Genomic DNA, 260,250 nt, shown 5'->3' on the forward strand with positions numbered 1-260,250 from the left:
TTCAGCTACTCCTGCTCTGCCATCACCCTGCACATCACTTCTCAAGAGGTCCCCACGCTAAGGCTCAGTGCCCCATCGTCTGCTCTCTCAGTCCCCTGTGCTTCTCCTCCAATTATATATATGTAATTTTGTAAGTGGTCATGCAAAGGTGTCTCTCCTGTTAAAAATAAATTCCGGGCATAAGAGTTGTGTCTGCCTTCTTCCTTAATGAGGCACCCGGCACACGATCCCTTCCTTACAGGAGGCACTTAATAAATATTTGTTGAATGAGGTCCCCAAGAAAGGTAAACACAAAAGCCACATCCACTTCATGTTATAAATTGCTTATAAACCAGTGTCCTAAACATTTTATAACCGTAAGAGCAATGCTTAGACCTTAAATTGTAAGTGTATTTTGTTCTATTCAAGGTGATGTCTTTCAAAGATTATGAGCTCCATTATGCTAGACACTGAGGGTTCAAACTGAATAATACATGGATCCTACCCTCAGAGAGCTGAGTCTAGTGGAAAAGACAGTCGTTTAACTATTTAAAAATTGGTAATTTCTCATGTTTTATATATAGGAACCAGAATATTTAATTAGTTAGACAATTTGTAAAGTGTCAAACAGCTAAGAATAAACAGGAGTTTGCTGTAAAAACAACAGCTACCATTTACTGGGTCCTTCCTTTGGGCCAGGTATGGTATAAAGCATATTTCACACATGATTTCACTTAATCCTTACGACACCCTTTGAGATATGCCTTATTATTCCCATTTTACAGCTTTACCTTAAAAACCACCAAGGCATTAAAAACGTAGGCAACTCTCAGTCACCCAGGATTTGAAACCGGGGAGTCTAACTTCAGAGGGAGCACCCCTACACTCTATGCTGGGGCTGAGTGGTACTGCAGGAAACATACAATAAAGAACACTTTCCAATTCATCAATGCTTTCCACTTGACGTCCTGGTTTCAGAAGAGATGTGGGCACACTTTCATGGGAAAACAGCAGCTGTTGAAAAACCTGTTACTGATAAGGCCAGGTTCCTGTGGACCCAAGGCACTAGCCACTGAATTTGGACTTTGTACCAAAGCTTTCCTATAAAAAATATAAACAGGAAACTTTCAAGTTATGAAGCTACTGCCTGCCATGAACTTAGCCTGTCTTCTCAGCCAAATTGAAAGCTCGGCATTGTTTCCTTCATTGTACACCGTATCTTGTCTGCTCACCTCTTGCAGATGGGTTCTGACCAAAAGGAAATTTATTACATTTTAAAAGGGAGAAATTGTTAGGGTAAATTACATGTGTGGACCCTGAACCATGAAAAGAGATTTTGTATTAATTATGCATATTTGCGAATTTGTTTTAAACTTTTTCTTAAGGAAAATTTCAGTCATATACCAAAGTAGACCAAATAGTGTAACAAACCCCCGTGTACCCATCTCCTTGCTTCCAGAATGATCAGCTCATAGCCAATCTGTTTCATTTATATTGCCATCGACTTCTACCCCCTCCTCTCCCCCACCCCGGTTTTATTTTGAAGCTAACATGTTTGGGAATATTTTGAATGTTGTGTTCTGTTGGTAAAGAATATATGGAATCAATAGAATAAATAAATATGACTTGGTCAGCAAGATCCCTGGGGACACAGGAACCAGAAAGAAGAAAAGGCTGTGGTTTGACCACAGAAAAGACAGGAGGACTGGCATTTGCACAGGCAAGAAATAATGCCCACGTGAGGAAAGTTTGGACAAGGGAATGTGATGGTTCTGTCCTGCGTCTTGAGCATACTACCTCTGCCTTTTGTTTCCCTCTCAGCAAGTTCCCGCCAGTATAATTACATCACTTTTTTGTGCATATATATTGCCCTCCCCCCGCTTGCCTAAACCATAGCTGCAGGAAAGGAAACCCTAGAGCAGCACTGCCCAATCGAAATACAATGTGAGCCACATGTATTAATTTTACATTTTTTTAGTAGCCACATTGTAAAAAGAAGAAACAAATGAGATTAATTTTAATACTATATTTCATTTAACCTAGTATGTATAAAATATTATCATTCCAACACGATTATCAATATAAACAATTCTTATCCAGATATTTTACATTCTTTCTTTTGTGCTAAGTCTTTGAGATACAATGTGTATTTTATAGTTCCAGCATATCTCAATTTGGACTACTGATATTTTAAGGACTTAATTCATAGTCATAAGTGACTAGTGGTTACTGAATTGGACAGGGCCCAGGGTAGGGGAGTCAGTAGCTACTTTGCAATTTTCTTGCAAATAATGCAACTAAAGATTTCTGGTAAAGTTGAAGTACAGTGTGTAATGCTGGGCTTCTCCAGGAAATATACTGAAATGAACGAGAGAAAACAACAATAAAAAGCTTAGACAAGTTCATCTATATAAGGAAGGAAATAACTACAACCTCCAAAACCCAGGATATGAAGAAACGTGGCTCTTCAGGTCTTGAGCAAGATTCTTGAGCAGAAAGGATGTTAGCAGCTCCTGAGAGGTTCTCCGTTTACTACAAGTGTGGTAAAGTGTAGTGGCTTTGAATACTCAAATCCTAGTTCTGTTCTGTACAAGCTGTGGGTCTTGGACAAATTCTTTCATCTCTCTGTGCCTCAAGTTCCTCATCTATAAAATGGGGATCATAAAATTTAGGGTGGTTGTAATGATTAAATGAAGTAATACATGTAAAACACTTGGGACCAGATGCCTCGCCATGTTAACCTCTCCATAATTGCTAACTATTAAAAACAAAAATAAGTAAAGACTTGAAAAAGGTGAAGGATTAAGTCATGTGTTATTTGGAAGAAGAGAGTTCCCAAAGGAGATAGCAAGTGTAAAGGCCCTGAGCAGAAGTCTACCTGGCATATTAAAACAGAAAAACAAACAAACCACCAAGGAAGCTCCTCATCTGGCTGTAGCAGAGAGGGGAGTATGGAAGGGGATGGTACAGAGAGGTAACGGCAATGGGGACCGACAGTGTAGCTCTATAGGCCATTGTAAGGACTTTGTTTTTTGGGTTTTTTTTAACATCTTTATTGGAGTATAATTGCTTTACAATGGTGTGTTAGAGCCTGCTTTATAACAAAGTGAATCAGTTATAAATACATATGTCCCCATATCTCTTGCGTCTCCTTCCCTCTCACCCTCCCTATCCCAGCCCTCTAGGTGGTCACAAAGCACGGAGCTGATCTCCCTGTGCTATGCGGCTGCTTCCCACTAGCTATCTACCTTACGTTTGGTAGTGTATATATGTCCATGCCACTGTCTCACTTTGTCACAGCTCACCCTTCCCCCTCCCTGTATCCTCAAGTCCATTCTCTAGTAGGTCTGCATCTTTATTCCCATCTAGCCCCTAGGTTCTTCTGACCATTTTTTTTCTTTCTTTTTTTTTTTAGATTCCATATATATGTGTTAGCATACGGTGTTTGTTTGTCTCCTTCTGACTTACTTCACTCTGTATGACAGACTCTAGGTCCATCCACCTCACTACAGATAACTCAGTTTTGTTCCTTTTTATGGCTGAGTAATATTCCATTGTATATCTATGCCACATCTTCTTTATCCATTCATCTATTGATGCACACTTAGGTTGCTTCTGTCCTGGCTATTGTAAATAGAGCTGCAATGAACATTTTGCTACATGACTTTTTGAATTATGGTTTTCTCAGGGTATATGAAGGACTTTGACTTTGAATGAGAGGGAAGCCACTGGAAAGTTTTGACCAGAGAGGGACAATATCTGACTTACATTCTAAAATGACTATTCCAGGGAATTCCCTGGCGGCCCTGTGGTTAGGACTCCACGCTTTCACTGCTGTGGGTCAATCCCTGGTCGGGGAACTAAGATCCCGCAAGTCGTGCAGCGCAGCCAAAAAAAAAAAAAAAAAAGACTATTCCAGCTGCTGCATTGCAGATGGGTTGAAGGAGGACAAGGACAAAAACGGGAACCATTCAGGAGGCTATTCCAACAATCCAGTCAAGAGATGGATGGGGGCTTGGACCTGGGGAGCAAGCTGTGAAGTGGGGAGATGTGGTCAGATTACACAAATGGGCAAAAGTGTAGGGTCAAAGATGTTCAAGGCAATGTCATTTGTAACTGAGATTAACTAGAGGTAACCTAAATGTCCATTAAGAGAAGGCAGGTTAAATAAATTACGGTCTCTTTTTCTTAACTTAAAAACTTCTGTAGTGATTGAAAGAATGTATTATTTTTAAAATTAAAAGCCAAGGGCTTCCCTGGTGGCGCAGTGGTTAGAAGCCAACCTGCCAATGCAGGGGACACGGGTTCAATCCCTGGTCCTGGAGGATCCCACATGCCGCGGAGCAACTGGGCCCGTGCACCACAACTACTGAGTCTGAGCTCTGGAGCCCACGAGCCACAACTGCTGAAGCCCGGGCTCCTGGAGCCCATGCTCCGCAACAAGAGAAGCCACCAAATGAGAAGCCCAAGCACGGCAACGAAGAGTAGCCCCCACTCGCTGCAACTAGAGAAAGCCCACGCGCAGCAACAAAAGACTCAACGCAGCCAAAAATAAATAAATTTTTAAAAAAATTAAAAGCCAAAGTGAATGATAGTAATTTTTAACGTTATTCAATTTCAGCATAAAGGGATATGTTGTAGTTTCAACAAAAGCATATTTTTTGGACCATTAAAACATCTTGCTTGGTAATTAAAAATACAAACCTCAAAGCATTGAAATTAGAGTTTCTTATTTAAAAAAAGAGAGTCAAACAGAAATATGCATATGTACCTGCTGAACTAGTGTACCAGTAATTCATGGCTGGTCACTACAAAGTCTGTGCTTCTATTCTTTTCCTTTTAAAAATGTTTGGTAGAGTGTATATTGTCTAGGAGATGAGGAAACAAGACGCTTGGCAAGGGCTGGTTTTTACTGAAACTTTAAGATTGACTTTGCTATTACAAAGCATCTAAGAGCGGAATAGACAAAAGATTTGTCTAAGGGGTGAAACTGGTAAGTGGATATATGATTCTGAATCTACATATTGGCCAGACATCCATTTGGTAGAGGCTCTAAACTGATCATTTATTAATCACTCACCATATGCCAGGAAGCACTATGCCTTGTATTTTGATGACAATTTCTAATTTTACAATACGTAATCTAATTTTACAAAATTGCCCAAGGTCATTAGCTAAATAAATGGAAGAGCTGAAACTCATAGATTGTCTCATGCCAATCCCACCCTCTTTCTGCTATCACACTGTATTAGGTAGAGTTGGTGGATTGATTTTTGAGGCTTTTCTTGGGAAAGAATAGTGTATCCATTAGGATTGCATTCAATTGCTTGCAACAAACCTTAACCAAGAGTGCTTTAAACAAGTAAGGGGGGGACTTCCCTGGTGGCACAGTGGTTAAGAATCCACCTGCCAATACAGGGGTAAAGGGTTCGATCCCTGGTCCAGGAAGATCGCACATGCCGCGAAGCAAGTAAGCCTGTGCACCACAACTACTGAGCCTGCGCTCTAGAGCCCGCATGCCACAACTACTGAAGCCCAGACCACACAACTACTGAAGCCCGTGAGCCTAGAGCCCGTGCTCCGCAACAAGAGAAGCCACCACAATGAGAAGGCCGTGCACCACAACGAAGAGTAGCCCCTGCTCACCACAACTAGAGAAAGCCCGCGTGCAGCAACGAAGACCCAATGCAGCCAAAAATAAATAAATTTATATTAAAAAAAAGTAAGGGGATTATTTTTCTCATGTAATAAAAAGTCTGGAGCTCAGCAGTCTGCAGTAGGTGCTTTTCCTCCTTTTCTCTTGTGTGCTGTCCTGTGGTCATAAAATGGTTGCTCACCCTCCAAGCTCACAGCAACCTCACAGCCAGAATAAAACAGAAGGAGAAAAGCGGTGGTGTCCGCTTCAGGAAAGCAAAAACCTTCTCAGGACTCTCTAGGCAACTTCCCCCTCCACCTCAGCCGTCGAGCCATGTGACTGCCCCGCAAGGACTTCTGGGAAGGTGAGCATTTCAGCCCGGTTCATCGCCTCCTGGAACAAAATCTGAGTTCTCTTCGAAGGGAAGAAGGGGGATTGGTTATTGAGGAGACAGTAAGCAGTGTCTGCCCCATGAAAAATATCTGACAGATCAAAGATGTTGGGGAGGAAACAGCTGCCTCAGAAGTACTGCTGGATCAAATGGATTCTAGGGGCTCTGGGCACCACTGTTGATGTGTTGATATTTTGCTGCAAGAGAGGAAGGGAAATGTAGTCTTTGTTCTAAGCAGGCTTGGGCTCAGCTTCAATTCTATTATTATGGAAGAAGGAGAGAATGGCTATTAGGGAACAAGAAAGGGCTCTTCCACAGTCCCTCCACCAGGCCCTGAAACCGAGTACCCCTTGGGAAAGAGTCTGGTGTGCACAGCCGTATACTCTGTCATCTGTTCTAGGCAGGTGCGGGTCTGAGGGCAGTTGCTGACACAGGCTTTGGAATGGAGAGACGGCAGTGGGCACCTGGGGATACTTGAGGATGCTGAGAACATTTGCAGATAATTCAGCCTCCTGGATTGGCCTGGAAAGAGCCATGAAAAGTGCAGGCTAGCTCTTGAGAGTCACCTCCCCCCAGCCCTGTCAGTAGCAAGACACCTCACCTTCCTATTCCTCGTTTTCCTCTTCTTTAAAGGGGAGTAATAACCCGACCACATAGTTTGACGTGATGCATGTCCAGTTCCTGTTTTATGCTATACACTCCATAGACGGCCGCTGTTATTATTTTTTATACAGCAGGTTCTTATTAGTCATCCATTTTATACACATCAGTGTATACATGTCAGCAGCTGTTAGTTGTGATAGGAGCATGATCTGGTCCCCACACCCCCTGCTCTAACTCAGTTCACATCCTCTTCTTCTCAGCTCTACTGACTCACTTGCTATTCCTCTGTCAGAACATGCACTCTCTGGCCAGGTCTGGCTTCTGGCTTTGCTCACAGTGGAATCTTGGCTGAAACACTTCACATCCTGGTGAATCCTGTAGTCCTTCAGGACTCAGCACACATGCCCCCTTCTCCAGAAATTCCTCTCTGACCTCCCCAGGTTGGGTCAAGCCGCTTCTCAGGCCCTCTAGCAGCCCACACTTATTTCTATCACGGTTCAGTTCTTACTGCACCTTTGGGCGGGCCGTTGCTAAGTTCCTTGCAAGACCACTCAAGCTTTCTGGGAGGTTAAGAAAGGGCCAGCCCACTCCACTTATTGAAGGCTCTTCAGGAAAAGGAGGACGAGGAAACTGTGCTGGGTTTTTCTTTTCTTGTTTCTTGTTTTTGGCCGCGCCGCTGGGCATGCGGCACTTATTTACCCAACCAGGGATCGAACCTGTGGCCCTTGCAGTAGAAGTGCAGAGTCCTAACCACTGGACTTCCAGGGAATTCCCTGCGCTATATTTTAAATGTTTAAATGATTGGCAAGTCGTAGGTGCTCAACAAATATTTGTTGAATATAACAAATTAGTAACGTTGACACAAAGAAAGGCAATGCAGTATAAGTGTGCTATTTCCAAATATGCAATTTGCGGATTTTTATTTTAAATGTGAATTCATAGTGCATTACAGGTGGTTGTTTATATCAGGTTCTGTCACCCTATGAATACCCTCATCTGGAGGAAACTGCAATGGCCCCGTGCCGACCCTGCTGAGGAGATGGGAGATCCTTGGTCAGGGCTGGAGGTGGGAGTATCTGAAGGCCCGGCACGCAAAAGGGGGGGTCTCATCTTCCACCCTACACCCTCAGGGAATCCCCTGTGCCAGCCTCGACCCAGGCCCCTCTTCCGCGCGCAGGGGTGGCGGCCTGGACGCCTCTCGCCGCCCCGCCCGCAGGCGGCGCCCTCCGGCCAGTCTCCCGCTGGGGTCGCGACGGGGCGTGCGCGCTCAAAGGATTGCATCCGCACTTCCTGGTAGCAGCGCGCGGGGCCGTTGCGGGTTTGCTGCGGGGTCCCCGGGGCCGTGCTCTCAGCCCCGGCCTGTCCCCGGTCACCTGGGGCCGGGCACGGCAGGTGCCCGGCGGCGACCTCGCTGCGGGTGTGGTCGGGCGCCCAGCGCCGCGGACGCGGAGCGCGAGCCGGGAGCCGGGAGCCGCCGCGCCTCCGGTGAGTTGCGGGGACTCGCGCCTGGCGTCTCGCAGCTGCTTCCCTCCTCACCCGGGGCTCCGGGGTGGGGAGGCCGACGGCACCGCGCCGCTCCCCGCTTCCCTGGCTGTGCTCTGCGCGTCGGGGAGGGAGAGGAATTTCACTCCCGGGGATTCAGGGGCTGGGGTTCTTTATTACTTAAGAGATCCTGGAGTGGGTGGTGGCCCTGGACTGAAAGCCGAGGACGCCGTGCTCCGGCTGGGGGGTGATCGTAGCCTTCGCGCCACGGGTCCGCCCCGGGTTTGGACCCGGGGGTGGGGTGCAGGGATGGAACCGGTGGCCTAGGTTGGGTGTATACTCACATCTAGCTCGTACCCCCTTTCCAGGGGAGAGAGCTATTAAACATGGTAAAACATAAGTGTGTGCAACTTTCCTTCCTGAAACACAGGTGGGCATATAGTCACGGGCACACACGCTCGTGTATTCGTTGGGGCGGACTTTGCGTCCTCTCTCTTGGCCCTCGGGCGTTGGGGACGGTGCCCCCGCGAACGCCGGGCATTGGGATTAAGCCCTGGGGCTTTTCAGGTTGGTTGTTCTCTGAGACCGTGGCGTTCTGGGTGGTTCCTCTGTGCCCAGCCTGGATGGCTCAAAATTCTCTCTAAATAACTTGGAACCGCCCTCCGGAATTTGTTGGCTCAGTGAAACTCCTCTTCTCACCTGGGCAGGTGGTCTCGGGAGGTGGCAGCGGGGTCCCCCGCCCCCCGCATTCCGGAAGCGACCGCGAGGACCCGGCTTGCGGAGGAAGGTCCAGCTGGGAGGAAACGCACTTGCCTCGCACCATTGCTTTGCTTGTGCAAATAACTCGGGTAAGGGCCGGGGCGGGGGGTCGTTCAAACCCCGGAGATAAATCCACCACAGACCAGAATTGCAAAGGACACTTGAGTGAGTGTTTGGATCTCAGAATTGTTCATGGCTTCAGGTCAGATCAATTTCGTTTGTGCTTTTCAGGTTACTTTTAAACTTCTTTAACTATGAAACGACTAATTAACATACACGTTTTTTCTTGACAGCCCCTAAGACTGGAGTTTCTTTGTGGTATCTCTAGAATAGAATTGCTGGGAATTGCAGGTGAGGATCAGCCTGGCTGCTATGAGAATCATAGGGATGGAGGGAACCTGTGGTTTAAAGACTAAGAGACAGAAGGCGGCAATGCTATGTGTAAACCTTGGTTGGGTCCTGATTTGATGAAAATAGTTTTTTTTAAAAATTGTGCCAATAGAGGAAATTTGTACTGGCTGGTTTTTAGTATTAAGAATATTAGTTTTGTTTAGTTACTTTTGGTAACGGTATCATGATTAGGGTTGTTTTTAAACCCTTATCTGTTAGAAATACATTCTAAACTTGAAATATAGGTTGAGGATTTGCTTCAAAATAAGCCAGTTTTGGGGAGGGCTGCTAGCGGAGAAGTGAGGGGGAACAAGGTGAAGGGAGATTGGCCATGAATTGTTAATAGTTGAAGATGGATGAATGGTGGGGGTACGGACTGCCTTGTACTCTTGACTCTGCTTTTGTATGTTTGGCATTTTCCTTTCAACGTAACACCACTTGTGGAGGTTTTTTGCAGAAGGTAGATTTGGAAGGTAACACTAGTGGTTCTAGATTCAAAGCCTTCCACAGATCCTCACTCTTTGTTAGCTGGGTATAAAGGCTGCCTCTGCAGACTCATAACAAGTCTTTTTCTCCCTCCCAGGGGTGCCGCTTTATTTTCTTGCGAAGGCATAGAGTATTTGCTGAGTGTGACAAAGCTGAGAGGATCAAGTTGATGCAGGTGGATGCTGGGTCAGCTTTTTTTTTATACAAAGGGTATTAGCGAGCATAAGGGTTGAGTTGTCTCCAAATGGACAGGTTGTATAAAATGTGTTAGCAATTTTTCTGAACTGCCCAAATCCTTTCTAAGTTATGCTCATCAAAAAACAGAGCTCAGAGTAGTGAACACTCCCGTACACACTTAGGTTTTGTGTACACTTTTGGAAGCACTGTATACATCAGTACAAAGTCAACATTATGAAAACGAATCACAAGGTGAGTGGAGCTCTACTTATTACCCGAGAGAGATCTTATCTGTGTGTGTGGACTGTTTCCTGTCCTTACCTTGTTTGCTTCAGGTATCATGCAGTGTAAATATTTAGCAAAGAACTGGCTCCTGAAATTTCTGTGTATTCTTTTCCAAGAACTTTGCTTTCAAGAGGAGGGACATGGGAAGTTGTATCTATGTATTCATCCAACTTGCTTATTTTTGGCCCCTCTGGATTTATCATATAATTCCTACTCATTCTATCATGCCTGATTAATAATTTGGAAAAGTGATGCTCTTATGAGGGAGCTATTAAAGTTCAGTAGAGGGAGGAAAGGGAGGCATATAGTCCCGCAAGATAAACCCGCATTTCTTAGTAGATATCGTGGAACTGATTTTAATGCCTCCTTGCTTTTAAGAGAAAACAACGCAAGTAAATGATATCAGTGATAGCTGAAAGTTGAAGTGTTAGATGAATGCCCTCAGCCTAGACCTTGCCCGTGTAGATTCACTAGAATAAAAGAGGTTGTAAAGATGCTTTAAGTCAGATTCAGTTGAGGAAATGCCAGAGCATGTCCCAGTTTCCTCGTAGTGCGTGGGAAAATGAGAGAACCAACCAAAATCCCCTTACTGTTGGGAAATATCCTAGTGAATTCATGATGGTACTTAAGTGAAATTGTTTGGCTTGTGACAGTTTTCTTTGTGTGAATCAAAGAAATACGCAACTGTTAAGTGACTTTATTTTCGACGTCAGTTCTCTGAGACAAGAACATGGAGAGAGAAAAGAAACTTGCCAGGTTCTTAAGTGAACAGGCAGTGACCTCATGTATGCTCTCCTCTGTGAGAGGATGGTAGATTTGGGCGGACTCTGGAGAGTTGATTGTTAATCGCCATTTTAAGGAATTACCACAAATGTGACACCATCTTCTCCCACATCATGTTATGGAAGGGTATAAACGCATTAGAAAAGCAAATTACATACTGCTTTGTTGGCCTAGAAACGAGAGGAAAGGGTGTTGGCAATCCACTCAATAATCCTCTTCTAATTTGTAAGCACTCAGCTCTCATCTACATCACTTCATCCCATCCTGTGAAGTTCAGCAGTGGTGCTGGAGGATTATTTTAGTTTTTAGCAGATGAGAAATTTGAAAATCTAGAGAAGCGAAGGCTTGCCAGGTGGTTTCTTTGGAGATATGGGGGAAGGAAATTTAACATTCATTAAGAGTTCAAGTCATCTTCACACACGTTTTTAATTCTCACAAAGCTCTCTAAATTGGGTATTTTCAACCCATTTTGTGGATGAAATTGTAGCTAAGAGAGGTTCGTAGTTCACTTGAGGTCTGGCAGCTGGTAAAAATAGAGCCAGGATTCAAATTCAGATCTGTTGGACCTTAGAGTTTATGTTATTTCCAGCCTCTGTGCTGGTCCAAACTCTAGCAGAGAGCAGAGCTACCATACCCAAGAGTTCTTTTTTTTTTTTTTTTTTTCTGGTACGCGGGCCTCTCACTGTTGTGGCCTCTCCCGTTGCGGTGCACAGGCTCTGGACGCGCAGGCTCAGTGGCCATGGCTCATGGGCCCAGCCGCTCCACGGCATGTGGGATCTTCCCGGACCCGGGCACGAACCCGTGTCCCCTGCATCAGCAGGCGGACTCTCAACCACTGCGCCACCAGGGAAGCCCAAGGCAAGCTATCTTTTTTGCCACACTCAACTGCCCTGGTTACAAACTGGGGCCGTGTGCCACATCCAGCCGACAAGGATGTTTTATCAGGCCAGCACAGAGTTTGGGAAAATCAAAAACAAAGCTGAGCCAATGTTGACAATTGGGAGGTTTCAAATATTCTGCCCCCAAGAATTCCTGAAGGCGGTACTGGAGCAGCCTTCTCTCTAGAGAAGGGTAGTGTACTCCATTTCCCCCTGGTCTCCACCGCTCCCTATCGTGGTCCCCATCCTTGAGCCCAGGGACCGTCGCACTTGCACTGTTGTTTCTTACAGTAAGAGTTCTTCCTACGTGTGCATCTACCCAATATGGAATAACCCAAGAGAGCTTGAGGGCTCTTGTCCCAAGAAAAAGGGAAAGAGCATATTCCTTTGAGAGAATGAACACTCTTGTGTTTACTCTGCTGTGATTCTGTGACAGAAAATACAAGGTATGTCATCATTTTTCTCACACCCTGTCTGTGTTACTCATTTACATAGAACTTTAGAGCTTACTACCCCTGCAATACAATAAAAATGGAGTACATGTGTGGGCACGCTGCAGCAGAGAAAAGGAGGGCCTCCCAAACCCCAAACTACTGACTCTTTGTGAGCAGGAAGATGGGTCTTGTGCACCTGGGGGGGTTCCCCGGGGTGTCCTGTAGGGGTGGGCCACCAAGAAGCCCTCTGTCTTTAAGCAGCCTGACTTTGGGATCCTGAGATTGTGCCCTGGCTCTCTGCTCTGAGGGCCCCAGAAAGTAATCCCCTCCCCCTCCTCTGCCCACCCCTCTCCAGCTGGTGACAGATCTGTCCTGCACACCACTGAGGCATGGCCCCATCGGAAAGCTCTGCAGGCAGGAGGAACTGAGGCGCCCTAGTCCAGCCTTTGAGAGGTTTCTGGGGTGCAAGTCCAAGAGTGGCCTGATTCCTCATCTTGAAACTTTCGCTCAAGGGTCGTGGGACAGATGTTCCCGCCTCTGTCTGTATGTGGAGTATCGTTGCAGGGGAGGCTGCTGTTTAGATCTTTGTTTCCTCTCCCTGAGTTCCGAGTACTCGTGGCTGCTGCGTGGAGGTGTGGGCATGGTGAGGCAGAAGTGCTGAGAAGGAAGTACAGATGGAACCTTGCCGTGCGGTTTTGAGGAAACGTCAGGTGTTGTTTTATGACCTTTGTCACTAGAGCTGTGAGTCTAGGTGTGTGCGTACCCCAGTGTGAGAAGAAACGTGGGACGCGGGGTGCTGCAGGCGGGCTGCCTTGTGTGGTTGGAAGAAGGACATTAGAGGCTGAGGGCTTTCCTAAGTGCCAGGCCGGCGGGTTGATCGGAACCTTTCTGGGGAGCTCTGGGCGTGTTCTCAGGTAGGTGATTACTACTCCCTGGTCAAACACACGGCCTGCAAGGAGACTAGGTTGATGACCGGCCTCAGCAAACACAGGTGAAGCGTGGCGCCCCCGAGTGTGGACTCTCGCCAGGTGGCTGATGTCTCCCTGGTTCTCCCACCACCTCGCTGTGTGACCTTGACCTTGACCTTGACCTATTTTTCTAACCACTCTGCCCTTCGGTTTTCTCCTGTGTAAAATGGAAGTACTGAGCACACCTACCACACAGGGCTGCGAGGATGAAGCGGCGCGTGGAGGGCCCGGCGTGGAGTAGGGGTTCCCTGAGCGCTGGCTGTCGGTGTCGCTGGAGCCCCGCCTTCCTTCGCTTTGGCCTTTATTCGGGGGATTTCCCCCCGAGAATTTTAGAAGGCAGGCTGCAGGGTGGACACGCTTTCCAGCTCTGACCTCCCTGTTTTCAGAGGCCGCCTGGCCTGCTTCGTGGCCTGAGGAAATGTCCTCCGTGACAGATGTCAGCAGGGGGTTTGGCGGGGCAGCTTTGGAACTGATGACGAGAACGGGGCCGGGAACTGGGGCTGTGGCCCTGTGGTCTGGGGATTGAAATGCACTGTGCCTCTGGAAAGGAGATGGGTCCCCCCGCCGGCCCCTGGTGGGGGAGGAGCGGACTGCGTAGATGGGGCAGATGCCTCTGCCTCGGCGGAGGGGCTCCGGCCACCTGAGTCCTCTCCGGCGCCTCTTCCGTCAGCTGGGGACGTGCCCTCCTCCCGGGAATGCTGGGAGCAGCTAACAAATACGAAGTCCTGACCCAGGCCCCGTGAAGTACTGTGTCCGACCTGCCCTTTGGTGGCGAAGTCAAAGACCGGGTACCCCAGGGGGTTTACTTTTAACTTGGAGAAATAATAGAGGTGCTGTTAACCTGCACTGGCAGAGCATTTTGTAGTTTTCAAAGGGCTATCCAATTTGATCTTTGACCAGTGCTGCGGGCTTATTTGTTTGCATTTGTTTCTCTTGCCTATTGCTCTCTGTCAGGAGAGGTACACAAGTGAACTGAGGTTCAGGCCAGAGGGGAGCCCAGAGTGGGAACGGAGGAGTGGGCTGTGCGTTCTGCTTTATCAGAGAAGGTAACCCGTGTTCGTATTCCTTATGCCCTTAAGGAGTCATAGGGAGTGATGACGTCTGGGGAGGGGAAGGGGGAGATTGAGAGCTGAGGTGTTCTCAGGAAGCTGAAAGCATCCCCTGTGTCCAGGGAGGCTGAACGGAGGGGTAGCCCGTCCCCCCCAGAGTCCCCTGCCAGCAGCCGAGGCAGAGGTCGCCCGGTTGACAGCTCCTGCCCAGACCCATTCACGGAGGTAACAGTGGGGCTCAGGGGGAGGCGGGGCTCTGGGCTGCCTCCTCCTCCTGCCCAGGTCCGGACCTTCCTGGAACTGTTGCCTTTCTCCTCCTTTTTTTCTCCTCCGCCGCTCCCAGCCAGGTGTTCCAGTGAGATGCTGCACAGCCTCCACGGCCCTCCCCACCCCAGCTAACGGCCCACAGAGCTGCTCCCTTCTGACCGTTCTGCAGGGGTTTCCCTCCACAGCCCCTGCCATTTCCCATTGGTATCCTTGCCCCTGCTGCCTGCTGACTCTGTGTGTCCTGCAGACCAGCAGCAACGGGAGCTTGTTAGAAGTGCAGAATCTCAGGCCCACCCCAGACACAGTGAATCAGAATCCAGCTTTTACCAAGATCCACATTCAAGCTTGAGAAGTGTTGGTCTACAAGGCCATGACCTTACCAATCACAGGTGGCCTGGCATTAATTACCTCTGATCTGTGTATATTCGTACATTTTCCAGGTTTACCCAATATGGGAATAATGCTGTATGTACCACTGGTTTTCAGCCTCCCATCCCCTACCATTAGACTGTCTGAGGATAACAGCTCACGCCTCTCGGTTACGCTGATTCTCAGGGATCAGCAGAACCTCTGGAAGGCATGAGGAATTCCATTACAGTATCGCCCCCCACCCCCCGTGAGAAACCCTGGTATATACAGCTTTTATCTCAGTTCTGTCATCTTACATTGTATTGTCAGCATTTTCTCGTACTTTAATCTTTCTGAAGAGCTTGTCTTTCATGGCTACAGATAGTAGTCCATCTCATGACTGTCATAAATCATTTGACTACTTCCTTATTGTGAGGCATTTGAATTGCTCTGATCCTTTTGGGGTGGGAGAGTGTTCTGTAGGCTATTGTAAGTATGCTGAAGTGAGCTGCTCAGGCCGTAATTACTTCCTTCAGCTCTGATTATTCCCTTATGGTGAATTCCGGAGTGGAGATACTGAATCAAGAGGCATGAACATTCTAAACACTCTTTAAAATGCAGGAGGAGTATAGGAAGTACCCTGACAGATACCCTCCCGGGCACTGGGTAGTGTGGTCTGTAGACAGATTCTCTGGGGAGCAGCAATCACTCCTTGTTCATCATCACACACGTCAAGGCCCAGCTTACAGCAGATTCTGAGGTGTGACTCCCAAGGGGGTTGGCGAGTGGGAGGGAAGTTACCTGAAGGGTGGGGGTGGGTAGCTAGCTGCCTGTGATGGTGGCATTTCTTCCTCCTGGCCTGAATCCTGAGTCCACTCACCAGGCAGCAGCTTCCTTCAGGGTGTGTCTGCACGTTTTAGCTTGCCTTCCAGTGGCAGGCGCAGGCAGGACGGGGAGTTTGTGGAGGCCTGAAATGACAGCCTCACTTACTAGTCCTGAATCTGCAGTTCCCGACTGGCACCAAACTTGTTTTTGCTTCATAAGTCTGTGACCGTTAGGTTTGTAACACTTTTTCCTCCCTCGAGCAGACCAGGAAACTCATGTTAAGTAAACTGTATTCTGAAAGGTACACTCAGATTCTGTCATGAAGAAGAAGTGATATATCAACATTGTATTTGTGATTGAGTCATGGTTTGAACTTGGTTGCCAGGAATATATTTTTGGCCCTCTATAAATATGTTTGGAGTAAATGAGCGAATGAATATGCACAGAATGAATGAGTTTGATTATGTTAAATAACATACATATATTAGATATATCTGTGTGTATCACATGACATAATTAAAACATTTTAAACTGAATATTAAATCATTAGCCATTCATTTATATTAACTATTTGACATGTTATGACTTCCAAATAGACACACACACACACTATACTTGCTGGAAATAAGTGTGGTTGATTCAGAGGTTGTCTATAGCAAACACCAGACTCTTTTATGAATGGAATACAGTGTACAATAGGAAAACAAAAGTGGCTTCTTTTGTCAGCATGTTTTTGAGATTCATGCATGTTGTGTATTTCAGTAGTTTGTTCTTTTTTATTAATAGCTAATATTCCACTCTTTGATTATACAACCATTCATTTGTCCATTCTGCCTGGAAGACCATTTGGGTTGTTTTCAGTTTGGGGCTTTTATGAAGGAAACTGCTGTGACCATTCTTTTACAAGTCCTTTTTTAAAAACACAGTTTTCTTGAGGTGCAATTTACATGCCATAAAATCCACCCATTGTAAGTGTACGATTCTATGATTTTTATAGATTTGTACAGCCATCACCACAATCTAATTTTTGAACATTTCTATCACCCCCAAAGTTCCCTCATGCCAGCTTAAGTCCCCACTCCTAAGCCCAGGCAGCCACTGACCTACTTCCTGTCTCTTGCCTTTTCTGGATATTTCCTATAAATGGAATCCAGAATATGTAGGATTTTTGTGTCTAGCTTCTTGCCCTTGGCATAATGTTTTTGAAGTTCATCCATTTGCAGCATGTATCAGTAGCTTGTTCCTTTGTATTGTGGAATAGTTCAGTTTTACAGATGTAACCACATTTCATTTATTTCTTCGCTAGTTGATGGGCATTTGAATTGTTTCTGGGTTTTGGCTGTTATAAATAATGTTTCTGTGCACATTCATGTACAGGTGTGTGTGGGCCTATATTTTTATTTCTCTTGGGTAGATTCTTAGGAGTGTAATTACCAGATTATATAGTAAGTTTATCTTTTTAAGAAACTGGTAAACTGTTTTCCAAAAGTGGCTGTAGTGTCCCACCAACAATGTATGATGGTTTTGATTTCTCCGCATTCTTGCCAACACTCAATATTGTTAGTTTTTTTAATTATAGCCATCCTAATGGCTGTATGAGTGTATCTTATTACAGTTTATGTGTTTTTTTGTTTGTTTGTTTTTTTTGGCCACGCCACTTTCGGGATTAGTTCCCTGACCGGGGATTGAACCCCTGCCCCCTGCAGTGGAAGTTCGGAGTCCTAACCACTGGACCACCAGGGAATTCCCTTATAACAGTTTAAATTTACATTTCCCTAATGACTAATGATGATTAGCACCTTTCCACGTGCTTATTATTATTAGTCATTTGTATATCTGCTTTGCTGAAATATCTAGTTAAATCTTTTGCCCTTTTTTTTTTTTTGGTATGCGGGCCTCTCACTGTTGTGGCCACTCCCATTGCAGAGCACAGGCTCCGGACGCGCAGGCTCAGCGGCCATGGCTCACGGGCCTAGCCGCTTCGCGGCATGTGGGATCTTCCCGGACCGGGGCACGAACCTGTGTCCCTTGCATCGGAAGGCGGACTCCCAACCACTGCGCCACCAGGGAAGCCCTGCCCATTTTTTTAATTGGGTTGTCACCATCGTCATATGGAGTTTCAAAAAAATTTTAATATTCTATAAAATATTCAAATAAAAATAATTGAAGTAAAATATTCAAATATTTTTTTAAATTCTAGAGGCAAGGGCTTTATCAGATATATGACATGCAAATATTTTCTATGAATCTTTGACTTGTATTTTTATTTTCTTAATGGCACCTTTTAAAGAAAAAAGTTTTAAATTTTGATGAAGTCTAAGATATCAATTTCTTTTCTTTTATGGTTTGCACTTCTAATTACATATCTAAGAAATATTTCCTAACTGTGTACAAGCCTTTTTTTTAATAGACGTTATCTTTTAGAGCAATTTTAGATCGCAACAAAATTGAGCAGAAGGTACAGTTTCCTGAAGAGATTTCTCATATATTTCCTGTGTCCACGTATGCATAGCCTCCCCTATTATCAGCATCCCCAATCAGTGACACATTTGTTATAGTCGTTGACCTTACATTGACGCATCGTAATCACCCAAAGTCCAAAGTTTACATTACAGTTCTTTCTTGGTGGTGTACATTCTGTGGGATTGGACAAATGTATAGTGACATGTATTCACCATTACAGTAGCATACAGAGTAATACTAAAAATCCTCTGTGCTCTGCCTGTTCATCCCTTCCTCCCCTCTAACCCTTGGCAACTACTCATCCTTTTACTGTTTCCATAGTTTTGCCTTTTCCAGAGTGTCATATAGTTGGATCATACAGTATATAGCTTTTTCAGATTGGCTTCTTTCACCTAGTAAATGCATTTTTTAGGGTTCCTCCATGTCTTTTCATGGCTTGATAGCTTTTTTTTTTTTCCTTTAATGCTAAGTAATCACAGTTTATCCAGTCACTTTCTGAAGGACATCTTGGTTGCTTCCAACTTTTGGCACTTATCAATAAAGCTGTTATAAAGACTTGTGTATAGGTTTTTGTGTGGATATAAGTTTTAAACTCCTATGGGTAAATACCAAGGAGGGTGATTGCTGGATCGTATGATAAGAATATGTTTAATTTTGTAAGAAACCGCCAGTCTAAACTGTCTTCCCAAGTGGCTGTACCATTTTGTATTTCCACTAGCAGTGAGAGTTCCTGTTGTTCCACAAGCTCACTAGCATTTGGTGTTATCATACAGGTCTTTTTGTGGACATGTATTTTAATTTCTCCTGCATAAATACCTAGGAGTGGAAGTACTGGATCATAGGATAGATGTATGTTTAAATGCCAGACTTTTCCAAGGGGTTGTACCATTTTATACTCGTATGTCTTTCCCAATACTTAGTATTGGTCTTTTTACTTGTAGCCATCCTGATGGATGTGAAACTGTATGGCTATGTGCTTTTAATTAGCTTTTTCCTGATGACTAATGATGTTGAGCACCTTTTCACATGCTGTTGACCATATGTTCATTTTCCTTTTGAACTGTCTTTTCAAGTATATTGCCCATTTTTGTTTTGAGTTGTCTTTTTTTTTTTTTTGCGGTATGCGGGCCTCTCACTGTTGTGGCCTCTCCCGTTGTGGAGCACAGGCTCCGGACGCGCAGGCTCAGCAGGCTCAGCAGCCATGGCTCACGGGCCCAGCCGCTCCGCGGCATGTGGGATTTTCCCGGACCGAGGCACGAACCCGTGTCCCCTGCATCGGCAGGCGGACTCTCAACCACTGCGCCACCAGGCAAGCCCTGAGTTGTTTGTCCTTTTACTGTTGATCTGTAGGCATTATAGATAGATAGGTAGGAAGGTAGTTAAGTAGGTAGATAGATAGATAGGTAGTCTGGTAGTCTGAGCACAAATCATTTGTTAGATATATGTGTACTGAATATTTTCCCCCACTATATCTCTTGCTTTTTCATTTTCTTATAAGCAAAAGATTTTAATTTTAATGAGTCTACTTTATAATTTTTTCTTTTATGGTTGGTGCTTTTGTGTTTTGCTTAATAATTCTCTACCTACCCCCAGGGCTGCAAGATTTTCTTCTTTGTTATCCTTCTAAATGCTTTAGTCTTAGCTTTTACATTTAGGCCTGTGATCAATCCTGAATTAATTTGTGAGTATGGTGTGAGATGGGATTGAGCTCCTTCTTTTTCATACAGTTATTCATTTAGTGCAGCACCATTTATTGAAAAGACTTTCCTTTCCTCCATTGAATTGCCTTGGTACTTTCTTGTAAATCAAGTGGACTGTTGGAACTCTCTACTCTGTTCTATCTGTTTGTCTGTTCTTAAGCTAGTACCACACTATCTTCAGTTCGGTAGTTTATCAGTCTTGAAATCAGGTAGTGTAAGCCCTTCAACTTTGTTCTTTTTCAAAAAATTTCAACTATTCTGGCCCTTTGCATTTTCTTTCTTTTTTTTAAATTAACTTTTATTGGAGTATAGTTGCTTTACAATGTTGTGTTAGTTTCTCCTGTACAGCAAAGTGAATCTTTTGCATTTTTCATGTACACTTTAGAATCAACTTGTCAGTTTCTACCAGAAAGCCTGGTTGGATTTTGATCAGGACAGCATTGAATCTACCAGTCTAGAGAGCATTGTCATCTTAAGAATATTAATCTTCCAAAGACATGGTATATCTTGCCATTTATTTAGGTCTTTAGTTTCTCTCAGCAGTGTTGTTGTTGTCTTCTCAGCAGTGTTTTATAGCTTTTAGCATCGATGATTTGTACATTTTTAAAAAAAAATTATTTACTTACTTATTTTGGCTGCTCCAGGTCTTAGTTGTGGCGTGCGGACTCTTAGTTGCAGCATGCGGACTCTTAGTTGTGGCATGCAGGCTTCTTAGTTGCAGCATGAATGTGGGATCTAGTTCCCTGACCAGAGATTGAACCCGGGCCCCCTGCATTGGAAGTGCAGAGTCTTACCCACTGGACCACCAGGGAAGTCCCTGATGATTTGTACACATTTTAAAAGATTTATTCCTATGTATTTTACATTTTAAAGTCTACTGTAAATGGCAATTTTTACATTTTCAAATTTTGTTTTATATATATGCTATATATATATATACACATACATATATGTGTGTGTGTGTGTGTGTGTGTGTGTATATATATATATATATATATATATATATACAATTTTAAAAATTGATCTGCAACCTTAGTAACTTAGTAACTCCAGTAAGTTTTGGGTAGATGCCTTAGCATTTTCTGTATGTATAAACATCATCTGCAAAGAGTTTTACTTTATTCTTTCTAATCTCTATGCCTTTTTTTTTCCTTGCCTTGTTCCTTTAAGGGAAAAGTGGTCAGTTTTTCAGTTAAGTATGATGATAGCTGTAGATTTTTTTATAGATGTCCTTTATCAGGTTGAGGAAATTTCCCTCGATTCCTACTTTGCTGAGAGGTTTTTATCATGAATGGATGTTGAATTTTGTCAAAAACTTTTTTCTGCATTTCTCAAGATGATCATATCGTTTGTTTTCCTTTATTCTGTTCATGTGAATGTGTCTCTTTTTCATCTTTTGGCACTTTTTCATTATGTCAAATTAGGGAAAAGACCACTGTTACTACTTCTGACACTCGAACATCTTGGCATTATTCATTGAATATAGGTTCAGGAGCATGATTTAGACAGTTTGAATCTGATCATCTCCATAAAATACTTTATAAACTAAAAAGCACCATATATATTTAGGTAGAATTATTTGACTTAAGGGGCCTACGTGTCCCCCAAAACTTCTCTTAATCTCTGAAACTTCTGTTCGTCTCATGCCTAAAAAAATCAGTATGAAAATAACAGAACTGTACACAATGAGATTTTGACCTTAAAAGGTCTTACTTCCTACTTTCTGAGCTTGGGAGACCTAACTTATGGATATGACAAAGTCCTTCCATTTAAGTGTCCAGTAATATTTCTCAAAAAAGAAATTCTCAAAAAAATCTGTATACTTGTTGCCTATGTCCCAATTCTTCACTGACCTGAAAATCCTGGGGGACTAAGAAGTCTATGGTCCTTGGTCTAAACACTGGAGAAATCAATGACTTAAAAGGAATTTCAGATGATTTGGGGTGGAGCTATCACCCTCCCAGACTTCAGACTATACTACAAAGTTACAGTAATCAAAACAGCATGGTACTGGCACAAAAACAGACACATAGATTAGTGGAACAGAATAGAAAGCCCAGAAATAAACCCACACACCTATGGTCAATTAATCTATGACAAAGTAGGCAAGAATATACAATGGAGAAAAGACAGTCTCTTCAATAAGTGGTGCTGGGAAAACTGGACAGCTACATGTAAAACAATGAGATTAGAATATTTCCTCTCACCATATACAAAAGTAAACTTAAAATGGATTAAAGACCTAAATGTAAGACCTGAAACTGTAAAACTCCTAGAAGAGAACATTGGCAGAACATTCTTTGATATAAACTGTAGAAATACTTTTTTTGGATCTGTCTCCGAAGGCAAAGGAATAAAAGCAGAAATAAACAAATGGGGCCTAATTAAACCTAAAAACTTTTGCACAGCAAAGGAAACCATCCACAAAACAAAAAGACAACTTACTGAATGGGAGAAAGTATTTGCAAATGATATGGCTGACAAGGGGTTAATATCCAAAATAAAGAGCTCATACAACTCAATATCCAAAAACAAACAATCAAACCCAATCAAAAATGGGCAGAACACTTGAATAGAAATTTTTCCAAAGAAGACATACAGATGGCTCAACATCACTAATTTTTACAGAAATGCAAATCAAAACCACAATGAGATATCACCTCACACCTGGCAGAATGGCTATCGTCAAAAAGAACACAAATAACAAATGTTGGCAAGGGTGTGGAGAAAAGGGAACCCTTGTACACTTTTGGTGGGAATGTAAATTGGTGCCACCATTATGGAGAAAAGTATGGAGGTTCCTCAAAAAACTAAAAGTAGAGCTACCATATGATCCAGCAGTTCCACTCCTGGGTTTATATGTGAAAAAAACCAAAAACATGAATTCAAAAAGATACATGCAACCCAGTGTTCATAGCAGCACTATTTACAATAGCCAAGATATGGAAGCAACCCAAGTATCCATCAGCAGATGAACGGATAAAGAAGATATAGTCTATGTATACAATGGAATATTACTCAGCCATAAAAAAGAATGAAATTCTGCCATTTGTAGCAATGTGGATGGACCTAGTGAAATAAGGTGCTTAGTGAAATAAGTCAGAGAAAGACAAATACTATATGATATGATGTATATGTGGAATCTAAAAAATAAAACAAACAAATGTATACACCAAAACAGAAACATATTCACAGATTAAAAAACAAACTAGTGCTTACCAGTAGGGAGAGGGAAGGAGGGAGGGGCAAGATAGGGGTATGGGATTAAGAGACACAAACTACTATGTATAAAATAGATAAGCAACAAGGATATATTGATAGCACTGGGAATTACAGCCATTGTCTTGTAATAACTTTTAATGGAGAATAATCTAAAAATACTGAATCACTGTGCCATACACCTGAAACCAGTATAATATTGTAAATAAACTATAATAAAAATAATGAAATTAATCAATATAAGGAGATGTGTATGTTATATTTTCTGAATCCTGAGAGAATGGAAAAAACAGGTGGGTGTTTAAGGTAGTAGTGCAAGCTGGCATAGGTCTGGGATGCTGTTGTCGATGACTTATAGGACAGCTTGACCCTGGTTGACTGGGGAGGCTATCCCAGGTTGTGTGAAGTTGAAAAAAGGATCTCCCTTAGGTGATTGGCCTGGTTCACTTTCTCAGCAATGACCAACAGACCCATAGTTTTAGAAACTATGGACAACTGAACTTGAGCAGTGTCGTCATCTCTCTGATTGTTGAGTCATCCCAGGAGCCATGTTCAGTAGCTTGGGACTGCCAGTGAGGTCTCACTGAGCAGGGGTTTCTGATTGGTACTTTCCAGATCACTGTATGCTTAAACCCCTTCCTTTGCTTGAGAGCAGGACTAAAGTTGATGATAATCATTGAGAACTAGGAAGCAGTCTCTAGTTCAAATGTCCTTTGAGGACTAAACCTCTATAAACATGTTTACTAAGCAGTTGTCCCATATGTATTTGGACATTTCTGGTGGTGGTGCAAACACTAGCTCCCAAACTAACATGTCCTCCTTTTGAAGAATTCCCAATCTGGTAACCCTTTAACTATTACTCTTGTGAATCCCTTTCCCCTATGTGTTGACTTCTTTAGGTATATTCCTATTTATTGCTATCTTTCTTAAAATTTGGTGGCAAAAGCAATTAATACAAGGTATGCAACTCCCTTCTCCTTAATTCTGAACACTGTACTTGTATTAATCTGTGTGTTCACACCAAAATGATGAAGAGATGAATATATATGTGTGGAATTTGCAATAAATAAGACACAGTCACACTGTGAGGGAGGGATATGTGAAAATATACATCACCAGAATATTAATTTATAAGCGAACCTAGGGCATTGGGTAAAAATTAATGATAGCTGTATGGAAAACCAAATCTCATCAATGTAACCTAATTTTTTCAAGAACATAGTAAGGATCTGGAGGAAACAGGCACATATGTCTTGACTTTCTCATGCTGTTGATTTAATTATGAATAACATAATCAGCAACAACCCAGGGAAACATAGTTTAGCTTATATGATACCAGTCAGATGGTGGGAAGGTCAGAGACATCAAGGATATGGTGCTGGTGCAGGATAGCGCTTACCAGTTAACCCTTCAGAGGTCAGTCTGGGACCCAGTCCCATTAAATAAACTTTATGACTACTGATGTATTGTGTATATATTTGTGTGCCAGAATACTGGAAACAGAAGTCAAAATAACCTGGATAAATTAGGTACTTAACAAACTGGACAATGTCAAATGAAGGCTAATTTTGTAAGCAGGAAGTTCAGATCGGAGAATGATTGGCTCTGTGCCTAGTCTGGCAGAACAAGCCCCTGGGCCGTGATGAATCACAAGGTAGTTGAGCCATCAATGACTATAATACGAGTATGTGCACAGTACCACATCTCGTAAGTCAGTGCTCTGGCTAAGGATACTTTTAGGAGGCTGAGAAGTAGGCAAAACATACAGTGAAGGCTTACAGTGGATAAAAATTTTGAAAGAGAAGCAGAAACATAAAGGCAGCAAGATGGGAGGGATATGAAAAAGAAGCAATTAGAAGTATTTTGTATTAAGTAGGATAGGCTAAAATGCTGTAAAAATAGGTAAAAAATACAGTGGCTCAAATTCAGTACAAGTTTATTGCTGTCATATAACAGTCCTGGGCGGATATTTCAGGGCATTGGGGGTCCCTGTATACTCAGGGACCCGGCTGATGGTAGCCCGGCTGCCTTCACCATGTGTCCTGCAGAGTTGCTCTGGTTGCCCGTAGGAAGGCGGAATGAGCTTTGCCCAGAAAGGGCTACTATCATGTCTGCTCACATCCCATTGGCTAAAAGTCAGTCATGTGACCATACCTCACTGCAAGGGAGACTGGGAAATATAGGTCCCCTGTGGGCTTCAGGAAGAGAAGAGAGCACAGGTTTTGAAAACCACTAACTGTTTCTGCCATACCTCTAAGAAACAGCAGTTGACAACAGATTTCTCATTAACGATAACACTTAGAATACAAAAGAGTACATACCTTCAACTTAGAATTTAATACGTTAAACCATCATTCAAGAATGGTTAGCAAGGGCTTCCCTGGTGGCGCAGTGGTTGAGAGTCCGCCTGCCGATGCAGGGGGCATGGGTTCGTGCCCCGGTCTGGGAAGATCCCACATGCTGCAGAGCGGCTGGGCCCATGAGCCATGGCCGCTGAGCCTGCGCGTCCGGAGCCTGTGCTCCGCAACGGGAGAGGCCACAACAGTGAGAGGCCCGCGTACCGCAAAAATAAATAAATAAAAAATTTTAATTAAAAAAAAAAAAAGAATGGTCAGCAGTCCCTATGGAGGAGAATTTGGCAGTATATGGCTATGTAAAGATGGAGGCAGAGATAGGTGTTATGCTGTCACAAGCCACAATGCCAGGAGCCTCCAGAAGCTGGAAAAAGCAAGGAAGGATGCTCCTCTAGAGCCTTCAAAGGGAGCATGGCTCTGTTGAGACCTTGATTTCAGATTTCTGGGCTCCAGAACTGTGAGAAAATTAATTTCTTTTCTTTTGACTACCTGGTGGTAATTTGTTATGGCAGCCCTAGGGAACTAATACATCTACCTAGGACCACAACGATTTTCTCCTGTTTTCTTCTAAAAATTTCAGTTTCACTTTTACATTTAGCCTTATGATCCATTTTGAGTTTACTTTGTGTATGATGTGAGGTAAGGGTTAAGGTTAATTTTTCCCTTATGGTTTCCAGCACCGTTTTTAGAAAAGACTATCCTTTCCCCCATTAATTACCTTGTACTTTTGTTGAGAATCAATTGACCATAAATATGTGGGTCTACTTCTGGATTCTCTTCTGTTTGATTGATTTATAGGACTATCCTTATGCTAATACCCCCTCTTTATTTCTATACCTTTATAGCAAGTCTTAAAATCAGGTAGTGTAAGTTCGCCAACTTTGTTGCTCTTAAAAATTATTTTGGCTCTGCTGGGTTCTTTACATTTCCATATAAATTGTACAGTCAGCTTGCCAATTTCAACAAAAAAAACTGGCTGAGTCTTAACAATCCATCATATATGTCTCCATGGATTTAGATCTTCTTTAATTTCTGTTTTATTAAATATTTTATTTATTTATTTGTAAGTGTAAAGGATTTTTTTTAAAATTGTATAAAACAGGCAAAATTATTTAGGTCAATACATTCTGAAGGAATTTCACATGTTCTGATTCCTTCCACTGCCAGTCACTTAGTTCCTCCAAGGTTTGAGTCATAATCTTCAAGATAAGATAGCCCTTTCAAAAAGAACTTTTGCTCAGTCCACAGTTGTCATGTCAGTCAGTCCACAATTCTTCTAGGTCACCTTCTTTGATCTCCCATAGAATAGGGACACACTTTAAAAATTCCCCATCTGTAATATTTGGGATCCAATTTCCTCAAGCAATTTACTTTAGGACCATGTTTAGGGTCAGAGGAGACGGCTCTGACTGGTTCTGAATTTTAGACACCCTCTAAACATGCATTAAGTTGAAATCAGATTACTCCTAAGCTATCACACCCTAGAACAGTACATATCATTGGGCTATGCCACTACCTTTTTTTTTTTTTTAACATCTTTATTGGAGTATAATTGCTTTACAATGGTGTGTTAGTTTCTGCTGTATAACAAAGTGAATCAGCTATACATATACGTATATCCCCATTTCTCTTGCCTCTCCCTCCCACCCTCCCTATCCCACCCCTCTAGGTGGACACAAAGCACCGAGCTGATCTCCCTGTGCCATGTGGCTGCTTCCCACTAGCTATGTTACATTTAGTAGTGTATATATGTCCATGCCACTCTCACTTTGTCCCAGCTTACCCTTCTGCCTCTTCGTGTCCTCAAGTCCATTCTCTACATCAGCGTGTTTATTCCTGTCCTGCCCCTAGTTCTTCAGAACCTTTTTTTTTTCTTTTTAGATTCCATATATATGTGTTAACATATGGTATTTGTTTTTCTCTTTCTGACTTACTTCACTCTGTATGACAGTCTCTGGGTCCATCTACCTCACTACAAATAACTCAATTTTGTTTCTCTTTATGGCTGAGTAATATTCCATTGTATATATGTGCCACATCTTCCTTATCCATTCATCTGTTGATGGACACTTAGGTTACTTCCATGTCCTGGCTATTGTAAATAGTGCTGCAATGAACACTGTGGTACATGACTCTTTCTGAATTATGGTTTTCTCAGGGTATATGCCTGGTAGTGGGATTGCTGGGTCGTATGGTAGTTCTATTTTTAGTTTTTTAAGGAACCTCCATACTGTTCTCCACAGTGGCTGTATCAATTTACATTCCCATCAACAGTGTAGGAGGATTCTCTTTTCTCCACACCCTCTCCAGCATTTATTGTTTGTAGATTTTTTGACGATGGCCATTGTGACCGGTGTGAGGTGATACCTCACTGTAGTTTTGATTTGTATTTCTCTAATGATTAGTGATATTGAGCATCCTTTCATGTGTTTGTTAGCAATCTGTATATCTTCTTTGGAGAAATGTCTATTTAGGTCTTCTGCCCAGTTTTGGATTGGGTTGTTTGCTTTTTTGATATTGAGCTGCATGAGCTGCTTGTATATTTTGGAGATTAATCCTTTCTCAGTTGCTTCGTTTGCAAATATTTTCTCCCACTCTGAGGGTTGTCTTTTCATCTTGTTTATGGTTTCCTTTGCTGTGCAAAAGCTTTTAAGTTTCATTAGGTCCCATTTGTTTATTTTTGTTTTTATTTCCATTTCTCTAGGAGGTGGGTCAAAAAGGATCTTGCTGTGATTTATGTCATAGAGTGTTCTGCCTGTTTTCCTCTAAGAGTTTTATAGTGTATGGCCTTACATTTAGGTCTTTAATCCATTTTGAGTTTATTTTTGTGTATGGTGTTAGGGAGTTTTCCAATTTCATTCTTTTACATGTAGTTGTCCAGTTTTCCCAGCACCATTTATCGAAGAGGCTATCTTTTCTCCATTGTATATACTTGCCTCCTTTATCAAAGATAAGGTGACCATAGGTGCATGGGTTTATCTCTGGGCTTTCTATCCTGTTCCATTGATCTATATTTCTGTTTTTGTGCCAGTACCATACTGTCTTGATTACTGTAGCTTTGTAGTATAGTCTGAAGTCAGGGAGCCTGATTCCTCCAGGTTTGTTTTTCTTTCTTAAGATTGCTTTGGCTATTCAGGGTCTTTAGTGTTTCCATACAAATTGTGAAATTTTTTGTTCTAGTTCTGTGAAAAATGCCATCGGTAGTTTGATAGGGATTGCATTGAATCTGTAGATTCCTCTGGGTAGTATAGTCGTTTTCACAATGTTGATTCTTCCAATCCAAGAACATGGTATATCTCTCTGTCTGTTTGTATCATCTTTAATTTCTTTCATCAGTGTCTTATAGTTTTCTACATACAGGTCTTTTTTCTCCTTAGGTAGGTTTATTCCTAGGTATTTTATTCTTTTTGTTGCAATGGTAAATGGGAGTGTTTCCTTTATGCCAGTACCTTTTTAAAGTCCAGACACTGTGTTCTCAAGATACAAGCCTTAAAAAAGAAGCCATCTTTGTTTCATGTCAACATTAAAATTAGGGTACTAAATCAGTATAGCTGATAATTTCCCTTATATCTTATGCTTTTAAATTATCAATTTTATAGTCCTGGAAGCAACCTTTATGCTTGTAAATACCCCCATCACTTGAACCTGTTTTAAGTATCATGTTCCTTCTTCTGTATCAAAACTCATACTGAAGAATGAGCTCTGGGTTACAAAGGAGGATTTATTTTTGCATCTGTCTGTAAGTCTTTGTCCACGAATTACACAAAAGCAAACACAAGTGCCATTTCTGCAATGTTTAAAATATTCAGAATACTGTGCTTGCCTGTGCTTTGGCAAATTTATCCCTAAATGTTCCATAGTTTTGATGCTATGGCAAATGTTATTTCATTTTCCAATTATTTATCACTGGTATACAGAAATACAATTTTTAAAAAATTAACCCGCAACCTTGCTAAATTCACTTGTTACCTTTTGTAGCTCTTGTTTCAGACTTTCTAAGTACATGATCATGTCACCCATGATTAAAGACAGCTTTACTTCTTTCTTTACAGACTACAGGCCTTTTATTTCTTGTTAATGACTTACCGCACTGGCTAGGACCTCTAATAAAATGTTGAGGGGGGTTGTAGGCTGGACATCCTTGCATTGTTCCTGATTTTAGGAGGAAAAAGCCCACTCTTTCATCATTTGAGCTTAGATGTGGGTTTTTCATAGATGCTTTTTATCTGGTTGGGAAGTTCCCTTCTATTATTTGTTTTCATGAGAGTTTTTATCATGTTGGATTTTGTTAAATGCTTTTTCTACATCTGTTCAGATGATCATATAGTTTTTCTCCTTTATTCTGTTAACATGATGAAGTACATCGATTTTCTAATGTTAAACCAAGATTGCATAAACGGTGGGGTGTATTAGATTATATTATTATTTTCATATATTAATGAATTTAATTTTTTCATTAAGGATTTTTGCCTCTATATTCTTAAGGGATGATGCTTTGTAATTTAGTTTTCTTGAAATGTCTTTGGTTTTGTTATAAGGGTAATTCTGGCCTTGTAAAATGAGTTGGAATGTGTTTCTCTCTTCTGTTCTCTTTAAGCTTGGTATTTCTTCCTTAAATGTTTGGCAGAATACATCAGTGAAGACATCTGAGCCTAGAATTTTCTTTGTGGGAAGGTTTTTAAGTACAAAATCAATTTCTTCAATAGGGACCTTTTTGTTTGAGTTTTGGTAGTCCATGTCTTTCCAGAAATTTGTGGGTCATCACAGTTGTCTCATTTATTGGAATAAAATTATTCTTTTTAAAAAATATTTATTTTTGGCTGCATTGGGTCTTTGTTGCTGCGGGCGGGCTTTCTCTAGTTGGAGGGAGCAGGGGCTTCTCATTGCAGTGGCTTCTCTTGTTGCAGAGCATGGGCTGTAACAGGCGCACGGGCTTCAGTAGTTGTGGCATGGGGGCTCAGTAGTTGTGGCTCGCGGGCTCTAGAGCGCAGGCTCAGTAGTTGTGGTGCACGGGCTTAGTTGCTCCACGGCATGTGGGATCTTCCCAGACCAGGGCCCGAACCCATGTCCCCTGCATTGGCAGGCGGATTCTTAACCACTGCACCACCAGGGAAGTCCCAGAATAAAATTATTCTTAATAGTCCCCTATTATCTTTTTAATGTTTATAGGATCTGTGCTGAGGTCCTCTCTCTCCTAATTTTGGTAAGTTCTTTCTCAGTTTGGTTGGAGGTTTACAATTTTACTGGGTTTTAGAAAGAAGCAGCTTTTGGTTCATTGTGTTTTTTTGTTATTTTTGTTTGTTTTTAAAATTCCATTGTCTTCTGTTCTTTAGCTTACTTCCTTTAGCTTACTTTAGGGTTTAATTTACTCTTCTTTTTCTTTTTCTTTTTGGCCGCACCACACAGCTTGTGGGATCTTAGTTCCCTGACAGGTATTGAACCCGGGCCCTCAGCAGTGAAAGCGTGGAGTCATAACCACTGGACTATGAGGGAATTCCCTTACTCTTCTTTTTCTTAAGGCGGAAATTCAGGTCACTGAATCAAGACCTTATTTTCCAATACAGGCAAATATAAGAATCTCAGAACGATACAGTCAAGAGCAATTAATGTAGTGGAAATTAAAACTGAATTTTGCTTTTGCTGGTTTTCTTATATTTGTTTTGCTGCTTTTCAAAGTTCTTTTTTCTACTGTAGATTTATAAATTCTGATAATATAAATAATACATGCTAATTCTTAAAGAAATGTTAAGGGTACAGAGAATTATAAGGAATTTTATGCATCAGGATAGGCCGTAACATATAATCACAAAACCCTTCCAGCTTGATACAACAAACTTTATTTCTTGCTTACACTGTACATCCATTCTGAATCACCTGGGACTTTGCTCCACTGCTCCACACAGTCACTCAAGGACCAGATTGACAGAGGTCCCACTGTCTTGAGCTGTACTGTCTGGAACACATCCTGTTTATTCCATGTGGCAGGGGAAGAGAACACTGAAGGGGCTCTCATGGGATCCTTTGGGTGCCAGTAATCTGCACAGTCACTCTTATTTGGAAAGCTCTTTCATATACATAAATTGGATCCCTTTCTACATTTCCAATTGTGAGTTGAGCCATAATTGTGTCTTACTGAAGAGCTTTGAAATGAAACCTGAGGTTGAACTTCAAGCTTCAACGCTTAGCAGTCACACATCCTAGGGAAATGAGCTTGTTAACCCCCGAGCATTTCCTCATGCAAAAAAATAATATCTACCCTTCATGATTGTTGTAAGGATTAGATAAAAGGCACATAAAATCCCTGGACAAGGCTCAATACATTATTTCTCCCAGAGGCTTTCTTCACTTGTGAGGCTCAGCAAATCCAGCTACAGTGCTAATCCCATTTTCTGTGTAATGGTTGACCAGAACGTTAACTGTGCTCGTCTTCCCATCCTATTGTTTAATGCAGATGGTTTTGCTAGGAAACTTTTCTATGATTGCATAACACAACTATTTGATTGTAATTATGCTATGAAGTTATATACTTCTTTTTTACTCTCAAACTCTCATGAATGTACAGTGGATTTTCCAAAAGCTACATGTGTGATATCACAGCTGATTTTATAGATGAGAATCCAGCTGTCTGCCGTTGAGCCAGATACTACAGTAATTTGTGAAATGTGAAACAGTGCCACTCTGCTCACTCCATTTTTTTGTTTGGGAAAACAGAGTAATTTTTCACTTTAAAAAATGTTACTCACGTTAACATGCACCAAGTGTCAAAAGGTCCTGAAATGAAAGTTTGAGAGCTGCTAGTTTAGACTCTGAACCTGTGGGTGAAAACTGCAATGTAGGCAGTATTTCTATAAACGGATACCATGTTATCTGCACCCATATCTCAGGGTCTTTGGTGACTTTTAATCTAAGTATCCCTTTCCTTCCTTTTGCTGGAAAAAAGAAGTTACTTGCCGTAATCCTACAAATAGTTACAGTTTCTCTAAGCAGAGATCTGGAGGCAGTTACAGTGAATTCCAGTTATTTAGGTGGCTATTAATGACGGTTATTTTATTTTCTATCTTTCACACAGAGCTTATTCACATGGCATTTTGGTATGCCAGGAACCAGAAGTGAGATACTTAAAGGCAGTAAAACTGAAGTAAAATAGGAAGATCAGCTAAGAAAGACCTACTGGAGAAAGCAAAGTAAGTGTGGTGTGTTGTTAAGAATTAATTGGGTTATAAGTGGAAAAGCAGAGACTGGGTCAGTGAAAAGAAGTCGTGGTTTGTTTCCCTCAGGCCCTACTAATACTTCTAAACTGGCCAGATCACACAGCAAGCCCAAAGATGCCCTGAAAAGGACCTGCACATTAACTTCTTGAATTGTATATGAAGCATGACTTGATTCATAAGTAGTTTAAAACATCATGCAGGAAAAGGATCATATCTTCATAAATCTTTGCATCCCAATAGGTTAATGTGAACATTTTTCAAGGGAAAATTGGAGGACGGGTAGCCCATCAAAGGCTTTTTGTCTTCTACAGGGAGGTTTTTTTAAAGAACAAAATAGTGGAATTTTGAATACTTTCAGTGGTTTATGGAGTAAGTAGGGTTTAACATTTTCATCTAAGAAAGTTTTCCTTGGTTTCCATGATTATGGTGTTCAGGAACCATTGTAAAACGACCAAAACCTCATTTTCCAACATACATTTTTCCATACAGTCCCTCTGACTGCTTTTTATTGCCTCAAGTTGCATATCTTCCCTAGGCCTTGTCTCTGAAGTTTCTTCCAGCTTTATGTTTCTCTTGCATATTCCATTTCAGATTTGTTGTCTTCTTTCTCCCCATCTTCTTCTGAAGAGGTTCTTGGTTAGTGCCTCGGTGGCTGTGGCTGACCCGCTGCCCCCGACTCGCTTCCTTGGCCCCTGGGAGACACTCAGGGTTGCTTCCCTCCTGCAGGGACAGGCCTGCTGTCCTGGCCTTCCAATCAGCTCCCCTGGGAGAGTCAGTGGTGAAATGGAAACTGAGGAAACATCCCTTGGATGTCGCTTACTTAAGTACGATTCCTTAGCTTTAATTTTGGATAGGACTGTAAAGGGTACAGTCATTTTATACTGATAATCCTTTCTTTTATCCTAAACATGCTTTTTTTGTTTTGTTTTGTTTTGTTTTTCCGGTACGCGGGCCTCTCACTGCTGTGGCCTCTCCCGTTGCGGAGCGCAGGCTCCGGACGCGCAGGCTCAGCAGCCATGGCTCACGGGCCCAGCCGCTCCGTGGCATGTGGGATCTTCCCGGACCGGGGCACGAACCCGTGTCCCCTGCATCGGCAGGCGGACTCTCAACCACTGCGCCACCAAGGAAGCCCTAAACATGCTTTTTTAATAAGTGGGTCTTTATAAATATGAACCCACATCGTTTCCCTTCCCCACCCCCATTCTGAACCAACATTTGCTATTTAAAACTAAGCCTGTTTTTTTCCTTGGCACAAGGATTTCATATGGTCTTAACCATTCCACCCAGGTTTCCTTATCCAAGGCCAGTAGTGTTTGTCAAGGTGGCAGCCATGATTCTGTGCCCCTGTATATCAAATCTGGAATGGAACTTTTTCTGAGAGGGAAAAGTTAAACTATATAGTATATTTGAGTATAGGGAAAAAATTGAGCGTACAAAAGAACTTGTTTCATTTGTTCTTTTATAACCTATAGTTATGAAAATAGGTATTGGATGCTTTTTTATAACTCTTTACATATACATGTGTGTGTAAATAGATACATTATTTGTGTGTCTTAATAACTTAGCTAATGACAAGGTACATTGATGGCCATGAGAATATGTTAAAGAAAAAAATATTTATGATCCTTGTTAAAGAACAATGAGGCAGACTTTATTCAAGATGACTGCAATAGGTGTGGGGACCACAATAATGAGATTTTGCAGTTGGGGTTGGGGGGGTATAGAGACTGGACTCAACTCCAAGTACAACAAGGAAAAGGGGGAATTTATACCCAAGGAGGAAGGTGGGGGTCAGGTCAGTGAATGGACTGTTACCAAGGAAACATCAGGGGTTAAGAGGGGATTCTGGTGAAACTGACCTACCAGAATTCTTGCTGAAGGCAGGTCAAGGTGATTAGACATCAGCTAAACTAAAGGATGATGGGGATGAGGAACCTGGTCAGATATTAAGAGAGATCAGATATTGAGAGTGGGAGATCCTGCCTAAACCGACTTAGCAATATTCTTGCTAAAACTGGACAATGAAAAGACAAATACAGAAGCTCAAAAGTTGGCCTAGTTGAAGAGAGTTGAATTCTCTTCTCAACTAGGAGAGACTCTTTGTCAACTTAGGGTTCATTCTGTCAACAGAACTGGTGGCCCTCTCCCTCTCTTTTCTTTACCCTCAGACAGTATCCTCACTACTTCCTTGAAATTAATCATCAGTTACCTGTAGGCAAATTGTTTTTTTTACTTTTCAGACTTGATACTCCCTTACTTTTTTTTCTGTAAAGTTTGAGAAAATCAGAAAAACCTATAATACTACCATATTAATAACCTGATATGTATCTTTTCAGTCTCTTTCTATACATGTATAATATCTGTAAAAAATTAGATGACATGTTGCTGCATAATTTTTTATCCTGCATTTCACTTAAGTAAACATACTGTGGAAATTTATCATGGTATTTTTTTTTTTAACATGTAACAAAACCACAAGGCATAACAACATTTAATAAGTATAGAAAAGGTAGAGTGAAAACTAAGTCTTCCTATCCCGAGAAACTTTTTTTTTTTTTTTAATAAATTTATTTATTTATTTTTGGCTGTGTTGGGTCTTCGTTTCTGTGCGAGGGCTTTCTCTAGTTGTGGCAAGCGGGGGCCACTCGTCATCGCGGTGCACGGGCCTCTCACTGTTGCGGCCTCTCTTGTTGCGGAGCACAGGCTCCAGACGCGCAGGCTCAGTAGTTGTGGCTCACAGGCCCAGTTGCTCCGCAGCATGTGGGATCCTCCCAGACCAGGGCTCGAACCCGTATCCCCTGCATTGGCAGGCAGATTCTCAACCACTGTGCCACCAGGGAAGCCCCCGAGAAACATTTTTAATGGCTGCATAATAGTACATCGTAAGGATGTATCACTTTATTTTTACTTTAATTTTTTAAATTTTTGGCTGTGTTGGGTCTTTGTTGTTGTGTGCGGGCTCCTCACTGTGGTGGCTTCTCGTTGTGGAGCATCAGCTTCAGTAGTTGTGGCACATGGGCTCAGTAGTTGTGGCTCACGGGCTCTAGAGCGCAGGCTCAGTAGCTGTGGCCCACGGGCTTAGTTGCTCCGCGGCATGTGGGATCTTCCCGGACCAGGGCTCAAACCCGTGTCTCCTGCATTGGCAGGCGGATTCTTAACCACTGCGCCACCAGGGAAGCCCCAAGGATGTATCACTTTTTTTTTTTTTTTTTTTTGCGGTACGCGGGCCTCTCACTGTTGTGGCCTCTCCCATTGCGGAGCACAGGCTCCGGACGCGCAGGCTCAGCGGCCATGGCTCACGGGCCCAGCCGCTCCGCGGCATGTGGGATCTTCCCGGACCGGGGCACGAACCCGTGTCCCCTGCATCGGCAGGCGGACTCTCAACCACTGCACCACCAGGGAAGCCCAGGATGTATCACTTTTAATGCATCCCTAATTGTTGACATTCATGGGTAGGTTTTTTGTTATTATTTGGGTTTTGTTTTGCTGTTATAAACACTGGTTGAACAGTCCTGCAGAAACAACTTAGGGTTAACTGTGTTTTTTTTTTTTTTTTAAGGCTAAATTTGTGTGGGTTTTTCTCTTTTTTAAGGCTAAATTTCTTGAATTTCCTTCCTTTTCTTCCATCCTTTCCTGCTTTCTTTCTCTTTGAACTTTCCCTTTCATCATCTTTTTCCTGCTTTGAATGCATTTATCACTCAAGCTCAGCTCCTGTTCGTTTGCCCTTACCTAGCAATTCTTAACGTTCTCAGGTATCCCTACTGCCTCCCTGTATTCTTTCATCTCTCCAGATGCTACACCTGATGAATCTTTTTCCTCAACCAATATTTTCATGATTTTCAGCTGAACCGTCTGTTTTATATCTTTGAGCTTCAGAGATTTATTTGAATGATGATCCTGCAGCTAAAAAGATCTGAAACCAGATATACTAAAGGGGCCTCATAAGCATTATCTAAATTTCACGGACAGAAAGACAAAAACGGGTAATGTCTGGTGTCAGAGTGGGACTGAGTCAACAGCTATCAGTGGATTGTTCTGAGTATTCCTATCAGGCTGCTATTTGAAGCCTATGTATATATATATATTATATTATAGATATTATATATAATATATATATTATAATCTATATTATATATATATATATTTTTGTATTTTCTTGGAATGTATTTTATTTCTAGAAGTCAAACTTGCTAAATGTTTTTTTCCCAAAGGAGAAAATTCAAACCATCAATGTGATATCTTATTCACAACATAGTTAATAGTAGAATGATCTCATGATTATGTCATGACTTAATGCAGGAACCTTCCAGATTTTTGGAAAGAAGGACCTCAGTTTTTATTTCCAAGGAACTATTCTCTTTCTAGGAGAGTAAGGGAGTGAAAATCAGGTATCCTAGATCCTCTTTCTAGTGCTACACAGAGTTTCTATGCCTTTTTTCTGAATTATTCCCAGCTCTTCAGTTATAAAATTGGATGACATAAAACATGGCTTGTTTTTACAGTAGATGTATTTCTAAGAGTGTTTCAGTCATTTTTTTAAATTAATTTTTATTGGAGTATAGTTGCTTTATAATGTTGTGTTAGTTTCTGCTGTACAGCAAAGTGAATCAGCTATATGAAGCCTATATTTTGGCTCTGGTAGAAGCCTATATTTTGGCTCTGTTTTTCTACCTTTTTTCAACAAGTTATTAAAACCTGTGCTTCTGTAGAAGTTAGTAATTTATATAAAACAGTTTGGTTATAGATCTGAGAGCTCTGGACCATCTGGGTCTCAAAGAATGACGAGAGTATACACATTAATTATTCTTGATCATATTCTGTATTCTAAGTATAAGAAATATGTTTATTTGGGGAAATGATTGGATTAAAATAGATTTTTGAGATGAGGTGCTTGCTTTGTAAAGTTTTAAAACAGTGATAGCATCAAGATAACATCAAGGTTTTCTTTTCACTTTTCTTTGCAGGGATGGAAAATAAAGTGAAGCACTGTTTTATTGTAGCAGCAGGCCTTTGAAATTGAACTGAAAAAAAAAAAAATGACTGCTCTTACTTCAGAGAACTGCTCTTTTCAGTACCAGCTACATCAAACAAATCAGCCCCTAGATGGTAACTGTCTGTTATTCTTGATTACACTTGGGAAAATATTATTAAATATCCTCACACTAGGAATGAGAAGAAAAAACACCCATCAAAATTTTATGGAATATTTTTGCATTTCACTAGCATTTACTGATCTTCTACTTTTGGTGAATATTTCCATTATATCCTATTTCAGGGATTTTGTACTTTTAGGCATTAGGTTTACTAAATACCACATCTGCCTATTTACTCAAATTATTTCTTTTACTTACGGCTTTTTGCATTATCCAGTTTTTCTGACAGCTTGTATAGATTATTACCTGAATTTCTGTAAAGCCACCAAGCTTCCATTTAAGTGTCAAAAAGTATTTTATTTCTTTGCAGTTATTTTAATTTGGATTTCAGTCCTTACTTATGTTTTGGGAGATCCAGCTATCTACCAAAGCCTGAAGGTACAGAATGTTTATTCTTATCAGTGTCCTTTCTACATCAGCATTCAGAGTTACTGGCTGTCATTTTCCATGGTGATGATTTTATTTATGGCTTTTATAACCTCTTGGTCAGAAGTTATTACCTTGGTACAGGCTGTTAGGATAACTTCCTATATGAATGAGACTGTCCTATATTTTCCCTTTTCATCCCACTGTAGTTATACTGTGAGCTCTAAAAAAACACTCTTGCCCAAGTTGATTATCTGTTTTCTTGGTACCTGGTTACCATTTGTACTACTTCAAATAATTATCCTTTTACTTAAAGTACAGATTCCAGCGTACATCGAGATGAACATTCCGTGGTTGTACTTTGTCAATAGTTTTCTCATTGCTACAGTTTTTTGGTTTAATTGTCACAAACTTAATTTTAGAAACATGGCATTACCTGTGGATCCATTTGTCAACTGGAAATGCTGCTTCATTCCACTTACAATTCATAATCTTGAGCAGATTGAAAAGCCTATATCAGTAATAATTTGTTGACATGTTGCCATGTTAAAACTAAAACTAACAGCTACAAGAATTATAATTTTACAAATGGGAAAGAATGATGACTTGGGACATATAAAGAATGAACTGAACTGAAAGCTCTCCCCCACATCCCAAACTTTCATACCTTTTCAGAATATGTCTTTTTGGGATTGTGATATTATTGTTTTTTTTTTTTAACAAAATACTTCCAATAAGAAATATTTATACCTGTTGACCATACTGATATTTGTGTTACCCAGAAAACTACTGGATACAAACTGTTAGGTAAATCTGCGATTCACTGCCAACTTTTCAAATTTAAATAAACATTTTTATTACACTTAGAGCAAGAATATCAAGATTGTTTTCTTTAAATAATTTGGTGTAAATATTCTTTAACATAAGGGGAAAGATTAGTGCAATTTAAATTTAGCTAATTTTAGGACTTCCCTGGTGGCGCAGTGGTTAAGAATCCGCCTGCCAATGCAGGGGACACGGGTTTGAGCCCTGGTCCGGCAAGATCCTACATGCCGCGGAGCAACTAAGCCAGTGCGCCACAACTACTGAGCCTGCGCTCAAGAGCCCGCGAGCCACAACTACCGAAGCCTGCGCACCCTAGAGCCCGTGGGCTGCAACTACTGCAGCCTGTGCACTCTAGGGCCTGCGTGCCTCAACTACTGAGCCCATGTGAGGCAGCTACTTAAGCCCGCGCGCCTAGAGCCCGTGCTCCACAGCAAGAGAAGCCACCGCGATGAGAAGCCCGCGCACCGCAATGAAGAGTAGCCCCCGCTTGCCGCAGCTAGAGAGAAAGGCCACGTGAAGCAATGAAGACCCAGCGCAGCCAATAAATAAATAAATTCTTTTTAAAAAATAAAGTGGTTAAAATGGTAAATGAAAAAAAAAATAAATTCATTTAACTTAAAAAAATATATCTCTGTTCTTAGTGCAAATATTCCTAAAAGAAAAGTTTTGGTTGCTCACCTTACAGAACTGGGAGTGGTGACTAGGTCTCTTCCCTGACATAACAGATCCATCTTCAGTTGTAACTTATCATCTGTCATATATTTGCATGACAACCCGTAATCACATGGGCGACGTACCATGGTGTGAAGGTAGGGTTTCTCACCCTCAGCACTACTGACGTTTTCTGTTGGATAACCCTACGTTGGGGGAGCTGTGCTGTGTGCTGCAGCACGTTTGGCAGCATCTCTGCCTTCTATCCACTAGGTGCCAGTAGAACCTCCTTTCCCAGTCACTACAATCACAACGTCTCCGGAGACTGCCGTACTCCCTTCAGTGGGCAAAACTGTTCCCGGTTGAGAACTACTGGAGTGAAGCAATCTAAACGGCAGAAAAATCTGAAATCACTCTGTGAGTTAAGCTACACAGATCCCGTCTAATTTGTCAATGTACAAACCTACTCTACTTCTCTGTGTTACTTTCCTTCTGAATGTAGTGGCTTTCTAATTGGCCATATGTGGAACTGAGATACTTAAGAATATATTTTACTTAATAAGTAAAGACTTACCCTCTCTGCAGATTTTAAACCTGGATAATGTATAACTATTTCAAGCCCCACTAAGCTGTTTGTTTACTTAGAAGATGCCCCGTGCCTCACAAGCTTAAAGGAATAATAGAAATTATTCAGTTGACCAGCCAAATGGAAGAGGCTTTTATTTGTAAAGAAATGAACTTACAACTGGTCTACAATATATTATTGTAATATAAACAATATAAATAAATGATCCTGTAGGCCCACTAACCTTCCATCCAGACCCACATGAAGCAATGTTACAACAATATTCTATGTGAAAATGTGCAGGTAACAAAGGTGCAATTACAAGCAAGTTTAAGCAGCAGAGTATAAGGTGCTTTAATTTAACAGTTAATGTTGCCATCAACAAACATTTGAAATGTTCAATTTTACTTCACTGAATACAGACACAACAAATATGAAAATCTAAAATTCATACACATGCTACTGTTAATATGAAAGTGCTTTCTCTTTTTTAAAAAAATACACCAAATGGACAATCTTTTTACATAGATCATGGTGTGCTCTCATAATGCAAAATTAACTTCATTGTCAGGTTATACATTTTAAAACTGCAGCTATAGACACCAATCTAGGACCGCTAATGCTAAGAGTGCTAAAACTATTTCATTCCCTGCAAGGAGGACTCTAGTACAATATCCAACATAAAGAATACATCTATATATAATCTTAACATTTGTTTTTTGTAAAGATAAAAAAATGTTTTCTTTCCCCTTGGTGATTCTTTGTTCATCCTGGTTGGGTCAGTGTTTGAGGTTTTAATAATATGAAAGTCCTATTTAATTAGAACAATGGGAGGAAGCAAAAGGAGGAATTAAAAAATCAGTTAACATGTGCATAAGGCATCAAAAATATAAATTTTTTAAAGTTTATCACAATTTGCCTTTGTTAAGTCAACAGCAAAAAATGTTTTCAACAAGCAAGCAGACAAAAAGCACTAATTCAACAAAGAGGCTTGAAATGCCTGACACCAGTGTCGGTATCCATCCTGCACGCTGCTGTCTACAACTCCAACCTACACCACAAGCTCACCCCTTACTTTGAGGAGTTTTTTGGAGCTTACTTTGACTTTTTTTTTTCCTATGGAAAAAACAGAAAGACCAAGCTTTTGAATGAGGTGATTGGGAATCTAGTTAAATGTCTTAGAAATTAGATGTCCAAAATTATACCATCTTTGCACACTCCCACTGATTTTTTAAAAATTTAGAATACACATACAAAAAGTATTTATGTAATAGATATTTTAACAGCAAAAATATTTGAAAAATTACGTAAGTTAAAATATTTTAAAAGTTTTAACCAGTACCATGGAAAAATTTTTTTAAACCCAGACTATCTGGTCACTTGGATGTTAGTGTTCCTGTTTACAAACACTTTATTATAGATTCTAGTCTAACACGTATTTGGACATTTTCCTGCTTTAAAAAGCTGTGACTATGATACATAAAAGATCTTTTTAATATATTTTCATTTTGTATCTTTATGGAGAAGGTTAGTATCAAGTGATATTAATATGTAAAGTTGTGTCAACAGGAAATCACAATGTAATTCACAGAATCCTCGGGTGGTAAGGGACCTTCTTCCCAGTTAATCAATTCTCCCATTCTATATTTACTCCCCAAATACTTGTAAATTCAAGCTCCAAGCACAAAACTGTTTTACTGCTTACCGGTTCTGCATTTTAAAGGAAACCCTTTTACCATGCAATATATGACTGCTTTCTAAAAAGTAGATATTTGTGATAACAGTAAAATTTTATGTAATCTTTCTTGCTTTAAAAAGACAAAAACAAAATAAAAACCAAACCTGTTCAGCAAGCTCTTCTGAGATTTTTCAGTTTTCAAAAGTTACTGCACTGTCAATACTGGGTGTAGTTCAAAATGTATAGTAAATCAGCACCAGCTTCTTTGTATTGTTCTGTCACACACCCTGCATATAGCAACACCTCTGGAATAGATTCAAGTGTCAAAATAATTCTGAGAAATATGGGCTGTCACAACAGTTTCAAAATATAAATCCTAATATTAGGTACCTTTAATTCTGTAACCTAATCAGATATATGGATTAGTATGCAAAATGTTTTATAGGAATTATGATGTGATTCACTCAGCTCCCTTAGATATCACCTAGCCTAATCCTTTACCCAATGCATAAAAATTCCCTCTCAGTTCCAACTTTACATTCAGTACATTAAGTAATAATAATTACATCCATGTTTGTTCAAGCCACAATCAAAAATGGGGGGAAGAGAGGATTTTGTTTACTTATTACTAGTTCCTTAAGTATACCACACACCGCACAGTAAATGTTCAAATGGTTTGCTAAATGAATGGATAAATGAATGAATGACAATGTTCTGATGTATTCATATGTTCAGTGGTTTAGCAAGAGGTGTTTAGAAAAACATCCTCATTTGCTCATCTGTGTGAATTTTCTACCTTAATCCTTAGGAGAACAAAGACTGTGGGTGACCCAGGAAACGGATGCTTAATAAATAATTATCTTTTAGCAAAGGCTCTTAAGTGTGAAATGAACCATTAAGAAAGGAAATTAAGAGAATTAAGATAAAAGAGAATTAAGTAGGAGCAACTTTAAAAAATACCCCATTATGTGGCCTAGAATCGTAGTTTTATATAGCTTAAAGATGATTTTAAACAAAATCAACATTTTGAGTAGTACAGGCTCCATGCTGTATACTCAGAAGAGGAAACAGGTTAAAAGCTAAGTAATGGCCTAAGGTGTCACACAGCTAATTCACCAACTAGAAGTAAAACCCCAGTCTCCCAGCCAGTGTTTTATCTTCATTTATCATGTTAATTTAATGATTATGTGCATCTCTTATTTACTATTGAAGTAATTATTTAGTACTACCTAAAACAAAATTATGGCTTTAACATAAGCATTCTAAAAGATTTTAAGCAATGGATACATCTGGTTTGCTTGAGGCAAGACTAAAAAAGTTCCTTTTTCTAAAATATGTTGATGTTCATTTCACTACCATTCCCCACCGCTCTTATAAACCCCAAATTTTTCACCTCCATCAATTAAAGCTCCACAAAATCAAGGATTTAACACTGATAATAGTCCCTAAAGTATAACTTTCAAGTCAATAAGACGGCTACTATCCATCCTTAAGATTAATGGAGTGAATTTAAATAGGTGGTCTAAAAGGACTTACTTTTTTTACTCTTACATTTAAAACTATACCATGTTAGCATAATAGTACTTTAAATTTATATAGATTTTTTTCCAAATTAAAATTCATGTATTACTTCTTTTAAACAATACATTTTAAGACCTTTACACACAGGTTTTCTTTTTCTATGGATTCATACTGACGCCACCAATATCACTGAGAGCAACTGTACTTTTCAAAGGCAGTAGAAAAAAATACTTTTTAAATGTACCTCTTCTCTAATGTCGGAGGTTGAAATTGTCACCTTTAAGTAAAATTAAATGTTCACAAGCTATACAAAGGGAAAAAAATGAAACATTTGTAGAAAACATTTCCCAAAGCTCCCATGAACATGGCACTTCAGAGGTGTGTGTTCATGTGGTAGAGCAGAATGGGAGAGTTTTCATTAGAGAAGCTGAGCTTCGGATCTGAGAAGGAGGGCAGGTCTCCCTTCTCATGTACGTGTACTAAAGTGAAAGTTCAGGAAAAGCCAGACGTTTTGCTCTGGAATATGATGGTAAAAATTATATTTGTGTTAGTGCTTTACAACTTCCAAAAAAACACCTTTACCATAGTATTATTTTAAAGTAGATTAAATAAGCTCTGAAAAATAATATGTAAAACTTTATAATTTTTAAAAATTTAGGAAACTTTTTCCAAAGAAGATAATATAATTTTCAACATTTTTTATTGAAGAAATGGCTTATATTAGTGCTATGAGGGAAACTATATAATGATACATTTTATGAACTTCTAACAAAAGAGGAATATCTTCCCAAAGAATTTTTTTAAGATGTACAGCTTATAATAGGTTGAAATTAAATTTTAATAAGATTGCATATTTACTTTCCCTAATATTGTATTTGTGCTTATTTAATTGAATCACAATTGTTAAGATGAAATCAAATGCTCTAAACAGATTCAGAAAATACCAATATTGATGAATGTAGATTAAACAGTTCATTTCATGATCCACACTATTGTGCATCAAAGAAATAGAGGTAGGCTTGTGTTTACTGAAATCCACGCTAATAAACAGAACCCTATAGCTCTTAGTCATCCAACTCTTAGACTGAGACACAACCTAACAAAACACTATCTTAAAAATCTTAAAAATGCCTTTGTAACAATCCACAAGGTTGATTCAACTGTAGTATCTGACAATGGATACTCTCTCCTCCATATAATTCTGATAACTCAATTATAACAATTAACCTTTGAGTTCTTGACAAATATTCTCCAACTATAATAATTGTCACCTTTTTCAGAAGTCAAAAATCACCAATTTATGTATCATTGGAACTATTAATATGCTCCTAAGGGCAGAATCTCTTGATAAAGAGAGTAAAAGAATGAGTTTGATCACAGGTAAATCTTGACATAAAAAAAACTATACTGTTTATTGCTATAACTGGGACCCAACCATTACAATTTATTATTCTGAACTACTGATGGCCATATCTATACTACACAACCTCACTCAGTTAACCATATTATCCTCTTGGGTCTGGAACGCTTTTCCCCCCGTTTGTGTCCTCCTCCACTTCCCTGTCCTTTCCCCTAGAAAACCTTCCCCAAGGCCCCGTTATAGTTACATGTCCTGCAAAGGAAACAGACTGAGCAAACATTGTACATAAATGGCCAGTTTCCACTGCCCAGAGGGTTTACGAAGACACGACTGTTAGGTATTAGAAATTCCTGCCCCAGTTACCTCCCTAAAATTAACCCTACTACAAAGTCCTCTGTAGGGATTTTCAGGCAAAGGCCTCTCTAAGAAGAAAGTTTTCACACTGTTTCCTTGGGGCTTGAGGAGGTAAGGGGAGTGAGGCTCTTTCATCCTATTAGGCAGTAATAACTCAATGCCCATTGCCCAGAGGCAGCATGAGTTCCTGCCATTCACTAAGGGTGAGGATCTTCAAACCACAAAATATAACCAGGCTGGTCTGGTGGAAAATATATCTTTGAAATGTTTTAACAGTGTGTCCAGCCAGGGATTTCTTCCACTCCATATGGCTATGAGGATAGCATCATTCCCATATATGTGCAATAGTTTATTTCCAAGACTGTTTACACACATGCAAACATAGCCTAAGACTATACTCAATCTGTATATTGCCTCCTTACCATACTTGTGCTATGGTGGTACCAAAACCCTGCAAATGCAAATAATGGGACTTCATAACATTTAATTGAACAAGCCAGTGATATGGGGCACTCGGACAGATTTCAATCCAAGACTGGTATTTGAATAAATGTCTGACTATAATATTACACTGGATATGGGAAGATAAACTATGTCAAAAATTAAAATAAAGTCGGCTACCTACAAAAAATAATTTCTATTTGGAACTAGGTATAAAACATGACTATTAACTTCAAAAGTGCAGAAGTTTGTTCAGCGCTGAAGTGGGATAAACAAAGTGCCAGTTCTCTTGTCTGCTTCTCCACCATTCTCAAGCTCCTTCACTAATATTTCCTTCCTTCTATTCCACATTCTCTATTCTGAGGGGATGGCCCTTAAACTGGGACTTTAAAAAATGTCTGTTTAGAGGATGTGCCAGCAAATTAAAAGTACCGTCATGGAAAAATTACCAGCCACTTAAAAAGTGACAGCTTGTGGGACAGCACTCTTATACTGATTATATATCAAAGCTGCACAGCTGTGTCAGACACATGCCTACACAAGGCTTGATGAAAATGCACATCATGTAAGAAACAACTTTTATAAACCAGCTCTCCGTGTACTTTCTTAGGAACACATGGCTTAAAGCAAATAAAATTTCAAACTTGTAGGGATTTTCTTCCTCAATGGGAAAAGTGCATCAGTATAAAGAAGTCAGAAAATGCAAACTTAGGTAGCAAAAGTAGGAAGAACTTCCCATGTACCCTTTCTGCTTGTCATTCCTTCTCCTCAATCAAAATCCTAAAACAACTAGTAATATGAAGGAAAGCGAAAATGACAGCACTCTCCCCACCTATTTCATACTAAAACTGTGCTTTAAGCTCAGGAGAGAAGTGGACACCCAGTGTTATCGTCTATATCCATTATACATAACTGAAATTCAGATAGTTAAATCACCCAGAAAGAAACAGCTACATCAATGGGAAAACTACTAGTTAAAAGCCAATGAGCCATTTCTAAATAAAATAACTTGAAAAAAGCAAGTATATTTTCTGGGTATGTTTTGAGTAGGGACAACAGAAGATCTGGTCTAATCTTAAGATTATTATAAGATTTAGGATTATAAGGTGCTCTCCAATGGAAACCCCTCTTGTAAGCTTTCTCGGATACTTAACACAGTGCTACGCACAGGGGCTTTCAGGAAGTACATAATGACTGATATCAGAAGAGGGACCACAGTTCCAAGTTAATACCTTAAAGGCTATATATAGGTAATATAGTTATGGGAGGTAATCATTATTGCCAGGGGAGTCTATCCCCAAAGAATCAATTCTGTATGAATTGTTTGTGGATCATCTGTGACAAAGTTTTAATTCCAGGGGAGACTTTCCATTGTGCCCTTCAGCCCTCATACAGTGGATCATCTCCTACTAATGCTTAACCTATACTTGTGTTCTGAAATTACAAGATGAGGGGAAAAGTCAAAGCATATGACAACTCTGTCATAATGATTAACTGCTAATAAATGAAAATTAACTGTAGAGTACCTACCTTTCCTTGAAACTGTAATCCAATAATTAAAAATGTGATATACAGAAATATGTGACATAGACTACAAGCTATTGTAGGTCTGGAACATGAGCCTTACACTATATTACATATTCTAATCCTACACATAACTATCAGTAAATGTCTTTTCTTTAAAACATTACTACACAAAAGAATCCCACAAAGCATACATTCAAACAAGAGGCATCTAAAGGTTAAAAAAATTACCCGCTGTATTTTTGTATAAAAATAATCAACATTCTCTAATGTACACAAAGCCAAAAGATAAATATCTGTGATGTCTTTAATGACATCTTTAGTCTTCTACTAGCGTAACACAATCTTTTTTAAAAGATCAGTGACAATGACTGAAACCCATGGACTCTTCCTCACTTACTGAACTTCTGCCAAATATCTGTGTATGTTCCTTCAATTATTAAAACATTTCCATTGTATGGTAAAGATAAGATAAAAAAAAGATTAAAACATTTTTGATGTCCAGGACTATAAAGTTCACAGGCCTGCCACAATTTTTAGTGCCATAATTCTAACAGAACACTAACTGTTCAATGAAAGGTTTTGCTTTAAAATCTTTTTTCCCTAAAACGTGTACATACAAAATTAGATCCAATTATCCAAGAGAGATCAGTTGGATAAGTGCTTTGCAGGAAGCATACAAAGATTTAGTCAAGGAAAAAGGAATGTGCATTCTAGCTAGATCCAGCTTGTTCAACACTAGAAAAATCCAAACACCAACCACATAGCCACTACAAAGTATCGCCCTGCCAGCAAAGGCTGTGCACTGGTTCATAAGGCATAATCATATTATGCCTTCATCAGTGCAGAGAGATATGAAAGAGAATTGTTATTATGACTCAATACTGAGAGGCAAAATTCTAAGTATGCTAGTTCTCATTTTACAGGCAGATTTCCCCCCTTTTTCTAGAATGCATAAAACTGGGAAAAATACTCTAGCAGAACATTAATGCTATCTGAAATACTTCCGTTGTACAATGTATTCCTTATTACATCCCTTTTTAAATTTTTTTTCTCAAAATATCCCTCTGGGTGAAAAAGAGCAACATTTATCCATCCTATGTTACGGTTTCTCAACCTTGGCACTACTGACATTTTGGACCAGATAACTCTTTGTTGTAGAGGGCTGTCCTGTGCATTGTAGGATATTTAGCGACATCCCTGTCCACGCTTCAGATACCAACAGCAACCCCCTGCCCAACCCCTAAGCTATGACAACCAAAATGTCCCTTGACATTTTCAAATGTCCCCTGGGGAACAAAACTGACCTCTGTTGAGAACCACTGCTCTAAAAGAACAAAAACTAAGAGGAAAACTAACTTCCTCAGTCACACCAAATTCTTGGTCAAGTTTGGAAAAGAAACCAAATCTTCTAACTTCCAGATCAGTATTATTCATGCTAGAATGCAATCCTTTTTATAGACAAAGCAACTGTCTAAAAGACATGTTTTTTAAAACATACAGTGATATCTCACTGCATACAATTCCAGTCACTGGACTCCAAAATTATTCCTAAATCACTCCTAAATTATATCTCTCACGACAACCCATAGAAAAATTATAGGGTAGAAAAATGTATAAGAAAACCGAATCAAAAGAGGAGAAATGTAAATCATTAAATTACTTTCAAAAGGATTTTTTATATTAATGATAAACATCACCTTTAAAAAAATTATCTAGTAAAACACTTTGAAAAATATCATGGCCCTCTATAACAAGTCTTTCAATGTTGTGTGTAACCTGTAAAATTATTTCACCAATGTTAGCTAATTATGAAAATGTATCAATATAATGAATTATTTTATCTGTAGAAGAAATGTCAGCTTTAATGCAGAGATCCCAATGTGCTTGGCTATCCATCACAGTAAGTGATAATATTGTAGGCCAATTTGAGCCTTTACCTTACAAGTTTGTTTAAGAATAAAACTGCTGTTATCTCAGAGCCTCATGATCCCGTTAAGATTCCTTCAGAGAGTTGATGCGTGCACAGATCTTTAGGGCCGGGCCTAGCTTGATATTCATTGCACTCATAAGATGGTCTTCTTTTAGCAAGAGAAGAGCCTGTCCATCAATCTCCTGTGCTCTGAACTCATCTGCAATATCCTGGCAGCCTAGAATTTGATCAGAGGAAGGATGTTAGAATTAATACACAAGAATCAGAGGTTACTCCTAACAGTCACAATTATGCTCTCACTGGGTCTGAGTATCTGAAATACAGGCTGAGAAACAAATGAAATTTATTGATGGTCGTCTTGGGTTCACTCTTGAAGAAGAGAGTATCTCCTGACATTCTAAAAAGTAAGAATTCGAAATCCAGGTAAAGCAATTTACTTGGAATTCTTGTTCTAAAAATAATATTGCAGAAATAATTATAAGTCAGGTAAAATGTACAGATTGTTCAGTCCAGATATAACATACCTTCATGAAAAGGGCAATGCTGTCACCTGAAAGCATGCCACACATACAGCAAGTTTGGATTAACTAGTCATTATACCTCAAGAACTTTACTTTGTATAACATATCCTTCACATACAGGTACAAAAGAATAAAATATAATGTTCTGCCATTTAAATAATAATTTAGAAATATTTTCTCAAGTACCACTTTCATTATCATTTGTATCTTTATTCTGATTTACAACCTTCAATGTGCCAGGCATATCCAAAACATTTTTATTATTCACTCAGGACAGAACCAATCCATCAAAATTATAGTATCAATCTATTGCTGAAATGTATTACAACGATCAACTTGTAATTTCAACTTCAAATCTTAATATCACTGGACTAATCTCCACTTCTGATAAGAAAACATAAATTCTCATTGAAATTTTGAGCTTGCTGGCTAATCTCTTGACAAATAACCAATATTTTACCTCTCTGTGTAAACCAAGTGCTTTAAAGCAAGTAACAACGTGAGCACTCTACTTGAACCTCAAACGTTTCTATTATCTACCAAATTTTGCACAGCCAGGCTAATAAACTTCCCCACTAAGGGTAAAGAAACGAGCAGGGAAGGTAATGAATTAACGAACCATGAGAGGAGACAATGCAAAAATGTGGAAGCTTCCTTATAAAAGACAAAATTATAAAAGTGAATTTAAGAATAAAAACTAACAGCTTAAAGTCTTTCTTTTCTATTCAAATCAGCATTCTAAGGGAGAACACAAAGAAAAAGATAATGGAAATGGTTACATTATACCTTTGGATACAACTTTGCTGGAATGATTATTCTTTCTACTGCAAATGTATCATCCTCTTGTTTATATAAGAGGATGTCATCCTCTTATATAATGTCATCCCTATAACCCCAGCACCAAGCACAAAACATTGTAGGTGCTAAATACATGTATTTTTGGATAAGGGAAGGACTGACTAAATGAATAATGAACAAAAACAGAATCTTCTAAAAAGGAGCCATCTGTAAGAGTAACACAAACTTTTTTTTCTGTATTCAGCTGTGTGGCCAGCTTTTCTCTTGGTTATTTCTTTTCCATCTTCTCTGTTGGTTGTATCCTTCCTATTTCCTATATAGCAAACAGCTTTTCAATTTCTCTATTTTAATAATTTCTCAGATTTTTAAAAACTGACATTTCAGAAGTACCCTATGCAAAATTTTTATGCTTTTGGCCACTTACCATATAAAAGAAACTATATAGTTAAAATGGGATTACTCACCATAGAAAAGCCCCTTTTCTTTTCCCAGAGGTAGCTCTCAAAACTGGGCAGACAAAACTGACTAATCTTGCATCTAGTTGTGACTTCATCCTTCTTTTTATGAAAGAACTAAATGTTCTTCTCTCTTCAGTCTTACAAGAACACAGGAAAGAAAAGAAGAGAGAGAAAGATAGCGTAGGACTTACTTAGATTCAGAAAACAGAAGCAATGAGAGGTAATGAGGACCATAAGAGCTACATTTGGGAATAGAAACAAGGAGTTCTCCATGAAGAAATTCATAGCATGTGCTTGTTCCTCGGGATTATCAGAGCGCTCTTCAAATGTCTTCTTGTAGACAGACAGTAAATGTATTAGCAAAATAATACAGAACAAAAAGTTGGGAAACAGCATGATCAAACAGGAATGAATTATCTTCAGAATTTTAGATCACAACTTTCTTAAGCAAACCACAAAAAGTGTATTTATACCACACATTAGTATAGAAATGAAAAAATAAAGTGACTTAAAAAAGAAAAATGGAAAAAAAAAGGCAGAAGCAAATACGCTTTCCTGAAACATATTAGAGAAAGATGAATTTTTTAAAAAAACCTAGATGCTCAAGGTATACTGAGCTATATAGTTCTATGAATTTCTGACATATTTAGAATCTACTTCTGTAAACAGCTGGCGCCCCAGGAACATTACAGAACATATCCCAACTGCAGCAACCAGTCAGCTCAGCTGGCTTTACATCACCACAAGCAGACATCAGAATGGGCATGGACCTCTGCACATGGACATGGGTCTCAAATGAACCTTACAAATGTCCAGTCACTTTTCCAGCTAAACCTAAAACAAAACACCCCACCCCAAAACTAACATCAGTAAGGATGATGAAAAGATATTACCTGCACTCAATACTACAGAATTAAAAAGTCCCAATATCAGTATTATGAAAACCAGTAAACCATCATATGTTCTTAGACAATACCTACTTTATATGCCTACAGGGAAACCAAATCTACTGCAGATTCACAGATCAACAAATACAGACTAAAGTGATCTTTGCAAAAGGCAGTTCACTGTATCAAGGAAGAGTTAAGGAAGATAACTGCAGTAAACTGAGAATAAAAAGAACCGTTCCTATAGAGAACTTTTTAATGTATAAAAATGTTGGAGAAAATAATTTTTCACTCTGGTAACAGCTCTGAGACTGGTCTGCATACCAGCTCTAACATGGTCCCACCAAGATGGTTCACAAGATGACATTATACGATGAGAAGAGAAAACTTTAGGAATAAATATAGGTGCCCTGATGAAAGAGGGAAACCTAGCCTCAACTGGAAAGAAACAAAATACAAGAGATTACAAAATTTACAAGTTTGTTCACTCCATGAGAAAAGCTCAGGGAAAAAAAAAAAAAATCCAGCCCTGAATGAGCTGAAAGCGGCTCAAAAGGAAGTTTACAAAGGCCAGAGGAACATAGAGAAATAAAGATAACGGCTTTCTGGCTGAGATTTACCTTAAGCTACAGGCATTATTCAGAGAAAAACTTTGAGAAAGAAGATGTTAACTGATCACACAAATAAGCTTGTTATTTAGCCTGTCAAAGCAGTTTAGAAATACTCCCATTTAATCAGGTAAAAGAAAAGCAGAGTTATATTCAGCAAACTCTTAAACAGTACCAAGCAATCCTAAATTATAAAGCAGTCTGCTTTATATATAATGTTCTCTAAACAATTAGCAACAAAATTAAGTGTCTTGATGAACTCAATAAGACAAGCATCTCAAGTTATAAGAAATAATTTTTTTCAATTCAAATGAAGCAAGAGTAAGACAAAGGAGTTAGCCTTTGTTCTAATAAAGCAGCCAAGAGTAGTCTCATGGCAAATGGATGCTGGGGAAAATTAGAACACTAGTCCTAAAAAAAAAAGCATATGAAGTCATAGAAGAATCAGCAGTATCTATTATTTGTTAATTATTTGGCCAACTACTTTCCTCCTCTCCAAAGGAAAAGAAATATTTTCCCCCTAATGAGAAATCAGGCTGACAGCTCATGTACTCCATTTGGAAGACTATGTCTGAAGATGACAGAATCAAAGTCCAGCCTCAGGGATTAGTGTCAGTTCCAATGTTAATTCTCAAGATATCTAGACTGGTATAAAACTTAAAATTTTTTGCACTGAGTATTAAAACCACACCCAGTGAAGACTCACCATTCTCTAATATGTCAGCTTTTTAAAGCAGATTCTAAACCCACATGGTCAGCACTTAAATCACACCTAAGTTTTCCTAGATGCATGCTTAAAACTCTTCCCATGAAAAATGTATCCCTTCTTTAAACAATTTCATCTTTCTTTAAAAGTGACCATACCTTGTTTAAAAAAAAAAGAAAAACTTATTTAACATTTCTAAAACAAGCTATTGAAACAATAATTTAATAAAATTTCAGAGTCCTGTACATATATCCTCCTCAACTTACACTGACAAACCCATTGTAAGTTGAAAACATCAAGTCGAAAATGCATTTAATACACCTAACCTTCTGAACATCATAGTTTAGCCTAGCCTACCTTAAACGTCCTCAGAACACTTACATTAGCCTACTGTAAGTTGGGCAAAATTTTCTAACACAAAGCCTATTTTATAATAAAGTGTTAAATGTCTCAAGTAATTTATTGAATACTGTGCTGAAAGCGAAAACCAGAGTTGCATGGGTACAGAATGGTTCTATCAGCTATTTACCCTCGTGACAGCGTGGCTGACTGGGAGCTGCCCTACCCAACCTGAGGAGAGAGTACTGTGCTTCATATCACCAGCAAAAGATCAAAATTCAAAACTAAAGCACAGTTTCTATTGAATGTGTATCGTTTTTGTACCACCATAAAATCGGAAGTTCATTAAGTCAACCCATCACAAGCCAGGAATTTTTTAAAAAGCAGAATACTTCTGAATATACTTTCTTCACTCATACAACACTTTGTTTAATTAATTTAATTTTTATTATTATTATTTTTTGTATTTTGGCCGCACCACACGGCATGTGGGATGATTCCCCAACCAGGGATTGAACCCAGGCCACTGCAGTGAAAGCGATGAATCCTAACGTCTAGGTCACCAGGGAACTCCCAACACTTTAGCTGTAAGTTTGCTTCTGAGACAGTGGTCACCTTCATAGAAAGATTAATTAGCAAAACTAGCTGGATTAATTTTAATAAGTCTGTAGACAAGTTCAAAGGGGATGTATTTTTCTGGAAAGCTTGTGTCAAGAGATATGATAGATTCACTGAAAAACCAAAATGGAACAAATATTTTTAAAACCTTATTTTCTATATTCATAAGGTCAAAGTGAATGATAAAGGTTTGCTGATTTAAAATATATATATTGTCTTAACATATATAGCAGTGTGGGTCTCATGATAAGCAAAGGTGCAGCTGTCTTCAGTAGCCAGCCCCTTAGAGAAAGTGGAAATAAAAGATTATTGTTGTAGTAAAGAAAAAAGATAAAGAACATAATGACTTAAGCTGATGGAAAGAGTACCAAATGAGAGAGCAGAAAACATAAATAAGAAAGTAACCCTACTGGAATGGAATATCATAACTGAATTTCAGTTGTCTACTTAATTTCAGAAGTATTCTTGATGTCTATTTACTGCAAAGAATCAAAGAATGCAGCCTCCTTTAAAAGAAACAGCTTGTTTTTCTTTTTTTAAAGAAGCCAAACTTTTATATTACAAAAGGTGCTGATTAGCTTTCAAAAAAGTAAAAAAAAAAAAATTATAGTCTCTCTTACTTCATTTAAAAAAGGTTAAATTAGGAAATAAGGAGGAAATAGAATAGAAAACTGGAAGAGCAGAAGGGAAGAAGTGTCTGACTCAATCTCTCTACTGACCTCTCGAGAGAAATCAGACTGAAGAGAAGAGAGCACCTTTAATCTCTTCACCGGCTGAGGTGTCACAGCAGAAGCAGGACTAGTCAGTTTTTATCGACTTGGGGGGTATGAGAAAATACCCAGTTGTGCTGAGGGAAATAAGCAAGAGGAGACAGATCACATTTCAATACCAAATGCCATTTAATGAGTACATATACATAGAACTTCTCTAACCCTTTTGTGCAACAGGTGTGGATGGATCTAATGTCATTCCTCTGTGTGTGCACAAGACAAATATGAAGGCCAAAGTGGTGAATCACATACCAGGCAAAGAATGGATGAAGGCCCAGACGTCATCAACTGTCCATACAGATGGCTCCGTTTGTGCAACTGGTAGCAAGTCACTGTTCTCAGGCATTTTCCTCATTCTCACATCCCGAAGCTCACGCTCTCTTTCCCGCTCACTCTGCCTGCGCAGGCGTGTTGTCATAGCAGATGGCACAGAATCTTCATGAGAAGCCAAGTCTTCTTCTGCAGATGGATAAGTAATTGGAAGCTGGAAAATGTAGTACAGGTAAAATACAGCATTGCACTTTCCTTGTATTTCTGAAAAGGGTATTGTACATTGAATCAAAGTTTCTACAGACCTGCCTAAGGATATGTTCTCTTGCTGCCCCATCAGGGCCACTTGGACGACGGCCACGATGCCCAAGACTTTGATTATCAGGCTTACGATTCCAACGACTAAGTGCAAATTTTTTAGAACAGCTAACATTGTACCTAAGAAATTCAAGTAAGAAAAAAATTAAATGATGTATGGGACACTCCATTTAGTAACTAATTATGACCTTAAAGTGCAGTTGTGAATCAGTAAGTGCCATTTATTTCATTACGGTCTGTAATACCTCAGAAAGTAAACCATAGTGTTCAATAGATTTACTTATGCTAACAGTAAAAAAAAAAAGTGGCCTCGTTTTACATCATAATATAGCTCTCAATATAATACTGGACACCTATAACAAGGTATTGATATTTTCTCCTAATGACAGCGTGATAGAAACTCTCTGCAAAATACAGAGGATAACTCATTTTTCTAGCTGCAAAATAATTCAAGATTCCAGGAGAAAATAAATTATGAATTAATTATTTAAACGTTCCAATTGTTATTTTTCCAGGTAATCATTTCTGAAGAGATTAATAAAAAGAGGTTAATATAGTAGAGAGGGGGAAATCTCAAATGGCTAGTAAAATATTTTTCAAATAAAACTAAAATGAAGGAATGAAAAGGTAAAGTTGAGATTTCAAAGTTCCACAAGGAATTCATGGGTCTCAGGAATTCAGGAAATTCAAATATATATAATTCTTTAAAATTGGCTGAAAGATTACTGTCTAATATTTTTAAATATACATTTTTAACATATATATATTTAAAATATGGAACACTTTATGTATTTGCCTATCATCTTTGTGCAGGGGCCATGCTAATCTTCTCTGTAGCATTCCAATTTTAGAATATGTGCTGTCGAAGTGAGCACTCTGAAATTTTTTAATGTAGACCTTTGTAAAGCATGATGACAGCTTAAAAGAGTCCTATGCCATTTACTTAGTTCCAACACCCTAGAACAGGTGCTGGCAAACTTCTTCTATAAAGGGCCAGATATTAAATATTTTAGGCTTTGTAAGCCACACAAGTTTCTGGCACAACTACTCAACTCTGCAACTGTAACATGAAAGCAGCCAAAGACAATAATGAATGAGCATGGGGACTTCCCTGGTGGCACAGTGGTTGAGAATCCGCCTGCCAATGCAGGGGACACAGGTTCAAGCCCTGGTCTGGGAAGATCCCACATGCCACGGAGCAACTAGGCCCATGCGCCACAACTGCTGAGCCTGCGCTCTAGAGCCCACGAGCCACAATTACTGAGCCTGCACACCACAACTACTGAAACCTGCACACCTAGAGTCTGTGCTCTGCAACAAAGAGAAGCCACCGCAATGAGAAGCCCACGCACCGCAATGAAAAGCAGCCCCCGCTCTCGCAACTAGAGGAAGCCTGTGAGCAGCAACAAAGACCCAACACAGCCAAAAATAAATATATTTTTAAAAAAAAATGAATGAGCATGGATGTGTTCCAATAAAACTTTATTTAGTAACATTTAAATTTGAATTTTATGTAATTTTCAGGTGTCACAAAATGTTATTCTTTTGATTCTTTTTCAACCACCTAAAAATTTAAATACTATCCTTAGTTCAGGAACCATATAAAAATAGGCTCCAAAAAGGACTCAGCCTGGGCATAGTTTGCCAACCCCTTCCCTAGAAAGAAGAGTGAAAAGAGATGATCCAAGATACAAATTTCTGAAAAGCTACACAAAGGCTAAGAAAAATATACACAGTTCCTCTTTTTTTACACATAAAACTGCCACTGTAATTTCTTATTTTCAAAACTCTTTTGCTCTAAGATGATTTTTCAGGGAAATGACAAGAATTTCCTCACCCATGTTTTATGAAAATATCAGGAGGTAGAAGGACTACTATGAGAGTGAATAGGCTATTTTTCCACTAAAAATATAAAAAAGAAAAGTGTCCTGATGGTCACTTCATTTTACCCTAAAACAATTCAACAAGCTCCTCCTGTGTTCATTATGCTCATCTGTGGACTCAGTTCTAAAGGTTTCTGATTTCCATTCACATCAACTGACAAAACTTCTTTCCTAGCTGACTACAGAACAGAGAAGAGAGACTAACTTTACACTTGCTATTTAGTCCCTAAATATTTAGATATCTTAGACAGATAGCTAGGCAGACATGTAAACTGCAGTTCTCAGGTGAGACCTAATTTATCCTCTCCTCCTTGCTCTTCTCTCGTCTGCATTTTCCTACGTTAGGACCCCTAAACCTCTAAAGAGCTTCGCCTAAAGGTATAATAACAGGACAACTGAGCAATCACCTCTGGGAGAAGAGTGATCGTAGTGTGTTAAATGTCCTGAAATATTTCTAAATAGTCAAGAAGTTTAAGATATTCTGAAAGGCAATCCTTCTCCCTCAGTTTTTAATCCCTTAGAATCAGAGAGCCACTATTCTTTCTTGTAGTACATGCAAACTGGAAAAACTCCTAAGTTAAAATAGGAGTTACATAATTTGATTAGGACTATCAATAACATGAAAGAATATCTGAATAACAGATTGACAACTGAAAAACCAATAACCCATTTTTAGAGGAAAATACTTCTACTAGTTATTTAACTTAAGTTTTACTAAGTATATTTTTGGGGCACCATACTAAATAATGTATTCAAGCAAGAAATTCCCTGGATGAATCTTTAAGTTCTTAAATTCTTTGAGAGAATAATAACTTTTGGAATAGAAAACAAATTTCAAAATAATCAATCTGTGCATACACTTCACCTTTGGTGGGAAATACCTATAATTAGGATTTATAATCAGAATTAGAGGGGTGTTCTTTAATGTAAACTAAACTTGCGACTAGATCAATGAAGATACTAAAAATTTTGATAGTAATACTATTCACCTATAACATTACTATTGAAAATGCAGGTTTAGAAGACAGGCCATTTTGTTGTCAGATAATATAACAATGTGGAGAACTTATGCTATAGCTGTCCCACTTAGAAACCTAAAATAAACAGGATATGGTTAAAAGAAATGAAACATTTAAAAATATAACAAAGTAAATCCAGGTATTTCAATATTGATAAAACAAATATTGTTTTGACACCTTAAGGACTAGTAGTCTATTCACAGGAGGGGTTCTCCTAAGCATATTCTTACCACCAGAAAATTGCCACTTCAATATTAGATTATGCTGTATGTGTTATGAATATGCAGTTTTCACAGAGCAAAAGTTAACTAAATAGCAAAGTAGCTCCAAATAATGCCTATTTGATATCATTCCTCTATAATATCTAGTTTTGACTAATGGTAAACTCTACAAGTTTTTTGGTTTTGTTACAGCAGTTGTTGGCGTGTGCTCTAGGAAATTCAAGAGAACAGAAATACCTTTTGGCACACGACATAGTGCAGAATCGTTTTGACCGCAGAAATTCATTAGCATACCCCATCTTTCCACAGAATTCACACTTGAGCAACTCACTGTCCATTTCTTCTAATGCCTCTAAAAAGAAGAAAACAAAGAAAAAACTTCCAAAACTTTAATCGTGGCAAATTTTCTTTTAGCTTCTACATTGGTTGGATGCTGCTAGAGTTCAGACCCTCCAGGAAACTTAAAAGGAATGGTCTTTTAACTTTTCAATCCATAGCCACTTTGGCAAGGCAAAGCCCCCCAAAACAACCACTTCCACCAATTCCCTCTTGCTCCTGCATAAAAATATTTAATGGAGTTTTCTCTATATAAATAAGCAATACATTTTTAAAGGTTCATTTTGCTAAGAATCCAACCTACCTAAAATGTGCAAAATAAAACAACGTCACTACCTTTCAAAAAGCATCAGGTAGTATATGAATTTTGATACACTGTGCTATGTACAATATATATAGCAAAGAACACACTTCTAACTGGAAAAAATGAGGATGAATCCAAAAAGAAGGTAAAATTTTGATGTCTGATTTCAGAGGAGCATTTAAAACAGTTAACACTCTCAAAGATCTGCAATGTACAACAGAATATATAAAGATGTATTTATGTAATTATAAAACAGTCCCTTTTAGTTTTATCATATTAAAACAAAGTAATTTACATTTACCTTCAAAATCACCATTGGTTTTGTAACTTCTAACCTCTGCTCCTTTTTGTCAGGGTGCTTCTCTGTTAAATGAGAATGTCCTTCCCTCCACCTCTATATCCATAACTTTCAAGTCATACCACAGGACCCAAAGAAACTTCCCACCTAAATCCTCAAGTATTCAGCAGCAGCAGTCACCTGTAAGTAAGCAACTTAATCTTCAGGACCCACAGTTTTCTCATCTGTAAATTGGAGTTTAAAATACCCTTCCCGAAGAATTGCAGTGAAGATTACATGAATGCCCAATAGGTAGCAGGCATAAAAAAGTGACAGTTCCATTTCCTATTTTCCACATAAGAATTAAGAGTACTAAGACCTGTAATAAGTGCTTAAGAAATACTTCAATGAAAACTGTTAAATTCTTAAATCCACCATATTTTGCCATTTTCATGCATCATCATGATTCCTATGCTGAGTCACATAAAATATACAAAAAAAGAACTCCACTAACTAAAGCTTTTAGCTATGAGCTCCATATGTGCTTTTCTATGTTATTCATTTAAGCAAGACTTGTTAAGATGAAGAAAGGGACTCTGAAATGTAGACATGGATGACATGTACTCAGTACATTCAAGCATCACATTATCCCAGTGTTACTGGAGAAGCAAACAGCAAAGTGCTAAATTAAGTGAAGGCAGCAAGAACTAAAAAACACACTGTGAAATATTTGAAGTTCCAAGGGACATCCAAATACACTGTCATGACCAATCAAATCATAAACTAGCAAGTGATCATCTCAAGGAAATTCTCAAGACTGTCTTCATAAACAAAACTCATCTATTTAGTAGCAATGAGGAACAAAAGAGTCTCAAAGCAAGTAAAGTAAAAACTGCTCCTTCCAATGACCTAGAGATGGCTTTCACACAGTTGTGCCCCTCACCACATCCCTGGGACCTAGTGTCATACTTCCAGGAGTATTGCTTTTACGCTGTCATGCTTGTAACCAGATCTGACCTTGATAAGCCTGTACCGGAGACAGAACCTCTCATTCGACCACCACTGCCACCAATCCAGCCCCAAAGAGCCCATTTGTCAACTAGTTCCGTTTTGACTTATACTGAAAGCTTTATTTCAAAAGTTTGTATTAATTAACATAATAATATGCAACACTTGATTAACAGGTTAGAATACCTTATGAAGGAGAAGGAAATGTTTTTGCTGGTGAGAGAGGGGAGATCCCAAACAGGTATAGTCTAAGGGTTAACAACCTGACAAAAATAGAACATCAGTTTTACTTCTCATAAAGAAGAGAGGAATATTAACAGATTCAAAAAAGTCCAGTTCTAATATTTGGTCAAAACTTCAACAAATCTGGTAATGTTACCAAGGCTACTTTTTCACATTTGTAAATAAAAAATTACAGAGCCAAGTAAGTTTAAAAAACTATTGCTTTAGCTAATAAAGATGGGATTCTATGGCAGAGACAGCTGGCACTTCCCTACTATCCAGTCTTCACTGTTCTCCCACAGTAACAAAATCCTAGTATTTAGCTAGGAATATGGCCACTGAGAATAAAAAGTACAGTTTCTGCCCCATGTGTGGGCAGTTTCTGACCAAATTCCAGGTAGTGCCCTTTCTCCCATCTTACAATTAGAATGGGATCATGAAGATTAGCTATCTTGGAAATGTGAGCAACGTTCTAGGGATGGCAGAGCCACTGACAGCTTAGCTGCCCAACACAATGGAGCCCTGCACTGCTTACCTTTAGACTATGTCAGAGAATATTAAACTTTATTTCATCAGGTATTATTCTGGGTCTCTAATGGAGTGGCCAAACACATATCCTAACTAACAGAGATCCCCAATTTTTCTGTGCAAGGAGGAGTTACTTTTCAATTTTCCTGAAGACTTGAGATCATGTGATGATCAGCAGCAAAGAGAGGCAATGAGATAGAAACCATGATCAGTGTAATGATTTACCAGGGAAGACATAAGATATTTTGGTAAATCACATTTTGGTTGGAGATTCTGGTTATAGAACCAGTCCAAATAGAGACATAGTTTATCCTTTAAAAAAAGAATAATCCTTACATTGTTTTTCATACTGAATTAAACTGTATATACTACTACAACCAAAGCCACTAAACAAGTGACCTCACCATTTCACCCTGTAATACTTCCCATAAACACCGAAGTATACAGTAACAGAAACACTTTATAAAATTACCTTGGGAAATCATGAAGTATTTTAAAATTTGACACATTTTCAGTAAATATATCTCTACTATGAAATAGATTAATCTTTCTTTAACTGAATATAGTTAACATAAAACAGTGTGTAAATTTAAGGTGTAAAATACATTAACTTGATACATTTATATATTATAATATGACTGCCTTTGTAGCAATATTGAGCACTTCTATCACATTACATTTTTATCCTATCATTTTAGTCACTGGGATAATTAAGTTTAAGTCTCTTAGCAAGGTTGATGATTATAGTATAATATTGTTGTCTATACTCATTATACCATGCATTAGATCTCTACGGCTTATTTATTATTCATTGCATAGATTAATCATCTTTAAATCTCCCTTTTCCTTACTCTGGTATCTTGTTCTTTAAAACTACCCTTTGCCTTGTCTTCCTCTTCCCACCATGACTACAGGTATCAATTACATGCCAAACCTCTACACTGCTCCTACCTGTGACCAGCAGAGTTTCCAAAAACACTCTTTTTTGTGTCATCCGCCTAAAAAATCTTCAGTAACCATCCTCTTGACAGCAAGATAACTCCTAACTCCATAGTCGAATATCAAAGTATGCTAGAATCTGACTGCCTTACTACCCACTACTTCTCTAACCCAACTGTCTACTCTTCACTGCCCCCTCCTGAAGTTACCTAGCACTTGCACATCTTTTGTGCATTTATTCATGGTATGCTAACCTGAAAGGTTATTCCTGTTATCTTAAATCTATGCTTTACCAGCCAAGACCCAGGTCAAATCCCATCTCTACAGAAAACTCACCAAACTGGCAATAATCTCACCCAGTTTTAACGTGCCAAGTTCTTACTGTCTATAATAATTCATTTAATACCTACCATATGTTGCTCCTTAGTTATCTTTCTGTTGTGGAGATTGCTACTTCCTACTAGATCAAAAGCTCCTCTAGGTTCCAGCATAGTCCAGCATATGTTTTAATTGTATTATAAACCATGAGCATCACAAAATATGCTATGAAGCTTCCTAAGCAGTTTTCCATTTTTCTCCAATATGTGCACACAAGAGAGCACATTACATATGCTTATTAGCCTAGTAAACTTTTGTTTATACACTTATTCTATAGACAAGAAAAAAAAAAAAACCCTGCACATTCATCTTTACTACTCTTTATCTCAAATGAAAAATTTTCTCAAATAAATAGTATGCATAACTAAAAGCAAGTATTTAGGAATTAAATGAAATTAAATTCATAACAACAAAGGGCAAAATGTAGACATTGTTTGGATCCTGACTTGAACAAAATAACTATAAAAGAACATTTATACAATTTAAGCAATTATACAACTGAGGAAATCTGAAATATGGACCAGGTACTAGATGACACCAAACAGTTATTAATGTTGTTTTGTGTGACACAGCATTAAAATGTACACTTTTTATAGATGCACACTGAAGCATGTACTAGCAAAATACAATAAGAACCATGATCTTTTTTTAAACAGAGGAATAAAGGGAGAAAAGGGAAAGAGAAAAAGCAACAGAGAAAGAGATAAGGGGGGAACATAGGGAGAAAAAACCAAAAGGGATGGATGAAGCTGGTGTGGCAAAATAATGATTAAAATTGGGTAATGTTGCATCTGGGTGAGTTGGGATTCATTATACAGTTCTCTCTAATTGTATGTATGTTTGAAAATTTTCATGTTTAACATTCTTTTAAATGAAAAAAAAATCAAATTGAACTCAACGTAAGTTAGCAGTAAAAAAATTTTATACTACTATCATACTCTTCGCTATTCAAATAAGAAGTAAAACAGTGATAAATACTTTGCAACAGTTCATAAATTACCACAATGACAGAGGTGCCTTCCTCTTAAGAATTAGGAAAACTGTGAGCCAAGTCAGTATCTATTTTGCTTACCAGCATGCTCTTTTACTTAATTTTAGCAAAGTACAGGCACATAATATATGCTAAATAAATATTTACAAAATGAATAAATTAATTTTAGATGAAATATATTAATATATTGAGGATAATTACTTAGACACAGATATTAATTAATTCACTAATACAGAGCTCTGACTATATTAAATGCTATTTAATTAAACTGAATGGTATCAACTGCAGAGCCATGATCAGAATCAATAAAAAGTAAAATATATCATTTTTGCATTTATTTGTGTTTGTTTTCCTGAAGTCACTTTGCATTACCACTTGACTTTTATGGAATATTCACTATTAGAATAAGGTCTATAAAAAAAATTCTTTGACACTGAGAAGATTTAGTGATATTTTCCTCTATGAACAAACTTAATCGCCTTTTGATTGAAGACTACGTCCTTAACACAACTGTAATAGCCACCTGATATCAAACATCTGAATACATAAAGTCTAAAACCAAACAACCCAGAAGCTCTAAATTTTTAAGCAAACTCAGTAAAACAGTCATTTACTTAAGTCTGCTTAAGAGAGAGAATTGGTTGTTTTGATCCTAAAATTCTGAATTAGTTTCATATATAATGGAGCTTTTCCCAACCACACTCCTTCAAATGTCCAACTGATAGTATACAAATTAACACCAATCTTGCTATTTTAATTATATGACCATTAAGAGTCTGATTAGCTTTCCCACTATTTTAGTCAAATAATACATTATATGAGAAAAAAAGTAAATACTTCCAAGTGAAAATCTGTGTGGAATAAATACCCATGTCTTATTTCAAACAATCAAAGTCAAAGTTAAAGGGCATCTTAAAGAAAAATCCACAAACCTTCAGCAATCATGTCTTCCATCTCTGTGTCAGATGAATTATCTGCATGCTTTGCATTATTCTGTAGCTCTGGCTGAACACACACGGAATTTATCACCTGATTATCCAAAATAGGCCTTTTCTTCACAGGCTGTTCAATCAGCAGAGATGAACGACTCACCTTTAAAAGACAGACAGAACAAAATAAAATAATCTTTTAAAAGATTTTCAAAAACAACTTAGTTTAAAAATCTCTTGAAACGAATGGTATCTGTGATAATTTACTTGTACGACTGATCAGATCCATTCATTAAGGGCTTTATTCCTTGAGAAAAGGTTAGGCAACCTGAACATAAATGCTTTATACTGCAGTCCATGAGCAGTACGGATGCTTCAAAGTCTCAGTCAAATGGAACCAAGGGTCCTAGTTTAGGCAGGTAGGTTAAAAAGTTTTTTAAAAAATCAGTAATAAATTTTGATGAGCCAGTACCTTTAATATATTTTTTTCCTGCAATAACTTTTAAGATTTATTTTTCATGCACAAAGCTTTTTATTTGTAGGATTATCTCCTCAGGATAGATCATTATCATATGCATTTTAAAGATAAGGGAACTCGACTCCCCTGGTGGCACAGTGGTTAAGAATCCGCCTGCCAATGCAGGGGACATGGGTTCAAGCCCTGGTCACGGAAGATCCCACATGCCACAGAGCAACTAAGCCCACGTACCACAATTACAGAGCCTGTGCTCTAGAGCTTGCAAGCCACAACTACTGAGCCCATGTGCCACAACTACTGAAGCCTGTGCGCCGAGAGCCTGGGCTCTGCAACAAGAGAAGCCACCGCAATGAGAAGCCCACGCACCACAAAGAAGAGTAGCCCCTGCTCACCGCAACCAGAGAAAGCCCGCGCGCAGCAATGAACATCCAATGTAGCCAAAAATAAATACATACATACATACATAAAAAAAAAAATAAAGGGAACTAATGTTAAAAGTATGCAGGTGGAGGAGGAGACCTTCAAGATGGCGGAAGAGTAAGACGCACAGATCACCTTCCTCCCCACAGATACACCAGAAATACATCTACACGTGGAACAACTCCTACAGAACACCTACTGAACACTGGCAGAAGACCTCAGACCTCCCAAAAGGCAAGAAACTCCCCACATACCTGGGTAGGGCAAAAAAAAAAAAAGAATAAACAGAGACAAAAGAATAGGGACGGGAACTGCACCTCCAGAAGGGAGCTGTGAAGGAGGAAAAGTTTCCACACACTAACACAGAATTAGGGGCAAAGGGCAAAGCGGAGAGATTTCCACACAGAGGATCAGTGCCGACCAGCACTCACCAGCCCGAGAGGCTTGTCTGCTCACCCACCGGGGCAGGTAGGGGCTGGGAGCTGAGGCACTGGCTTCGGAGGCCAGATCCCAGGGAGAGGACTGGGGTTGGCTGAGTGAACACAGCCTGAAGGGAGTTAGTGCACCACAGCTAGCCAGGAGGGAGTCCGGGAAAAACTCTAAACGTGCCTAAGAGGCAAGAGACCATTGTTTCAGGGTGCACGAAGAGAGGGGATTCAGAGCACCGCCTAAACAAGCTCCGGAGACTGGCGCGAGCTGCAGCTATAAGGATGGACCCCACAGTCGGGCATGAGACGCTAAGGCTGTTGCTGCCGCCACCAAGAAGCCTGTGTGCGAGCACAGGTCACTATCCACACCTCCCCTCCCAGCAGCCTGTGCAGCCCGCCACTGCCAGGGTCCTGTGATCCAGGGACAACTTCCCAGGGAGAACACACGGCACGCCTCAAGCTGGTGCAACGTCACACTGGCCTCTGCCGCCACAGGCTCACCCGCACTCCGTGCCCCTCCTCCCCCCGGCCTGAGTGAGCCAGAGCCCCCTAATCAGCTGCTCCTTTAACCCCGTCCTGTCTGAGCGGGAACAGACGCCCTCTGGCGACCTACACGCAGAGGCGGGGCCAAATCCAAAGCTGAGCCCCGGGAGCTGTGCGAACAAAGAAGAGAAAGGGAAATTTCTCCCAGCAGCCTCAGAAGCAGCAGATTAAAGCTCCACAATCAACTTGATGTACCCTGCATCTGTGGAATACCTGAATAGACAACGAATCATTCCAAAATTGAGGTGGCAGACTTTGGGAGCAGCTGTAGACTTGGGGTTTGCTTTCTGCATCTAATTTGTTTCTGATTTTATGTTTACCTTAGTTTACTATTTAGAGTTTATTATCATTGGTAGATTTGTTTATTGATTTGGCTGCTCGCTTACTTTTTTTTAAATACATATTTTTTTTCCCTTTTTCTCTTTTTGTGAGTGTGTATGTGTATGCTTCTTTGTGTGATTTTGTCTGTATAGCTTTGCTTTTAACATGTGTCCTAGGGTTCTGTCTGTCCATTCTCTCTTTCTTTTTTCTTTAGTATAGTTTTTAGTGCTTGTTATCATTGGTGGATTTGTTTTTTGGTTTTGTTGCTCTCTTCTTTCTTTCTTTCTATTACTTTTTAGTTTTTTATTTTTAATAATTTTTTAAAGATATTTATTTTAATACCTTTATTTTATTTTATTTTTTCCGCCCTCCCTCCCTCCCTCCCTTTCTTTCTCTTTCTTTCTTTCTTTCTCTTTCTTTCTTTCTTTCTCCATTTTCTCCTGAGCCATGCGGCTGACAGGGTCTTGGTGCTCCGGCTGGGGGTCAGGCCTGTGCCTCTGAGGTGGGAGAGCTGAGTTCAGGACAGTGGTCCACCAGAGACCTCCCGGCTCCACGTAATATCACACAGTGAAAGTTCTCCCAGAGATCTCCATCTCAACGCTAAGACCCAGCTCAACTCAATGACCAGCAAGCTACACTGCTTGACACCCTATGCCAAACAACTAGCAAGACAGGAATACAGCCCCACCCATTAGCAGAGAGGCTGCCTAAAATCATAATAAGGTCACAGACACCCCAAAACACATCACCAGATGCAGTGCTGCCCAACAGAAAGACAATATCCAGCCTCATCCACGAGAACACAGGCACCAGTCCTCTCCATCAGGAAGCCTACACAACCCACTAAACCAATCTTAGCCACTGAGGGCAGACACCAAAAACAACGGGAACTATGAACATGTAGTCTGTGAAAAGGAGACCCCAAACACAGTAAGTTAAGCAAAATGAGAAGACAGAGAAACACACAGCAGATGGAGGAGCAAGGAAAAAACCCACCAGATCAAAAAGATGAAGAGGAAATAGGCAGTCTATCTGGAAGAGAATTCAGAGTAATGATAGTAAAGGTGATCCAAAATCTTTGAAATAGAATGGAGAAAATACAAGAAACGTTTAACAAGGACTTACAAGAACTAAAGAGCAAAGAAACAATGATGAACAACACAATAAATGAAATTAAAAATTCTCTAGAAGGAAATCAATGGCAGAATAAATGAGGCAAAAGAACGGATAAGTAACCTGGAAGATAAAACAGTGGAAATAACTACTGCAGAGCAGAATAAAGAAAAAAGAATGAAAAGAATTGAGGACAGTCTTAAGAGACCTCTACGACAACAATAAATGCACCAACATTCAAATTATAGGGGGGCCCAGAAGAAGAAGAGAAAAAGAAAGGGACTGAGAAAATATTTGATGAGATTATAGTTGAAAACTTCCCTATTACGGGGAAGGAAATAGCCAATCAAGTCCAGGAAGCGCAGAGAGTCCCATACAGGATAAACCCAAGGAGAAACACGCCAAGACACATATTAATCAAAAATTAATTATAAAGAAAAAATATTAAAAGCAGCAAGGGAAAAACAACAAATAACATACAAGGGAATCCCCATAAGGTTAACAGCTGATCTTTCAGCAGAAACTCTGACAGCCAGAAGGGAGTGGCAGGACACATTTAAAGTGATGAAAGGGAAAAACCTACAACCAAGAATACTCTATCCACCAAGGACCTTATTCAGATTCAAAGGAGAAATTAAAACCTGTACAGAGAAGCAAAAGCTAAGAGAATTCAGCACCACCAAACCAGCTTTAAAACAAATGCTAAAGGAACTTCTCTAGGCAGGAAACACAAGAGAAGGAAAAGACCTATAATAACAAACCCAAAACAATTAAGAAAATGGTAATAGGAACATACATATCGATAACTGCCTTAAATGTAAATGGATTAAATGCTCCAACCAAAAGACACAGACTGGCTGAATGGATACCAAAACAAGACCCATATATATGCTGTCTACAAAAGAGCCACATCAGACCTAGGGACACATACAGACTGAAAGTAAGGGGATGGAAAAAGATATACCATGCAAATGGAAATCAAAAGAAAGCTGGAGTAGCAATTCTCGTATCAGATAAAATAGACGTTAAAATAAAGACTACTACAAGAGACAAAGAAGGACACTACATAATGATCAAGGGATCGATCCAAGAAGAAGATATAACAATTGTAAATATTTATGCACCCAACATAAGAGCACCTCAATACATAAGGCAAATGCTAACAGCCATAAAAGGGGAAATCGACAGTAACACAATCATAGTAGGGGACTTTAACACCCCACTTTCACCAATGGACAGATCATCCAAAATGAAAATGAATGTAAGGATACACAAGCTTTAAATGATACATTAAACAAGATGGACTTAATTGATATTTATAGGACATTCCATCAAAAACAACAGAATACATTTTCTTCTCAAGTACTCATGGAACATTCTCCAGGATAGACCATATCCTGGGACACAAACCAAGCTGTGGTAAATTTAAGAAAACTGAAATTGTATCAAGTATCTTTTCTGACCACAACAGTATGAGACTAGATATCAATTACAGGAAAAAATCTGTAAAAAATACAAACACATGGAGGCTAAACCATACACTACTAAATACACTACTAAATCTCTTGGTTAAGAGATCACTGAAGAAATCAAAGAGGAAATCAAAAAATACCTAGAAACAAATGACAATGAAAACACGACAACCCAAAACTTATGGGATCCAGCAAAAGCAGTTCTAAGAGGGAAGTTAGTAGCAATACAATCCTACCTCAGGAAACATCTCAAATAAACAACCTAACCGTACACATAAAGCAATTAGAGAAAGAAGAACAAAAAAAAACCCCAAAATTAGCAGAAGGAAAGAAATCATAAAGATCAGATCAGAAATAAATGAAAAAGAAATGAAGGAAACAATAGCAAAGGTCAATAAAACTTAAAGCTGGTTCTTGAGAAGATAAACGAAAGTGATAAACCATTAGCCAGACTCATCAAGAAAAAAAGGGAGAAGACTCAAATCAATATGATTGAAATGAAATGAAAAAGAAGTAACAACTGATACTGCAGAAATACAAAGGATCATGAGAGATTACTACAAGCAACTATATGCTAAGAAAATGGACAACGTGCAAGAAATGGACAAATTCTTAAAAAGCACAACCTTCCGAGACTGAACCAGGAAGAAATAGAAAATATAAACAGACCAATCACAAGCAATGAAATTGAGACTGTGATTAAAAATCTTCCAACAAACAAAAGCCTAGGACCAGATGGCTTCACAGGTGAATTCTAACAAACATTTAGGGAAGAGCTAACACCTATCCTTCTCAAACTCTTCCAATATATAGCAGAGGGAGGAACACCCCCAAACTCATTCTATGAGGCCACCATCAATCACCCTGATATCGAAACCAGGCAAGGATGTCACAAAGAAAGAAAACTACAGGCCAATATCACTGATGAACATAGATGCAAAAATCCTCAACAAAATACTAGCAAACAGAATCCAACAGCACATTAAAAGGAACATACACCATGATCAAGTGGGGTTTATCCCAGGAATGCAAGGATTCTTCAATATACACAAATCAATCAATGTGATATACCATATTAACAAATTGAAGGAGAAAAACCGTATGACTATCTCAATAGATACAGAAAAAGCTTTCTACAAAATTCAACACCTGTTTATGATAAAAGCCATCCAGAAAGTAGGCACAGAGGGAACTTACCTCAACATAATAAAGGCCATATATGACAAACCCACAGCCAACATTGCTCTCAATGGGGAAAAACTGAAACCATTTCCTCTAAGATCAGGAACAAGACAAGGTTGTCCACTCTAACCACTATTATTCAACACAGTTTTGGAAGTTTTAGCCAAAGCAATCAGAGAAGAAAAGAAATAAAAGGAATCCAAATCGGAAAAGAAGTAAAGCTGTCACTGTTTGCAGATGACATGATACTATACACAGAGAATCGAAAAGATGCTACCAGGAAACTACCAGAGCTAATCAATGAATTCGGTAAAGTAGCAGGATACAAAATTAACGCACAGAAATCTCTTGCATTCCCAAACTCGAATGATGAAAAATGTGAAAGAGAAATTAAGGAAACACTCTCATTTACCACTGCAACAAAAAGAATAAAATACCCAGGAATAAGCCTACCTAAAGAGACAAAAGACCTGTATGCAGAAAATTATAAGACATTGATGAAAGAAATTAAAGATGATACAAACAGATGGAGAGATATACCATGTTCTTGGATGGGAAGAATCAACACTGTGAAAATGTCTATACTACCCAAAGCAATCTACAGATTCAATGCAATCCCTATGAAACTACCGATGGCATTTTTCCCAGAACTAGAACAAAAAATTTCACAATTTGTATGGAAACACAAAAGACCCCGAATAGCCAAAGCAATCTTGAGAAACAAAAACGGAGCTGGAGGAATCAGGCTCCTGGACTTCAGACTATACCACAAAGCTACAGTAATCAAGACAGTATGGTCGTGTCACAAAAACAGAAATATAGATCAATGGAACAGGATAGAAAGCCCAGAGATAAACCCACACACATATGTTCACCTTATTTTTGATAAAGGAGGCAAGAATATACAATGAAGAAAAGACAGCCTCTTCAGTAAGTGGTGCTGGGAAAACTGGACAGCTACATGTAAAAGAAAGAAATTAGAACACTCCCTAACACCATGCACAAAAATAAACTCAAAATAGATTAAAGACCTAAATGTAAGGTCAGACCCTATAAAACTCTTAGAGGAAAACATAGGCAGAACACTCTATGACATAAAGTACCAAAAGTTCCTTTTTCACCCACCTCCTTGAGAAATGGAAATAAAAACAAAAATAAACAAACGGGACCTAATGAAACTTAAAAGCTTTTGCACAGCAAAGGAAACCATATCAAGATGGAAGACAACCCTCAGAATCGGAGAAAATATATGCAAATGAAGCAACTCACAAAGGATTAATCTCCAAAATTTATAAGCAGCTCATGCAGCTCAATATCCAAAAAACAAACAACCCAATCCAAAAATGGGCAGCAGACCTAAATAGACATTTCTCCACAAGATATACAGACTGCCAACAAACACATGAAAGAATGCTCAACATCATTAATCATTAGAGAAATGCAAATCAAAACTACAATGAGGTATCACCTCACACCAGTTAGGATGGCCATCATCAAAAAATCTACAAACAGGGCTTCCCTGGGTGGCGCAGTGGTTGAGAGTCCTCCTGCCGATGCAGGGGACACGGGTTTGTGCCCTGGTCCGGGAAGATCCCACATGCCGCAGAGCAGCTAGGCCCATGGGCCATGGCCGCTGAGCCTGCGCGTCCGGAGCCTGTGCTCTGCAACGGGAGAGGCCACAGCAGTGAGAGGCCCGCGTACCGAAAAAAAAAAAAAATCTACAAACAATAAATGCTGGACAGGGTGTGGAGAAAAGGGAATCCTCTTGCACTGTTGGTAGGAATGTAAATTGATACAGCCACTATGGAGAACAGTACGGAGGATCCTTAAGAAACTAAAAATAGAACTACCATACAACCCAGCAATCCCACTACTAGGCATATACCCTGAGAAAACCATAATTCAAAAAGAGTCATGTACCACAATGTTCATTGCAGCACTCTTTACAATAGCCAGGATATGGAAGCACCTCAGTGTCCATCGACAGATGAATGGATAAAGAAGATGTGCCACATATATACAATGGAATATTACTCAGCCATAAAAAGAAACGAAGCTGAGTTATTTGTAGAGAGGTGGATGGACCTAGAGTCTGTCATACAGAGTGAAGTAAGTCAGAAAGAGAAAAATACCATATGCTAACACATATATTTGGAATCTCAAAAAAAAAAGGTTCTGAAGAACCTAGGGGCAGGACAGGAATAAAGACACAGATGTAGAGAATGCACTTGAGGACACGGAGAGGGGGAAAGGTAAGTTGGGACGAAGTGAGAGAGTGGCATGGACTTATATACACTACCAACGTAAAATAGATAGCTAGTGGGAAGCAGCCACATAGCACAGGGAGATCAGCTCGGTGCCTTGCGACCACCTAGAGGGGTGGGATAGGGAGGGTGGGAGTGAGATGCAAGAGGGAGGAGATATGGGGATATATGTATATGTATAGCTGATTCACTTTGTTATAAAGCAGAAACTAACACACCACTGTAAAGCAATTATACTCCAATAAAGGTGTTAAAAAAATAAAACAAAGGAATGCCTATCCAAAAAAAAAAAACAAACAAAAATATGCAGGTGATTTCTTTACAAAAGCAGAATCAGGAACTCAAGTCTCCTGACTCCCTAGTTCAGCAACCTATTATAATCAAAAAAAGAAAAAATGGAAAACTCATTGCTGGAAAAACTGTAATATTCAGTGCTGCTAAGAGTATACACTTCTGGTATATGAATAAATTTAAATAATCTTCCAGAAAATAATTTGGCAATATATATCAGGAGTCTTATGAATACATACTTTGAATACATATGTAATGTGATCCAATACCTATACTTCTAGGAATTTATGCTAAAGAAATTATTTAAAATGTGGATTTCAAATGTGGATAATTTACATACAAAGATATTCCTTTCAGGGCTATCTGAACAGCAAAAACATAGAAACCTGAATGTCCAACAACATAGTTGTCCCTCAGTACTTGCAGGGGATTGATTCCAAGACTCCAGAGGATACAAATTCCGCAGATGCTCAAGTCCCTTATGTAAAATGGAGTATTATTTGCATATAACCTATGCACATTCTCCCATGTACTTTTTTTTTTTTTTTTGGCCACACCACATGGCATACGGGATCTTAGTTCCCTGACCAGGGATTGAACCCAATGCATTGGGAGCCCAGAGTCTTAACCACTGGACCGCCAGGGAAGTCCCTTCCCATATACTTTAAATCATCTCTAGATTACTTATAATACTGAATACAATGTAAATGCAAAGTAAATAGTTGCCCGTGCATGGCAAATTCAAGTTTTGCTTTCTGGAACTTTGTAGACTGTTTTTTGTTTTAATTCTTGATCTATGATTGGGTTGACTCCCTGATGTGAAACCTGTGGATATGGGGGGCCAACTGTAATGGAAGGATTATATAAATTACAGTTGTCCAGAAAGTGAAATATTATGTAACCTTTCAAAATGTTTCCTAAGTACTATTAATCAAACTAGAAAATAAATGCTCAAGATATACTAAGTGAAAGAAGCTGAACTGTATATATAATAATAACCTTGATCATATGAAAAAATATATATATTAAAATATACTCTGTGGTATTGCTGAGGATTATTTGTTCTCTTTATTTTCCAAATTTTCCATTAAAAAAATACATATTACTTTTGTAATCTGAAAAAAGAAGTTGTAACTGTCACTAGTAATAATTGATAATCATAGCTATGGCCATTAAGTGCCAGGCACTACACAGCAATTTATGCACATTTATTCCTCACAATAACCCTAAGAGCAAAGTATCACCTCCATTTGCTGGATGAACAAATGAATTTCAAAAAGGCTGAATGACTTGACAAAGGTTACACAGTCTATATGTGGCAGAGCCAGATCCAATCACCGAGGAATAGGGAGGAAAAAACCTGTTCCTCCACTCACTATATATCAGAGATTCTTAGATCCAAGCTTAATATACACACAGTAAACTGAAAGCAAAGGCAACTGATTAGACAGTCAACTATCACAGTGCAATCACAATGCACTACCTGTGAATCTGAAAAATCAGATAGTTCAAAGTCCTCCAAAATACATAATTTTGTTTTCTTGTCTTTGATTTGGGCTTTGATTTTGGCCACTTGTCTTGGTATATTTTCTAAGGGAAAATGTTCATCTCTGGATATTAGTATGTAATGTATCTAGTATAGCTGTAATGTACAGCTAGTCTCAAATCACAATACTCTTAGTGACAGATATAGCACCTCAATTTTGAGGTGAACATTTTGAAGCATTTTTGAAATCTGACTGAAGGCTGAGATTTAAGAATAATGAAAAGATCTATTTGCTAATTTTAAAGCATCAACTGGGTAACATCAGAAGTATGAGATCACTGGGAAGTCATTATTTTCTGTATTCAAGTTAAAGTTCACAAAGTATCATATTATACAAGAAACACCATTAAAAAGAAACTAATGAACTTTAGGTATCATTTCAAGCCCCTTAAAAAAAATAGAAAGTTTATTTCATTGGAGTAAACATATAATTGCCTTCTCTAAAAATTATAAAACTGATATCCTTATATCCTGAAAGTTTTCTTCTTAGTTTATACATTTAAATAGCTAGCATAAAATTCTAGAAGTATATCTGGAAATATATAAAAGATATAAAGAAATTCTAGATAAAAGATTAACAACTTTTGAGATAAAATTACAAGCTTTTTATTAGATAACAACAGATTATACATTTTAAGATAATGCTACATGAATAATTGTAAAAATACAAATTTGCTTGCTACTTACAGGAAATGGCTCCAATCCCTCCTGAATTACAAAGCCTTCAATAACATGGGTCAAGATCTGTGGCTTAACAATAGCCTGTGGAGGTTTGTTTTCTACACTGGGTATGCTACTAGGCATAGATGTACTATTACTCCTTGTGGTAGCAGCTGGAAGTAAGAGTGGAGGTGGAGGAACAGACACATGTGAAGGATCTGATGGAGATTTAATTACTGAAGCACTGACTGATGCCACAACAGGTAATTCTACTTGCTCTGTGGAACAAAAAAAAAAAAAGTCATTTTTTTAATCTTTAGCATTCTGCCCAGGCAAATATGAAAGAAAATTCAAGAATAAATATTAGTAACAATAACAGCTAATATCTGGTGCTTTAAAGAAAATTCTAAGACCTTTATATTTATTATCTCATTTAATCTCCACAATAACCTTATGAGATACATACTACTATTCCCACTTACAGAGGAAGGGGGTGACTTGCTCAAAGTTGTCATTTCAACTTTGGTTACAAAGAACTGTCCCATAAGACATGAAAATGTTTTAGAATGTCAATTTAAGAATAATTACTAAAAAAACTTTAAAATTTTAAGCTATACAGATATTAAATTCCCTATGTTTCTGTTTATATATTCCAAATGATATGGGGGGAAAAAAGTACTTTGAAAACACGCTTAAGAAAAAAAGAATCATGAAATCCACAGAATAAGTAGAAATTTTAATGAATTATACAGGGCATTACCTTTATTTCAAGCTAATTCACAACCATGCACAAATGTTCTTTGTTGTTATCTTTAACAACTCTTCATTGACACCGTACATGTCAATTTGGGGGAACACTGTATACCAGGCAATTGCAAAATGTTGGGCTGGATCACTGTGATTCCTCCCCTTCAAACTCTGAGGACCACAATAAGACAGACCCACAGCCTACAATGGAGACTTTACCTCCCCATTCAGTAGCAATAAACCTTTACTAAGCTGTACCAAAGTGGAGAGGCGGAACCAGCTGATAGCTAGGAATACCAGTGAGTACAAGATGTCTGAGAAAAATAACAAAAAAAGAACATGTGGTAAAGATAATATTACTACTTACTGAGCACTTTTGTGCCAGGTACTGTATAAATGTCTTACATGTTATAACACATTTAGCCCTCAAAACTAGCCTATGGGTAGGTACTGTTATTATCTCCATTTTATAGATGTGGAAACCAAAACACAGAAAGATAAAGCAACTTGCCTAGAGGCACACAGCTAATAAGCAGTGGAGCTGGGATACTAACCCAGGCAGTCAGGTTCTGGGTTCCGGAGACAATGCTTTTTTCATTGCTACAGTAACTCCTCTCCACCATCAGTATGAAAAGGATTGATATCACTATCAAAAATGCTCAAAATATAGCTCAGTTAGGTAGAGAAGAAAGAAAAGAAATCCCTATCGAATAAAAATTTCAGCTAACAAAATAGTGTAGTGATAATCAGTGTAGTGTCAGAAATGGAAAAGCTAACAGTTCAGACATAGTAACTCTGACGTAATTAATAACACTATGTAGCTTATCACAGCAAGATTACAGCCATAACTTAACCTAGTTCCACCAAATAATCCACCAGGATAAACTGTACTGGAAAAGCTATTTAAAGTCACACAATCCCTCATTAAGAACTACAAAAGAAAGTCAGCAGAGGACTTCCCTGGTGGCTCAGTGGTTAAGAATCTGCCTGCCAATTCAGGGACACGGGTTCGATCCCTAGTCCGGGAAGATCCCACAAGCCGCAGAGCATGTGCGCCACAACTACTGAGCCTGCGTGCCACAACTACTGAAGCCTGCACGCCTAGAGCCCATGCTCCGCGACAAGAGAAGCCACTGCAATGAGAAGCCCGTGCACAGCACAAAGAGTAGCCCCCACTCGCCGCAACTAGAGAAAGCCCATGCAGCAACGAAGACCCAACGCAGCCACCCCCCCAAAAAAAAAGAAAAAAAAAGAAGAAAAAGTCAGCAGGAAATACTGGTTTGCTTATTTCCAGGAACAAATACACAATTGTACACATGCATTACCAGACTGAAGAACTCCATAAAAATCCTACCCCACATACCCAATTTTCACATATACTCCTAGAAGAAAAGGATAAAAGATATAATCCTGAACTGGGACTAAAAAGCAATTTTTCTGTTGGAAGGAAAATATAAATCTATGGAGAAGTGAAAAATAAGATAAATTTTAATATCCCTTATAGATTTATAAATATTTGGTTACTTTAGAAATATAAAGCTGCATTAAGTATATTGTGGCTTATTCAGAAAATACTGCTTAGTATATGTTCTAACTAATTTTTGGATCATACATACAAATAGATCTAAATTTTGTTGAAAACAAAGTTGTAAGTTACTGACTTCTTTAAAAAGTTATTAATAGCTATGACTTGCCAGTTTATAATCAGCTGTTAAAATCAAAAACACAAGAAACATTGACATATTATAGCAGAACAAAAACACAATTATTGGGGACTTCCCTGGTGGCGCAGCGGTTAAGAATCCGCCTGCCAGTGCAGGGGACATGGATTATCTGGGAAGATCCCACATGCCGCTGAGCAACTAAGCCCATGCGCCACAACTACTGAGCCTGCACTCTAGAGCCCGTGAGCCACAACTACTGGGCCTGTGTGCCACAACTACTGAAGCCCACGTGCCTAGAGCCCGTGCTCCGCAACAAGAGAAGCCACCGCAATGGGAAGCCCACGCACCTCAACAAAGAGCAGCCCCCACTTGCCACAACTAGAGAAAGCCCGCGAGCAGCAATGAAGACCCAACGCAGGCAAAATTTAATTAATTAGTTTTTTAAAAAACAAAAAAACCACAATTACTACACTCTCTAGATTTAAGACAACTGTGAGAGAGAAACCCCAAGTTAACTGATAAGACTTTGCCACAGGTTACTCTGCCTATTCACAGTCTCGTTTTCTGAGCAAGATCTATGAGCTTTTTCTACTCTTTTTTATGGATGCTTTTTTAAGAATTCTTATAGATTTATGAAGACCGAATCCTGGGTGGAAACAAGTCCCTCTATTTTTACAGGTTAGTTTATTACATGATTTGATGAGCAAACTGTGCTTGCTTTTCCCCCTTCATATACTACAGAAACTAGTTAAGTATGAAGTAAATTAAAGGAAGATTCAAAAATCTACATTGTGCTTAGACAATTTAGCCAGAGGGATGGATATGCCTGCCAGAATCTCAGACTACATTCCTGAGGAAATAATGTGAAGATATTCTTGAGTTTCAATATATCAAAAATCTTTAAATTTTCTTGAGTATCATTAGTAATGCTTATTAGGCAATTAAATCACAGTCACAATGCAAGGTTAGTATCCAATTAAACACATATTTCTGCCTTTAAATCAAAATTCCAAGAAACCTGCAGCAACATAAATCCATTTTCAGTGTATACAAACTACAAAGATTTAATACTATAGTTAGATTTTCTTAAATCTATCTTTTGAGGTATTATTTTGAATAAGCAAAGGCAATAATATTGAACTTGTCTTAAATATTTTATATAATTTTATTGACTAAATGTTTTCTATTTTTCAGGAAAAAGTTGGGGAAAAAGTTGGAGGAAAATTGGTTTTCCCCCTCCATGCTTTCCAGAGATTCATATTGGTAGTAAGGGATAAAAGCTAGAAAGAAGAGAAGGGATAGAAATGTGGCATGCTGAAGAAAAGAGAGGACAAGGGCTGCTTTGGTAGCAAAGTCAGTGCCCTGTTACAGTCTGTTTCCATGCCTGTTACAGTGGTTAGTCTTAACTGAAAGTGATCATGAAGGCCATGAGATATTCAATAGAATAAAATACTTACAACAAAGCCTGAACCAAGATTAGTATTATCTGGATAAGTGGTCAGTAAACTTTCTATAAAGGACATATGGTCTCTGCAATGACTCATCTTTGCTGCAGTAATGCAAAAGTAGCCATAGATAATATCTGAACAAATGAACGTGGCTGTGTTGCATAGAACTCTATTCATGGACAATGAAATTTGAATTTCACATAATCGTCACATGACATGAAACATTACTCTTCTTTTGATTTTTTTTCAAACATTTAAAAATTTTAAAACCATACTTAGCTCATTGGCCATACAAAAACATGCAGCAGGAAGGATCTGAAGCGTGAGCTATCATTTGCCAACCCCTGATCTAAATAAAATACTAAAAAAAAAAAAAAAAAACCCTAACACAGAATATATCTTTTTTAGGACTTAGATACCGGGCTATAGATTATAATGTTTTAGTAAAATACCTAGGATTCACAGTCACTTTGATATTATCAGGAGGAGTATAGAGAAGATTTACTTGAACTTGTAAGTAGTTCTGAAGTAGTGAATAAGAATTTGAATGCTTAAACTCAAGAATTTTTTAATCCACGTCCCTAGTAAGAATTAGTGAGGCTTAATTTAAGTACTGTCTGGGAAAGAACACTTTTAAAAGCATTTACTCAGTCTGGGTCACACGCAATTATGACAAATGTCAGATATGACTTCAAATGCTTTGTGATTTTTTTTTTTTTTTTTTTTTTGCGGTACACGGGCCTCTCACTGTTGTGGCCTCTCCCGTTGTGGAGCACAGGCTCCGGACGCACAGGCTCAGCGGCCACGGCTCACGGGCCCAGCCGCTCCGCGGCATGTGGGATCCTCCCGGACCGGGGCACGAACCCGTATCCCCTGCATCGGCAGGCAGACTCTCAACCACTGTGCCACCAGGGAAGCCCATGTTTTGTGATTTTTGGAAAGTATAATTGAAATCTTCTGATAGAACTTTGATTTATTCTAGTTTTTAAGCTAGAAATAGCTTGACACATAAATCTGAATGGTCATATGAAACACATCTGTACAAACTGCTAGAAATTCAAAGGCTGAAATACGTTTTTGATTTGGGTAGTTCCTCAACAACTGTTCTAATTATTCCTCATCCAAAAAAAAAAAAATCTTGGGACTTCCCTGGTGGCGCAGTGGTTAAGAATCTGCCTGCCAATGCAGGGGACACAGGTTCGAGCCCTGGTCCAGGAAGATCCCACATGCCGCGGAGCAACTAAGCCTGTGCGCCACAACTACTGAGCCTGTGCTGTAGAGCCTGCGAGCCACAACTACTGAGCCTGCGTGCCACAACTACTGAAGCTTAAGTGCCTAGAGCCCATGCTCTGCAGCAAGAGAAGCCACCGCAATGAGAAGCTCGCGCACCACAAAGAAGAGTAGCCCCCACTCATTGCAACTAGAGGAAGCCCGCGCACCGCAATGAAGACCCAATGCGGCCATAAATTAATTAATTAATTTTTAAAAAGTCTTGAATTCTAATCTATGTTTTGCAGCAATTAATTACACAGCAAATTAGTTTAATACGACCTCTATTGAAAAAAACCTTTTTCCGTTACTAACATTTCTCTAATAGAAAATTACCCCAAATTCAGGCATTTTCTCACCTAACAAAGGATGCTCAGAAGTCAAATCTTCTCCTCTCCCCACAGTTATAGCTGCTGGAGACAATGTGGGTGGTGGTGGAGTTCTATCCATTCGGACACATTCTTCTGACTCCTCTGGCATTTCTTCTTCACATACATCTTCTACTTGATAAACCTGCAACGACAAACCATGCTGCCTAAAAATGTTTCTAAAGTACATTTGATAAGGTGTTCTTAATTTAATGAACAAAATAAATTCCGAGTGTTTTAAAAATTAAAAGGCAAAATGACTATTTGACAGATTGAAAGGAAAACTTTAAAATCATTCAAATGAAGTTTTTCATAATCCTTGACGATTCATGATACTTGATGATATTTCACTGAAAGCAAGCTGTGGATCAGTACCTAGGCTATAAATCACTAAGGTTTCCCAAAGGTGATAGTCAAGTCAGGACATATTTTTAATTTTGTTAATTTTTTAAAATGTTTTGATTTTATACACTCAAACAACTATTTGGGGAATTTACTATAGTTTCTGTTAACTTCCACTGTAATAAATCAAAATAGATACTAATATTTTTCACAAGCATGTTAAGTAAATCTCCAAAATGACACATATTATATAAGGAAATGCACTGTTTAAAGGACTACATCCCAGGTTTTTCTTTATTATATTTATGTGAATTAAAGATTAAATTTTGAAAAGTAATGTCTGAGTACCCACAAAAAAGGTATGTGATTACATGTTTAATCTTCTGATCTACTCAAGAATCTAATGAATTTTTATAAGCTAGTATCAGTTAAACAGAAAACATCTGTCCTTGAAATAACACACACACACCCCCATCCTAAACCATTTGACATATTACTTTTAGTTCTTTAATATTGTTTCATACTTATAGAAGAAAGTTACATCTTTAATTTAACTACCTTGTTATCCAATGGTAAAGATAATACTTAAGAAGAAAACATGGACTCAAAAGTACTCTGAGAAGGAACTTTAAAAACGTCTAACCTATTATTGATTTTTTTATTAAACTTAAGGCTGAATTTTCAAAGTCCACTTGTAGAGACTGACATAGGTATTTATTTTGTCATTTTTTTTAATTTAATCATTATTTTTGAAAGATGACAGGTCACCAAAAACAAAGCCACAAAGCAATTTACCCCCTTCTTATATGTACAAAGTTTATTACTTACATTTATAAAAGTTGTGAGTTTTTAAGATAACCTACCCAAACTGATTAATATTTCTAATAAATATCAAAACAAAAAATGTTTCTTCAACATTCACAAAAAACTTTTAAATGATCTAATATTGTATATATTTTTAATCAAACTATTGAAAAAGTTTGATTTGAAATTAAATATAAAAACAATCAATATTTCTGAAACCAGCATAAACAACGTGTGATAAAAAGGACTTGAAGTTTTACCTACAAAGGCATATCTAACAACAGCAATAGAATTTAAAAACCAAAACAAACAAAAAAACCCCCTAATTTTTCAAGATAATCTATTAAGAAAAAAATAGCTTTCTTTTTTTTTAAATTAAAAAATCCCTTTGTTACTGATAATTTTATATCAAATATAATATCCAGAGCTGTGATTCGAATCAGCTACTAAGTAGGCAACATTTTTAAAAGTTATTTGCTCACAACCCTGAATCTGGAAACCTGTTTCACTAAGAGAGAGTCCTTGCCTCATGTCTGGATCCTCAGGAGTGAAAGCAGTCGTTCATTACTGTACAGCGCAACAATGATAGCTGCTAGTATCTGTTCATGATAATTTTTTTTAAATGATGATAATGTCCAATACAGGGAAAGTCATCCAAAAAAATGTCCTGGGGGTTAAAGGAAAAACAAAAAACAAAAAACTTCTAGTGAGGGGCACCTGCTGTAGTAGAGATTACCTTAATTTGGCAGAGTGGTGGGGATGTTGATTCAGAGGTAATTAGGCAAGTAATGGTTGTATCAACCAGCTCAACTGTATCTATGTAACATTCCTTTATTAGATATTACTTTTCTTCCAAAGATCATCTTTTCATAAAATGCTGAAACTCTTTAATATTAATGCTGTCACAAGTTTTTCAAACACCTACTACAGTACCTTTTAAGGAATCAAAGATCATGCATGAGCATGCATAGTATTCTGATTTTTAAAATATAATGAAAGAGTTTTAAAGGATTAAAAGAGGCAAACACAAATAACATATTCTGAAATAATCCAACAAAGAATACTGTAAAATATTTTTCGTTCTTTACAGGTAAGCCTAACTGTACATACTTTCTTCCACATCCCCCATGTAAAGGCAAAGTAAGTTAAAGAATAAAAGAAGTAGGCAAAAGCAAATCTGTCACAGACATCTGGCACCATCAGCATAAAAAAAATCTAAGTGCGACAACTAAAAGACTGAATAAAGCAAAGAAGTGAAGGTTTTGCTCACAAGATCATTTGGAAACTGTACATCACAATTTCTCTTTAGTTCGTAACTATGACTATTCTAAAACTAACACTGGCTGCCAAACTTACCTCAATAAAGTACATTAGTCCCATCTGTCTCCTTTCCCTAAATAAACTGTGGAAAACATTTATTAGTTCTAAATTATCTACACTTACCATATCTTACTTATCATACCTAAATGTCAATGAAAAATCTTTTAAAAAACATACTGATGTTACTTTGAAAATTCACTTATCTTTGAAAATTTCACATCTCTTAGAAGTATCTCTCTACCTTTGAATGTTTGAAACAACCAGGAAATTGTGAACGAATGTGTAATTCATGAAGAAATGGGATGGTTAAAAAAATTGATTTGATAAAGGTAATAACAGAAAAATACAGCAATTTAATAAATAGGCTATGGTACTCAAAGAAAGGTAAAAGATAAGAACAATAACATGGAAACATCTGTAGCAAATATGACCATACCAGTGATAGCAGAGAAAGTTATTCTTCTCATGAAAAAAAACAATTCCAAAAATGAGGTAACATAAATTTTAAAAAAAACAAAATTAATAGAGGGCAGAAAATAATAAGATCCTAGATATTTTTAACTTTAATCCAAGTGTTGTTATGTTTTTGATATTTCTATCCCAAACATGTTCCTCCAAGGTCTGCCCTAACAAAAATAATTAGAAAAATATAAGGCATATAGAGAAATTTTATTTTTTTACTTGTTAAAAACCAATTCATTGAACTAGAAAGTGAGAATATAAATTCAAATTAAATTTGATTTCTTTGAAGGTACTGTACACTTTTAAGCCTGTGTTTTTATATTATAATATCCATTGTAAACTCTTCAAAAATACATTAAAAGCAAATATAGAGACATAATAATTGAAATACAAACTTATTTCTAGATGCCCATTGTTGTCTTTGTCAAATTCTGTTCTTAATAAAAGTGAGTAGGAAGTGGAATTCAATCTCTTCATGCCTATTAAGATCAGTCAGAATGACAAGAATAAAGAATCTATAAATTTGCATCCTGAGCACCAAAATGTTTCCCATTAAGGAACAGACTTTGAAACCCCTTTCCTTTCTGAGTTTATGGTTACTAGCCTTTAAGTGATAAAATCTCTTTAGTGAGGTTTGATATAAAACCTCCTTTGGGGGGTGGTGGTGGTGGTGGGATGAACTGGGAGATTGAGATTGACATGTATACACTAATATGTATAAAATAGATAACTAATAAGAACCTGCTGTATAAAAATAAATAAAATAAAATTCAAAAAAGTAAAAATAAAAAAATAAAACCTCTTGAGAATATTGTTTTCCTCAGTTATAAATTAATTATGAATTTGATCATTCTAACATTTAGAGACCTTATTTCAATTTTTATTATAAATTATTTTATAAATTTAAAAGTCCTTTATAGAATGTTTAAAAGAAAAACATTTTTCAGGATAATTTTCCTCTGTAGGCAGTATGTACCATTTCTAGAGGTTTATTTTGATAAATTTCACCACAATCTCAGTTACTCAAAACTTTTACTCCTCCCAGTGGATTTTTTCATCCTCAGTATTCAACTCATCCGCTGAGATTTTCTTAGCTTTTTAAATGAGAAATATTTTAAGTATATATTCTCCCTTAGTAGAAATTTAAAAATCAGTTTAATAATTCTGAAAGATGGCCTACAGTTAATGTTGTTTTTGCAAAGTTGGATTCTTTCCTAGAATAACTGGTTTTTACAAAGTTTTAATTACAAAATACAAGTTTACCAAAAAATTACATCATACAAGCATACCTCCACCTTGAAGCAAAAGCCCCATAAAGGCCTAGTACTTCAGAATGCATACAACCAAAAAGGTTAGCTAGATAAACCATACGTTTAAGAACATACAAGCCAACAGAAGGGATCTATGAAGGATAATCACCTTAAGAGAAAAAACTTTGTGCAGATGACACTGGTTCAAATGCATTCCCTTGGGGAAAAAAAATCAACTCTGTAAAGATAGCAGATGGATTTGTTTAAATAGTAATAAAATTAACGAGGGACTTTAATAACCATTACAAATTATCAAGCATGCAACCATACTACAACAAAAGGTTTTTTTTTTTTTTTTTTTTTTTTTGCCCATACAGCATGTATGTCAGATACTGACAGATGGAAATTTCAAGCTTTTTAAATTCACTGGCATTTAGATCTAATGATATAACATAGCGTGGGAGAAAACTGTTTTTACTTTCAGGTCGGCAAGAAAGTCAAAGAGCTTCCAAGGGCTTACCACTGGTGGATCAACGGATGCTGGTGGTTGTACTTGTAGGTTTACCGCAACAGTCTGTGGAGGAGGAAGAGTCTGAAATGGCAACTGGACCAAAGCTTCTGCAGCTGGAAGCTCCTCTTCTGACACCAAAGCATTCTGCACCAAAACCTGGCCCTGGGACAGAATTTCAGGCTGCACTTGTAAAGATTGCATAGACTGCAAGGGCAGTGGTGGAATCTGAGCTGGAGGAGATGTCGACATCTGCGGAGGGGTTGCAATTGGGATTGGAGAGGACTGCAGGGTTGAATATTGCTGGTGTGATGCTGGAGACACAATCTGCTGACCTGGGGACACCAAGGTGGACTGCTGCACTGGGCCAATGTGTACAACAGGGGAAGCTGGAAGTGGAAGATGGGATGGAAGATTCAGCTGTGCTGTAGGTTGCACCTGATTAGCAGTGGACTGCTGCAAGTTTGACCCTGGCTGGAGAGCTGATGACACAAGTGGGTGTGGCTGAATAAGTGCTTGTGGATGAATAATTATAGTAGGAGACTGACTTGGTGAATGAGGTGGTGGAGGAGACACCACTACAGACTGCTGTGCTGACTGTGACTGGCTAGGAGACACTGGTAAAGGAGGGGGATGACTCTGAATTGGGGAACAATGCTGTGACTGGGCACTACTGGGAGCTGGAGGCAGGCCGTGGTTTTGGAGTGGTAAACAGTGCTGGGATGGTGGTGGGTCTTGAGTTGGACTTTGAAGTGTGATTGGCTGAATTTGCTGTTGCTGCTGCTGTAGCATCAGCTGATGGTGGGAAACTTTGGGAGGTGGTGAATGAAGAGGAATCTGCTGATGTTTTATTAGAGGATGAGGCTGAATTGGAGGATATGAAGCTGTGAGAGAAAAAAATGACAATTAGTATTTATTTCAAAAGTAATCACATAAATTTTAAAATAAATCTAAATGAGGAACGTTTTCGCATCAGAAGGTCATAATCATCAGAAATCTATTACAAGTCTTCCCAACAAGAATGGCTCAAAAATGTAATGACAAACAACTTTTCCTTGGAAAACTACATAATTTCATAAAACAAACTGTACTGTGATAAGTTCCAAAAGAAAACTGCCTAAAACAACTGATTCATAAATCTGAATCTACACGATTTATTCTTATGAAATTTTATATGTCACCAGAATATTTCCATTAACTTTTAACAAAGTTTATCCACTTGAATTCCTTCTCTGGGAAGAAGAGGAGTGTAACTGAACAAGTGTAATATAAATAAAGATAACTTCAAAATCATAAAATAAAGGTCTCATCCTTTCTAATCCATGTCTAAACATTCTTCCAACTAACAGTCAATGTAATTACCTATAAAGCTTCCCAAATAAGTTCCCCAATTTGAACCGAGATGAATAGTTGGTACTATTTGACCCAGGAAAATATTTTGTATAAAAAGTTAATTTACTTAAGCAAAACACATGTGTGAATCCTACAGCATGGTTAAATAATCACAGTAACTAAGAAATGAAGTTTCAGGGGCCATTCCAAATCCAGGAGAGCAATAGTTTTGCTTGCAGAAAAAATGACGCAATCAGCCATGCTGTCTAGACAAATGATCCTGTTTTACTTCTCTCTCCCACATACACTAAAAGAAACCTACAGTAATCTATAAGTGATAATACCAGTTTTCTCCACAAGGGAGCCACTCATAACAGGAAATATATATGTAAGAATTAGCAAAATCAAGTAGAAAGTAGCTTCCACATCATTATGCCTCTTCTGCATACTGACTGGTGCACATGTTCACACAGAGGGAGATGCTGGTGAAATCCTCTCTATCTAAATAAGAATGGAAACTGGGTTCACCAGAAGATAAACTGAAGATTACTTAATATTAATATCATGTAACATTATCACATTTAAAATATACCTAAAGACAGGCAAAACTTTTTTCTTAATCTCAGACTGTAATGCCTTGTATCTATTTTTACATTCAACCATTATTTGTGACAAAGACCTTATAAAAAATTCTAACAACTTTTTTTCAACCTTTCTGTATTTGGTTCATTATTATTTGAAATTCTGGAGATTCTTTAAGGAAATTAACATCTGATTAACATCTCAAGAAAGAAGCATTTAGAAGGTTCAACAAATACCCACGAATTGTTAAAAACAAAATGGAAATTAGATCTCAAATTTCATCTAACGAAGTAATTTTCATATAACTAGACTAGCATTTCAAACTAAGACTGAAAATTTTATGTCAGCACTTTATAAATGTGTTGATAAAGACTCTCTATTATAGAGTATTCAAAAAAATCTTGGACTTTTATAGAGTACCTTTCCACCAAGGGGCTTAAGATGCTTTCACATCTCTCTCCTTTGTACTCACAAAATACCTGTTGAGTAGGTACCCTTTTACAGATAAGGAAATAGAGGTTTAGCAAAGGCCCACTTTAATTCAATTTTTAAGTTATAATTAAAATTTACCATATTCTTGAAGTACAATGGAGATTATATTCATGGGAATAAAAAGTCTTTCTTTGCTCTAGCAAGTAAGCAATCTTTGCCTTCTAGAGCTGGTAATTCAATACAGTTAATAGTTATCCTTTCGCCTAAATAAAATTTTTCTTTGATCAGAAATCAAAATGAGTCTATATATTTTATATTAGTCCATTAAGTCCAACTGACAAGCACATATACTACAGAATAACTGAGGATATCTTAAACAATACTTCCATATAAGAAAAGTCCTAGTGTTCTGGAGAATCATGACGTGTGTTAATTTCTCTGATTTTAATAAACACTTTAGTATTGTCAGTGTGGCCTTATAACTGGAGAATTAATGATTGGCATCATCTCTCACATATGCAGCAGAACCTTTTATTATTGCAAATAATTAAATATATTATTGTAAATTATTAAATATATTACTTCATTCAGTAGTTACTACAACCCCATGAGGTACACAGGGTACTATACTAATCCAGTATATATCAAGTGAAGAAACTTTCAGTAGTGAAGTGACTTGCCTAAAATCACCTGGCTATTAAGAGGCAGCGCTGCGTACAAAAGAATCCACAGTCTTAGCTGAGTCTAGGTTCCTATTATGGTCTGAATGTATGTGTCCCCCAGAATTCATGTTGAAGCCCTAACCCTTAATGTGACTGTGTTTGGTAAGGGGGCCTCTAAGGAAGTAATTATGGTTAAATGAGGTCAAAAGGGTGAGGCCCTGACCCAACAGGATGAGACAGAAGAGAACTCGATATCCTCTCTTCTTGCACTCAGATGAAAGACTGTATGAGGACACTCTAGAAGGCGGCCATCTGCAAGCCTGAGAGAGCGCTCACCAAAAACCAAATACTGCCAGTTCTTGATCTTGAGCTTCCCAGCCTCCAGAACTGTGAAAAGATAAATTTCTGTTGTTTCAGCCAGTGGTCCCCAACCATTTTGGCACCAGGGACCACTTTCATGGAAGGCAATTTTTCCAGGGATGGGGAGGGGGGCAGATATGGTGGTTCAGGCCGTAATGTGAGCAATGAGGAATGGGGAGCGGGAGATGAAGCTTCACTACTCACTCACCTGCCGCTCACCTCCTGCTGTGTGGCCTGATTTCTAACAGGTCGAGGACTGCTACTGGTCCGTGGACTGGGGGTTGGGGACCCCTGGTTTAAGCTATCTAGGCCATGGTATTTTTTTATGATAGCCTAAGCAGACTAATTAGTCTTTTCACTACATACTGGATTAATGTCTGCAAAAAAAGATGCATATTTTTTCTAACTTATTTCATAAAAGCTCTAAAGACTGAGCTCTAATATAGTTCATGATAATTTCCAGACATTTGGTTAAAGTTTGCCTTTATTTTATATATTAAAAATAGGATTAATAAATATCAAGTGGGAATTCCACCCTCAAGAAGAAATGATGAAGAAAACTAAATGATGTTAGCACCCTAGAAATACATGTAAGGAAATAATAACCATGTCTGTTATATGTCTATTATAATAATTACTAGACTATACTATGTTAGAATACAAGCAGATTTTTTAATACTTGAAAGTGACCTGCAGGAGCAAGCATTTTTCTAATTGAAGAGAAGGACAAATTACCAATTCAAGAATCTCAAAAAAAAAAAAAAAAATCTTAGCTTCAGACTAACTCCATACCAACAAGAGCAGAAAAACTAAAAGGGTAGAAAAATTATAACTGCTGCCTTGCCAGAAGATACAAATTGCTTTGAATAACTGCATTTTTAAGTTAAAATTGAATTTTTAAGTTTGGAAGCTGCAAAGGTTTATGTGGCTTAGGGTGTTCCATTTGGTTTTATTTCTAAAAAGTAACACCACAGAAAACTGGAGTTTGGTTAATACACATAAGCTCTAAATCTGGAATTGCAATGGTCCTGAAGTCTCAGGATGGTGTAAGGCCCTCTTACTCTTAGATGGTTTTAGCTTACTGGTCGCCTCCATACTTACATAAAATACTGGCCATCAGAGGAAGGCAACTAGAAAGATATTATCACACTATCAATGAAAAGGGGAAGAATAAGTGTTAACTTAGAACCAGATATTGTGAGTTCAGGAGGAATGAAAATCCAAAAGCAGATCTCTTTGCTTGAACTAACCCTGAAAGAGTTCCTACCTTTCTCTTTGAAAGGAAATTAACCTACCCTCCATTATAATCTATCAAAACTATAGAAATCAATATAAATTGTCCCCTGAGCAGTCATTCCAAGCACAGTGGGTCACTGCCTCTCCACACTAACTCCTTCCATCAACACTGGCCAGGGAATTCCCTGGCGTTCCAGTGGTTAGGACTCTGCGCTTTCACTGCCGAGGGCATGGGTTCAACCTCTGGTTGGGTAACTAAGATCCCACAAGCCATGGAGCGCAGCCAAACAGAAAACAAAACAAAGAAAAACACTGGCCAGAGGCTGGTTTGAGGCTAAGAATACTCTGGACAATACAGTACAAAAATCCTGTTATCATGCCATATAGATAGCAGGACCTTGCACACAGATGTTTATAAAAAAGAATTCACATCTAACCATACTATGAGTGGATTTATTATTTATACATTCTAACAAACCCTTCACTTATCTAAGATTCAGATTGAAGAATTCTAAGCAGTGATACCTAGTTAGTACAAATGGAAAAAACTGTGCTATAACTTCCAAAATCCAAATGGAAAAAAAAAATCAACTATTAATCCAACAAATATTTACTATTGTCCACCTATTATAGATACAAGTACATATAAGGCATAACTTCGTGCTGTCAAGATAAAAGAATGAAAAGGTTAATCTGAAAAAGGATTAAAAGACTTAATAAATGTAAAGTACCTGACACATAGGTGCTTGATATTAGTTCCCTACCCTCAAAGAGCTTACTTACTGTCTAGTAGAAAAGCTAAGATCAATAAGTATATAAATAACTATAAAAGAAAAAGTACCACAAAGAAATATAAAAATGCTATACAAGGGACTTCCCTGGTGGTCCAGTTAAGACTCTGCACTCCCAGTGCAGGGGGCCCAGGTTCGATCCCTGGTCAGGGAACTAGATCCCACATGACACAACCAAGAGTTCACATGCCGCACCTAAAGATCCCACATGCTGCAACTAAAAGATCCCCGCATGCTGCAACTAAGACCCAGTGCAGACAATTAAATAAATATATATTTTTTAAATGCTATACAAGTTCAGAAGGAGAGATTTCTAACTAGGGGAATCAAACAATTCCAAGATCTTGAGATTGCGTGATACAGAGAATGTTGGCAATATCAGCACAGAAGAAACATAAAAAGAGAAAAGGCAACCTTCAGCAGTGTAAAATGGATCTTTAAAAAGTAATGCAAAAAAAAGAAAAAAAGTAATGCATAATTATAAAAGGATAGAAAGAAGATGCTTACCTGATGAGGCTGGATCAAAGGAAGATTTTTTTTTTAATGTAACATATGTGAGGTATCTAGCCCAGTGCGTCACACACACACACACACACACACACACACACACTTTCAATAAACAATAGTTAAACTGGTATAAAAACATATGTAGAGGGCTTCCCGGGTGGCGCAGTGGTTGAGCGTCCACCTGCCGATGCAGGGGACACGGGTTCGTGCCCCGGTCCGGGAGGATCCCACATGCCGCGGAGCGGCTGGGCCCGTGAGCCATGGCCGCTGAGCCTGCGCGTCCGGAGCCTGTGCTCCGCAATGGGAGAGGCCACAACAGTGAGAGGCCCGCGTACCAAAAAAAACAAAAACAAAACAAACAAACAAACAAACACCATACGTAGATATATTAAGAATAGGAGAGATCTAAGTATGCTTAAGAAGCAAAAGAAAGGATCCAGCATGAGGGAGACAAAAGATGCTATAATAACTATGAAAGAAGGTCAGGAGTCAGTAAAAAAGATGCAATCAATGACACAGGGAAATAGTGCTAACTTTAAAGAAGAAAGCAGATAATTCCTTATCCTATTAGAAGTGAAGAAAGCTCAACACTGAGAAATTCTGAGATGAACAGAAGACACGGTAAGGAAACTCAGTCTGCACGGCCCCAGAATTTCCAGCATGAGAACCATGAAGCAACATTATCTGTAGATGGCAGAGGGAGCACACATGGGATTCAAAGGCTGATGAAAATGAAAACGACTTAGTTGATTCCCTGACATTTGCCTTTCAGAGATGAAATCAAAGATGGAAAAATAGCAACATGGTGAGGAAAATAATTATGCATAATCCTTATTTTTGGAAACTGATAAATTCCTTCCACCAATGACAATGTTAAAGAAAAATACATACTTGCTTTTTTTAAAAAGCTTTTAATTTTGTTCCACTAAAGCACATTAAACCACAGGCAAATTATTTTAAAGCTAAAAGGTTTTATCGACATAACAGCAGATCAGCACATGATGAAGATGTTAATCAAATGTCAACTGACCCAAAAAATCTATTTTATTATTATAATTTGTTTTAGCTGTTGGGCTCTTTTGATTTCTCTTTTGTCAAGCTACACTACTGTTCTTTTGTTAACTTATAAAATTCACATTTTAAAATGTTTTAAAAGTATTCTCTTTCAAGTAATGGACATCTTTTGTTTTGCTCTGCCTGCTAAGAAAATGAATAATGCAACTGTTTTCAACAAAAGCTTTATCCCACCTGGTGCTATTAACTGGTGAATACTTGATGTCCGGGTGACAGCTGTGCTTCGTGATTCCAGACTTGGACTTTCTCCTTTCTTATTACTTTCTGGAGAAGGATCTCGTTGGCTGATTTTAGAACTGGTCACTGTTGTTTTGTTATGACAAATTGTCAATGACTGAGTTTGACTAGTACTTTTTGGCGGACCATTTTGTGAGCTAGATAATACACCCAACTTCTGGCTGCGTAATGTTAAATTCTGAACCTAAGAACCACATAACAAAAAATAAGGATGAAACAGATGGTATTAATTGATGTGGTAATCACTACCATTATAACAACAATGACAACACATTTATATTATGCTTTTTATATTATGCATAAAGCTACAAGCACTTGAAACAACTAATTAACCCTGAAGGAAAGGGGAGCTATTATTCTAAGTAATCATATCTTAAACATTAAGTGGCAATTTTTTTAAAAAGACATTAAGGAAAAGAATCGTTAAGAACTAAATGAAAATAGAATATATATATATATATATATATATACACACACATATATATATTGCAAATGAACTATCAATATGAGGAAATTACTCTGCAACATACTGCATTTTAAAGTTACCAGGTCAGAGACAGTCAAAAGGAAGGAGAACGAGGAAGAGCATTCCAGGCAAAAAGGAAAACTTGAGCAAAGCTGCAGAGGTGGGAGAGCCCAGGGTATGGAGGGAAGAATGAGCAATTCCTTCTACTTCACTGAGTTCTCCATGACAGGATTGTGAAACATTTTAAGGCTACAAGTCCCTCATAAACTTGTGAGAAATTACTACGCACAATTAGGATAGTGTGGATATAATATTGCTATCTTAATAAAGATCAGAAAGATAACAAAAAAAGCAAGTTAATAGGTCTATAGAGATTATAAGGGAACATTAATCTTCTAAGTAAGAAGACAAATTCATGAAATCACCTACCCCATTGTGATAATTATGAAAAGCATTTCCTATTAACTAACTTTAAAGAGTTAGTGAGATTTTGTTGTGGTGGTTATGAAACACTCATTTGCCTTTGAGAACTAGATCCCATGAACTAAAGACATCATGCATGGCCTTGAAATGGTTTACGTGATGACTCCTATCTACACCGGGGCTATTCTAAACACACTGCCAGTCTGGATGGTGGCAAGGATTATCCCAATTACTCTCACCTGAGGTCTATAACATTTTCAAACAGCAAGGCAAAAATGCCTCTCCAATAGCTTCCTAACCTTTTGCCTCAGAAATGAATGCACCTAATACATTTATGCTAGCACTGGCCCTGGGAGGGAAACTGAAGTAAAAGAGATTCTAAAGTAACAAATATATTGCTGCTTTATGAATGTTCTTCAGTTTCATGTGTGTTCTGTCTCTACAGCTGTATCATTAACTGATGCTCTATACCTTCTCTTTCCAAGTGCCAATGCAGTGTTCAGCCAACAGCAGATGCTGAATAAATGTTTACTTCAGGGCAGCTGAAGTTTTAATCAGTTCTATTCTAAGCTACTGAAAGAATTTTCTAAGTGGATCATATGGAGCATCTTCTCTGATTTTTGTCAAATATTTCACAGCATTGTAAATGGACTAACTACTGCTGTATTACTGAAATTTAATGCAAAAATAAAATATGCTAAAATCCAGATTTCTCAGCTTGCCACTCAAAGCCCTCCACAGTCTGGGCCCAAACTGCTTTGAGCCCCTTTTTCCACTATTTATTTCACAATCCTCATACTCTAGCCAAACTGTTCTGCTCACCCTTCTCCAAACATACCTTGCACTGTCTTCATTTAGAGCCCTTGCTCAAATTCCTCTTTCCTCAACGCTGTCTCTTGAAGCCCAACACAGTGCTCAAGACCATTAAAATTCTACCCATTCTCCCAAAGAAACCTCTCGAAGTCCCTGGTTAGAAATAATTTCTCCTCCCCTCTATGCTTTTCCCATAGAATTTGGATCATAGTGGCCTATACCAATGACAAACATCTAGCTTGGTTTAGAATTACTAATGTCTGTGTCTGTGAAATACTGGGACTCTGACTGGCAGGCTCTCATCTCTGACATTCATTTTTGTACTCCCCGCAATTCCGGCTGCAGACATAACAGAAACTACACAAGTCTGAGGTATTCTCCTATATCTGATTCTGAAAAATGTATTGCATGGATTTTGTTGCTCTTGTTGTTGTTAAGTATCCTGTTTTATTTATGGTTTTCTTAAGCTAACATTAAAATCTGTTCATGTTTTACCAAAAGAAATCTCAACAAATGTCTAGCAGAGGAATATTAAAATCTCTCAGGAAGCAAGGGAAAAACAGCAAGAAATTTAACATCTGCCATAAATAATGTATAAGGTGGACCACAGAATGATGGTAATCAAGGTCTGAACTATAACCTGAAAAACAAAAGCTTTCCTTCAAAGGAAAAGCATATTCAAAGTAAATGAGGATCTGACACAGTGAACCCTTAAGCTGTAGCAGTCCATTTCTATAGAATAATATATTTTTCTTCTAATTTTCCTTTTGTTTTCTGGAATTCTGAAAGAAAATGTATGCATGTGCATATTATATACTATATGTTATTTATATGAATAGATAAATTTTAGAATATGGCTTTACTATCTATGGTCATCTTGGCTTAAATATTTACAATAAATTTCAAACATGTAAACTATACTCTTAAAGCATATACAGAGCTAACTGAGCTGTTAATAGATCACATATTCAGATTTCCTTGACAGAGCTTCACTTTTAAAAAGAACCCACCCTTTCTAAGATAAAGAATATTATGGCATCTAATGCCCAACTTTAATTTCATCTGAACTTTTCCTGTGATCAGTTTGGGGAAACTTTCTGACTTTTGAAAAAGTCAAGGTTTCCCACAAAGTATTTTTGCTAATTTCACACCTTACATTTTTATAGTGGATTATCCAAATACCCTCACTTCAGTTTTTTAATTTGGATCTAACAAATAATGTGTGAATTATCGTAGGATCTCTTCTTCGTACATAAGGAAATTAAGAGTTCATGTCACACTGCCAGCAGTAGAACTGTTTCTAGCTTTTAAATTTAAAAGGCTGTTTTCTCCTCAATTCTTACAGAATTGCCCAGAGCGCCTTGGTAAGATTTCTTACTTTTCTATAACATACTTTTAGTCTTATGATATCTTTCTGAAAGTCACATTTTTTTTTCATGATAAGGAGAAGAGATGGAGCATTTAAAATGGTAAGATATTCCAAATTTCTCATTTTTTTACAGTATGCTATAAATTTTAATACTGAGGAAAAATTAACTGTTATACTGACTTTTGTCAGTTAAAGAGTACTAAAATAAAACTTCAAATTTGGTATTTCTCAATTACAAACAAATTAAATGTTTTAAAAACTGCAAATATATGTTTAAAAATTAACAAAGTGGAGCACAAATTTTTCAAAACTAACAGCCCTGAACTTGAGGAAAGTTACCACTGGAATATTCAAAATATTAGCATCACCTACCACTGTCAGCCTCATTCACTGCCACTTCTAAAGCACAGCAAAGAAAAACATTAGTAGAGAAGTTCCTAAAGGTCAATCCATCCCTCTAGTTCCTCAGTCTATCCTTGAATTGAGTCAGATTATTAGAAAGCCACATACCTATACACATCAAACTGGACCCCAAAGAGCTAATTCTACAAATTACTTTGACTATGAGAACCCACAAAACAGACTGTGCTCTAGAGAGTTTGTTAGTTGTATTTTCCTAATAACTGGTTTATTTTACCTTGGAAACTGCAAATCCTTTAAATGGTTGAGCTTCTCTCTTCACTATTAGCTACATGAAAGCTAAGAACCAAATTCATGACTCATCTTTAGACAGTGCATAACAAAAACAGTAATTAGTAGCATGTGATATCTTATGTGCCAGGCACTATGCTGAGTGCTTTATTTATGATTACTGTCTCATTTATTCCTTATAACAACTCTGAGTTATTACTTCCAGTTCACAGTGAAGAAACTGAGGCTTAGCATAAGTAATAACAGCTAACATTTAGTGAGTGCTCACTAGGTAACAGACACTGTTCTGTTTTTCATTTATTAACCTATTTAATCCTCATTACAACCCTATGAAGCAATACATTTATTTTATTTTATATTGTTGAAACTGAGGTTTAAGGATATACAATGAGAAGGTGGTAGAACACGTATTTGAATCCAGAGAATCTGGCTCCAGAGTCCAAACTTATAAACACCATGCTATACTATGACCTATCCAAAATCAATCAACTGGCAAGTGACAAAGCAACTGTTGCTGAAGTCAGACTATAAACCCAGGTCTTCCTATTCTCCCCTTTGCAGAAAAAGTACTAATGAGTACCTACAATATTCTAGACACTAAACATATATTACTCACTCTTCAACTTACCCTGCAAGTATATATGACTATTAGAGATGTTTGGTAACTTATCTCAAGTCATACAACTAATAAATGACTGCAGTGGGAGTTGAACTTAAGCCCATGCAGGACTTCATGCATGTAATTTCAATGGCAACCACACGCCCAGCTCCATGCCACTTTATCATTCTGGAAGTTGACAGGTTTTATAAAACCAAACCAAACCAAACCAAACCAAAACAAACAGGAAGATAATATCTTCAACAAATTCATTCCACAAAGAGACATTTAAAGTTTAGAGCTGAAAAAACCTTAAAGTTAACAAAAGTCTCATTTTGTAAATATGGAAACTGAAGTCCAAATAAGTTAAGGAACTATAGAGGGTCACAGAGCACATTATGAGAAACCGGAGTTTAACTGATCACCATCTTTATATGCTGATATATGAAAATTGGACTTTGTTATTAAATAAAATAGAGATTCTATGAAAAATACCAAAGAATATTACTGCTATCTCATTTTTTACTTTTTACCAGATGACTGAGATTATTAAATTAAAAATTCAAAGCCAAGGATGACCTTGAGATATACCAATTTCTGCCATATGCAATCCAAAACATTATCTATGGAAAAATATCAAAATGGTATCATACAATATAAAAGTCTACTCAACTGTTTTAATTTAAAATTTACTCAATTTCATTCATTTTTATTAACTTTACTGAGGTGTGACTTACATACAATAAAATGAATGAACCAGTTCAATAAGTTTTGACATTATGTATATACCATGTTACCACCACCCCAATCAAGATATAGAACATTTCCATCACTCATACCCCTTCCCAGTCAATCGCCCCCACCTGCTGCCCCAGGTAGCACAAATCCATTTTTTTTCACTATAGATTAGTTCTGCCTGTTCAGAAATTTCATATAAATAGAGTCGCAGAGTATTGCACTCTGTGATGTCTGGCATCATTTACTAATTATAATGTTTCTGAGATGTACCAGTAGTTTCTTCCTTTTTATTTCTGAGTAATATTCCACAATATGTTTATCCATTCACCAGTTAAAAGACAGTGGTTACTTCCAGTTTGGGGCTATTCTGAATAGAGCTGCTACGAACATTCATTTAAACATCTTCATGTGGATATATGTTTTCAAATCTCTCAGGGTAAACATCTAGAAGTGGAATTGCTGGGTAACATGTTAAGCATATGTTTAACTTTATAAGAAAACTTTTTCAAAGTGGTTGTACTCTTTTACACTTTCACCAGCCACATATGATAGTATGGTTCCTCCACATTCTCGCCAAAATGTGGCATTTTCAGTCTCCTTCATTTCAGACATTCTAGTGAGTGTGTAGTGATATTCACTGTGGTTTTGATTTATATTTCTAGGAAGATTAATCATGTCGAGCATTTTTTCATGTGCTTCTTGGCCTTTCGCATATCTTCTGTGAAGTGTTCAAATTTCTGCCCATTTTTAACTGAACTGTTCATGATCTTATTACTGAGTTGTAAACCCACTTTATATATTCTGAATACAAGTCCTTTGTCAGATATATGTATTGTGAACATTTTCCCTCAGTCTGTGGCTTTGCCTCTTTGTTTTTGTAGCAATGCCTTTTGAAGAACAGTTTTTAAATTTTGATAAAGTCCAATTTATCATTCTTTTCTTTTACAGTTAATGCTTTTTGTGTCCTATCTGAGAAAGCTTTGCCTACCCTGGAGTTGTAGAGATATCCCCTATGTTTTCTTCTAGAGGTTTTATAGTTTTGTCTTTTGTCTTTAGGTCTACATTACTTCTGGTTTATTTTTGTGAATGGTGTAAGGAGAAAATTAAAGTTCATTTTTTCCATAGTACCAAACAAAGTATAAACAAAAAACTGAGTAACATTCTGCTCAATTTTTTAAGTTTAAAGTTTACCCAGCTCATTTTTAAATTTAAAAGCCATCGTGACACGGTTATTACCTAACTGCTTACAAAGGAATCTAAAGAAAAGAATATATCTCACATAATAAATCTGCTTTACAATAAAACTAAACATACAATGTCATAGCAAAACGTATTAACTTTCACTAATGTCAAATAACCTAAATATCCCTGTTTAATGGCATTATAATTTCTATAAAACCAAAAAATTTTCTTGAAGTTCTCACTGGATTAAATGTTGATCTGAAATGTGTGACAAAGAGCACTGAAACTATCAGTAACTTAAACACAAATGTATGTTTACCTTTAGCCTGAAGACCCAGACCTTAAGTACCACATTATGAAGCTAGACAAGCTCACCTGAGTAGCTGCAGACTGACAGGAAGATGACGATGACGACGAGACAACAGGAATGTCAGACTGTACAGCAGCCACAGTGGTAGCGGGTGTGAAAATCAGCTGTACAGACAGAAAAACCAAAAAAATACCCTAAGACAAAAGAACATGTCCCACACACAATGTATAGCAGGCAAGAGAGACTGAAATTTGTGACAGAAAGACAATGCAGTTTAGGATTGTCTCCTAAGCAAAAGGTCTTACATGACAAGGAGAACTTTTTGATAATAGAGAACTCAAAAGGAAAAAAAAAAACCAGAAACATTTTTGAAACAGCTCATGATTCTGATGAGTAGAAAATAAATCAGTGCTCAAAAAAGAAAATGTATTTTGGCAATATGAAATCCTCATACCAAATTTTTCCCCAAATAAGCTATTATACTTAAACTTTTCCCAGCTCAAAACTATTGTGGCAGGATTCCTAAAATGGAAGTTAGAATAGGCAACCATAGTCACTGCTCTTGAATGCAAACTAAATTTCAGTGAGAAACATGAAAAGAAACACCAAAAAGTCTTTTCAGTCCTCTTTACCCCAAAGGATAACTATGCCACATGCTACGTTACAATATTTCACTCAGCTACACAGGATCTGTGTAGTACAAACCTAGGTTGCTCTTGATTTTAAAACTATTTGTAAAGAAATATTCATTCTAAATGTAAATGCCACAACATGTTAAAAGTCAACAACAAAGCAGCCTGCAAAAAAAAACTTCACATCAAAAAAAAAAGAAAAAGAAAGACATACTTGATTTATTTAATTATCACCATCTCTTTTCAAATACTTTTTTTCAATACTGAAACAGAATGCCATTAATTTAAAAAGGCAATACAATCCACTCAGAGATTATCCAATCCAATTTAGTAAATTATGACAGTTGTTTCAAAGAACCTGTGAATACTCTATCTCAAAATTGCATCAAGTTATACAGTTCCTCAAAAGCCATTTCTGTTTAAATTAAAATTACCAATTAAAGGATCATTTAAACTTCAGTTCTTTACATACTAAATTTAAGTGAATTAAATAACAAGTATAACTTTCACAAGAAAGTAATTTCTAGTACAAACAGCTAAAAGCACTATACCTAAAAAGATGTTCTATCTAGCGTGAACCATATTAAACTGCCAGTTTTAGAAGTCAAAAACGGTCCAGTAGCAACCATTTCAAATGGTTCTCCCTAATTCTGAAGTATATTACTGATTAAATAAGATCTCATGGGGAAAAAACCCCAGAAATATGGTAATGTCTATTGAATAGTCTGTAAATAAAAAGAGGGTCATATCATTGTTTCCTATTAGAAATATGATGGAAACCTTCTTTGCAATTTTAGTGTAGAACTGGGGATCCAGATATATATTCAGTTCACTGGATAAAAAAGAATATAAATAAATACATATCAGGGACAAAGTTCTTCTCTAGCTACCTGTAAAGACATCAAATAAAGTAAGTGTCAACCAATTTTTACATTCCTTAAAGAAGGCTCAACAAGTAAATTAGGAAATCAGTAGATAACACAATAGCCAAATTAACATTCCTGTATTAACAAAAGATCAAAGTGAGCATAGGAACACAAATCACCTTGCAGATTTTAAGACGGGAATAACCAAAGCTAAGACTCATCTGGTAAATTATCACGAACTCCAATCCAGATTTCAGAAGATCCCACAATATAAATTCTAATTTATAGTTAACAACCAAGTTTTTTATGTTTCTAACAATTTCATCAAATCTAAGATGTCAAAGATATACGGTGATTTTATGTATCACTGCAAGCACCAACTACAACCGTAAGATGCCATCAATTATAAAATGCATCTCAGTTTCAGAGATGTTAAAATACGAAAAAGGGTTTGAAATCAAAGAAATTTGATATTAAAAATTAATCACTCCTATGTTACAGAATCTGTTAGCTCCCTAATGCTGCTAATTACTATTTGATACACCAAGCAGGCCTACCAATTAAAGGTAGAATTTTTCATGACATAAATGTATAAGAGCTAGGCACATACACAAAAATTTTGTTAAACATTTCTTAAATATTAAAAATGCCTCCTATTGCATCAAGTCAAGAAACATTTTGATCTCTCTCAAGTCTTTAAACACTGAAAAAATCTGGTAGCTCATATCTTACCATTTGAGCTCGGAGATACATTTGAGCTTGGCTTGCCGTTAAGGTAGGGGAGGTACTCCCTAGTAACATAGTCTGTTGGGTAATACTGCCACTGGTAGAACTGGAAGCCTGGGAACGGCTTATTAACTGTGCAGGTGTAGGAGAAGTAGAGAGGTTGATCTAAGGAAGAAAACATATCAGGTCATAGGCTTCCATTTCTTGCTTCCATGTCACTGAATTTCACCAAGCTGCAGTTAGGCAATCAATGGTATATATTGTGGCTGAGGAACCTAAGAGAGGGCTTCATCTTTGACAGACCCATCATTTCTATAGGCGATTATTTGCGCATATGCAAACAATAGCATGTACTGGTTAGTAATTAGGACAATTTTTAAGGATATCCTCATTGTGTTTCATAAGATTCCAACATCTTAAAATATCATTTCTACTATCTCCCAAAAATTAGGGCTATTGTTCCATTATTTTAATATTCCATGTAGTGACTTAAAACATTTGAATCAACAGTCTACATTATTTTGTCATTTTCTGTCACATTTCGAGGGATTTCTGAAATGAACAAAAGTTAAAACACAGATAATCCATGCACATGTATATAAACATACACATAACATATAACTAGTATAAAATTCTCCTTCAAAAGCTCTCAGAAAAGAAGAAAATAGAATTGTTACTGGTCAAACAGACGGAAAACTCCTGAATATTGGTTACAAGATTAAATTATAAACACTAAAGCTACTGTTAAAGAATAAACTAGTGCATGGTCTATCTGTAGGATATATAAGAGACTGGTAACTGGTTGTACCTGTGAAGGCAAACTGGGTGGGAACAGGACAAAGGGACACATGTAGACTACCACATGCATACATGCATGCATGTATTATCCATTTTAAAAATAAATAATATTTTTAACGAGAATAACATAATGCAACCTCAAATCCTTTTTATGGACAATGTAGAGAATAAAATTAAGAAATAAGAAATAGTTTATTAGACTTCTGATTCAAGGAACAAGGCAGATTGAACTAATACATCCACGTGCCCAAATGCACTCACTGAAATGCAAGATCAACATGAAAAATTATAAAAATATATAACTGAACTCAAAAAAGGGGAAGGGAGGGGGAATTCCCAGGTGCCGGAAAGGAAGAAACTCAAAGATGTAAGCTCCAGCTGACACCAAGGCAATCTAGGGAGATATTGGCCCACAGAGATAGAAGACCTGATTTTGAGCCTATTTCAGGGGGGACCTAGAAGTAAAACCTGTTTTGAGCCAAGATCCTCAAAAGAGCTCCTCAATATGTGAAAAGGAGCTGGAAAAGCTCCACCTATGCTTCCTGAGAAGCAGCAAGAAAGGTTGCTATCTGTCCTGCCCCAGGTGGAAGGAGAGAGGCTCTTATGAGAATCAAAACTTCAGGTTTGCACCACATAGGGGTACAGAATCCATATTCACACTACCTGCACAGTTCCATAATATATCCCAAAACATTAGCATTTGTACCAGTCCGGGACATTTGTTAAACTGAACAAGTGACTGGAGGAGGCTGAGTGAAAGCTATACAGAAGGACCTCTCTATACCGTTTTCGTAACTTCCTGAGTCGATAATTATTTAAAAATAAAAAGTTAAACTGCATAGTGGGTACACAAGTTGGTTAACTAATTATATTTATCTGTATCTTTTAAGTATTTCTTAATTTTAATAAAATACTTAAATCTGTATTTGGGTGCGTTGGGTCTTCGTTGCTGCACACAGGCTTTCTCTAGTTGCAGCAAGTGGGGGCTACTCTTTGTTGCAGTGCACCGGCTTCTCAATGCAGTGGTTTCTCGTTGCGGAGCATGGGCTAGGCACGTGGGCTTCATTGGTTGTGGCGCGTGGGCTCAGTCGTTGTGGCACGCAGGCTCTAGAGTGCAGGCTCAGCAGTTGTGGTGCACGGGCTTAGTTGCTCCATGGCATGTGGGATCTTCCCGGACCAGGGCTCAAACCCATGTCCCCTGCATTGGCAGGCGGATTCTTAACCACTGCACCACCAGGGAAGCCCTATCATTCCTTCTTAAACCAGCTTCTCCTCAAATGGCCACTGGCATCTTCTAAAAATCCCCCAAGACAGACTAATCTGGAAATCATCCTAACTCCTCCCTCTCATATAACTCACACACAAAATCAGTCACATGTCTTACTGTTTCTACACCTTTATCTTCCTCAATTTCATTTTAATTTTGAATCACATAGTTTGAGATTCTGAGCCCATAGCACTTCTATCTACATTGCTTCAACAGCTGTAAACTGATCTCTCTGCTTGGAATATTGTCTCCTCTGACTTGCCAGACAATCTTTCCCTAATTTTAATTAATAAATATTAATTAGCCATTTAAAAATCTTCTAGATAACATTCAAACTCCCCTAACTACCTCTGCAGTATCATCTCCTTCCACTCCTCCATACATACTCTTCATATTAGCCATATGAAGCTATTTGCAGTGTCATCATGTCTCAGGCCTCTACGGCTCTGGTAACAACTCTGGACTGAACTGAGCATCACCTACCCCCATACCCCACCTCTTCCCCCTCTATGTAGTGTACAACTCTCTCTCAAAAATCACCTGCTAAGCTTTTTCAGGCATCCCAACCCCGTAGTAGAACTGACTACTCCTCTTTTGCCTGTTATCTTCCATAATTTCCATATTCTTCTAGCATAAACTTCTGTCTCACTCGTCTAAACAATAATTTCTTTAAGGGTGGGGACCATGTGTTATTTATCTTCATATAACCAATATCTATGAGAGTGCCTTCATTCAATACGTTTATTAACTTAATGAATGCCATGTTATTTTAAGGCATACTTCATACTTTAAATGTAGTATATAAGCCTATCACAAAGACTGAGCGTGTGTGTATGTGTGTGTGTGTACAACAGCAAGAAGAGAAAACAATTCTGGTCTAGCCCCTAACAAAGCAGAGTGAAAATGCAGATCGTGTGGTGATACCAGTTCAACTCTACTTTTGATGTGCTATACAATAAATTATTAATAAGCACCCCCCCAAACATATTCTTTTTCTACACCACTCCACAAACGGGTATCTTGGATAAAGCCTTGCTCCAAAGGTTAAATCACTTAGCAGGGTAAAATTGGACCAGGTTTTCTGACTCATATATTGGCATGCAGGGTGCTTTCCTATACTGTGAGAGCTTGTTAATTTGGGTCACTCTACAGTAATAATGCCTTGGCAGTTTTTCCAGTCAGTGATTCTTAAAAATAAAGGGGGGAAGAAAGAAAGAACGATACTCTAGTAAAGGATAGACCACACACTCTTTAAACAAAAACATACAAGTTTTTTAAAAAACTGGCTGATAGCCAAGTGCCTGAGAGTGCTCTGTAAGGAATAAGGAAGTAGAACAAAAATTACAAATAGAATGCTTTTTTTTCTTAAACAGGAAGTAAGAAAACTAAATAGTAGCCTCCTAGCCACCTGCATTTCACTTCGTCTAAGTTGTGTGATCAAAGAACAAACATCATGTTTATTTTTAAGTTCCAAATGGCAAGTGCCATTCCAGACTGCGTCTACTAATGAATGCCAAACCCACGAGGGCAAGGCCATCAGTAGCCAACTCTGCAAGAAGTCCCTTCCTTTCCACAACTGATATGCCTCTCCTCTATTTTCTCCTTTGCTCTGCTGACCTGAACCAGATGCCTTCAACTGTTTCCATTATCTTCTCTGTCAATCCCATCTCAACATGCGTAATTCCCTTTCATTTTAAAGCCTCGGCCAATCCTGTCGTCTCACACCTCAAGCCCCACACTCCATAAAGGAACTTACTCCTTTAGCCCTATTGTTGGAAGCTCTCTCCTTACTGACACTAAGAGCCACCAAAGAAAACCACATCTGCCAAGAAAAGCCATTTAACTCTCAACCACTCCTTAGTGCCTCTGGCCCAGAGTACTCCCTAGAACCAAAGCCCATGTGAGACCCACTGCTGCCATGTAACTGATCAGAATCAATCAGGTACATCTACAGAGAGACATGGTACACAGACATTAAAAGGCTGATTATATCTGTATTCAATGGCATGAAAATATCTTTATGACCCACTGCTGAGTGAAAAAACTGTAGAATAACACGTAGAACATAATCCACGTATACAATTACATACAAATATCTGCATGTATGTATATATACATTCCACACATGTGAAAAACATGTTGAGAGAAAGATGTCTGCACTGTATACACACACAATAATGCATACTCATAAATTTGTATCTGATTAGATTTGGTATAGAAATATACACATACACATACACACACACACCTGGAAGAACAGTCACCAAAATGCTAAAGGTGAATAATGCCTACTAGGGGTAAAACTTGGGAATGATTTATATTTTCTTTTCCAAAGTTTTTGTCATTTCTATGTAGGTATTAACTTTAGAATCAGAGAGGAAATGATATTTTCCTTTTTTTATATTTACTTCAGAATATTGTTTTGTTTTTATCACATTAAAGCAGAATATAAATTTTCTTGCCTCATTATTCAGTGGGAATTTATGCAATTCAAATATCTAGAAGTGTTAAATATTATATAGAAATTTCAAATAATAATATCTACCCATGAAGGATATCCTTTTTAAGAGACCACATATTTTTAACAATGAAATGAAATAAAATGCCTACCTATTTATTACAGAAAATCATTATTTCTACTTTCTGCAATACAAGCTGTAAAAACAACAGCAAAACAAACAAAAAACAACTTCACAACCTCCCAATTGTGTTCAGATTTTGACACCCTAAAAAGAAAAGTTGCAATGCAGAAACAATTAAAATATTGGAAATAACTGTCCAGCAACAAAGATAGTTACATAAGACAAACTGCAGCCATGCTGTGCACAGTAGCTCAAGTGAGTGAGACAGAAAGCTCTGAAGACACACTGTTAAGTGTAAAAACAAAATGCAGAATACCTACGTGTGTTTACAGTGTATTAAAAAAAATTGTGTTCTAAACACATAGGCACACATTTCTTTATACTATATATGTCCTTAATGCATAGGTGAAGATCTGACGGGATATCCAGCAAACTGAGAAGACAGAGGACTGAAGGGGAAAGGAGGCTGAAGGTGACGACACTTTTTTACTTTACCTGTACTATGGGAATATTTTATAAGAATGCAGTAAAACTGCTCATGACCGGACAAATACGCAGACTACAGTGTTATTTTAAACTGCTATTAAGCTCTGAAATAGGTTTCTAACAATCCTTGAAAACAATGAGTTTTAAAACTTAAAATACCTCCTAATATTAATAATAGAGGATAAGTATCTTGGTTTTAAGCAAGTAATTTTCCCCCAGATAAATTCATAATGAATCCATTTGATATGTAGTTGATCTGATTTAGACATTTTTAGAGAAAACTGATCATTTATAAGGCTCTTGATCTAAAAACAATCTCATTGACCTAATATACTAATATTCCTAATATTCCTAAGAGTATACTCTTAGGAAATTTTTTTTAAAGAGAATTACTAGATATAAAGATACGTAACATTCAATGCAGGTTTACTTATAATAGCAAAAAAAGGGAAAAATTAAAACTGCCAGCAAGAGGAAAATAGGTTTTTTTTAAAAAGGTAGAATATTATGTAGCCATTAAAAATCATGTTTATAAAACAATAAATACTGAAGATAATGGTCTGAGCACACCCATTTGCTTCTCCCTCCTACTAAAACCCACTGAAATAGCAGTTAATACAATAACAAAAAAGACTGGGGGAAAAAAAAGCAATTATACTCCAATAAAGATGTTTAAAAAACAAAAAAAAAGACTGGGGGTAACAAACATACAAATTTAGACTGTGGGACATTCCGTAAGATAAGTGACCTGAGCTCTTCAAAAAAAAAAGGTGGAGGAGGAGATTTTTTTTTTTTTTTTTTGCAGTACGCGGGCCTCTCACTGTTGTGGCCTCTCCCGTTGCAGAGCACAGGCTCCGGACGCGCAGGCTCAGAGGCCATGGCCCACGGGCCCAGCCGCTCCGTGGCATGTGGGATCCTCCCGGACCGGGTCACGAACCCGTGTCCCCTGCATCGGCAGGCGGACTCTCAACCACTGCGCCACCAGGGAAGCCCAGATCTTTTTATATTAAAGGAAAATCGGGCATCCACATGCATGTGTGACCCTTAATTAATCCTGGGAAAAGGTATTTTGGAGACTACTGAGGGAATCCAAATATGGGGCACATAGGTCAGAAAAACCGTGTGAATAGAGAGGAACTTAACAATTGTTATGGATAGCTACATGAAGGGTACACAAAGGTCAATGCTTACTCTTTCCATTTTTCTGTGGGTTTAAATGTTTTTTCCAAAAAAACTTGGGGGATTAAAAGAACAACATTAAACAAAAAGAAAACACACATACAGCAAAGCGAGAGAGATAAGGGTACCATCTGCATTTCTGTAAGACTTAAAGATGAGATCATACTGAAGGAGAAAACAGAGAGAAGGAAGCTCTCTGTAGTCCAGAATACAGGAAGAAACAGACCAGAGTGGATTTAGTTAGGCTCAGAATTTAGAGGTATGAAAGCAGAAGTAAGAAGTGGGGCTAAAAATTGAAGGATTATCTACAGGTCTGTCTAGAAAACAGTCTCACCAGTCACAACCCCACCCCTCTCCCATACAGAAGGGGTATCGAGACCTAGAAAGAAAGGACACTTCTCTTTAAAAGTCTAAAAACTGCCACGGAAAAGCTAGGCTTCTAGAGTGGGTACTGGTACCTTGAAGTAAAACCCTCCTTATTCCGAAACTGCTGGCTCACCAGTCTAATGGCCAGCTTCTAACCTGCACACCTTCAATACTAAACCTGCCAAAGATATATCCTTACCACTGTCATCACCACTGCTATTCCCACATGCAAATACAGAAATCTTAATTGGCCTTTCCACTAAGGAAAGAGGTCTGCTAAGGAACAACCTATCTTCAAAGCAGTGGAAGAAACCCATGTTGATTAATTTATATAATCATTTACTCTTAAATATAAGCAGAAAACCAAGCATTTTAAGCGAAAACTTCTTTTTCTTATAAAAGAAAAACCAGCAGCATGAAAAAAAAGACAAAGATAATTTCTAAGGAACATAAATTTAGGAAACAACAAAAAAAGTTTTAAAATCTGATAAGTATCACAACAGAGATCTAAAATATTTCAGCCATAACAGAGAAATAGGATTCCAAGGGAAAAGAATAAGAAAATTATCTTAGAAATTGGAAATACAAAGGCTGAACTAAAACTTTCTTTTAAATGTGAAACGAAAGGATTAAAAAAAAAAAGGGTAAGGAAATATGTCACAACAAAATAAAAAGATAAAGACAGAAAATGAGTAAAAAGCTAAAAGAAGTAAAGGATCAATCCAGAAAGACCAATATCCAACTAAGGAGCTCCAGAAAAAGAGAACAGAGAAAAATAGAAGGAAATAAATTTTTGTTAAAACTTTTTTAGTTTCATACACATGAACATTAAGTGTCACACTAAGAGAGTCCAAAAAGTGTCTGAACTCAATGACATCTAGAGAGCCTCATGAAACTCCAGAAAAGCTAAAGAAAACAGGCAAACCCAAAAGACTGAAGAGAAAAAGTACCAATTAGTGATAATAAGACAAAATCAGCCTTTTCTTTGGTAATACTAAAAATTTGAAAACAATGGTTTCAAGTTTCCTAAGAAAAATCATTTTCAATATAGAATTTACATACAAATAATCATTAAAAAGATATGGGGAGGGAATTTTTAGGACTACAAAGATACCAAATTTATTTTCCACGTACCCTTTACAAGCAAGTTATTAGAAGATAACTCCAGTAAAACAAAACTATCACAGTGTCCTTTGACTATTTACATGTCTGTAGACTATATCCACTGTACTCTAAGACATTTGTTCACTTTGGATTCTTGACACCTAACACCACGCCTGGCACCAAGTAGGCATTCAATAAGGAAATATTGGCACAGATTATCCTCAGGAGTGTGGGAGACTAGCAAAGAATCCCATTCAGGAATGAATCCATGAAACTAAGCTCTGCTATTTCAGGAACATGAGCTCAGGATGAGTCCTCTTCTCTGCAAACTCCACGTATTTTTTAAAGCTCAGCTTAAGTCCCGTACAAAAAGCCTTCTTCAACTACTCCAATCCCCAAAGATCTCTTTTCTGTTAACTCCCATGGAATTTATCACTTGATTATATACTGTTATTTTGGTTACTGTTTGATATGTCTAGGCAGAGTTCTTCAAATGTCTATTACTGTCTCTGAGGGAAGGGACTTTGACTCATGTGTACCCCCAGGGCCGCTAGCACAGTGTGGGACAATAGGTAAACCTGATTAACTGGCTGCCTGCTCATAACTAACAACAAAAGAATCTCATCACTGAGGTCAGGACTTAGACTCTCTCCCATAATGCAATTTCAGGCAATCAGAATATATCCTAAAATGATTCTTTGCACTGAAGATAAACCACCTGCGGTACCAAGATAACCAAGAATTAAAATTAATACAATGTATTACATGTTCTAGTTCATGATTATAATTAAACTTCATCTTTCAACAAATATTTATTACACACCTACTATGTGATAGGCTAAGTCCCTACAGAATCTTAGATTAACATCTAAACCACTGGTTCTCAAATTTTTTTTTTTTTAATAGAACCCTTTCTTCACACACCATCTTATTCAGAACTCCCAGATTCAAACAGATCACAGAACTGTTCTGTCTAAAGTTTAAGGTAAGGGGGCTTCCCTGGTGGCGCAGTGGTTAAGAATCCACCTGCCAATGCAGGGGACACGGGTTCCATCCCTGGTCCGGGAGGATGCCACATGCCGTGGAGCAGCTAAGCCCATGCACCACAACTACTGAAGCCCCCGCGCCTAAAGCCCAGGCTCCACAACAAGAGAAACCACCGCAATGAGAAGCCCGAGCACCGCAACAAAGAGAAGCCCCCACTCGCCGCAACTAGAGAAAGCCCAAGCGCAGCAACGAAGACCCAATGCAGCCAATAATAAAAATTTTTTTAAATAAATAAATAAAGTTTAAGGTAAGGCTCAGAGCCCTATCTATCTTAGTCTGCTCAAGCTGCCATAACAAGGTGCCACAGACTGGGTAGCTCAAACAACAGAAATTTATTTCCCACAGTTCTAGAGGCTAGGAAGTCCAGGACCAAGGTGCCAGCCAATTCAGTTTCTGGTGCAAGCTCTATGCTGGCTTGCAGATGGCCACCTTCTTACCTCTCAGCAGATAGAGGGGAGATCTCTGATGTCTCTCCTCTGATAAAGCCACCAGGTCTACTGGATCAGAGCTCCACACTTAGGACCTCTTTTAACCTTAACCACCTCCTTAAAGGCCCTGTTTCTAATATAGTCACATGCGAGTTTAAGGCTTCAACATACGAATTTGGGAGGGATGCAATTTAGTGCATAGCACCATCTACTGAACCTTCTCCTTGATCTAGGCCCAGGGACACATGGATGAAAAGACTAAAAACCATCTAATTAGACAACTTAATTTTACATAAAAGAAAACAGGGGTGTAAGGAGGTTAAATGACTTGCCCTAAGTCACACCACCAGTCAGTCACAGAATTAAGACCAGAAGCCAGGTCCCTTATGTCCTCCTTTCTACCAAACTTTCTCTCATAATATTCTACAATTGGTAGTAAAGTCACCATGTACTCTTCTGACTTGAATTGTCAATGAGATGCACAAGACATCACTAATCACCAGACCTGCCACATGAACTCCAAACTCATATACCCAACATCTACTCAACATCTATAGGTGGGTGTCTAACATACATCGTGTTGAAAACCAAACTCCTATTTTCTTCTCCAACACCTGCTTTAGCAGATTCTTCCAGGTGTTCAGGCCAAAATACTATAGTTATCGGTGACTCTACCTTTCCTCACATCTCTTATTCAATCCCTCAGCACATACTGTTAGGTCTATTTTCAAAACATCCAAATTTCTTTTATTGGCCACACCATGAGGCATGTGGGAATCTTAGTTTCCCAACCAACGATCGAACCCATGCCCCCTGCATTGGGAGCGCAGGGTATTAACCACTGGACCACCAGGGAAGTCCCAAAACATCCAAACTTCTATAATAAAATATTGGAGAAAAAAAATTCAGAATCTGGCTAACCACTTTTTACCACATCTACTGTCACCATCACAGTCCAAGCCCCCAATATCTCTCTCGGAGTATTACAGGAACCACTTAACTGGTCTCCCTGCTTCTATCACTGGCCCCTAGAACTTACTCTCAACATTGTACCTAAGTTAAAGCCTGTGTGAGATCATGTCACATCCTTACTAAAACAGCTGTCCAGTAGCTTCCCAACTCACGCAGAGTAAAACCCAAGGGTTTAATAATCTCCTCGTGATTACATTACAATTACCTCTCTAAAGTCATCTCTAAACATACTCCCACTCTCTCATTCCACTCCAGCCACACTACCCTCCTTTCTGTTCCTTAAGCATGTTTGCCTCCCTCACCCTCCTTCAAATGCCATTTTTATTAACAATGCTTTCCCTTACCACCCTAATTAAAAGAGCAAATTCCCTCATCCCATTCCCCTTCCTTGCTTTATTTTTCTCTATAGAACTTACCACCATCTGACATATTATATACTAGTTTACCTGTTATCTATCTATCCGTAGCTCCATAAAGACAAGAGGTTTTATCTGCTGTGTTGCTGTATTCCCTGCACCTAGAACGGTGTTTAAATGCTCAGTAAATATTTGTTGAATAAATGAGTTAATGTATGAATGAATAAAGTCATAAAACTAACTGGGCTTCAAAAGCTCATCTTGGGACTTTCCTGGTGGTCCAGTGTTTAAGACTCTGCACTCCCAAGCAGCGGGAACGGGTTCAACCCCTGGTGAAGGAACTAAGTTCCCACATGCTGTGGCACACCCCCCCCAAAAAAAAAAAAAAAAAAGAAAGAAAGCTCATTTTGTCTGACACCAGAGCCAGAAAGCTATCAAAAATAAGGTTTTTCCTTCTTGACAGAATAGTACAGTGAATTAAAGTCAAAACATCTGGGATTAATGTAGATTCTAGGGCCAAAAAACAGCAAAGAAAGGGAAAGGGAATGAGATACAAACAGCCTTTGAGTCATTTATAGACCTATGACTGCAATTTCTAGCCACATAATCCTTTCCAGCTGAAAATGCCCAAAGACTTAGAAAAGAAAGATACAGAATGATCGCTTAATAAAACAAACAAATAAAATTAACCATAGCCTATCTATTTACATTTATGTATAGAAATGTACAGTAATAAGATAGGAAAGCTTCACATAAAACTTTGTCAGGGCAAAAGGGACTACTGAAATGGGATGTCACTTTTACTCTATATTGTCTGTACTGTCAGTATCTTAGACAACAAGAGTATATTCATGTTTTATTTAGACAAAATGAAGCTCTTCAACCTACTTCCTCAAAGATAACCACTGATTAAATTTGTTGTGTATTACAGATTTTCTTCCTACATAACCAGACAGACATATAGATATAAATTTTAAAAAATAAGTTAAATGATAGGAATTCTGTTTTCAGGAAAGTGGAATAGACATGCTTCTCCCTACTCCTCCCCCTAAGTATAACTAAAAATCCCGAATGTTACATATAAAATAAATGTAAGAGGATCCTAAAAGGTGGAGAAAAGCAGACTCCAGGACCCAGTGAATAATGTGCTTGCAAGCTCCCTGGGTTTCCTTTTTAAATCTCATATAACCCAAACATAAAGGTGAACAAGTCAGTAACCCAGAAACAGCAGTGGGTACAGACCACAAAAAAAAAAAAAAAAGCTCCAATGGGCTGCTCTTTCTAGCCAAGGATCAGAAAAGGGACAGCCTAGCAACACAGAAAACTTTTAGGCAATAATTGCTCTACTCCAGCCAAACGCCACAGAAAACACTATGGCCCCATCCACATCCACATTAGCAAAGACCTAGGCTTCTACCCTCGTCAGGCTGTAATGAGGCACCCGGATCCCACAAATCCTTCCAACAGGTTAGTGCCAGAGAAGGCCAGGTAGAGAGCCAAGACTTTCATACCAGGCAAGCAGTAAAAGATCACGAACAACAAACCAGCCCATCCCTGTAGTATCAGTGGAGACCACGTGGGGAGCAGTAACGCAGCATTCCTATCCCTCCTAGCCAGAGATACCTCAGTAGAGGCCTAGTGAGCCAGAATTCATGCTCACTTAGCAATTACAAGGAGCATCCCTCAGGTATCAATGGAAACCAAATGGGGAACCTGGACTTCTACCCCCAAATGGCAGTAAGGATGTGGCAAACGCTCTTTCAGAAGCCAGCCAAAACAGAAAATTTAAATAAGATTCACAATCTCATAACATAATACTCAGTATGTCCAGGTTTCAATCAAAAATCACTCATTGTACCAAGAACCAGAAAGACCTCAAGCTGAATGAAAAAGACAATCAATAAACAGATGCCAACACCAAGATGAAAGAAGTATTTTAATTATCTGACAAAGATTTTAAAGCAGTAGTCATAAAAATGCTTTGAACAAGCAATTATGAGTCCACTTGAAACAAATGAAAACATAAACTCTCAGCAAAAGAAACAGAAGATACAAAGAAAAAGCAAATGGCAATTTTAGAACTGAAAAATAGAATAACCTATTAAATAAGTTAAATGAGATGATATATTCTTGCTTTTTTCACCTAATAACTAATGAAAACCTAAGTCTCTTTATATACACACACATAACATTTTTAAGCAGCTATAGTATTCCACTGTATGAATTAACTATCTTTTAACTAATCCTCAATTACTGAACATTTGTATTGTTTATAATTTTCCACCATTACAAACCATGCATATTTGCATAATTATCTATGTCATAATTATCTCTCATATTTAGTCAATGACATCACTAAAAATCAGACTGCTATGTGAAAAGGCACGCATAGTTTAAATTTTCATACACACTGCCAAATAACCCTCCAGAAAAGTTGTACCAATTATTATACATTCCCACCAATAGTGTATGAGTGTACCATACTTGCCAACAACTGTTACTGTCTCAATGTTTTTCCCTGTTTTCTAATTTGACAAGTGAAAATAGAACATTATTGCTATTTTTACATACATTTCTTTATTACTAATATGGTTAATATATTTTCATGTGTTTAAAACCCAAAAGTAGTCTTTTTTTTGAAAATTACCAATGCAGGTCTTTTGTGTATTCTCATTGTTTATCTTACTAATATAACAGAGCCCTTGGTATTTTACAAATATAAGCTGGGTGACATATATGGTGCAAATACATTTTCAACCATTTTGCTGGTTTTTAACTTTGTTGATTTTTTTTTGGCATAAGAGTTTTTAACTGGCTTAGATTTCATTTTAGCAAATCAAATTTAAAGACTAAATCTTAGTCCCACTAAATTGAAGTACAGACATCAACCTAAAGACTTGGTCCCAACTAGTTTTAGAGACAATCAATCATACACACACACACACACACACACACACACACACACACACCAAAAACAAAAAAAACCACCACTCTCACTACTGGTAAGAATCTAGAATTAGCCTTTCTGTTCTCATGACAGTAAAGAAGAGGATGCTGGCACCACTAAATACCTATACATTCAATTAACAATGGTCTCCTCCACATACACAGTTTCCCCAGATGTATGATTGGACTTCTTACTTCGTTTTTTAAAATACAATATTCCATTTCCCCATTGGCATTCCACTCCTACTCTGAACCCCAACCTATCTGGCTGGTGACTTGACAACCTACCTTGTAGCCCTCTTATCTACTGGAGGCTGGACCCTTCCCTCATGTCATTCACTGTTATCGGAAACCTATTTCAAAATAACCAAAACTCTGAAAACCAGCAGACTGCCACCTGACGGCTCATTATTATCACTACCTAGAGATTTCTGCTACCATGCTCTGCCCTTCTTTTGGAGACTGAGCTAAATTTACTAAGCTACCTTGAGTATCATAATTTGGACTGCAAGTCCACTCACTTGATCTACTGCTCAGCTGGGACAGAAAACAGAACAAATGCTATGTATTATTCCCATGTTTTTTCTAGACATCTGTTCTCCCTACTTCTTTTCCCCCACCAGTCAGGCACAGGTTCTGGCATTCTTCATCATACAAGGCTACCTGGTTTATGACAAGTAGCACTAGCAATTTCATAAAAAATAAGCACAATCACTGAAACTGTGATTGTAAAAGTCACATACATAAAATCATAATGAAACAAAAATGGTTTAAAAGGATACCTTTTAATAATGTGAAGGGAAAAAAATTCAGACCACATATCTCTATACATATATACCCTAATGCCATTCCAGTACTTCACAGAATAAAGAATTTATCTATAATTTTTTTAGCCAGTTTACCAGTCCTTTCCATAACTACCAATGTATTAGTTAACGATATTATCTGACATCAATATCCGTAACTATAGCATTAATGCTTAGGGCTAAATTACATTACTTAAATTTTTCATTTTCTTCAGTCTAACATTTTCAAGTCGTTAAGTAATTTCTTTCCTAACTAATTTTATTCACATTCCAGGATACTTCCATGCTAAAATGTAATTTTTTAATTAAAAATATCAGCTCAATAGCCCAAAAATAACTGTATGCTCATCATACACATACTTAGTAAAGAACACAACCTTAACTAAAGAAATACAGCACAAGTTCATCTTCAATTCCTCAGCAATCTATAAACTATACTCCATAGGATTCAATTTTACAAAGCTTCAAAGTATTACCATCCTGGATCAGGAAAAAACAGCTAAAGAGGATGTTATTAGGTTAACTCAATGGTTCTCAACAAGGGGCAATTTGGCCCCTCAGGAAACATCTGGCAGTGCCTGCAGACATTTTTGGCTGTCACACTAGGGAAAAGAGGAGGGCATAGCCTACTGGTATCTAAGCTAGGCATGCTGCTTAATGTCCTATAACGCACAGGATAGCCCCCTACAAGAATTATCTGGTCCATAATGTCTATAGTGATGAGGCTGAGAAATACGGGACAACTGATGAAATCTGTATATGAACGGCACTGTATCAACGCTAAACTTCCTGAATTCGATCCACTTCATGTGGCTTCATAAAAGAATGACTTTGTTACTAGGAAGTACATATCAAAGTTATTTAGGAGTAAAGGAACATGTCTCAACTTACCCACAAATGGTTCAGAAAAAGGTAACTGTATATATGTAGATAGAAAGAATGCATGATAAAGCTATGAGCCAAAATGCTAACAACTGGTGAATCTGAGTAAAGGGTATACAGAAATTTATTTTATTATTCTTGCAACTTGAAATTATATCAAAATAAAAAGTTAAACAAGTATTACCACACCTGTAAATTTCTTTTAACTGGGATACTCTGCACAATTTCCCAGTATATATGTGCAATATAACAGATCACCTTTCTTTTACTCCTTTCTCAAAATAAATAACACTATCTTGAATGGATACTTGTAAATTTGACCCACATAACTCAAGTAAGCATAAACTGAAAAGTAAAATTTCTCAAACGTGAATTGCACAGAAAGAGCTAGAAACATTTAGATGTCTACCAAGGACATGACATTCTTTAGTATATCACAGTAAAAGTATGACTTAATTCCCTGAATTATATGTTTCATGCTTTCAATGCACACTGAAAACTGCAATCATTCAGAATCACAGAAGATGTGAACACATTCAGTGGGAAAACATACATAAGAAATAATACAAAAACTTTTTTAAGACGCAGATTTTCAGAAGTTTAACATTACTTCCAAATTCTTGAAATGTATCATTCTTGTTTCTAGACACTTGTTATTTCAATAATATTAAACAGATAAACAATAACAGTTTTGTAAATATTAACAGTTCACTTCTGGAAAGCAATAATTTAAAATTTTAAAACCAGGAAAAAATTTCGGGCACTTACAGATGTCTGGGACATACTTGACTGCTGTGTGACACTTCCTGTGGGGGATGTAGGTGGTCTTCCACTGGACAAACTTGCCTAAAATAATAAAATCTTTATAATATGTCTATAAAAGCCTGAAGTTAAAAACTTTCTGGTACCAGGATACCATAAAACCACAATAAAAGTCAAAACATCTATTTTACAGTTATTTTACAGTCAACATGGATTAAGCTTTAGCCAAACAGATTAAGAAAAAAAGAAAACACTGAACACTGAAAACAGAAGACCCAAAGGCTAATCTTATTTTAATAGCTGCAGTCATTGTCAGTTTTACTCTACAGGTCTCAGTCTTCTTTGAAGTGAAATCACTACTCTAATGTTATGAAAAAGAAATTGGAGCTATATCAAGTACCAGTGGGTTTCGGTTTCCTTACTCGTATCATGTACACGACGTTATTTAAAATTACACTACCGAGAAGAAGTAACAGCTGGGGATGTGTTTATAACAGAAATAAACCTTTTTTCAGGTTCAGTCAACTGAGATTCTCCTTTGGTGAGGACATTTAAGATTAAATCTCACATACAGTTTAATTTAAATAAACAGTGCAATAATAATGAAGATCTTTTTAAAAACATAAGCATTTAATCATAAAATCATCCTGTTAGCAGTAGGAATCATATGAGTGGATTTTAGAAAAGTGTACATACATATTTTTATACAGAACATTCCTGGAGGGATACATATTAAACTTTTAGTGGCCACCTCTGAAGAGTGGAAAATAGCAGGGGATATGGAAAAGGAATACCTCTATACTTTACCTCTTATGGTCAATTTTATACTGTTTGTTTTTTTTTTAATGAGTGTAAATTACTTATGTAATTTAAAAAACCTTTTTTGTTAAAATGTAGATAAGATTCATGTAACCCTAACTATTCACTGTTGTACCTAAAATTTTACACACAAAACCATGACATTAGTATAGCATTTCTGCAATGTAGATTAAAAAGCAGAGGGACAAAAGTTAGCAATAGAGTAACACATAAAACACATTCATTTGTTTTTAAACTAACCTCAATCTGGCAGCCTATTATATTTCCTTAAGAAAAAATAATCACAGGACACCTGAAAACTCTAAAATAATACCAACATATTTATTTTCAGGAATTATCTGCAGGTCATGTCAACTTTGGCCTCATAAGTTCTTAATTCAGTTCCGTCTCACCTGAACAGCAGCAAGGCTCTGAAGCTGGGAGCTGCTTAAGTGCTGCTGCTGGAGAGCTGCTGTGTGCAGCATTAAGTGCTGTTGCTGAGCGGCATACATTTGCTGTAGATACTGAGCAGCTGAGCTGGGAGGGCGGTGCAATGCCTGTTGAATTACCTGTGATAAGTCAATTGAACCAATGTCAAACCATAATCTTAACCATAAAATAAAGTATTAAAAAAGCAGCAGTTTAAAATTTCACTACTTTAAGAGAATGGACTTGAGGACGCGGGGAGGGGGAAGGGTAAGCTGGGACGAAGTGAGAGAGTGGCAAGGACATATATACACTACCAAATGTAAAACAGATAGCTAGTGGGAAGCAGCCGCATAGCACAGGGAGATCAGCTCGATGCTTCGTGACCACCTAGAGGGGTGGGATAGGGAGAGTGGGAGGGAGACGCAAGAGGGAGGGGATATGGGGATATATGTATACATATAGCCAATTCACTTTGTTACACAGCAGAAACTAACACAACATTGTGAAGCAATTATACTCCAATAAAGATGTTAAAAAGGGCTTTCCTGGTGGCACAGTGGTTGAGAATCTGCCTGCCAATGCAGGGGACACGGATTCGAGCCCTGGTCTGGGAAGATCCCACATGCCGTGGAGGAACTAGGCCCGTGAGCCGCAACTACTGAGCCTGTGCACCTGGAGCCTGTGCCCCGCAACAAGAGAGGCCACGACAGTGAAAGGTCCTTGCACCGCGATGAAGAGTGGCCCCCGCTTGCCGCAACTAGGGAAAGCCCTCGCACAGAAACGAAGACCCAACACAGCCAAATATAAAAATAAGTAAAAAAAAAAAAAAAGTATAGCATTGTCTAGAGTCTGTGCATGTACTTTAAAAAAAATGTTAAAAAATAAACTAAAATAAAATTTCACTACTTTAATGTTCAATGTCATATCAACATAGTTCTCTCCTAGTTACATATCACTAGGATTCACTAATCTGTACAAATTAAAGTTACCCAGTAGAGGCAATTCACAAAAGGAAAAAGTGCTAAGTAAGCATGTGAAAAGATCTTCAATCTCACTAGTAGTCAAAACTTACAAATTAAGACACTATTTTCCAACTTTCCAATGGATAAAGACTTAAAAGAATACTACTACTACTGGAGAAACAGATACTCTCATACACTGTTAGTAAGAATGTAAATTGGTATAACCATTTTGGATAAAACTTGGTAGGATTTGCAGCTTGTGTAGCGAGGATATGTATACCCTGCAAGCATTACGAATATCAATGTAGATCAGTGCCATCCAATACAGCAGCCACGAATCTACTGAGCACTTACAAGGTGGCTAGTGCAACTAAGGAACTAAGTTTTTAATTTTACTGAATTTTAATTATAATTTAAATATAAAATAGCCACATGCAGCTAGTAGCTACTATATTGAACAGAGCAGATATATCTATTAACAAAAAATTCCCAAATATATCATTAGGTGAAAAAGCAGGTTACTAAATAGTGTATAGAGTAAGATATGATTTATATTAAAATATTTTAAAGAATATTCAGGAAAACATTAAAAGACTACTGATGGGTAGCTAGATTAGAAGTGATATTTACCTTCTCATTTGTATTTTTCTTTAAATGTCTGTAAATACTTAGCTTCATGATATTAATAACCACTTAAAATTATAAAGCTATTTTTTTAGGAAATTACTAAATAATCACTTTTTTAAATGTTTTTAAATGTTTTTTAAATGTCAGATTCAACTGTTTCAAAACAGAATAAAACTGTTCTTACTAAAAAAAAAATTCCTGGTAAAGTATTAATGACTGTAACTATTGAAAACTATGAACCTGAACTTCATAAATCGATAAGTATAGAAAAGCAAGTATTCTAATAAGAGGAAAATCCTTTATCTGTCCAAATGGTAAGTCAGACTTACCAGTACTCTGCAAACACATCCTAAAGTCACATCATGCCCATGATGACTCTGAAACAGCACCCTAAATCTCAGCATCAAACCAGAGTTTTCAAAGAGCTAAGGGAGTAACAGAGCCATAATCCTACAGCTTGAGCTTCTGAGTCAGGACACCTTTACCACAAACCTATGAATCTCTTTATCCAAATTCCAAGAAAGCATATTTCCTTGTGTTTTTTACCTTCGTGTGTTCATATCTCAATTCCCCAACAAAAGACTGCTATACTGGGTTTCCCTGGTGGCGCAGTGGTCAAGAGTGTGCCTGCCAACGCAGGGGACGTGGGTTCGTGCCCCGGTCCGGGAGGATCCCACATGCCGCAGAGCAGCTGGGCCCGTGAGCCATGGCCGCTGAGCCTGCGCGTCCGGAGCCTGTGCTCCACAACGGGAGAGGCCACAACAGTGAGAGGCCCGCGTACCGCAAAAAAAAAAAAAAAAAGACTGCTATACCTACTGCAGATTCCTGTCACAAAACCAATGTAGGCTTTTGACACCTAGTTGCAGGGGACTATAGATCTGCATTGTGATTTAGAATCACAACAATATTTCTTTTTCGTCAGGTAAATCTATATATGTTCTTCTAATTCCATAACAAAATTCTAAAATCAAACTGAAATAAAAAATGAATAACCTATTTGGCACATATTTCTGTCAGAGTATAGTAATTATTTTCTATTGTCAGCACAGTCTTTCATTACGATTCAACACTATACTCATGAGAGAGAGACTCTTTAAATGCAAGTTAAAGATACAGCATATTGTTCTTATTTTGTTCCTATGAAGGAGCAAAGAAGGGGAAGAGGATTCTCAGGACTGAAAAAGAAAGCTGAAAGGTATTAAAGAACTACTTAGGTAGTTCAGTAAATATTGATTTGATTACATTTAAAGGGAAGCAATTCTATGATCTCATAAGAATTAGAGTTAGTGCTATTTGTGAGATATATCTGTATCTACACATCTTCAATAACTTTTTTTTATTAACACATCCAGCTTAGGTAAAGCTAGAGAACAAAATGGCATTTAAAATGTCACATCATCTGTATGCTCAAGCTCTAGATACTCTTCCCTATATCCCTTGCCTCAGAGAAAGGTGAAAAACATTAAAAACACACTCTCCATTCCAGTTTGAATTCTTACTGAACTGACTAGGTCTCCAACAATTCTGATTCTACTCCACAGTAGCGTCAGAATCCTAAGCCACAGAACAGCTAAATAGCCAGTATACTGGGATCTCCACTCTAGAAAAATGTATCAGGGAGATGACTACATCACAAACAAGTAAGTTAGACATGGCATGCAGGATCTTCACTGCAGCATGCGAACCTCTTAGTCGTGGCATGCATGTGGGATCTAGTTCCCCGACCAGGGGTCGAACCTGGGCCCCCTGCACTGGGAGCTCGGAGTCTTACCCACTGGACACCAGCGAAGTCCCAAGGGCACAACTCTAAAGCTACAGTACCAACTAGTTATGTGAGTTTAGGAAAGTTATTTAGCCAATTTACAACATCAGTTTTCCCATTTGTTAAATGGAGAAAATCCATATTAAGAACTTATCAAAAGCTTGGCACATAGCAAGTATTCAATATATATTAGCTATTACTGTTTACTGAGTATATATAATGTGCCCCACACAATTCTAGATGCTTCCTTTAATCCTCATAACTAACTAAGCAGGTGGTTTCACCCTCATTTTTCAGTTTCCTGAGGCTCAAGGAGATTATGCCTCTCACCCAAGGCTACATATCTACTAATGATAAAGAAAATGGAATTCAAAGAGCACATCAGATTGCAATGCCCATGCCCTTTTCATGCTATACCATATTGCCTCAACCTCCATTATTATAAAGGTTAACGACGTAAACTTTATTTTCCCAACTGAGTGAAGAGCCTAAGACTTTTCCTAATTAAATATTCCCTTCCTCCTCTGCCCCTTGGAGCTCTTGAATGGATCCTCCTGTTTAGGGTTCTTAGGCCACTTGGCTTTACAATGAAACCCTTAACGTATCTACAGAGCTGAACAGATCTGAATAGATCCTAAGTCCATATTTTGGGTTCAAATGTAAAATAATCAGAAAAACCTAGAGCCATTCTTCATGTTGGGGCTCTTGGTTGAGTTTGACAATGTTGTAGCAGTACCTAGAGACCTTCCAATTATAATTTTCCCAACATATTGTTTTATAAGCTACACGCTGACAAATGTAGGCCCTCTCAATAGAATGATTATTCCATAACTCTGTTGCTTGTTCCAAACATGAACAATTCTAACTGTACTCATTTAGAGGGTATCAAGTAACTCATTTGAGGACATGAAACAATAGATTCATCTGGCTTAAGCAAAAAGTAATGACATCCTCAGTCTTAGCCTACGCATCATGGTAACTGAAATACCTGTACAGCATGTCGGTCTGAGCCACTATAGACAGAGATCTGTGGTTGCTGCATTCGAGAGGAGGAAGTGGTGATGGTGGTCGTGGTAGTGCTACTGGTTGTTGTCGATACCGAAGATGTTCCAGGGTTTGGTTCACTATCCATAGCTGTACTGTGGTCCTTAAACCTAGCAGATAACACAAAGGATTTATATTGGCAAAAGCATTATCTTATGGTGTTTAAAGAATAATTATTCCAAGAAATAATCAGCAACAGTCTAAATTTCTAAGAAGGCCCTCATTAAATACAGAGAGCACACAGTCACCATAAATACGTGCCAGGGAAAAATACTTCACAAATATATAGCATATTTAATGGTTCATACCTACTAAATTTGAATTCAAATGACTCAGGATATGTAATTCAGATAAAGCCTGGCCTAAAGTTTACCTTTTTATTGTTGAAGGAAGATGAGTGTTTTGAAACCAAAACAGGTGATGACGGAATACTTAACTACCTAGGAAAATTAAAACTGAAGCAATGTCAGAGTATTAAAATATTTCTTTATATTCTTGTGACCATACTAATTACAAATTAAAGTCATTCTTATCTAGACATTAAAATAGGATGCCTATGGACTTGTGTTAGCTTAGTTTAGTAGTTTACCTTAGTTTAGTCAATTAGCTTAGTTTTTGGTTACCATATATACTTTATTTAAAAATAAGTTCTCTTAGAAAATAATTTAAAAAATAATTTATTAACTCACACTGCTTTCCCTCTAATTCTACAACACTGTCCTCACTACATGTAATAACTGAGTAATACTCATAAGCACATTACTCTGACTGGGTAAATAAGAGAAGCAGCTGAAAACAATTTCTCCACTTCCTTACAAAAATCTCTTTTTCACAAGTAATAGCTCCAAATTTTGAAAACAGCATAATTATGTCACTTTCCTCATGTACAGACAGTAAAGTGCAGTTTTGTACCACACTGATTCTTTTCCCTACAATATTATAGACTCATTTCACTGCTGTGGTACAAAATTCCACTAAATACAGAATCTGTATTTTAACAAGTTCAAACAACATATTAAGTCAATTCTGAGGGGCTTAATATTGTTAGTAAACGAGAACTACAGTATTTTTTTGAAGGGTCAGAAATGCACCACAATGGTGAAAAGCACACTTGAGAATATACTGGCTTTATCTGCTTTTCTTATCAGTCTTTTCTTCTGAGAGACAAAACCTGACCCACCTCATAGAAGCAGCATTGACAAGAATGTAACAAGAACACTTTCTACTTCATGAAAAGACAAAGGAATTTGGCACTAACTGTGTATGCACGCACTATTCCCATACGGTGTCCTTTTATGTACAAATTTTCTTTGTTCTTTATATCATGTATGTAAATAGTATTTATGTGTTCTTTCAGGAATCAAATGGTTAAAAAAAATCCCGATTTAATAAGAGGAAAAGTGAAAGGAAAAAGTGGGGGGGGGGAAGCTGACTCTTACTAATTATTTTGATTAGTAAATAACACATCTTTATGCTTCGCTGGGTTTATTTTGGGGGGGGAGGGCGGTTTGTAGTTTTGCAAACTGCCTTCCAATCATCAAATCACAGCATCATATGGTAACTATTCAACAGCATACAGACATAGCGGTAGATAAACTTTTTACCAAATTACTACCTGTCATAGCACTTCTGAACCACGTACCAAGATATGCAAAAAGCCAGCTTAAATTCTGGTCCTTTTACAGTGCTATTCTGCTCAGCCATGTGCCCAACCTCAAACCCTACGGTAAGCAGTTCAGTAACTAACTAAATATGGTCACAGAGAATCCAAATGCGAGACACAGGTCTAAACATCGGTGGGTAGAACTGGCCAAACCAGTGCACTGCATTTGGAGACCTGGCACAAAAGAACAATTTTGGTAACTCCGCCGTCTACGCACAGTTTTGCCTGCAAAATACAAACGGCAGTTCTGCTGCACCAGCGGCCTACCCAGGAAACACTAAGTTTGAGTCGCTAACTAAGCATACCATCACACCGCCACACAGGAATGTGGCCCTCTAGGGCGGCATCAACACTGCAGTCAGAGACCCGAAGGAAAGGAAGATCTTTCCTTGCAGGGTGTTTTCAGCCTCGTCAGACTCGCAACAGACCCCGCCGCTGCAAGGCCGGCGCTGCGACACCTCCTCCAAGCCTCCCGGGGGAGGGCGGTGAGCAGCCCCACGGCTCGCGTTCTCCCACTGAGAAGCAGTGGGGTGGCGCTGGGCGGGGGGGGGGGGGGGTGGTTAGGAGGCGAGCGCGAAGGAGGCCTGGCAGTGCCCGCCCAGCCCTACCCAGCCTCCGCGGGCCCCCGGCTCGGCAGCCGTCACAAGGCTGCCCGCGGGGCCCACTTGCAGGGATGACAGCGCCTGAGGGGTCCAGTCGGGCTCATCTTCCGGAAGATTCCTACGGTCGGGGTCCGAGGGACAACCCTGCGCACAGGGCCCCGCAAATCCGGGGACACACGGCGGAAGGGGCGCTCCCGCCTGGAGGTAACTGGACCCTTACAGTTCTCCTCCGTCTCCCCACAAGGGCCAAGCGGGGTCCTCCACGATAAGAAAGCTCTCACGTCCCCCTTTCCCCGCACTGCCCGCGAAAGAGCCCTGAGCTCAAGGGGACGTGTCGCTGCCCCCCACTCGCCCCCCGGTTACGACATTAGTCACCAGCAAGTAACTCACTCCGCTTCCGCCATCTTCTCTCCTCCATCACTACCATGGGCTGCGCATGCGCCCCCCGGCGGCCACGGCGGCGGCGAGGGAGGGGGCGGGGTCGGCTAGCCTCGGGCCCCCGAGGTCACGTGGGGTCCTCGTCTTCCAATCCCCCCTCCCAGTACAAGCCTTGCTTGCTGTGGAAAAGTGACCAGGTTTCCAGTTTAGATACCAGTGTCTCACCTTCCCCAGTGCTCGCTTTCTTTTGCTTAGGGTCTTCTTCCTCTTGGGGAGGGTGTCTGTAACTAAGATATGAAAAGTTCTGATTAGGCTGTTAAAAATTTTAAGAACATCTAAAATATATCAAAGCCTATGTGAACTGCAAAGAGTGAGATGGAAGAGAATACCACGAGGATTGGATGATGAGGTGTCAGTGAAAGGAAATGCCATGGTAGCTGCAGGGTTTGTTACCTGGGGCGCATGGCAGTTTGGGGATGGAACCGGCAATTCCTCTCTTGGGCTCAAAGACAGTGTTCTAGATCCCCATAAGGTGGACGGTTAAGGAATCGTCATGATTACCCTATGAATATCATTCATGTGTTTGACATGAATTTACAGAGTGGTCAGTGGAGATTGCAAACTTGATTACCGCAGGGAACAAGCAGGAACGGCCACCAGTTTGCTAATGTAATTTACTATATTCTACGCATATGGCAACTAATCTGAAGCAGGATGAGACAAACATGCAAATTTGTGTGAAACAAGTCCCTGTCTTCCAACAAATCTTAATCTGGAGAGTGAAGTGGGTTTTACAGAGATAGCCACACATTCTAAGTGATCTGACACATCCATCGAGCGCTTTGTCAACCTTAAGTTCAAGGAATAATAAATCTTTACTGTCCTTCACCAAAAAACAGCATGCTGATCACAAACAGTGCCTTCTTTTTCCACGTTTTAAGATGGTGGAGTCTCATTTCAAGAACTGAGAAATGAATTAGTGATATAAATTCATCGCAAAGTGTAATATGGTCTAATGAAAAGTATACTTAATCTTATAAATCCTGTGATCAGGATGTCCCTAGGGAAGGTAAGAGACCACTGCCTATGTAAGGTAAATTGTCCTTTACCACTTCTCCCTGTAGGTTAACATTGTTTCTTTACCTTATTTTCTTATCTAAAGCAGTGACCTTCCTCCTACTCCTAGGAGAACTCACTGAGAAAGTCCCCTTTGAAAAGTCCCTGTAGATGCTTAAAAATAAGATATTACTACTTTTTCTTTCTTTTCTGAGCTGCTCATATGATGCCATTGTCATTTAACTCTCAAGAATCAACTGTTGGGACTTCCTTGGTGGTCCAGTGGTTAAGAGTCCACTCTTCCAATGCAAGGCGTGTGGATTTGATCCCCGGTTGGGGAACTAAGATCCTGCATGCTGCGTGGCCAAAAAAAAAAAAAAAAAAATCAACTGTCTATTGGTATTGCTGACAGTTTTGTTTAGTAAAACAAAACTGAAGAAAGCAGTCTTAGACCTAAACATGAAAAATGCGTAATCCAAAGGAATGTTTGGAATAAATGGGCCAAAATTATGCCTTTTCATCCCTCTTTCCTTTGAACATCTAAGGCCTATATCTATATTGTCATCTCATGCAGATTGGCTTTAAAAGTCAGAACATATATTAGGTAAAATCAGGCCAGTACTTCTTTTTATTTATTTTATTCTATTTTATTTTTTATTTTTTTTGGCAGTGGCTTGCAGGAGCTTAGTTCCCGGACCAGGGATGGAACCCAGTGCTGGCAGTGAGAGTTCCAAGTCCTAACCGCTGGACCTCCAGAGAATCCCCAGTACTGCTTTTTAGAAACATTTCAAAACCCAATATTTATTATAACAACAACTAGCATTTGTATAGCCTTTTACTAAAAGCAGAGGATTTCCACAAACTCATTTGATCATCACAACAATCCTAGTTATCATTTTCATTTAGCACAGAAATATAATGAGGCTCGGGCTTCCCTGGTGGTGCAGTGGTTGAGAATCCGCCTTCCAATGCAGGGGACATGGGTTCGAGCCCTGGTCTGGGAAGATCCCACATGCCTCAGAGCAACTAAGCCCATGCACCACAACTACTGAGCCTGTGCTCTAGAGCCCGCAAGCCACAACTACTGAGCCCGCATGCTGCAACTACTGAAGCCCGCGTGCCTAGAGCCCATGTTCCGCAACAAGAAAAGCCACCACAATGAGAAGCCCGTGCACCACAATGAAGAGTAACCCCCGCTCGCTGCAGTTAGAGAAAGCCCGTGCACAGCAACGAAGACCCAACACAGCCAAAAATAAATAAATGAAATAAATAAATTTATTTTTAAAAAAAGAAATATAATGAGGCTCAAGGTGATTAAATGCCTGTGGTGACTCTGCTAGACTGTACCAGAAATGGGGTTCTAACTTAAGCTTTCCATGGGCAAAATCAAGTTTTCGTTCCTGCATCATTCAGCAAGCCACTGTGTGAAATGTTAGTGGAGGCAAAGTATGATAAAGGACTACCCTCAAGAAATTTATCATCACTTATCTGATGAAACAGAGGAAGGTGTATTACCTCTTTGTGATTTCCTAATGAAGAGATTTATGTGTCATGCTAACAGGCTGAACTTCTTTCTGAAGTTTCCAGGAAACGTTGCTTTGGAGAAGTGCCAGCATCGTATATTTTAGAAAAGTCCCTCTAGCAAGGATGGATTGGAGGAAAGTAAAACCGGAGACAGGGAAACTGGTTGGCAAACTGTATTAATCCTTAAAGAAATGGTAAAAGGCTCCAGGAATGAAAAAGAAGGATAAAAATTTTTGCTCCTTTGTTGCACCAGTCACACTTCAAGCGCTCAATAGCCATATGTGGCTAGTGGCAACTATATTGTACAGTGTAGATATAGAACATTTCCATTATTACAGAAAGTTCTATTGGACAGTGCTCATCTGAATGCTAGATTAGGGATTGGCAAACTACTATTGCTGTCTTAGTCAGTTTGGGCAGCTATGACAGAGGCCATGGACTGGGCAGCTTAAGCAAACATTTATTTCTCACAGTTCTGGAGGCTGGGAAGTCCAGGGTCACAGTGCAGGCAGATTCAGTGTCCAGTAAGGGCCCTCTTCCTGATTTGCAGACAGCCACCTTCTCACTGAATCCTCACATGGTGGAGAGAGAAGACAGTATAGCAGAAATGGGGACCATGGGCATTTGGGCCACTTCTTCATGTAATTCACTTGTGCCTCAAGGCCTGCTCAGCCCTATCATGTATAGTCCACTTCCATTTGATGGTGGAATGCTGCTATGCACACCCAACTTCACGGTCTGGTGGACCAGATGACACTCAGTTCACAATGAGCAGCTTGCGTGGTAACTTGGTGACCCATAGTTAAGCATTCAGTCTCTACTAAGGTCCAGTAGCAGGCCAAGAGCTGTTTCTCAAGAGGAGAGTAGTTATCTGTAGAGGGTGATAGGGCTTTGTTCCAAAATCCTGAGGACCTGTGCTGTGATTTCCCTATAGGGCCCTGCCGAAGGCTCCAAACAGCATTCCTATCTGCTGCTACCACTTGGGATGGAGTAACACACCCAAATGAGGAGCATGTTGCCTCCAAAATCCAAATGGGCCCTCTAGGTATTAGACTTCTTTTTTTGTTTGTAGGAGGGGCCAGATGCAACAATTTATCCCTCACCTTAGAAGGGATATTTCAACATGCCCTGCACCTCTGGACCTCCTAGAAATTTCACTGACATGGAAGAAGAAATGTCGCTGAATTTTTCTCAGATTTATTTCCCACCTTCTGACACACAAATGTCTTACCAATAAGTTGAGTAGTTGCTACTTTTTGCACACTATGTCCTATCAGCATAATGTCTTCAATGTAATGGACCAGTGGACCAGTGTGATATGATGTGAAAGAAAAAGGTGATCAAAATTCTTGCAAACTGGGCTTCCCTGGTGGCACAGTGGTTAAGAATCTGCCTCCCAATGCAAGGGACATGGGTTCGAGCCCTGGTCCGGGAAGATCCCACATGCCGCGGAGCAACTAAGTCCGTGCGCCACAACTACTGAGCCTGCGCTCTAGACTCCGTGAGCCACAACTACTGAGCTCACACGCCTAGAGCCCGTGATCTACAACAGGAGAAGCCACCGCAATGAGAAGCCCGCGCACCGCAACAAAGAGTAGCCCTCGCTCACTGCAACTAGAGAAAGCCTACGCACAGCAACGAAGACCCAACACAGCCAAAAATAAATAAATAAAATTAATAAATTAAAAAAAAAAATTCTTGCAAACTAATTTATGACATAGGGTTGCAGGGTTGATTTAGCCCTGATGTAGGATTGTGAAGGTGTATTGCTGGCCTTTCCAGCTGAAAACAAACTGCTTCTGGTGGTCTTTACTAACAGGTATCAAGAAAAAAGCATTTGTCAGATCAATAGTTGCATACTAGGTACCAGAGGATATATTAATTTGCCCAACCAATAAAAACCGCATCTGGTACAGCAGCTGCAACTGAAGTCACCAACTGGTCAAGCTTAGAGTAATCCACTGTCATTCTCCAAAATCTGTCTGCCTTCTGCACAGGCCAACAGGCAAGTTGAGTGGGGATGTGGTGGCGCTAATTTCTGCAATCCCTCCAGGAATACGGTATTGCTTTTGGTTTACTATTTTCCTAGGTAGAGGCAGTTCTACTGGCTTCCACTTGACCTTTACCACCATACTAGTCCTCACTCCACAGGTCAAGGAACCAATGTGGTGATTCTGCCAGGTGCTCAGTGTATCTATTTTTTATTTTTTGGGGGGGCTGTGTCGGGTCTTAGTTGCGGCATGTGGGATCTTTCATTGAGGCGTGTGAGTTTCTCTCTAGTTGTGGCACGTGGGCTCCAGGACACACGGGTTCTGTGTTTGCGGCACGTGGGCTTACTTGCCCCGCGGCATGTGGGATCTTAGTTCCCCCACCGGGGATCGAACCTGTGTCCCCTGCATTGGAAGCGGATTCTTTACCACTGGACCACCAGGGAAATCCCTCAGTGTATCTATTCTAATTCCTCATTCCAGGACTAGGGAAATAACCATAGGATGGGTTTGGGGACCCACTGGGCCCACTGTGAGACAAACTTGAGATAAAACTCCTTCAATCACCTGACTTCCATAAGCCCTTTCTGTAACTGGTAGACCACAGTGATGTTTGATCTCCTGGAATTAATGTCAGTTCAGAGCCAGCATCCAGCAGTCCCCAAATGGTCTGATTATTTCTTTTTCCCCAGTGCACAGTTACCCTGCTAAAAGGTTGTAGGTCCCTTTGGTGAAGTCTGGAGAAAGATTAACTGTATAAACTTTGGCTGGTGTACCAGTGTCCTTTCTGTCGGGGATGTAGCCTCTTCTTTATTTAAGGGGTACTGAGGTCTGTAAACCAGCTCAAGCCTGGGAATTGATTGAAGGGATATGACTCTCTTTTTATGATTCAGGTTAGACTTTTGTTTACTTGACCTAGAACTTTTTCTACTGATACTGTTCAAGTAAGAATTTAGGGCTTCCCTGGTGGCGCAGTGGTTGAGAGTCCGTCTGCCGATGCAGGGGACGCAGGTTCGTGCCCCGGTCCGGGAGGATCCCACATACCGTGGAGCGGCTGGGCCCATGAGCCATGGCCGCTGAGCCTGCGCATCCGGAGCCTGTGCTCCGCAACAGGAGAGGCCACAGCAGTGAGAGGCCCACGTACCACAAAAAAAAAAAAAAAAGAATTTCGTAGGTTTCCTATCTGTTTCACTTCTAGGAATACCATGATCAACTAGCCAATGACATAGGTCTGCACAAGTCAGACTATCCGGATTGCTGCTCTGACTCTGCTGTCCACCAGTGCCGCCACTTGGTCCCTGCAACCCTAGGATCCAATTACTCCTGTTGCATTTAGGTTCCCCAATTCAGTGGCTACAGTTCCCACTGTAAGGTCTGGCCTACAGAGAAGAGCGATCACAGAGCCTTTCGCGGATGCCGGAGCTCCCCTCACAAACTGCTATGGAGTGAGTATTTGTGTCCCCCCCAAATGTTGAAGCCCTAATCCCCAATGTGATGGTATTTGGAAACTTTGGGAGGTAATTAGGTCATCAGAGTTGAACCTTTATAAATGGGATTAGTGCTCTTAGGAGAAGAAAGATGAGAGAGATGATCTCTCTCCACCATGTGAGGATACAGCAACAAGGTGGCCATTGTCTGCAAACTGGGAAGAAGTTTCTCACCAGACACCACATTTGCCAGCACCTTGATCCTGGACTTCCCACTCTCTAGAACTGTGAGAAATAATTGTTTGTTGTTTAAACCACCCAGTCTGTGGTATTTATTATAGCAGCCCAAACTGACTAACACAAGCCCACAGGCCAAATCCAGCCTGGGCTTGTTTTTATACAGCCCTCAAGCTAAGAATGGTTTCTACATTTTCTAATGATTGAAAAAAATATCCAAGGAAGAATATTTTGTGACAATGAGAATTATGTGAAATTTATATTTCAGTGTCCATAAATTAGGTCTTATTGGAACACAGCAATACTCACTCGTTTACAGCTACTTTTGTGCTTCAAGGGCAGAGTTGAGTAGTTGCAACAGACACTGTAATGGTCCACTTGACAGAAAAAGTATGCTGACCTGTGTTCTAAATACTGATCACCTCGTGCTGGATACTTGCAGGGTAGTTAATGTAGTACATACACTGTCCTACATCCCATCTAGACTTGATTGCTGTCCTAATATCCTATATGGTGAGACAGAAGGTCAAGTGACCCAGATTTGAATTCTGGTAAAGTACTGACCCTCCTTGGGAAACTGCTTCACGTTTTAGTTTTTTTTGTTGTTTTGTTTTGTTTTTTATTTATTTATTTGGTTGTGCTGGGTCTTAGTTGCTTTTTTTTTTTTTTTTGAGGTCTTAGTTTTATAATGTGAAAAAAAGAGGGACAACACCTTACAAGATTGTTGTACAGCCTTAAAAAACCAAATGTAAAGTCTAAAAAAGTTCTCTTTTTTCTTCTTTTAACTTTTTATCAAAGTCTTCCTTCACCTGAATTTGTTCAATAAATGTTACTGAGTATGCCTAATACTCAATAGGTTTTAAATGCTTGTCGAGGGAATGAATGCTTGAATATTTGGATGAATGAGGACTAAAATTCTAGTATATCCCGTAGGTTGGAATGACGCAGTATATGGACTTGCTTCCTCTTTTCCTTGAAAGTAATACAGTATACTAAAACCAAATACTTTGACTAAAGCAAATAGTACTGAAACTGAAAAGACAGTCTAGTCCTGCCACCTCTCATCTACTCTTACAATAATCAGTATGTTAATCATATGCTTATCAATCTTATCTTCCCTTGTATACCTGTGGTTGGCACTGTTACTAGTTGGCTATGTTTCCCCAGGGGCTGAATAGCACAAACTGGGAGCTTTAAAGCTTAAAGGGACATTAGACGTCATGTGACCCATGCTGAGGAAGAATCCGTGGCAAAAGCAGAATCTGAACTCTGATCTCCTAACCTCCTATCCATCCAGTCTGGAGTTTTTTGCCTTGTGCCACGAAACCTTCCTTCAAGCATGTAGGTACTTGATAAACACTTGAAGCTGCTATGGACTTTCATTTCCATTCTGCTTTTTGCTTAATGTTTACTTAGCATTGTGGCAGCCTGGAAGAGTTGTGCTACGTAGAGCTGTAGAAACAGACAAACTTAGATTTCAATCCTGACTTTGCCATTCTCTAGCTGTGTGACCTCTTGCCATGCTATCAGCTCCACCTTCAAAATATAACCTCATCATAACTGAATCACTTTGCTGTACACCTGAAACTAACACAACACTGTAAGTCAACTGTTTTCAAGAAAAATTTAGATATATATACAAATAAAACCTCATCTCTGGCCACACTATCATGAACACGCATGAAATTATCAAAGTACAAACCAAGGCAATCTGACGCTTCTCACCACCTCCACAGTTATCAGCCCAAGCCAGGCCACCATCATCTCTCCCCTGGACCACTGCCATCGGCTCCTGACAGGTCACCGGCTTCTCTTCTTGCTCCTCTGTAATTTACTCTCTGCAGAGCAGTCTAAGTAAGCTTTATAGCTGTAAATCAGATCACATCACTGTCCTGCTCAAATCATCCAGTGCCCATCACACTCAGCAGAGAGTTTTCTCTTGTTCACTCTGCTCCAGCCACTCTGGCGTCCTTGCTTTTCCTTCTCACACTTGCTACTTCCCAGTTGGGAAAGGCTTTTACACAGGTCTCGCTTCCTCACTTCATCCAGGACTCTGCTCAAATATCTCCTCAGAGCTCACTCCCCACCACCTAACCCAACGTGGGCTTCTCGTCACTTTCCTTCCCTTATCTCACTTTACTTTTCTTCATGACACTTCAATGCTCCACACATTATGTTATGTACATATTTGTTTGTTTATTTACTACTCCCATCAACCTCCAGGCTATAAACTACACATTTTGTTTACTTCTACATTCCTAGTTCTTTAAACATTAAGTGCTCAATAATTATGCATTGAATAAATGAAGTTTACTTAACTGCTCTAATCCCCAGTTTGCTAATCTGAAAAATGGGGACAGTATTTACCACACTTATTGTACAAGTTGAAAAAAGATGAAATAATGTATCTAAACAGTAGAGCATAATAAACGCTCACTAAGCATAGCTGTAATTATTTTAAAATTTTGCCACAAATTATTATGCTTAAAGTAAAGGAAAATAATCCTCCTATTGTATTTCCAAAAGTTATGCAATTTTTATGAGGCCATCCTTACTTTTTTCTTTTTAAGATTTATTTATTTTATTTATTTTTGGCTGCTTTGGGTCTTAGTTGCGGCACACGGGATCTTCTTTGTGGTGCACGGGCTTCTCTCTAGTTGTGGTGTACGGGTTTTTCTCTTCTCTAGTTGTGGTACGCGGGCTTCAGGGCACATGGGCTCTGTAGTTGTGGCATGAGGGTTCCAGAGTGCGTGGGCTCTGTAGTTTGTGGCACGGTGGGCTCTCTAGTTGAGGCGCATGAGCTCAGTAGTTGTGGCACAGGGGCTTAGTTGCTCTGAGGCATGTGGGATCTTAGTTCCCTGACCAGGGATCAAACCTGTGTCCCCTGCATTGTAAGGCAGATTCTTTACCACTGGACCACCAGGGAAGTCCCCCTTACTTTTAAAAGTTAGTTAGCAGATACATTTTTTAATATGCATATGCTGTAATTTAAAATATTTAGTGTCAGTATCTGAGAATAGATTTTTGCCTGTGTGCTCCTAATGTATTAAAATAAACAGTGTCATATCAGTTTCATATTAAATCTTAATTGTAATGTTCTATTTATGGTAGATAAGTCTCTCTTAATTACGTAAAATGCCAGAGACAACAGGAGGCAGAACAAAATACATTATAGGGAACAAGCAAAGCTAGTGAACAGGAATGAAAAGTTAGCAAAGTTGGGGAAAAGTTATGTGACAGAAGCATACAATGATATAGAACTTAATTTTAATATTTACCTCTAGCAAATCCTGAATACAAAATTGTCCAAAAATCTAAATAATGCAGAAATATATATGAAATAGGAAGTGAAAGTCCACTACAATCCACGTCCAAAAATAATCATTAACGGCTTATTTTATATTCTTTTTGATTTTCTGTATACTAACATACATATAAGTATATGTATCTCTTTATCAAAAATGGTATTGGACTATATACACTCTTTTGCAACCATTTTCACTTAATAGTATATCCTTCCATGTCAGTGTATGTGCTTTTCTTCCACTTCCTCAAAGATGCCACTTTGCTTACCTCATGGCCTTCCATACAATCCTGGAATATTCTCTCCCATACTTTGCAAATCTAGTTCCTTGTTTCCCTTTAATTCTCTGCATAAACATCATTTCTTTAGATAGGTTTTTCCAGATCAATTTATAGAGTTCTCCCCACCATTATTCTCTGTCACTGCACAATATTTATTTCCCTTGGAGCAGGTACCACAGTTTGTAATTGTGGGTTTGTTCACTTATTTTCTTGCCTATTTTTTCTCTCTAAACTGTGAATCTCACAAGGACAGGGAATAAACCTGTTTTCTTCATGACTGTATATTTAGTGCCTTGCACAGTGCCAGGTACCCTAGTAAGCTCTAAATAAATGTGTTGAAATAAATAAGTGTGTAAGTAACACACTGAAAAAAGGGTATTTGTTCTTTCACTCCCTGTCCGTGATGGATAGAGCATTGCTTTCTTTTTTCTTCAGTTCTTTACTTATTCTTAGTTAAGAAACAATACTGTACAGTTGACCTTTGAACATCATGTGTTTGAACTGTGCAGGTCCACTTTTACATGGATTTTTTTTCAGTAAATGCATACTACAGTACTTACATGATATGTGATTGGTTGAATCTGTGGTTGTGGAACTGTGGATACAGAAGGTCAACCGTAAAGTTACACACAAAGTTTTGACAGCACAGAAGTTAGTGCCCCTAACTTCCTACATTGTTCAACTGTACTTATCTTGATTCACACCTGGGATGTGTTTTAATCAGGTATGATAAGGTGACAGACACAAGGACAACTGCTTTTGAAATAAGAGTTTATTATTTACAGTTCCCAAAGAAAGGGAGCATGCCACACCATGCAGGGCCATGTGGGGAAGAACCAGGGTCAGTCTGGAGGCAGAAGGAGTGAAAGAGAAAGCATGGCCCAGAGCTTTATTGTAGTTTCTGCAGAAAGGAATGGAAGAGGCAGCATATGAAAGTTTAAGTAAATTTGGGATTGGATAGTTTGAATATTTTTAGCAGGCTGTGGTCTATAGCGATGGTGGTCTCTAGTTGTCCAGTACCTGGCCCTGGGTGGGGAGGGGTGATTTAGAACAGGGGAAATACTGGCTTGGTGTATGAGAATTAAATAAAGGAGGAAGTCGAGGATATGGGCTTTGGATTGGTTGGTTTGCATATGAAAGCCACATTCACAGAGGAGAAGTCATTTGCTATCTCTAGGATAATTTTTAGAGATAAAAGCCCTGGGAGGGGCAGCCCCTCCTCTGTCAGTAAGGCCACCAAGCTATCAAAGCATCATAAAATATACAAAATAAAAAGCATGATTAATACATTTCCAACCTAATTTAGGTATCATGAATGCTCATTCCCCAGTTAAATTTTTCAGATGAAAGATAGAAACCACATCTGTGTATATAAATCTTTGTCTCGTTAAATGCAGGAAGATGGGCAGGACCTGAAATTTGGAGTTAAGAACCTGACTTTAAGCACTGATCCTTCCCATTTCCAGCTGGGTGCTCTTAGCCAATCCAATTAACCTCTCTGAACACCAAGTTCATCATAAGTAAAGCAGGGATAACAGTAATATTTACCAGAAATGTGATTGTATTTGTCAAAATGTTTTGTAGCTACAATGCACCATGTACATGTTTAAAGTTTTACTGCAGTATACTGCAGGGACTTTTTCTCAGAATAAGAATTTAGAAGGTGTTTTTGTTGTTGTTGTACTTGTAGAAATGTTCAAGGGCAAGACTGGAGGGGGAACACTAAAAATTTATTCAGGAAAAGAATAAGATTTCACTGTCTAGTTACATAGTGCAATTTTGGATTAAAGGGTACTTTCCATCAATGGACTTCAAAGAGCTTTGAAACATTTATTTATTTTCATAATATTTTGAAGTCAGTTAGGTTAAAGTTGTCGTCATTTACTCTCTGAAAGGGAAATAAATACACAGCAAGTTACATAACCTGCTTGAGTCAAAATTAGAACCAAGGCTTTCAGTTTTGCCACATAGTGCTCAGACTGGAGCTGCACTGCTCCCCAGAATAAGCAAGCACCTTCTTTTGCTGGAATCATCTAAGGTTTGGTTTTATCACAATGTTTGCTGGATCAAGCAATTTAAGAAAAATTAGAAAATCTGTCATCAAATAATCATTAGCAATTCATTACCAGCAAATAAGCCTCATCAAGTGCTTCTAAGATGTAGGCATTGGTTTTACTTAATGAAGTTAAGAATCTGTGTCCTCTCCTGAGGTCCTAGAATTTTTGTCTCTTCTGGGTCATTCTTCCCTCTGCTCTCATCTAAAGAACCAATGTTTTTACATTCTTCTTCTCCCTAAAATTTCAGGTGATTTAGGACTAAATCCAAAGCTCCTTCTGTGGCTTACAGAGTCTTTATTTTCTGACTCTAAAACACCTTCTTCCTCTGCTTCCAACTGCCTTTATACTTAATCCTCATTAAATTTCTCATCAGGCAGACAAAAGCTAGGCCTTTTCACTGCCCTGCCTTTACACCCAACTTTAATTCACCTAAAATGGCAATAAGGGGAGGCTGAGAGGAGAAAGAGAAGGCTACACTTGTTAAATACAGTTGTCACTCGGTAGCCACCGTGAATTGGTTCCAGGACCCCCTCGGATACCAAAATCCATGGGTTCTCACTTTTTCTCTATAAAATGGCGTAGTATTTCCACATAACCTATGTGCATTCTTCTGTATACTTTAAATCATCTCCAGATTACTTATAATACCCAATGCAATGTAAATGCTATGTAAATATTTGTAAATACAGTGTAAATGCTATGAAATAGTTGCCAGAGCATGGCAAACTCAAATTTTGCTTTTTGAAACTTTCTGAAATTTTTTTTTTTTTTAATATTTTCGATCTACAGTTGGTTGAATCTGTGGATGCAGAACCCGAGGATATGGAGGGCCAACTGTCCTTGCTGAGTGCTCTACATACAGTATCCTATCTGATTTGCACAGCAAACCCATGAAGCAGGTATCATTATCCTCCATTTTGCTGATGAGGGTACTCATTTTAGTGGGATTAAGTAACCTGTCCAAGGTCATACTGCTAGTAAGTGGCAGGATTAGCTTTGGAACCGAAGTCCACCTGCAAAATGCATGCCCTGGCCTCTTCCATATGCTGACCCTCTCCACCCACTATTGTCATCTGGCATTATTCTTCAGATTCTGCTCAACCTTTTCATCCTTTGGGCTTCACAGCCTCACCCAGATGGAGTTAGCGCTCTCATAGTACTCTGTTTATACTCCTCTAATAATACTTACCAGGTATTTACTTTTAATTGAGATATAATTCACATAAAATTCATCTGTTTAAAGCATATAACTCAGTGTATATTCACAATGTCATGTAACCATCACTATTATCTAATTCCAGAATATTTTCATCGCCCCAGAAGAAACTCCAAGACCTTTAAGCAATCACTCCCCGTTGCCCCTTTCCTGAAACCTCTGGCAACCACTAATCTGCTTTCTGTCTCTATAGATTTGTCTGTTATGGACATTTAATATGAATGGAATTATACAATATGTAGCCTTTTGTGCCTGTCTTCTTTTGCTTAGTGTTTTCAAGGTTTATCCACATTGTCATGTGTTTCGGGACTTCATTCCTTTTTACAGATGAATACTATTTCATTTTAGGGATATACCACATTTTGTTTATCCATTCTGCAATTAATGGACATTTGGTTTGATCTCACTTTTTAGTTACTGTGAATAATGCTTACATGAACATTTGTGTACTGCTTTTTGTGCAGACATATGTTTTTAATTCTCTTGGTTATATAACTAGGAAAGGAATTGCTGAGTCATATGGTAACTCAATATTTAACATCTTGAGAAACTGTCAAACTGTTTTCCAAAGTAGCTGCACTTCTTCACATTCCTGCCTGCAATGTATGAGGGTTCCAATTTCTGCACACCCTTGCCAACGCTTGTTATCATCCATCTTTTGATTATAGTCAACCTAGTAGGTATGAAGTGATTGAGTTGCATTTCCCTAATGACTAATAATGAATATTTTTCATGCTTTTATGGCCATTTGTATGTCTTCTTTGGAGAAATGTCTATTCAAATTCTTTGCCCACAAAGAGAAATTAAGTTGTCTTTTGTAAGAGTTACTTGTATATCTGAATACTAGTCCCTTATCAGACATATGATTTGCAAATGTTTTCTCCCATTCTGAGGGAAGACTTTTCTCTTTCTTGATTGTGTCCTTTGAAATACCAACATTTTAAATTTTGATGAAGTTCAATTTATCTTTTTCTTTTGTTACTTGTGCTTTTGGTGGCAATCTAAGGTCACAAAGATTTCCTGCTGTGTTTTTTCTAAGAGTTTTATAATTTTAGCTCTTATACTTAAATCTCTGATCCATCTTGAGCTAAATTTTGTAAATGGTTTAGGTAGAAGTCCAACTTCATTCTTCTGTATATGGATATTCAATTGTTCCAGCATCATTTGTTAAAACAAATTAACCCCACCCCCAAGAAAAAGACCTATTTTTTCCCCCACTGAATTGTCTTGGCCCTTTACATTGACACATGTCTGCTAGTGTGAGCTCCTTGAGGGCAAGGTTTTTTATATTACTACCTGCGTGTCTAGCATGGGACTATGATGTAGTAAACCCTCAAAACACGTGTTCAATAAATGAAAAGCTGATTTGAAAATCCTAGTGTCAACCTACACGTAGCAAGTGCCATAGACTTTGCTAGATGCTGGGGAAGTTTTATACATGAACTCACAGTCTAGCAAAGTTTTCAAACCAAAAGTTTCCAAGGGGTCCGAGAATCTTACAATCCTACACTGGAATGGGTCTTGGAGGTCGGGATTCCAGTAAGGAAAAGCAGACCTGACAAGGCTAAATAGCAGCCTGTGGCCTTATCTCATGTTAATTTGCCAGAGATCCCAGGTCTCTTTGAAATTACATTATGACTTTACAACTTAACAAAGGATTTTTTTTCAGTTAGGCCTCCATAAAGCATTTTTTCAGTTAGGTAGGCCTTGAGAAAGTCCTCTCCAGATGAAAGACAGCTGCTTCTGTTTCATATCACTCTTATCTTCTGAGATAACTGCTATCAGAGATTAAAAAAATCTTTTTCTCCACCCTAGCTGGACATAATCACTCCTTTCTCTGAACTTCTATAGCTCTTACTTGCTCTTCCAGAAAATTAGCAATTTGTTTTGTACTGCCCTAGTGCTTTGGATTTTTATGTAATCTTGAATTATTTATCACCAGTTTATGTGTGAACTTCCTAAGTAGACTGCCCCAACTAGACTCAGGGGCAAAAGTTGCATTTTACATTTATTGTATGAAATATAGGGCTTTGTACCTAGTGGACATGCAACAGGTATTTCTTGACATTATTTGTGTTTTTATAGAATTTATTTTTAAAATAAGAAGCTATTAGGCTTAAGTTTCATTCTGTTTTTCCCTAGAGGCTAAGGGTGTGAGGCTCAAAGGGAGAAGCACCTTCTCTCCTTTGGACAATTACTAGTCACCCTCTACTTGCTTTCCTAGAGGAATGGAGACACCAGAGAACTAATAATTAGTACATGTACATATTTAAATATTTCTTAATATTACTATTAAAGGTTTTAAAATTCTATGAAAAGGATAACAGAGATTGGCAGAATTCCCCCCAGAACCCAGTAAATTAAACTAACTCTCAAGGAAACTCTGAGTTGTAGTTTTTAAATTACCGAGTCAGAAAGTAGAGAAACAGGGACTTCCCTGGTGGTCCAGTGGTTAAATCTCCATGCTTCCACTGCAGGGGGCACGGGTTCGATCCTTGGTCGGTGGAACTAAGGTCCTACATGGCTTGTGGCATGGCAAAAAAAAAAAAAGTAGAGAAAAGACATCCTGTTTCTCTTCTTTTTTGTGGTACGCGGGCCTCTCACTGTTGTGGCCTCTCCCGTTGCGGGGCACAGGCTCCGGACGCGCAGGCTCAGCGGCCATGGCTCACGGGCCCACCCGCTCCGCGGCTTGTGGGATCTTCCCGGACCGGGGCACGAACCCGTGTCCTCTGCATCGGCAGGCGGACTCTTAACCACAGCGCCACCAGGGAAGCCCCTGTTTCTTTTCTTATCTCAAGCTTGCTTTCTAGTTATGAGGTGGAAGAAGGAGATGGAATAATCTAGCCTCATATTGAACAGTGTCCTGCAGAACATAACCAGAATCTTTGGAACTGTTTAACTAAGGTAAAATAGAAAAGGTGGCTGAATGGAAGAGTGAGTATATCATGACATGATACTCAGTACACTGTCATGCACCTATAGGAACACAGTGAGCCTGTTAATGGATTATGATAAGAACAGGTTATGTATGGATTAAAATGATTCTCTAATAGCAATGAATCTCCACAGCATTTTAGCATGTGGTTAGATCATGGAAAACAAAAAGCAAATCAAAACTAAGAATTTTGTGAAGTTAATATTTTTTCCTCATCTGCCAGAAATCACTCAGTCCTTGTTTCAAATTCATGGTATTTTAAAATTAGGCTAAATAGTGGAAAACATTGGAATAATGATAAAGTCACTGTCATTTCAGTCCTTTGGACTTCATTTGTAAAATGAGGCGTAGATTTTTTGTTCTTCAAACTGTCATTGGGGGACCAGCAGCATCAGACCTTTTAAATCAGAATATGCATTTGAACAAAATCCCTGCCTAATCTGTATGGTTATCAAAGTTTGAGAAGACCGACCTGGATGACACAAAGTAACTTCCAGCTAGTAAATTCAACCATTCCGTGATTCTAGTTGGAAGAGTCCACCTTAGGTAAAAGGAGAGTCACTTTCTTAGGAGTTGTGTTTGACTTGAGTAAACAGATTGCTCAGCGAGTTGAACTAATTTTTCAGGTCATAGCTTTAACAAAGCAAACAGAAAATGAAGACTTGTTCTGCTTATATGGTGCTGTCAGCTTCCTTCCTATGACAGTAAGATTAATTTTAGTATTTAAGTGGACATAAACCAACAGGAAATTATTTCAATATTAAATTAAATAATTTAATATTTGTCGAATACCAACAATTTTCTAAGTGCCAAAAAGAACTTAGAAGGTAAGATTCCTGCTCTTGAGGCACCTAATAATGCTTTGCTTTAAAAGTCTCAGTGACTGGAGTCCTTATTAATTTAATTATAGTCTGATTCATAATTTGTTAGTTTCCAGAATGGGAAGCCATACCAATTCAGTAGACTATCTCATGCCTAAGTCGCAGGGTGATAAGCACGGTATACAGGTAAACTAACAGGCAGCTTTATCTCTGGAATGCTGTTCCCCTTGATATTGTACGTGTGATTAAGCAGCCAAAAAATCATCACAGACTATAAGCTCTGCTTTTCCCCCTTGATTTTTCTGTGGCCCAAAACAGGATGTGGTTTAATTCAAGGTCAGCAGAAATTCAATATGAAAAGATTTGAGTCCAGTAGGAAGTAGGTGGAGGTGGTAGAGAAAATGAGCTAGTCCTCTGTGAGAGGGGTGAAGACGGGTTGACAACCTTGTGTGGGAGAGGAGTGTACGCCAGAGGCTGTGAGAGAGAACTAGGTTATTATTTTCTTTTAATATTTATTTATTTATCTTGGCTGCGCTGGGTCTTAGTTGCGGGCTAAGAAGCACGGCATGTGGGCTTCCGAGTTGCAGCGTGTGAACTGTAAGTTGCGGCATGCATGTGGGATGTAGTTCCCCCACAAGGGATCGAAACCGCGCCCCCTGCATCGGGAGCGTGGAGTCTCACACACTGGACACCAGGGAAGTCCCCGAGAACTAGGGTATTAAAGGAGGCCAATGCTGGGGTGGGTGAGCTGCTGGAGTGGGGAGAATTTATTAGATAAGGTTTACATTTTCAATTGGATACGCCATCCTCAAGAACAGGTTTGCCTCTTCAAATTGGAGGGTAGCTTACATTTAATGGTTGACTGCTGTTAGGGACAGCATACTTGGTGTGCCAACATCATTAAACAAATGATACTTCTAAAAGAAGTTTGTGTGTTTTAATGGAGGCTTTTTCAACCTGACATTTTACTAGTCAACTCTGTGCCTTTCAGTTAAGCCAGACACAAGTGGGTTCTTCTGGTTCCTAAAGAAGATGAGGTAGCACTCGGGAGCTGTTGCAATTATTCTTTGTCGCTTACTGGCGCACAGTTTCCCATTTTGCATTTTTTCTCTTTATTGGTACATGTCCTGACATCCTATCTGGATTGTAACTTTCTTGAAAAGAAGGGGAGAGCGTAATGCCTGCACCAACTAACCCCATAGGAGTGAATTATGCTGAGGTTTCTCAGACATCTTTTTTTTTTTTTTTTTTTTTTTTTTTGCGGTACGCGGGCCTCTCACTGCTGTGGCCTCTCCCGTTGCGGAGCACAGGCTCCAGACGCACAGGCTCAGCGGCCATGGCTCACGGGCCCGGCCGCTCCACGGCATGTGGGATCTTCCCGGAACGGAGCATGAACCCGTGTCCCCTGCATCGGCAGGCGGACGCTCAACCACTGCGCCACCAGGGAAGCCCACTCAGACATCTTTGGCTATTCAGTGACTTTCATTAAGTAAATGTTTTATATTATTTTATTTATTCATTTTGCTGTCTCTTCAGCTTAATGGAACTCTCCACTGACAGTTCATTAAAACAAAGACATTTTATTTCAAAAGCAAAATAAGTTAAGGCTCAAACTGCCGTATGTCATTATCTGTACTGTGGGAGTGAGATTGGGGAACTGCAATGGAAATGAGTGTATGTGGCTGGAGTGAAGGGAGTACCCAGATAAAGCTGGCGGTATCAATGGGGCAGTGAGAGGGCACAGGAGAAAGAAGGGGGAAAGGGAGTCATGGGGGTATTGTTTGCTATCTATGCTAGCTCAGTAAGGTTAATTAACAGAATAAAAACTAAACTCTTACTAACAGCTGTCAGGATTCCAATCAGGAGTTTGGGTCACAACTTTTGCTCTTGAAGGCTAAGTAAAACAATTAATGTAATACTATTAGGACATGATTACACAGGACATGTGTCTACTATTTATTATCTCATTCCATTCACCAAGCAGTTTATTTCTTTGACGCACATTGGGACAAGCACTCTGATAATGACAAAATGAGAGAATGTTGGCCAAAAATATTTTAAATCCCTTAAGCTGGTGGATTTGAGCATTAATTAATTTTTTTTCTATTCAAGTCATCACAGTGAGCCAAAAGTAAGTATAATTTAGCTCAGAGCCCAATATTTATCTCTACAGGTCACAGAGTCCCTCCAAATGATCAGGACTTGCAGCTGAAACACTTTTCTCTCTTTTTAGTGACATGATCAAATGCTTAATGAAACCACAGAAGAATGCTAGGTGAAGGGAGGCAGGCTTACCCAAAGTTGAAGGTACTAGTAAGCACCATTTTAAGTACAACAGAAAGAAAATGGGCTGTGGGAGGCTTTTTCACAATGTTTACCAATGACTTCCCATTTTGTATCATGTGATTCTCAGTTGAGAAACAGGCATCAAAGATCCAGCAGCAGGATTTATTAGATGGCATAAAGAACATGAAAATCAAATTTTCATATTTGATCTATGTACAGCAGGACACACTGGTGAGGCTAGTTAATATTGAATATAAAGGCCTACCTATTCTGAGTAAACATTTTCTTGTTAGAGCAGCTCAATCTGTAGAAAGGAAGCCATATTTTCCTAAAGATATGATTAATATGATGCCAGGTTCCTTTTAAACCCTTTAACAGAGTCCTGTTTTCTTTAAACTAAAGAGATGGCTCAATAGTTTCTCATATTTTGTTACTAAAAATGACATAATTTCTGTGCCCTGATTATCCTATATGCTTAACTGTCTGTGCCTTGTATCTATTTTATTTATTTATATTTTTTATTTTAAAATTTTATTTATTTTATTTTTTGCTATGTTGGGTCTTTGTTGCTGCACGCACGCTTTTCTCTAGTTGCGGCGAGTGGGGACTACTCTTCATTGCGGTGCGCGGGCTTCTCATTGCAGTGGTTTCTCTTGTTGCAGAGCACGGACTCTAGGTGCGTGGGCTTCAGTAGTTGTGGCACGTGGGCTCAGTAGTTGTGGCTCGCGGGCTCTAGAGTGCATGCTCAGTAGTTGTGGTGCACGGGCTTAGTTGCTCTGCGGCATGTGGGATCTTCCCCGACCAGGGCTCGAACCCGTGTCCCCCGCATTGGCAGGCGGATTCTTAACCACTGCGCCACCAGGGAAGCCCCTGTATTTTAATTGCATCACACTGACTTTAAAAATTAATGTCAGAGCACTTCCAGAACGGAAACATGAGGAGCTCCCTGTATACTCGCCCCAATGAAACCACCATAACTGGTGAAAATTATAAATAAAAAAGGACCATTGGATCAGACTGTGGAACAATTTTATGCCCCAGGGCACTGTCAAAAACACTGGAGCAATCAGTTGCCAATTAGTGGACGCTAACAGCTGGGAGCTATATCCATAAAGGCAAACCAGCTAAAAGCTTGATAGGGAGATGAGGAAAAGAGACAGTCAAAGAGAACCTGACTAAAACCACTGTCATCCCCCAGGGGAGGGACAAGGAGTCAGGGTGACGGTGTGGATGCCAAAGTTGCACCTTCTGAGGAGAGATATTAGAGGCTGCACACTGTGGAGGAAACAAGAGTCTATTGACCAAGTCTGGCCAACTCACAAATAAACAAGCAAACAACGACAACGACAACCAGACCTAGAGCCAGTCTGGATAGGTCTTCAGAGTTGCTACCATGGAAATGTACAGTTTGCAACAAAAAAACTTATGAGACATACAAAGAAACAGGCAATGGGACCCATACACACAGAAACTGTCTTTGAGAGGACCCATATGTTGGACTTAGCACACAAAGACTTCAAAGCAGCTGTTATAAACATGTCTAAAGAACTAAAGGAAACCATGCTTATGAGTGTAGATTCAAAATTCCTCAACAAAATATTAACAAACAGAATTTAGCAACGTATAAAAACGATTATATGTAATAACCAAGAGGGATTTTTCCCAGGAATGCAAGACTGGCTTACATCTAAAAGTTAATGTAACAGGGCTTCCCTGGTGGCGCAGTGGTTGAGAGTCCGCCTGCCGATGCAGGGGACTGCGGGTTCGTGTCCCAATCCGGGAAGATCTCACATGCCGCGGAGCGACTGGGCCCCGTGAGCCATGGCCGCTGAGCCTGCGCGTCCGGAGCCTGTGCTCCGCAACGGGAGAGGCCACAGCAGTGAGAGGCCCGCGTACCGCAAAAAAAAAAAAAGTTAATGTAACATATCACACCAATAGAATAAAGCACAAAACCACATGATAATCTCAATAGACACAGAAAAGGCACTAAACAAAACCCAACACCCTACATAATAAAAATAGGCAACAAACTAGGAATAGAATGGAACTTCCTCAACCTGATAAAGGGCATCTACAAAAAAACTAAAGCAATAATCACATTTAATGGTGAAAGACTGAAAACTATCCACATAAGACTGAGAACAATACAAGAATGTTAACATACTTCTCTTTATTCAACGTAATACTAGAAGTTCTATCTAATGCAATCAGGCAAGAAAAATAAAAGACATCGAGATTGGAAAGGAAGATGTAAATCAATCTGTATTCTAAAATGGCATAATCTTGCACACAGGAAATTCTAAGGAATCCACCGAGACACTATTAGAACTAATGAGTTCAGCAAGCTTGTAGGATTCAAGATATATACAAAATCATTTTATTTCTATACACCAGCAATGAATAATAAAAAATGAAATTAGGATGGGAATGTAAATCGGCACAGCCACTATGGAAAACAGTCGATGTTAACAATGTTTTAACGATGTTAAAAAATGCCAATGCATGGATAGTTGGATGGGTTGACTGATTGGCTAAATATTCATTTTGCACCTGTTCCATGCAATGGCAATCTACAAGGGCCAAGATATGGGGGGCAGCGAAGGAAGAAAAGTCAATCTTCCATCATACCTTCCAGTTGAGTTTCTTCCTTTATTACATTCATTATTACATTTGTTACATATATTACACTAAATTCTTTTCATAAAAGAGGCTATGCTGGGCAGTAACCAAATTCTTCTTTCCAGAAAAGGTACTGTATGATTGAGATGATTTATGCAATTGGAAGAATTCACCAGAGAACAAAGTCTAGATTGTGAGGAACCCCAATCATTTCCAGTGTCCTCAGGTGCCCACGGTGGATTCAGGACTTCCACGCCGACGGGTCCCGGGGCACGAGCTGAAGACAGACGGTCAGCGAGAAGGCGGGACGCTCTACACGTAAAGAACCTCAAGTCCCAGAATCCCATGGGGACTCCAAGTCCCAGAAACCCGCCCGGCAAATCTACTCCGAGTCCCTAGCCGTCTGGCCGCGGACGCGACCAAGACAGGAAACTGGGGTGAGATGCCGCAGAATTTGTCCCCCACCATTTTCCTTGTAGGGAGGGGCTTTTTACAGAACTATAGGTACCTCAGTCGTCACATTCTCTCAGTTACAGCCCATGAAAGGCCCCCTGCCGGCAAGTTTTTTGTGATGTTCAGCATCCCCCCCCTCCTCTCTCCCCTTTTCCTTGCCCCCGTAAGAATGGTTCAGCCGGGCATCTTGAGTTGGATCGATGGTTGCACCCGCCCTCCCCCGGAATGTGGGCCTTTGGAGCGTGTGAGGTGGGAGGGGCGGAGGTGGGAGGCGTGCTGGGCCCCGGCTGCAGCAGAGGCAGTGTCTGCCGCTGGCGGTGGGGGGAGCCGTGCGGGTTCCGGCTGCCCCGGCGAGGCGACCTCTGGGCCCGCGCCGCGGGCGTGGAGGACAGGTAGGCGAGCGGGCAGCCGCGGCTCCGGGAGAAACTCGGGCCTCGGAGTCCCCTACGGCGCCCGCTGCGCCCCTCGGCCTCCAGCGTTGAGGCGGGGGAGGAAGGAGATGCCGACCCAGAGAGACAGCAGTACCATGTCTCACCCGATCGCAGGCGGCGGCGGCAGCGGGGACCATTCTCACCAGGTCCGGGTGAAAGCCTACTACCGCGGGTGAGTGTGTGGGGTGGGGGTGGGGGTGAGAGGGAAGGGGAGAGGCCAGCTGGACTTGGCCTGGAGGGGGGGCGGGTGTGGGGCTGGAGATGTGGAAGGGATGGGCTGGGCGGGCAAGTCGGGGGACTCGGGATGGGTGACCGAGTGGTCGGGGGAGGAGCACGGGGCACTGGATTGCGGCACCCCCAAGGTGTGGCGCAGGGCGCCCTGGAATCGCGCGGCTGAGGGTCCTGAGCAGGGTCCGAGGGAGGAGACTTGGAGTAAGTAGGTCCACCTGGTGGGTCCGAGAGACTCGTCTACCAAGAGATTTACAAGAGCTTTACGTCTTTAAGTCTGGATGTATTAGGGGTTGAGAGTTGATTCTGAGTGATGCCTTAGTTAACTAAGTTTACCATGGGTTTAAAAGACAGGATTGCTTCAGTTTGTTGACCCTTTTGATTACCAGCAGGCCTAAAGCCTCTGGTTCTTTAAGTCAGGTTTGTCTTTATCACATAGAAGAGTTCGCGACGTGTACCTGGACTGTGGTCAGGCTGCCAGTATATTAGACATAGGAGTTATTATTTGAGTAAAGTTGATGCGTTTTCAGGGATATGCATTAGGTACTTATGTCTCGCCAAGATTAGGTTGTATATGTGTAAATTAAAATTTGTGAACGCTTCTTTGTCAGTGTTGCTTCAAGGACTGTCCGATAGGGTGAGATATTGCAAGAAGAGGATGAGCATAGGCACAGTTTTAAAATCTGTGATCTTTACTCATATTATTACCTAAGTTATAACTATTGTGGTTACCAGAAATGATCCAGTCCTAAAATCAGTGTATTAAATCATATTCCGTAGTATGACCGTGGTTTGAAATTTCTTAGAGATAACTATATTTGGGAGCATTAGAAAGTTGAACTGTTAGTGTGAGCATAAAGGTTTGAAACTAAGGGTTAACAGAACACCCGACCGCTGTGGCCTGTCTTACTGCTTGTTCAAGCAGAAGTAAATTGCTTTAAAAAACTCAAGCACTAGGAGGTTTGAAACTGCAGTACATACTTTTACATTCCTTAGAGGATCAGTGAAGATAGCAAACTTTCAAAATGCCTCTCTTGTTTTGATTTCAAAGAAAATATAAGCCCCTAAATGTCTTACTGATTTGATGTAAGGACTTCTAGTTTGTTTGCTGCCGTGAAGCCTCTGACCTCTCTCTGTTCATTAGCTTGACTGTATTTAGTAGTAGTTTAGAGGAGTTATTTTGGACAGTAACAGTGTTTTTGCTTAAATTGATCAGGGAAGTCTTGATTTTCAAACAACAGCTACGCACTTTGCACTGTGGAAGAAAAAAGCTTTGCTTCCTTTACCTTACCTTTAATTTGACAGATGAGATATTTCGCTTTAGAATGTGTTCCATTTTATAGTTGACGGTCTGTGAGTTGTTAGGTACAGAGAATGAAATATAGTACATTTTCTTTTTTTTAAATAGTGTCTGATTATTGACAGTTTAAAAAACGAGGTTAAAAAATAAATACACGCACATGGTAGGAAAGTGCAAATTGTTCAGAAGTATAAAATAAAAAGTGTTCCCCATTCAGTCCTCCCAACCTTCAGAGGTAATTACTATTGATAGTTTATTTCTTGTTCTTCTGGAGGTTGCCTTTATTACTTTAAAAGTTATACTTCCGTTTCGTGATTTATCAACTTTACATGGTATCTATTGATTCCTTCCTCTGAAGATGCGAAATTGGATGCACACTACATTTTGCTTCCTCGCTCCCTGATACCTCTCAAGTTTTGATTGTTACAGTATAATTTTTAGTTCTCCGGTTTATCTTTCTGACTTTAAATAATATAAATTTTTGACTTATTCATTTCAGGTAGTTTCCAATGATTCCAACTATGAAACACAAAGAAACTAGTACTTCTTCCTTTTTTCCTATTTTTATTAGTTTGACAAGTGTAAATAGGCCTAGTTAGTAAATTAAAATCATTGTAAGCTTCTCTTTTGGAAAGAAATCAAAGTCTTTAGAATGTAGGTATCATATAATATTTTCTTGGTTTATTGCTCCAATTATTTTTTTTTTTAAAGAGGATAAGGACGGCTTCCCTGGTGGCGCAGTGGTTAAGAATCCGCCTGCCAATGCAGGGGACACGGGTTCCAGCCCTGGTCCGGGAAGATCCCACATGCCGCGGAGCAACTAAGCCCGTGCACCACAACTACTGAGTCTGCGCTCTAGAGCCTGCGAGCCACAACTACTGAGCCCGCGTGCCACAACTACTGAGCCTGCATGCCACAACTACTGAAGCCCGCAGGCCTAGAGCCTGTGCTCCGCAGCAAGAGAAGCCACTGCAATGAGAAGCCCGCGCACCGCAACGAAGAGTAGCCCCCGCTCGTGGCAACTAGAGAAAGCCCATGCGCAGCAACGAAGACCCAACGCAGCCAAACATAAATAAATAAAATAAATAAAAAGTTCCCTTTAAAAAATAAATAAATTTAAAAAAATAATAAAAGAGCATAAGGACTTATAACTCTTTTACTGCTTGACTAAAACGTCTCCAAGACATTCAAGTTAACATTTTCTTTGCTTGTTTTTAAAAACCTATGAATTTTGCTAAGTAATGAATCAACCCCTTGCCCTTTAGTGCTTTTATTCAATGAAAACTTTCTAATAGTGCCTTCATTCCAAGCCTCATTTAAAGACAACATCAGCACTCTAAATTGTACCAATTTCTGTCCTCTGAAATTAGATCTGTTAAGATTATATGTTTATTAACAATAGTCTAAACTGATGGTTATGATATTACTTAGTCAGCTGCCCATTACTACAAATGAAAGTAAAATGAGTCACCAATGAGGATAGTTAATAAACGGGTTGGCTAAGTAGAACACCTGCCTGATTTTAAAGTAGAAAATTCTTCCCTTACTATCAAGAAATGTAAGGACAATCTGCATTTGAAAAAGTTTCTTTTCCTTCAGATCATCTGAACGGCCGTTATCGATTTTCCCCCATCTCCTTCTAACAATATTTCTTTCCAGTGAATATTGAAATCTCAGAATAGACAGAATATTTTAGTGAATGAATTGCCATCTCCTTTCAATGATGTGTTTAGTGTTCTCATGCTGTTTAATTTGTTCTTAGTGCAACTGTGTTGTCTCCCTAGATATAGCAGATATTTAATTAGCCTTTTTCTAATTTTTATTCAGGAGATTAATAGCACTGAGAATCTGATTTTATTGGAGGCCACCTAAGAGTGCCTGTCTCCTGGCCTGTACTCCTCTTTCCTCACCACAGGAGCTTGTCAATGAGTGGCCTGCCTTCCTTCAATCATTACCTTGTGGTGTTAGCTTGGAGGAGGAGAAACAGGTTTTGTGGGTTAGTGGTAGATTGCCATTGTGTGTGCTATCGTTCTATAAAGTTACTTGATATTACAGGGTAAAATTTAACAAGGAAATGTCTGAATTACTCGTTTCTTTACGTTATAAATGTAAGAGAAATTTTGCAAAGAGCTTGTAAAAAGCTTTTTAAACCAGTGCTGTTGAGCAGTTATGAATCCAGAGGATTCTTTCTGTGAACATCTACAAATAAAAAGGGATGAACTCCTTGCATATTTGGAAAGTATAGCTGGTTTAGTGACGAAGTATGCAGGATTTTTCTCACTGTGAACAAGTCTTGGCAAGACTTGTTTTTAAAAGTATTGCAAAATAATTTTAGTGATATACTTTAGCAATGGTTCTAAGGAAATAAAAATGATATATTAAGTTGAAAGTTGGGGGAATGTGAGTCATTGGTCATGCAGCTTCTGGCATGTCGCCTAACCGTAGGGCAGCAGATCCGTAGCTTCACCAGAGAGAAAGAAGGGACATGGTGGCCTGGTGCCAAAACCAAAACAACCGTCTCAGAAATTTGGATTAGATAATGTGGAGATAAATTGCTTGTTAGCAGTGAGGACTGAAGCTGAAGAGTTACGGGAGAGGCTGGTGAGGCCGGGATCACCCGTGTGCAAACTGAAGGGCTGAGGAAACAGAGGAGAAAAAAGCAGCTCTCTACAGAGAATAATTTCCTGGATAGCTTTCTAATACAGCTCCCAAACCTCTTATTAAAGTAACTTGAGTGTTTGTTTTCTTTATGGTTGAAATGAGCCTAATTAAAACACTCCAGTCTTGTTTAGGATTTCACATTTTACCAAAGTGTGTTTAAACTCAGTTTAATAAATATTGTTGAACAACTACTATAAGCCAGGCACATGGTACTGGGGTGGGCACAGAGGATGTAGAGTCGATAATACAAGGCTCTGACCTTGAGGAACCAAGAGACTTGTGGGAGGAAAGACTTTAAAAAGTTAATAAAGGGATGTGTGTGTGTGTGTGTGTGTGTGTGTGTGTGTGTGTGTGTGTGTATGTAAGGTACGTGCTAGGATGGCTATTGGGGAGAAGTTTGGGGTGAGGGAAGCCCTCCAAGAGGATGAAATGTTTGATGCTTTTAAAGGATAAGTAGGTTTGCCTGGTGGATTATGATGTTGGGTGGGAGGTCGTTCCAGGCATTGCACAGCTGCATGATACGTTTGGAGAATTAAGATCAGTTTAGTCGTTAGTCCCATAGTCATTCCTCATTAGGACATAAAGTGTGAAGTGGACACTGATGAGAAGTGAGCTAATAAGAAGGTTCACAAGCACTAGATCATGAAGACTCTCGAATATCATACTTTGGGCTTCAGACTTTTTCTTGTTGGTGAAGGTTTTAAGTAAGAGGGATGCACGGTTTAGATTTTTATTTTAGAAAGATCACTCTTGGAACCAGTATAGTAGACGAATTAGCAATGGATGAGACTAATCTGGAGGCTTTGGAAGTAGTCCAAGTGAGAGCTTCTGAGGAGTTGGAAAAGAGGATATGGATTCAATGGCGATTTTAGGGGGTAGAGTCAATATGAATTAGAGAATGATTGCCTGTGGAGAAGAGAGAGGGTCTGAGTCAGACATGGATTTCTCATTTGGAGAGACTAGGGAATAGAAAGAAAGAGATTTATTAGAGAGGGTAATTAATTACCTGGAACAAGTAATCAAATTTTGAACTCAGGGTGCTTTGGGAGCATCCAGGCGGAAATGTCCAGAATTAACTGACCAACTGTTTTTTGTGTGCCTGCTCTGTGTCCCCAGCACTCTGCATGACAGCTAACCTATGTAGGAGTATGGCTGAGAATGATGATAGGAACAAAAATGCCACCAATGGCCAAATACAGATCACAAAGACAAGGCACTAAAGCTAAATTTTAAAAATACAGAGATATATAAAGTAGGCTCTCACCCCTTCTTCATAGGGATAGCCATTGTTAACAGTTGGGGATATTCTACATCATATCAATATATCTGTAAGTGTAGGTGTGTGTATACATACAGACACACCCTTTTATTTTTCCAATAAATGGGTTCATATTTCTATACATGTTTCTTTAACTTGAGTTTTTACATTCATGGTCATTTTTCCATGTCAGGATAGACAGATAAATAGGTAGATACATACAGATAGAGCAATCCACCTCTTTCATTATAATTGGTACATAGTGTTCCATAGTATTGTTATACCACAGTTCATTTAATCTTTTTTTCTGATTGATGAACTTTCGTTAAATCGCTTTGTCAAATCATGTTGAAGGAACATCCTTATAGTTAATATGTATTCTTGCAAACATGGTCAAAGATATGCCTGCTTTAAAACTTGATATTATCTTCCAAAAATGTATCAATTGACATTCCCAGCAAGTGTACAAATGAAGCATTTTCCTTATGCTCCCATTGCATGTTATTGGTCTTTAAAATTTTTGCAAATACAATTGGCAAAAAATGCTAACTTTTTTTTAAACAATATTGAGAGGTAGATATCATTATCTCCATTTTATGGATGATAACTTCGAGGCTTAGTAAAGCATAATACAAAGCTGAGTCTTACCCTTCAGAGAAATTTCCCTTTACCCTTTTACTGTATTGATGGGGTTTTTAAGATTACTTTTTTTCTTTATTGTCAAATTCATATTTCACAGTTATTCTTTTCAAGTCAATTTTCTATCTCCTTGATTTTTAAAAATGGAAGTTTCATTATGGTTTTCTTATAATTAACAATTAATTTGAGGGGGTTATGAATATTTCCTTAAAACCTTTGACCCAGTAATTTTACCATCCATGGATAATCCTGCTTACAAAACTTTTTTTTTTCTGATTGTACTATATTTAATTTAGGAGAGAAGCTTATGTTGAGAAAGCAGAAGGACTGAATATGGTTCTTTTTCAGGTTTATTTTTAAAAGCAATTAGTCCTAAGGAAAAACTTTAGTTTCTATATTTTAGAACATAGGAACATAATGAATGCTTAAAACTGTTTGACCGCTGAAGCAAAAATGCTTTTTTTTTTTAAACTCAGCTAAAACTATATCTGAATTTGCCATTTTGGGCATCTTTGTGGTGAAGCAGACTGTATTCTGTTGAAGTCCAGTGGTAAGCTAATTTATGCCAACACTGAAGTTAAAACCAGGAAAAATAAGAATCTTCCATGCATGATTTGTTTTGTACCTTTAGAAGTAATATCTTTATTTTGCAGCTTACTTTTAGCTTTGGTACTATAATAAGGATTTGGTGATTGTGGGGTATATGAACATGGTGCTTTCCAATTACTTGGAGAGTTATTTATAAGAAACTCCCTTAAATGTTTTAGTTCCTGGAACTTAAGGAGTGGCAGTTGGTAAATCATGACTCCTTCATTGAGTCCCTTTAGGATGTATGTACTTATTACTTTTAAAGGATTACACATGTTTTAAAAATATTTGTATTTTCTGGGCTTCCCTGGTGGCGCAGTGGTTGAGAGTCCGCCTGCCGATGCAGGGGACACGGGTTCGTGCCCTGGTCCGGGAAGATCCCACATGTCACGGAGCGGCTGGGCCCCATGAGCCATGGCTGCTGAGCCTGCGCGTCCGGAGCCTGTGCTCCGCAACGGGAGAGGCCACAGCAGTGAGAGGCCCGCGTACTGCAAAAAAAAAAAAAAAAAAAAAATTTGTATTTTCTGATAAATATTTTACAGCTCTTGAAAAATAAGGTTTCTGAAAATTCCCTATTGTTTGGAGATGTGCTTACGTATTTGTTAATTTTAACTACGTGTGGACCTTAATAAGGAAGTCTTATTTTGATGACATCTGATCATACTAACTTTTTCTCCTTGCATTCAAAAAAGATAATGTCACGCTTGTTCTTTGCCAGGGAAATTCAGTGGGAGCCTTTTCTTCTCTTCTGATTTAATTCTAAAATATACTCTCTGAATCCTCACCCCCTCATACTAGTAACCTTGAGGATATTTTGAAAGAAAAATTGCTTTAAGGTAAGCAGGTTCCCTTTTCTAAAAATAATTAATTTATGTATTTATTTTTGGCCGTGCTGGGTCTTCATTTCTGTGCGAGGGCTTTCTCTAGTTGTGGCAAGCGGGGGCCACTCTTCATCGCGGTGCGCGGGCCTCCCACTGTTGTGGCCTCTCTTGTTGCGGAGCACAGGCTCCAGACGCGCAGGCTCAGTAGTTGTGGCTCACAGGCCCAGTTGCTCCGCGGCATGTGGGATCTTCCCAGACCAGGGCTCGAACCCATGTCCCCTGCATTGGCAGGCAGATTCTCAACCACTGCGCCACCAGGGAAGCCCCAGCAAGTTCCCTTTTAATGTCACTAGAAGAAGGAGCTATTTTAAAATATATTTAAAATATATTTAAATATATACTATATATACTATTAAAATACACTGTTTAAAATATAAATTTTAAAAATAATTAAAACAGGGACTTCCCTGGTGGTCCAGTGGTTAAGACTTTGCCTTCCATTGCAGGGGGTGTGGGTTCGATCCCTGGTCAGGGAGCTAAGATCCCACATGCCTCGCAGCCAAAAAACCAAAACATAAAACAGAAGCAAGGACTTCCCTGGTGGTGCAGTGGTTAAGAATCCTCCTGCCAATGCAGGGGACACGGGTTCGAGCCCTGGTCCAGGAAGATCGCACATGCTGTGGAGCAACTAAGCCTGTGCACCACAACTACTGAGCCTGCTCTCTAGAGCCCGTGAGCCACAACTACTGAGCCCGTGTGCCACAACTACTGAAGCCCGCATGCCTAGAGCCTGTGGTCCGCAACAAGAGAAGCCACCTCAGTGAGAAGCCCACACACCACGACGAAGAGTAGCCCCCACTTGCTGCAACTAAGGATAGCCTGCCCCCAACATCGAAGACCCAACACAGCCAAAAATAAATTAAAAAAAAAAAAAAAAGAAACCAGAAGCAATATTGTAACAAATTCAACAAAGACTTTAAAAATGATCCACATCAAAAAAAATCTTAAAAAAAAATTAAAACAATTTTTAAAATTTATAACAGTCATTTAAATTTGTTTTATATCTTATTTATAATTATCATAAAATCATACCTTTACATGGTAGAAAAAATAATAATATTCTATGCCGTTCAGAAAGGTCTAAGTATTTGTTTGGCCAAAAAGGTCGTTCAGGTTTTTCCCTAACATCTTAAAAACCCAAATGAACTTTTTGGCCAACCCAATACAAAGTACATCTTCTTTCCATCTCTAGTCTCTCCTTAATCCCCTGTTCCACCACCTAGAGTTAACTACTATTAAAATTCTGCTTTCTTTTATTATATCTGTTGATCAGTATGGAAGATGAGGAATTTAGCACTTCTTCATTGCCTCCTCTCCTGACTATTTTTAGTTTTTCTTGTGGTTACATTTATAACTTAAATAATATACCTCCTCACGCTTTTCTTTTTTATTTATAATTGTGGTAAAAAAATTTTAATTGACCATCTTAACCATTTTTAAGTGTACAGTTGAGCAGTGTTAACTATATTCACATTGTTATGTGACCAATCTCCAGAACTTTTTCATTTTGCAAAACTGAAACTACATACTAACAACTCTCCCATTCTTCTCCAACTCCCAACCCCTGGCAACTACTCTTCTGTTGTCTGTTTCTATGAATTTGACTACTCTAGATACTTCATATAAATGGAGTCATACAGTGTTTGTCTTTTTGTGGCTGGCTTATTTCATTTAACATAACGTCTTCAAGCTTCATTCATATTGTAGCATGTGTCAGAATTTCCTTTCTCTTTAATGCTGAGTAATATTTCTTTGTATTTATATATCACATTTAGTTTATGTATTCATCCGTTAGTGGACACTTGGGTTGCCTCCACCTTTTGGCTATTGTGAATAATGCTGCTATGAATGTGGATGTACAAATATCTTTTGGATTCCCTGTTTTCAGTTCTTTTGGATATATGTACCCAGAAGTGGAATTGCTGGATCATATGGAAATACTATTTTTAATTTTTTTGAGGAGCATCCATACTGTTTTCTATAGCTGCTGCACCATTTTTCATTCCCACCAACAGAGCACAAGGTGCTAATTTCTCCACATCTTCGATTATACTCGTTCTGTTTTTTTCATAGTAGCCATCCTAATGGATGTAAGGTAACCTTTCATTATGTTTTTCTCTTATTGGCATATAGTTCATTTACAATGTTGTATTAATTTCTGCTGTATCATTATAGTTTTGATTTACATTTCTCTAATAATTAGTGATGATAAACATCTTTTTTTTTTTAACATCTTTATTGGAGTATAATTGCTTGACAATGGTGTGTTAGTTTCTGCTTTACAACAAAGTGAATCAGTTATACATATACATCTATCCCCATATCTCTTCCCTCTTGCATTTCCCTGAACATCTTTTTGCTAAGCTTGTTGGCCATTTGTATATCCTCTTTGGAGAAGTGTCTGTTCAAGTCCTTTGACTGTTTTTAAGTTTCAAGTTATTTGTTTTTTTCTTGTCCCCTGCTTTTACATTTAATTATTAGTTGTAAATATATTGACTCTCCACTAAGAAAGAGACATTTTTGAATTTACACTTCCTTTTGCTTTCTCTACATCTTGATTTTTCTTGGTAATTTTTATATTGTAAAGGTTTATAACATTATTCTGTTCTTTAACTCCTATTTTTTTTAAGTAATTTTAAAAAGCATTTATAATGAATTCTTATGTAAGTGTGATGCACTTGAAAAGCCAAGAAGTGTGTTTAGATGCTTAGAGAAGGAAAAGTAATCTTGTGTCAGTAAAACTTCTTTTAAGGGTTCCTGTTAACTTTAGTTTTGGGGGCTGGTATGTTTTCTCCGTAAATTTTATCCCATCTGTTTTCAATCATCTAGGATTTTCTCATACTTTTTGGTCTGCTGCTGCTGCCGTTTTCGTGTTCTAAGACTTTGATAAACTTGTCATTTCAGTTTTCTGTCATTTCATTAGGCCCTTAGGATGAAAGATTATAGATGTTTGTTCCCTCCACCATTTTAAACCAGAAGCATCTGTTTTTGTTTTGTTTTGTTTTGTTTTTCTGTGTATTTTTTAGAAGGTTGGATTATTTTTATCTAATAAGGGTGCACTTCTATTTAAAGTGTTATATGAATTAATAATGTTTTAAAATTTATTGAACAGATTTAGAGTATGCTATATGCTAGGTACTATTATAAGTATTTTAAACATGAATTCACTTAATCCATTAAATCCTTATAATATCATAGGAGATAATATTATTCTCATTTTATAGATGAGGAAATTGAACCAACAGAGAAGTTAAATAAATCACCTAAGGTTATACAGCTGGTAAGTGATAGAACCTGGATTCAAACCCAAGCATACTGGCTTTAGCTCTCATGGTCTTAACCATTATACTATGGCTGCCTCGTATATGTCACTCATCCATTGTGGAATGCTTTTTTTTTTTTTTTTTTCATGGTACGCGGGCCTCTCACTGCTGTGGCTGCTCCCGTTGCGGAGCACAGGCTCTGGACGCGCAGGCTCAGCGGCCATGGCTCACGGGCCTAGCCGCTCCGCGGCATGTGGGATCTTCCCAGACCGGGGCACGAACCCGTGTCCCCTGCATCGGCAGGCGGACTCTCAACCACTGCGCCACCAGGGAAGCCCTGGAATGCTTTTTATTTTACATTTCCTCATGCTTTTTTTAGAGACCAACATATGACACCTCCATGCACTCAACATATATTAATTGAACATCCATTCTGAGCCAGACGCTGCTTCAGATATTGGTGATGCAGCAGTGAGCAAAACAAAATGCCCTCTCGCATGTTTACTTGGGGGAGACAGACTGTAAAATATGTATAATTTATATATGCTGGCAACGTATTTTCTCTGAAGAATAAAAAACAATTAACTAGCTTCATACACTAAAGTAGACCCATTTAATCTTGGAAACAAGGGTTACAGTTTTTATTAGCCAAACTTTTTTTTTTTAATTTATTTATTTTTATTTTTTGTCTGCATTGGGTCTTTGTTGCTGTGCACGGGCTTTCTCTAGTTGTGGCGAGCAGGGGCTACCCTTTGTTGTGGTGGCTTCTCTTTTTGCGGATCCTGGGTTCTAGGCACGTGGGCTTCAGTAGTTGTGGCTAGCGGGCTTCAGTAGTTGTGGCTCACGGGCTCAGTAGCTGTGGCGCATGGGCTCAGTTGCTCCGTGGCGCGTAGGATCTTCGCGGACCAAGGATTGAACTTGTGTCCCCTGCATTGGTAGGCGGATTCTTATCCACTGCACCACCAGGGAAGTCCCTAGCCAAACTCTTAAAAGTGAAATTGACTGACTGTATCCATTATGCTTTTGTCACAAAATAACATCTAATGATAGCTGTGGGTTGGGTGGATGCTGCTGTGGGAGGTGGTGTTGCAGATTAGCATGCAGGTGGCTTTTCAGGAGTGCTTTTGGGGTTGACAGCTATGGAAGAGAAGGGGAGAAGCAAGCTTAGGTAGGAAAAAATCAAGATGCCCTGAAGTCCCTACAGAAGTCTTAGTTGACCCTCCAGGGAGTTCTGAAGATGAGTTGACACTTCAGAGCCTTCCTGAGTCACGTCTGGGACCTTTATACCCCCATATTGAATTGGCTGTGGGTTGTGGGCTGACCAGGAAGGGGATTTGACTATAGGCGAGCAGTCACATCTCTGAAGGAGGCTGAAGACTGGGGATGTCTACCGGTAGCACTCCCGGTAGCTGGGATGACAAATGCTCCATTGCTAATGGGGGATTCTGGAGGTGGGGTGGAGAGCCGGCAGGTCCGATCACAGCATCCACCACGAGTGTCATTAGGAGATGTGGATTTGAATTTGCATTCTGTTTCCTAACTGTGAGACTCCAGCAAATATTCCCCTGTGCTAAGCTTTTTAAATCTGTAAAACAGGATTAGTAGGTCTAGTTTGACAGTTATTATGAAGATCATATAAGATGTTTGTTCAAACATCTGAAACATGCTAAATATTCTGTACATGTTTATAGGCTAAGGAAACATAAACAGTGATATTTCCTTGTCAAGAGTACACTTTTTAGAAGTTGGTTTTCTCCTGGAAAATACTACTTCTACATTCAGTTAAGAAATATTTTAGTCCCTATTATATAAATAGTTATGTGAATATATTAAAAAGTCAAGAATTTTTATCTTCCAGCTGTTTATAATCTAGCTAAAGATGTGTGTATATAATTAGTTGAATAACAAAAATTGGAACATAAGATATATGTTGGACAGGTTTAGAAGTATAGACCACCAGGCTTATGTGGTTGAAGAAGTTTTAATGGAAGTTGATATTGAAGAAAAAAGTTGATGTTGAAGAAAGAAGGTTGATGTTAAAGAAAGATCCCCACCTCCCTCCTTAAACTGAGGACAGATCAGGATTAAAACTTAGGTCATCAAGGTCTTACGTGTGGTGGTTTGAGTAAACAGATGTCTGTAATAAAGAGTTTGTATCGGGAATGGTGCGATCACGTTGAGAATAGAAATTGGAACAAGCTTGGAACAAGCTTATCAAGAGTCTTAAATACCACAGAGAGAGTTGGAATTACAGATTTAGGAGACCCTTACATAGAGATAATAGTTAAAACATTGAATGTGAATTAGGTTTCAGAAAGAGAGAGACAATGAATGAGAGAGGTTGTGAAGAATGTCTTGTGATTGGAGATAGAGGAGACTTAATAAGTGTTCAGAATAGTAGAAAGGGAGCCAGGGAAGCAGACTGTTATGAAAGCTAAGGCAAGAGGGTTCCAAGAGGCAGGGGTAGAAAACCGTGAGATGCTTAGAAAGAGAATGATTATCAAGAAAAGGCCATTCAGTTTCTATGTGTGGCTTTCTGCTTAAAGCCCCTAAAGACTGCAGTTTTAACTTTTTTGCACGTCTAAAATTTTTAATACCTTATTTCTTACTCTGTGTTCTGCGTTCCAACTACACATGTGTGCTTGCACAGTCCCTAACACAGTGTCATTTCCTTCCTTTCTTCAACAAATATTTATTGAATACCCATTCTGTGCTAGTCACCGCATTGGCCACTAGGAATATAATGAACAAAATTCCTATTTTAATCAAGCTTACATTCTAGCTGGGGTAGATGGTAGACTATAAACATCAGTTTATCTGTCCAGTGATAGAAGAGGGAGGTCAGAGGGGCAGCTAGGGCCATTCACACAGGGCCTTGTAGACCCTGCTAGAGACTTTGGATTTCCCTTTACTTTGGGGAAAGACATTTGGAGAGTTTAAAACAAAGGAAAGACATGAACTACATTAATTTTGTAAAACCCTTATGACAGAGGTCACTATATGTGTGTTAAATTAAGAGTCATTCGGTCTGTTTGACTTACCTTTGAAAGAATGACTGTGGCTGGCTACGACATGGAGATTAGATCACAGGGAGCCTTCTTATGGGTCCCTGGAGGAAAACCCAGGCTTCTGTTCTAAAACATTTTGTTATGTTTTTAAGTCTCGTTGTGAATAGCTGCTAGGTGGATTTATTTAAGTACTATGACTTATCCAACAGTAATATAAAAATAAACACATGTTTATGTCAATTCCTTCATTTTTTTTGGTGTCTACCTTAAAATATGAATCCTATTTTAAAACAAATTTTGGCAAATGAGTTGTTAATCTGGGTGATTAATCCATGGAAGTCAGGGCTGAGGAAGAGGACATGACAGACCTTTGTCAAATTTTTGAAGGGCCATCTCTTGGATGAAGGTAAACTTTTGGGGGAGGGGAGATCTAGGACTAGAGATTGAAAGAGATTTCAGTTAAGTATAATGCAGAGTTTGTCAGTAATAGAGCTGTTTGTGGAGTGGAATGCCTCACAAAAGAGTGGGCTTCTGATAACTAACATTAAAGCAAAAGTGGAACTACTATCTGTTAGAGCAGTTAGGGTGGGCTTCCTGAATGAGGAGGGGAGATTGAATTAAGGTTTCTCACAAAATCACTATTTTAATCTTTAAGCATTATTCAATGTTGGTATTTTATTTTTTACAGAGATAGTTTACTGGAAGCGGCACAGGCTGGTGCACACACAAAATAACTGAAGTCCATCAAATGGTCAGGCATTCAGTAATATGTAGAGCATTATTAGTCTTAGTCATTGTCTAACTTAAAACTCCTTTTCTTTTTCAGGGATATCATGATAACACATTTTGAACCTTCAATCTCCTTTGAGGGCCTTTGTAATGAGGTTCGAGACATGTGTTCTTTTGACACCGAACAGCTTTTCACCATGAAATGGATAGATGAAGAAGGTGAGTGAATAAAGAGACGGCTGTCTGTGTGAGCATTTGATTTAAGATATCATTTTGTAATTTTTTTAAACAATAAAGCTATATTTAATTTCAACCAATCAAAATTTTGTAGCTTTGGGCTTCCCTGGTGGCGCAGTGGTTGAGAGTCCGCCTGCCGATGCAGGGGACATGGGTTTGTGCCCTGGTCCGGGAAGATCCCACATGCTGCTGAGTGGCTGGGCCCGTGAGCCATGGCCACTGAGCCTGCGCGTCCGGAGCCTGTGCTCCGCACCGGGAGAGGTAACAACAGTGAGAGTCCCGCGTACCGCAAAAAAAAAAAAAATTTGTAGCTTTTAGAATCTATTGCTCAAGACTGCACGTAAGCAACTTAAATGCAAAGTATACTGGTAGTGCTTAAGGGAAGCAGACTGTGCACTTTTTTTTTTTGCTCTCCTTCTATTTGATATTTTTTTATTAGTTATCTATTTTATACATATTGGTGTATGTATGTCAATCCCAGTCTCCCACTTCATCCCCCCCCAACCCGCTTTCCCCCCTTGGTGTCCATATGTTTGTTCTCTACATCTGTGTCTCTATTTCTGCCCTGCAAACCAGTTCATCTGTACCATTTTTCTAGATTCCACATATATGCATTAATATACGATATTTGTTTTTCTCTTTCTGACTTACTTCACTCTGTATGACAGTCTCTAGGTCCATCCACGTCTCTACAAATGACCCAATTTCATTCCTTTTTATGGCTGAGTAATATTCCATTGTATATATGTACCATATCTTCTTTATCCATTCGTCTGTCGATGGGCATTTAGGTTGCTTCCATGACCTGGCTATTGTAAATAGTGCTGCAATGAACATTGTGGTACATGTATCTTCTTGAATTATGTTTTTTTCTGAGTATATGCCCAGTAGTGGGATTGCTGGGTCATATGGTAACTCTATTTTTAGTTTTTTAAGGAACCTCCATACTGTTCTCCATAGTGGCTGTATCAATTTACATTCCCACCAAAAGTGCAAGAGGATTCCTTTTTCTCCACATCCTCTCCAGCTTTTGTTGTTTGTAGATTTTCTGATGATGCCCATTCTAACTGGTGTGAGGTGATACCTCATTGTAGTTTTTATCTGCATTTCTCTAATAATTAGTGATGTTGAGCAGGTTTTCATGTGCTCCTTGGCCATCTGTATGTCTTCTTTGGAGAAATGTCTATTTAAGTCTTCTGCCCATTTTTGGATTGGGTTGCTTGTTTTTTTAATATTGAGCTGCATGAGCTGTATATATATTTTGGAGATTAATCCATTGTCCATTGATTCATTTGCAAATATTTTCTCCCATTCTGAGAGTTGTCTTTTCGTCTTGTTTATAGTTTCCTTTGCTGTGCAAAGCTTTTAAGTTTCGTTAGGTCCCATTTGTTTATTTTTGTTTTTATTTCCATTACTCTAGGAGGTGGGTCAAAAAAGTTCTTGCTGTGATTTATGTCAAAGAGTGTTCTTCCTATGTTTTCCTCTAAGAGTTTTATAGTGTCTGGTCTTACATTTAGGTCTTTAAACTATTTGAGTTCATTTTAGTGTATGCTGTTAGGGAGTGTTCTAATTTCATTCTTTTACATGTAGCTGCCCAGTGTTCCCAACACCACTTATTGAAGAGGCTGTCTTTTCTCCATTGCATATCCTTGCCTTCTTTGTCATAGATTAGTTGACCATAAGTGCATGGGTTTATTTCTGGGTTTTCTATTCTGTTCCATTGATCTATATTTCTGTTTTTGTGCCAGTACCATATTGTCTTGATTACTGTAGCTTTGTAGTATAGTCTGAAGTCAGGGAGTCTGATTCCTCCAGCTCTTTTTTTTTCCCTCAAGATTACATTGGGTATTCGGGGTCTTTTGTGTCTTCATACAAATTTTAAGATTTTTTTGTTCTATGTCTGTAAAAAAATGCCACTAGGGATTGCATTGAATCTGTAGATTTCTTTGGGTAGTATAGTCATTTTCACAATGTTGATTCTTCCAATCCAAGAACATGGTATATCTCTCCATCAGTTTGTGTCATCTTTGATTTCTTTCATCAGTGTCTTATAGTTTTCTGAGTACAAGTCTTTTACCTCCTTAGGTAGGTTTATTCCTAGGCATTTTATTCTTTTTGTTGCAATGGTGAATGGGATTGTTTCCTTAATTTCTCTTTCTGATCTTTCATTGTTAGTGTATAGGAATGCAAGAGATTTCTGTGCATTAATTTTATGTCATGCAACTTTACCAAATTCATTGATTAGCTCTAGTAGTTTTCTGGTGGCATCTTTAGGATTCTCTATGTATAGTATCATGTCATCTGCAAGCAGTGACAGTTTTACTTCTTTTCCAGTTTGGATTCCTTTTATTTCTTTTTCTCCTCTGATTGCCGTGGCTAGGACTTCCAAAACTATGTTGAATAATAGTGGCAAGAGTGGATATCCTTGTCTTGTTCCTGATCTTAGAGGAAACACTTTCAGTTTTTCACTATTGTGAATGATGTTTCCTGTGGGTTTGTCATATATGGCCTTTATTATGTTGAGGTAGTTTCCCTCTGTGCCCACTTTCTGGAGGGCTTTTATCATAAATGGGTGTTGAATTTTGTCAAAAGCTTTTGATTTAAGGTACCATTTTGTCTTTTTTTTTTAATTAATTAATTTATTTATTTTTGGCTGCATTGGGGCTTTGTTGCTGCACGCAGGCTTTCTCTAGTTGAGGTGAGCAGGGGCTACCCTTTGTTGTGGTGCGCAGGCTTCTCATTGCAATGGCTTCTCTCGTTGCAGAGCACAGGCTCTAGGCATGCGGGCTTCAGTAGTTCTGGTACGTGGGCTCAGTAGTTGTGGCTCGCGGGCTCTAGAGTGCAGGCTCAGTAGTTGTGGCACAGGTTGCTCCATGGCATGTGGGATCTTCCCGGACTAGGGCTCGAACCTGTGCCCCCTGCATTGGCAGGCAAATTCTCCACCACTGTGCCACCAGGGAAGCCCTGTTTTTAAAACGTAATAAAAGTCCTGATTAACTTAAGGAGGGAAAGCTATATTAGAAATTTGATGCCATTCTTATTTTCCTTCAGGTATTTGAGTATCAAAGAGTACAACTTTGTTTTGCCCTTTTTACCCTTAAATATAGTGAAATTAATGTGACTTTTTTCTAGCAATAAGGTAAACATCTCATTAAAAAGTGTTACATTTTAGTTTAATTTTGAATATATGTTGCCTTATATTTTAAGAGATTACTTTCAATAATTTGACAGTACTTTACAGCAAATATCTTTAAAGAAAATGTTTTAGAAAAAGTGTAAAAGTGATTGTGACAACCGTTACTTCAAAGGTGGTGGCAAAAACTTGATTCAGAAAACATTTATTGAATATGTGTGTGTTGAGGATAGATACTTTCTATCCTCAAACTCCACGGGGAGATGGACATGTGAAGAACAAATGTGACAGTTGAACCTAAATGCATAGGGGCCTCAGAATACAAAAGAAAGAGGAGCATCCACATATGCCTGAAATATTTGCAAAGTTTGAACTAACCGTATAACAGAGTAAAAGTTTTTGAAGTGGAGTAGGTGAGGGGAGAACCAGAAAGAAAGAATAATATATAAAAAGGCACAGAGGTATGAAGAACATGGTGTGTGGGGAAGAGCAGTAATTCACGAAATTGAAAGTATGGGGAGGCCTCATTCTGGCGGTCCCATATTGAACTGGAGTTGGAAGAGGTGAGTCTGGTCTCAAAATGGAGGTAAAACCACCCCCAGGTCACTCCCAGCCTGCTGCCACCAGGAGGAGGGCCATGGTCCAAAGGAACCAGCGCTGTTGAGAAAACTGTTTATTGGAGGTCTGAACGTTGAAACTACAGATTACAGTTTAAGAGAACATTTTGAGAAATGGGGCACACTTCCGGATTGTGCAGTGATGAGAGACCGCCAAACAAAACTTCCCAGGACCTCTAGTTTTGGGACCTACTCTAGCGTTGAAGAGGTGGATGCAGCAGTGAGTGCAGGACCACCGAGGTTGATGGGTGTTTGGTGGGACCAAAGAGAGCTGTTTCTAGAGAGGATTCTGTAAAGCCTGCTGCCCTTCTGAAAGTGAAGAAACTTTCTGTTGGTGGTATTAAAGAAGATACAGAAGAATATGAGAGACTACTTTGAAAAGTATGGCAGGATTGAAACCATAGAAGTTGGTCTTTCAACCATGGAAGACGGGCAGAGTGGAGAAAAGAGGATTTGCTTTTGTAGCTTTTGATGATCATGATACAGTTGATAAAATTGTTGTTCAGAAATACCACACAATTAACGGGCATAACTGTGAAGTGAAAAAGGTGTAACTCATAGTTCTTTCTCTCTAAATAGCTATTAAGTGTCCTAATTTTCTGGGGAAACTATAAAACTGTAGCCTTTGCCTCATTCAAGTAAAGGTTAAACTTTTCATTAAGGTCTGTTGATTCCCATGTGATCCTTTTTACACTGGTGAATTCTGATACCAGTCTTTTCTTAATTTTAGGCTTACAGAGCCAGTAGTAATTATTTTTGAGTTCCTTGCAATTATTTTTCAGTTGTAATTTTTCATCTTTATTTTTAGCCATGTAGGCATTGGGGCATGCTTATATGGAGAAGAAATTTTCTCTAGGATCAGTGGAAGGCAGGACTATAATTTGATTTCTCTGGTTTATGAGAAACATTGTTCTGGAAGCTAAACATTTAATTGTGGGATTTTATATCAGAGCAAATAAAGATCATACTTCATTTCTTTACACAGATTTATGACAACCATTCTTCTTCTTTGTGTTCAAAACTAGTTTTACTGATTTGTTTTGATGTGCATGTGGAAAAACTGGTTTGCTTAATCTAACTAAACATTTTAGAATGAATAGTATTTTGTAACAATCATATGCTGGTTCTCATATGCAGTGAGAGTGTGGGGCAGGGCATGATAAATGTGAGTTTTTAGTTCCCTATATAAGAGTGATTGTTTTTCCTTAAGGATGTGCTTTAAAAATATTACATCTAATATTGAGTATTTTCTAAATTTCTAATTCTATAAATTCTAATTTATTTAGGGTCTGAATACCCGGTTTAAATTTAACTGTGTCACTTCTCTTTTACTAGACACTAGTAATTTCTGTCACTAGCCTTTGGGTATTTTGTTTCTTGTTAAAGTTTTTATTGAGAATAATGCATGCTTTTTAACAAAAATATTGATTTTTTTGAAGGAAAAAGTGTCTCTGCAGATCTTCAGACCCCCAGAAATAGCTGCTATGAACGAATTTATGGTATCTCTTTCTGTGAATATACAACTAGAAGGGATAGGGTAACAATTTTTTTCTGTCTTACAAATAGACTAATATTATACAAGCTGTTATTTAACCTGTTTTTTCCCTTACCATCTTGTAGATAGCTTGTCATATCCGTGGTGTTTTTTTTTTTTTTTGGCCACGCCATGTGGCTTGTGGGATCTTAGTTCCCCGACCAGGGATTGAACCCAGGCCCTCAGCAGTGAGAGCGCGGAGTCCTAACCACTGGACCACCAGGATATTCCCCATATCAGTGCATGTAGATTTATCTCATTCCTCTTAAAGGCTATGTAATATTACATAACAATGTTGTACCATAACTTATTTAATTAATCTCCTTTTGATAGATATTTGGATAGTTTGCAGTTTGTCAAAAATACTGGTGCAGGGAATATCTTTGTGCATGTATTTTGGGGACACTTGTACTATATTATTTGTAAATTCCCTGCAATGGAATGTGTCCTTGATGATAGGTGGTACCAAATTGACCTCCAAAAATATTGTACCCCTTGTTATACTTTTACCAATAGCATTTGTGAATTCCTTTTTTTTTTACACCCTGTGAAGGACTATGTGAGGGAAACAGTTGAAAATGTAGGTGACTTGCAGAGTGGGAGAGGGTATTATTTGGATATAGTACTTTAATTTATGTCCTGTTGGCTCTAGTAGGTGAGTTTCATGGAAATTTCAAATGAGTATAAACTTTCTTTGACATAAAGAGCATGGAGTGTTTCTGGATTCTGGGAGGTTAAGCTTCTTCCTGACTTGCATTATAAATCTGATTTGATCATGGGGGGAAACATAGAGTGCCAAGATGCAACAAAACCATACTTAGGATGGCAAGAAACATATTTCTCTGATGTGATGTTTTCCAAACATCTTCAGTCTGGTGTAATTTTAGCTGGTATGTTAAGAACTAAAATAGTAAATCATTCTTCATACGTTTTTTTAATCCCCAGCACTATGCACTGATAACGGTAATCGTGTCAGAAAAAACAGTGAGTGAAAACTTTTGGACTGAATGTATATTCAGTGTAACTTCAGTTATTTAGATAGCAGTGTTGTGGCTCCAAACCTGAAAATTCAAAAATGAAAATCAACATCAATAAGAAAGAAAATCCGAGTACCTCTGAGCAGATCTTGTTTTGTAACTGGTATTTTCCTTCTGCTTGGAGAACTTCCTTTAACATTTCTGTAGTGGAGGTTTGCTGGTAATGAATTCTTTTAGCTTTTCCGTATCTTTACTTCTCCTCTAAAAATAGCTTTACTGAGGTATAATTAACATACAATAAACTGTGCATATTGTAAGTATACTATTTGATGAAGTTTGACACCCAGGAAACCATCACCACAAGCAAGGTAGAGAACATATCTATTACCCCTTAATGTTTCCGTCTGCTTTGCAATTCCTCACTCCTGCTCCTCTATTCCAGGCAACTACTGATCTGCTTTCTGTCCCTATAGGTTAGTTTGCATTTTTGGTCTGGCTTCTTTCACTCAGCATAATTATTGATACATGTTTTGTGTGTATCAGTAGTTCTTCTTTTTTTTTTTTTTTGCTGAGTGGTATTCCATCATGTGGATGTACCACAATTTGTTTATCTGTTCATCTGTTGATGGACATTGAGTTTGTTTCTAGTTTGGGGCTATTATAAATAAAGGTGCTGTGGCAATCGCATACAAGTCTTTGTATCAATATATATTTCCTTTTGTCTTGGGTAAATACTTAGAGGTGGAATGGCTGGATCATATGGTAGGTATATATGCTTTTTTTTTTTTTAGTGAAACAGGAAAAGAAAAATTTGAGGAGATGAGATGGGGTACTGCACTCCAGGCATGTTCTCAGGCAGATGGTTTTTAGAAAGGAGTTTATATGGAAGTTGAGGAAATGGATACCTTTAAAAAACTATGCCTGGTAGTCCCTGGAAAGTCTTCCTGTACTCCCAGGGGGTAGAGGACCCCACGAGAAGATAGCTAACTTTAAGAAGTCCCCAAGCACTTCTCTTAGCTCTGGCCTCTGCCCCAGCACCATGCCCCAGACATTCTACCTAGTAAATTCTGGCTGCTACCATTTATATATCAGGCTGTGGTGATGCCTGAAAGGCAAAAGGATCAGACTGGGGCCCACCTGGGAGAAACGCCTTGCAGTGGTGAGGTGGGGATTTGTTGAAAGGTGAAGCAAGAGAGACCATAGGAGTCCAGCAGGGCACCAGGGCTCTCAGACATGCTGTCAAACATGCTCTGGTCTCTGCGAAGTTCTGTCCTTCTTGTTGGCAACCCCGTCTCCAATTGCATTGTCTTCCTTCCCTCTGTAAGAGCCAACTACTACCATAGAATAAGTTTATAGTCTAAACTGTCTTCGCACTCCTATCCCTCAACCCCTAAGCAACCACTAATCTGTCACTTTTTATATGTATACATGACAAAGTATAGTGTTTTTATGTGCTTTTATTTATTTTATTTTAGTTTTTTGGCCATGCTATGTGGGTTGAGGGATTTTAGTTCCCTGACCAGGGATTGAACCCTGGGCCCACTGCAGTGAAAGCACTGAGTCCTAACCACTGGACTGCTAGGCAATTCCCTTTATGTGCTTTTAAATTTATATCAGTGGCATTATTCAGCACATATTTTGAAACTTCCCATTTCTTTTTTTTTTTTTTTTTTAACTGGGCCTTATGTAGATGGAGAACTAGTATATTCCTTTTTAAAAATTCTTTTTTAAAATATTGTCATAAACCATACATAACACAAAATTTTACCATTTTAACCTTTTTTTTAAAAAAAATTATTTATTTATTTGCTGTGTGCAGTCTTAGTTGCGGCAGGCAGGCTCCATAGTGTGGCTCATGGGCTCCTTAGTTATGGCTTGCAGGCTCCTTAGTTGTGGCACGTGGGCTTCTTAGTTGCAGCATGCGAACTCTTAGCTGTGGCATGCATGCGGGATCTGGTTCCCCAACAAGGGATCGAACCCAGGCCCCCTGCATTGGGAATGCAGAATCTTATCCATTGCGCCACCAGGGAAGTCCCCATTTTAACCTTTTTAAAGTGTACAATTCAGTGACATTTAAGCACATTCAGAATGTAATGCAACCATCCTCACTACCCATTTCCAGAACTTTTTATCATCTCAAACAAAAACTCTATACCCATCAAACAATAACTCCCCTCCTCCAGCTCCTCCAGCTCCATTCCCACTCCTCCAGCTCCTGGTAACCTCACTTACACTTTCTCTCTCTATGAATTTGCCTTTCTGTCTCTATGAATTTGCCTCTAGGTCACCTTTGTTTTTTTGCTTTTTTTTTTTTGGTTTGTTTTTGGTTTTGGTTTTTTTTGGCCACACGGCATGGCTTGTGGGATCTTAGTTCCCCAACCGGGGATTGAAATCAGGCCCAGGGCAATGAGAGCATGGAGTTCTAACCACTGGACTGCCAGGGAATTCCTGAGGTCATCTTTGTTTTTGAAAGATAATTTTGCTGGGTAAATAATTATAGGTTGATACTTTTTTTTCATTCAGTACACTGTTTTGTACTGCATTGTTTCTGATGCAGAATCTGCTGTCATCTTTACCTTTGTTTCTCTTATGTAATGTGTCTCTTTGGCTGCTTTTAAGATTTTTCTCTTTATCACTGGATAAACCAATTTGATAATGATGGACCTTAGTTCAGTTTTCTTCATGTTTCTTGTCTTGAGATTTGTTGGTCTACTTGGATCCGTGGGTTCATAGTTTTCATCAAATTTGGAAAAATTTTGGCCATTATCTCTTCAAATATTGTTTTCTGTCACCAGATTCCTCTTTCAGGGATTCCAGTTACATGTATATTAGGCTTCTCAAACTTGTCATAAAGCTCACTAACTCTCTGTTCTTTTATTTTTTTCCTTTTTCAGTCTTTTCCTCTGCATTTCATTTTGTATAGTTTTATAGCTATGTTTTCAAGTTCACTAATCTTTTCTCCTGCAATGTCTAATCTGCCATGAATTCCCTCTAGAGCATTTTTCACTTCAGAAATTGTAGCATTATTTCTAGACATTAAATCTGGGTCTTTTAAAATATCTTCCATGTTTACTTAACATGCTCAATACCCATAGCTTCTGCACATATTGGATATAATTATAACTCTTTCAATGTCCATGTTTACAAGTTCTTATATTGGTGTCAGTTTGGGGTCAATTTCAATTGATTGATCTTTCTCCTGTTATGGGTCATATTTTCCTGCTTCTTCACGTGCCTGCTTATAGTTGATTGGATTCTGGACATTTTGACGTTTGCCTTATTGGATGTTGAATATATTTGTATTTGTGTAGATATTTTTGAGCTTTGTTCTGGGATGCTCAAAAATAGTAACTTAAATAACCATTTAAGTTACTTGGAAACAGTTGATCCTTCATTGCTTGATTTCCAATATCTTGAACCATTTTTTTTTCATTTATTTTGTCTAGTTTTTCTGTTGTTTTAGGAGGAGGGTTAAATCCAGTTTCTGTTAGTTTATCTTCTCCAAAAGTGGAAGTTGAGGATGAGCAGCTTGATAGGATAGCACATGCTTCTGTAACCACTGATTTCCACCTCCCAGAAAAAGGAAGCAAGAAGCCAGAAATCTATTACTATCTGTTATGGGGCCTAATATTGAAAGGATGACCACCTAAATACCATATTATTCTTGGAAAATTTTTGCAAATCTGCATTTTAAGCAATGCAACCCTTTAGGGAGTGGCTGTGACTTTCAGAAGTCTTGAACCCAGTATTCAGAGGCAGGGTGGCAGTAGGAAGGTCTTGGTGGGAGCACAGAGTGAATCTATAAATCTGTGGCAGGCTCAAAGATCAGGAAGATCTATCATCTATCTATCATCTATCAGGAAGGTGCTATCTCAGGCAAATATTAAACATTGACAACTTTGGTTTCAGGCTGTGTTGATTCTTTCAAATGTGGGGCACTGAATTCAGCCATATGCTAAAGTACCTAATATAACTAGTGTTATATATGTGTGTCATGTTCAGCACCTTGTGAAGTTATCTCATAAATAATTGGATCTTGCATATTTACCAAATGCCTTGAGGTCCACCGCTCTAATTTCTTTGTTTTTATAGGTGAAAAGAAAATGTAAATGCATTGAAAAAAGAGCAGGCCTGCTGGTTAATATACAGATTTCATTACCTTTAAATTCGTTGAACTGAGCAGATCTCACTCTGGGTGTATGCCTTTTTTAGGATATGAATTTGGACTTTAGTAATTGAGTGGGCTTTGAAACATAGCTTTCTGTCTCATTTTTGTTTCATGATGACTCTACATGGAATGTTCTGCTTCTGAGTTATGTGTCCTGCTTTATCAGGCATTAAGCAGTTGGCCTGAAAAGGTAATACCTGAACCAAAGACATTCAGTCCAATGAAAACAAAACAGATGTGAGTATACGCAATGTCAGTGATTAACTTGACTTTCACACTTCCTTGTAGTTTTTCAAAAGCATCAATCTCTAGGTACATATTGAAAGCAGATACTTGACCTAACTTAGGTTTCAACCAAGAGCAAGCAGATGCTGGCCTGGCAAAAGGACAATATCTAGCAAAAGAGAAAAATTGATTTTTTAAAATATGGTTATTACAATACTTTTAACACTGGTTAATTCCACTCATGGCTTTCAACCAAAGTGCAATATTAAAAGCCACACCTATAATGAACTAAGCATACTATGAGTGACTTTAAATATATGCTCTTTAGCTTTGCCATTATCTTTGCAATGTAGGTAATATAGCCCTTGTTTTAACATAGGAGAAAATTGTAATGGGATCTGGAGCCTGCGAGAGAACCTGTATGTAAAGTACTGCAGGACACCTCTTTGGGAGATTTTTGATGCTCCTTTTTAAAGTCCTGACTCAGGCATTTCCTAAGAATGTAATTTATTTTATATGACATTTATCTAGGTGATATACAGCTTGTAATGTCTGGCTGTTTTTCCCTTTGCTCCAGGAGCATGTACTATCTAATTAGGTTGATATGAGTTGAGAATACAACATTTTTCTCCAGCACACAACTCCTTAAAGGCTTTTCTAGACCTTTGATATCTTGTATATGCCAGTTAAGAATTTAATATTAAGTCAAATTTTTTTTTTTTTTTTTTTTTTTTTTTTTTTTTGCGGTACGCGGGCCTCTCACTGTTGTGGCCTCTCCTGTTGCAGAGCACAGGCTCCGGACGCGCAGGCCCAGCAGCCATGGCCCACGGGCCCAGCCGCTCCGCGGCATGTGGGATCCTCCCGGGCCGGGACATGAACCCGCGTCCCCTGCATCAGCAGGCGGACTCCCAACCACTGCGCCACCAGGGAAGTCCTAAGTCAATGTTTAAAGTTATAAAGAAAACTTCAAAAACTGCATCCATAATCCTATCATCCTGATGCAGAATTGTGTTTATTTTTCATAGAGACTTGTAATCTTTTTAATGATCTTTTCTTAATTTAGTTGTTCATTTTATATGTACTTTGAATGTTTCCTTTGTGTTGTTTTGTGTTTATTTCTGAAGTTCCTTTTTCGTTTTCCTGTTTTATTTATTTATTTATTTAGGCTGTGCCGGGTCTTAGTTGCGGCATGAGGGATCTTTAGTTGTGGCATGCAGACTTTTTTTTCTTAAAGATTTATTTATTATTTATTTTTGGCTGCGTCAGGTCTTAGTTGCGGCATACGGGATCTTCTGTTGTGGTGCACAGGCTCTTCATGGTGGTGCATGGGCTTCTCTCTAGTTGTGGCATGCAGGTTTTCTCTCTCTAGTTGTGGCGCATGAGCTCCAGGGTGCGTGGGCTCTGTAGTTTGTGGCACACGGGCTCTAGTTGAGGCGTGCGAGCTCAGTAGTTGTGGCATGCAGGCTCAGTTGCCCCGCGGCATGTGGGATCTTAGTTCCCTGACCAGGGATCGAACCCGCGTCCCCTGCATTGTAAGGCAGATTCTTTACCAGTGGACCACCAGGGAAGTCCCATGCGGACTTCTTAGTTGTGGCATGTGGACTTCTTAGTTGCAGCATATGGACTCTTAGTTGTGGCATGTGGGCTTCTTAGTTGCGGCATGCATGCGGGATCTAGCTCCCTGACCAGGAATTGAACCCAGACCCCCTGCATTGGGAGTACTGAGTCTTACCACTGGACCACAAGGAAAGTCCCTGAAGTTCCTTTTTGTTAAGATACTCCCAGTCCTTTACAGATAGCATTTACTCAATTTTTGTCTCATCTCTTCTTTTTTCTGCAAATAAGGAAATCAGGGGTCATCTTAAAGAAGTGGTTTACGTGAGGTTGCTCAGAAAGTGAGGTGGTTAAGGTTTGGGATTTTTTAATTCATACTACTGCAGTAAAATCATCCTAACTGCAGAAGCCACTTGAACTGTGGAAGGCATAATTGCTGGGTGTTGAATTTGGTTCAATCTTGTAAGTTTTTTTGGAAATTTTTGTAGAAATAGGCCATTAGGACATTGCAAGCAGCTAGTGAGTCTAGAGAAAATTGGATTTAGTGTTTAAATTTTTTAAAAATCAAGATGCTTATAAGGCATTCATTGGTATCATTCATGTGTGAGATATATATATAGAGAGAGAGAGAGAGAAAGAGAGAGAGAGAGAATGATATAATATTTCTCATTGTTTAGAAAACAATCTGAGGTGAGCTTAAATGTATTTGCCAGCTTGGACTCAGGTCCCTCACCTGGAAAATTAGAAATGAAGCATTCATTATATTTCAGATTCATTCTGTTCCTAGAATTCTTTGACTGTTTCAGTCTTTGGAATTAATTTAGTCAACTGGCTTGTTTTTCTTTTTTTTTAAGCTGGCTTATTTTTCTAACTGGAAGAGTAATTTGCACACTTATTGAAATGTGAAATTTTCATTATTCTTTTTTATGTTGCTTTTCTGTTTTTAAACTTTGGCCTGCACTTAAATATACTTCTATAGAAGGGAAAGTTATTTTTTAAAACCTACGTCAAAAAATAGAGTGTGGGCTTCCCTGGTGGCGCAGTGGTTGAGAGTCCACCTGCCAATGCAGGGGACATGGGTTCGTGCCCTGGTCCAGGAAGATCCCACATGCTGCGGAGCGGCTAGGCCCGTGAACCATGGCCGCTGAGCCTGCACGTCTGGAGCCTGTGGTCCGCAACGGAAGAGGCCTCAACAGTGAGAGGCCCGCGTACCGCAAAAAAAAAAAAAAAAAAAAATAGAGTGTAATTATGTGACTTACACTTTCATGTGTGTGGCAAATTGGGAGAAATTTGCATAAGTGAGAAAGTGAGTCTGTATAAAAGAATTGCTTTGGGCTTCCCTGGTGGCGCAGTGGTTGGGAGTCCGCCTGCCGATGCAGGGGACACGGGTTCGTGCCCCGGTCCGTGAGGATCCCACGTGCCGCGGAGCGGCTGGGCCCGTGAGCCATGGCCGCTGAGTCTGCGCGTCCGGAGCCTGTGATCCGCAGCGGGAGAGGCCACAACAGTGAGAAGCCCGCGTCCGGCAAAAAAAAAAAAAAAAAAAGAATTGCTTTATTTCTTTGAGGCAAGTTAAGACAGACTTTGCTTTTGGACTGGAATATTACTTTGTTATCGAACTCACTTTTTTAAAAATGCTACACTAAATATTTTTAAATAGCTTTATTGAGATATAATTTATCGTTTAAAGTGTACAATTCAGTGGTTTTTAGTATATTTGTGCAGAGAGTGTGCAGCCGTCACCACAATCAATTTTACAACATTTTCATTGCTCAAAAAAGAAACCCCATGCTCATTAGCAGTTACTCTCTATTTCCTCCAAGTTCCTTCCCCCACTGTCCCCAGACCTAGGTAACCACGTATCTAGCTCTTGTTTCTATAGATTTACCTAATCTAGACATGATATATAAAGTATTAATACTTAATCCTTTTTTAATGGTTAATAGTCCATTGTATGCATACCACATTTTATTTATCCATTCATCAATTGATAGATATTTCGGTTATTTCCACTTTGTGACTATTATGAGTAATGTTTCTATGAACATTTCGTTACAACTTTTTGTGTGGACATATGTTTTCATATCTCTTGGATATATATCTAGGAGTGGAATTGCTGGGTCATATGGTAACAAATGTTCAACTTTTTGAGGAACTACCAGACTGTTTTTCAAAGCAGCAACACCATTTTACATTCCCACTAGCAGTGTATGAGGATTCCAGTTTCTCTGCATCCTCACCAACACCTGTTATTATCAGTGTACTGAGTATTGATCTAAAAATGGTATATCTGGGACTTCCCCGGTGGCACAGTGGATAAGACTCCGCGTTCCCAATGCAGGGGGCCTGGGTTCGATCCCTGGTCAGAGAACTAGATCCCACATGCATGCCTCAACTAAGAGTTCGCGTGCCGCAACTAAGAGTTCGCATGCTGCAACTAAGGAGCCCATATGCCACAACTAAGGAGCCCTGGAGCCGCAACTAAGGAGCCTGCCTGCCACAACTAAGACCCAGTGCAACCAAATAAATATTAAATAAATAAATAAATAAAAATGCTCTATCTATGCAATCTGGTTGAATCATGTTGACCTATTTTTCAACTAGTCTCTTAAGATATCAACAACACTAAGACAAATATAAAGTCAGTATATGAGAGAACAAATAGCTTTCCTTTATAAAGGTAATACTCAGTCAGAAAGTATATTGGAAGAAAAGATTTCATCCATGTAATAACATAATTTTTTTTTAATCTAGGAATAAACTTTAAAGAAATGCATAGAAACCATATAAACAAAACTTTAAAAAAACCCCACATAAGTATACATATAGCTGATTCACTTTGTTGTACAGCAGAAACTAACACAATGTTGTAAAGCAATTATAATCCAAAAAAGATGTTTAAAAAACCAAAAAAACAATTGGGTGCCATAAATAAAACCTGAATAATGGGTTAGGGAGAGGGAACATAGAAAAAGTAAACTCCCTATAGATCAATCTGTAAAGAGCACAGTTCCCCCCCCAAATTCTAATAGGATCTTTTAGAAACTGGCAATTTCATCTGGAAAAATAAATGCTCAAGAGTAAATGGGGGGACTTCCCTGGTGGTGCAGTGGTTAAAGAGTCCACCTACCAATGCAGGGGACTCGGGTTCAATCCCTGGTCCGGGAAGATCCCACATGTTGCGGAGCAACTAAGCAATCTGCCACAACTACTGAGCCTGCGCTGTACAGCCCGCGACCCACATCTACTGAGCCTGCATGCCACAACTACTAAAGCCCGCACGCCTAGAGCCCGTGATCCGCAACAAGAGAAGCCACCGCAATGAGAAGCCCACGCACCACAACGAAGAGTAGCCCCCGCTCGCTGCAACTAGTGAAAGCCTGCACAGCAACGAAGACCCAATGCGGCCAAAAATAAATAAATAAATTTTTAAAAAAGAATAAATGGGAAAATTCTGAAAAAGGAAATGTAAAGACGGAAGACTTTTCCTAATTCTTTATATTGAAAAACATCATAATCACAGATATAGAAGTAATAACAACTGAGAAAAAAATATTTGCAACATTTACAAAGGATTGCTTATCTCTAATATAAGATAATTAAGTCAAAAAGAAATAGATGAAGCATCTACTGAAAAAGGTGCAAATAGCTAATTCATAAATGACAAAAAAAACTCAAGGATCACTAATAAAGAAACAAAGATTTTAAAATAAGACATCAGTTTTCATCTATCAGATTAGAAAATAGTTAAAATTTAATCATTACCTGTAAGGGTTAGGAAAAACACACTTGGTTGAGTGTATATGGCATAACCTTTTTGGAGTTACTATCATTCCAAATTTTGAAATAATTGTCAAAATTTTAAATGGGCACACTTTGAGCCAATCATTTCTATTTCTAGGAAAGTATCATGAGAAATTACTCAAGCACAAATATTTCAGTTCAAGAATATTTACTATATTATTCACTAATAAATAAGGACTGAATACTGATACATGCTACAACTTAGATGAACTTGAAAACACTCTAAGCAAAAAAAATCTAGACATAAAAGACCACATATTGTGTGATTCCATTTATATGAAATGTCCAGAAAAGGCAAATCTGTAGAGACTGAAAATAATCAGTGGTTGCCTAGGTCTGACAGTGGAAGGAGAGGTTGGGGGGAAATGGGGAGTGACTGCTAATTGGAAGGGTTTTTTTTGAGGAGGGGTTATGAAAATGTTCTAAAATTGATTATGGTGGTAGTTGCACAGCTCTGTGAATATACTAACAACCACTGAACTGTACACTTCAAATGGGTAAATTGAATGCTGTGTGAATTGTATCTCAATAAAGCTGTTATTAAAAATGAGTAGATTATATCTAGCATTTTTTAAAAAATGTGAAACATTACCCCCTCAGGTAAAGCTTTTCAGAAGAGGTGGCATTTGTCCTGGGTCTTGTAAGATACACAGAATTTCAAGATTCACCTTGAAAGGTGGCAGGAAGGTGTTTGTAACATAACAAATCACCTCAAAGCCTAGTGGCTTTAAAAAAACCCACCCTTTTACTTTATAGTCTTTTTACACTTCTGTGAGTTGATTGGCTCTGCTGGTCTCACTTGAGGTCTCTCATGCAGTAGCAATTGGATGACATCCGGGTCTGGAGTCACGTGGAGGCTCACCTGGGATGCTAGCATAGTAGGTTCTCTTTCTCTCTCTCTGTAGTCTCAGGGCTTCTACTCTCAGAGGCAGCTGAACTTCTTACATGGTGACTTAGGGCTCCCAAAAGCAAAAGATGCCAGATGTTTATAAGGTGGAAGCCTAGAACTGGCACAGCACCACTCTGTGGCTTTTTCTTAGTTAATATAGTGCTAGAGCCAGTCCAACCATCCGCACCATCCATCTCCAGAACTTTCTCATCTTCCCAACTGAAACTCTTTACCCATTAATTTTACCCTATAAAGTTATTCTTTACCCAATAAATCCTCATTCTCCTCTCTCCCCCAGCAAATGGCAACCACCATTCTACCTTGTTTCTGCGAATTTTACTACTCTAGGTACCTTACTGAAGTAGAATCATACAATATTTGTCATTTAGTAACTGACTTGTTTCACTTACCATAGCGTCTTCAAGGTTCATTCATGTTGTAGCATGTGTCAAAATTTGCTTCCTCTTTTTTTTTTCTATTTTATATATACTAGTGTGTATCTGTGAATCCCACACTCCTAATGTATCCCTCACCCATCCCTTCCCCTTTGGTAACCATAAGATTGTTTTCTTTTTTTTTTTTGGCTTCGTTGGGTGTTCATTGCCACGAGCACTTTCCTTAGTTGTGGCGAGCGGGGGCTGCTCATCGTTGCCGTGTGGGGGCTTCTCATTTTGGTGGCTTCTCGTTGCAGAACATGGGCTCCAGGCATGCGGGCTTCAGTAGTTGTGGCGCACAGGCTTGGTTGCTCTGCGGCATGTGGCATCCTCCCGGACCAGGGGTCGAACCCGTGTCCCCTGCATTTGCAGGTGGATTCTTAACCACTGCGCCACCAGGAAAGCCCCGTAAGATTGTTTTCTATGTCTGTGAGTCTGTCTCTGTTTTGTAAATAAATTCATTTGTATCATTTTTTTAGATTCCATAAATAAGTGATATCATATATTTGTCTTTCTCTGTCTGACTTCACTTAGTGTGATAACCTCTACGTCCATCTATGTTGCTGCAAATGACATTATTTCATTCTTTTTTGTGGCTGAGTAATATTCCTTTGTATATACATATACCACATCTTCTTTATCCATTCTTCTGTTGATGGACACATAGGTTGCTTCCATATCTTGGCTGTTGTGAATAGTGCTGCAGTGAGCACTGGGGTGCATACATCTTTTTGAATTAGAGTTTTCATCTTTTCTAGATATATGCCCAAGAGTGGGATTGCTAGATCATATGATGATGCTATTTTTAGTTTTTTGAGGAACCTCCATACTGTTTTCCATAGTGGCTGCACCAATTTACATTCCTACCAACAGTGTAGGAGGGTTCCCCTTTCTCCACACCCTCTCCAACATTTATTGTTTGTAGACTTTTTGATGATGGCCATTTTGACTAGTGTGAGGTGATACCTCATTGTAGTTTTGATCTGCACTTCCCTGATAATTAGCAATGCTGAGCATCTTTTCATGTGCCTGTTGGCCAACAGTATGTCTTCTTTGGAGAAACATCTGTTTAGGTCTTCTTCCCACTTTTTTTTTTTTTTTTTTTTTTTTGCGGTACGTGGGTCTCTCACTGCTGTGGCCCCTCCCGTTGCGGAGCACAGTCTCCGGACGCTCAGGCCCAGCAGCCATGGCTCACGGGCTCAGCCGCTCCGCAGCATGTGGGATCCTCCCGGACCAGGGCACGAACCCGTGTCCCCTGCATCGGCAGGCGGGCTCTCAACCACTGTGCCACCAGGGAAGCCCCCCACTTTTTTTTAATGTATAAATTTATTTACTTTTGGCTGCATTGGGTCTTCATTGCTGCGTGCAGGCTTTCTCTAGTTGCAGCGAGTGGAGCCTACTTTTTGTGGTGCATGGGCTTCTTATTGGGGTGGCTTCTCTTGTTGTGGAGTGTGGACTCTAGGTGTGTGGGCTTCAGTAGGTGTGGCACGTGGGCTCAGTAGTTGTGGCCCATGGGGTCTAGAGAGCTGGCTCAGTAGTTGTGGCACACGGGCTTAGTTGCTCCGCCGCATGTGGGATCTTCCCAGACCAGGGCTCAAACCTGTGTCCCCTGCATTGGCAGGCGGATTCTTAACACTGCCACCAGGGAAGTCCCTTCTGCCCATTTTTTTATTGGGTTATTTGTTATTTTGATATTGAGTTGTATGAGCTGTTTATATACAACTTCCTTTTTAAGACTAAATAATACTTCTTTTGTATGTACAGTCATCCCTTGGTGTCCACAGTAGATTGGTACTAGAGCCTTCCAGGGATACCAAAATTTGGTTATGCTCAAATCCCTTAAATAAAATGGTGTAGTATTTGCATGTAACCTACGCATATTCTTCCATATCCTTTAAGTCATCTATAGATTACCTATAATACCTAATACATTGTAAATGCTATGCAAATAGTTGCCAGTGCATGGCAAATTCTAGTTTTAGTTTTTTATGAACTTTCTGGAATTTTTTTTTCAAATATTTTTGATCCGAGGTTGATTGAATCCACAGATTCAGAACCTATAGATATGGAAGGCCAACTGTATATACCATGTTTTGTTTATCCATTCATCTGTTGTTGGACACTTGGGTTGCTTCTACCTTTTGGCTGTTGTGAATAGTGCTGCTGTGAACATGGGTGTACAAATATCTGTTGGAGTCTCTGCTTTTAGTTCTTTGGAAGTATACCCAGAAATGGAATTGCTGGATAATATGGTAATTATATGTTTTATTTTTTGAGGTTGTTGCATCATTGTACATTCCCACCATCAATGCACAAGGGTTCCAGTTTCTCCACATCCTTGCCAACACTTGTTATTGTCTGTGAATGTTTGTGTGTGTTTTACAGAACCTTATGGGTTTGAAGTGGTATCTCATTGATTTGCATTTTCCTAATGATTAGTGGTGTTGAACCTCTTTTCATGTGCTTGTTGGCTATTTGTATATCTTCTTTGGAGAAATATCCTTTGCTCATTTATTTATTTTCGTCGTTGTAGAGTTGTAGGAATTCTTTACATATTTCGAGTGTTAATCCCTTATCAGATGTATCATTTGCAAATATTTCCTCCAATAGGTTGTCTTTTCACTGTGCTGATAGTGTCCTTTTACACACAAAAGTTTTTAATTTTGTTGTAGACCAATGTATTATTTTTTTTCTTACGTGTGCTTTTGGTGTCACATCCAAGAAATTGTTGCCAAACCCAATGTCGTGAAGCTTTCTCCCTGTGTTTTCCCCCAAGAGTTTTGTAGTTTCAGCTCTTGCATTTAGGTCTGTGATCCATTTTGATTTCATTTTTATTTATTAAATAAGATAAAGGTTCAACTTTATTCTTTTGTATATGGTTATGTTTGGATATTTCATAGTGAATTTTTGTTAGTTTATATAGGTTTATAATGGTATTATGATTATGTTAAGGAATTTTTATCTAGCGTTATAGGGATTTGCTCAGAATGACATGGTGGAGGAGGATAAGTGAGTGAGTCCACAGGTGAAACAGGATTTTGTAATATGTTTGAAAATTTCCAAAATAAAAAGTTAAAAGAAGAGTTGGGGACTTCCCTGGCGGCACAGTGGATAAGCTTCCGCCTGCTAATGCAGGGGCCACAAGTTCGATCCGTGGTCCAGGAGATCCCACATGCCGCAGAGCAACTAAGCCTATGCTCCACAACTACTGAGCCTACACACTCTAGAGCCCGCGTGCCATAACTACTGAGCCCGCGCTCCACGACTACTGAAGCCTGTGCGCCTAGAGCCCATGCTCCGCAGCAAGAGAAGCCACCGCAAGCAAAAGCCCATACACCACAACGAAGAGAAGTCCCTGTTTACTACAACTAGAGAAAGCCCGCGCAGCAACTGAAGACCCAATGCAGCCAAAAATAAATAAAATGAAAAAAAAAAAAAAGAGTTGGTAGACCAGGAGAATGGTGTTTAGAAACCCAGACACAAAATTTCTGTAAATAGTCAGTGGATAACTTTGTTCGATGGTATAGCGAGGTCAACCAGAGTAAAGACAAAACATGCCATTGATTTCAGCAGCTGCTTCCATGACGTTAGATACGGCAGTTTTAGAAGTGTTTGGACTAAAACCTGATAGCAAAATTTTGAGAAATGCTTGGAAGATAGGAACATGGAGAAAGCAATGTGTGTTCACTCTTGATAGGAAGAAAAGCTATTTCTATTAAGTCTAAAAGATTATATATCTATGAATTAAAAAATGCAAAAGAAAAGTATGAAGTCAAAATTCAAAGGCCCTGTCCCTTTTTCTTCCGTTTCTTCTCGCTCACCCCCTCGTTTCAGTCTGTAGTTTACTCTTGAGTCTCGTGGCTACAGAATGAATGGCACCCTGGGCAGGAGAGAGGTTTTAGAGAGGGAGACTCAAACATGCCTTTGCCTGAGAAGAGCTAGTGGAAGGAAAGAAAAAATGAAGATAGGACTGGGGAGGACTAGTGGAATAATGCCCAGAGAAGATAAAAGAAAGGAGGGACTCAGTGGCCAAGTTGGAGAAAAGAACAGAGGCACTCATCTCTTTGAGTCAACGGGAAAGGAAATGACCTCACTTTTCTCTCTGAAGTAGTAGACTGAGTTCCCTGCTGAGAGTGATTGAAGTTTGGACAGGGTTGATGGCATCTCTTGGTGTAACCAGTAACCGCAAGAATGAGTAAAAGAATGGCAGCGTTGAGGACCCAGCTCAGGCCCAACTATGTTCGAAATGACTTTTTCATTGAGGAATGCCATCGTACAGGGGGACGTGCCATCTCATTGATTTCCAGGGATGACTCAGTTCACTGGCTGGTTGACTAAGGGAGACGTTTCTTCCTTGTCCTCTCTGTGTGTAAGTTTACTAAACTGGGCATTTACACTTAAAAGCAATCAAGTAGGACTGCTCTTTAGTCCAGAGTACTTTAGTAGCTATGCTTGTTTTCTGTGAGCCTCTTAAGCAGGCTCTCCGGTGAAGGAGAAATTTGACAAAATGATTAACTAGAGACCTCCTCTGATCATATTGTGGTGATGAAACCACTTTCACTTCCTCTTTTGAAGAAACAGGTAACAGAAAACTTACCCCTGGCCATTAATCATGTTGCAGTGACAATCAAAAGAAAGAAAAAGAAATCCAGACACAGAGTTTCTATAAATAGTCAGTGGATAGCTTTGTTATAACTTTTTCTGCACTGACAATCTAAAATGTGGTCAGGGTAGATTCTGTTTGCTATATTTTGAATGTAAACATCATCAAGAATTAAATGGTTTTATACATTTAAAGTTTGGTATCTGTGAACCTCATGTAATATTTTGTAGAAATAGGAGTGGGAGTTATGTTACCTACTTCAGAGAATAGAATTGTCTAAATAAATATCTCAAGTTTAGTCCTTGTCAAATATTTTCTGTAAGTATGAAATTGTTTTTCCTCAAGATTTTATGTAGTAGAAATTGTTTACTGGTCATATGTAGAGGATTTTAAAAGTGAGCTTTACTTTTCCTTTTTATATTTTTTAGGAGACCCATGTACAGTATCATCTCAGTTGGAGTTAGAAGAAGCCTTTAGGCTTTATGAGCTAAACAAGGATTCTGAACTCTTGATTCATGGTAAAGGAATAGTCATTTCCTACTCTTCTAGAACTATACTTCTTTAAAAACATAACCCTGTATCCTTAACCATTTAAAAACATGGTCCTGATGTCATTTTCTTAATCTGTATCCCTCCTTTCTATGTAATTGTCCTTGTTCAGTAGTGTCTCAAATGCTAGAGAAGACAAAATCGATCAGCTTCTTATAATCTTAGGAAATTTCTTATTTGTGTATACCTTCTTGGGTATTAAACTGTGATCATCTCAGTGTTTTACAGCAAAGTTTTAGCATAGAATTTAAGAATTGAGAGCCCAGTAGAACCTAAGTCATCCCCTTGCAGTTTTGTAATGTATGCAAATGATGGTTTCCAAAGGTAAGATATCTTAAATGTCCTTTCTTTTGTTTAAGGGTTAACTGTGAAACTATTTATGTAGTAATCATAGACATTAGTGTGTTAAAGGTCAGCAAGCCTGAGAGGTGGGTAGTTGTATAGAAGGAGAGACCTAAACTCAGCCATCATGTAACTGGTACATTGTAAACCTGGGTTGTAAATCTAGGTATTCTCTTTCCAAATCTGTGTTCTTTTCATTCTGCCATGCTACCCCTCAAATTTTTTAGGTCATGTAGAATCCACTTAATATGCTTAATATAATTGCAATACATTGGCAGTATTTCACATAACATTTTTGGGAGTCTTAGGAGACTAGACCTAGGGAACTCTTTACAACTTGAAACAAATATAAATCTCCCCTCAATATAATGACTTATTTCAATACCTTGTTATTATTCCTTTGTACTTTCCTTTACAGTGTGATTTTTTAAAAAAAAAATAGTTTGATTTTTGTATCCCTTCAGAATTTGACATAGTGACTCCCATGGGATTCATACTCTAATTTGTTGAGATCCTGGAAGAATGTTAGAAGTCTTCCTTTGGTCATCTCTGTCTAGAATAAAGCTACAGTGAATGTTTAAAGAAATTATTTGTCTTAAGCTTTATTGCTTTTTATGCTATATCAGAGATCTGTTTTCAGAAGTTAGCTTATATTTCAACTTTTAAAAATATTCCAGGAACTGTGTTTCCCATACTCTGTGCTCAAAACCATGTCCTTTTTTGTACATCACAGACTACAAAGAGTTGACTAGATGTTTATAAATGTACGATTTCATTATATTCTATCTCTTTATAAAAATGTTTTGAATTAGCATTTTTATAAATCTGTAGCTCCTAAGACAAAACTTACATTTTTGGATTTGGATACTGTTTTTAATGTTAATTTATTCCTAAGTTTAGAAAAACTGTAGTGGCTTATGTTTATATTTGTATACACTTTGTAATTTTAATTCTTCATCCTAGCAAATTTGTCACTACAATGAGGATTTAAGGAAATAGTTAATGATTTCTCTAATGACCAAAAAAAAAAATCAATTAGTGATGTAATAGGGATTGGAATGAGTAATTTGAGCTTCTAATGCATTGTTTATGGATGTTCGCTTTCATAAGAATTTCTTTTATTATAGCCTTGGTAAAATGGGTCCCTTCAAAAAATAGTACTGACCATATGTTAAGTATCTTGTGTCAAGAGAAGGTCAGGTTTAAATTTAGATCAATTTATGTGATATTTGAATTTAAAATTCTGTGTAATTTGTATGTTTTAAATATGCTGTATTAATTTTAGTTTGTTGTTTTTCAGTATTCCCTTGTGTACCAGAACGTCCTGGAATGCCTTGTCCAGGAGAAGATAGTGAGTGTTTATATACTTCATACCTTTGAATAGAGTTATTTATGATACAGTGGCACAAGAGAAATCAGAAATAGAACTTTTAATTCATTTGATTTCTTTTCCATTCTTCAGTCTAATTTAGAGTATATTAGTAAACTGCCTAAAGTCTCTACTTTTCCCAAATTGAAATGAGGCAGTTTTTTTTTTTTAATTAGAAAAAACATTATTTATTTATTTGGTTGTGCTGGGTCTTAGTTGCAGCAGGCAGGCTCCTTAGTTGCATCTCACGGGCTACTTAGTTGTGGCCTGCAAACTCTTAGTTGCAGCATGCATGAGGGATCTGGTTCCCTGACCAGGGATTGAACCCGAGACCCCTGCGTCGGGAATGCAGAGTCTTAACCACTGTGCCACCAGAGAAGTCCCAAAATGAGGCAGTTTTTAATTACAACTTACTGACATAATTGTCTATTGTGCATTTGAAAGGAAAATTAAGTTGATTTTAAGTCCTTTCCTGTTTTTTTTTTTTTAATTAATTAATTTATTTTTGGCTGCGTTGGGTCTTTGTTGCTGCGCTCAGGCTTTTCTCTAGTTGCAGCGAGCAGGGGCTACTTTTCATTGCGGTGCGTGGGCTTCTCATTGTGGTGGCTTCTCTTGTTGCAGAGCACGGGCTCTAGGCGCATGGGCTTCAGTAGTTGTGGCACGTGGACTCAGTAGTTGTGGCTCACGGGCTCTAGAGCACAGGCTCAGTAGTTGTGGTGCACGGGCTTAGTTGCTCCATGGCATGTGGAATCTTCCCAGACCAGGGATCAAACCCATGTCCTCTGCATTGGCAGACGGATTCTTAACCACTGCGCCACCAGGGAAGTCCCCATTTCCTGTTTTTTAATCTTGGAAATTTTCAAACCTATGGAGAAGTTGAAAAAACATAGAAACACTGAAAACAAAGATACCCATATATCTTTACCAAGATTCACCAATTATTAACATTTTCTATGTTTGCTTTATCTCTGTATCTGTGCACACACATGCATACATGTATATACATAACAAACCCTTGTTTTATTTTTTTTTTATTTTTATTAAAGAAGATGTTGGGGGTAGGAGTTTTGTAATTTATTTATTTATTTTTGCTGTGTTGGGTCTTCGTTTCTGTGCAAGGGCTTTCTCTAGTTGTGGCAAGTGGGGGCCACTCTTCATCGCGGTGCGCGGGCCTCTCACTATCGCAGCCTCTCTTGTTGCAGAGCACAGGCTCCAGATGCGCAGGCTCAGTAGTTGTGGTTCATGGGCCTAGTTGCTCCGCGGCATGTGGGATCCTCCCAGACCAGGGCGCGAACCCGTGTCCCCTGCATTAGCAGGCAGATTCTCAACCACTGCGCCACCAGGGAAGCCCTTGTTTTATTTTTATTTATTTTTTTGTGTACCCTTTGAGAGTAAGCTGACATGACACTTTACCTCTAAATACTTTAGCGTGCATCCTTAAGAATTGTTATGAAACTTTCTTTTGAATGTCTAAGCTAGTGGTTAGCATTAATGAGATGAATTGAAAGAGGCAACTATTTGGTCTGATGGAATATGTTTATATGTATATATTCATATATATATATATACATATGTGTATATGTATATATATTTGATATATACATATATATACCAAATTTGAATTTAATGTATGGTATAATTTATAGATTGTAGATATTAGGCAACTCATTTTTATTTGTGGTTTCTGTACATATCCATGACTTTAGAAGGAATAGTAGTAAATGTTTTGCTTTGTATTAAGTGAAATAGCTCTAAAGTTTTAATTCTGTAACTCTTCGTGCAACTTGGTGAAAAGGAAAAATTAAAGAACTGGGTGTTTGTATATAGAGTTGAATGAGGGCTATGTACTTTATAGGAAGATGGGGAAATATAAGGAGTAGGTAGGCCTCTGAAGCAATAGTGAAAAATTTAGGTTTGGATTCAGCTAGGAGTATTTCATTGGGTTTCCAGTGGCAGATGGATTACAGCCAGTGTGGGCTGCCTTCACAGAGGTGTTGGAGAAGTAGCTCTCCTTTGTCCAGGCCAGTGTTTTGAAAGACTTGCCATTATAGCAAATCTTGGTTGCAGAGTCCCATCTGCAAATCTATTATGGGTCTGTAGCACACTTGCCAGATAAAATGTCTTTTCCTACCTTTTCACTGTATTTCATGCTCACTTTTCCACTTTAAAATTTGCTGGTGGGGATTTTTACACAGTCCTCTCCAGTATAATTAATATTACTAAACTAGAGCATGGAGGAAAATTGATAACCATTAAAGTGATCCCTTGGCTCTTTTAATTCCTAGGCAACATTAACATGTTTAAATTTAAGATATATCAAGTTGTAGTTCATGAAAGTTTCTGAAATAAGATGTTCTTTTAGGTTAAGATATTAACAAACTTTCTGCTTTGGTTACTCCTAACAGAATAAATAATTAAAAATGAAAGCATATATATTTTAGGTTCTATATTATGCTGTCTCAGAATTTCTAATTCAGAGTATTTCTTTCTATCTTAATTTTAAATAGTAGACCCAGTGCTACATTTGCTTTAAAATGAGTTTTGAGGGAATTCACTGGTTGTCCAGTGGTTAGGACTCCACGCTTCCAGTGCAGGGGGCATGGGTTCAATCCCTGGTCGGGAACTAAGATCCTGCAAGCCACGCGATTCAGCCAAAAAAATAAAATGAGTTTAGAAACCTAATGGAATTTCCACAGTGATTACTATTACTGTGGGATGACTAATAGACAATATATTTAATAGTGATTGACTTACCCAGAATTACACCGGTGGACTTGATTTGATCTCATGGGACCTCTTTGTTTAGGGAATGTATTTAGAATAGTTAAAGATATAAAAAAATATAAAAACCATTGCATAAAAGGTTGTTGCGAAGAGAATATTCTTGTGGTTACAAAATGTCCCTTATACGTTATTTACAAAAACGTACCTTTACAAAGAAGAAAACTAGCCATCACTGCCTTTAACAGAGTGATTGAACACGTAGGGGGAGTCAACAATCTCACATTTGTACATTTCTTGATGAGATGCAGTAAGAAATATACATCACCTGTGTATTATTTTTGCCAAAAGTATTTAATACTTTTTATCTGGGAATCCTTTTTTTTATCTGGGAAGTGTGTTACAAGTCCATAATAGATTTGAGTCTAATGAGGAAACAGACAAATCCAGAATGTAGGTCATGATATAAGACATCTGCCTAGACTCTTTCAACATCATGAAAAGCAAACAACAACAAATAAGATAGAGTGAATGTTTTAGCATACATTAAAGAGACAAAAAAGGTATAGTAATGAAATTCAGTGCCTGAATCTTGATTGGATCCTGGAGAGAAAAAGAAAACTATGAAAGACACTTTTCAAGCAAATAGGGAAATTAGCAGATGAAGTGTATATTAGGTGATATTTAATTAATGTTAATTTTCTAAGACACTATAATGGTATTGGGGTTAAATAGAATTAGGGGGAGTGTCCTTAATCTCAGGCAATGGATACTTAGGTATTTAAGGATGAAGTGTTATGATGTCTGCAATTTATTTTTAAATGATTCAGAAAAAAAAGTGTATGTGTAAATAGAGAAGAAAGCAAATGTGGCAAAATTATAGTAATAGATAAATGTAGGTGAAGGATGGAGATGTTTATTCTTTCAACTTTTCTGTGGGCTTAACATTTTTTCAAAATTAAAAGTTAGGGGACAATTAAAAAACAGAAAAGCCTAGTCTCTTGATGACTTTCATTTTTTCACTTTCAGATTTTTATCAATATTTTTTTTCCTGCAATGAATATCATGAAAAAAATCACAGACGATTATAAAATGACTTTATATTCACACTTGCTCTTTTTGTTTCTTCCTTTTTTTTTTTTAACTTTTAATCTCTCTTCAGAATCCATCTACCGCCGAGGTGCACGCCGCTGGAGAAAGCTTTATTGTGCAAATGGCCACACTTTTCAAGCCAAGCGTTTCAACAGGGTAAACCTTAGTTTGCTGAATATTGATAATTTGAGAAATCTGGGTTTTTCCTCTCTACTGTTATTCCTTTCTAAAGGAGTAATTAGGGTGACCTACAATTCCCAGTTTGCCAGGGGTAGTACATCTGTTATCTTGAGGTAATTTTTAATAGCATCTCCTTTGACTCATAAAAATGTTCCAGCTTGGATGATTAGTTATATGGTTACCCTATCTGTAAGAAAGTTGGATTTTTTTTTAATATAATTCAAGACAGCCAGAAAATAAGCAAGGTTTATTTTGCAAACCATTTACTGTTGTAAATTTTTTTTGGTTTTCCCTGTTTTAGAAAATGAGAATTGCAGTCATTTATCTAGCTTTTAGTATGTACCAGGCACTTTTCTGAATGCTTGCCATGTAGTGACTCATTTAATCCCTGCAACAACGTTGTGAGAGGGGTACTATATATTTCCATTTTATAGATGAAGAAACTGAGGTGCAGGATGGTTAGATAACTTGCCCAAGATGACACGGCTAGTAAGTGGCAGAGCCAAGGTTGGAGATCAGTCTGTCTCCAGAAGTCCATGTTTTTAACTACTGTTGTTAACTACAGTTATCCATTTCCATTCTAGAACTCGCGCCGTGTTCTCAATTCTTAATGTAATAGAAGCTACCACCCGAGGTTCCCAAATTCCTGTTCCCAGTAGCACTGATATTTAAAAAGCTTTGAAGTGAGAAGTCACTTTAGGCGTTGCTCTTTAAGAGAGCAGTGGTGTGGCTTCCCTCGTGGCGCAGTGGTTGAGAGTCTGCCTGCCAATGTAGGGGACTGCGGGTTCGTACCCCGGTCCGTGAAGATCCCACATGCCGCGGAGCGGCTGGGCCCGTGAGTCATGGCCGCTGAGCCTGCGCGTCCGGAGCCTGTGCTCCGCAACGGGAGAGGCCGCAACAGTGAGAGGCCCGCGTAACGCAAAAAAAAAAAAAAAAAAAAAAAAAAAGGGAGAGCAGTGGTGACCTAAATGGGAAGGAAATCCAAGAAAGAGGGGAAGAATGTATATGCATAGCTGATTCATTTTGCTGTACAGTAGAAACTAACACAACATTGTAAAGCAACTATACTCCAATAAAAATTAATTTAAAAAAAAGAGAGCAGGGCTTCGGTTTGACCTCTGAACAGACTGATAGGTTTATGTTTGCTTGGGAGTCCTTGCACAGCTTTTTCTGCTATGTGTTTTTCAAGTTTAATTCACTTTTCCTATTGTCATTACTCTGAACTTAATTAGGTGAAGACTGAAAATTCGTGGACTTAGGAAACAACATGGTTGCAAATTTCAGTCTCTTTAAAACAAGCTCTCCTTTCTGTTTATTTTCCCATGACCATCATAGCTTTGGAAAAGTTATGTATGATGAAGGGAATTGAGTTAGAGAAGAAAGCCACTTACTTTCACTATTTTATGAGCAAACTGTTGGGAAATGATTATGACCTTTTTTTTGTTAATAAAATACTGTTGAATTACTTTCTCCAGCGTGCTCATTGTGCCATCTGCACTGACCGAATATGGGGGCTTGGACGTCAGGGATATAAGTGCATCAACTGCAAACTCCTGGTTCATAAGAAGTGCCACAAACTTGTAACAATTGAATGTGGGAGGCATTCTTTGCCACCGGTAAGACACTGTTGTCTAATTTTTTTTTATAGAGCATTTTTGATAACACTGCTAGAACAGAAGGCTAAAATAGGGGGGTGTTAAGGAATCACAGCTCAACAGTGTTGTTACAGAATGTGGGTAGGAATACTTTAGGAGTCCAGTTATCATGTGAATTTTGGAATTGTTATTACAAATTTGTTTGTAGGATATGGTTAACTTCTTTGTTTGACCTGCTACAAAATGATTTGGTCTAAATTAGGAAAATGTAAGGAGAACCATTTAAAAGATATTTTTCTCTTCTTTAAGCTAAACTCTTTAGTTTATAGCTCCCATTATTCTAGCATCTATACTAAACAGATTAGGTGAGAAGAGTCAGAGTCTTCATGTTTGCTCTGTAAAGTGTGAGATTACTGGTGAGTTTTTGCATTTAAAATTTTTATTTTTCACTTTCTATTTTAAATATGAAATTAAAACAAGTTCATTATAGAAAGAATAGAGAATAAAAATGAATAAAGAAAAATTAAACAAAAACCCCCGTGAAATCTACCATCTAAAGGTAATTGTCATTTAGTGTATATTCTTCCAGAAGTATGCAAATTTATATGCATAGACATTTAAAATTTTTCTATAGAGTATAATGAACTTCCAAATACCAGTCATCCAGCTCCAACAGTTATCACCTCACGACCAATCTCATTTCATCTATACCCCACCCATTTAACCTGCCCTCATCCTATATTGTTTTGAAACAAATTCCAGATGTATTTCAGTATGTACCTCTAAAAGATAAGGACTGTTTTTTAAAAGTAGCTAAAAAATAAGTTCCTTATATCAAATATCCATCAAGGCAATGTTCAAAATTTCAGTTGTCACATAAATGTTATAATTTTGTTTTCATAATTTTCATTGTGATGAGTCAGGATTTAAATGAAGTTCATATTTGCAATTGATTGACCATATTTACAGTTGATTGATATGTCTTAGATATTTTTAAATTTACTGATTCTTCATCTCTCTCTCTTTTTTCCCTTACAATTTAATTATAGAAGAAACTGTGTTATTTAAAGTGATTCAGAATTTTTCTCTTTGCTTCTCCATGGTTATGTTTAAAATGTTCCCCTGTCCTCTTTATTTTCTGTATATTATAGTTGAATGTAGAGGTTTGATTAGATTCTGGTTTTTGTTTTTTTGTGGGTTGTTTTGAGACTGTTTCATAGAAGGTGGTGTGTTTATCCGTCAGAAGGCATACAATGTTTGGTTATATCTCGTTCTTTTACATACTTTTTAACAAAAGTGAGGTCATATTTTTACTATTTTCTAACCCATTTTTCTCACTGAACAATAGATTTTGGTCATCTTTCTCTATCTATCTATATCTTCATCATTTTTAGCAAAGTATTTTATGTGTCTATACCATAATTTATTTAATCTGTTCCCCATGATTGAACATTTGAGTTGTTTTCTAAATTGTCCTATGAGGAAAATCATAATGAACTTCCTGGTAAATAAATCTTATTATTTCCTTAAGGATTCAGAAGTAGAATTACTGGTTTAAAGGATATGTGTTTTTAAAAAGATCTGGGTTCGTCTTTCTAAGTTATCTTTTAGAATGATTATACCATGTTTACTCGTAGTACCTTCTTTGGACATTGTGGAAGTAGGTTATTACTGGTGGCTTGTTGGTAGTAGAATTATTTAGCCAGTTCATGTAAGTTTACAAATGGGTTTATAGTTAGGGAGGTAAAAAGCCAATTTTAAGGAACAGCAGAAGGCCAAAAATTGTGAACATAATTTATCCAGGTTACTGTTGATATTCTTGAGTATTCTTAGGCAATGGAATGACTTGTGTGAGTTCATAAATGTAGAAGGAAAGAGGGCAGTGTTAGTGATTATATTGATATTTTAGGGTGGTGCTAAACACATTGAAAAACCCATGAGCTTATTTTTAAGGCAGCCTTAAAAGTATAACTTTATAACTAATGCTGCTTCTCAGATTTACTCTTTCTTGCGGGTATTCATTAAACTTTGGTCCAAAATTAACGAATAAGTAAGATTTTGGTTTGAATTAGCATTGTTCCTGAGGTTATTGGCAGTTAGTTTCTTGGAGGTATTTCTTTTCCATTTTTGGGTCACTGACCCCTTTGAGAATCTTCAGAAAAATGGGAAACCCATAAAATTTTACATATAATTTCAATAAGTTTATAGACATCTTGAAGTCTACTTCTGGACATCAGCTAAGTAACTCTATACTAAGACTCCTTTTGCCAAAGACTTAAAGTGAGTATGTGGAGCTCAAAGGAAGAATAGGTGGTATAGAGGAGAAATAAATCAGAGTATGTAGGAGTTCAATTTGATTTCTAATTGATAGTCTGAAATTAGTTTTGTGTTTTTTCTGTGATCTGTAAAATGTGATAACATTACGTCATTCATAGGAATGTTGTATGGTTTCACATATAATAAAATTTAAAATAAATTATATATAGTAATGTAATTCTCACTTATTAAGTTATATTCTTTCAAATTTAAATTTTAATATGCTGTGTCTCATTGAAATGATGTTGTTTCTGGATTTATAGAGGTATTGGGATTTAAAAAGAATGCACTAAGTTACTGTATCTTTGGAAATGATTTGTAGGAACCAATGATGCCCATGGACCAGTCATCCATGCACTCAGACCATGCACAGACAGGTAAGAATGACACTGGCACAAACCATTGCTCACTAACAAAGTGTCATTTAAAGACTTCTTTATGTGACTCTTATACCTAAATTTAAAGACATTTATATTCTTCCCAAATAAAAGCTAGGTAACCATATTTTGTGGTGTTAACATCAGTCACAGTAGTTAACATATGTTTGGCATTTTAAAAAGACAACTATGTAAACTACAACAAATGGCTCTTTTCTTTTATTCAGATAAATTTCTTTTGAGACCCCTTTATATTCAGCAAACCTACTTTTTTTCAATAATGAAAACATATACTGATTTTGTGGACCGTATTGACTATATTCAAGTGACTGTTTTTATTAAAAAACTCTATCATGAGATGAAGAAATGATGTAAAATATACAGAGATGCTGTATAGACAATTCAGAAAAGATCGTGTGAGTTCAAATGTCTAAAAAAAAAACAAATGTCTAGTAGATACGAAACCTTAAATATGTCTCTGGGAAATTTGGAGAGCAATTAAATGGGACAGAGCAGCCTGATCTGGGAAGAATCAAGGAAAAGAAAACAAGGGAGTTTTTCTGGAAGGACAGAGTGTAGTATCTTGTTCATGGAAGAAGCTGATTGTATGAAATGTAGGCTTTTTTTTGTTTTTTTTTTACCCAGGTAGCTTTAAGGAATAGAAGCCTGGAGTCCAACTGAGTCCACACTAGAGACCCTCTATCACTATGCCTCAATCATACTAATATAATTAAGTAGGGTTTATAGAGTCACCCTTTTGGAAGGAATTGATTAATTTGTAAAGAAGAGAAATATTTTTTTAAATAGCAAAAGTATTTGTTAAAATCAGTACTTGGCTATTGATTGGTTCCTCCTCTCTTTACCCTCATTAAAGATTAGAATTTAACTGGTATTTATGTATAATTTGTTATTAGTAGGACAGATACTCAATTTTAAATGATGAACACTTATTCAGAAATAAAAATTAAGAAAAATCAAATGAAGAGAAAATTTTAAGTGTAACTCGGTTAATGTATACTATGTTTCTCTCTCTCTCTTTTTTTTTTAATGTTTGGGATTGGTTTTTTAGTAATTCCATATAATCCTTCAAGTCATGAGAGTTTGGACCAAGTTGGTGAAGAAAAGGAGGTAAGATAATTAATTAGTCTTATGGTACATTATGTCATCAGCTTTTTAATGTGACAGTTTAAAAATATGACAAATTGACTGGCTTAAATTTTAGATCATAATTTTGTAGGGATGATTTTCAGTGATTCTAGAGTTTTATTCTGAGTTAATTCAATAAGTAAATTGCTAAAATCATTTAAATTAAGAAAGAATCTGATGAGATAACATATTCATTTTAAGATAGCATAATCTAAAAATTATAATGCATTTAAGAATGGCATTTAGAATACTTGGTAGTATTGTTTAAAATATAGATCCTTCCATTTTATGGGCTAATTGTTTATTTAAAGTATAAATGATTAAGCATCTTAACTGCCCATCTTTTTTGACTATTAAACATTTTATCAGCTTTTAAAACAGTTTAATTAAACCGATAACCAATTTTTTGAAAAAAGCTTATAGTAAAGAAGATTTATCATGCCTCACACCTTCCACTCCCACTTTGACTTCTGAGAGGCAACCCCTTTTAATCATTTCTAGTTGTGTCCACAATGTTTATACGTCTCTTTTTCAATTTTTCAACTTTATATATTTCTAACCATGAAAGGTTTGAACTAGTACACTACCCCGCGCCCCCCCCCCCCCCCGGCTCCCCCGCTTTTCTCTTCTTTTTCCAATGTTTGATAGGTGTATCATGTTTTACTCTGGGTAACCTTTTTATTACAGAAAATTTCAAACATCAATAAAAGTAAACAATACTATTCCAAGCTCCTGTGTCCATTACCCAGTTAAAACAATTGTCCGTACGTGTTTTGTCTACCAGCTTGCCTCACTCCTGTACTGTTTTGAAGCACATCTGTTGGTTACCTATTTAATCTCCCATCTCAGTTTCTTATTCCATCAATTTAGTCAATACCTTGACTCTCCTTTAGCCATCCTTTCTCTTTCTTCCAGCTTTCCTCTTTTAGCTACATATTTACTTTTATGCTGCCAAGGTTATTAACATTCATAATCTGTCCTGCAAGTGTAACCACATCTTTCATATTTTGTTCATTGGTTGACAATGAGTCATCCAAAGGAGGAAATTCTTAATAATAAGGAACAAATTCTCTGTTCTTCTGGCACGATGAGTTAGTAAAGTTTCCTTTTGTTTGATCCTTGATGTTATTTTATAGCTTTTTGTTCTTTTGGGAATTTCTCATTGCCTTAAATATTATTTATTGGTTTGGTTGTTTACGAAAGACTCATTTGGTTTTATTTTCAAGACTTTTAATACATTTAAAAATTGAAGAATAATATAGAGCAAAGTGCACAAGTCATGAGTATCTATCTGGGTCAATTTTCACAGAGTGAAAATTTCACAGAGTGTCCACTACATAATGACCACACAGATGAATAAATAGGACCTACTGCACATCCCAGGGGCCCATCTTGTACCTTCTCCAAGTCACTGACATTCCCTCCTCCCTTCAAGTAACCACAGTCTTAACACCACAGATTAGTTCTGCTCTTTTCCCCAAGCTTTTTATAAATGGAGTCACACAGTATCTTTTGTGTCTGGCTTCTTTTGTTCAATATTGTGTTTGTGAGGTTCAGCCGTGTTTTATATAGCAGTGTATCATTTATTTTCACTGTTGTTTCAATTCATCTATTCTGTTGACTTCCCCCCTGGATTGGGATTATTATGATATGCTGCTATGAACATTCTTGTACATGTAGTTTGGTGCACATATTTAAGCATTTCTGTTAGGTACATAACTAGGAGTGGAATTCCTGAGTCTTGTGTACATTAGTAAGTAATGCCAAGCAGTTTCCCAAAGTACTTGTATCAGTTTATACTTTCACCAGCAATGTGTGAGAGTATGATTTGCTCCACATCCTTATCAACACGTTGTATAGTGTGTCTTTTAAATTTTAGCCAACCTGTTGAATGTTGTAGTTTTTATGTGCATTTCCCTGCTGCGTACCTTTTCATGTATTTATTGACCATTTGGATATAATTTTCAGTTAAGTGTCTGTTTATATCTCTTTAAAAAAAAGTGAGTGGTCTGCCTTTGTTGTAACGATTTGTAGGAGTTTTTGGTATATTCTCAACATTAAGCTTTTATCAGTTATATATTGCAAATAGATTCTGCCACTCAATAGCTTGTATTTTCACTCTGATAATGGTATCATTGATGAACAGATGTTCTTGATTTTTTTCTTTTTAACATCTTTATTGTAGTATAATTGCTTTACAATGTTGTGTTAGTTTCTGCTGTGTAACAAAATGATTCAGCTATATGCATACATATATCCCCATATCCCCTCCCTCTTGCATCTCCCGCCCACCCTCCCTATCACATCCCTCTAGGTGGTCACAAAGCACCGGGCTGATCAGCCATCTATTTTACATTTGGTAGTGTCTATATGTCAATGCTACTCTCTCACTTCGTCCCAGCTTACCCTTCCCCCTCCCCGAGTCCTCAAGTCCATTCTCTACATCTGCGTCTTTATTCCTGTCCTGCCCCTAGTTTCATCAGAACCATTTTTTTTTAGATTCCATATATATGTGTTAGCATATGGAATTTGTTTTTCTCTTTCTGACTTACTTTACTCTGTATGACGGACTCTAGGTCCATCCAACTCACTACAAATAACTCAATTTCATTTCTTTTTATGGTTGAATAATATTCCATTGTATATATGTGCCAAATCTTCTTTATCCATTTATCTGTTGCTGGACACTTAGGTTGCTTCCATGTCCTGGCTATTATAAAGAGTACTGCAATGAACATTGTGGAAAATGACTCTTTTTTTTTTTTTTTTTTTGGCTGTACGCGGGCCTCTCACTGTTGTGGCCTCTCCTGTTGCGGAGCACAGGCTCCGGACGCGCAGGCTCAGTGGCCATGGCTCACAGGCCTAGCCGCTCTGCAGCATGTGGGATCTTCCTGGACCAGGGCATGAACCCGTGTCCCCTGCATCGGCAGGCGGACTCTCAACCACTGTGCCACCAGGGAAGCCCCCCCATGACTCTTTTTGAATTGTGGTTTTCTCAGGGTATATGCTCAGTAGTGGGATTGCTGGGTCATATGGTAATTCTATTTTTAGTTTTTTAAGGAACCTCCATACTGTTCTCCATAGTAGCTGTATCAGTTTACATTCCCACCAGCAGTGCAAGAGGGTTCCCTTTTCTCCACGCCCTCTCCAACATTTATTGTTTGCAGATTTTTTGATGATGGCCATTCTGACTGGTGTGAGGTGATAGCTCATTGTAGTTTTGATTTGCATTTCTCTAATGATTAATGAAGTTGAGCATTCTTTCATGTGTTTGTTGGCAGTCTGTATATCTTCTTTGGAGAAATGTCTATTTAGGTCTTCTGCCCATTTTTGGATTGGGTTGTTTGTTTTATTGATATTGAGCTGCATGAGCTGCTTGTATATTTTGGAGATTAATCCTTTGTCAATTGTTTTCTTTGCAAATATTTTCTCCCATTCTGAAGGCTGTCTACATCTGTCTGTTCTTTTTTGGATAGAGATTTTGGGGCCTGTTTAAGAAATCTCTGTCTTTTCCAAGATTATTGAAGACATTGAAAAGACTATACTTTCCTCCATTATTCTGCAGAGGTATCTTTTCATCAATTATATGCCCATTATTACATGGTCTATTTCTGGATTCCTTTTTATTTTCCATCATTTATTTATTCTTATGCTGATATACTGTCATTATTATTATAGGTTTATAATAAGTCTTTTATATCTAGTAAAGTTCTACTTTGTTCTGGGAATTTGTTCTTGGCTACTCTTACTAGCTTTTTGAATTTCCATGTAAATTTTAGAATTAGCTCACTAGTTTCCATAGAATCAAGGAAATAAACCAAACCTGTTGATCAATTTCAGGAACAGTGATATCTACAATATTAAGTCCTCGATCCATGAACATGACACGTTCTTCCATTGACTTAGGTCTTCTTTCATTTCTGTCAGTGTTTTATAGTTTTCAAAGTTCTTGCACTAGAGATATTGGAGGTAAATGGTATTCTTTTAAACTTTAATTGTCTATTTAATATTGTTATATGGAAATAAGGTTTTTTTCCTAAATTGCCTTGTATCCTGAGACCTTGCTAAATTCACTTATTAATTCTAATAGCTATCTAAAGATACTCTTAGATTTTCTACATATATGATCATCTTATGAATAACAGTTTCATTTCTTCCTTTTCCAATCTTATAGATTTTTTTCAGTTTTCTTACCTTATTGAGTTAGCAAGGACCTCTGTAAATGGCCAACATGATGTTGAAAAGAAGTAACAATCAGATATTATTGTCTTGTTCCACATCTCAGACAGAAATCTTCCAATATCTTATCATTAAGTTTGATGTTTGCTCTAGGTTTTTATTCTATAGATACCCTTATCAGAATGAGGGAGTTTGTCTCTATTCCTAGTTGGCTAAGATTTTTGTTTTCATCTTGAAAAGATGTTGAATTTTATCAACAACATTTTATGGCATTTGTGGTGTTGATCATGTGTAAATTTCAGTAAATTTCTTTCTTTTTTTTAATTTAAATTTATTTATTTATTTATTTATTTTGGCTGTGTTGGGTCTTTGTTGCTGCACACGGGCTTTCTCTGGTTGTGGCAGGCGGGGGCTACTCTTCGTTGCTGTGCATGAGCTTCTCACTGCAGTGGCTTCTCTTATTGCGGAGCATGGGCTCTAGGTGCGCAGGCTTCAGTAGTTGTGATGCATGGGCTTAGTTGCTCCACAGCATGTGGGATCTTCCCCGACCAGGGCTCGAACCCGTATCTCCTGCGTTGGCAGGTGGATTCTTAACCACTGCACCACCAGGGAAGCCCAATTTCAGTAAATTTCAAATGTTAAGCCTGTTTTTCATTTCTGGAATAAACTCCCTGTGTCATGATGTATAATTCTCTTTGTATATTGGTAGATCTGATTCGCCAACATTTATTTTAGGTTTTTGAAAAAATTATTAACAAGAATCATTGACCTGTAATTTTCCCTTTTTGTATTGGATTGTGAAGTTTTGGTATCAAAATAATACTGGGCTCATAAAATGATTTTGGAATTTTTCCTATTCCCAAGGAGAATTCTTATAAGATTGACATTATTTCTTTCTTAAATTTTTGGAAGAATTCACCAGAAAAGCACTCTGGGCCTGGAGGGTTTTTTGGTTTGTTTTTTTTGTTTGTTTGTTTCATGGGAAGGATTTGATTCTAGGTTCTATTTCTGAATAGATCTAGGGCAATTTAGCTTCTCTGTTTCCTCTTGTGCTATTCCTTGGAATTTGTCTAACCTAAATTTTCAAATTTATTGACACAACGTTGTTAATTGCTGAGAATATGAAATGATATCCTTTTTTACTCCTGATAAAAAGTTACTGTGCATTCCCTTTTTCTTCATCAGTTTTGCCAAGGGGATGTCAATTTATTAGTCTTTTCAAAGAACTAACTTTTGGCTCTTTGTTGAATGCTTATATCCTATTCTATTGCATTGATTTCTCTTCTCATTATTTCCTTATGCTTTTTTGTCATTCACTTTTTTTTAATACATTCTTTTTTTAATATTCTTTTCCATTATGGTTTATCACAGGATACTGAATATAGTTCCCTGTGCTATACATTAGGGCCTTGTTGTTTATCCATTCTAAATGTAATAGTTTGCATCTGCTAATCCCAAATTCCTAGTCCATCCCTCCCCCACCCCCCCTCCTGCCCCTGGCAACCACAAATCTGTTCTCTATGTCTATGAGTCTGTTTCTGTTTTGTAGATAGGTTCATTTATGCCATATTTTAGATTCCACAAATAAGTGATATCATATGGAATTTGTCTTTCTCTTTCTGACTTAGTATGATAATCTCTAGTTGTATCCATGTTGCTGCAAATGGCATTATTTCATTCTCTTTTTTTTTATGGCTGGTAGTATTCCATGGTATATATGTACCACATCTTCTTTATTCATTCATCTGTTGATGGACACTTAGGTGGCTTCCATGTCCTGGTTATTGTAAATAGTGCTGCAATGAACGTTGTGGTACATGACTCTTTGAATTATGGTTCTCTCAGGGTATATGCCCAGTAGTGGGATTGCTGGATCATATGGTAGTTCTATTTTTACTTTTTAAGGAACCTCCATACTGTTTTCCATAGTGGCTATACCAACTTACATTCCCACCAACAGTGTAGGATGGTTCCCTCTTCTCCACACCCTCTCCAGCATTTGTTATTTGTAGACTTTTTAGTGATGGCCATTCTGACTGGTGTGAGGTGGTATTTCATTGTGGTTTTGATTTGCATCTCTCTAATAATTAGTGATGTTGAGCATCTTTTCATTTGCCTACTGGCCATCTGTGTCATTCACTTTTAAATATATCTTAATCTGTATTATGATTTCTTCTTTGATCCATGTATTATTTAAAAGTATTGATATACTAATTCATTGTCAAATACGTGGGAATTTTTTTTATTATTGTATTGAGTAGCTTAATTCTGCTGCACGTCAGAGAATGTATTCTATTCTGTATGATTTCAGTCTTTTGAACTTTTTTGAAACTTGATTGAAGACCAAGCACACAGGCATTGGTGAATGTTCCATATGTATTTTTGAATATAATATATTCTGTAGTTGTTGGGTGAAGTATTCTATACAGATCAATTAAGTCAAGAGTAGTAACAGTGTTATTCAGTCTTCTGTTACCTCACTGACTGCATGTTCTTTCCCTACAAACAGTTTTCATTTAGAATTTACCTGTCCCTTTTAGTTTTGTTAGTTTTTGCTTTACATATTTTGAGGCTATGTTATTGAATACATGTAGATTTAGAATCATAGTATCTTACATTGGATTAATGCTTTTTCATAAAGAAATACCCCTCTCTATTTGTAGTAATGCTTCCTTGCCTAAAGTCCTTATGTTAAGTAATTGCTGTGTAACAAATTACCTTAAAATATAGTGGCTTAAAACAACAAAATTTATTATGTCATAATTTCTGTGGGTCAGGAATCCAGGTTCTTGTCTCAGAGTCCCTTAGAGGCTGCAGTCAGTGTACTGGCAAAGACTGCTGTCGTCTCAAGGCTCAACTGAGGAAGAAACTGCTTCCATACTTACTCACCTCATTGTTGGCAGGATTCACTTCCTTGACATGTGGCCTCTCCATAGGGCAGCTCACAGCAAGGTAGTTTGCTTCATCAGAGCAAGCAAGCAATAAGATCCAGAGATTGAATGCCAGCAAAACAGACCTCACAGTCTTTTGTAACCTAGTCTCAGAAGTGCCGTCCCTTCATTTTTGCCATATTTTTTTCATCAGAAGCTAGTCATTAGGTCCAGCCTATACTCGAGGGGATTACACAAGGGCATGAATACTAGGAGGTGGGGATCACTGGGGTCCTCGTAGAAGTCAGCCTACCGCAGTTGGCTACAGCTACTTTGTCTCATGTTAATTTAGCTACAGCTCTCTTTTGGTTAGTGATTACATGGTATATAGTTTCTTACCCTTTTACTTTGAACATTTCTGTACACATATATATATTAACATCATAGAATTGGACTTCCCCCTCTGGTTTGATAGTCCTTAGCTGTAGTATTTAGTGTGTTTTAATATTTATGTATTGTTACATTTAATGTAAGTATATTTAAACTAACAACTTATTTGTATTTAAATCTACCAATTTACTAAGTTTTCTGTATCATCTGTTTATGTTACTTTTCTAGCCTTCTTTTGGGTTAATTATTTTTTTTTTTTCCCTCACCCCTTTTAGCTTGTTTGGCATTCTTTTGCTTTTTTATTACTGGTTGTTCTAGAGATTGCATCTTATACCCTTAACTTATTTAAATTCAATACATATTATTAATAATACTTTTTACCATTTTCCAAGATATGCAAGGACCTTAGAACACTTTAAATTCACTCATGCTCCCTTCCTGTCTTTATCGCTATTTTTGTCATATTTTAAAATTCTGTATGTGTGTGTTAGTGTTTTTAAACAGTCAATCCTTATTTAGGTTTATCCACATTTTATTCTTTTTGTTCTGCTTTTGTTCCTGTGTGTCTGCCTTCCATATGAGATCATCTTTCTTCTTCTTGAAGAACTCAATATTTCCTTGAGTGAGAACCAACTAGTGACGGATTTCCTTAGTTTTTGTTTGTCTGAAAATGTATTTATTTCATTTTCATTTTGAAGGCTATTTTTACAGGCTGTAGGATTGTAGATAAGCAAGGGGGGAGGGGGTAAGCCATTTAAAAGGTGACATTCCACTGTTTTCTGGCTTCTGTCATTTCATTCAGCCTTATTATTGTTTATGTGAAGGAAATGTGCTTTCATTCCATTTGATTCTCTTTTATAGCTTCCAGTTAACCATATTTAAAGTCTATACATTGCTTTATCTTTTTACCATTTTCTGCTTTCTTAATCTGCCCTAATCTGGTTTCTTTCACGCCTTTTTATTTATTCTTATTACCAAGTCAAATTATTATTTCTAAATTTTGTTTTGGATAATCATCCTCCTTCAATTTTCATAATACTTTTTTCTTTCCTGTTTTGTGCTTACTAGTTTATCTTTCTGAAAATTTGCTCCTTGCTTTTGCTGATACTCTTCACTTCAGAAAATTTGTACTTAATTCTCATGAGTATATCTGTTGGTTGTATGCTGGGAATTTTGCAGGCATCTAATAAAAGATTATCTTTAGTCTTCTTTATAAATTTCCAGAAGCCTAAGTTTCTACTTGTGAATGAATTACAGGGCTGACTTTGTCATTCCACAGGAGTCTTGGTATTGTATAGCAAAGAATGTTTTACATTAGCTGAACTGCCTCATGCTTGTTTTCTGCCTGTAGCTTAACTCAGATTTCATACATTAAGCTTCTGGCAGACTCTTTCATCTTGATGTCCCATTGTAACTTCTAATTTCAGTATGAAAATCGAGCTCATTATCTCATCAACTCTGTCAATCTTACCATGTGCTCACACTTCATGTTTCTAGCAGTGGCACCTTCAGAGTCCCAGTCACCGAAGTTAGTGTCATTTTTTTATTCATGTGTCTCCACTGCCTCCATACCCCAAAGTTATCAGATTCCAAGACATCCTTCGATGTTTCTCAGATTGCAACTCCTTCTCCTTTCCTAACACCACCCCTCTGACCTCAACTCATGAATTCATCCTACCTCTTGAGTAGTTAGATTATATCATTTGGAATGATGTAAGAAACTAAGAACTTAAATCAGAAAATATTTAAAAATCTTATAGGTATAACTAGGTGTTAGAAGTATATTGTGTTATGCAAAATACTTCAGGTTTAACTGTTTGGTATAAATGTTCTCAACAGGCAATGAACACCAGGGAAAGTGGCAAAGCTTCATCCAGTTTAGGTCTTCAGGATTTTGATTTGCTCCGGGTAATAGGAAGAGGAAGTTATGCCAAAGTACTACTGGTGCGATTAAAAAAAACAGATCGTATTTATGCAATGAAAGTTGTGAAAAAGGAGCTTGTCAATGATGATGAGGTGAGCACTATGATGTTTTATTACCTCTAAACTGTTAAGTTGGCTTAAGTGTACTATTTCAGAAAAAAACCTCAATGTTTATGCTTATTATTTCAGCCTACTTTTCTAAATACATGCTTCAAACAGATTATTTAAGGTATATTTAAAGTTATCTGATGGGGACTTCCCTGGTGGCGCAGTGGTTAAGAATCCGCCTGCCAGTGCAGGGGACATGGGTTCGATCCCTGGTCTGAGAGGATCCCATATCCTGCGGAGCAACTAAGGCCATGCACCACAACTACTGAGCCTGCACTCTAGAGCCTGTGAGCCACAACTACGTACAGATGTCACAGTTGTAAATAACCTCAAGAGCATAGATAACGGTTACATGTAATAAAATAATTAGTTTTGAGTATTTATCACATTTATTTTTAATATAACTAATTGTAAGTTTGTAGAAGTTAAGTGTTAATAATGGTTGTTTCAGAGAGGAAACATGGGAAGAACACTCTTTGACATAAATCACAGCAAGATCTTTTTTGACCCATCTCCTAGAGTAATGGAAATAAAAACAAAAATAAACAAATGGGACCTAATGAAACTTAAAAGCTTTTGCACAGCAAAGGAAACTATAAACAAGAAGAAAAGACAACCCTCAGAATGGGAGAAAAATATTTGCAAATGAATTAATGGACAAAGGATTAATCTCCAAAATATATATACAGCTCATGCAGCTCAATATTAAAAAAACAAGCAACTCAATCCAAAAATGGGCAGAAGACCTAAATAGACATTTCTCCAAAGAAGACATACAGATGGCCAAGAGGCACATGAAAAGCTGCTCAACATCACTAATTGTTAGACAAATGCAAATCAAAACTACAATAAAGTATGACCTCACACCAGTTAGAATGGGCATCATCAGAAAATCTACAAACAAATGCTGGAGAGGATGTGGAGAAAAGGGAACCCTCTTGCACTGTTGGTGGGAATGTAAATTGATACAGCCACTATGGAGAACAGTACGGAGGGTCCTTAAAAAACTAAAAATAGAATTGCCACATGACCCAGCAATCCCACTCCTGGCCATATATCCGGACAAAACTGTAATTCATAAAGATGCATGCACCCCTATGTTCATAGCAGCACTATTCACAATAGCCAAGACATGGAAACAGCCTAAATGTCCACCAGCAAATGAATGGATAAGGAAGATGTGTTACATATATACAATGGACTGTTACTGAGCCACAACTACTGAGCCCACACGCCACAACTCCTGAAGCCTGCACGCCTAGAGCCCGTGCTCTGCAACAAGAGAAGCCACAACAATGAGAAGCCCGTGCACCACAACGAAGAGTAGCCCCTGCTCACCACAACTCGAGAAAGGCTGCATGCAGCAATGAAGACCTAACACAGCCAGATAAATAAATAAAGTTATCTGAGGATTATTAGATTTTTTAAAAATAAAAATCAAACCATATTATTATCAAGGGCAAGTACTTGAGCTTTGTAAAGTTTTCTAGAGTGTTGCATAATATCGAAAGATTTACTGGTAGTATTTTCTCTTTGTATATAAATTACTATTTCATGATTATCAATGCTTTTGATATTTAGCCTAGTTAGTTAATAATTGCATTTATGGTAATAGAATTACTAAGAACAAATTTATCATAGTTTTGATGATATCATTTCAGTTTGACATAGATTTCTTTTGTATTTTAAAATAGGATATTGACTGGGTACAGACAGAGAAGCATGTTTTTGAGCAGGCATCTAATCACCCTTTTCTTGTTGGGCTGCATTCTTGCTTCCAGACAGAAAGCAGGTAAGATTGAAAGATAATGGAATGATACCTGGGTTTTACACATTTTGGTATATTACACAATAAGAACCCCTTTCTACAGTAATTCCTGAAGTGGAAGTCACATGGAGACAGACACAACAGTACTATGCTTGTGATTTCCTGCTACTCATACTCCAACCAGTGATATCAATTTGACACTGGATCAGCATTAGGAAATTACCTGCTTTAGGCAAAAAAAAAAAAAAAAAAAAAAATAGCCAGGTCCTAATTATGGCAGTAGAAATCCAACCTTTTAAATATCACCAAGATTCTAGTTATAGGACTTAAATGTTCCTAGAGTTTAATTAAGGGGATAGATTCTAACTTCTTTTGCCTTAAGTGACAGTTGAAAATGACTTACACATTGCACATTCTAAAACTGGGGTGGGAGTGAGAGCTCTGGATTGCAAATGGTACTATTGGCTTGGCCACAAAGTTCATTCGGGCTTTTCGTTAAGATCTTATGGAAAAACCCAAACGAACTTTTTGGCCAACCCAATACTTTAGAATAGAAGTAGCAGGTTACAAATTATCTTTCTGATTTACTTTCTTGTATCTTCTGTGATTAAACAGCTTTCTACTCCAATCACCCTTCGTTTCCACCAAATTCCTGGAATTTTTGTTAAGGGTGAATCATGTAGAATGCTCTCTATGCTGTGACTGGTCTCTATAGTTTTAAAATGCAAAGTTACACCACCTTATTTTGGATCTTGGTTTCATGTGTTCTCTTCTGTTTTTTAGATTGTTCTTTGTCATAGAGTATGTTAATGGAGGAGATCTAATGTTTCATATGCAGCGACAAAGAAAACTTCCTGAAGAACATGCCAGGTAAGTTTTTTGTTTATTGTTTGCTTGTGTTGAAGTTTGGTGGGAGGAGCTATGGGACTTTTTATATGCCAGTGGTTGAAAACAGTAGATAAATCATTTATTTTGATACGAGCTAATTCTTTATAAGTCATGTAAAGGCTAAGCTAACAGTTAAATTATATTATAATGTGATACATATTACATATATAATAATATAATTATAAGCAATTGAGAAGTATAAACAATGTTAAAGCGGAAACCTTTAGTCTACGAAACTCAATTATTTTCAAATATTTTCTCTATTCAGTATCAGCCACTAAGATAATTAATGAATTTATAAACACTTATTAATCTTATCAAGTTTGCAGTGATTGCTGACAGTTTTTCATTAGAAGATTATTATTCATATATACTTGAGAGTAATAAAACAATTCCTCTTAACCTATTATGTAATCGACTGTTCTTCCATAATTATAATTTCTGAATTGTTCTGGCTTTGGCTTCCCCCGCTCTGATCCCATACATGTTGATTAATAAGAGAAAAGAGTATTAAATATCATTTATTTGTTTAGTGCCCTTAATCTGATATTCTTATACAGGATTGTAAATTGTTGGAGGACTTAGGTGGGGAAGGATAAGAAGTTTAATCCATGAGTGCCATGTTTTATTTTGTTTTTTACTCATAATTAGCAGTAATTCTACCCTTTTGCACTTCACGAGAGTAATGCCAAAATGAAGCATGTGAGTTTGTATATGTATGTAACGAAGGTTAGAGATTCATTTTAAAAAATAACTTATTTAGTGGAAATCTCGCTATTCATTGATATTTCTTGTAAAAAAGAGATAATAGCTTTCAATTTTATAAGAAGATATAAAGTGTATTACTCTGTCTCGGGGCCAAACTGCTGTTGTTGTTGTTGTTTAATTTACTGTATGTTCATTATTTATGTAGGCTTTAGCAAATGGTCACCCTTCATGGCAAAGCCACAGATGATATTTTGAATTGTGAATATAGCCGGTATTTGTTCCTTGTTTGTTCAGCTGGACTTGGGGAAAATAGTCTTGTTTTTATTGTATTAAAGTGCCCGTTCTGGTTTTATATCATCTTTGCTTTTCTAGGAACCAGAGTATAGGATAAGAGCTCAAGTTCCCTATTCTTAGAATTAAGTAGCTGGAAGGTGTGTATTATGTACCTCCAGACATGATCATGATAACATTCACCAAAGCAGCCCAAAACCAGCTAGGGTGTTTCATTTTCATTATTCAGGTCAAAAATTCTGCTTACCACCAAATTCTGCTTGCGTCCATTTGTAGGAGTGTGGACTTTCTGAAGTCCATCCGAGGGCCCAGATTAAGAATCCCTGCTTGAGACTTTCAAATTAAACCTTATGAAAAGTATGGGTTTAATTTAGATTGGGACTTTATAATTGTGTTTAGGGCTCAGCTATCTTAAAGTGGCGCTTCAATTTGTGTTTTGGTACTGTTCCTAAAAACATTGAGAGAAAAAAATCTTTTGACATGATTTTGATGTTCTGGTTTGCAGATGAGAGTAGGATTTAAATACCTTTCTGTAGGCACTTACCACAATTTAAAAATTGGAATCAAATGAGTAATTTTTCATTTTATTTTAGATTTTACTCCGCAGAAATCAGTCTAGCATTAAATTATCTTCATGAACGGGGGATAATTTATAGAGATTTGAAATTGGACAACGTGTTGCTGGACTCTGAAGGACACATTAAACTCACTGACTATGGCATGTGTAAGGTGAGGGGAAATTTCTAGTTATTCAGAAGATCTCAGCAGCTCAGGAAATTGTTTCAGTCAAATAACTTTATATTTAATGATGGGGAAATAAGTGCTACTTTGTGCTAGAATTCCAAAAAGTATCCTAAACAAAGACAAATGCACTGATTTCCTAGCCATTTACAAAATTCCATATTTTCTGTGAGCATTATATGTGCTATAAGAGTTAAGTTATTTTTATTTTCTGTAATTTTTTATCTTCAAAGTTGTGACACTATTGAAGAAAACTTGGAGGTAAAAACTGTCTACAAACCCACAACTGTAAAACTGCTTGCATATCACCTTCCAGTTTTTGCCGTTTAATTGTGACTCTTAATGATGCACTCAAGATTTTCCTGGGAAATCTAACATTTTTTATATATTTAAATTTAAATATCTGACATAAAATTCAATAAAGCAAAATAAGAATTTTAGTTACTCTCAGGACATGTCCTTTATTTCTTGGTGTTTTATCTTTTTGTAACAATGTTTCATTTACGGGTCCAGCCTTTTTCCAGGAGATGTGTAAGGGGGCTACTCTCCTTGTCAAAATAGCTGGGACCGAATTATCTTCACACAGTGAATTTGCCAACAAGCATGTGAATGTGTTATTTGCCTTTCCCCCTTCACCTGAGGGATGTGCCTCCAGAGCCTGGTTCTTTTTATTCAAAGAAATTTGGGCATCCTGTTTTGCCTGGAAGATATTATTAGAGAAAAATCACTTGATCTTTTTGTTACTCTTAATGAAAAATAATAATGGTTTGTTATATATTCCCATTCTTTCCAGAGATCCTCAATCAAATTAATCACGATCTTTGATAAATCTGAGAGGTTTTATTCAGTAGTTCTTTAAGTTGGTTGTCTTGCTTACCTCCTTTTCTGCCTCCTTCTCCAGGAGCTATTTGGTGTTATTAGTAGGAAATAACACCAGGATTGGAACTTGTGTTCAGAGACTTAACCAACAGTACTTTGTTTCTTTTCCAACTAACATATTTACGCCCGATGTTAAACCTTATGGGAAATAAATCCGCTGGAAATTTGAATGTTTTTATCTTATGACTTAACATCAGTATTTAAACTTAACTAATGTCTGACCTTGGGCATATATTGGATAAATTTTTTTTCCTTATAATTATTCTTTGGTAAATCTAAATCATTCAAGTTTTTTTTCAGTTTCTCCAGGTTTAATTAATTTAATTTCTTCAGTTTCTCACTAGATACTTTTATATAAAGAATGCAGGGACTTCCCTGGTGATCCAGCAGTTAAGACTCCACTCTCCCAGTGGAGGGCGTCCGGGTTTGATCCCTGGTCAGGGAACTAGATCCTGCATGCCACAACTAAAGATCACGTACTCGGCAATGAAGATCCTGCGTCGCCTAAATAAATAAATATTAAAAAAAAAAAAAAGAGGGATTTCCCTGGCGTTCCAGTGGTTAAGACTTTGCCTTCCAATGCAGGGGGTGCAAGTCTGATCCCTGATCGGGGAGCTAAGATCCCACATGCCTTGTGGCCAAAATACCAAAACATAAAACAGAAGCAATATTGTAACAAATTCAATAAAGACTTTATAAAATGTATTTAAAAAGTTTAAAAAGAATGCAGAGAATAGTGATGACTGGAGGCATATGAAAACTGCAATTAACATCTTCAGAGTTATGTTTGGAATATTTTATGAACATTGATTCTTTTTAATTGACTGAAAAACCAGCTATTTTGTGAATTGATGTGCCTTTAACTATTTTTTATCAGCAGGGTGTGTTATAATAATATCTATGTTATGCTGTAAATAATTTAGCTGATGGGCCTATGTTCAGATATCCAGTCAAAAGGTGAATGATTTAGTATAATTCTTTTACAAGTTAACAGACTGCATCCCTTGCCTCTGAGTCTTACCTTGAAAGTGCGTGTCACTCACCATGAGACTGTATGTCAAGCCATTGCCCATAATACAAAACAACTTAAATCACATTCATATTTCTTTGTACAGGCATACTTCATTTTACTGTGCTTCACAGATATTGCGTTTTCTACAAGTTGATGTTTTTTGGCAACCCTGTGTTGTCAGATGATGGTTAGCATTTTTTTTAATATTTATTTATTTATTATTTATTTATTTTTGGCTGCACTGGGTCTCAGTTGCAGCACACAGAATCTTTTGCTGCAGCGCGCAGGCTTCTCTCTAGTTGTGGTGCATGGGCTCCAGAGCATGTGGGCTCAGTAGTTGCAGCGTGCAGACTTAGTTGCCCTGCCGCATGTGGGATCTTAGTTCCCCGACCAGGGATTGAACCCTCATTCCCTGCGTTGGAAGGCAGATTCTTAACCACTGGACCACCAGGGGAAGTTCTTGTTAGCATTTTTTAGCAATAAAGCTTTTTTTAAAATTTTTATTGAAATATAGTTGATTTACAATGTTGTGTTTAAAGTATTTTTTATTTAAGGTATTCACTTTGTTTTTTAGACATAATGCTTTTGCACACTTAATAGATTACAGTGTAGTGTAAACATAATTTTTATATGCACTGGGAAACCAAAAATATTCATGTGACTCAATTTATTGTGATGTCATAAATGGGGGTCTGAAAGCAAACTGCAGTATCTCCATGTATGCCTGTATACAAAAATAACATATATAAAAAAAAAAAAATAACATATATATCCCTGTTAGAGATCTTTAAAAATCCTTGGAGTCACAACATATATTACTAAATATTTCTTCTAGATGTTTGTGTTAGTGTTATATATAATAGTGTAAAATTTGAAGACAGATACATACATCACGCCCAGAATATCTCTGTAGGAACACATAAGAACCTCATGACAGTGGCTGTCCCTAGGGAGCTGGAACTGGATGCGTCAGGGACAAGAATGGGAGGAAGGCTTGATTCTTAGTGTATATCTTCCCCCCCAACCTTTTTGTTTGGAATTTTGTACCATGTAATTTAACAATAGGGAAATGGTTAGATTCTAGGTACATATGTTGAGTTGGATTTGTAGTTATTAGTAATACGAAGTCTGTAATTACATGGGAAATTACATAGCTATAAAGTAAAAAAAGCAGATGCTTAATTGTATATTTAGTATTATTCAGCTTGTATTTAGACTATCTTTTTATTATTTTTAGTTTTAATTGAGGTATGGTTGATTTATAGTATTATGTAAGTTTCAGATGTACAACATAGTGATTTACGGTTTTTAAAGATTGTAGTCCATTTATAGTTATTATAAAATTGGACTATATTCCCTGTGCTGTACAATATACCCTTGTAGCTTATTTATTTTATACATAGTAGTTTGTGCCTCTTAATCTCCTATCTCTATTTTGTCCCTTCCTTCTCCCTCTCCCTCTCCCCACTGGTAGCCACTAGTTTATTCTCTGTATCTGTGAGTCTGTTTTTGTTGTTGTTACCATATTCATTTGTTTGTTTTATTTTTTAAATTCCACGTATAAGTGATAGCATACAGTATTTGTCTTTCTCTGTCTGACTTATTTCAATAGCATAATAACCCTCCAAGTCTATCTATGTTGTTGTTAATGGCAAAATCTCATTCGTTTTTGTGGCTGAGTAGTATTCCAGTAGTATTTTGTCAGTGGTTTCCTTTGCTGTGCAAAAACTTTTAAGTTTAATTAGGTCCCATTTGTTTATTTTTGCTTTTGTTTCCTTTGCCTTAGAAGATAGATCAAAAATATGTATATATTGGTACAATATATGTCAAAGAGTATTCTGCCTATGTTTTCTTTTAGGAGTTTTGTGGTTTCTGGTCTTATATTTAGGTCTTCAATCCATTTTGAGTTTATTTTTGTATATGGTGTGTGAAAATATTCTAATTTCATTCTTTTACATGTAGATGTCCTGTTTTTCCAGCACCACTAATTGAAGAGACTGTCTTTTCTCCATTGTATACTTTTGTTTCCTTTTTCATAGACTAATTAACCACAAGTGAATGGGCTTATTTATGGACTCTCTCTTTCTGTTCCATTGATCTATGTGTCTGTTTTTGTGCCAGTAGCACACTGTTTTCATTACTGTAACTTTGTAGTATAGTCTGAAGTCAGGGAGCTTGATTCCTCCAACTCTTTTCTTTCTCAAGATTGTTTTGGCTCTTTCTCATTTAATTGCCTGTGGCGCAAGAATGGTCTGAATGATACTAGTCCTTTGAAATTTATTGAGGTTTCTTTTATGCCTTAGTATTTGGTCAGTATCCCAAATGTACTTTAAAAAGGGTATGTAATCTCTGTTTTGCATTCAAGGAGTCTCTCCCTCCTTTTCCGTTTCTCCACACATACACGTAGATAGATATATTCTATATGTATATAAACTATACATATTTTAAACTCTAGCATTTGTCCAAATCTTTCTCTGCTTACTAATTTTTTTGTTGGTATGACCTACCATTTTTTGATATAAATGTGTTAAAATTACCTGTCATGATTGGGGATTGTACTATCAGTCCAGGCTGCTATAACAAGGTACTACAGATTAGGTGGCTTAAGCAACAAACACTTATTTCTCATGGTTCTGGAGACTGGGAAGTCCAAGATGAAGGTGCTGGCAGATTTGGTGTCTGAAGGCACCCCTCCTGGTTTGCAGAAGAGTAAAGGCATTCTTCATGGTTTGCAGATGGCTGTCTTCCCGTTGTATCCTCAAATGGTGGGGAGAGAGAAAGGGGCTAGCTCTCTTTCTCTTCTTATAAGAACATGAATCCCATCATGGGGCTCAAACCTTATGATCTAATTACCTCCCCAAAGCCCCCCCGCCACAATGCTATCACATTAGGGCTTCAGCGTAAGAATATTAGGGGCACGTAAACATTCAGGCAATAGCAGGGATTGTGAAGTCCTCTTAATAATTTTGTCCATTTTTACTAGTTGTATTTTGAGGCTGTGTTGTTAGCTGCATACAAGTTTGTTTTAACTTCTTGGTGATTGTTCCATTTGTTATTGTGTAGTTTCTCTATTTATACATATTAGTGTGTTTTACCTTAATTTCCTCCATCCTGTAGCTATTAAAATACAAAACCAAAAAACGTGTGCCTTAGGAGAAATGACCAGAAGGGAAACATCATAATGCCAGCAGTGGTTGTGTTAGGAGGTGGGATTTAAAGAGCTTCTTTTCTTCATAAAATATGATTCCTTTTACTCATGTAATTTAAGTTTTTCTATTATAATTTTACTTGAGTATAAATTATTTTAAGTGCAGTTTTTATCTTAATTGAACTGTTTACCTACATCTAATGAGGACAGGTTTTTTTTAAGGTATTTAGTAGCAACCCATGATTTTAATAGTAAAGGCAACTGTGCTAGTGATATTTTATTTAAGCTCAATATATTACCTATAGATGCTGACCTTATATGATAGATGAAATAAAAGAGGTGAATTTAAAACAGATTTTGCATCTTATTATTTTTTTTCTTTTTTTTTAATAAAAGGAAGGATTACGGCCAGGAGATACAACCAGCACTTTCTGTGGTACTCCTAATTACATTGCTCCTGAAATTTTACGAGGAGAAGATTATGGTAATAAATTGGTGGTATTTTGGCTATGTGCTAGAAGGGTGGTTAAATATGGTACCAATTGCATTATAGTACACTATAGTATTTCAATACTGAGCTTATTAACATAAACTTTCTTGATCTTCTTAAAACCTACATAAAACCCCCAAATTCTGAAATCAGAGATGGTGGGACCTTGGCAGTATTTGGGGGTGCAAATTTGAATAATATTTTATTAGTAGCAAGCACTTAAGAGTACTAGGCACTATTCTAAGCAGTTTGCATATGTTAACTGTTAATCCTCTTAATAATCCTATGAGGTAAGCACTGTTAATTCACATTTTGCAAACAAGGAAACTGATGTACAGAAAGGTTAAATAACTTGCCCAAGGTCATGTAGCTGGAAAGTGGCAGAGTTGGGATTTAATCAGCCATGTGACTCCAGAGTCATAAACCTCTGGAAGATGGTTCAGATTTCCTAGGGTATTTCCCCCAGGAATCTGAAAGATGGAGGAAAGATTGCCTGCTCGCCAGGAACCAGAAGATATGTTTATCTCAAGAAAACATTTGACCCTTTGGGTTCTGACCCTTTGATTCCAGCAGCTGTAAAGGAGGATGGGTATTTCTGATAGCTGCTCATAATCCAGTTCCAAAGTCCTTCAAGGACCTTTAGTCAGCTAGCAGAAGATGACGTTTCAGATCAAGGAAGGTTATTCTCAAATACAATTTCATTATATCCTCAAAACAAGATATTAGATACAGGCTATGAGTCTGAAATTACAGACATATTTGGGAAGCGAAACTTATGTTCCATTTTCCATATTTTATTTTTAAAGTTATCTTTTAGGTACCTCCCCTTTTTGTTAAGTGAAATATTCCTATAATCCTCCATGCCTACCATGATAGTTGTAATGCATTTCGAGTTTACTTTTTCATTATGTTTATTTTTTTTATTATGTAATAAAATGAATCTCAAATTACTGACTTTTTAGAATGCAGAATGGATAATTGTTCCTTTAAAATTTCTTTTTGAAGGTTTCAGCGTCGACTGGTGGGCTCTTGGAGTACTAATGTTTGAGATGATGGCAGGAAGGTCTCCATTTGATATTGTTGGGAGCTCTGATAACCCTGATCAAAACACAGAGGATTATCTTTTTCAAGGTAATTTGCAGTGTTTTACAGAGATTCACTGTGAATAATCTATTCTAGAGCATGAATGAGGATGGCTCAAGTTATTACTTTGAGTAAGAAAGAGGAGAATAATCTGGACAATATAGTCCTTAACACGTGAGGCTTTGAGTTTGTTTTTGTTGTTGTTTTCATCTATCCTTCCTACCTCTTAGTCTGTTCACATTTGCCAGTTACCGTCTCATACTCAAAATCATAACAAAGAGGTTCCTTCAGATTGTACATCACAGAGATTGGAGGAAAGAATTGTGTAGCTGGAGAGGACAGTCTTTTCACCTGGACCACAAGGCTGAATGCATAAGTCCAACAGAAATATGGGGAAAAAGTAGAGTACCAAGAAGACAAGAGGGATCAAAAGGTGAAGAAAAAAGCCCCACAATTGGAAATACAAAGAATTGAACAGAACGGAAACAAGCAGACAAGCACAAGGACCCCTCCCCAACCAACACACAGTCCAAAGAAGTGCGAAGACTGCCATAAAATTCTACATTTCATAATTAAGGCCGTCACAGGAAATGAATGGATATTTCATGTCATAGGAAATCCAGCTGACTGTGGAATATATGGAAAGACGTTCAACCTCACTGCTAATTAGGGGTGTGCACGTGAAAATATTAATGAGCTACCATTTTCTACCTACACATTTGGCAAAAACTTGAAAGTCTGATAATACTAGTGCTGGTGAGGATATGGAGCAACTGGAACTCTGGTGTGAAATGAAAATGGAGTGAAAATGGACAGAACAGCTTTGGAGAATAATTTGGCAACGTCTCCTAAAATCGAATTTAGTAATATGTGCCACACATTTTACAGATACTAACTCATTTAAACCTCATAACACCCCAAGGAATCAGGTATTATTTTTATTCCAATTTTACAGATGAGGAAACTAAGGTAAGGTAGTCAAAGAATAAAACATATGCATATAATGATAAAAACTGTTCAGAGTAGATAGAGGCTGTCTCTGAGAAGGAAGGAGAGGAATGGGACTGGGAAAGTACACAGGATGCTTAGGTAGTATATGTAATGTTTTTGTTTTTTTCTGCTAGAATGCCTTAAATACCTCCTAATAAAAATATAAAGATTAAAGCCCTGTAAAAGTTAAATATAACGCCGTAAATTTTATCTTTCTAGTTATTTTGGAAAAACAAATTCGCATACCACGTTCTTTGTCTGTAAAAGCTGCAAGTGTCCTGAAGAGCTTCCTCAACAAGGTATAAATTGTGTATAAAATCTTTAGTGATTTATCTCTATACAAATGAAGCTGGTAAGGAGAGGTTCAGGCAACGTAAAATTCCAAAACATCAGAGTATGTAATTTTTCAGTTAGATCTGGAACTTGTCTCTTCAGCAAAGAGTAGGTTGACAGAATTAGATCCTGAGGTGACGTGTTCTTTCCATTTTGCCAATATAATTTACCCCCAGCTTTATATTACATATGGTGTTTTTAATGTAAATGAAAAATACCATGTACTCAGGGAAAAATTGCATCTCTGGGGATAGCCTCAATTGTACTTTCAGCTCTGTTTTTCAGTTTTCTTTAGATTATTATTCATAGAATGTCTTAATTTATTGAGCACTTAGTGCAGTAGTGTTCCCTGCAAATTCTCATATCACAACCCTATAATTAGATAATATTCAGAAGAAATGAAATGCTATCATTGGCGCTTTAAAAAATCTGAACATCTGAAAATTCTGTTGTTTGTTGCAGTTGGTAGGCTAGAAGAGTTTTAGGATCTATCTAAGATTACGATTCTGAACTATCTTTACTCATAACACTTCTAACACCAAATGTGTAGGTTTTTCCCACACCAACCAATTTTCCAATTCTTACATTAAAATCTTATTTTAAATAAATGGTAGGTAGAAAGTAGGCTGATATGCATTCATTTATTTATTTATTTAAAGAGCCCTCTCTCTACCACCAATCTACTTCTTCTTTTTTTATATATATAAATTTTATTTATTTTTTAATTTTTGGCTGTGTTGGGTCTTCATTGCTGCGTGGGCTTTTCCCTGGTTGCAGCGAATGGGGGCTACTCTTTGTTGCAGTGCGTGGGCTTCTCATTGCGGTGGCTTCTCTTGTTGCAGAGCACGGGCTCTAGGAGCACGGGCCTTAGTAGTTGTGGCTTGCGGGCTCAGTAGTTGTGGAGCAAGGGCTTAGTTGCTCCATGGCATGTGGAATCTTCCCGGACAAGGGCTCAAACCCGTGTCCCCTGCATCGGCAGGCGGATTCTTATCCACTGCGCCACCAGGGAAGCCCTGCATTTATTTTCTAAGATAAATAGTTAAGATAATGATGAATTTTAATAAAATAAGAAATTCAAGCTTTTTTTAAATGAGTATTTTATGTGAGGAAAGATTTAAACTGGAAACCTAAGCTTTAACACAGTGAAAAGTGAAGGTGAGAAGTGTCAATATGCAAAACAAAATGCCTTTTACTGCAAAGAAAAATGGGAACATGTTCTCATTCATGATAATTTTATAAGTTGCAGGCCGCTTCTCAGTCCATTGATTCAAATAATGGTTGTATTGTTGCACTATACACAGATTATGGTTGTTGTAATTGGGCATAGAGCTTTTAAATTGAGCTAAAAAACAAACTTGTAAAGTTTGGGGGTTTGCATATTTTGACTATCGCTCTAACCCGTGTGAAAGAAAGAGCTGGATGCTGCCCAGTTGATTCTGCTGTTCTTTTTCCTCCCATTTTTCTTTAGCAGGGTGTGGCGACATCTCTCCACTTGAATTACAAGGATAGCTGGAGAGAGAGCCATGAAGAAATCTTACTTGTCACAAGCTTCAGATACTCATTTGAGTGTCTAGTGTTGCACTTTCTAGAAAAGAAAGGTAGACCATTCTGAGTTCAGACATAAAGGTATCATATAATAGACACAAAACACAGGTCACAAAGATGATTTATTCTAAAGCAGGATATTCACCCAGTTCTTGAAACATTTCTTTCCACCATAGGACCCAAAGGAACGATTGGGTTGTCATCCTCAAACAGGATTTGCTGATATTCAGGGACACCCATTCTTCCGAAATGTTGATTGGGATATGGTATGTAAATTGGACTGTTTAATATATTAGGTTTCATTATTTTCTTGGGCCAAAATTTATTAACTTAAAAGAATATTGAAAAACTAGTATATCACAGCTTAAATAATTTAAAACCACTGTCTTCAGTGCTTTTAAAAAAGCTTTTGAAACAGTAAAAGCTTAGAACATTAATTTAATGGAGCAGGTTGTAATATTATTGGGGCCTGCATCAATGTTCAGATTTGTAAATTATTTCCATCATTGTGAATATTGTAGCACAATGCCTAGGGACTCATTTTAATAAGACTGGGAAATATCTGAGGACAGAGGAGAAATGTAGAAGTGGAATATTTCTAAGAATGCAGGCTTGAGCTGTCATCCACTATGTCTTTTCTAGATGGAGCAAAAGCAGGTGGTACCTCCCTTTAAACCAAATATTTCTGGGGAATTTGGTTTGGACAACTTTGATTCTCAGTTTACTAATGAACCTGTCCAGCTCACTCCAGATGATGAGTAAGTAGTTCTATAGACTGAAAATACTTTTAAAGTTCTTTGGAAGTCCCATTTTTAATGGCTTCACAGTGTTTCATTATCAGATTATGCTGTATTTTATCTAATCATTCAGTTATGGGATGTTTGAATTACACAATTATAAAAACAGTAATTGTCATTTTCTTCTTTGCTTTACGTGTATTATCTCTAATTCTCACAACAACCTTGTAAACCTAGTTGTCATCATCTTCGTTTTACAGATGAGGAAACCAAGGCTCAGAGAGGTTAAGCAAAGTTATGCAGCTATGAGGTGGCAGAGCCAGGATTCAAACCCAAGTCTGACTAAGGCCTGTGCTCTTTCCACTCCAGTGCACTGTTTCGCATTTTGATGATGACCATCTTTGAGTTCATGAGTATTACCTTAAGATAGATTCCTAGACGGGGCATTAGGTCAAAGGGTGCAAAATTTTTAAAGCTCTTGATATGTATTGCCAAGTTACTTTTTTTAAAAGATTACATCAACATATCAAGTCCAGGCAGCAGTGATCTGACATGCTTTTTGTGTTTATGTTGTATCTTTTAAAGTTTAGAATAACTTGGGGATATTTGATCCTTCACCTGTCATTACAGATTCATTCTCTCATCTCATAAAGCCCTTTCTGCTTGGCAGTCACTTTACTTTTACATCTTGTTAGTTCTTATCACGTTCCTCACCGCAGCTGTTCTAAACTATCTCTACATTTTAGAAGCCTTCAGTCCTACCCCTGCCTTCATCACTCTTAACTGCGTTAACCTTGCCTTGAGTTGACTGCCAGGATTGAGACCTCTCTGCTGTGAGCTTGCTCCCTTTCCAGCTGTCACCAGACCACCTTGCATCTCAGAATTGCTCTCTAACTCTTCCCAAGCTTTTGCTTCTTCCCGGTTCTTGGAAGGCAAGGGGTACTCTCCCCTTTTCCTCCAGGTTTCCTTTTTGTCAGTTGTCTCCACTACTCTACCTTCCTTAACGTCTCTTTTCCAGCTTCTTTCCCTCTACTTATAAACATGTTCAAATATCCTAATTTTTTCCACTTCTTTGAACCACCACATTTTTTTCTCATTTTCCTTTCATCTTCGAGCTTTTTTAAAAATAGTTAATAGATGCTTATGGTAAAAGAAAAATAAGCACCATCTCTATTAAATTCCTTCAGAGTAGTCAACATTGATTATCTTACACTTTCTTGCTGCCAACACTTTAACCTCTTACAATTTAACCTGCTTTTTCACCTGTTGAAGGTTGAATTGACTTTTTAATTTCTCAATTAAAAAAAATTTTTTTTTTTAGCTTTTTAAATATTTATTTATTTATTTTATTTTTGGCCGTGTTGGGTCTTCGTTTGTGTGCGAGGGCTTTCTCTGGTTGCGGCGAGCGGGGGCCACTCTTCATCGCGGTTGCACGGGCCTCTCACTGTTGCAGCCTCTCTTGTTGCAGAGCACAAGCTCCAGAGCACAGGCTCAGTAGTTGTGGCTCACGGGCTTAGTTGCTCCGCGGCATGTGGGATCTTCCCAGACCAGGGCTCGAACCCGTGTCCCTGCATTGGCAGGCAGATTCTCAACCACTGCGCCAGCAGGGAAGCCCTAAAGCATTTTTTGATCTGCCCCCATCTCCTCCGATGTCAGTAAAGCGTCTGGCACTCATGACCTGCTTTAGTTGGCACTGCCTACCCTCTTTCTGCGTCATCTCTTTAACCACTTGTCATCTTATTTTCCCTGTCCCCTTGAGACTAGGATGCTCCGTGGTTCTGTTCATGACTGCTTTCTCTTTGCTATATGCAGTTTATACCTTGGAGATTTCAGCCAACCCCGTAGCATGCATACCAGCTATTAAATGACTCCCAGCTAAATTGGCAAACAATTCTTGAGCAAAAGGCACTATGCTAAGTACTGCACATTCAAAGATGATCAAGGCATAGGCCAATCTCTCAGAAAGCTTACTGGCTACTAGAGGAGGGAGAGGTGTACCCAAATCATTATATCTGGCAGCATTGTGTATTAGAAAGAGCACTGGATTTAACCAAAAGATAGGAATTTGAATCCCAACGCCACCTCTTACCAGCTGGGTACCCTGGGTATGAATTGCATAACTTCACTGAGCCTGTGTCTTCTCATATTGCCTACCTCCCAAGGTGCTGTGATGAATAAATGAGCGGTGGTTTCTAAAGCTCCTAGCCCCTGCCCTGATATCTCTCCTGAGCTGCACTTCCCTCTACTAGTTTAAACATCTCTCCTAGTTTGTCAGATACGCACCTCAAACATACGAAGTCTAAATTGTTCTCACTCGGGTCCTTGTTTTTATTTACCCTTTTCTGCTTGTTGTACCACCGTGCAGTCCTGCATTCGGATCCAAGAGCTGAGTCAGTGGTTGTTGACTCTAACTTTTCCTTACCGAACTATATAATACCTTCAGCAGCCAAGTCCTCGTCTCTTGTTGCTTTACTTCATCACTTGTGTCGTTTCCATTCCCACTGCCATAAGCCCAGCCCAGCTCTCTCAGATCATACGTAGAATATCATGCCATCCTAATTGACTCCTTCTTTACTTTGCAGCCTGTTCGGTACACTCAGGAAGTACCACTCCAGTTCTTTAACTCCTTTCATCAGAAACCTTCAGTAACTCCTACATTGCCTAGCAGAAAAAGTCTATCCCCTTGGTTAGTAATTAAGGCCTCCCACCATCTACTTCAGCCTGACTTTCTAGCCATATCTCTCACTATACTCTAACAGAAACGCTGCGTTCTCATCAGGCTCAGTTACTCACCATTCCCTGATAGCATGCTGTTAACATTTCCTCTCTATTGCTCCTTCCTTTTCACCTATTGAAATCTTCCCCATCTTTCAGAGCTACCTCAGATGTAACCAGACCTTTGATGGATCAAGGTGGACCTACTTAGTGTAAACATCACTGGCGTCTTTGAGCTAGCCATTACCTTCCTTCCAACGTCCTCTGCCACTTAACACCCTTCTATTCCTGTGCTCTAACTCTAATAAATTACTGGCATTCCCCAGACCTACCATAATCTTTCATAATTCCATTCAGTAAGTGTGGAATGATGCTGCCTTTCTTGATTTCTCCAAGTAGAAGTCACCTTTTTCTTTAGAACTGTGGTTAGAGTAGAACTTAGCTTGTCGTGTAGGAAACTTAGCAGGTACTGCTTTCTGTTATGTGAAGTACCTACCTTCCTTCTCTTCTTGAAGGAAGAGACTATGTCCTGTGTAACGTGGTGCTCTGCAGTATGGTACGAACATTTTTTTTTTTTAAACATAATACCTCCGTCATTTTGTTTATTTATTTATTTATGGCTGTGTTGGGTCTTCGTTTCTGTGCAAGGGCTTTCTCTAATTGCGGCAAGCGGGGGCCACTCTTCATCGTGGTGCGCGGGCCTCTCACTATCGCGGCCTCTCCCGTTGCGGAGTACAGGCTCCGGACGTGCAGGCCCAGTAGTTGTGGCTCACGGGCCCAGTTGCTCTGCGGCATGTGGGATCCTCCCAGACCAGGGCTCAAACCTGTGTCCCCTGCATTGGCAGGCAGACTCTCAACCACTGCGCCACCAGGGAAGCCCCGGTACGAACATTTAAGTAGTAAAATATTTGATTGAAATACTCTTGTGAATTAAACTAGGAGCCCAGTGTAGCAGAATGCCAGCCTCTCTGCTCCCTGTGACCCACTGCCTCCCTGTGGTGACCCTTCCTCACTCCAGGTCTTTCAGTGTTCTTCTTCCTCTTGTCTTTTCATTTTGGTTAACTTCTTCTGGGCCTTCTCTTCACCATCTTCCATCTGGCTGTTGAGGTGACTACTAAATTGCACACTAATACAGACCTGGATGTTAAATTATGAATGTCGTTCAGGTCAAAAGTTAAGATTACCTAGGATTATGACAATTTGTACCTTGTTTATTCCCAGGCTTCAGTTTTGGACTACTTTTTGGTTCTAAACTTGCTCGTGGGATTATTAGTCTTTTTTGATTTTCAACATTCCTGATTCTTCTAGAAAATGTTTTGGGGTTAATCTAAAAACTTGTAGATTTTCCCCCTATAACATATAAATTAGCCTTATTTTTAATTTTTTAATCTTATTTTTCCATTTAAGTAAAAAATCAAAGAAATCTTGATGATGAAAATTATTTTTCTTTCAACAGTGACATTGTGAGGAAGATCGATCAGTCTGAATTTGAAGGTTTTGAGTACATTAATCCTCTTTTGATGTCTGCAGAAGAATGTGTCTGATCCTCCTTTCTCAACTATGCATTTTGCTTGTGTTGCCATTTAGTGCATGGATAAACTTGTTACCAGCCTGGATGCAAAGAACCATTTTATATTTTTCACCTGCAAGAAAAGCACTCAGTTTATTCTATTGTTGACTGTAAGAGTCAATTATTACATCTAAGTTTAACTATGGAAAAAAAATGAAACTACTTTGCAGACAATCATGTCAAAATTTAGTTACACTGGTAATCCAGCAACCTACTGATGAATAACAAAGTTGTCTTTTTTGTTTAAAGGAAGTACTGACTAAAAAGATTATCTGTTGCATTAAGGCACATGGTGGGATTACATCATAAGCCTCCCTGATTTTTGTCATACTCATGAAGTCATTTAAGTGTTTAATTTTGGAATAAAAGAGTAATGCAAAATACAACTTGTTATATTACCTATTACTTTCTGAGTTCTGTGTGTTTAAAAATTCAGCTGTAAATTTTATCATTGCTTTAGCAAATTAAATTATTGATTTTTAAGGCAACAATTATAAATCGGTAATGAAAGACGCTGCTTGCTTAGAATGAGGGAATACAGATTCTCCTTGAGGAGGAAAATAGGCACATTTTATTAAGAATCAGATTCCAAATCATTAGCTGTTTTTGAAAAACTGATTCAAGTGATTTCTTTAGTATGTTACGGGGTTAGTGTCTGAGCTTGTCCCTGTAGTGGGAACTTTAACTGGAGTGTTAATAAATGTAGTTCAAAGAACCCAGGATGCAGTTAAATGGAACACTTCTCAGTATATAAAAAGGAAAAAATAGAAACTTAAAATAGATACAGAAAAGTGCAATGGTAATATTTATTTCTTATTGGACAGTAAATCTCACAGTCGCTTTTTGTGATTTGACTTAAATAATAAGGAAGCACTCACTTGCTACCAAATGTAAAAGCATTCCATTATGCAGTGGACACAGAATGTATATTATTTTTTCCTTATAAGTCAGTATACAGGAAAATAATTTATCTTCCAAATAGTGTCTGAACCATGCTTGTTTCTTCCCCAAACCACATTATCCATACTTTCGGATCCTTTTTGTGGAGTCTTCAATGAAACTCAAGAAAAAATAATAAAGTAAACATGAATAAATCTTCAGGATATGCACATACACTCACACTCATCACAGTTCCAGCTCCATAAGTGAGTTTTTGTTAAGTAGGTAACGCATGTAATCAGAGTAGAATACATTTCAGGGGCAGAGTTCTTCAGATTATTTTTTATTAATATTAGTGTTTAACAATTTATTATTTAAAGGGATGCCAATGATAGCATCCTTCTGTTGTTTATTTTTAATTTTTTTTTATGAAAAGGGACTTAAAAAATAACCATGATCATTTAAATTACTTATAATTGTCCAATCTTAGTAAAATGTAACTTTTAGGAAAGCTATCTAGTCTTAAATTTAGAATGATTTAAAATATGTAGGCATTTATTAAATTACCTCTTTTTGGGGGGCACGGGGATGCTGCATTTCATTTGAAATGTAATTTTTCCAAAGTTTCTGGCCATGTACTCTCTTTTCTTTGAATAGCTATGTCTGAAAGCAATGAAAACCTCCAAGGAAATGTTTATATAATTTACATGTTTATTTAAGAGGTATGTATGTTTCTCTTAAGACCTGAAACTTGTTTGAAAACAAAAAGCAATATTCACTTCAAATCATAAATTTATAGAAATTTTTGACATATCAGAAATATGTTTGTCATCTTGCTTTTAAGTGGTACTGTTTCCCTTAGGGCATTCGTTCTCAAGTTTTAGAATGTGGACTAATCACGTAGTAAGTGTGTTTAATATGCACATTACTGGGCCTGCCTTAGAATTCTGTTGGGTCTTTGGATCTCATTTTGAGAAACTTTTTTTTTTTTTTTTTGCGGTACGCGGGCCTCTCACTGCTGTGGCCTCTCCCGTTGCGGAGCACAGGCTCCGGACGCGCAGGCTCAGCGGCCATGGCTCACGGGCCTAGCCACTCCGCGGCGGACAGGGGCACGAACCCGTGTCCCCTGTATCGGCAGGTGGACTCTCAACCACTGCGCCACCAGGGAAGCCTGAGAAACATTTTTTTGAGTTTTTCTTTTAGTTTGTCCTTAGTTACATATTAGAGTATTCATGATAAAACATTTTGAGAAGGGGTGCACAGTTACTATCTTATCTACAATTTTAAATAAGTTTTGAGTAAATGACTTCTTCAAGTTAGATATCTTCTAAAAAAAAAATCCATCAGTTTTCTATCAATGTTACAAATGATGAAACATTTTTCTGTGATGAGGTTTTAACCATTATTCAGGGTGGCCTTTTTTTAAATATTTTTTTTAAAAAAAACTAATAAGATTTACTGTGTATATTTTATACAGAACTGAATTACAAATATGTTTTAAATTGTATCCTGCTTTTTGTAGTCCTTATGTGCCATGCCAATTCTTTTTATATTACATAGAAGTTGTTTCAGATTACTCACCAGGGGACTAAGGCAGTTGACAGAATGGTTGGAATTTTGGTGTTCTAAGAAAAAATTTATTTTGTATAAGCATGTATGTGGTCAGATCATTCTATGTGTATGCAGCCTGAAATGCATATCAGGTATTATGCTTGTTTGGTACCTGTACATTTACTTTTACAGTTTTGTTTTGTTTTGATTTTTGTCATGTAGAATACTGCCTTGGTATAATGTTATCTGTATTTGTGTACCTTTTTTTTTTACTTTCAAATCTTTAAATAAAATGTTTAATACTCATCAAGATTGGAACATGTTTAATATGTAGCATACCAGAGTTTTGTGAAAGAACAAAGGCATATCAAAATTTGTTCAAGAAGAAAAATGAAAATTTTAGAGTTTGGAATTTTGCTGTACTTAAAGCAACATTGGTAGTTCTGATGCCATATTGTAGGCATCTACGCATAAAATATTGTTCAGTGTATTTTTTTTTTTTTTTTGCGGTACGCGGGCCTCTCACTGTTGTGGCCTCTCCCGTTGCGGAGCACAGGCTCCGGACGTGCAGGCTCAGCGGCCATGGCTCACGGACCCAGCCGCTCCGCGGCATGTGGGATCTTCCCGGACCGGGGCACGAACCCGGGTCCCCTGCATCGGCAGGCGGACCCCCAACCACTGCACCACCAGGGAAGCCCTGTTCAGTGTATTTTTAAACTCACCCCTCTATATCTCTTATGTTGGAAAACAAATTAGTAAAAAATCAGCTGAAGAGAGAGCATTTTAACTAGTTTTAAAACTGAACCAAATTTAAACAGATGCAGAACAGTATGTTCTACAGTGATGTATTCTAGAGTTCCAGAACTTCTCCTTTCTCAATTGTAGCTAGTGTCCATATATAAACAGGCATGAGCCTGGTATCCCACACTTACAAGCCTCTTTACCATTACTCAAGCCTTTCCTTTCCTTTCCAAGGAGAATGAAATCTTAAGTGCTTTTACTTTTTTCTTAATTGCCTTGTCAGAGAGCTAGAGCCTGTATATTAAAACCACCAAAGACTGATCTCCTGTGTCTTCTCTATTATTTTATCCTAATATCCCCTGTACCAAATCATAAATTTGGTTGTTTTCTTTGTGTTAGTAAAATCCCAAAACAGAATCCAAAGAGGAGTTTGAAGCTTTAGGGAAATTTTGCATTCAACAGGGCAACCAGTTTCTCCCTGAGAGAGAAAGTCAATCTCCAGTCTTTAAAATCCAACAGGTTGGTTTCTGGATAACACCTAACAGCAAGTCATTTGGTATATATGATGGTCTTCCTTCATGGATTTACCCTCCTATCCACTAGGACTTAAGGAATCAGTTAAGACCCAGATAGTCTGAGTAGTTTGTATCCAAAGTTTATTGTCCCAGAATGTTCATGGTGCTAAATAAGGCTAATAAAAAGACAGAATCTCTGCCCTTGATATTCAAGATAGAGAACAGACATACTCAGAAAGATGATTGTCTCCACAGGAAATAGTCCAGTGATAAGAGCCAAATAAATGCAGAAAAATATACATTATGTGGCCATGTTAGGTTACAGCTTTACCAGTGAAACTTGTATGAATTTTACTTGATATTCATATATAATTGATCCATGCTATATGTTTTTTTAGATTTATGGTAGATTGCAAAAAGCTTTAAGAATTCATATATACATAATAAAATCTTAGATATTTCTATATATACACACACGCACACACAGTATATACTATACTAGATATATATAAGATTAATATATAAGATTGTTTTTGGCTTTTCTGCTCAGAAATATGAATTGGAATTTACATGGACATGGGAGAGAAAATTATCAGATGCTCCTGCTTAGATTAGATTTTGTACAATTCATCTCTGAAATTTATAATTAAGAGGAACCCAGCTCAGAATTTGAGAGTGATTTTTGGCTTGAAATGTGGCAGTGCAGTTCACCTTTATGTAGCAATTTGTGCCTTACTGGCATGAACACTGTATTTTTACTCCAATTACTATTTTTAACATTTTTACTGAAGAAAATGGAATTACAATTCTTCTAAGGATTAAGTGGCTGTTTCGTGTGATCTTTTACAGGCTATCGGAAAGTTCAACTCCATGCCAGATGTGTTCTCTAGACTTGAGAGAGCTTTAGCTCAAGTTTTTATTGACAGTTAACAGGTCAGAAACAAATTCTCATTGTGTAAGAAAGGACCCTTTGCTGGTAGAGGCGGGGCTCTTTTACCAGGAAAATTTTTTTCAAGCAAAATTTTTTTCTAAGGTAAATTTCTAAGTAAAATTTTCTAGAAGTAGTGCCACGTAACCAGATTTAAACCTTCCATGATGTAAACTGTCTGCAACGTGGGTGGTTATACTTCGTGACTTTTTACGTTATTCATAGTATATTTATTACGAAGTAAGTGAAAATTTTTTTCTAAGGTAAATTTCTAAGTAAAATTTTTTTCTAGGCACTCTTGATTTTTATTTAAAAGTTAGATTTTTAAATTTAAAGATCATGAAAGTATGTGCACTTGTGCATCATTTGAAAGTTTACTCAATTTGAAACAATATTTTAATGAAGAAATTTGAATCTATGTTGATGAGGATACTTTGCTACATTATTCTTTAAGTTTAAATTTTTATTTCATACGTTTATTGAAGGCTATGTAATGTGTCCAGTACTATGCTGATCCTACAGGATTTGGAAAAGTTTTATTGTAAGGAATTTTTTTATGATACAAGGAATAAATTCATTCCAGAAAAGTTTGCTTAGGTTTAAAAGAAAAAAAGTCGGTGTGTGTGTTATCCTTTGAGGTCGGGGATATTTCCTATGATTAAAATAAAAATTAACATTCTCCCCCAAGTAGTGAGGTCTGAAAAATGTGGAAATGGGAGATAGCAGCGTATATGGTTCTGTCTCAGAATGGTGATTCCATCCACTTCATCACCACCAGGTGCCAGTCTCTTGCTGTAATGAAGGTCAGACTTACCAGCACTTTCGCCCTCTGGAGAAGGCAGTATATTCTCTACAAGCCGGTTACCAAGAGGTTCCAGGATTTCATGAGTGCCTATCATGTGTGTTTTGAATTTACAGTTATCTGGGAGTCTGGCAAATTGTCATAGAACTGCTTTGCCTTCTTTAACTCTTCAGGGTGTTAGACCTTCCATATTTATTCAAAACAAATTAGGACCTACTATGTGCCGGGCACTGGGGATATATCAAGCAAGCGTCTAGTCATGTCATACTTCATGCAGTCTGGGCAGTTTTCCATCTGTGAAGGATACCTTTAGCTGAAAATAAAACCAGGGCTGATTTTGGTCATTTAACTATAGAAGAATTCAATTAAAACAAAATGCAGGAAATTGCCCACATGCTTTAGTTGTGGAACTTTCTATATCAATTATTGCATGGCATCACAGGTTTAACCCATGAATGTTTGTAGACCCTCAGAGTATCCATTAAAAACATGATTTCAGGAAAGTTTGGACTATGTTGCTATTTAACAAACACTAAACACTTTTGTACTGGAAGTAAATAGTTGAACGCCTCGGTTTGCCAAGGAAAGACATTTTCCTGCTGATTCCATTGAATGTTAATTTCCAGCATGCTTCAGTTTCAGGCAGTCATTTACTTCATGGCCCAGAATAACTCTACAATGTGCTGTGAGTTGCACTAAACAACCTCACACCTTCTCCTTCACAGGTTTTTCATCAACAAATTTTTAGATTTGTTGTGTTACTGACACCATTTTATAATCTGCACATTGTAACTTGATAGAGCAACTAGGAAGTATGAAATCTGTCCACGTACAAAGTATTCTTAAAAGTATAAGAATTCCTTTTTGTGAGCCTGCTTCCTTTTTGTTATATTCACTAGATTCCAAATACAAGTGATATGCAGTATATCTTTTTAGATTCCAAATACAAGTGATATGCAGTATAACGTGAACAAACTAGTGGTTACTGGTGGGAAGAGGGAAAGGGGAAGGGGCAATATCAGGGTATTTGTATGAAGAGATACAAACTATTAGGTACAAACTAAGCTACAAGGATATATTGTACAACGTGGGGAATATAGCCAATATTTTATAATAACTATAGACTATAACCTTTAAAAATTGTGAATCACTATATTGTACATCTATAACTTATATTGTACATCTATAACTTATATTGTACAACTATACTTCAATAAAGATTTTAAAACATTTTACCAAAAAATGGGGAATAGGTAAATATATTTTTCCAAATTTATATAGTGATAGAAATAAAGGAAAGAGAAAAAAAATTCCTTTTTATATCTCGAAACAGAGGTGAAAGATTGAACTTACGATGAGGCCTCGTGATTTTTATTTCTATCTGATTTTCAGTGATGCCAAAGGAGGTTAAGTTTCCCAAAGAAAGTTGCTCCTCACTGTTGGGTCCACCCAAATAGAAATAGTATTTATGGATTTTAATAGCTGACATGCCAGGCATGTGCCAAACATTTCACAGACGTCTCATTTAATCCTAACAATCCCGTGGCTGTCTCCCATCCCAGAGCTACTGAACTGAAGTCTGTGTAGGCAAGACCTGAGACTAGCACCTCAGGTGGTCTCAAGTTAAATTCAGAGAATTTAATCCACTAGCCTTATTAATATGTACTATTACCATTCAACTGGTGGGGAAAAAATGGAGTTTTAGGGAGGTTAAGTAACCTTGCTCAATCAAGGTCCATATGATTCCAGTACCTATTGTCTCTCAAGACAGTTATATAACATTTGCTCCAAATGCTGTCTCCTGAGAAATTACACACAGCTAATTAATGCCCTGTTCTTCAAACTCTCTCTGGCTAACTCCTTGATGGCCATCTCTGTGGGTCTGGCCCCTTCTCTGCAACCCTCCATGTTGGCTCAACCCTGCCAGCCTTTTCCGGTGATGTTGTGCTCCATCTTTCCATGCTCTGAGCCTCCCACTTCATAGATATATGAAGTACACTTTCTTGACTGGCCCAGGACTCCTTTCTTTCAAGCACTCAGAACTGTGTGGTAGCCCATCAGAAACTGTTCCTATATCCAACATTTGGCGTGAGCCTGCCTGGTGAAGTAATCCTGTGGCTGGCCTCACCCAACCATGACTTCCTCAAATCAAGACATCCAGGACGCTGCTGATTTCTGGGAAACCAGGGTACCCCCTGAAACACACACACACCTCTACTCCACTAGGTGACTGCGAAGGTTTGTTCTTTTAGACATCTTGGCGTTAGTTACACCCATATGCTTGTTATTTGTGGTGATGCTTCAAGATGTGACTCCAGCAGGATAGCCTGCCCTGTACTCTCATCCGCATTCTTCTCTGTTCTCGCCCTTCCCAAACTCAACCTTCCCTCTTCCTTTCCCTCCTAACTGTTCTGTGTGCCCACTGGGACCCTCCTTCCTGGATAAATTGACATCAAGGTTCTCAGCCCATTCGTTGCACTCTCCTTCCCCTTCTGAATGAGAACGTTGCTTTTCCTGCCGCCCTCTCTAGTGGAGGCTGCTCATTCTCATGGTTCCCGGGATTCAGCCTTCTCCTGCTCCCTTAAAGCTACTGCATACTATGACTCCTCCACCTTTGTGTAAAAACCCTGCTTCTTCAGGGTCTGTGCTATGTGGCTCAGCCTCTTTATCATACAACATCCTCCTCCTCATTCCATTTCATTTGAGGAAGATGTGGTACCTGGCTCACTGCTCTACCCTAAAGCCAGCCATCTGTAGCAACCAGTGTCTCAATGGACCAGGGATCCAACATCCAATCAAACACCAAATCCTATCCTTTCTTCTTTCTTTTTCTTTTTTTAACTTTTTTTTTTTTTTTTTTTTTTTTGCTGTGTTGGATCTTCATTGCTGCCTACGGGCTTTCTCTAGTTGCGGCGAGCGGGATCTACTCTTCGTTGCGGTGTGCGGGCTTCTCTTATTGCGGAGCACAGGCTCTAGGCGTGTGGGCTTCAGTAGTTGCGGCTCGCGGGCTCAGTAGTTGTGGCTCGTGGGCTCTAGAGCGCAGGCTCAGTAGTTGTGGCACACGGGCTTAGCTGCTCCACGGCATGTGGGATCTTCCCGGACCCGGGCTCGAACCCATGTCCCCTGCACTGGCAGGCGGATTCTTAACCACTGTGCCACCAGGGAAGCCCCATCCTTTCTTTCTTATCAGTCTTTTTCCTACCACACTTGTTTCCACCTAAGGATTTTAACACATGCTGTCCCAATGCCTCCTCTCCTTTTGTCCTTTCTCAGGTGGGCATCTTATATGCTTCAGGCATGTGTGTCTCTTCCCCCGAGAAGACAACCTAGGGCCACCTTACTTAGCCCCCTCCACTATTGTCTCTCATTGCACTTTGTTTTCTTGACAGCATCGCTCACAATGTGTAATTTTATGTTGCTGATTTATTTTACCATCATCTGTCACCTCCACCAATCTGTATGTTCCATGAGGGCAGGGACCACGTCAATTTCATTTACTGTTGCAGTCCCAGCACCTAGAACAATGCTTGGCACATAGGCCCTCCAGAAACATTTATTAAATGAATGAATAAATGAGTGAATGAACAAACGTTAGCCATGTACTTTGGAAAGAGAGAGCTCCCACTGGCTTGTGGTTTCACCATGAATAGAGGTTGGCAGGGAAACTTTCATTGATCCAGCAGAGTTGGGACAAAGGAAGCAGTACTTTTTTTTTTTTTTTTTTTTTTTTTTTTGAGGTACGCGGGCCTCTCACTGCTGTGGCCTCTCCCGTTGTGGAGCACAGGCTCCAGACGCGCAGGCCCAGCGGCCATGGCTCACGGGCCCAGCCGCTCCACGGCATGTGGGGTCTTCCAGGACTGGGACACGAACCCGTGTCCCCTGCATCGGCAGGCGGACTCTCAACCACTGCGCCACCAGGGAAGCCCAGGAACCAGTATTTTTTTATAGACCACGCAGATCATTTTTATGCTTTAATAAAGTCGGAAAACAGAACCAGGGAAAGGCCTTCACCCACACACTAAATGCTGACCTAGGCTAGATAGCTTCTTGCTATAGTCGGGAAGGTGAGTCACTCTGGGCTTTTGTGGGATTCCCCAGCACTGATGTAAACAGAAGCATTTAGCGAAGGCCCTCACTTACTCAGGTAATAAATGGAAATCAAGGGAAAAGGGACTCCTGAAAGATTGTAGAGACTGAAACGTGTAGACTAATTTTAGTTTGTAATAGGTTTTCTGTTTTGTATGAGGAATTTTGGAGAGGAGAATTTCAGTTTATACATTTCCTTTGTTGCCTTAACCAGGTGAATAATCCTATTGAAACTCCTCAATGGCAGCATATTTCATACTCTGAAGATGATTTCTAGAGGTAAACAGGACATATTATCCCTTCTCTTTGGCCACATCGGAACTTCAGTTCTTCTCAGGAGAGGAGAAATGATGACCCAGAGAAGTTTTTTTTCCTAGCGCAATGAATCCCCAAAGCTGCGGCTTTTGTCTCTTCGTTGAGCTCCCTGGTTGTATCTCAGGTGCTTGCCCTGGGCCAGGGGAGCAGAGGATCTAGTTCAGAAGCTCGTCCGAGTCAGTGTTCACAGACCCAGAATAATATTCAATTAGTTCTGTACTCCAGGCTCCTTGTGATGGGATTTCTTGGGGGATGAGGGCAGGATAAGGATGAAAAGAGAGACTGCACCTCTCGTTTAGAATCCTATCCCTAGAAGCTCACACAACTACGAGGGTCTCAACCACAGGCCGTGAGAGTCCTCATGTGGCTACCCTCTAAAGATAGCAGAGAATGTCCCACCTGGAATTCCCTTTCCTCCCCCCACCCTCCCCCATCCACCTCCTTTACCACAGAGTAACCCACGCCCATCTCTGCTGCTAAGGTGAGTAGGGGAAACACAGGGGTTGGAGGAGGGGAGGGAAGAACTGCAATTGCCTTGCTTCTGTTTTCTGTTTGTTTGTTGATTTGGTTTTAATTCGATCACTTCTAAATTTCTTTAAAAAAATCAGACATTTTGCATTGTGAGGATTAATATCCTATGGCTACGTCTCCAGGTCTAGGTTTAAGATTCATACTCTCCCTGCCAGCACGATTCTTGGGCCTTTGGGGCTTAGAAGAGTATCTGTCTCCTTTTAAAACCTGGAGTAACCTTACAAAGTTCCCTTCTATAAATGCTGACTTGACAGAAAGCATGTCTGACTTCCCCTTCCCAATTTCCTATCTCTTTCACTCTCTGACATCAGGCAAAGAGATGTTATAAATGATGGTGGACTGTACTGAAATACTGCTTTTGATATTGTAGGTTGGGCAGGGGTAGGAGTGAGGATCTAAGTGCCATTTCTGACACCGCCTATATGGGAAAAGATCTTCGATGTTCCAAACAAAGAACAGACAAACAAACTAGCGGACCTAGTATTACCATGGAAACAGTCCCTCCGTGTATGTATGGGTGGTCATACACGTAACACACATAAAGGCGGTGCCCTGGGGCATTCTCTCTATGACAGTCCTTTTGGGACCTTGGGGAATCCCCGGCCTCACTGAGTATTACTTAGGGTAAGCTACATGGCTCTAACAAATAGACCCATAAGCTGATGGAAGTTCGTTTCTTCCTCTCCTAACAGTCCAGGGCAGATGCTCTGCGTCTGGAGCTGGGAAGATGAGGCTGTTTCCCATTGACATTCAGGGCACCAGGTCTTAGGTGCCTTAGGGAAGGAGAGAGCTAGGAGGCACATTCGTGGAAGGTGTTACAGCTCTGGCTTGGAAGTGACTTGCCTCACGTAGGCTCACATGGCTTTGGCCAGAACTCAGTCCTATGGCCTTTCCTAAAGCAAGGGAGGCTGAGGAATGTCAGCCAGCTGTGCACCCAGGAAGAAGAGGTGGATAGCTTTAGAAGGCCTGCCAGCTGTCTCCTCTGTGCTGAGGCTGAGTTCCAGGCTGAACTGCATCAGATGAGAGACCCTGGATTGACCCTTGGAGGGGCATCAGCATATGATTCAGACTGAGAAGGAAGGGGTAGGAAGTCCTGCATTGATACTCACAGGGTCACCAGCACAGCCCTGTTTCTGGTGGCTGCAGCTGCTGTGTCCCACTTTGACTTCCTGCTTCAATCCCTGGCTCAGCTGGACTTCCACCTCCTTCCTTTGCTCTCCTCCTGGGCCTGCTCCCAGGCAGTGTGGCCTCAGGCTCCCAGTCTCTCCTTGCTACTGGGATCCACCAAGGAGTTTCCTGGTCCCTTATTCACTGGACTCCCTGGCTTTCAGCTCAAACGTCCTGTAAGTCCCCTACTGTTCCTCCTAAAGTGGACAACAGCACTGAGGCTCTTAGCTCTCGTACTGATGCCCCATCCCAGGCTATGCCCTTTATGGCTTTGGCACGTTTGGTCTCCTCTTTTGTTTCCCTTACCTCCTCCAGATCCCCCTCCTGGCTGACTGCTGGTTTGGAAAGCTGTGCCTTTCACACTTGAAGACACTCAGCTTTTTTTCCCCCCAAACTCCAGACTGCATCTGTGTTAGGTGCCTTCTCCTGCCTGGAGCTCCCTTGCTGGAAATCATCTGTGACCCAGGCAATTCCGAAGACGTATAGACATAAAAAAAAAACTCAGTAAGAATCCTTCACTTGTCACTTAGCAGATGTCAACAGCTTTGCAATGGTGGAGTTTTTTATGTAGGTGATCTGCCACCTCCTTCCCCATCTAAGTTGGAAACCCTTGGTTTATATTTAATGAATTTCTTCTTATGTCCTAAGTATTGTGGCACATATATACTTTGTTTACTCCACAGCACTTAGCATATACTAAGCACTCACTAAATACTATTAATACTAGCTTTTCCTTCATCCATTTATTATTTTAAGGGAAATGCTTATTATAGTGCAGAGTTAGATGATTTAAAACATTGCTACTCAGCCCTCAAAATAAGTATTACAAATGAAGGAATCATAGACAAGGCTGAACATATAGCTCTACTGAGGAAGAGTATATTAAAAAACTAAAGAGAAAGGTCATTTAAAACTAGAACTAAGTAAAGCTGGATATTTACTATACCATTCTGAAGTGTGCTTTGTCACTGTACTTATAGTGTGGTCTAGCTGTGTTTTTAACAGCATTATAACAGCATTACAACTGCATTTGAAAATTTTTTAACAACATTATAACAGCATTATAACTACATTTTGAAATGAGGATCTGTCTTGATAAAAATATGGAAGCTATAAAGACAAATATCATGTATGCAGCCTAAAAGTTGGCTTGACCAAGAAATTCTTAGAGATTCATTTATATTGTTTGGTTCAGCGGCCCTGGAGAAGGAGTTGTAAGTTATGGAATGGTAGTCCAGATTTGAAAAGGGAGGTCTGCTAGGTCAGAAACAAATTCTTCTCTATAGAATCCGACTCATTTGAAATGAGGGAGAAAACTGATGGATGGTTTAAAAGGAAATGTTTGACTGAAGCCTGCCTGCTGTACCCATAGCTACCTGCCCACCAGAACGTGACTCCCTGGTGACAGCTGCACTAATTATAGAAAACAAGTTGAGTGGAAGAAGATGAATTATGTAAATTTACAATCACTGAGGATCCTGTTGGAGCCTTTAGGAATTTTGATTAATAAAAATAAACCTAGGATTTTCTCACATTGAAAAGCAATTAAAAGATGAAGGATAATTTGCTATAGTCTTAGAATAGCAAGGAAAATTTATTAACATGTTTTTATTTCTTACTGCTTATTCATTGTATTACATATAATTACATGTCCTTGCATGTGTATCATTTATTACTGTAAATTACTTGCTGGTAACAGCCATTTTGTGGATTGGAGAGGAAGTATAATGTTTTAGGCTGCATGTTTATATTTTATTTTTTGTTTATGAAAAATAATGAAAGGTACCAAAAAAAAGTCAGTTTTTCATAAACCCATGCTATTAAAAGAGAAGACTGCAATTTTCTCTGCTCCATTTCAACCAGTTCTCTTATTCTAAAATATAAACCTAGCTTAAAAGCTGAGGATTAGAAAACAATCACGAATGGTAAGCCACTCAGTCTTCTAAAAGAAAACATTTTTGTTTGTGTTAATAGATGAGCCATTGAAACGAATACCTTAATAAAGATGCTTAACATGGTTCTTTACACATTTAGAAACTTGATAAACTCAGGCTTAGTGAATATGTTAACAAAAGTAAGTGAAACTGGTATTTAAAAATTTTTATTAGTGAAATATTACTCAACACAATTTAATATGCTGTAATTTTATTTTATTTTATTTGTTTATTTACTTTTGGCTGTGTTGGGTCTTCGCTGCTGTGTGCAGGCTTCTCTAGTTGCGGTGAGCAGGGGCTTCTCTTGTTGCAGAGCACAGGCTCTAGGTACATGGGCTTCAGTAGTTGCAGCATGCGGCCTCAGTAGTTGCGGCACACGGGCCCTAGAGTATGTGGGCTTCAGTAGTTATGGCACACAGGCTCAGTAGTTGTGGCGCAGGCTCTAGAGCACAGGCTCAGTAGTTGTGGTGGATGGGCTTAGTTGCTCCGTGGCATGTGGGATCTTCCCGGACCAGGGATCAAACCCGTGTCCCCTGCATTGGCAGGCGGATTCTTAACCACTGCACCACCAGGGAAGTCCCAGGATGCTGTAATTTTAAATGACCCTTTTTTCCTACTTAGACACATTGGAAATGCTGCTAAATTGTTTCGGTCGCCAACTCACTGAACAACAACAACAACAAAAGACATTGGGCTTCCCTGGTGGCGCAGTGGTTGGGAGTCCGCCTGCCGATGCAGGGGACACGGGTTCATGCCCCGGTCCGGGAAGATCCCACATGCCGCGGAGAGATGGGCCCGTGAGCCATGGCCGCTGAGCCTGCGCGTCCGGAGCCTGTGCTCCGCAAAGGGAGAGGCCACAACAGTGAGAGGCCCGCGTACCGCAAAAAAAAAAAAAAAAAAAAGACATTACTTGCAACATATCAGGAAGGTGAAGGGTCTACCACTAAGGCAGCACAATTCACAGGAAAGTTTCTGTTCTCACTCCCCATCATCATAGCATTTTTTTTTTTTTTTTTTTTTTTTTGCGGTACGTGGGCCTCTCACTGTTGTGGCCTCTCCCGTTGCGGAGCACAGGCTCCGGACGCGCAGGCTCAGCGGCCATGACCCACGGGCCCAGCCGCTCCGCGGTATGTGGGATCTTCCCGGACCAGGGCACGAACCCGCGTCCCCTGCATCGGCAGGCGGACTCCCAACCACTGCGCCACCAGGGAAGCCCCATCATAGCGTTTTTTTTTTTGCCGTACGCGGGCCTCTCACTGTTGTGGCCTCTCCCGTTGAGGAGCACAGGCTCCGGACGTGCAGGCTCAGTGGCCATGGCTCACGGGCCCAGCCGCTCCGCAGCATGTGGGATCTTCCCGGACCGGGGCACGAACCCTTGTCCCCTGCATCGGCAGGCGGACTCTCAACCACTGCGCCACCAGGGAAGCCCCATCATAGCATTTTGACTAAGCTGGGAAAACACCATTACATCAGGATCAGAAAACCATGCGAATGCAAAATGCTCTATGTTTATTGCCACTCTTAATTCCCAAGTATGTATATTTAATAATCTACAGTTCAGGGGAGAGTACCCAAGCCTTTTCCCAAAGGCAGATCTCTCACAATTTGTGCTACACTGAAAACCTCTGTACAGACAAAGCACAGCTCAAGGGTACCTGAGTGTTCATATTTAGCACTGACACAGAGCTTTCATCTGTAACGTGCTTTACAAACATTGACTAATTAAGAGGAACAACACCCCTGCAAGGTATTTAGCAGGATGCAAAAATGAAAATTTACAAGAAAGACAGCCAGGATGCATAAATCATGAAGTGTTAAATCAGCATGACCTGGAAACCAGCAAGACTCCCTCCCCGTTTCTTGCCATGACGGTCTTTTAGATTTTATGCCAGGTGATGGTGGTGGGGGGGTGATGTCTGGGTGGGAGGGCTGTGATAAAATTCGAAGTATCACATTTGCAAAGGGAATTGTTCTACTAGCTCAGAGAAGGGGCTTCAAGAATATAATCCATTTAGAAGTACCCGAGAGAACAGGAAATCAATACAGTATTTAATTAATCTACTGCAGATTGACTTCACATAAAGGAACCCCAACCAGGAAAGTATCAGGCTAGGAAATCTGACAGTGCACAGTTGGAGAGTCTAAGAGGGCAGGAAAATGGCCTGGGGTATAATCTGCATTTTTCATTCTTTCAGGAGGTGTGGGCGGGTGTCGTGACTGTCCTGGGGTCTGACTGCAGACTTCGCTCCCCTGTTCTATGAAAGCAGTCTCAACAGGTAACAGCATTACACAAATGGTGAGTGGAATAAGTTCAGTAGCTTTTAGAGGACAGAATGGACTGTCATTCAGTTTAGGGCTTTGGATGAAGAAGACTGGGATTCTAACTAGTGCTGTAACCCGAGTCTCTGTTTCTTATTTATTTATTTATTTGGCCGACCGGCATGTGGGATCTCAGTTCCCGGACCGGGGATCAAACCCGTGTCCCCTGCAGTGGAAGCGGGGAGTCTTAAACACTGAATTCCTCTTCATCTTTATATGGTTTAATAATCTCTCTCAAAGAGGTGCTGGAAAATGAAATGAAATGGACGTGAAAGTGCTTAAGAGCAAGAGTAGATGCTCAATGAACTGTAGTTCTCTTCTCCTTACTGTCTTTGGTGAACTGCAGCTATGAGGCAGGTACAGTTCTGTCTCAACCTCAGGAGGTCTGCCATCAGTGGAAGCAGTTATAGAGTCAGGACCCATCTCAGATGCCCTCTAGAACCCCCGAGGGCCCGTGTTTAACATGAACCACATGTGCTACCGAGCACCTGCAATGTGGCTAGTCCAAGAGATGAGCTCTCACTGTAGACTACAAGACAGATTTCAAAGACTTAGTAAAAGAAAAAGAATGTAAAATATTGTATTCATAATTTTAATATTTATTATATGTTAAAATGAGAATATTTTGGACATATTGGGTTGAACAAAATATATGAAAATTAACTCTACCTCTTTTCACTTTTAAAAATTGTGGCTGAGGGGGGCTTCCCTGGTGGCGCAGTGGTTGAGAGTCCGCCTGCCGATGCAGGGGACACGGGTTCGTGCCCCAGTGTGGGAGGATCCCATATGCCGCGGAGTAGCTGGGCCCGTGAGCCATGGCCGCTGAGCCTGTGCGTCCGGAGCCTGTGCTCCGTAATGGGAGAGGCCACAACAGTGAGAGGCCCGCGTACCGCAAAAAAAAAAAAAAAAAAAAAAAAATTCACTAAGAAGAGGGGGAAAGGAAAGTGCCAGGGAGGAAGGGAGCGGAGAAAGAGCTGGTGCCTATGTTTTCAGGTCCTATGAGCAGAGGTGTGGAGGTTTGGAGCCCCATTCCGTGTAGGACCCCACAAAGTGACAAGATCTTTCTGATGAGAAGCCTTGGGAGATACTAAGATTTGAGGGCAGCAGAGAAAGACTCCTGTGCCCAAGTTTGGCCCAAGAACCAAAGAGATTATGGGCTTGGGTGAGGCATGAGGCTTTATGTGTGCTAGAGACCAGAGGACCTGCCCCATATATTCTACAATACATGAGACCGTCTGGGACTCCTGGATGACCTCAGGGATGGGAAGAAGCCCAAATCATGACTGAGATTAATTTCCTGGCAGCAGAATTATTTGAATTAGAGATACATAGAAATGTGACACGTTTTTAATGAAAAATATCTTAATTATTAAATGTACATAGTTTAAAATGTGAAATAGAGTATATGTATACCTGATTCACTTTGCTGTACCCCTGAAACTAACACATTATAAATCAACTATACTCCAATAAAAAAATGTTTTTAAATCTGAAATAGAAATGAAATGAAAAGTCCCTTGTCCTACCTCCACACTCCAGATTCCCACTTCCTAGGAAGAGCCACCTTCAACTTTTTTAGCTATTTCTTCTCACGCTTACCTCCATAATTCTAAATAAGGTATTCTTACTATTCCTGAAGTTTTTGAGTTTTATATATTGCCTAAGAACTTCTCACTATAGAAGATGAAAGTTCATACACACACACACACACACAACACACACACACTTTGCCTCCCCTCTGTCCTCTCAATATAGTTATATGACAATTTTGTAATTTTGGTTATTAATAGAGTATTTACATTACTATGACTGTGCCAATTTTACTCACAGCAGAGCCAGGTAATGTATTGTAATTTCCTTTCTTGAAAAATTTTTCTTTTTCCTAAAGTTAATAAGTACCTTAAAAATTTGGGGTTTTTTTATGAACCTATGAACCACTCATTCATTCTCGAATTTTCTCACTACACAGTAAGGCTCTCTTGATGTGTTCAAACATTAGGAAGTGTGTCATTTTTCTGTCGTTTCTCACTTTCCTGCATTAATCTGGACTGGAACATGCTTGTCATCCTGGGGCTTCCTTTCACCATCAGTCTCACATTTCCCTTTGCCCTCATCTCTTGAATTTTTTTTTTTTGTTGTTGTTCTTGTGGGTTTATGCTTACTTTATTCATTTGCTTCACTTAAAATTTTTTTTTTTTAATTTTTTGGCTGTGTTGGGTCTTCGTTGCTGTGCACGGGCTTTCTCTAGTTGTAGAGAGCAGGGACTACACTTTGTTGCGTGGGCTTCTCATTTGTGGTGGCTTCTCTTGTTGAGGAGCACAGGCTCTAGGCGCGCGGGCTTCAGTAGTTGTGGCACTCGGGCTTAGTTGCTCTGCGGCATGTGGGATCTTTCCGGACTGGGGCTCGAACCCGTGTACCCTGCATTGGAGGGTGGATTCTTAACCACTGCACCACCAGGGAAGTCCCCATTTACTTTACTTTTAATGAGGGTTCAAGAAGATGCAGATGTTATTTTTTTTTTCAGGAGTGCTGCTTATCAGGTAGTAGTAGGAATGTGACATTTCCCAGTCTCAGTCTTGTAAGCGTAAACATCATAGCAGCCTCACAGAAACAGCAGCATCTGAAAACGAAGTCCATGCACTGATGCAGCACCAGTGACACCCTGAAGAGAAGCTCCTTCTCCAGCTGGAGCTGCCTCCAACCATCTGCATGACAGACTGCAGAGTCAAGTGTAGAGCCCTCTTAAACTCTACTAACTCACTAATTGGGGCTACAAAAACCACATTGTGTAACTCATAACATCATTCTGTAAGTTCTGGAAAGCAGCTCTTAGTCATATGGGAAAATAAATGCTTCAGTGACCGTGGGTCATTTATCTCTCAGAACCAAAGCAGCTCCTATGGCCAAAAGTGGGACACTTTGAGCAAAACTAAAGTGTAATGCATTGAGATACATCAAATGTGCTAAAATCCGTGAGTTCATAAGGGCACAAGAAATTAAAACCCAAAAGACTCCTTGGTCGTCTTTGGAGGATGCTCATTATTCTGAGAACTGGTAAATAAAAGGAAAGAATCAAACATCCTGCCTTTCCTGAAAAAAAAAAAACACCAAAAAACTGTACTTCAGGTTAACAAATAGATGACAACGGAGAGCTCTTCTTTAAAAAAAACAACAAAAAACTCCAGCTAATAAATGAGGAAGGAGTAAATGAGTGCAACCCCTATTGAAATAATGGATCCAGGCAACGATCATCAATGGTTACTGAAACCATTTCCTGAACTGCTGGGGAACTTTATCTATCTATCTATCTATCTATCTATCTATCTATCTATCTATGCCACACTATGTGTCATGCAGGATCTTACTTCCCTGATCAGGGATCGAACCCGTGCCCCCTGCAGTGGAAGCACAGAGTCCTAACCACTGGACCGGCAGGGAATTCCCCAATGGAGAATTTTATAATAGATGGATCAGGCTGACAACATCTGGAAACACTGATCAATCTTAATATTACAAAAAAGAGAGACAAGGAGACAGTATGTGCCTCATGCGATGTAAACAGGAAGTACACAGCACTGCCAATAAAATATTCTTGCCAACAAATTACACACAATCTGATTGTCTCTAGATTTTACTACCCCTGTAACAGAAGACAGGGAGCGGGAAGATGATAAATTGACATTTTAGGGAGGCAGTCAACAAAATCATCAAAAATCAGAATATAGGAAACTCCTATAGGACAAATGACACAGTTTCTTGCACATATAAATGACAAGGAAAAAGGGGTACCTGTGGATTAAGAGACTCAAGGAACCCATACCAAGCACGGTATGTGGCTCTTGATTCAAACATGCCAACCATAAAAACAGTCAAACAAGCAAAACTTTATGAGACAACCAGGGACATGTGAATCCTGACTGGATATTTGATGATATTAAGTGATCATTGTTAGTCGTTTAAGGGATGACTCTGGGATTGTGATTATCTTTTAAAAACTTCTTGTCGTTTAGAGATACACAACAAAGTGAAGAGAGTCTCCTATTGCCTGCCTTCCTTGTCCCACAAGCTCTTATCCCGTCGGGTTGGTTCTCTTTACAACAGTCAGAAAGGCTAGTGTAGATGCTCAGGCCCCCTCTGGCTTGTCACAGAGCCTGCTCTGTGGGAGCCCTTGGCGTCAGCCTAGGTCTTCAAGGAAGAGCCAAGGCAGCTGGCCACTGTGAGTGTTAGTAATTGCTGAGTAATTGTAATTGCTCAGTATTTGCTGAGAATGTGTGCCGGGACCAGCGATAAGGAGTGGTGAGGGCTGTGGTAAATTGGAGAGCACACTCTCTGTCTGAAGACATTCAAATGCAATGCTAGAGGGAGGGAGGGAGACAGAGAGAGAGAGAGAGAGGATGAACCAACACCGGAGGCCAAAGAGCATGGATCCAGGCTATAACCTTTAGCCAAATTGGTGATCCCTGCAGCAGACCTAAACCTATACTTGAGCTGAATGTAGACTTTTTTGGAAGTACAACTCTTGGCCGTATCCATCTCTGTGATAGTCAGTACAGAACTCTAGTGCCTACTCACGGTGGATTAGAGAGTGTTATGCTTATCAAACTGACAAAGCGAGAACTGGTAGGAAATGTGCTACCAGGAAAAAGGCAGTCCCTTGAGGAGCCTGTCTGTGTTGATTTAATGATAAGAATCTGTACACCAAGGGTGTCAGCCAGACAGGAAATCCATCCTGGTGGAGAGTCAGAAGTGCCCCAGTTGGACTGACAGGCTGTGGCCACATTGATTGGCTCCAAAGGGCATCATTATACACACAGGCAAAGGGCGTATCTAGACTTTGTGGTCACCGGAGACTTTCCTGGGGCACTGAAAGGGAGTACAGGGAAGGCGATTAAGGGCCCTAAGAGAGAGGCAGGAAATCTACTTCTTCTTTTCTCCCTGTGATCGATTGATTTTTATTCAATTTAAAGATAATTCTGAGATGCTTCCTAAATACTAGAGAAATATCAGAATGTGGTAGAAATTATTTATTAAAAAATGGAATTTTTTGGGTGTGTTTCAGGATCTTGCTGAAAGGATTGTTCATTTATTTGGTGGGTTAGCAGGAAGGCTGACTGTAGCAACTGCTGCACTGTCAAGAACAAACACTTCTTGAGAATATGATGAAAAGGAACCATACCAAACCCTGTGGTGGATAGAGGCATGAGTAAGACACAGTTCCTGCCCTGCCAGAGCTTACACTACAGTTGAAAATCTGAGATCATAAAATTACACTAAAAAAAAAATATTACACTATAAGACATTATGTGGTAAATGTAAATGACTATGAAATTAGGAAAGGCAGAGGTGGACATGCAAAGCTTCACAAAATATATGGGGACTGAAAGCTTTGAAGGGTGGCCTGAATTTCAGTACGTGTTAAAGGGAGAGAGAGCTTTAATCCCATGTAATTCTGTCATGGTATACTAGATGTTGCCAGGGCCTGAATGTCTGCATTCCCTCGAAGAAACTGCCTTGCCCAAAGGCTCTTGCAGGCAGTCATGCTTTAATGTCCACAGCCCACTATTCCAGCAGGTTAGGCAAGAGGTGGTTTCCTGACCCAGGACTGTCACTCCCAGGTGTGACCCGGCTAGTACAGCCTGGCTTAGAAGGACATTCTGAGCCCATGAGAGTCTTCTTTTTGATAATTTAAATGTAGAAACATGAAAGAGCTCAAGTGAAAGGATGCCATGTGTAAGTCAAAGTTATGAAGGAAAAAAGGTGGTACCAGGCTCCCTTGGAGCCGAGCGCTTTCTGGTTCCAATAACAGGTGTCCTTATGATCCTCCACCTCTAAGTGACTTGAAGTAAATGGAATGGAAAACTGTTCCTTAACCAAATTATCTGATTAAAATCTATGGGCAAGATGAATGGAAATAGTAACAGGGCTTTTTTTCCCCTCTCTTAGCTCTGAGACTCTCTTGGTAGAAACACCCTGAAAGTCATCTTAGTAATTATAAGGTGGACATTGACCTTACATTTGTATGCAAGAGGGTGTGACAAATGGCATGTTACCCAGAACTTCCGGTTTCTCTTTGTTTTACCTCCAACTTCTTTCCCACCCTCCTTCATTTCTTGTCTCATGGATGAAAGGAGAGCAATGAGAAATTAAAGGGGGGAAATAAAATCAAACCAAGTGTAGAGTGAACACAGAACTGTAGCTGGATGCAGTCTAGAAATTTGCTTCTGAGCTTCTGGGGGTATCATGGTTAATAACAACATTTTTAGTATTTGTGAGATAGAAGCAAAACAGTTGAGGCTCAACAGAAGTTTCTCTCATGGGTCCTCATAAAGGGAATAACCATTCTCAACCAACAGATGACAGGTGGCTCTTAGAAAAATCCTACAAAGGAGGGGAACTCCCCTTGTTTTAAGTATGACCATTTCGGATGGTTGATTTGATCCGAGGAAAAAGAATCTAAGGGGGAGAAAACATAACATGCCTAAGAAGAGTGGATGGCCTTCCAGTCCTCTAGGTAATCTTTGATGAACAGCATTCCTCACAACTATGTTTTGGTAAGAATTAAAGGGCAGAGAGGTTATATCCTGAAGGGAAGAAATTGGATACAGCTGATAACACCAGATGCATGTTTCTGACATTTTGATATGTACACAATCAATGGCGCAGGTGTCATAGTAGGCATCATTTTCTGGAAGCAAGGGGCCAAACTTGGAGAGGAGAAACTAGACGATCTTCCAGTTTAGGTAGAAGTCTCAACTGAATGTCTGAACAGGTGTGGGGCTGCTAGTGGGGACATAGAGGCCTGTGGGAGACTGGACTCATTTCCTTTTGGGCCGACCATGATCTCTGCAATGTATACTTCATGGAGGGCCTCAGGAGTCTACATCAGTGTCGATTGTTTACAACTAAATTATTCGGTAACGTTTATTGGCAAGTTGTTCTCCATTTTCTTACAATTATGCTAATGCAATGTCTTATCCATTTTTAAATGTGTAAAACATACTGAATACTTGGCACTTGTCCATCCAGGAGAAAGTGACTAAAGCACATGAGAAAAATATTATGGAGAGCTTTTTTTGACACGCTGATTTATTTAAAAATCAACAAAGTGGCTAATGGAACGTTGGGGTAGTAATTTCACATTTATATTAACCTTTAATGAGCCCATGTGGTTTCTTTAAAATCTATATTACCTGTGTAAAGAAAACCTATTCATTAGAAACCCAGTCCCTGATTTTGGTAACAGAGCCAATATTCATATCCCACAGAGGCCAATTCTAGTGAGCTTTAAATTTCAAGATATTTAACTTTATGAATATAAGACTTTATTATCAACACATTTCCCATGCTGTCAGTTGAAAGAATATGTTGACCACCTACTGTAACTAATTTAACTAGTAAATGATTGAAATATTAATGGACAAAACAATAGAGTTGTTAACATTTTTCTTAGGAAAATAACTTTTATACTTATATTAGGCTTATTTGCAAATAATCATTTTACTGCCTGAGGTTTTAATATATAACTTTATAATTTATTTATAAAGAAAAATGTATATGTCAATTCCAATTGGCTAATTCTATATTTTTCTGTTAAATTATGCAAGGAGAAAGTCTAATTGGTCTAATTAATTCATATGAACTTCTCTGGGCTGGGCTTTTTGGGTCAAAGTCTAGGTTGTTGGCCAGCCTACGGTTCGGATCCCCACTCCTGATCCACTCAGTGAATACCCTTTGTTCAAGGAAAAGTCTAAGCCCACAGCAAGGGATTGTGACCAGGGTGGGTTCTGGTATAAGAGGATGGAGGAGATGCATGCATCATGATTGATGTATTTCACATTAGAATTTTCCAGTCTTTCTGCATTGTTAACAACACTGATACACGACCTTGTTATACGTCTTTTTGCATTTGTCCACTAGGATGAATTTTCAGAAGAGTAACTGTCAAGGGTCAAACGGTATAAAAAATTTTAATTTTGCTACCTATCTTGCTAAATTTTTACCATTATATTTCTCTCGGTCTCTTAATATTTCACTTACTAAACACCAAGAATATAATTCTCCCTCTTTTCACGTGTGTAAACGTGTAAGAAAGGAAACTTTCGCTTCTGTAATCAGCTCACAAACATGGTTGAGTCTCACAACCTTGTTCTCTTCCTTGTTTTTTTTTCGTGAAACTGCTTATGAAAGATTTTTAATGTTATTTTGGGAAATATTCCTATCTCTAGAATGTTGTTTTATTTCAAGAAAACGTTAGGGTGGCTTGACTGCTGCTAGTGAGGCTACCATCCAAGAAAGAGGAAAAGATAAAATTCCAGGTGCTATTTTTTTCACTTAATTTTGCAAATTTTGTAAAAGATTAATTAGAAAAACCCCAAACTGCTCTCAGCATGGTGGAACAGCTGACAAAGTTTGGAAAGTCGGTCCAGGCTGTTCTCTCAGGAAAGTTTGCACTTGCACTCTGCCCTGCCTGCCCGAGGGGCTGGTATGAGCGATCCTGTTCCCGTGGGTGTTCCTTGTCACACTTCAGGGAGAAGAATTCTTCCCCATGCTTTTCTTTATACTTCCCTTGGTGTAGAGCTTCTCAAATTGAGAGGGCAGAGAAGCACCTGGGAATTTGTGCAAACTGCAGATTCCTGTGCTCCAACCCCTGAGATTTTCTAACTTGGTAGTTTTGGGGCCCAAGGACCTATATGTTTAACAAGTTCCTCAGATAACTGGCACAGGTGCTTGATAAACCGCACTTTGAGAAAAATTGCTTCAGGGACTTAATGGGTACTTTTGGGGTGAGAGGAAATGAAAATTAAGTTTTCTATTTAGGGACTTCCCTGGTGGCACAGTGGTTAAGAATACGCCTGCCAATACAGGGGTCATGGGTTTGAGCCCTGGTCGGGGAAGATCCCACATGTCACAGAGCGACTAAGCCCATGCACCACAGCTACTGAGCCTGTGCTCTAGAGCCCACGAGCCACAACTACTGAGTCCGCATGCCACAGCTACTGAAGCCTGCGAGCTTAGAGCCTGTGCTCCACAACAAGAGAAGCCACAACAATAAGAAGCCCGGGCACTGTAATGAAGAGTAGCCCCCGCTCAACTAGAGAAAGCCCGCGTGCAGCAACAAAGACCCAAAGCAGCCCAAAATTAATTAATTAATTAATTAATTATAAAAAAGATAACTGATGCATAAAAAAAGTTTTCTATTTAAAAAAAGTTTGTTCTATAAAAAAATTGGTTATGCTACACTTTGTTTTGGTAAGTCAGTTCTGGGTCTTATCAAACAACTTTCTTAAAGAGAATATTGAAATCTGTCTCCCCAGTACTTCACAAACAAGAATGCTATTGGCCCTTGCTTTTTCCTACTATCCATCCTGTTTAATTGACTTACGTGTTCACAGTCTTCCATTCCTAAATCCTCTGGTTCTGTTCTTTTTGGACCACGCCAGAATCCATCGAGGAGCTCTACAGTTTCTCCTGATCCTACTTTAGGAATTAGTATTTTGAAGACTAGCCCCTTGGACAGGTCAGGGCGTATGTGCGGAGGTTATTTGGCTGTCTGCCAGAAAAGGACCAGGCTGATGTTATCTGGGTTAATTAGAACCTGGCTCTTTGCCTTGATGGTTCAGATACTTGATTTTGTCAACAAACAGGACTGGATCTGGTCTGTGAGCAGGTTCACTTTAACCAAACTCACAGCACCTTGTGCACATGACCAGCCTGCCACACATTTGTTTACAGTTAGAAAGGGACTGGAACATTTCCACCATTCGAGTGCTTTGGGACGTCCAATCACAATCAGAAGTTTGCTTCCTGGGTAAGAAATCAGAATAAGGGAGGTTCAATACATAATTTGCTTTCTGATACCTTGAGGCTGATGCATTCATTGCCACAATTGAGATAGCCTCGCTAACCTTGCTGACCAGATAGCCTTCTGAGGGATACATTTATTTTGTAGATTTGTTCATGCTACCAGTTAAATTTTAATCTGACCAGAGAACTATCTTTTCTCTTCAAAGTGACTTTGCCTCTCTCTGCTTCCCTCCTTTCTTTCTGTTTATTTTACAGGTAGTTCTTATTATCCTTTATCCCTTTTAATATCCTTGTCCCAAGTTATTGTGTGGAGTAGGAGATAGAAATGCAGTTTACAGTTACTGGGTCAGGCACTTCATAGTTGTGCCCTAGTGTTTCTGCACTGCTCGCAGTTTTCTTTTGATTCTTATCTTGACACTGCAAGCCAACTTTACTATTTGTATCTTGTTACAGAAGAAAACCTATTTTCAATGATTAGAGAGCTGTCCTGTTCAATATGGTAGCCACTAGCCGCATATGGTGGCTATATATATATATATATATATATTTTTTTTTTTTTTTGCGGTACGCGGGCCTCTCACTGTTGTGGCCTCTCCCGTTGCGGAGCACAGGCTCCGGACGCGCAGGCTCAGTGGCCATGTCTCACGGGCCCAGCTGCTCCGCGGCATATGGGATCCTCACACACTGGGGCACGAACCCGTGTCCCCTGCATCGGCAGGCGGACTCTCAACCACTGTGCCACCAGGGAAGCCCCTAGATATATTTTTTTAAAAATTCGGGGATCTCCCTGGAAGTCCAGTGGTTAGGACTCCGTGCTTTCACTGATGAAGGCACAGGCTCAGTCCCTGGTTGGGGAACAAAGATCCCACGAGTCTCATGGCATAGCCAAAAAAAAAAATTTTGGTTTCTTAGTTGTACCAGACACATTTCAAGTGCTCAACATGTAGGTAGTGTTTCCTACTGGGCAGCACAGATATAGAACATGTCCATCATTGCAGAAAGTTCTACTGACCAGCACTGGTCCACAGACTCCTACATTTAAGAGAAGTGAGAAGATCCTTAAATATCTCACATGCCAAAGGCAAGAAAAAATGATTAAAAACAATTTTAGTTGTTTTTTTTTTTTTTTTTGGTTGAGGACTCTATTGCTGATGAGACTCGGCAGTTTATAACTAAGTCCAGTGATACATAAAATTGAAGTGTGTGGGTCTTTCTGCCACTATCCCATCCTTCCACTTCTTCTTCAGGCTCTCTTGTTTGAAAGTAACAGAAACCCACTCTGACTAGCTAAAGCAAAAAAAGGGGATTCTGTTCAAAGCTGCAGGATTATCCAAGGACGGGAGGACAGCTCAGCCTGGAACCAAACTGGGACCTAAGACTTAGGTCTTATCAGCACTCTATCTGCTCCTCTCTGCACCTGCCTCATTTTGGCTTCTCTCTGCAGACCAGCTTACACTGCTTTTCTACTCCATGATACAGCAAGTATGACCACCAATAGCTCCCGAGATTATATTACCTCCATTCACTATGTCAGCTAGGCTGAGGCTAGACTCTTTCAGTGCTCATTCCAGTCATCTCTGGGAAGGTGTTCATTGGCCTAGCTCAGCTCAGGTGTCTATTCCTGGTCCAATGGCTGTGACTGGGGGCAAGGTCAACCATAGCTGCATGAAGCCTTGCTGCCGTTACCATGTGGTTTAGAGAGTGCGACAGGAGCCAGGAAAAGACACAGCCAGGAAAAGACACAGAGCTTGGCAGCCAACCCCATGGGAGGCCACCGCAATTCTCACTGTATCATTTGGTGGCCCAGGACTCCCCTCTTTAGTCATTTACCTAAACTATACGCTCCCTGAACTATTTCCCTCCCTGAACTATACCACAAATATACTCTATTTCTACATCCTCCTCTAAGTAAAGTTTCTTTATCTTGTGTACCATTATAATAGGATTATGCTAGAAGGGCAATTATTCTGATATTGACAGCAAACTGTAGCAAAGATTCAGATAAACCTAGAATATCAGTTTTCTCATCTGATAAATGAGGATTATTTTGTCTAGCTTAAGGTAGTTTTTGAGGTTTAGAGTTTAATAATAATAATAATGCTATTCCCTTCAAAGTAATACATTTTCAGTTTAACCTGGATATTAATGGAAATAAAATATCTTATGGGAATTTCAAACACTGTCAGAAAGGCAGTGGGGGAGATAAAAACTTTACTGAACCTGAGGTCATATAATATAAACTTTAATTCTATTTTTTTTACATCCAGATTGGTCTTGCATAGAACTCAGATTTGAAAATCAAGTATAATCTTTTTCATAATCTGAGGGGAAGGATTTACCTAGCTGTGTGATCTTGAGCACAACACCGTGCCAGTTTCTTCATCTATAAAATGGGATAATAATAGCCACTACCTCACTGACTTGTGAAGATTAAATGAGTTATCATATGTAAAATATAATAGAACAAGAGCCTAGCAATAGTAAACACTATGTAAATGTTAACACTGATTATTATTCTTTGACACATTGTTTCTTAAACTGTAGGTTGGGATGCATTAGTAGCCAATTAAAATACAAAGAAACAGACCAGAGCAGAATAAAATAGTAGAGAGCGCTGCACATGGTACAGGTATTATTGTGGGTTGTGATAAATATGCCATAACAATTGGTACAATGCTACCTACTCTGTAAGTTTCAATATTTGCTCTTTTTGGGCTAATTTGAATCGGTTCTTAAAGCTTATTTGAATGAATACCAAGAAAAGTGAGAAAATGAAGAATGGAAACTCCACTGATTGGGGGTCAGATGCATTTAGTTCTAACCACTGTTCTGCCACTGATCAGCAAAGTGGTTTGACACATGACCTGAACTCGACACCTCTTTTATTAAAAAGGGAATTTCTTGTATGTATCTCAAAGGAAAGTGTGAAGCACTGTGAGCCCTTATAGTCCAGCACTACATATGAATTAGACAACACCTCTCAACTTGTTGGTTTTGAATTATAGTTTGGCAACATCATAGGGCTAATTATGACTCCTCCCATTTTTTTTTTTTTTTTGGTTTGGAAAAAAAACACACGAAGTTCTCTGATTTGCAATAAATGCAACTTTGCCAAATTCTCTGACCACTCATAAAATTCCGAGAAGTGACAACGATATACACTTAATATGTCTGTTACGTTGATTTTAGAGTTTATTGCAATTTAAGCCTGAAAATTCAAACATTTCTAACATCACCTTTTTCTATTTTACCCTTTCCTTTTTGCTTTCTTTCTCTTACTTCCATTCCAATTCCATAGGGCCCAAGTTAAAACCTGAAGAAAAGGGCTTCCCTTGTGGTGTAGTGGTTAAGAATCTGCCTGCCAGTGCAGGGGACAAGGGTTCGAGACCTGGTCCGGGAAGATCCCACAAGCTGTGGAGCCACTAAGCTCGTGCGCCATGACTACTGAGCCGGCACTCGAGAGCCCGCGAGCCATAACTACTGAGCCCGTGCACCTAGAGGCCATACTCCGCAACAAGAGAAGCCACGGCAATGAGAAGCCTGCGCACCACAACGAAAAGACTAGCCCCTGCTCGCCACAGCTAGAGAAAGCCCGTGCGCAGCAACGAAGACCCAATGCAGCCAAAATAAGTAAAAAAAAAAAAAAGACCTGAAGAAAAGAATTGCTATATGACATTATTCAGGAAGAGGAGGCGAATAGTTTTTAAAACATCTGGTTCTCATCTTATTTAAAGCATGAAAATGAGAATTGGAATCTTGTAGCTCTAGTATTGATTTGGCAGCTAAGAGAAGAATGGCGCCCCAGAAGGAAGTCTAGTCAATGAGGGGAAGGAACTTTGCACTGGCAGGGACAGTAGCATTAAACTAACATGGGGAGTAAAGTGCGCAGGGAAGAGGATTGGTAGGAAAAAGATGAAAGTGCTCTGAGAAAGTTAAGGATCATCATCCTCCCCATCATCATCATCATCATCATAATTCTGACAAGTAGAAATAAATCAAAAGCTACAGAAAAAAATGAGATGAAAAAGGAAATAGTTGAGATTCTTTTGTGAAATTGAAGGAACTTGTAGCATCTGACTTGCTGCTTTAAAATATTTCACACAAGTTTTTTTGTTGTTGTGGATCAAGGAAGGGGGAGAAGAGGCACTAGAACCATCAAGCTACAACTAGTTTCTCTTGAAAAAGAGCAGAAGGTAAGGGAGGGGATATATGCATATGTATGGCTGATTCATTCTTCAGTGCAGTAGAAGCTAACACAATATTGTAAAGCAACTATACTCCAATAAAAATTAAATTAAAAAAAGAATTGATTAATTTAAAATTAATTAATTTAAACTAATTTTAAAAAATTCGAATAACAACAATAACAAAAAAGAAACCAACTACTGATACGCACAACAACTGGGATGGATCTTAAGGGCATTATACTGAAAGAAAAAAGCCAATTTCAAAGGTCACATATGTATAATTCCATTTATATAACATTCCTGAAATACGATTATAAAGATGGAAACAGTGGTTTCAAGGGCATAGAGATGGGGAGTGAGGATATGGAATGATGGGTATGACTCTAAAAGGGTAGCACGGGGGATATCTTTGTGATGATGTAATCATTCTGTATCTTGATTTTGGTGGTGGTTACACAAATCTACACATGTGGTAAAATGCCACAGAAGTATATACACATATTGTGCCAATGTCAGTTTCTGAATAAGGGCAGGTACGTCTAAAGAACTATCTAGACCACCTGGAATGCAACACAGAACAACAGAAAGTAGAAAATATGAAAAAGAGATTACAAAACATGGAGGACAGAGTGAGGAGATTTAATATTATCTAATTAGTGTTACAGAAGGAGAAATGGGGGAGAGGCAAAACTAGAAGAGATCATATCTGGGCAGTCTCCTGGTGGTCTAATGGTTAGGATTTGGTACTTTCATTGCCGTGGCCCGGGTTCAATCCCTGGTCGGAGAACTGAGATCCCGCAAGCCATGCAATGTGGCCAAAATAAAATAATAAAAAAATTTTTTTTAAAAAGAGGAAAGAGCAGAAGGTATAAACGAAAACACAAGCCTGTTGGTACGCTCAATAAACATTTATTTGACTTTTCTTCCCCATACTTCATAAAAATAAAATGAATTTATATTGAATGTTTGCACTTTACCCTTTTTTGCTTCCATGTTCTTCATAATTAATATTAGTAGGTCATTATCAATAGATCAGTAAATAGAGACAAGAAGAAAGCATTTGCTTCAAACCATTTATCAAGTCAGAGGGCAGAGCTGGTCTTCAAATTTATAACCTCTAAATTCTTGGTTTCTATTATTACCAGACATCTGTAACTACTGAAAAAGAAGTTCTAGACCACCTAGTACCAGCTAGTTTGCATCTTCTATCTGTGCTGTTTAATGGAAGATGAGACAGTAGGTAGTGCTCCCGTACCCCCAATCGTTTGGAATTTTAACGTGCACACAGGCACACACTCTCACTGTGGCCTTGCTTAGCACCTGCTGGAAACCAGGATGGTAAGGTAGGAGGCCATGCAAAACCAGTTTAATAGCTATTTACTAACTGATACTTAAACTGACTTTTCAACGCTGATGAAGACCATCAGTATGTGGGGATTACAATATTCATTACCTCACCGTGATTATTTTTTCTAAGGCCTGTATTCTCTGTGATCATTCAATTCTGTTTCTCAGATAAAGAACCATTATCATTTGTTTCAGTGCTTTTTGTTTTATGTTATACAGTCAATTTTACCGATAATTTCCAAACATCCTTAAGTAGGCCTGCAAAAATGTCAGTTAGTGTGTGCCTTCCCATCTGCCTCAGATCTATGTAAATGTACCCTGCTTAGTTTCACTTGAGTTCAAACCTGTACCTTTGAGGCCAAGACCTTGGGAATTCAAGGGCAAAGTGAACTTTAATCTGGTACATTTCGTACTTTGATGAATAGTGAAAAAAAAAATCCTCAAAGCTTGATTGGTTCTAGTCACATTTGCCTGTCACTATTTCTCAAACCATTGTACATAAAGTCACCAGCACAAAAGATCCTTCACTAAAAAAACATATACCAGGGGAAAGCAAATCAAAAGAACAGGGGAGAGGATAATGTGTTTGATTTCTCAAAAGTCTATTTACTGTCCAATTGATTTTGGCCCTTAGGCCTTTGGATGTGCTAGCAAGTAATTATTTTTATGGTTGATAAAATGAGTACTGAATATTTATCATTAATTGCAATTTGAAATCACTTAAAAAAAAATCTGTCATTTTGGTTTCTAAAAATTGTTTCTTCTGGCTAGACACGAGCCAAGTGCCGAGAGCTGACCAGATGCCAAGTCTCAGGACTGTCCAGTCTTCCACATCAGACCTTCAGCCGGGCCTTCTGACTCTTCTTGAGGTTAGAAAATCTATCCCCCAGTCTCGCAGATGCTGTTCTCCCCCAACTGGCTCTACAGAGAACATCATTATCTTTGCTGAGCTTCTGTCTCTATGGCAATAACAGATGGGAAGTGCTGCGGAATTATTCATGTTCTGGAAAGGAGGCAGTCAAGGAGGGGAAGATGGGGGGTGGGAGAAGGGGGCACGACCCGGGAGCACGGCGATCGTGGTGTAAAGAACGGAACGTGTGTGTGGAGCGAAAGAGAGGCTCGTGAGCCTTTAGTAGGCCCGTTGGGAGGAAAAGAGGGAAAAAAATCTGAGCACAGGGGTATTCCCAGTCGGCTGGCTCCAAATGTGGACCCCATACGAGTGACCTCGAAGCAGTAAAACCAGGAGAAATGGGGCGAAAACTGGCAAAAAGAAAAAAAAAAGGAGGGGGACGAAGCTCGAGTCTTCTGAATTTGGTGCACTGAGACCTGGGGGTCAGTCTCCTGATTTTGCGGTGGGGCGGGAAAAAGGGTTTTTTCTTGATGTTTCGAAATATGACGGAGCAGCTCGGCAGAGTTCAATATGCTAACTAGCCACCCCGGAACACAGACCAGGGAGACCACTGTCCAGCCCCGAGGGTCACAGCCGAAAGCTCTTCAGTCGTCTCTTTCCTCGTCTCATCTCCTGATCGCTTCCAAAACAAAACCCCAAAGCCCTCAGGAAACACTGCAGAAACATGTAATTTCTAGCTCCCTTTTGGAACCGAGAGAGCAGTCTGGTGAGGGGGTGGGAGGAGGGAGTCCGAGAAGCAGAGACAAAAATGTTTTCTCTCTGTTTTGCCGGAACTTCGGCCAGCCCTCCGGCCCGGCCGGATGTCGGAGAAGGTCAGCCCCGGCAAGACGCCTGGGCGGAGGCCGCCAGGGCAAGGCGGGGGCCGCCGGTGTGGGGCGGAGCGCAGCGCCAACAGCTGGCGGGGCGGCCCTCGGGCGGGGGGGGCCCCGCAGGGGCGGGGGGCAGCCCCAGCGCGCAGGGCCCACACTGTGGGGGGGTGCGAAACTGGGAGGCCGCCGCTCGGCTGCCTCCGGGGCGGGGCGGCCCAGCTGCGCCCCGCGGGGGGAGGGTCGCCCGTGCCTGACCTCGGGCGGCGGCGCTCGGCCGGGCGGGCCCTGCCTCCGCCCTGCCGGCTGCTGGGGTCGCGCACAGTGCACCGCGCGGCCGCCCTGCCCCCTCTCTCCGTGTCGTGCGGCGGCCGAGCGACCAGGGCGCCCCCGGGTCTGGCCCGTCTCCACCGAGCAGCGGGTGGGGCGGGGGCGGGGCGGTGGCGGCCCCAGACAGCCGGCTGGGCGACTCGAGGAAGGAAGGAGGGAGGGCGGCGGTGGGGGTGGGGCGGGGAGGGAACATCCTGTCTGCGCCGGGTGCACCGCAGACAGCGCCGCGCGCCAGCCGCCCAGACGGCGCGCGGGGCTGGGAACGCCGGGCGCGCGCCTGGGGGGAGGGGCGCGCGCGCCAGGCGACGGGCCGGGGTAGCCCTCGGGAGCCACAATAGTCCAGACGGCGCGCGCGTCCCCGAGGGGCTAGGAGCCGCGAGGCGGCGGCCGGCCCGCGGGCACGGTGCCGCTGCTGGCTCCGTTCCCCTCCCCCCCGTCCCTCCGCCCCTCCGCCCCTCCGCCCCTCCGCCCCTCCGCCCCTCCGCCCTCCCTCTGCCCCGGGCGGCCGGAGACGGCGGCGGCGTCTGCGGGAAGCCGTGTGTCTCCGCAGTGACGTGGGCGGGCCGAGGACTCGGTGACGTCAGAGGGCTGTGTGTAGCGATGTGTGTGGGGTTCGGAGCGGCGCCGGCACAGCCGAGGGGAGCGGGCGAGCGGCGGCGGCGGCGGCGGCGGCGGCTGGCACAGGTGCGGCCTCGGCTCGCTCGGGGGACGCGGCGGGAGGCAAGGGGCGCGCGGCTCCCGGGGCGCCCGACGGCAGCGCCGGGGGTAGTGGGGAGTTAACAAAGCTCATCGGGCTTCCTGGGGCGCGGAGGCCGGAGTCGGGGGTGCGGATGCGCGGGTCACGGGTGGGGTCGGAGCCCCGGGGCGTGGGGGCGCGGGGCGGGTGTCTCACGGCGTATTTTGTCTCGCTGATGCCGGGCGGTGGGCAGGGGCAGGGCGCTGCACTTGACCGGAGCCGTCGGGACCCCGGAGACCTGGGCGCCAGTCCCCGCCCCCCCGCCGCCTGTCTGTGCTGCGCGGGGATGCCCCGGGCTCGACCCGGTTGGTCGGCGCCCAGCGGCTGGGGGATCCCGGCTGGGCTCCCCACCCTCCCCTCTCTCTTCTGGTCCCGGGCGGGCGAGGGAGGTGCAGCCTTAGGGGTGCTGAGGTAACACCCGAGAACTTACCGGGGAGAGGGTGCACGGGGGATTTCCAGTCTTCTCAGCGGCCCACTCAGCGGGGTGGTGTGGGGAGGGCCCTGGGGGTGTTCCGAGACCGCGGTGGGGTGCTCCTTTTCCTCCACTTCCCACGACCCCCTGGCACGCCCCGAGGCGTCCCGGGTCCCTTCCTCCCCACCGCCCCGCCGCCTCCTCGGGTTTGAGATGGGTGGGTGGCTTTGCGTGGGCCGAGGATTTCAGGGTTTGGGGGCTCCCCCATTCTAGGTCTCGCCTCCTCCCCTCTTCCTTGGCCAGCGTTGGCTGAGGTGTTCCTGTGGTGGGCGAAATCAGTACGTTGGCTAGTGGCCTTGGTCCTTAACCCTTTGGGTCTGTTTTAAGGTAAATTCCTCGCAGTTTGGGAGGCAAAAATTTCTATTTATTGGGATTCCTTTTGGAATTTCTCTCAAGAAGGAAGTGGAAGAAGAATCTTTTCTTTTTTTCCCTCTTCCTCCATTTGCATTCTTTGTGAGGTCTGTCTGCCTTGTGCTTTTTGTCCCGGATTAGTCTTGTTCAAGGATGGAGATTCCCAGGAGTGGAGTCTGTAGCTTTTGGCTTCCATTAAGCAAATTCTCTAACCCTTTAAAGGGAAAGTTAATTTTTGCTTACAGTCATTCCAGAAAAATAGCCTACGCTGACTAGATGGATTATGCACTTAAGATTGTAACTTACATATGGTAGGTATGTTAACTAGTATCTGATTTTTTTGGATGAAACTGGTGGGTTTTTTTTTTTTAATTGAGAGATGAAGTAATAGGTGATTTTAGCTAAAATGGCATAACTGAGAAAACCTTTAGTATTGAGTTTTGGGTGAGATGATCTCTTTAAGGTTCTTCCTGTTCTGAGTAGGAGTAACCCTCTCCCTTTTGAGGGATATTATTGCAACCTTTACCCATTCTCCGAATTGCTTTCCTATTTAAATGAAGGTACTTCTAGTTAACTGGTATTAGATTTAAAGGAATCACTCAAG

The 260,250-nt window shown here is 38.8% G+C and overlaps 3 protein-coding genes, 1 long non-coding RNA gene and 2 other non-coding genes across 23 annotated transcripts; 3 read left to right on the top strand and 3 right to left on the bottom strand.

Annotated features, from left to right (window-relative positions):
• Positions 1-7,958: 7,958 nt before the first annotated feature.
• GPR160 (G protein-coupled receptor 160) lies at positions 7,959-39,080 on the top strand. 5 transcript variants are annotated; one of them, XM_049709798.1, is made up of 4 exons: positions 7,966-8,093; positions 30,645-30,678; positions 32,545-32,659; positions 37,651-39,080. In XM_049709798.1, the coding sequence occupies exon 4, from the start codon at positions 37,723-37,725 to the stop codon at positions 38,737-38,739; it is 1,017 nt and encodes a 338-aa protein (XP_049565755.1). In that variant the 5' UTR covers positions 7,966-8,093; positions 30,645-30,678; positions 32,545-32,659; positions 37,651-37,722; the 3' UTR covers positions 38,740-39,080. The 5 variants fall into 5 exon arrangements, with proteins under 5 accessions (XP_033285444.1, XP_049565755.1, XP_004270615.1 ...); XM_033429553.2 differs by lacking the exon at positions 30,645-30,678 and having other exon boundaries at positions 7,959-8,093; XM_004270567.4 differs by lacking the exons at positions 7,966-8,093; positions 30,645-30,678 and adding an exon at positions 8,799-8,938.
• On the bottom strand, positions 29,134-29,258 carry LOC117201612 (small nucleolar RNA SNORA40). The gene has a single exon (XR_004483653.1). It is a non-coding gene; the product is annotated as a small nucleolar RNA SNORA40 (small nucleolar RNA).
• PHC3 (polyhomeotic homolog 3) lies at positions 38,889-125,598 on the bottom strand. Of its 9 annotated transcripts, none has more exons than XR_007477372.1 (18): positions 125,531-125,598; positions 122,820-122,985; positions 118,465-118,620; positions 117,260-117,337; positions 101,279-101,437; positions 99,114-99,212; positions 92,436-92,682; positions 85,298-86,169; positions 84,947-84,994; positions 80,591-80,744; positions 75,131-75,381; positions 64,389-64,548; positions 58,711-58,825; positions 55,338-55,470; positions 55,015-55,246; positions 49,065-49,274; positions 42,089-42,229; positions 38,889-40,068 (listed from the first exon to the last, which is right to left on the bottom strand). XR_007477372.1 is itself a non-coding variant. In XM_004270565.3 (15 exons), exons 1-15 carry the CDS (start codon positions 125,542-125,544, stop codon positions 49,120-49,122), a joined length of 2,991 nt encoding a protein of 996 aa, XP_004270613.1. In that variant the 5' UTR covers positions 125,545-125,597; the 3' UTR covers positions 40,385-49,119. The 9 variants fall into 9 exon arrangements, 4 of the variants coding, with proteins under 4 accessions (XP_004270613.1, XP_033285437.1, XP_012388758.1 ...); XR_007477371.1 differs by lacking the exon at positions 38,889-40,068 and adding an exon at positions 40,385-41,057; XR_004483639.2 differs by lacking the exon at positions 38,889-40,068 and having other exon boundaries at positions 40,385-42,229.
• LOC117201617 (U6 spliceosomal RNA) lies at positions 56,119-56,225 on the bottom strand. Its single transcript, XR_004483658.1, has one exon. It is a non-coding gene; the product is annotated as a U6 spliceosomal RNA (small nuclear RNA).
• LOC125964391 (uncharacterized) lies at positions 125,109-138,953 on the top strand. 2 transcript variants are annotated; one of them, XR_007477377.1, is made up of 5 exons: positions 125,109-125,344; positions 131,285-131,531; positions 132,918-133,091; positions 138,182-138,291; positions 138,694-138,953. It is a non-coding gene; the product is annotated as an uncharacterized LOC125964391 (long non-coding RNA). The 2 variants fall into 2 exon arrangements; XR_007477376.1 differs by lacking the exon at positions 132,918-133,091 and having other exon boundaries at positions 125,121-125,344; positions 138,694-138,847.
• An 8,868-nt stretch (positions 138,954-147,821) lies between these two features.
• PRKCI (protein kinase C iota) lies at positions 147,822-227,671 on the top strand. 5 transcript variants are annotated; one of them, XM_033429551.2, is made up of 19 exons: positions 148,187-148,325; positions 158,933-158,988; positions 162,806-162,927; positions 185,309-185,398; positions 187,072-187,122; positions 191,024-191,109; positions 192,609-192,749; positions 195,367-195,421; positions 196,491-196,549; positions 205,846-206,022; positions 207,732-207,829; positions 208,589-208,675; positions 210,286-210,421; positions 215,869-215,956; positions 216,968-217,093; positions 218,255-218,334; positions 220,090-220,179; positions 220,556-220,671; positions 224,822-227,671. In XM_033429551.2, exons 3-19 carry the CDS (start codon positions 162,813-162,815, stop codon positions 224,907-224,909), a joined length of 1,683 nt encoding a protein of 560 aa, XP_033285442.1. In that variant the 5' UTR covers positions 148,187-148,325; positions 158,933-158,988; positions 162,806-162,812; the 3' UTR covers positions 224,910-227,671. The 5 variants fall into 5 exon arrangements, with proteins under 5 accessions (XP_033285440.2, XP_033285439.2, XP_004270612.2 ...); XM_049709782.1 differs by lacking the exon at positions 158,933-158,988 and adding an exon at positions 180,535-180,685 and having other exon boundaries at positions 148,298-148,325; XM_004270564.3 differs by lacking the exon at positions 158,933-158,988 and having other exon boundaries at positions 147,828-148,325.
• Positions 227,672-260,250: the final 32,579 nt, after the last annotated feature.

This window comes from Orcinus orca, chromosome 5, assembly GCF_937001465.1.
Source record: "Orcinus orca chromosome 5, mOrcOrc1.1, whole genome shotgun sequence".
NCBI lineage: Eukaryota > Metazoa > Chordata > Mammalia > Artiodactyla > Delphinidae > Orcinus > Orcinus orca.

Coding starts and splice junctions, on each gene's coding strand:
- GPR160 (XM_033429553.2), top strand. CDS start 37,723: ATGACTGCTCTTACTTCAGAGAACTGCTCTTTTCAGTACCAGCTACAT.
- PHC3 (XM_004270565.3), bottom strand. Junction 64,549..75,130: donor AGGGATTGGAGCCATTTCCT/GTAAGTAGCAAG, acceptor TGTCTTTTAAAG/GTGAGTCGTTCATCTCTGCT. Junction 58,826..64,388: donor GGAAGACATGATTGCTGAAG/GTTTGTGGATTT, acceptor TCTTCTTTTTAG/AGGCATTAGAAGAAATGGAC.
- PRKCI (XM_004270564.3), top strand. CDS start 147,841: ATGTTCAGCATCCCCCCCCTCCTCTCTCCCCTTTTCCTTGCCCCCGTA. Junction 217,094..218,254: donor AGAGGATTATCTTTTTCAAG/GTAATTTGCAGT, acceptor TTATCTTTCTAG/TTATTTTGGAAAAACAAATT. Junction 218,335..220,089: donor TGAAGAGCTTCCTCAACAAG/GTATAAATTGTG, acceptor TTTCCACCATAG/GACCCAAAGGAACGATTGGG.